This window comes from Elgaria multicarinata, chromosome 4, assembly GCF_023053635.1.
Source record: "Elgaria multicarinata webbii isolate HBS135686 ecotype San Diego chromosome 4, rElgMul1.1.pri, whole genome shotgun sequence".
NCBI lineage: Eukaryota > Metazoa > Chordata > Lepidosauria > Squamata > Anguidae > Elgaria > Elgaria multicarinata.
In genome coordinates this window covers 23,990,532-24,278,889 of record NC_086174.1, presented here as the reverse complement: position 1 = coordinate 24,278,889, position 288,358 = coordinate 23,990,532, and the positions used below count along the sequence as shown (strand labels likewise).

The 288,358-nt window shown below is 44.2% G+C and overlaps 2 protein-coding genes across 2 annotated transcripts in view; one reads left to right on the top strand and one right to left on the bottom strand.

The window, feature by feature from the left end:
- The first annotated feature begins 59,806 nt into the window (after nt 1–59,806).
- Nucleotides 59,807–233,655, top strand: EPAS1 (endothelial PAS domain protein 1). Its single transcript, XM_063123965.1, has 16 exons — nt 59,807–59,893; nt 159,699–159,889; nt 175,484–175,635; nt 177,968–178,052; nt 182,837–182,955; nt 183,066–183,268; nt 202,971–203,077; nt 212,806–212,953; nt 214,346–214,554; nt 216,701–216,861; nt 220,354–220,464; nt 221,517–221,998; nt 225,696–225,819; nt 226,509–226,632; nt 229,224–229,400; nt 232,164–233,655. The coding sequence occupies exons 1-16, from the start codon at nt 59,868–59,870 to the stop codon at nt 232,313–232,315; spliced, it is 2,571 nt and encodes an 856-aa protein (XP_062980035.1). The 5' UTR covers nt 59,807–59,867; the 3' UTR covers nt 232,316–233,655.
- Nucleotides 233,656–282,515: 48,860 nt separating this feature from the next.
- Nucleotides 282,516–288,358, bottom strand: part of TMEM247 (transmembrane protein 247) — an 8,546-nt gene continuing 2,703 nt past the window's right edge. Inside the window, exons 3-4 of the mRNA XM_063124761.1 lie at nt 284,577–284,912; nt 282,516–282,983 (exon numbers count right to left, since the gene is read on the bottom strand). Coding sequence (XP_062980831.1) covers nt 282,780–282,983; nt 284,577–284,912 — 540 coding nt within the window. The 3' untranslated portion in view covers nt 282,516–282,779. The remainder of the gene's footprint in view (nt 282,984–284,576; nt 284,913–288,358) is intronic.

The following is a 288,358-nucleotide window of genomic DNA, read 5'->3' as shown; positions in this document are numbered from 1 at the left end:
GAAGCGCAGAAGCAGGAGCGAATTGGCCTGCTCCGCCTTGCCCAGAGGCGGAGTATAAGCAGACCGCGGACCTCTAGAAGCAAGGTGAAGAGAAGCGCCCATTTTCGGATCGATCCTCTTTCCGCGGACTGATCCGATCGCCATTTTGAAACATTTCGCCCATAGGATTGCATTGAGGAAAAGAAAGGGGGATAACTGTGTAGTTTTTGAAGCTATCGTTCTGAAAATTCTTGTGCTTGGAGAATCGTGGATGGGGGTCATTTTGAGACTACTTTCAGCTCTCTGCGTGGTGCGGGTCGCGCGCTAGAATTTTTAAAAAAACCGCCGGGAAATACCTTTTTCGAAGGGCTGAGGGGCAGAGTCAACTCCCGGTCATGATCACATGATCCCAAAGTTGGAGGAGGGGATAGGCAAAACGGGTAACTTGGGATTTTGGGAAACTTCTCTTTCTTAGTCTGAATGGACTTTTCCCAGTGTTTTTTAAAACAGTAGCCCCACCAAATGCACAAATACAACCTGAAATCATATACTAAGCCAATAATAAGAGAGCACTGCTACCTACCCTAACTTTGGGGAACAACTGAAAAGATGTGGTGCAAGGGGATGAACTCCCCTAGGGCATGCCATGTGGACGTGCCCCCACTCTCTCCTGTACTTGGGGGGCTATCACAGCCCTCCAAAGAGAGTAACCCGGTGGAGCAACGCCTATCATGAGTTGAAGTGAGCATTTACTTCTTAGTGGTGGAGCAATGTCTTTCATGAGTTGAACTGACAGCGTTGCTTCTTAAAAGACTGGTCACTAGGACCAGTCAAATTGGCAGCTGCTTCCTCCTCCCCCGGGCACGTCCCCCTATTACTGGTAAAAGACAGATATAGCCTTTTTAAAAAAGTTCTTCTTGTTGTTTATTCAGCAACACTGCTGCTTTTAATTCCACCCCTCCTTTGTGTATTTATTTATTTATTTATTTATTCCATTTTATATGCATTACTGGCTTATCCTTGGCTCACTTCCTTATGCCCCCAGAAATGTCTGCTGCCTGCCTGCCTTCCCTCCCTCCTCCCTTGCCCGCCTCGCAGGGATGTTGTGTGTGTCTGGCTTTGACTCAGGGGAGAAGTCCTTCCTGCGCTCAAGTTAGACTTTTGGAAGTTCCAAATCCATTTTTCAAGTGTGGAAGAAGATTTCATAGGTTTATCTCTACTCCCCAATTCATGGCATGTTGGGATTTCCTTTGAAATGGCCCCATTGAGATGTCTGCAGGTTTAAGCCCCGCCAAAAATCAGGGGATGGTGGGACTGCCTTGAGTCTTGGCGTGCGTGTATCCCTGGATAAGCTTTCATGGTGGCAAGTTTGAAATTTTTAACGTGCAAATTGATGGAGCTATGGAAAGGGGTGTGAATGGGGTGCCCGATTTTCATAAATTCCCCCAAAATCAGGGGATGATGGGACTGCCTTGAGTCTCGGCGTGCGTATGTATCCCTGGACAAGCTATCATAGTGGCGAGTTTGAGATTTTTAACGTGCAAATTGACGGAGCTATGGAAAGGGGTGTGAATGGGGTGCCCGATTTTCATAAATTCCCCAAAAATCAGGGGATGATGGGACTGCCTTGAGTCTTGGCGTGCATATGTATCCCTGGATAAGCTTTCATGGTGGCGAGTTTGAGATTTTAACGTGCAAATTGACGGAGCTATGGAAAGGGGTGTGAATGGGGTGCTCAATTTTCATAAATTCCCCAAAAATCAGGGGATGATGGAATTGCCTTGAGTCTTGGTGTGCGTGTGTATACCCCCATGAGGTGTCATGGTGCCAAACTTGAGGTTTCTAACTTTCACAGAAAAAAAGTTGTATACTTTTTTAGCTTAATGCAAGCCTATGGGGGGGAAACGGAGCTCCGATCCGGATCCGGAGCTCCAAGCGGAGCGGAGCGGACATGGGCGGAGCGGGGGCGGGGCGGAGTGGGCCGATCCGCAAATCGTGGATCTGGAAGAGAAGCGGAGCAGGGGGTCCGTGCACACCCCTAGCTTAAACCCTTCCCCCTTGGCATTATTTTGTTATTTTGTGTGTACCAATTTTGTACAGATGTAATTATTAAACTCAATCCCACAGGGCTGCCATAGCTACCACTGACTTATTTGCAATGTGTGTACACATGGTGAACTTTGGGTAGAATTACTGGCACCACATACATAATATTTTTATAAGTTATCAGCCCTAAGATAGCAGAACAAGACCACGATCAAAAAATAAAGAGAGGGAAAGAATGTCTACAGCTCTGAGTTCTGGTTTCAGCAGCTAATTTCTAAAACTCATAAATAAAGGAGGTTACTCCACCCTGGCTTCAACCAATGCAAATTTATTGGATGATGTAGTCATCTTCCTCATGAAATAAATCATGCCGCTCATGGGTGCAACAGAATAATGCAGTGCATGACTAGAGCAAGAGGTTTTCCAGTGGCCTGAGAGGTTACTAGACTTGCTACACAAGGTCAGAGCCTTTGTAAAGAGGCTTTGAAATGCCTTTCATGTCAGCAAGTGGAACCATTTCCATGTCTTGCTCAGAGGAGAGTGCATTGGATTAAGACCAGAGTTCAGTCTCAGTTTAATAATCTGAAACTCACTGGCCTTTGCACAGCTCTATGGCAGGGGTGGAGAAACTGCAGGCTGGGAATGATGAGAGTTGTAGTCAACGCATGTGGAGGGCACAGGGTAGGGGGAGTCTGGACTAGGGTAATGCTAGGAGTGCCGGCCGTACCAACGGGAGAACTCTCAAGAATCCATCAGCCTGGCACATCTCGTCACAGCATCAGCCCAACTTTAAAACAAAATGCAACCGGGCCTAGATGCATCTGTAAGCTTATGCAGGGTGGGGGGGCACCAGGGAGGCATTTGGAGGGACCCAGGGGGAACCTTGCCCAAGCCCCCTCAAACTTGGCTCTGGGCCTGCCACCTCCAACACAGACCAGCCCTGCCACTAGGCAGAATGAAGCAGCTGACTCAGGTGGTGGACGCTGGTGGGGTGGTGGTGGGGTAGTGGAGGACAGAATTTATGTGCCATAGGTAGAATCATAGAATCATAGAATAGTAGAGTTGGAAGGGGCCTATAAGGCCATCAAGTTCAACCCCCTGCTCGATGCAGGAATCCAGCTGCCTCTTGAATGCCTCTAGTGTGGTAGGGTGACCACTTATGCATTGCCAAAACAGAGGAGTTTCATGGCAGCAAAAAAGACAAAAGAGGGTGCCAATTTGCATTAAAAAGCATATCCAAATTGATATTTATAGGTGAAAATTTTCAAATGACTATAATTTAAATAAAAATACAATACATCTCATCACAATACAGAAGACTGATTAGGTGTCTGGTTTGCCCGCTCAGTCTGCTGTGCAGGTATGAACTGCTAAGGGGCAAAACCAGGGCCCCTGTTGATATCCAACCTTCCGGTTCTTTGACTTTAATCCAGAATTGGACTGGACAACCCCCCAAATAGTAGGGTGACCATATGGAAAGGAGGACAGGGCTCCTGTATCTTTAACAGTTGCATAGACAAGGGAATTTCAGCAGGTATCATTTGTACGCATGCAGCACCTGGTGAAATTCCCTCTTCATCACAGCAGGTAAAGCTGCAGGAGCCCTGCCCTCTTTTGTATCTGGTCAAGAGGGCAGGGCTCCTGCAGCTTTCACTGTTGTGATGAAGAGGGAATTTCACCAGGTGCTGCATGCATACAAATGACACCTGCAGAAATTCCCTTTTCTATGCAACTTTAAAGATACAGGAGCCCTGTCCTCCTTTCCATATGGTCACCCGACCAAACAGAGGACCCCTCCAAACAGAGGACAGTCCTCTAGCAGCCCTTCAAATATAGGTTGTCTGACCTGCATGCTCACACACTGTCCACTGCATTGGCACTAGTTGCACCTAAAAAAGGGTGCATTCCACATTTTCGTGCCAGATTTTCAATAAGATGGAACAGTGTCCCCACTTTAAAAAAACAAAACAAAAAAGTTCCTGACCAAAGCTACCGTTCTAAACTGAGACAGCATAAGGGAATATCACCAGTGGAGGTTAAAAGAAGCCCAGAAGCCCAGCCAAGCCTGCCCGACATTCCCCTCAAGGCTTTTGAACCTCAGAGATAGTTGCTTCGCTCCCCAAGGAATGCAGGCTGGAATGCTGTGAGGAGAAGGCGTCTCAGAGGCTGCCTAACTGGGCCTGAAAGCAAGATAGGCCAGGAGATGCAGCATCAGTAACAGACGGTGTCTCCAGGAGGAGAACGCGCCTGCCTCTTCTCTTCTTCCATTCCTGAGACGGTCTGCCATTTGTTCAAGAAATAAGACAGATTCCAAGGTGGGCGAAGTTATCTCTGAACTCTTAAACGGAGAGGACATATTTGTACTAAGGAGGGAGGCGACTTTTGTAAAGATTAACATTCTTTGACAGGAAGATTAAGTTTATTTCTTAACAGATATTAACCCGGACAAAGAGATGTTTGTTGCTATGTTGAGCTTGTTCTCCGTTGTCATGAACAAGTTTCTCTGCCCCCGTGGCAAGATGCAGCTCTGCTTGCAATCAAAGTTCTGACGGTTTGAAGGGGAAACAGATGAAAAAGTCAAAAGGGTCCTTATTCACACATAGAAGTCTTCCGCCATGAGGATGGAAACTCTTCTTTTTTCTGGCAAATCTGGAAGAAACACAAAGGGATTAGCGAAGGCATGGTTGACCAACAAGAGCTGAATTCTCACCCCACTGTGCTGATATGGTTTCCACTTTTACCAATACCAGCACCAGTACAGGCAGCCAAGGCCCAGTAATCACACGAACACCTCTGTGATTCAGGATACCACCAGACCCGATTCTGGTGCTGCAAATCCAAACAAGCTCAACTCATTTGGGATGTGGTCAGACCTAGAGATGTGAAGGCCCAGGAAAAAACTTGAAAAATTCGGGGGGAAACAATTTCCCGCCTGTTTTTTTCCAAAGCCTTTTTGGTTTTTTTCCAAAAAATTGGAAAAAAAATGGATTATGGAATGTTTTATTTTAGCAAGATGAATAAAATATTTAAGACAAGGTGTTCAGATATTTACTTCTCCAAATGATTTCTAAAAACTATGTACAGTATCAGATTATTGCAATTTCTGTGCACCGAGGACAAGCAAGTCCAAGGTTCCAAACTGAGATTACAACTCTCATATGCAAGAGCAAGATGCATTTCTGCCTCTAGGGGGCAGCACTGCCATTGAAGCAGAGACTGAAACTTACAGTAATCGCTCAGAAAATGAGTCTGATTAAAATTCATGCATATTCATTGAATCTTGGCCCCCATTTTTTCTCAGTTCTTTTTATGGGAATGGGTGCTTTATGTCTGCTTGACACTGTGGAGGACTAGCGGAGACATAAATAATTTTCTTCATTACTAATGTTGATGGTTTCTTCTGTTTGTTTGTTCTTAAAATTGTTTTTTGCCTGCTCCTCATAAACTGGCAAAACCAAAGAGGTTCATTACTGTTCAGGAGCTTGTAGCTCCATTTGTTAATTTTTTTTAAAGTAAAAATGTAAAAAAGTAAATTCAATTTGTAATAATTGCTTGAACACACAGTTCTTTTAATATACTAAATGTGATTTTATGCCAAACCAACTTGTACATAATTACATTTTATGTTCCTAATGTCACAAAGTGACTTTGTAAAAAGTGTTAATACAGTATTTTTTAAATCATTTTTTAATCATTTTTTATATATAAAAAAAGTTTTTTCTATGGCTTCAAAATTTCTGGAAATTTTACATCTCTAACCCTATTTCCTCAAGCAATAAGCACCAAATTGAAGGGACCATTAAGTAGGGATCCAAAGGGAGACCCGGGCGCAGTGGGAACGATCCTCTGGCTGCTCCACTGATGTACTAAAGCAGCCTTTCTCAACCTGGGGCGCTCCAGATGTGTTGGACTACAACTCCCAGAATGCCCCAGCCAGCTCTGCTGGCTGGGGCATTCTGGGAGATGCAGTCCAACACATCTGGAGCGCCCCAGGTTGAGAACCACTGTACTAAAGAATCACTGCCTTCAAGAGGACATTATTGCTCCCGGTAGCAGGGGTGGAAAAGAATCGCTCTGCTGGGAGCCTCTCTGGCGGGAGCCGTGCCCCCTCGGCCACTAAGCCTCTGCTGGAGCGGCTGCACCAAATGACCTCTCACCAACAGAGGCACTTGTTAATGATACCCGGGGCACGCTGTGCCAAAATGTCACCCACGTGGCAGGAATGGCTTCCGGCTGCTCTGCTGCTCCTGCCCCTGACAGTGGCCATGTCTACACGAGTCCTTATCCTGGGGATCATCCAGGATCATTCGGGAGCAGGGAGGGTGCTCTGTGCCCATTGGAGGTGGGGAGGAAGCAGGAATGGGGGGGAAGTTCCCTTACCTTTTCGTTGGAGCGCACGTGCACTCATCTCTCTCATTTAAAAAAATAGCAGCCGCAACGTCCTTCCGGGACATCGCGTAGCCGTCTGGACACCCAGGGAGGATCGCGGAAGCCGGTAAGTCCGCGATCCTCCCCCTACACCCTTGTGGTGTAGACATGCCCAGTGCGCCATTGCTCCCAGCAGCAGGAGTGAAAAAGAATCGCTTTGCTGGAAGCCACGTTTCAAAGAAGTCGGGGGGGGGGCTGTGTCACCACAAAGCCTCACCAATACTGGGGCTTGAGAAGCGCCTCCTCATTCATTCCCCCCATCACCTGCAATGCCCCTTGTGTGGTCAGGCAAGCTGAACATGGAGTAGGGCATTAGTGTCTACAGTGTTTCATATGAATAAAAATAGTCCTTTACTCTTGAGTTTTGGATAAATATTCACCTTTAAAAATAAATAAATAAATAAAGTTCCCTGGGTGCACACCGTAATGAAATGTGCTGCGCATGCGTATGGCCTTGACATTGGCCTGGATGACCTGAGAGAGCACCTTAGAGCATAACCAACACTCTCTTGTAGCTGCACAATGCAGGTGAAGAATTGGCACACTGACTTGGGAAGAGGCATTCTGAAGAACACTTTGGTGAGCATCCAAATCCGCAATTTCCTGAAACAAAGCCGAATAACTAGAACAATGCATCCCAGAATACTGAACTAGAACCAAGCAGCATCCCAAACTAATGGGTGCAGCGTAGCCTGCTATGTGTAGTAGGAGAGATTCTGAACGGAGGTCTCGGTTTCTTAAAAGTGGTGCAGCCAGCCCTGGAGACACCTTGCTGCTTCTACTGTTGTTCACCGTGTGTCTCACTTGTCCAGACAGTCATCTTATGTTGCAAGATATCAGCGTGTTGATAAGATCTGAATTCCAAGGTCTCCTGGACTGAGAAGGTGGTATTTATACTATAGTGGCCTCTGGTCTTTTGTTTGGCACAGCATAGCTTGGGTTAAATTGCACCAAGATTGCTGCTGCCTCTCAGCTATCTTTATGCCTTATTTGCCCCCACGGTGGCTGTGCAGTGGGGCTGTGTCAGTTATATGACGCAGCTGCCAACTTGCAGCCACCATGAATCTTTTCCCCGAAGGCGCAAGTTTAAGAAGTCAGGGATTTACCCCAACTGCTTTGCTTTGAAGTGAGGTCACCATGGTCCTTCCACCATGTGACCTTGCTTCAGCATTGAGCTGGGGGCATTCCAGGGCGGATGGCGATGCCTGATATGTTACTGGGCAGAGGGCAGGGCAGAGGGCAGGCCCAATGAGACGAATGGCTGTCAGAAAGCCCATGCTCCTTCCTGCAGTAGGGATTTCCATCCCCCACCCCGCAGCAGTGATACCACGAGGTTGCAAGAGGAAGGAGCAGCAAAGCGGCATCATGCAGATACCTGCCCTCTTTTTCATGATGCAGCAAGAGTATTTGGACAGTTTGAGTTGTGACTCTCAGTTGGCTTGTGCTTAGCGGTGTAGGTCCTTAAAAGTTGTTTTTTGAAGCGGGGAGGTAGCTGATTGTTCATACGTTCAACCATTTCCCTTAACATTATTATATTGCACCCAATGACATGCTTCATACTAAATACTCCTAGAAACATTTTGAAGTTTCTCAGTTCCATAAACTTCAGAATATAAGAATTTCTTGAGATGCAGCTTAGCTTCCATCCTTGGCTCAGGTACTCCCTGGTCCCCTCTTCCCCTCCAGCACGAACATGAGAACAGTGTTGTAATGGACTGAGGGCTCACAGGGACATAGCAGGGGCGCTGATGTCATTTGCCACCCCCCTCCGAATCCCCAATGACCTCTTAGCTTTACTGCCCAATAGCCGAAACCCTCTGGGCGGTTCACAACAATTCATAAAGATAAATACAAAAACTACAAATGCAATAATAATAATAATAATAATAATAATAATAATAATAATAATAATAATAGAAAAGTTTAGCTGCAATCCCAGTAGCTGTGGGAAAATGCATTTTCTCAGGAACAATATATTGTTGCCTGTTGTGATGCAAATTATTTTTGGGTGGTTTGGTCTTGAATAGACAATTAAGATCCATTAGCTTTACAAAAGACTTCCTCCTGGTGGAGATGAAAAGGGCTAGAACTAGTTTGCTGATATGAATCAACCCAGCTGAATGATTTACCACAGTTTAGCATTACGCCCAAACCCTGTACTGTGATTTATCGAACCATGTTTTGAAGGTGTCTTGTTTCAAATAAACCATAGTTCAGATTAACCACAGCTTGTCGGGCTCAGATAACGTGCTTCTTCGGACGAGCTTTTTATCGCGGGCTCACGACTGGCCACTCACAGATCTTCGCCGGTCATTTTGCTGATGCAGCCATCCTCCTGTGCATCTCCCACTTCTTCTTCTTCTGTTTTTCACGCTACAAAATAATTCCCAGAAAATCCATTTCCTCTTGGCCCTGACGATAATTGCCGCCATTTCCTGCTGTGTTTAGGAGAAGCTGCACTATAAAAACGTTCACTGAATGGGCCATGTAGTTGTTACTTACTTCCTCTTTCTTCCCCGTGAGAAGAAAAGGGAAGCTGCTGGTCCCTATTGTGGGAGAGAAGCAGGAGGCAAAGCAACAGTAAGGAAACACAATTTGTCCCCCATCTGAAAACGCTCAATGTGGCAAACTAAACAGTGAAGAGAAAGCTTCCAGACTCTTCCTCCTGACCATGACAGAAGCGGGGGGGGGGGGGGGGCAAGCCTAGGAAGAGACTCCTCTCAGTCACAATAAGCCATGGTTTGTCATGATATTGAAAGAGCCACTGGGCCTGTTCAGACAACACGCTAAGCCATGGTTAGTCCGCTAACCCTTTTGCAGCAAATGGTGAGTGAGTGTGTTTAAACAGTGGTTATGTAGCCACCATGTTTAGGAATGGTTCACACAACACACTAAGCCAAAATGTTTAGCTTAATCACCATGGCTTAGCATGTCATCTGAACAGGGTCACTATCTCTTACGTGGAGACCTTTCCTCTTCCAACTGCATTCCTATCAATATGAATGCATATATTTTCTCTGATAACTCCCCGGTACCATTCTATACACCTCCAAAGTTTCCCTGTTGTAGCTCCGCGCCGCTCCGCCCATAGTCCGCTCCTCTTCGCCGCGGAGCTCCGGCTCCGAATCGGAGCTCCGCAGTGGAGGGGAGTGGCGCCAGGTAAGGCCCCCTCCCTCCTCTCCCTTACCTGCAGAGCCTGGTAAGGGACCAAGTGGGAGGGGGGCCTTACCTGCATCCGTCCGCAGTCCCTCAGCTTCTTCAATTGAGCCCGCGGCTCAACCAGGAAGTCTGGGCCGCCTGGTTGAGCCGTGGGCTCAATTGAAGAAGCCGAGGGACCACGGACAGACACAGGTAAGGGAAAGAAGGGAGGGGGGTTTACCAGGCCCTGCCACTGTCGCCGCATGGGCGACAGCGGCAGGGCCCGGTAAACCCCACTTACCTTTCTTGCGGAGCTCCGGATCGAGGCGAAGGATCCGCCTTCACCTCGATCCTCTTCGCAACGCTCCGCTGGCCCCCCAATCCTCTTCGCCTCCGCTTTAAGGGGAGGCGAAGCACCCTGCTCCGCTTCTAATTCGCCAGTCCAATCCTAATAAGCATAAGTAAGCATTTGGTCTAATAACACTGAAGCAGAACGCAGGCTTGAATGCAGAAGTTTGTGCATGCAGCTCTGGACTGGTACCTTAAAAAGCATTTTGTATAGATGATTTCTTTTTCTTTACAGTCTTTGGCTGTTTGCCCACTATAAATGCTAAACACAGAAGGGAGCACAGAGGAGGGGCAGTTGTAATGCTAACGTATATTCTAGTCATTATTATTATTATTATTATTATTATTATTATTATTATTATTATATTTATATCCCACCTTTTGTCCAATGCTGGGCATCAAGGCGGCATTACAAAATTTAAAACATATACATTTACTGTAGTCAGTTGCAACAAAGAGTCTTGTGGCACCTTAAAGACTAACAAATGCATGATATACGCTTTGGTGGACTAGAGTCTATTTCATCAGATGCATGGTGCATCATCAGATACATGGTGCAATTCGAAACTGGCAGGTACGGCCAGGGATGAACAAGCAAGACATGGTGTAACAGCACCCTCCCACCCATGTTCCCCAGCAGCTGGTGCACACAGGCTTAATGCCTTGAATACCGGAGATAGCACACAACCATCAGGGCTAGTAGCCATTGATAGCCTTTGCCTCGAGGAATTTATCCAACCCCCTTTTAAAGACATCCAAATTAGTGGCCATCACTACATCTTGTGGTAGTGAGTTCCATAATGACGTAAAAGCAAAATACTAACAGTGACAATTAATGCTGGTCCACAGACATTTATGCCATCATAAATGTGTTGGTTTCTAAGGTGCCACAAGACCCTTGGTTGGTTTTCCTGCAGCAGAATTAACATAGCTGTCCCTCTAGAAAGTCTGATCAATGTAGGTTTCACATCTGCATTATTTATTTATTTATTTATTAAATTTATATACCACCACATAGCCGAAACTCTCTGGGCAGTTTCATTACAAAACAACTGAACCAAGTTCTCCTTTAAAGGCAGAATTACACGTTAAGGGCATAGGGCTCAAACTGGCCTCCGCACTGATATGTGGCATTTGCAGTTAACAGGCAATGAAATAAGGGGGAAAGATGTGATCATAGCTCTTGGCGTTGCTCCTATGGAAATGCCCTGTATCGTCACAGATTCTTTCGTTTGCTGCTACAGACGATCATTGCTACTTTTCTGTGTTAACTTATGAAGAGGACCAAAGAAACCTTGTGAAAGCTGAACTTGGAAGCTCCCATGTTGGTCCAAGGACATCTCTGTCTGCTGATCTCCCGTACCACTCCAGTCCATTCATCTACAGACTATCTTCTCTGCCTTATGTTGACACTGTACACACGGCATCTATCAACGCAATCATGATAATTATGCCCATCTTTCACCATCAGATGGCTTTTGGAACTCCTCACCTGTCGCCTCAAGGGCAGTTCCTAGGCAATTCCTCTGATTTTTCCAAACCGGCAGGCTGAGGGCGGGGCGAGCGGTCCGTCGGAATGTGTGTGCATTGCAGATAAAGGGGCAGGAGTTTGCCCTCCCCAATCAGCATTGCAAATCTCTCTCCCGCTCAGCTCGGTGAAGCTAACCTCTTGACAGGTACCAGCAGCTAATGCCGCTTATGCAACCGTCTGATGGCTTCTGCCGTCTCCACAAAATGAGGCTCCTTAGATTAATGAATTGATAGTGTTTGGGTAATAACATGTTCCTCGCTGATAGGCGATCTACAAGACTGGGAGAGCAGAAATGACCACGCCTCTCGTTGGGATCAGACAGATTCCATCGTCTTATTTATTTATTTATTTATTTATTTATTACATTTATTACATTTATATACCGCCCCACAGCCGAAGCTCTCCGGGCAGTTCAAAAGTTAAAACAGTAAACATTAAAAAGTATACAAAATTTAAAAACCATCATAGACATAAAAAACAACAGTATAAGAACATCAGTCTTCATTGCATTCAGCGTGGCTACCCCTCTGGAAGTCCTCTTCGCCATCTCCCTGTTTATGCCGTTGTTTAAGCTCCAGTCTGAAAATGCAAAGGCTCACAAACAATGAAGCTCACTAGACCTTAAGACTGCAGTCCTAAGCACACTGATCTGGGCGTAATTCCCTTTTGGCTCCAAGGGAGCAGTACAGGCTAGGTATGTAAAGTTTATATTTATTTATTTAAATTTTTTTTTATCTGCTCCTTAGCTGAAGAGGCGCCCAGAGTGGCTTACATACAATCAGTAAAACAAGACAGACACTGCCCACAGGCTTAGGGTGACCACATGAAAAAGAGGACAGGGCTCCAGTATCTTTAAGAGTTGTATAGAAAAGAGAATTTCAGCAGGTGTCATTTGTATGCATGCAGCAACTGGTGAAATTCCCTCTTCATAACAACAGTGAAAGCTGCAGGAGCCCTGCCCTCTTTTGTAATTTGTTCACTCTAGCTATACTCCAGCTATTCACCACGTGCTGCATACATACAAATAGCACTTGCTGAAAGTCCCTTTTCTATGCAACTGTTAAAGATATAGGAGCCTTGTCCTCCTTTTCATATGGTCACCCTACCGTTGTACCTGCTGTGATCCAAATCCAGATCTCCTCCAGTTGCTATTTGCCCAGGGAAGAAAGCTGCCATTGTGCGGCAACAGGTAGGGTGACCATATGGAAAGGAGGACAGGGCTCCTGTATTTTCAGCAGGTGCCATTTGTATGCATGCAGCACCTGGTGAAATTCCCCCTTCATCACAACAGTTAAAGCTGCAGGAGCCCTGCCCTCTTTTGTATCTGTTCAAGAGGGCAGGGCTCCTACAGCTTTAATTGTTGTGATGAAGAGGGAATTTCACCAGGTGCTGCATGCATACAAATGACACCTGCTGAAATTCTCATTTCTATACAACTGTTAAAGATACAGGAATAAGGAGCAAGGAGGTTTGACCATATAACACCGATTCTGGCCCACTTGCATTGGATGCCTATGCGCTTCCGAGCCCAAGGTGTTGGTTTTAACCTATAAAGCCTTACACTGCTTGGGACCACAATACCTGATGGAACGCCTCTCCCGACATGAACCTACCCGAACACTGCGCTCAACATCTAAGGTCCTCCTCCGAGTGCCTACTCCGAGGGAAGCTCAGAGGATGGCAACAAGGGAGAGGGCCTTTTCGGTCGTGGCCCCCCGACTGTGGAATGATTTCCCTGATGAGGCCACCTGGTGCCAACACTGTTATCTTTTTCAGCACCAGATCAAGACCTTTCTCTTCTCCCAGGCATTTAACAGCATTTAACAACATATGCTAAGTTTGTTTGTTTTTAACGGATCCCAGAACTGTTGTTTTTAAATAGATACCGTTGTTTTTATACTGTTGTTTTTATACTGTTGTTTTTATGTTTTTGGTTTTAAATTTTGTATACTTTTCAATGTTCACTGTTTTTAACTTTTGTAAACCGCCCAGAGAGCTTCGGCTATGGCGCATGTAATAAATAAATATGTTTCTTGGGATCAGTTCCAGTTGTTGCAGCCTGATGATGTGGACAAGACACTTGAATCAGTCTGTCCCACCCTTGCCCATCCTGGCTAATAAGATCTAGCAGAGGTGGATTGGTTGGGTGGGTCCAGGGGGTGGTAAATGCCTCCCTCTGTCAGGGGGTGCTGCCTGCTGCCTTGAAAGAGGCTGGGGTGTGCCCTCTCCTGAAGAGGCCCTCCCTGGACCCAGAGGTATGTGAGAACTACCGCCCCATCGCTAATATCCCCCTTTTGGCCAAGGTGCTTGAGCGTGTGGTGGCCGGGCAACTTCAGACGTTCTTGGAAGAAACGGATTATCTGGACACATTTCAGTCTGGTTTCAGGCCAGGGCACGGCACTGAAACAGCCTTGGCTGCTCTGACTGACGACCTACTCCAGGTGAAAGACAGGGAGAGTGCTACCCTGTTGATCTTCCTGGATCTCTCAGCAGCTTTTGATACCACTGATCACGGTATCTTACTGGACCAACTCTGAGACATGGGAGTAGGAGGCACTGAGTTACAGTGGTTCTGCTCCTACTTGCAGGACCAACTCCAGAGAGTGGTATTGGGGGATTCCTGTTCCACCCCATGGCATTTAAGCTGTGGGGTGCCACAGAGTTCTATTTTATCCCCCATGCCGTTCAACATCTATATGAAGCCGTTGGGTGAGGTCATTAGGGGTTTGGGGGTTGGGTGCCATCAGTATGCTGATGATACCCAGCTCTGCTTCTCCTTGTCATCGGAGTCAGCTGGGGCATTGAAGGCGCTGGACTTCAATGCCTTCAATGCATTGGAGGCATTGAAGGCATTGGAGGCTGTAATGGGTTGGATGAGGGCCAATAAAGTGAAGCTGAATCCTGATAAGACGGAAGCTCTGTGGATTGGTGGTTCCTGAGTCCGGGAATTGGGTAAGCAACCTGTTCTGGATGAGGTGGCGCTCCCTCTGAAGGAGCAGGTGCATAGCTTGGGAGTACTCCTAGATCCATCTTTGTTACTGGAGGCCCAGGTGGACTCTGTGGCACAGAGTACTTGGGGTCAGCTTCAGCTGATCTGCTGGCTACGGCCTTTCCTGGACAGGGACAACCTAGCCACAGTAGTGCATGCACTGGTAACTTCCCAATTAGACTACTGCAATGCACTCTACGTATGGCTGCCCTTGAAGATGACGGAAGTTGTAGCTAGTGCAAAATGCAGCAGCTAGACTGCTGGTGGGTACATCTTACAGAGACCACATAACACCAGTCTTAAAGGAATTGCACTGGCTGCCTATATGCTTCTGGTCGGAATTCAAGGTGTTGGTAATGACGTTTAAAGCCCTAAACGGCTTGGACCTCGATACTTGAGGGAGCGCCTCTCCTTATATATGCTTGCCCGAAACCTGAGATCTGTTGGAGGAGCCCTTCTCTGCATCCCACCAGCACAACACATTCACTATGATGGGACAAGGGAGGGGGCTTTCTCAGTTGTGGCACTCAAACTGTGGAATGAATCATAGAATCATAGAATAGCAGAGTTGGAAGGGGCCTACGAGGCCATCGAGTCCAACCCCCTGCTCAAATGCCCTCCCCTTGGAGGCCCGATTGGCGCCAACGCTGATTTTATTCCAGCGCCAAGTGAAAACATGTTTTTTTAACAAAGCCTTTAACGGTTAAATTCACTAAGGTAGCACATTGTTTTAACTGTTTTGTTTTACTGCTTTTAAATTATGTATTGTTTTAACTTGGTTCATGGTTTAATTTGTTTTTAGCTGTATATATTTACTGTTTTATACTGTATGCTTTTATCTGTACGCCACCCTGCGATCTTAATGATATAGGGCAGGATATAAATGTTTTAAATAAATAAAATGTGCATTTTTGTTCGCAACTTTCTCTCACATACACGTTCTTGTTCACATGTTTTAATTGGAGAATGCAAAATTTTGAGATGTGCACATTTTGAAGGAATGCTTGCAAAATTAAAATGTGAACCAATACCTGACTGAATGCCTTTCCCAACACGAACCTACCTGAACGCTATATTCAACATCTAAGGTCCTCCTCTCGGTGCCTACTCCAAGGGAAGCTCAGAGGGTGGCAACAACAGAGAGGGCCTTCTCTTGGTGGCCCCCCAACTGTGGAACAATCTCCCTGACGAGGCCCATCCTGGTGTCGACATTGTCACCCCTTCGGTGCCAGGTCAAGACTTTTCTCTTCTCCCAGGCATTTAGCAATATGTAATGAGCCTTGGGTGTGTTTTTAGGCTCATTGTTTGTAAAGTTGTTATAGTGGTTTTAAATGTATGTGCATTTTGCATGTTTTTGTGGTTTTTAATTTTTGTATATTGTATTTAAGTGTTTTTATCTTATGTGAACCACCCAGATAGCTTCAGCTATGGGGCAGTATACAAATGCAATAAATATAAATAAACCAGATGAAATTCTTTCCTATTCCCAGCCGAATGGCATGAAGACGACACCCTCTATTTTCCCCTGGATGTTAAATGCTACTTGCACTATTCTTTGACTCCACCTATAGAATGTCTTCAGGCTACAGACCAATAAAATGCCTATGGAGCTTCTTCTCACTAAGGCCATTTCTATGGTTCTTTTTGGTAACACATCAAACAAGAAGAAGAAGAAAGTTTGGCTTCTGCTACCTAAGGTTTTGAGCCTCCTTTTAATGTTTATAATTGGCATCATTATTGTAGAACACAAAATATACCACTTTGCAGCTTCAAAGCTTCACGCAAACATTAACCTTAACAAAGAGATTGGTCTCCATTCTCTGGGTATTGGCCCTGCCTGAAAATATGAATTCACTTGGGATGCACAACATGACATAGTAAAAAGTAAAGTGTTGAAGAGACTGGGATCTTTTACCATCCTCTGCATGCTTAGACAGAAAAAAGTCCTGTAACTCCCAGCCTTCCCCAGGCTGAGGAAGGCTGGGAGTGGTAGGGATTTCTCTGTGTAAACTTGCATAGGATGGTGCCCTTACTTGACTAAAAATGCACTGCAATTAAATGAGCAGCAGGTTGTTGTTTTAAAAAATATTATTTATAATATAGTAATGATAAAAAGTGCAGACGGGAAGTACGACCTTAAAAAGAGGCAACCCTGTTTCTCTCTCTTCTATCTCTTACTAGAGGATGTGCCTCTTCTAAGATGACAACTGGGACCTGTAACAAAACGTTGTGGTGTGAAGTGCTCTTCTGCAGTGTTTCAGCCAGCCAGCTGTGCTGCCTTCCATTCTTTCTCTCCCTAGTTTTCCAATTCTCCTTCCCAACCATCAGTAAGGCCACTGATGGCCACTGAGCATGCTCAGTCCTCATTGGGCTGTTTTGGGGGAGGCTTCCCCACTTAGGCACAATTCAAAGTGCTGGTTATCACCTATAAAGCCCTCTATGGCTCAGGTCCAGGTTATCTGAAAGACCGTATTCTCCCCTATGAGCCTGCCCGTGCTCTGAAATCTTCTAGGAAGGCCTTTCTCTCAGTCCCACCAACATCCCAGGCACACGGGAGAGGGCCTTCTCAGTGGCTGCTCCAAGGCTCTGGAACTCCCTTCCCAGGGAGGCTAGGCTGGCTCCCTCTGTGCTACTGTTTCGGAGGCAGGCAAAACCTGTTTTGTTTCAGGAGGCTTTTGGAACTATAATGGACGCCCCCCCCCGCCCCGGTTTTAACCTGTCAGAGTTTTTAATTTTACTGTAGGTTTAATTCTATGTTAACTTTTGTAATTTATATTCACTGTTTTAATTGTACATGTTTTAATCTTGTAAATTGCCTTGAGTCCCAGTACTGGGGGAAAGGTGGGATATAAATAATAATAATAATAATAATAATAATAAGAAGAAGAAGAAGAAGAAGAAGAAGAAGAAGAAGAAGAAGAAGTTTGTTTGGGGGGACTTTTGGGAAAAGAACCCCCCCCCCTAATCAGAGTATGCTGATACTAGGGCTGTGCACGGACACCCCCCCACGATCCACCTCGGAGGCTGATCCGGAGCCCCCGAAGAAGCCTTGATCTGCCTCAGGGCTGCCTCAGGGCTGCACTGAAGCCAAGGCGAAATTCAGACTCTCCAAGGCGACTCAGAGTTTTCTGGGTGCCACCATTTGACAAAAATGTGTGTGGATAGTACCACTTTGACTATGCCCCCTTGGTCCTCCCCTCTAAACATCAGAAAAATAGGAAGTGAAGCCCACCATCACCCATGTGTCTATCATCTAAAGAACAAATGAAGTGTGCTTGCTTTGCTTTTTTACCCAGTAAAGATTGATTTACTGTACAAATCAATCTTGTATGCAAATTAAAGTCCATAGGATTAATTTATGTTAGAGAGCCAGTGTGGTGTAGTGGCTAGAGTGTCAGACTGGGAGTCGGGAGATCCAGGTTCTAGTCCCCACTCGGCCATGGAAACCCACTGGGTGACTTTGGGCCAGTCACAGCCTCTCAGCCCAACCTACCTCACAGGGTTGTTGTTATGAGGATAGAAATGGAGAGGAGGAGGATTATGTAAGCCACCTTGGGTTCCTTGCAGGAAAAAAAGGCAGGATATAAATGCAGTAATAAATAAATAAATAAAATTTTAAGAAATGTTCATCAAGATGCAGTCTTACTTTTAACAGCAGTAGTCCCAAATTTGTGACTGTGCTATGCACACTAGCATGCTGTGGGGGAGAAACCCTAAGATGCAAGAAATACATGAAATCAGGCTGCATTCCTACACTCACTTAGCTGGGAGTAAGCACCATTGAACTGAATGGCATTTACTTCTTCTGAGGCCATGGCTAGACCAGGTCTATATCCCGGGATTGTCCTGGGATCATCCCTGTGCATCCAAATGACACACAGGGGATCCCGGGAGCAGGCAGGGACGACCCCTCCATTTGCCTAGGATAATCCTTAGATCTAGGTAAGGCCTGAGTAGGTCTGTGCACTGCTAAACATTTAGTTCAGCCCTGAGGTTTGGGGAGCAGGGCCAAGAAATGGGTCAGGAAAACTTTGCCCACCACTGCTCTCTCATCGCCTAGGCTGAGATTTCTTCTGCCAGGTTTTCTTTCCAAGCCCTAATTTTGCTTCCTGAGTAATGCAGGCTTTTGAAATAATGTTTCAATTGGAAGTGCTGACATAACTGTAGCCAAGTCATCCCTGGTAGCAATCCTCTAACATACCAAGCTAATTATCTTCTCCAAAAGGCATTTGATTATCCCCATAATAGCAATAATGACATAACAATAATCATAGGTTTCGCTTTATATGCTGCCTTTCATCCTAAACGGAACTCTGTGCTCTTTAAAATTAACAAGCAATGGGATGTCCTTGATTCCAGTGTTGCCAAAAGCTGCTGGAATGGTACATGCTTCCGTAGACAGCAAAATTTGAGTCTGATAAGGTGTGAGGCTGGCACAATAAAATCCCAACATGGAAGAAGAAGAAGAAGAAGAAGAAGAAGAAGAAGAAGAAGAAGAAGAAGAAGAAGAAGAAGAAGAAGAAGAAGAAGAAGAAGAGGAGAATTTATTTTTTAAGATGCACAAGAGCACGTAATGGCAGACGTCACATCCTAGTGGCAAATTTAAAGAGCAGATAACGTCTGGCTTAATAAGACCGAAATGTGCGTTCTTACATTATATGCCACCATTTCTCCAAAGAGCTCGAGGGCAGTACGTGATTCTCACCCACTTCATTTTTTCCTCACAGCAACCCTGTGAGGAAGATTAGATTGAGAAACAGAGGATGACCTAAGGCTGCTACAGATAGACATAACATTTTTAGGCCGGTGAAGCCATCTTGGAAGTGCTCTCACTGCATTCTACACGAACGTACCTATTCGTTTGCAGAGTTATACTCGACTGCTGGTGGGGAGATAGTTGTGCTAGTTTTATACATAAGAATGTAAGAAGAGCTATGTTGGATCAGACCAGGGGTCCATCTAGTCCAGCATTCTGTTCACACGGTAGCCAGCCAGCTGCCCACAGGAAACCCACAAGCCGGACATGAGTGCAGCAGCAGCACCTCCCCACCCCCATCTGATAACTGAAGGCTCATCTTATTGGAAGCAAAGCAGACTTGTTTTCTATCACTCCGGAAGGCAGGACAAGAATCAGTGGGTAGCAATGGCAAGGAGGCAAACTTTGGCTAAGCATGAGGAGAAACATCCCAAAGGGAAGAACTGTTTGATGGAGGAACAGTTGGTAGGCTCAAAAGTTGGTAGGCTCTTCTTTGCTGTAAATATTTAAGCAGAAGTTGGATGACCATCTGTCAAAGATGCACTTGCAAGATGCTTGCACTGTAGTTGCCGTCTGTAGTTGAAAGATGCCTGCACTGGGCAGGGATTGGACTAGATGACCTCCATGATCCCTTCCAACTCTAATATTCTATCATAACAACAACAACAACAACAACAATTTCTTACCCGCCTCTCCATTTTGATCAAGGCGGGGAACAACAATAAAAACACATAAAACTGAATTAAAACATAATATACATTGTTAAAACATCCTAAAATCATTTTTAAAACATCCTAAAAGGCCACTGGATAGGCCTACCAGAAGAGATCAGTCTTAACAGCTTTCTTAAATGTTGATAGATTGTTAAGTTGATGAGTCTCGTCCGGCAGGCCATTTAAATAGAAAGCTGTGCAGAATGCTGGTTGGCTGGCCCTTTGTGATGTCATCAAGAAACCCCACCAACCCCAATCCCTGGAGAGGTTTTGCACTTGAAAAGGCTTTTGTTAATGAATGAGCAAAGCAACACATGCCATGATCTATCCAAACTGTAAACAGACTGCCATGTCATTGCATGTTCCCAATCACACACCGAGGGCCAGCACTACCCTTAGTCAGATTGAGGCAATGGCCTCAGTCAGCAGATTTGGGGTGTCTTGAACGGGCACCAAATTATTACTTATTTAAGGTGCAATCCTATGCATGTGTAGCATAGCTGGCTGGGGAATCCTGGGAATTGTAGAACTTTCCCCCCATCTAAACAGGCATAGGATTGTGCCCTTAATTCATTATTCTTGTGTTTTCACTGCCAATGTTAGTGGGATTTTCTATTTCATGTGCCAGAATAACTCACCTGGTTTTGGATACTAAATACTTTGACCTGGGTGGGTGGGTGCCATGTGCTCCTCCACCTCAGGCAGCTAAATTTCTTGGGCTGGCCACAATCACACATGCATGCAAGCACGCATCTGTACATGCCTACTTGACAGACACAGAAACACCAGGATTTGGGCCAGAAGTGTAGGGTGTACATGATGGTTTGTACACAAACACAGAACTTATGATGGAGAGCAGTGAAGTGTTTCCTCTCTTCAAATCATAACTAACTTGGGAAAATAACAAAAATAGAGAGTATTCAGGCAATCACAGAGGTAAAAGAAGCCGTTGTCGCTTCTCCACCCCCTCCCACCCCCATGTATACCGTGTGCTCTGCTGCTATTTGCATAATTACCCACAATGCAGCGTGACTTTCTATGTCTCCCGAATCCATCCCATCCACATATGCAGATACTATACAAATCTCATCTTCTTTTTTTGTTGATGCATTTCCCCAGGATTGGTGATGCACAAGTGAATTTTGTTTGTTTGTTGTTGTTGTTTTGTTTACTTCTAGGGAGCTTGTTATCTAGAGGAGAATTCAACGATGGCCACACGCCACCTGCCATCTGAGGTGGTAAAATCTATTCTACCCTCTTATTCTGCTTTATGTGTAGCCCAGGCCATCATATATTAGAAGTCTAACGAAAGTGGTAAAGGGAAGGGGGAAAGAAAGAGAGTAGATGTTTTTGTAGACAAGGAGGCTGCACGCATCTAAGCGAAGCCTTCAATTACATTTTTTAAATAGTTGCCAGGTTGTCAGGCTTGTATGGCCCACAACAAGCTAAGCAGGCTCAACAGGTTCCCTCCACTGAGCTTGAGGCCAACATTAGAGTATCCCAGATTTGTGCAAATTTTACATCAAGTGGACGGGGGTGGGGAAAGACCCCTATGGTAAAGACTAGGGGACAGATCTGAGTTCCCAAAGGCTTGGTTACATAGGATAAGCTCTGTTGGATCTGATCAAGGGTCCATCTAGTCCAGCATTCTGTTCACACAGTGGCCAACCAGCTGCCCACGGGAAAGCCACAATCAGGACACATGAGTGCAACAGCACCATCCCATCCATGATCCCCAGCAACCATTGTATGTAGGCATACTTCCTCTCATATTGGACGTAATATACAGCCATTGTGACTGGTAACCATCGATAGCCTTCTCCTCCAGGAATTTGTTTAGTCCCCTTCACCTGGGCAGAGCCGACACACTCCTTGTGCACGCCTATGATCCATTTTTAAAGCCATCCTAATTGGTGATCATCGCTACATCTTGTGGAAGTGAATTCCATTATTTAATATGCACTGTGAAAAAGTACTTCCTTTTATTTTTCCTGCATCTCCCACCAAATCAGCTTCGTGGCATAAACCTGGTTTCTAGTATTGCAAAAGGGGAAGAAAAATGTCTCCCTATTCATTTTCTTCACACCATGCATAGTTTTGTACACCTCTCTTAGGTCTCCCCTTAGCCTCCTTTTTTTCTAGGCTAAACAGTCTGACACCAACAGGAATGGCGTGGATGAAATCAATACACCAACATGAAAACCCAGCATGAAAATGGAAACGAGACACTAGGTTGTGTAATGCCATGGGTTGTACACAAAAACGTATCTCTCACACACGATCCCATTGCTCATAATACAGTATTTGCAGTATGATACTGCAGAAATGCACTCTCGTCTACCTCATTGCTGCAGCAATGTACTTGACATGGTCTGAGCACTCCTTTATCTCATCTCTAAGATTTTTCAGGCTTTCACATGTGCCATTGCTTCAACTTATTATGAATTGCATTGCAACACCAATACAGCAAGCCAGGGGAAGGTTATGCTCTATTCTGAAGTAGATCCTCTCCTTCCCTTGCTCCCCACTTGAGAAAAGGGCTGGATTGCGCCCAGTGAGAGCAATACATTTTAATCATTCCCACTTGAGGAAATAGTATGCAGCTATTTCACCAGACAAAATTATTTTATTTATTTACAATGTTTATATACCGCTCCCCATGGACAATAGAATCAAAAAAGAATAAAAGCACATTAAAATACAATTTTAAAAGAAACAAAGTGCAAATAAAACCGTGGCTGGTCATCAAGGGAAGGCTTCCTGGAACAACAACATTTTCAGGAGGCACCAGAAGGAATTCAAAGTTGGCACCTCCAGAGGCAGGGAATTCCATAGGAAGGGGGCCACCACACTGTAGGCTCTTCTCCTGCTGGACTCCAGTCGGACGATAGGTCTATGTGGAACCACCAGGAACATCCCCTTGGATGACCACAGTGTCATCCCCTTGGATGACCACAGGTCGATAAAGGAGAAGGCTCTCTCTCAGGTATTCTGGTCCCAAGTTGTTTAGGGCTTTGTACACTAGTACAAGAACCTTGAACCCCGCCCGTTAGCGAGTAGGCAGTTGGAAGTTAGCCCAATAAAAGGTTTAATTTGACTAGGGTCATTGTTTAATGTTTATTCGGTGCCAATTATGAACTGGGCAGAATTGGCACAGTCTTCTTCAGAGAGCTTAACCCATTTTCGATATCTCTAAAGCCTGGATCGATCCATGAAGTAGATTAGAATAGGGCTGGGAATGGAATGGCAGATGCCTGAGGGAAATTGAATGGACTACAACAAATTTCAGACTATAGATGAAGGAATCATCATTTTATTTATTTATTAAAACATTTTTATCCTGCCCTATATCATTGAGATCGCAGTGCGGCGTATAGATAAAATCAAACACTGTAAAACAATAAATAATGCACAAAGCTAAAAACGTATTAAACCATTAACAAGCTAAAACCAGTAGAAAATGTAAAAGCAATTAAAAACAATTAAACTTATGTGCAGCTTTAGCCCACAAAGGCTTGGTTAAACATCCCTGTTTTAACTTGCGCCGAAACAAAGCTAGCAGAAGCGCCTGTCAGGCCCATGGGGAGGGCATTCCACAACTAGGAATGCTCTCCTATGGAAGGAAGAAACAGACAAATAAATCTCCCCGTGCATAAAAGAGCTATAATAGCAGGGAGCAGGGGGGAATCTACACTACTGCTTTTAATGCGCTTTGAAAACGTTTTGAAACCTGTATATGCAGTGTGTCCTGGGCCCCAACAGTTGTCAAAACTGTTATAAAGCGCTTTAAAGCAGTAGATTCCCCCCCCCCCAGGCTAGAATTAGGGTGACCATAGGGAAAGGAGGACAGGGCTCCTGTATCTTTAACAGTTGGGTAGAAAAGGGCATTTCAGCAGGTGTCATTGGCATGCATGCAGCACCTGGTGAAATTCCCTCTTCATCACAACAGTTAAAAGATGCAGGAGATACAAAACCGGGCAGGGCTCCTGCAGCTTTAACTGTTGTGATGAAGAGCTGCTGCATGCATACCAATGACACCTGCTGAAATTCCCTTCTCTATACAACAGTTGAAGAGACAGGATCCCTGTCCTCCTTCCCATATGGTCACCCTAATGGAATACAACCTTTCCCATGATGTGCTAGAAGGAAATATTGGCAAGAGAGGCATTTAAAATGGCAGCCCTTAGTGCAGCAGCCTGAAGTGGTGCGACTGACTCTCCTTCTTCAAGATTCTACCACTTTGCTGCCTCTATTGAGCCCTCTCAAAAGGGCCAGCACGGTTTTGAGAGGGCTCCTGACAAAGTGCCCTTTGGTAGACCCCCTCCTACATCAGTGCCACCCCCTTGCTCGACTTACCTGGCAGCGGCAGCAAGCAGCAATAGCAGCCAAATTCCCATGAGCTCTGGGCAGCTGGTTCAGAAATCAAAATGGCAGCAGATCCAGCCATGTGGTTCTCATTGGACTCACCTGCCTGCCTGCTATCGAAGTGCTAGCAACTGTTGATGGGCAGTTTGAAGTTTTTGCCTTTCCTTCTTAGCGTCTTTCTTACCGCCCAGAGAACTTTGGCTGTGGGGCGGTATATAAATGAAATAAATAAATAAATAAATAAATGTAATAAATAAACTAGACTTGAATTGGACCAACCTTCAAGAAGATGCCTTCAAAACAGAGGACTGTCCTCGGACACCCCTTCAGATACAGGATTGTCCTCTGTAAAGTAGAAAACATAGCCTCCCTATGTAGGATACGGGTGGGCAGGAGGAAATTTAAACTAGGGTGACCATGTGAAAAGGAGGACAGGGCTCCTGTATCTTTAACAGTTGTATTGCAAAGGGAATTTCAGCAGGTGTCATTTCTATATATGGAGAACCTGGTGAAATTCCCTCTTCCTCACAACAGTTAAAGCTGCAGGTGCCCTGCCCTCTTTTAAATCTGTTCGCTCTAGTATAGCTTCTGCAGCTTTAACTGTGGTGATAAAGAGGGAATTTCACCGGGTTCTCCTTATATACAAATGACACCTGCTGAAATTCCCTTTTCTATGCAACTGTTAAAGATACAGGAGCCCTGTCCTCCTTTTCATATGGTCACCCTATTTAAACTGTTGGGCAGCTCACAGCTAAGTTTTAAAAAATGAGAAGAAATGAACAGACCCAATTCATGGGCATGTTTCAGCAGGAATGGGCACCACTTGGGCCCCCAACACCTGAGGATGCCAGATACTTAGGGTGACCATATGGAAAGGAGGACAGGGATCCTGTAGCTTTACCAGTTGAATAGAAAAAGGGAATTTCAGCAGGTGTCATTTGTATATAAGGAGAACCTGGTGAAATTCCCTCTTTATCACCACAGTTAAAGCTGCAGGAGCTATACTAGAGCGAACAGATTTAAAAGAGGGCAGGGCACCTGCAGCTTTAACTGATGCAATGAAGAGGGAATTTCACCAGGTGCTACATGCATATACAAGTGACACCTGCTGAAATTCCCTATTCTATATAACTGTTAAAAGATACAGGAGCCCTGCCCTCCTTTTCATATGGTCACCCTAAGATACTTCTTTAATTATTACATTTTTATCCCACCCTTTTTCCTCTTGGAAGGAACCCAAAGTGGAACCCAATAAGGAACCCAATAGAGGTCCTCCTCCTCCTCTCCATTGTATCCTCACAACAACCCTGTGAGTTAGGTTAGGCTAAGAGTCAGTGAATGGCCCAAGGTCACCCAGTGAGCTTCATGACTGAGGGGGGACTAGAACCCAGGTCTCTCCAGTCCTACACTCCAAAAAAGCACACCATGCTGGTTTTCATTTGTGATTTGTACACGTCACGGTGTTCACCAGTGGGTGTGAGCTTTCTTTCTACTCTGGTCTACACCTTTGTAGCACGAACATCATATATAAGGCAGCCTCAACTTCAGTGGGGTCTGCATGAGACCCACATACCTGCAATCCCTGGGCCTTATATACCATAACAGCAATGTGGACTTTGCTCAGTGGCTTTTGATTACTCCGAGGAAGAAGACAACCTAAGATAGAGATGCATTAACTTTGAGTGTCTTTTTCCTAATCCGTTTAAACCAGTGAGTACATTCAGAGGCTCTATCTGCCTGTAGTGACGTAGGTGGCCTAGACTTTGGACCCGTTAAGGGACACGAATGAGAGCAATAACAAGGAAACGTCTAGTGGAGCTGAAGTGTAGGGGAGCCTTGGATATTGTAGGCGAAGCTATTTTTCTAGGCTAAAACCAAGCAGCAGTTCTTCTACAAAGGAGAAGCCTGGATCCTGGCCCCAAGATATGATATAAAGAATAGAACTACCATCCATATGGATGAAACGACTCCAGAAACGGCTGCATTACAGTGATAGAATACACACTTTACATGCAGAAGGTACCAGATTCAAGTGCTGGCATCTCCAAGTGGCAGAGCTAGGAAAGATCTAAGGCCTGGGGGGGGGGAACGACGACACTGCAGAGTAGACCAGCGATGGGCAGCTAGGATCAGCTAGGATTTCGGACTTATAATTTTTTAATTTTTTTTGACAATCACAGCAACAAAATTATCCCTCCCATCCTAAATGATACTGTTGAAAAGAAGAAAGCTTGGGCTAAGCAGGAATAGATTTTTGACTTGAAGGACTCTGGGCTCCATCCTGCTCTGCTACTCAAAAACAAATTCCTGGGCTTAGAATTCTTTAATCTTAAATGTATGTCTTTTGCACCAAGCTCTGGTTGGGGGATCTTGTAGTTCTAGTAACACAGACAGACATGGACACCTGAAATCTACGCGCCCTTGGAATAGACAATTCTGGACTAGTTGGGTCACAATTTTTCTCTCTCCTCTCATCATACTAGAAGTCGGGTTCATCCAACGAAAATGACTGGCAGAAGATTCAGAGGACAGACAAGAGGAAGTCCTTCATCATGAAATATATAATTCCACCTTCCCCAACCTGAGGCATAGGTGGCTGGGGGATGCTGGAAGTTGTAGCCTAACACATCTGGATGGCACCAGGTTGGAGAAAGCTGGCATAATTAATTTGTGGTATTTGCTGCCACAAGATGTGGTCATGGCCACTAGCTTAGGTGGCTTTAAAGGGGGACTGGACAAATGGAGGATAAGTATATCAATGACTCCCAGTCAGGATGGCTATAAGTTACTATGCCTCTGAATTACCAGTTGCTGGGGAACAACTGTGGGAGATGGCTATTGCATTTATGTTCTGTTTGTGAGCTTCCCATAAGCATCTGGATGGCCACTATTGGAACCAAGATGCTCAATCAATTAATCAAATTTATTACAGTAAAATAACCAGCATAAACCAAGATGTTGGATGGGCTGCATCTTTTGTCAGATCTGGCAGAAATCTTCTCATGGTCTTATTGGTAAACATATTTCCTTCAGAAATCTTGCAGGCTTACTTTTGGCTGGATCAGACCAAGGGTCCATCTAGTCCAGCGTTCTGTTCACGTGATGGCCAACCAGCTGCCCACAGAAAGCCCATAATTAGGAAATGAGTGCAACAGCAGCCTCCCACCCATGTTCCCCAGCAACTGGTGCACATAGGTATACTGACTCTGATACTGGAGGTAGAGCTAGGGGTGACTGGTGAACTTGTGACTGGCTCCACAAAGGCAAAGGACCCCCGTGACCCCAGTTGGACATGCTCACTGTGAGTGTGGACCCATGCCTGAGCGCTCCCAAGCCCCCTCCCCACCGGGTGGGTGCTCAGGTGTGGGTCCCCACTGACTTCTGGACCTTTCCCCCTGCTGTGTTAATGGTGTTAACGCAGCAGGGGAATGCACACTTTCCGAAGCCAATAAGGTCCTTAAAGGCCCTATTAGAATCATAGAATAATAATAATAATAATAGTAATAGTAATAATAATAATAATTTATTTCTTACCTGCCTCTCCACTTGGAATCATAGAATAGTTGAGTTGGAAGGGGGCTATAAGGCCATGGAGTCCAACCCCCCACTTAATGCAGGAATCCACCCTAAAGCATCCCTGACAGATGGCTGTCCAGCTGCCTCTTGAAGGCCTCTAGGGCGGGAGAGCCCACAACCTCCCTAGGTAACTGGTTCCATTGTCGCATTAACAGGGTCTTTAAGCACCCCAATGGAGGAGGGGGGAAGGCTCTGGAAACTGTGCATTTCCCCCTTCCATGTTAATGGTGGCTGCCATTAGCATGGAAAGGGGAAATGTGCACTTTTCAGAGCCTCCGGAAATTGCACATTCCCCTTGGCTGCTTTTAATGGTTGTGGCCATTAACACAGTGTGTGTGTGGGGGGGAGGCTCAGAAGCCGAGGGGGAGCTGCTGAGTGCTTGCGAGCTTTGAGAGCACTTGGTGGGGGTTCCTGCGGTCCCATTCGTGGGAGGCAGGCTGCAGCAGCAGGGTGAGTGTTTGCCGATTTCGGCCACCCCTAGAGGTAGCATAGTCCATCAGGACTGGTAGCCAGGAATTTGTCTAACTCCCCTTTTAAAACCATCCAAATTGGTGCCCATCACTACATCTTGTCGTAGCGAATTCCATAGTTTAATTATGGGCTGTGTGAAGAAGTCCTTCCTTTTATCTGTCCTGAATCTCCCACCAATCAGCTTCATGGGGATGAACCTGGGTTCTAGTATTATGGGAGAGGGAGAAAAACATCCCCCTATTCACATCCTCCACACCTTGCAGAATTTTGTACTCCTCTATCAGGTGTACCCTTTTGAATTTTACCCAGCTGAATTTTAAGATGCCTTTTTAATGGTGTGCTGCTTTTAATGATGCACTGGTTTTAAACGTTTGGATTAGTTGTATGTATTTTATGGTGTTTTTATTTGTGTTGTACCCCGCCTTGATCCAGAGGTCGAGGCGGGTAACAAATTATTATTATTATTATTATTATTATTATTATTATTATTATTATTATTTTCCAAGCTAAATAGTGCCAAACATTGTAACTCTTCCTCAAAGGGGAGTTGCTCCAACCCCTTGATCATTTTAGAGACTTCAAAGGGATTCTTTCTAGTAAGGATGCATCAGATCATAGCCAACTTTTTTTTTTTTAACTTTTAATTCTGCTGATGAAGCAGAGCTCAATGGCATGGCCCAATGCTTGTGCTTAACTCTCTCATTGAGGTTCATCAGACAAGCTCACGACTGCCCACTTACGGATGTGCATGTGCCCTTTAGACAACGTCATCAGCCTCTTGTGTGCCTCCTGCTCCATCCGTTCATTTTTCCGTCACAAAATAGACCCATTTTAATCTGACCTTTTTTTTAAAAAAAAAATGGACTCTGTTGTGATCTCCTGCTGTGTGCAGGAAAAGTGGCGCAATTAAAACAGTACAAGAGAGGATATGGAAGAGGTTTTGAAGGATAAAAAATTAACTTGGTTAAATTATAGGCAATTAGAACAGTGGACTAAAAAGTGGGTAAGAGATAATGGAGATTGTAGAGAATTAACAAAGTTTGAGGAACTAATAGTTAAGAAAGATAAGGAAAGGGAGAAAAGAACGGTGTTAAAAGGGTTGATGAGTGAAATATACAGAATATTGGTGGAGAAAGGGACGGTGGATAATTCGGGTAAAATGGTTTGGGAGACAGATTTGAAGGTACAAATAGGACAACAGGGTTGGGAGGGATTATGGAAACAAAGAGCGTTGAGAAATATGTCAGTAAGAATAAAAGAGAATTATTTTAAAATTGTATGGAGGTGGTACCTAACTCCGGTTAGATTGAATAAGATAAACAATCAGCAATCAGAAAATTGTTGGAGAGGTTGTGGGGTTAAAGGAACGTATTTGCATATGTGGTGGGAATGTAACTATGTTCAGAAATTGTGGAAGATGGTGTTTTTGGAGATTGAAGAAATTGTGGAAATGAAGATAGAACGAACACCAAAAGTTGCATTGCTGTCACTTTTTGAAGAAGATTTTAAATGTAAAAAGGAAATTAAGGAACTGATAACGAATTTGTTGACTGCAGCAAGATTGATTGTAGCTAGGAACTGGAAGATTCAAGGGGAATATTCTATTGAAGAATGGTATAAAGAAGTATGGGATATAGCTATTAATGATAAATTGACAAGTAATATTAAATGGAGAAGAGGTATAGCTAAATCAAATGATTTTGAAGGAATTTGGAAACAGTTCCTAATATTTGTGTTTTCTAAAGGAAGTGGGAAACCACCAGCAGAAGAAAGTATGAGATTCTGGAATCAGGAATGAGATCCCGAGGCGGGGGGTGCACTTGTATGTTAATCTTGATTATGTTATTAAGATAAGATATTATGTATTCAACATTTCAACATTATGTAGTATGTTGTTGTTGTTGTTTTTATGTGAAAATGTGTATGTTTAAGTATTGTAGAAATATAAAAATTAAAAAAAAAAAAAAACAGCCCCTGAATGGGCCACGCGGGGTCTTCATTTACTACCTCTTTCCACTCGGGGCCAAAAATGGGGGCAGAGAAGCAACGGTAAGGAAACATGTTTTTCCCCCGTGTGATGATACTCATTGAAATCAGTTGGATTTAAGAGTGCCTAAACATTATTGGAATATGTATCCAATATTAGCCTAATTTAAGCCCTATTCTTTTCAATGGATCTACTCTAAGTAGGAGTAACTTTGGATACAACCCATAAGCTGCTCGGGGCTTTTTATGAATAGAAATATAGACAAGCTCCAAATTTTAGGGTAATAATGTTATGATATCCCTGGGGTGGCTCATTCCTGTGTGTTACAGCTCTGATGAATTGTTCCCACCTCTAGGTCCCTGGATCTTTTCAACCCAGCCTACAGTTGTGGTGGTGACTCCTTGCTGACATGTTTAAGAGAGCTAAGAAAGGGACTTTGATGAAAAGCTGTGCAGATTATCCTGCTCCTGGTATGCTTCACCACACACAATGAAATGTCTTATTTGGACGAGGGTTTTGTCTACAGTGTTTAGGAATCCACAGGTTTGGAACTGGATTTTGCATTTGATGTTGTTTGTTCCATTTGGAGTTGGCTTGCAAACAGTCTTTCCATAAGAAAAGGAAAAAAAAAAAAGGCAGGTCTGGATCAGATGATGCTTCTTCCTGATCTGCCCCACTTGCATAGAGAACAGTGAGAACACGCTTCCCTCCCCCATATAACTCATTGCAGAGACACAGCGTTCAAATTTGGCCTACATGTATAAAATCCAATGCACACAGGGCGACATCACAGCTTATTTCTTTAATCAGCTGTAGTAACCAACTGCAAAATTTTGGCCTGTGCATGTATAGGGGAGAACGTGTGTTCTTGTTCCCTCCCTGCATATGGGTTGCACTGGGGAGGTGTGTCGTCCAATCTAGCTCCAGTGCTGGGCGTATTCTGGAGAAAAAAAAACAAAATGTGGTACTGGGAGCTGGATTTAGTACATATGCAAATTTGCTCAGTCAGCATAATTTATGCAGGTTGCAGAACTTAACTTTTCTTGGTGCAGAACTGCATTTAATTTGGGGCAGAATTTAATTTGTGTCGGGGAGGGTGAGCATTGCTTTAAAGCCTAGGCCGTAGGGTGACCATATGAAAAGGAGGAGAGGGCTCCTGTATCTTTAACAGTTGCATAGAAAAGGGAATTTCTGCAGGTGTCATTTGTATGCATGCATGCAGCGCCTGGTGAAATTCCCCCTTCATCACAACAGTTAAAGCTGCAGGAGCTTTTCCCTCTTGACTAGATACAAAGCAATGCTAAGTGCATCTGTAATTTTTTTGATGGTTTAAAACTTTGTATACTTTTTTCACTGTTTTTAACTTTTGTAAACCGCCCAGAGAGCTTCAGCTATGGGGCGGTATATAAATTTAATAAATAAATAAATAAATGATGAGCAAAGGCAGCTGTCTTGCGCTAGCCAGGGTGTGAGGTGGGGTAGGCTCCTTGAATGTTGTGCATACAGAAAACCCGGATACAAATTGAAGAAGAGTTTGTATCCAATGTTGCCTTTCTGCAAACAAAAGAAAATTTGGTGTAGCAGAGGGTTCCATCAATAGAAAAGGAGGGGAAGAGATTCCCCCCCCCCAATTCTCCCTGCAGCTCCTTCCACATTATTCTGGAGGGTACCCCAATCTTATGGAGCAGTTATCTGGGAGCATGAGGGGAGAGAGAGAATTGGGGGAAATTGCCTCCCCTTCTCTTCCATTTGTGGAGTCCTCTACTGGATCAAAAGCCCTTCTGAAAATGGAAGAGCACAAATGGATTCATAATAATAATAATAATAATAATAATGATGGAATAGGCAATAGAACTAAAGCACTACACTAGAAATGTGTTGTGTAAGCATGAAATAATGCGTGCTCTTTCCTTTGCCTATTTCGCTTTCTTGAAGTTGTCATATATATGGGAAAATGCTGCCCATTTTAAACTGCATATTAAAAACTGCATATTTCCCATCAGTGTCCAAGAAATCAAGTCCCGATATCAACCACAGCTAGCATCCTCGTGTCCATGAGATTTGATCTCCAGTTTCATTGGCCTCTTTCAAGGTGCCCAACATATCTATTACATCATCGTTTAGCACACACAGGACTGAAAAGTGTGATCCCCGGCTCATTGCAATACTTACCTATAAAACCAAAATGTAATGAAAGCCAACGAACCGAACATGGTCGCTGATGATGTTTACTCATGTAGATGTTTACCATCTGTAATTATCTGCTGATATTGTTTGCTGATAGGACACCTCTCAAAAGCCTTTTATTTGTGGCCCAATGATAAACTGTCACCCTTACCTATTTTTTAACACCTTTTTCCTTGGCTTGGTAACATAAGTAGATCATTCTGTATCTCTTAGCACTTTGTGCCATTTGGTCAGCATTTTCCATGAAGGCCGCAAAACACAGGCGAGATGGGGGAAGGAAGAAACAAAGGCAAATCTTCAGGGCTACCCATAATGCCCTCAATGGTCAGTTTCTGCATAACTAACAGCTTTGTCATGAGCAAACCATGACCTGCTAAAAGCAGAAGTAACTGGAAGATAAGGATTATGGGTAACAGGGCCAATGAACCCTGTACTCTAAACCACTCTATGTATGTATGTATGTATGTATGTATGTTTGTATTATGTGGAGTCCTACTACAGGCATTACTTCTTAGTTAATTCTCTGGAGTCACTTGTTGTTCCTTTGGCCACTCAAACACTGGGAACACACACACACACACACGAATAAGGGTAGGGTGGCCACTTTTCAATCACCAAAAAAGAGGAAATGCACCACCAAAGAAGAGGGCAAAAGAGGGCACAAGTTTGCATAAACTGTGCATATGCTAATTTCTGTGTATGGATGCAAATATGGAAATAACAACAACAACAACAACAATTTACTTATAATTTAAATAGACATATAGTAGTACATCTCACCACAGTGTGACCAAGTGAGCTCACTGTTGATGGGAAACAGTTCTTTAAACCAGAATTGGACAGGACAGCCCTTGAAATAGAAGATGCCATCAAATAGAGGACTGTCCTCCATAAAAGTGTAGGGCAATGTCTGGCAGGCCATGCTTCAGCTCCTGGTCCCTGGCGAGCTTACCTGCATGTGGAGGTTGTGCCCTAAGCAGCACCGGGCAACTGGATCTGCCCCCCTTTTTTATTTCCCTCACGCTCCAGAACAACGCTAGATTGGGGGCATTGTTGGAAATTCAAAGAGGTGCTTCGGTCCAGCTGCCTGGCGCTGCTCAGAATTCCAGCAGTGGGACCCAGGGACTGGGCAGCTATTTAAGGGTGCCAGGAGCTTTCACCACCCCTGTTAAGCCATCCCATTTTTTTGCTGCCCAAGTCCAATGGCAACTTGGGGCAAACAGCAGCTGGTGGGTGACCTAATCCAAATTGGGACCATGGTGGGAGCATAGGGTTAAATTCTCTTTCCCCAGTGCCAGTTTTAGGTTCTACAGAGTCCTTGGGCAACACCCCCTCAATACACCCCCTCCCTACCTTCTTATCAGCATTGTCACCAGCTCCTCCATCTCTTCCTCTTCCTCTCCTCCTCCTCCTCCTCCTCCTCCTCATTGCTACCCCAGCTTACTTGCCAGGCAGGTAGTCAATGAGCAAATAGTGAGTGCCACGCCATCTACTGCTCCTCCTTCTTTCACACCACCACCGTTGTCTGGGCTGGACCAAGACGAGGGGCAGGAGGCCCCCTGCTGGCGCAGGGGCCCTCGGCAGGTGCCCGAGGATACTGACCCATGACACCAGTCCTGCCTCTCCCCTCCCCGCATGCCACAGCCCTGATCCAGAACCCCCTGCCCCCTGTGGCTGCTTTTTAAACCAAGCAAACAAAACCCAAATAAAAACCAAGCATGCAATCACATCCTTACGTCTGGCTTGGCCTTGGGCTCCCGGCGAGCCTCTGTCAGGGTAGGCAATACTGGCAGGCAGAAAGGACAAATAGTCCCATCCGGCATAAAGCGGTTTGCGATGTTCCTTCTACAAAAGCAATCATTAAAGGGTGAGCTCAGGGACTCCTACTTATAGGCCAGAGGAGCTAGGCTTCACCTTTGGACTTTTCATTGCTACTTCCAGTTTCAGTTTTGTGCAGATTGGCCATAAAGCACCATACAGCTTACCTGGCTGTGACTGAGAAGCATTTTTGCTTCTTCTTCATTCCTGGCCTATATTCTGACCTCCTGGGCACTTAACATCAGTTAAGGCTCCCCCACTCCGGGTTCCAGAGCTAGAGTGCTCTGAGCCATAACCATGGTGCTGTTTCCTGGCTGCTAAACTGCAATCTTAGCATCAGGATCACTGGGAGGGAGGTAAGGATAAAGCCCCACCCCTCCTGGGTCAATTAGGTGCTTCCTTCCAGTGAGGAACCAGCGATCTCTGCAACCATTGGGAGTGGGTGAGGTTGAAGACTCCCCCATTAGTGATCATGGCCCAGATCCCCAGCAAACAGCAGCAGAGAAACAGCAATCTGTACTCTGCCTCCAGCTGATGGCTGATTAACTGGGCAGTGGGGGAAAGTGGGCAGGGCGCCCCAGGGCTCATGGGCCACACTCAAAGCTGCCAAGGGCCTGTGGGTTGCACATATATGATGTGTACTGACTGGCATCAGCTCTCAAGGAGTTCAGACAAGTGTCTTTCCTAGGGACATCTGTTGCCAGAAATCCACAGTTTTTGGACTCGCCAGATTTCCAAGTGCCCCCAACTCGGCTTGCAGTTGTGAGCTGAGCCATGGGCTTCTTCCCTAAAATCCAGGAACTTTGGGGGTTGGGGGGGTGATACTTTTTTTTATTTCCCAAATAACAATTTGCGCAAACTGCAGCCAAATTTGCATAATTTGTGCAAATTTCGGCTGCAGTTTGCATCATTTGCTCAAAACACAGCTGCAATTTTCAGTTTGTCTGAATTACAGCCACAATGTGTGCAAGTTACTCAGGTTCCGGCTGCAATTTGCACAAATTAGGCAAATTATGGCTGCAGTTTGCACAAATTAGGCAAATTATGGCTACAGTTTGCACAAATTAGGCAAATTATGGCTGCAGTTTGCACAAATTAGGCAAACTGCAGCTGCAGGTTCCAGCATTTGTACAAATTACAGCCACCGTTTGCCCAAATTACAGCTGGAATTTGCAGAAATTACTATTTACATGAATTTTATAAAAACATAGAATATCCATGAAATGGCCCAACTCAATGCCGAGCATGTTGGGGCAGCTTGAGGGAAAATAAGCCAAATTCTGGGGGTGGGGGCCGAGCTGATGAAAGCTCAGTGAGCTCCATCGCCTGGATAGATTCCTCTGACATCCCTAGAATTTTTACCAGCTAGGGTGACCATATGGAAAGGAGGACAGGGCTCCTGTATCTTTAACAGTTGTATAGAACAGGGAATTTCAGCAGGTGCCATTTGTACGTATGCAGCACCTGGTATAATTCCCTCTTCACGACAACAGTTAAACCTGCAGGTGCCCTGCCCTCTTTTGTTTCTGGTCAAGAGGGCAGGGCTCCTGCAGCTTAAACTGTTGTGATGAAGAAGGAATTTCACCAGGTGCTGCATGCGTACAAATGACACCTGTTGAAATTCCATTTTCAATACGTTAAAGATACAGGAGCCCTGTCCTCCTTTCCATATGGTCACCCTATTCCCAGCCCTACTGGAAATGCCAGGGAGTGAACCTAGGATCTTTTTCATACAAAGCTTGTTCTCTACTGCTTAGCCTTGGCAATCCTGCAAACTGCTGAGGAAGTGTAAATCATGTTGCTCTGTCTAGTTGTTAATGCTTAGGAAGCAGCGTAAGCATCTAACTAAACACTGTATGGAAGCCCATGAAAAAGAATCTGTTAAAACAAGAAAAGCTGTTTGGAGTGTGGACCACAGGACAAGGGGTTATGTTTTTTCCTCCAATGAGCAATGCCTTTATTAGGACCACCCACAAGAGTCTGTGCAAGCCTTAGAGCTCTTCATTAGGCTAAGTCAGGGCTGCAGGACGTCTTTCAGCCTGAGGGTTGAATTCTGTTTCTGAGGAGATCACTGGGGCTACATTCCAGTCATGGGCAGGGCGAAAGGCAAAAGGAATGGAGTCAAAATGCCAGTGTGGTGTAGTGGCTAGAGTGTTGGACTGGGAGTCGGGAGATCTGGGTTCTAATCCCCACATGGCCATGGAAACCCCCTGGGTGACTTTGGGCCAGTCACAGACTCTCAGCCCAACCCACCTCACAGGGTGGTTGTTGTTAGGATAACATGGAGAGGAGGAGGATTATGTATGCCGCCTTGGGTTCCTTAAGAGGAAAAAAAGGCAGGATATAAATGCAATCATCATCATCATTATCATCATCATATAATTGCCAGCACGTTTCATCTTAAAGCTCTTACCTCCAGTAACTAAGCCTTTGGAGAGACATTTCAACCTTTTGAGAAACTACCAAAAAATTAGTCGTTGAGGAGGAAAGTGTGGCTGCCTGGGAAACCCCTGGAGGAACAAATTTGGCCCTCAAGACGGAGGTCCTGCACCCCGAGCTAGGTAGTACAAAAAGAAGGGGGTGGGAGAAGAAACAGAAAAATCTCAAAATTAGGCCAGCTGTTAATCCCGCCACCCACCACCCTCATCAAGAATGAGGAAGGATTTTGAAGACCTTGAAAGCTTGCAGACACATTGGTGGCATTTTGGCTGGTGCTAATGAAAGGGATTGCCCAATGGTGGATTTTCCCTTGTAAACCAATGTGGTCATCTTTGGGTTTTATTGTTTAAATGTAGATTGTAAGTTCCTCGGAGCGCAGACCTGTCTCACGCTTATCTTGCACTCTAAAACGCCTTCTTCCCTGATAGTGTTGTATGAAAGACGATAATTAATTGATAATGATTCGGTCCAACATACCTGCAGTAGATCTTGCAGGTTAACGATCTAGAAGAAAAGCAGCTGTAAAAATAACAATATCACCTTGGTGCTAATAACCTCTATGATATATATATATATATATATATATATATATATATATATATATATAGGCACATACATACATACATACACACATACATATGCCAGCCCCTCTGCAAAACTCAATTGGAGCAACCTACAAATCACATTCTTCTTCATCTTGTCATCCCCAACCACAAGGTCAAAAGTCACATGGTGCTTGATGTTTGTTGTTAAAGCCAGAGCGCCTTTGGTCATGTGATTCTTTCACAAACTGTGGTTGCAGCTTCCAAGGTACAAGGGGAAACTTGAAAATGAGACTTTCAAGGGCTGCAAAGAGCGAAACCTCCAGCTATTTTTATTCACAGACCTCCGGCAGTTTTAAAAACAAAATTCTATATTTGATGGGGCAGACTTGAGTTTTAAAGGTGGTGCATCCTGATTTAGCATGTGCACATGTGTGAGATCTGCCACTGTGTGTTGGCTAAAGGCGAGGCATGACCCACACCACACCCTTTCTGCCACCTTTCTTTCTTGATTTAGTGCAGCTTTCCACAACCTGCTGCAGCCCACCCACCCCCATGCATTGGACGACAAGCCCCGTCATTCCCACACATCACGGTATTGGTCTTCAGACAACTGCTAGGCTTAGGTATCCAGCTGCTTAGTCCCATCACTGCTGCTGCTTGTCCTGTATGCTAGGGTGACCATATGAAAAGGAGGACAGGACTCCTGTATTTTTAACAGTTGTATAGAAAGGGGAATTTCAGCAGGTGCCATTTGTATGTATGCAGCACCTGGTAGAATTCCCTCTTCTTGACAACAGTTAAACCTGCAGGTGCCCTGCCCTCTTTTGTATCTGGTCAAGAGGGCAGAGCTCCTGCAGCTTCAACTGTTGTGATGAAGAGGGAATTTCACCAGGTGCTGCATGCATACAAGCGACACCTGTTGAAATTCCTTTTTCAATACAACTGTTAAAGATACAGGAGCCCTGTCCTCCTTTCCATATATTCACCCTACTATATGCCTACCTGGTCCCTTGGCCGTGGGCTTATGGTGGCAGTGGCTGGGAAGCTACCTGCTGTTTTGCCCCAGAGTACCCAACATCATATTGCTCCAGAGGATGAGAAAACTAAAATGGTGGGTAGCTTCAGTCACTGCTAATAGGTAAGCTCACAGCTGGGGGGAGGAGTGGGCGGGTAGAGATGGGCGAAAGAGAACATTCGAGATCTCCAGGATTCTCCAAACATCAATTTGCTGTTCAACTTGTGCCTGATTCCCATTCCTGATTGTGATCCCTGCTCACCCTGCACAAACGGGAAATTTGTGCAAATCAAGCAGCAATCTAAACGGGAGAGCTGCAAAGGTTTCCCCAAGTTTGTGCAAATTTCCCTCATTTGCACAACTTACCTCCATAGACGAAAATGGGGGCAGATTCAGTCCATGGATGAAATTTGTGTGAAAGAGGAAATTTGCGCAAATTGGAATTGGGAATTGGGAACGAGACGAACATGAGCGCGGGTTTGACAATTTACAAATATTTTCTGTGAACACGTGCTCCTGCTCACGCTCAGAGCTTCAGACGGGGGGCACACTCACATGTTTTGTGAGCAAGAACGAAATTCTCATGCATCCCTATGGGCAGACAGCCTGGTAAGTGAGGAAGGGATGGTGGTGGGCACTGGTAGCGAACTTTGTCACCAAAGAAAAAGTCCAGACAGAACTTCACCAAGTGCTGCTGCTAAAGTGGAACCATCCTGAATAATGACTCTCTCTCTCTCTCTCTTTCTCTCTCTCTCTCTCTCTCTCTGATGAGCTTCATGGCTGTGTGACAATTTGGAGCTTGGTTTCTCAAACCTGACATTCTAGCCTGGCCTTCCCCAACTTGGTGCTAACTGAATGGTTTGGACTTCAATCCCCATCATCCCCAGCCAGTATGGCCAACAGTCAAGAATCCTCAGAGTTGTAGTCCAAAATATCTGTCAGGTACCAAGTTGAGGAAGACTGTTCTGGCTCCATAAACCACATATGGACCTATGAAGCTGCCCTATCTACCTGTATGATCTAAATTCGCTATTGTCAACCTGACTAGCAGCAGAGATGTAAGGCAGAGGTCTTTACCTGGAGATGCCAGGGGATTTATCCTGGGGGCTCCTGGCTGCAAAACATGTGTTCAGGAAGCATACAGTCTGTATCACATGGCCAGTTTGCCCTCTGATACATGGAGTCACAGGGCCTTGCTAGATCTACCTGATAATCCGGTGGGGAGTCGGGGCGAGGCCACGCTGCAGCTAGCGTGCGCCGTCGCCCCTAGCTAGACGTAACACGCGATGGGGTAAGGGAAAGCCCCGTCACGTCCTCCAGTTTTTTTTATCTTAAAGGGCCATGTATGCAGGAGTGCACCAATGGAAAAGTAAGTAGTTTTTTTTAAAAAAATAAAGGGTTCCCCGCTCCCCCTGCCCCTGATTTCCCCCCCACAATGTCTGATGCCCCCCTGCCCACTCGCTCGCCCGTCCTCCCCTGCTCACCATGCCCGTCCCTGTTCTTCTCCCCCCCCTGTCCGCCATGCCCTGGCCCCGCTCGCCATGTCCTGGCCCCGTCTGCCATGCCTCTCCCCGCTCGCCATGCCCGTCCCCATTCTTCTCCCGCCCCCCCCGTCCACCATGCCTGTCCCCGCTCGCCATGCCCTGGCCCTGCTCGCCATGCCCGTCCCCGCTCACCATGCCCTGGCCCCGCTTGCCATGCCCGTCCCCGCTCCCCATGCCCGTCCCTGTTCTTCTCCCCCCCCATCCGCCATGCCTGTCCCTGCTCGCCATGCCCATCCCCACCCGCCATGCCCTGGCCCCACTCGCCATGCCCGTCCCGCTCGTCATGCCCTGGCCCCACTCGCCATGCCCTGGCCCCGCTCACCATGCCCGTCCCCGCTCGCCATGCCCTGGCCTTGTTCTTCTTCCCCCCCACCCCGTCCGCCAGTCCACTCGCCATGCCCACCCAATCACCCGCCTGCCATGTCCGATGCCCCCTCCGCGCCCCCGTCCGTGATCTCCCCACCCTCGCTCCGCTCTTCCCCCCCATCTCTCCTGCTGGGTCCGCTCTTTCTCCCAGCCCCCATCTCTCCCCCTCGTGATTTCCCCCCCCGGCCCGATGGGCACAGCGCTCCTATGGAATGCTGTGCCCAGTGCGCGGCTTCTCCCAGCTACTCGCGAGTAAGCGAGCAGCCGGGAAAAGCCACGGAAGTCGCTAGACCTTCCGCAGCCCCGGCCTCAGCCCGGGGCTGCGGAAAAGCTGGGCCATAAGCGGATCCAGTTATCCTGGGTCAAGGGAGGACTTAGCCCAGCCTGACCCCGGGATCCCCTGTGCGTCATCTGGATGCACAGCAGGGAGCCCGGGCCTCACACCGGGCTAAGTCCTCGTCTAGCAACGGCCACAATCTACTTTCTTTGGATGGATGGATCTGCCATCTCCTCATTTGGTCAAGTCCTTGAAGACTGGTTTGGGAAGATGTTGCGACATTCATGTTATGAAACGTCCTCCTCTCTTGTGGAGCTTTTCAGTGCAAAGATAAAAACCTCTGCAGATGTAAGCTTTGACATCCATCCCTGTGTCTCAATCCCTTCACGGTAATCTAAAGCCCATACAAGGAGGGTTCTTGAGATGGTCTAAAACACAGTATTTCCTCATTTGTATGAGTGTGACTTCTCAATAAGCTAAGTTAAATCAGACAACAGAGAAATGAATATACATGGCCCACTACAATCTGTGCTGGGTCATTGTTGGTATATTTAAGACATGATTAACTTTAGAAATTCCATCAGCTTTGAGTTACTAGTGTTGGCAAAGGATGAATTCCTTGCAATGGGTGGCTTGCAGGCAACTGCTTTTGAATCCCCACCGATCCTCCTAGAAGATCATGGCAATATGAATACGACCCCTTTATCCTTGCCATAACCCTCTGTAGGTTAGCCTGAGTCTTAGGCCTCATCTACACCAAGCAGGATATTGCATGATGAAAGCAGTATGAAAACGGTATCTAAAAGGCAGGAGCCACACCAAGCAGGATGTAGTGGTATGAAAGCAGTATATGGTATGTGTCAATGGGCCCCAACAGTTGTCAATGCACTTCAGTACCACTATAAAGCAGTAGTGTGGCTCCTGCCTTTTATATACCGCTTTCACAGTGCAATATCTTGCTTGGTTTAGATGAAGCCATAGAAACTAGTTGAAGATCAGCCAGTGAGCTTCATTCCTGGACAGGGAATTTAATCCACACCCTAAATCCAACATTCCATCCATCACACCACGTGGGCTCGTTTTATGGGGAGTTCGTGCAGTGGGGTACTCAGAGTTCAGGTGATGATATCCTGCTGTACCGCTGGCAAATCATTGGTTTTCAAGCAGGGGCAAAGATTTCCTGAGGCTACTGAAGAATAGCAATTTTGGGCCAGGCAGGGTGACTATTTCCCATGTTTTATTCTGGGGATTGTGGCTGGAAGGGCAGGCCTCCCATTTCGTACAGTGAAGCGACTGGCTCAGGCAGCAGGTGCTGAGGGACGGTGGCGACAATCTCCTGGGTATTCCTCCTGAACTCCCTGCTTGTTCCCCTCTGTTGGAGGACAAAGCTGTATATGGTACGCAATCTGCCCTGGGCCCCTTAACACACACACCCCAAAAAATGTGGTGCCCACAGGAACCTCCAACAGCACCTGGAAAACTCTCCCTAATTCTTCAAAAAAATATTATTAATATTAAAAAGTGAAAAAAGGTAGGGCACCAGGTTCTCCTTCCTGTTCCTAAATGCTCCTTCTCTTCCTGCTTGTTTCAAAAGCAGGAAGAGAAGGAAAGAGTTCCTTTCTGGTCTCACCTAATCTTCTTCTGTCCTCACAAACCGTTCTCCTTTGTGCTCTCTCTCTCTCTCTCTCTCTCTCTCTCTCTCTCTCTCTCTCTCTCTCGCTCTCCACTCCTAGCCTCTACCTTACTCTTTCTCTCTCCTCTACTCCTTTGCCTTGCTATTTTCCTCTCCCTCCCAACTTCTAGTTTCACTATTTCTCCCCCACAACCCACACACATGCCTTTTTTGGACTAGCCATGCCCTGATGGCAGCCAATATGTGACTAGCCACATCCTCCATGGTAACCATTTTGTGGTGGTGCCCACAACAGTTTATCAAATTCCCACATATGCCCAGAGATGGGTCCAAAAAGATTGGGGATCCCTGCCCTAAACTACCCTGGTGTCTTAGGTGTGATGGTAGACACAATCTGATCACAGGTGTTGAAGTAAGTTTCATTTGCCAGTCCAGCTAATCTCTGTACATGAGATAGGGAGGTGGGACTCCGGCAGCAAATCATCTTGGGCCGGCCCTGTGCGGTTGCACGTGCCCCTGGTGAACCCTTATTAAATAGTGCCCACATGCTATCACTCCGGGTCATGTCTTTAATCTCTCCCATGTTTGTCAGTGTGGAACCTCACACACAGAAACCTGTTTCCCCCCCTGGAGGCTGTGGACCCATATATTCTAGTATAGGCTTCCCCAACTTAGTGACCTCCAGATGCATTGGGCTACAGTTCCCAGCATCCCCAGCCAGTCATACGGATTGGAGGATACTGGCTGGGGGATCCTGGGAGTTTTATTTATTTATTTTATTGCATTTCTATAACATCCAACAATAGCCGGAGATCTCTGGGCGGTTCACAAAATTCAAAACCATAAAGTGTAAAACTTAAACCACAATGTAAAAATACAATAGAAAAATACAATAAAAGTACAACCAGAATAAAACCAAGCAGCCATATAGAGATTTAAAATACAGATTTAAAACAGGAAAGTTAAAAGACTAATATGGTAAAATGGGAAAATACTGGGAAAATAAAATGGCCGAAAAGAGTATAACATAGGTGCTAGGCGAACCTCTCTAGGGAGCTCATTCCACAGCCAGGGTGCCACAGCAGAAAAGACCCTCCTCCTGGTGGCTACCTGCTTAGGGTGACCATATGGAAAGGAGGACAGGGCCCCTGTATCTTTAACAGTTGTATAGAAAACCAAATTTTAGCAGGTGTCATTTGTAGGCATGCAGCACCTGGTGAAATTCCCTGTTCTTCACAGCTATTAAAGAGACAGGAGCCCTGTCTTCCTTTCCAAATGGTCATCCTCTTCCTTTCGAGACGATATTAGGCAGGTACATACGGGAGGAGGTGTTCCTTCAGATAACTTGGCCCCAAGCCGTTTAGGGCTTTGAATGTTAATACCAGCACTTTGAATCGGGCCTCGACCTGGACTGGCAGCCAGTGAAGCTGGAAAAGTACTGGCATAAAGTGGCCTCATTGCCCAGTCCCTCTTAACAATCTGACTGCCCTGTTTTGTACCAGCTGAAGTTTCCGGACTGTTTTCAAAGGCAGTCCCATGTAGAACACATTGCAGTAATCCAGAGCTGTAGTCCAACATATCTTGAGGATACCTGGTTAGGGGAGGCTGTTGTAACATTTTCTATTAGGACTTTTTAAAAAGTGATCTCCAGTAGCTAGGATAGCTACACCGCCTTCCATTTCTGCATGGGGGCAGTAATAAGAATTGCCCGTTAACAGCCAGCACTAAAGCCATGAAAGCCATCTGCAACAGGAAGACGCCACCAACCTGAAGAGCTCAGCACTGAAATTATGCAAGTATTACAGAAATGTGGTCTGTGTTTTCTTTCCCTCCCTCCCTCCCACTTTGCAGTAGCATACAAGAAAACACGTTGTGTTTGGGGCTACAATTCATAATCCAGTTCCGCAGGAGTACCCAGGTTTCTGTTCAACCTTATTGACTTCTATCCAGAAAACTGGAGTAGCTGGTTTTTGTAGCTGATTAAGCCAAACAGCTATGGGCAAAGGGGACGCACAGGAATCTTGGTGCCCACTGCTTCAGGTCCCCAGACATTCCTTTAAAGCAGGAGTGAGTAACCTTTTTGCCTTTGAGGGTCACATGTGATGGCAGGCAACAGGTCAGGGGCAGTGAGCATGGCCAGAGACAGTGGTGGACAGGGCTTGGGTTGGCCGTGGACAGTGTGTTGGACTTGGAGTGGCCATGTGTCCTTTTTTATTTGAAGGTGTCCTCTGTTTGAAGGGCTGTCCTCCCCAATTCTGGTTTAAAGGTCAAGAACTGTCAAAACTGTTGCCTATCGACAGTTGTTAGCACCTGGACAGCAGACTGAAGAGGCAGACACACAGGCCACCTAGACAGAGTCTTCCCCACTATGGTGAGAGGTACAGTATTTCTATTGAAATTACAATAATAATTTCTAAATTTGCATCTACACATGTCAATTAGCATGTGCAAATTTTAGGGTTCATATCCACAAACCAGTTCTAGCTGTTTCCATCTCTACCAGGAGCAGGTCTTCTGCAAAGCTAATGGGTGTTAGTTGTCCACTCAAAACAGCGCACCCCTCAAATACTTATTGTTGCTGTGAAAATCCACTCCCACCCTGCAGCTACTGCGAGGATTGCAGTTAAACTCAGAGGTAACAGGGAAGTCTAAGGCCTAATCTGCACCAGCCATTTATACCAGGGTCAGCTGAAGATCGTTCCTGTGCATCCAAGGGCCCTTCCGCACGTCGTCCCCAGAGCGCATCTATTCGATCCCAGTGCACTCTGAGGACGATCATGTGACTTGCCTGTAAAAGAAACGACGATGAGACGTCTTCGGCGCTGCCGCCGCCGGCGCCGCTACCCAGCTTCCTGCTCCCCGCCCGGGATGGATAGCTCGGCGGAAGAAGGCGGAGGAGAGAGCGGAAGAAGCTCTCTCCCCCGCCTTCTTCAAAACAAGCTATCCGTCCCGGGCGGGGAGCAGGAAGCTGGGTAGCAGCGCCGTCGCCGTCGCCGTCTCATCGTCGTTTCTTTTACGGGCAAGTCACAGGATCGTCCTCAGAGTGCACTGGGGTCGAATAGATGCGCTCTGGGGACGACGTGCGGAAGGGCCCCAAATCACACACACGGGATCCTGGGGTCAACTGGGGATGACCTCTCAGTTGCCCTGGAATAACCAGGACTGCAGTTATCCCAATTTTTCCCATGGTCCTTGGACATCTCCGAGGACCACGAGCAGTGTGGCGCAGGCTCCTGGGTTCTCCCTCCTCCTTGCTAATGGCGGGGCTCTTCAAAAGGGTACGGAACTGTGCAGGGGGCTCCATGCCCATCGGGAGCGGGGAGGCAGCATTTTTACCATCTCCGGGATGGCTCTCGGGGTGTTGGAGGGCCAAGTTTTAAGGTGTTTTTTTTTAACTACTTACTTCTGGCGAAGGATTGCACCTGCGCAATTGTGCAAGGTCTCCTCCGTGTTTTTTTTTAAAAAACACCACACTGGAACATCCTTCTTCAGTTCCGGGATGATACATTGGTGTTTAGATGCAGGGGAACAATCCCAGAAGCAGGTAGGCCCAGGATCCTCCCCCACCCTTGTCCCGGAAGGCCTCTAGGTGTAGATGAGGCCTAAGAGGGAGAGAGAAGCAGCTAATGCAATCATCCCTGCTAATCAAAATGTCCCAGAGCATCAACCCTGTGAGTCTTGGTTCCATTATACTATTGGCAATTCAGAACCAACTCTGTTCTACTGTACCTGCCGACTTAGTATTTGTCTGCTACTTTTGCTGTGCACCATATAAATACCATTCTTTTAAACTACTGAGGGGAGATGGGCTTTGAAAACCACCAGCGTTTAAGGGCCGGCGATTTCTGTCCCCCAGTCCAAGAAGCTGTAATTCAAACCCAAGCATTCAAAGCAAGACCTCTTGGGCTCGGTACCTGCAGACAGGCCCAGCCTATCTGTTGTTTGGCTGCTTGTGTGCCTTCCCGTTGAGCCAGTTGACATGTTTTACTTGTCTGACTGCGACGAGGAGTGTTTATCCTAGAATCAGATACAGAAAAGGAGCTTTGAATGTAGCTCAGAGCAAATCCTAAAGTTCAGTTAATCTAGGGAATGAGTGACCTGGTTCTTTGATCTTGTTATGTTCTTCTATCATCTGTAGGCTAAATTTAGACCCAACCTCCCCCACCCCACCCACATTGGTTAACTGAAGTTTCAAATATTTGCAGGTTTCCTTTGTTTAGATTCTATTACCATAGGATCAGGTTTTTGCTTTGCAGGCCTGCTTGGCTCTTCAGATGAGAAAGCGGAGTTTACTGGCAGTGTATGTTCTGATTATCCTGTTTAAGAGAGAGAGGGTCTTCACTGCCCCTCTTTTGCTTTCGGAGGAGATTTGGGAGGCGCCTTTTAAAAAGACTGTTGGCATGACTTGCTAGCCTTCCCCAGGCTTCTAGATGGAGGAAGGCTGGCCACAAATGCATAATCAAAAAAGAGGAAAAGCATTCTTTATTTTCTTTATTTTTCTTTATTTATTACATTTCTTTACCACCAATAACCAAGGACAGGGGAGGACACCGTTTTGCATATCTGCTCCTTCCGGGCCTCAACGAGTCATCTCCTTACTTGTTGAGCCACCATAAATTTATTTTTTTATTTATTTCATTTTTATACTGCCCAATAGCTGAGGATCTCTGGGCTGTACACAATTAAAATTATATAATACAGTAAGTCAGAACATAATATAAAACTATAAAAGTTTTTTTTAAAAAAAACATATAAAACCAAAATAAGTTACAGCCCAGGGAAAGCCTGTGTGAAAAGGTATGTTTTCAGGAGGCGTTTAAAGGATGTTACATTTACTGCCTCCCGAACCACACAAGGCAGGGTTTTCCAGAGGGTGGGTGCCGCTACAGAGAAGGCCCGCCATTAACGTTCTTCATGGTGACATTCCATTCATTTTGGAATGATCACAAAGACCTCCTCTGAAGATCGTAAATGTCATCTGCTGTATGTAAGGGAAGGCAGTCTGCTAGGAGCTAAAATGCACAGAGCTGGCTCTGCCTTAGGCAATCTGCTGAAATTAATGCATCCATCTAGTAGTCCTTTATACATCATATATTTATATATTGTTTGTAGGGTAGATGATTAGAGGAGAGACTCAATCCTGCAGCAACTGTAATAATAATACATTGGCTTCTTTTTCAGTTTCATCCTGTTCAACCTGCCATAAACTTTGCATTTGGACTCATGCACTAGCTTTGCTTGAAGTTAGAGCAGTAGCTCAGTGGTAGAGCCATAGGCACACCCAAATGTCTCAAGCAATAAGCGTCAAATTGAGAGGTCCATAGGAGGATCCATAGGGGGTTCTAGACGCAGGGGAAATGGCCCTATGGCTGCTCTGTTGCCGTCCCCCACAACAGTGCACCGTTGCTCCCGGCAGGAGCAAAAAGGAATTGCTCTGCTGAGAATTCCTGGCCTCTTTTCAAAGAGGCCAGGAAGAGAGCCGCCTAAGGCTAATATCACCTCGTAAGATCCTCCTCTGTCCAGTGTCACTACAAAACTCCACTAATGCTGTGACTTGAGGAGTGTCTCCTCATCCCCCTCCCAACCTGCAACGGCCCTCCTGTGGTCAGACAAGCCGAACGTGGAGTAGGGCATCAGTGTCTACAGTGTTTAATAAATGAATGAATAAAAATAATGTCCTATAAAAATAAATAAATAAATGTCCGCCTTTAAAAATAAATAAATAAATAAATAAAATTCCCTGGGCGCTCACCCTAATGAAATGTGCTGCACACGCCTATGGGTAGAGCACCTGCTTTGCATTCAGAAAGTCCCAAATTCATTTCCCAGCATCTCAGGTAGGGCTGGAAAAACTCCTGTCTGAAACCCTGGAGAGCCGCTACCAGTCGGTGTCGACAATACCAGGCTAGATGGACCCATGGTCTGACTCAGGACAAAGCAGTTTACTATGTTCCAGTGACCCTGTTCAGACAACATGCTAAGCCACGGTGGTTAGGCATTTGAAGTTAAACATTATGGCTTAGTGTGTCATGTGAACCATGACTTATGATGTTATTTGAACCATTCCTAACCATTTTAAACATGCTCACTAACCATTTGCTGCAAAAGGGTTAGCGCGCTAACCATGGCTTAGTGTGTTGTCTGAACAGGCCCTATGTGTAAAATATGCATACGCTAATTTATCTGCATAGATACACATTTAGAAATAATGATAATAATCTAAGTGAGGCAGGTGGCTACTAGGAGGAGGGCTTTCTCTGCTGTGGCACCCCGGCTGTGGAATGAGCTGCCCAGAGAGGTTCGCCTGGCGCCTACACTGTACTCTTTTCGTCGCCAGCTGAAGACCTTTTTATTCTCTCAGTATTTTAACAACTAATTTAACTTAAATGTAAACTTTGCTGTTTTAATTCCGTTTTTTAACCTATATCAATTTCTGCTGTGTGGTTTTACCCTGGTTGTGCTTTTTATATTGTATTTTGTGTTTGTGTTTTTAGATTGTTGGCTGTTTTACTATGCTCTTCATGGTTTTAATTTTTGTGAACCGCCCAGAGAACTTCAGCTATTGGGCGGTATAAAAAGGCAATAAATAAATAAATAAATAAATAAAATAGAAATCCAGTACACCGTAATGGAATGCAATCTCACCATAATGGAAAAGACTGTGACCAGGTGTGGGGTCACAGTCTTTTGTGACCCCACATGTGTGGGGCCGCTCAGTCTGCTGTGCAGGTGTTGGGAGCTGATGGACGACTTCAAGGCCCCCGCTGCTCTCCCTTCGTCTGGTTCTTTCTCTTTAAATTGTGTTTGGATCAGAGACCCTCGTCAAATGGAGATATCTTAAAATAAGTGGCTGCTCTCTGTAAAGTAGGACATATGGTGATGAGGGTGACCATTATTTAGTTATTTATTTATTTGTTACATTTATATACCGCCCTATAGCCGAAGCTCTCTGGGTGGTTCACAGAAATTAAAATCATGAAGAGCAGAGTAAAACAAACATATTGAAAAGAGGACAGGGCTTTTGTATCTTTAATAGTTTTCTGCCTCCCACATGTCTCCCGCCCCTTCTAGCCTTCTTCGTGTGACAACCCACCCACCCCAATAATGCTGTGTTATTTTTAAAGACGGAAGTTGCCGCTATCTCCTGCTATCTGCAGGAGAAGCGTCGCAATAAAGATGGCTCCTGAATGGGCTATGTGCACTTTTTTATTGAGCAACAAAAGCGGGGGCGGAAAAGCAATGGTAGCCAAGTGTGATTTCCCACACACACACCATCTGATGGAACTCCTAAAGTCTTAGCATTGTCTACAGCTTTGGAGCTGGGAACCAACCACATCTGGGTGGCCCTGATACCACAGAACTCTTCCAGGGACCATGGAGTTGCTCTGTAAATGAATTGGCTTCTAGGTTCTCTCCTGCTCTTAATTCTGCTGTTGGTGATATTTTAAATTCTTGAATTTCTTTTCAAAGTTTTAAATTGCTTTTACATTTTCCAAATTATTGTAAAGTTTTAAAAGGTTTTTTTTTTAAGCATTTAAATTGTTTTCAGATTTAATTGTAAGTCACCTATTTGGGCAAAAAGGCAACTCATAAATTTATAAATCAATCAAAGCATACATTTATAAGTAAATAAATAAAACAAGCCAAGGTTTCATTTGTTATTTATTCTAGAGTAGGCACAGTGGGCCCAATCCAGATTTGGACTCTAGTGTGTGTGGACTGGGGTGGGGTGGGGAGTGAAAGGGAGCTGTTAAGATCTGGATCAGGGGGCCCTGTACCTATTCTAGAGTGAAAATGGAAAGAAGATGTAGCCTCTAGATACAGATTTAAAGTAATGCCTGTTTGGGCCCTAGCATGTTCTAACCGAAAAGAAGATTTGGGGCAGGGAGACAGCGTTGCATAAAAATAATTCAAGACAGTCATCAAATATTTGATGGGGAAAGAAGAGGGGACGCATTTACGCACACAAACAACACAGGTATGAGTTGGAGATAGGAAAGGAAGATACAAGTCAGGACTTAGGGTAACTGTCAGATAGTTTCTTTCCAGCCAAACAGGACTAGCGAGGGCTCAGAGTACAATGCCTTGCTACAGAGACGACTCCAGGTAGTAAAATGTGGAAAGCCCAAAAACAATGGGAAAATGAGACTGGACTGAACAAGGAGACTCGATTTGATTAGCAAAGCCTGGTTGGCTAATAAATTCTATCATCCGGAAATTGTCATTGTGGTAAAAGCCAGGGAACAGGGAGCCATTATTAACAGGCCGGGCGAGGGTTTTTCCCCTGCCTCCATAAATCACTGTCCTGTATTGCTGCAGGCTCTCCTATGCTACAGGTGTAGTCGGACGAGAAGAGGGAACTTCCCTGAATAAGCACAGTTCCCGTTGTAAACCGCCCAGAGAGCTTCGGCTATGGGGTGGTATATAAATGTAATAAATAAAATAAATAAATAAATAAATAAATAAATAAAAAGTAGGAACAATATGCAGAAGGGTGCAGAGAAGAACTGATCAAAAATCAATACGCCCAACCAACCCAGTAGAAGCCAGACACTGTTGTCATCAGGTTTTTTTCCTCTCCACCCCCTGACCCGTTGCTTTTTGCAAAATCTTGCCTGTTGAAAAGCCCTGGAGATTAAAAAAAATTGCACATATTTTGTTGACCTTTTGCTTGGCCTAATAAAGGTATTACACAGAGAAGGTCATCAGACGGGGGTGGGGGGGATCGTCCTTCCCTACCCTTGCTTCTGTCCCACAATAGGGATGATCAGCTCCCTCTTCCTTCACACAGGGAAGAAAGAGGAAGTAAACAAAGACCATGTGACCCATTCAGTGGGCGTTTTTATCATGCAGCTTCTCCTACACATAGCAGGAAATGGTGGCAAGTTTCATTAGAGCCAAAAAGATCGGATTTGATGAGACTCATTTTGTGACAGAAAAAAGGGCAGAAGGGGCGGGAGAAGCGCATGAGAAATGTCTCGCAAAGAACCTTGAGCAGCCAGTCATGAGCGTACGATAAAACGCTCGTCTGAAGAAGTTCATACGTGGGGGTTGCAATTTGTTGTTATTGTTTCGTAAACCAATGGACATGAACTCAATTAAAACGCACAACATAATTTAGTTAGAGTTAGATGATTTAGGGGATAGCCCAATGTATACACTGTTGGATTTACTGTATTTTAATCAGTTTAGATGTGCTACAGGAGACAAAAATTGTCCTAAGCAATTAAAAGCACTGTTTCCCTGGGGGGGGGGACATTTTTAAAGGACTCAATGGCTTTATAGGCCCCTTCTAGCTCTACTAAAACTAAAACTAGGCTGACATCATTTTCCCAGAGGACCTTTACTTCTGTCGCCCCCAGATTGTGGAATGGCCTGCTGGAGGAGATTTGTAAAATTAACTCTCTGTGTGATTTTAAGGCAGCTTTAAAGACTAGCCTTTTCTGGCAGGCCTATCCAATGTAAAATCAAGAATTTTAAAGATGTATTGATTCTGTACTAACGTTGTTCCCCACCTCGATCCAAAGTGAGAGGCGGGTAAGAAATAAATAAATAAAATTATTATTATTATTATTATTATTATTATTATTATTACTATTCCATGATTCTATGATATCCATCTGTGCAGCTTTTTGAGGTCTTTGCTATTTCCCCCCTCTATGGCAGTAAATTATTCTCTCTTCATTATTTATTTATTATTTATTTACAATATTTATATTCCGCTCAATATCTAAAACAGATTCCAAAGCGGTGAACATAGGTATAAACAGTAAAAAGAAGGAAGATTTTTTTAAAAATGCAAATTGTTGTTCCCTACCTCAATCAGGATGGAGAGGCAGGTAAGAAATAAAATTATTATTATTATTATTATTATTATTATTATTATTATTATTATTATTATTATCCAAGAGTTGGTGGCTGCCTGACCTCCAGGGGCAGGGAGTTTCACAGAGAAGGGGTCACTACACTACACTAAAGGCTCTTCTTGTGGTGGATTCCAATCGGGTCATAGGTCCATGTGGAACCACCAGCGGCATATGCTCCAAAGAACTCAGTTATCAGGAAGATTAGTAAGGGAGAAGGCGTTCTCTCAGGTATCCTGGTCCCAAGTTCTTCTTGGCTTGAGTTCTTTCTTTCTGTAACAAGGGACCAAAGTTGTGTTGTTATGAGGAGTTGGAACAGGTGGGAGAAGGGAAATATTGTTCACACAGTGGCCAACCAGCTGCCCATGGGAAACCCAAAAGCAGGTTAGGAGTGCAACAGCACCCTCCTGTCCATGTTCCTCAGCAACTGGTGTGCATAGGCATGCTGTCCCTGATCCTTTTATCTTATCCTTTTATCTGTCCTGAATCTCCCACCAATCAGCTTCTTGGGATGACTCAAACGGTCAAGAATGCACATTTTCTTCATGTGGTATGATATAATGGCATTAGTCACAGTTGAGAAACTGAACATGACTTGGAGTGTCCCTAAGTCCCTATCAATAAAAGATACGTAAGACCAATAATTTTTATAAGGAATAGAGGAAATAACTATGCTGGGAATTGTAAAGAGAGGATTAAAAAAAATATTCCCCCCTATGGCTTCCAGTTTTCCAGATATTTTACGTCACTACTCTTCCTACGAATGAGCAGTCTTCTTGAAGATTGTGTGTATGAGTTGTGAGGGCCCAACCCGATTGTGGGGAGCATACCCCATTACTCATTCCTTATGACTATGATTGGCATGGGGTGCCATGCTTGGCAAGTCTTGAGCCCCAACAAAGTGGGTTCACGTCTCTACCCAAAAGGCCCTGAATGAACCAGGCTTCTGCAGCTTGGGGCCCTCCAGATGTGTCAGACTAGACTACAACTTTCATAACCCCCTAGCCAAGTTAGGAAACCAGAATGAGAAAATCTGCCTTAAACCGTGTTAGATGTGGAGCTGGCATAATTCATTCTCTCCCATTGACAGCAACAGGAGGGAAAGAAAAGAAAAAAGAATCCCCCATTCTCCCCCACCACCACCACCATACCCTCCCATTGCTGTCACTGGGAGGGAATGAGAGATAAGGAAAAGCTAGCTCCACCTCCTGTCATGGCTGCAACAATTTGACAGGGCTCTGGCAAGGGATTTCATAATATGACCTTGGACTCAGTTTCTGGGATAGGCAATACTTCTTCCTGCAACCCAAAGGTAATTTGGGAAGTAAGGCTGGGCATTTTTTCCCATTTAAGAAAGGTTGGTCAATTGACTAAGGCCTCATCTACACCGAGCAGGATATTCCACTATGAAAGCAGTATGAAAGTGGTATATAAAAGGCAGGAGCCACACTGCTGCTTTATAGCAGTATTGAAGTGCATTGCAGGATTTACACTACTGCTTTATTAAAGTATTAAAGTGCACTGACAACTGTTGGGGCCCATGAAACATCTACACTAAGCAGGATATAGCACTATGAAAGCAGTATATGGTAGGTGTCCATGGGTCCCAACAGTTGTCAATGCACTGCAATACTGCTATAAAGCAGTACTGTGGCTCCTACCTCTTATATATCACTTTCATAGTGGAATATCCTGCTTGGTGTAGATGAGTTCTAAGGCAGGATCTACATTACTGCTTTATAATGGTTTATAATGGTTTTGACAACTGTTTGGGCCCAGGACACATTACATATACCATTTTCAAAGTGTTATATCCTGCTTAGTGTAGATCTGGCCAAATGTTGTCAAATAACAATCAAGTATTATGATTTTTAAAGCATTAACTTTAATAGAACACTAACAAAGATACTTGGATCATTGACATTTATGGTAATTACAAAAAGAAATCCGTTAACTTCTATTGTGAAACCAAGCAATTCACTTCTTGACGGTTAAAAAATTTCTGGACTTCAGTCCAATATCTCATAGGAGCTTTATGGAGCAGCCAATCAGAACATGTGAAGCAGGAAGCAAGATGAAATTGTAGGAGGGGAGGTCCTAGGCAGTGACCTTTGCCCTCTGTTGACTGCGTCTGTTTTAAGATGCTTGCAGTTCTAGCAGGTGGGCAATACAAGATGTATTGCTATGCTGCTAGGTTTGTCCCTGATAGCTGCAGGACTATGCAGTTCTTATTTATTTATTTCATTTCTATACCGCCCAATAGCTGAAGCTCTCTGGGCAGTTCACAAAAATTAAAACCATAAAGTACAATTTTTAACAAATTTAGGATGTTTTTAGGATGTTTTAATAATGTATACTATGTTTTTAATTCAGTTTTATGTATTTTATACTTATTGTACACTTATTATACTAACCCGATCCAAACAGAGAGGTGGGTAAGAAATAAATTTATTATTTTTTATTGTTATTACAACATAAAACACAATATGGGAGCTTGAAACCACAATATAAAAATCATAATATAAAAGTACAGCCGGAATAAAACTGAGCAGCAATGCAGAGATTTAAAGTACAGATTTAAAATAGGAGAGTTAAAAGACTAGGATGGTAAAATGCTAAAATACTGGGGAAAATAAAAAAGTCTTCACTTGGTGCTGGAAAGAGTACAACCTAGGTGCCAGGCAAAACTCCCTAGGAAGCTCATTTCACAGCCAGAGAGCCACAGCAAGGGACTGTCTTTACAGTAGTGTTGCCACCGTGATAACAGAAACCCCACGCTTTCGCTGCTGCGGGGAAGCGGCGGCTAATCCCCATGCAGCAGCAAAAATGCATTTTTTTCAGGTGGTCGGACCTGCCCCCTCCCCTCTGCATGGGCAGATGGCGACAAATCAGTGGTCGCCATCTACCTGGCCATGCCTCTGCCGCGACCCTGGACAGATGGTGGGTCTCCAACTTTTTTGCTTCAGAGCTTGGAGGGAAAGCCCTGCTGCATTGTAAAATCGACACCACACCGCTGCGCACCCCCCTGGGGCTTTCGGTGCATATAGACAGCTCCCAAAAATGTCTTTTTCCTGGTAGCCACCTGCCTCATTTCCTTTGGCAGTGGCTCATGGAGAAGGTCCCTTGAAGATGATCTTAGGGTCTGGGCAGGTACATATGGGAGGAGGCGTTCCTTCAGATAGCAGTGTGGTGTAGTGGCTAAGGTGTTGGACTGGGAGTCAGGAGATTAGAGTTCTAGTCCCCACTCAGCCATGGAAACCCACTGGGTGACTTTGGACCAGTCACATACTCTTAGCCCAAACCTACCTCACAGGGTTGTTGTTGTGAGCATAACATGGAGAGGAAGAGGATTATGTATGCCGCCTTGGGTTCCTTGGAGGGGGAAAAAGGCAGGATATAAATGTAATAATAATAAATAATAGCCTGGCCCCAAGCCATTTAGGGCTTTGAATGTTAATACCAGCACTTTGAATTGGGCCTGGACCCGGACTGGCAGCCAGTGCAGCTCTTGCTAACTAATGATTCTATAATAAAAAAGAAAAGGAAAAACAACAAGAACCCAAAGTAGCATTCTTTGGTCAGAGTCAAATAATAAGCCTTCAACTGGTCATGCATTCATCATTATTTCAGAGGTCAATTGATCTGTATGCCATCTCTCGTGAGAAGAGACTCTTTTTTATTTTGTACATTATGCATGATAAATTGCACATCAGAGAGAAAGGTCTCTAAATTAGCTCCCCATCTGCTAGTTTGCTGCATGCAAGAAGCTTTTTATATCCAATGATATGAACCGAAGTGGTACAATACAGAATTCTCCCACCTCATACTCCATAGTGAACGAATTTGCTCCCACTTCCATCTTCCCATCTCCAATATAGGGACATTTATTTGTTTATTTTATCCCACCTTCTCCAGGTGGGAAAGCAAATGTAAACATAAAACTAAAAAGAAGGGGGGGAGCATGAAGGATAGCACAGTTAACAACAAACAACAGTAACTTTATTTATTTGAGTATTTTTATACCCTCATTCAACCATATACCCAGGGTCATTTACAAAGAAAGCAAGAAAGAAAACCAAAATGTAAGAAAGCCTTCTGCGTGGCCGCACAGAGGGCTCATCAACACCAAGCAGGATATTCCACTATGAAAGCAGTAGGGGTATGCATGGACCCCCTGCTCCGCCCCGCGGGCCGATCCGAAAATTTTGGGTCGGCCCGCTCCGCTCCACGCCGCTCCACCCATACTCTGCTCCTCTTCGCCACGGAGCTCTGGCTCCGAATTGGAGCTCCGCAGTGGAGGGGAGTGGCGCCAGGTAAGGCCGGGAGAGGAGGGCGGGAGGTTTACCGGGCCCTGCCGCCATCGCCGCCCATGTGGCGACGGCGACAGAGCCTGGTAAGGGACCAAGGGGGAGGGGGGCTTACCTGCCTCCGTCCGCGGTCCGTTGGCGTCTTCAACTGAGCCCGCGGTTCAGCCAGGAAGTCTGGGCTGCAAGCGGCCCAGATTTCCTAGTTAAACCGCGGGCTCAATTGAAGATGCCGACGGACCGCGGACGGAGGCAGGTAAGGGAGAGGAGTGCGGGGGGGTTACCAGGCCCTGCCGCTGTCGCTGCATGGGCGACAGCGACAGCGGCAGGGCCCGGTAAACCCCACTTACCTTTCCAGCGGAGCTCCGGATCGAGGCGAAGGATTCGCCTTCACCTCGATCCTCTTCGCCACGCTCCGCCGCCCCCCCAATCCTCTTCGCTTCCGCCTTAAGGGCAGGCGAAGCCCCCCGCTCCGCTTCTAATTCGCTGGTCCGATTAGAAGCGCAGCACATCCCTAGAAAGCAGCATGTAAAAATCAGGAGCCACACTATTGCTTTATAGTGGTACTGAAGTGCACTGACAACTGTTGGGGCCCATGACACATCTATACCAAGCATGATATAGCACTATGAAAGTGGTGTGAAAGCAGTATATGGTATGTGTCAATGGGCCCAAACAGTTGTCAGTGCACTTCAATACCACCATAAAGCAGTAGTGTGGCTCCCTCCGTTTATATACCGCTTTCATAGTGTAATATCCTGCTTGGTGTAGATGAGCCCACAGACTATGGAATGCTAAATGCTAAAGGGCTCAGTAGTAGAGCACATGCTTTGCATGCAACAAGTTGCAGGTTCAATCCAGGAGCTCCAAGTAAGGCTGGGGAACAATTCTGCCTAAAACCCTGGGAAGCCACTGCCAGACAGTGTCAGCAATACTGCGCATAGGTGAAGCAATGGTGTGACTCAATGGGCCTGTTCAGGCAACATGCTAAACCCTGGTTAGGCCACTAACACTTTTGCAAGAAGTGGTTAGTGAGCATGTTTAAATCGTAGTTATGTAGCCACCACGGTTAGGAATGGTTCACATGACAACCTAAGCCATAATGTTTAGCTCAGAACACCTAACCATCATGGTTTAGCATGTTGTCTGAACAGGGCCAGTGTAAAGTACCATTGTTTATATGTCGCTTTTCAGGATACAAATCATACCAAGGTGGCTTATAAGCAGATGGTCTGGCTCAGTCAAGCCTGGCCCTACCATTAGGTAGAGTGTGGCAACCCCCTCAGGTGGCAGAAGTTGTGGGGTGGGCAGCCTCCTGTCTGTTCCTCATGAATTCTCTGTCTGTTTTTTAGTCAGAACTGTGTATGCCACACAACTTTACTGGGTCCCTAAACTAGCCTGCTGCCTCAGGTGTGCTGGAGGATGCTTTCCCATTGCTAGTCTAATCAGCATCTATATGTGGACTGCGGAGGGAGAGTATGCCACATTATCCTTTGCCTCAGGTAGCAAAATGACTTGGGCCAGCCAATGTATTGGCCTCAATACGGGGAAGCTTCTGGTGTTCCTAACTCCCTCCCTTGGGAGGTCCATTCGGTATTTTCTCAAAAGCTCAATGGTGGCACCCAACATGTGGAAGGATCTCTCCATTGACATCAACTCAGATCCAAAGCATAGACCATTTCTGTCAACAACTGAGGACACATCCGTTTGTGCAGGCATTTCTCTGATCGCTATTGTCAGCTACCCCTAGTTATTTGAATGGGAGGTTTTATTGGTTTTATTGTGGTTTTCTTGTTCTAACGATTTAGTTTTATTGCATTTTATCTCAAATTTATCTTGCAAAATGCTTTGGGATAGTTTCCATCCTTTCTTCCTTCCTTCCTTTCTTCCTTAAATGAAAATTGGTAGACGCATTCTCTGAAACAAATAAAATTAATAAAACTTCGCCCCACCGTCTGCTGCCCTTCCACCTGGAAGTCGTGCTGTGGAGGAAGTGCAGTCATCTTAAACACAATATAAACATTTGTTGTCCTTCATATCCTCCCCTGCCTGCTTTATGAACTCCCCAATGCTGATCCCCCATGAATCTCAACTAGGACCAGATCTACACATGTCATATCGATCCCAACCGATCCCATCAGTGACGCTATATCCCTCTTGTGCACTTATGCCTCCTCGTAGCACAAACAGTGAGTCTGTTGCGATATTTTGGATGAAACAGAGGCCTAATCTACACCAAGCAGGATAGAGCACTATGAAAGTGGTATATGGTATGTCAATGGGCCCCAACGGTTGTCAGGGCACTTCAATACAGCTATAAAGCAGTAGTGTGGCTCCTGCCTCTTATATATGGCTTTCATACTGCTTTCATAGTGCAATATCCTGCTTGGTGTAGATTAGGCCAGAATAAAAAGCAGGAAATAACACTAGAAAAGCAGCAGTGGAGGCTGGTGGCTCTGACATCAGTGGGGCAGTGAATCCGCTCTGGGTTTCAGTCAGAACTCTAATGGGGGCTATCCAAGGAGCTTGGAGAGCTCCTTCAGAGTTCTGACTGAAACTCGGAGTGGATTCACCGCCCCATTGATATTGGAGCCACCAGCCTCCACTGTAAAAGGGCACATGGAATAGCAGCAATGCGTCCCAACAATTATAGGCGCGCGTCAATACCCACAAAAAGCAGGGGTAGAGATCTAGCCTAGGATAGCAAATAGGTCCTGGGGCGTCCGAGGCGCTTGGCCCTCGCCGTCTCCGTCCGGCCGCCGCGGGTCTTGTCGCCGCTGCGCGAGGCGAACTCCCTCCGCAGACCTCCTATCAACAAGTCCTGGCGACTTGCTCGACGGGAGGGGCGGGGAGGAGGCGGGCCCCGGAGCCGAGCGCCTCGGCCGCCCATTGGCGGGCGGCTCCAGCTGGTGCCGGAGCCCGCGGCTCCACGGGGCTGCGCCTGCCCCCTCCGAGCGCCCGGTCAAGGCTTGACGTTTTAAAGGCAGCCGGGGCCGCGTCGCTGCCTCCTCAGAACCTCCTGACGCACAGAGCGAGCGGGGAAGCGCGCACCGGGCGCTCGCTGACCGCTTCTCTCCCCTGAGCAGGCTGTACAATCCTCGGCAGTGTCCTGAGACTGTATGGTCAGCTCAGGGGCGGCTCGGCCGGGATTGCAGCCTGAGGTCGTCGACTCCTCCTCCTCCTCCTCCAACTCCAACTCCAGCTTCTTATCGCCTCCGCAAGCTTGCGAGGGAGCGCGCAACCCGCGGCTGCACGACCGACCCTGCCGGACTCCAGGAGCGCAGCAGAGACGCGCGAGCGGGGAGGGCCACGCCGGAGAGCCCAGCCGCCCGGCCCTGCACCTATCAAAGGCCTCCAGGGAGCTCCCCACCCACCCAAGCCAGGCCCCCTGCCTGGATCCGTGGGCGCCGGGCTGCCCTCGCCAAGCCAGACGCCCGTGGGAGACCTGCTTCTTCCTAGCCTTGCATTTGGGGTTAACCAACCGGCGGGGGCGCAGCAAGAGCGGCGGCGGCGGCGGCAGCTCTCGCAGCAGCGTCTTCTTCTTCCAGGATGACAGCTGAGAAGGAAAAGAAGCGGTAAGTCAAGAGGGCGGCGAGATGGGGGGACGGGACGGGGCGAAAGCCTGGATGCAGGTGTCTGAAGAACAGGGGGGTTCAGAGAAGAAAACAAACTGGGTTTTCCTCCTCTTTGTGCAGTAAAACGGTGAGGCCGCTGCTTCGAAGTTGCCCTTTGTGGCTGAGTTGTGTCCTGCCCTATTAGGTTATAATAATCACCATCATCATCATAATAATAATTAATAAATAACTTTCCGGAGTGGAGTTGGTTCGACTGGAAGACCTCAGTGGTGATCGGATATGAATGGGTGTTTGCCTAGGAAGGGCGATCCCTTAAAAACAGAAATGCGGGGGCGAGCGGTTGTGTTGTGCTGTTGTTTTGTTTTGTTCAACCAGGAAGGTATCTGAGAAGCTTAGTGTGGTTGGAAAGATATACGATTCGCTGGCTGACGTTGAATATATATATATATATATATATATATATATATATATATATATATATATATATATGTGTGTGTGTATATATATATATATATATATATATATATATATATATATATATATATATAATAAATAAAAATAAAGATTGGGACGATCTAGGCAAGGTTAAGTATTTTTAACGGCAGGGGTGAAGCGTGTGCTTACATGCCTTGAAATCAACGGGACCTAAGGGCGCTTCACTTGGGTTGGATCCTAGCACGCGTCGCTCTTTTAAACACAAAAACAAAACTCGAGGCTTCAAGAGGTCCCGCCGATATCAGGGGATGAGGGAGAAGCCCGTGCTGAATGCTGCCTTTTGACAACCGTGGGGTTTAGAAGTGCGTAATTCTGGCTGGAACGCCCTCCACCCCCACCCCCACCCCCACCCCCGGGTTTCTTGTAATGACCGAAATCGGCGACTCGAAATGCCGGGTCTTTGCTGCTCTGCGGGCGTTCGTGAGCCTGTACTTTTAAAGGTTTATCTCCTGCGCTTAGGCTGGGTTGAAGGACGCTTAACGAGGCGCTTCCAGACTTGCCCTAGAAAGCCGCTTGCTGCTGCTGCTGCTACTACTAAAGCGAAGGAACCGTCCCGATCCTGAGATTGGTGGCGGACGTTTGACGGCAATAATGTTTAATTACTGGACGGATTTGGGCTTTTTGAGATCGAGCTACGTTTAGGAGGGAGAAAGCGACTGGCAGCCTTCTCTAGAGAGATCTGACTTTGAGAGAAGCAAGCTACTGAAATCCGGCAAACAGCCTTGGTATTTCTCCATCATTTCCCCCCGCTTGCCACAGGCTGAAATTCTAGAACTTCAGGGAGTGGGAGAGGTCTCTAGAGGTCATCTGGTCCAACCCCCCTCATCCATTCCCTTGGGCCTTTAATGAACCGGCGGAATGTTAGTCCAGCATGTATTTTGTTCACTGACAGGAGAGAAGTATCCTCGACTTTAACGCTGAGTTTTCAGCTAGGATGGGAAGCAAAGGGCCAGCTTCCCGTGCGCCTTTGACCCACATTCACGCTCAATGACCCCCTTGCTTCGGTTGCGTGCCATCGATTGATTACTCCCGAGTAGTCATTTTGGGGGCTTCAGTAGAATTCAAGAAGCGAGGGGTTAGGGGGGTTTTCTGGGGTGGGGGCAGGATTACAGTCACATAGCATTTCTGGGCTTGAATCAGCTGAAAAAGCGCCATCAGCATTAGAAGTATATTCCCTCCAAGCAAAGGCATGTGGAGTGACAGTGGATTGAACAGAGCGTTGATCATCAGCAGGGCAAGAAGAGTACAGGGAGGGTTCGGTTCCGTAGAGGAGTCGTTTTTGTAAACCGACTCTCGGATTGGTTGAAAAGCTGCTTTAAGTGCAGCTTAATGTTAGGCGCTTCTAGGCAGTCGTGCGCTGGGGTCGAGAAGGCAGGGGAGTTAATTCGAATTGGTCTTGGGGCACCTCAAGTCTTTAAGGCACCACAAGACTCTGTTGGTTCCCCACTTATTTATTTATTTACTTATTTGTTAGCAACAACAGGCTCCCCCTCTGGATCTCGAGTTCATCTGTTTTGGGAGAGGCCCAGCAGCTTCCAGGATGTCAACGGGTGTTTTTGTAATTTGGATTGCACAACCGCCCCCCCCCCCCCTCACACACACAGCCACCAGCTCATCTATGCCTGATCAGACCAGTTCACACCCTCCTTGGCCTTCTTAATGCCCCTTCCTCCTCCCCACCCTCATTACAAACTGCAGATTGTGCAAAGTTGGAATTTTAACCACGATTCATCCTCTTTAAAGGCCTGTGTCCACAAAGATGCAGGCTCCTAGCCATCCTAAAAAACGAGGTGGGGGAGGGACAAGAAAGTAGGGGGCAGCAGTTTCATCTGCTTTGCAGTCTGTTTGTTTTTTAAAGATAAAATTGCAATCTGCTTTTTATTATTTGTTTGTACAAAAAATAGGATGGCAGGGAAAATTTAGACGGGCAGCCGCCCCCCCCCCCAGCCTGTGCCGCACCGCCCCCCCCCCCGCTTCAGGCCTTGCAAAGATGCTCCTCCCCTTTCAGTGGATGGCTACATTTTGAGTTCATTCTAAATGTAGTTGCTCTTCAAACACATTTGTAGCCATCCTGCTTGCCCCTACTTGGAAGTTGGGTTGGATTTTCTCCCTTATCCTGTTGCCGGCTGTTTTAGGGGTGAAACTTCATAGGCCATGGCTAGACCTGGCCTATATCCGGGATCATCCCTGTGCATCCAAATGACACACAGGGGATCCTGGGAGCAGGCAAGGACAACCCCTCCATTTGCCTTGGATAATCCTTAGGTCTAGCTAAGGCCATAGAGCAGTGGTTCTCAACCTGGGGCACTCCAGATGTGTTGGACTGCATCTCCCAGAATGCCCCAGCCAGCAGAGCTGGCTGGGGCATTCTGGGAGTTGTAGTCCAACACATCTGGAGCGCCCCAGGTTGAGAAAGGCTGCCATAGAGTCATAGAGCTTGGAGATCATCTAGTCTAGTGCGTAGATGGTCTCCAAGACCCCTTCCACTTGTATGATTCTGGTCCAAGCCCCTGTCCAGAGTGGCCTCAGAATATAGGATGCAGCTACAGCATCTCCGGCAGATGGTTGTGCAGCTTCTTCTTAAATACCTCCAGCGAGGGAGAACCCGCCACTCACGAGGCCAACTTGTTCCACTGCTGAAGGGCTCCTCCCATTGGGAAGTGTCTCCCAATTTGTAAGACCGCGTTCCCTTGCCTGATACCATCCTGATGTTTCGGACTAATTATTCTCCTTCATTATTGTTGTCACCCTTGTGTCCTCAGCTTACTTCCAACATGTAGAGAGAGGGATATAGAGTACCTTTCACTTATTAAAGTCTCAAAGTTTCAGCATGCAGAGTTGACTGAAGAAGTATCGAAATGCATATTATAATCCAGAACTTTCGTTTTAGCATTCTGCACATTGTCTTGTTCGCTTACAGCAAATATGTTTACTTCTATTGCAAGTTCTACAATTTCCACAATGTTGACTGTATTAACACATATTTGCAGCAGTTATACCATATGTAATAGATAATTTGATTGTTTGCTCAATACAGCTATGATTTGTACAGTTCTTTTTTCAGTGTGTACCATTTGTACAGGTCCTATCTGCTTTGCTTATGTATGGTAAGGGCTTCTCTCTTGTTTTGCTGTTGGACTACAAGCCATCAGCCCCAGCCAATATGGCCAATGATTGGGAATGCTAGGTGTTGTGGTCCATAACATCTGGAGGGCACCAGGTTGGAGAAGGCTAGTTTAGATAAAATCAGCTTCCCTGCTATTTCTACCCATTGGTCCTAGTCCCACCCTCTGCTCTGTGATAGCCTTTCAGATATTTGAAGACCTCAATCATGTCTCCCCCTAATTTTTTCTTCTCCACGCTAAATATACCCAGCTCTTTCAACCATTTCTCATAGGACTTGGTTTCTGGACTCCTCATCATACTCCCTAATGAATACTGCAGATTTGTATTGTATTGTGTTTCATGTACATTCTGAACAATCCTTACAATAAACTTGTATCATCATCGTCATCCCCATAAGATAAGAATACAGAGAGTCATCACCTGGTGTGTTCATAGCAGAGGGAAAATTCAACCAGAGACCTTCCTAGTTCACAGCTCAAGCTTACCTGGAAGGAAGCCCTACCATTAAGTAGGTTGACTTAGGCAGCAGCATGAAAGGACAGAAAATGGTCAGTTATTTATGCACATTTAGACAAAAAGTCCCGCAGCTCCCTGCATCCCTCCAGGCAGCCATGATGGGTGGGGCATGCTGGGAATTACAAGACTTCTTTCTGCCTAAATATGCATAGGATTGTGCCTTTACTTCATTAAGATTGTAGTTTTACTGATAGGAAGGGAGAGAGGTGCTTGTGAAATGTTTTTAGGTGCCAGAATAATCTGACCAGTCTATGATACTATGCACTTTGATTTTGTGAGGGAGGAACACCGCCACTTGCTGCTCCACCTCAGGCAGCAAAACATCTTGCGAGAGTCCTAAGCACGCCCCAGTGAATGTAATGGGACTTACTTCTGAGCAGACATGTCTAGGATTGCACTGTCAGTCTCTTAACCACTGCTACACCAGCTCTTCATACGAAATGCTCATTGATTGTGAATATGAGACCAGAGAGTGTTTCATGTCTTATAAAATTATTATCGTGAGCACAAACTGCAAAGGTGTAATTATCTTTGTCAAGCGACAATTTCACCCCAAACTTCGTTGCAGAGTTCATGCTGAATTTAGTAGATCTTATGTCTAAGTAATCGTATTTTGTTATAGAGTGTTTTCATTTTCATTATTGGGAATTTCAGGGTGTGATCCCACCAAAACTAAGCATTTTGAAGGCACTCTGATTTCACTGGGAAAGTTAAGCACACATCCTGTGCACCTTTAATTAGAAATAAGTCTCGCTGAGTTTAATGATACTTACTCAAAAGTAAGTATGCATAGCACTGCAGTCTAAATCTTGCCTGCTAACAAAGGGCAGTATCCTATGGTTTCTTTGCATTAACGCAAATTATGTTGGGTTATTGAGCAGCTATATAGTTTTTCATGTTTATTCTCAAGTAGGCACTGAGCCCATTCCAAATCTTAAAAGCCCCTCTACCCCACATGCTAGGGATCTCTGCACTATTTACTCTAGAGTAAAAATTGAGGGGGGGGAGAGACGTAGTTGCTCAACATGGATTTGTTTAAAGCAATGGCTGTTTTGACTCCAGCTCATCTCATTTCACAGGCTTTGTCAAATTAACAAAACTTGAACAGAAAACCAATGAAATTCCTTCTGAATATAATGTCCCTCAAAAATGCAAATAAATAACTTTCAACCAGGCACTGAGAAATCCTTTTTTTTACTCTAGAGTAATATTATTAAACAACAACAACAACAACAACAACAACAACTTGATACAGATTCAAAATGCCCTTAGGAATCTAATCAAATAATAAAGTTTTAGATCACAGCCAACAAGTGGTCATCACTTCTCTCTTGGAAGGCTTGTACTTCTGTTAGAAGATCCTTACCCTCATTGCTTTTTCCTATACATTAATATATTGTGGTTTGCAATAATGTTACTAATTTTATCTTGATAAAGTAATTATTACCCTTTGGTAAAGGATAGGTGAAGAGGGAGGGACTGCAACAGAGCAGGTCTTCTCCCAGTTCTGAAGGCAGGTCATAGGTGAAACGTTATGTAACTGTGTATTCGTTTTACAAGATTGACAAAGATCAACATATACTGGTATGTGTTTGTTGAGTGAAAGAGGGAGGGAGCTATCACATGTAATTGGGAAATCTGGCAAAATAGAGTCTCAGAATTTCTCCCAGGTCATGTTTTGTGTCAATATTGCAAACCGAAAACCGGATACAAAGTGCTGGATGCTGACGTGATCATCGATTGATTTTTGTTGTTGGCTTTTGATTTATTTATTTATTTATTATACTTATATCCTGCCTTTTTTCCTGGAAGGAATACAAGGTGTTTTACGTAATCCTTCTCACAAGGATCCTGTGTGAGTTAGGTAAGGCTCTCAGTAACTGGCCCAAACTCTCCCAGTGAGCTTCATGGCCAAGTGGGGACTAGAACCTGGATCTCCCGAGTCTAAATCCAGCACTCTAACCACTACACCACACTGGTTGCATTTCCTTCATGATACCTTCCTTTTGCCTATTCAGCTCTCAGGCATTTCATAGGCAACCTCTCTATAATGATGGTGTGCGTAGTCTGAAATGCTAGCAAAAACAAAACACATGCAAAGTTGGAGATTCTGTAATATTGTAACCAATATCCTTTTCAAAATGTAATCAAGGCCATAAATACTATGGGTTGTTCCAGACTCAGTCACAATAACCCCACTGAAATCAATAGGACTTGAGTTAGTATGCCCCATTGATCTCAGGTAAGTCTGGAACCAACCCTAAATATTTGCATCTAAGGACAAGTCACACTCGGTTGTGTATCAGGTTATTTATTTATTTATTTATTTACTGCATTTATATACCACCCCATAGTCGAAGCTCTCTGGGCGGTTTGCAAAAGTTAAAAACAGTAAACATTAAAAACAGATGTACAAAGTTTAAAAACATAAAAAGCATAAAAACAACAGTATCCTTGTAAAAACAGCTATTTGGGGGTCAGTTAGAAACAAACAAACTCAGCACATGTTAACTGCCTGGGAGAAGAGAAAGGTCTTAACCTGGCATTGAAAAGCTAATAATGTTGGCGCCAGGCAAGCCTCGTCAGGAGATAATTCCATAATTGGGGGGGGGGGCACCACTGAAAAGGCCCTACCCAAACCAGTGCTCTGCAGATGTTTTGGGCTTCAATTCCCATCAGCCCCAGCCAGCATAGCCAATGGTCAGGAATGCTGGGAGCCGTAGTCCAAAATATCTGGAGGGCACGAGGTTTAGGAATGCTCCTATATATGTCAATTGACATTCAGCAATTACCACCCCATCAGTTCAAATGTATATCTTAACTAGGGTTCCTACCTGTAGTTAGGGGTTTGATCACACAGAAAATGAACTATTGTGCACTATTCTTAATACATTATCCCTGCAAATCTTTCATAAAGAGAATTAAAGTAGGCTGAACACATAAAGTATATATTTATGGTGTCTAATAAAGGCATGACGAATGCCTTTTTGATGGTAAAAGTGCCCCCCTCCAAAAAAGTATTGTTAATGAGCAAAAAACATACAAGCCTAAGCACTTTTGAGTCATACCAGCCTGGATTGAGATTTAATTTTACTTAGAAAAGACTCACTGAAATGAATAGGACTTAAGTGAGTCATAACCTGTGTACAGGATAAAGAGTCAGGACAGAGAAGAAGAAGGACTTCTTCAAGCAGTGCATAGAGCCCGGCACACAGCAGAATTTGCTACCACAAGGTGTAGTGATGGCCACCACTTAGGACGGCTTTAAAAGAGAGTTAGACAAATTCCTGGAGCAAAAGGCTATGAATCGCCATTAGTCCTAATGGCTATGTGCTACCTCCAGGATCAGGGGCAATTTGCCTATGTACACCAGTTGCTGGGGAATATGGGCAGGAGCATGCTGTTGCACTCAGATCCTGCTTAAGGCTTTCCTGTGTGGAGCTCGTTGGCCACTGTGTAAACAGAATGCTGGACCAGATGGACTCTTGGTGTAATCCAGCATGGCTCTTCTTATGTTGTTATATTCTTACAGGATTTTTTTTGAAGGATTACTGAGAGAATGTATGCAAAACTCTTTGAGCACTTAGGAAAAGTGAGTAGGGATGCCATGTGTGCCCAACTGGACTCAGGATTCCGGCGAATCCCCACCCCCACCCCCTGTGCCCCCAGACTCAGTTGGGTACACTTGGCACAAACATGGACCTGCACTCAAGTGCTCGCAAGGCCCCCATGAGTGCTTGGCAGCTGCCTGCCCTGGCTACTGAAATTGCGCACCCCCCCCACCCCTGGGGGGAGGGGAAGTGTGCAATTTCTGGAGTCTGGCACAATTTTGGCAGCCGGGGCGACTGGCTGCTGAATGCTTGCCAGGCCAAGTTGAGCCTCAGAAAAGGCTCAGGTGGTCTGGTGAGTGTGAGCAAATGGCGGCAGCAACAGGTGAGTGTCTGCCAAGGCTGACACAGGTGAGTTTGCTCACCCCTATAGATGCATAACTATAAGGGAAAACACTTGACAGGAACATTAAACCAGGGATGTAGAAAGTAGATCTCCAGAGGTTTGCTCTTCAACTCCCAGAATTCCTGGCAATTGGCCATGTTGGCAAGGTGTTTGGGGAGATGGTCCAAAACACCAGGATATTTCCCATGGAGATATGCCAAGTTTGGCAATATAGCACATTGATTTACATATGATGAATCAACTAAAAATGTTTCCAGCTATTCAGAAATGAGTCAACGATATCATTTGGTTTAAAATCTATCATAGATTCTAAACCAACTAATATCATTGACTCATTTCCAAAAAACTGTAGATATTTTTAGTTGAGTCTTCACATATAAATCAACATGTCACCTTGCCAAACTTGGCATATCTCCAAACCTCAGTATAGATTTTTGTTTGCTTTTTAGGATATTGAAGGAAGCATAACAGTACATACCATTCATTAAACAACAGATACCACCCGTTTTCCAGAAGGAAAGGGGCTATTTGATATGTTCTTTGTTATTCTTAATTCTAGCAATGCACCAGAATTAAACAAGTTTGGTTTTTCAATCTCAGCTGCAATGATTAATCAACTGAAGCTTTAGATGACTTATTGATGAATCCTATTAAATCTTATAGACCATTTTTTAAAAATTTTATAACCATCTTTGAATTCTTGTAATAGTGAAGTGTCTCAGGCCCCATCAACTAGACTCACCTGTGAGTTGCCACAATTGTTTAAACATTTCCATGCCTGAAAAGAGAAATCTAGCCCACAGTCCAGCCTGAATATCAGCAACCCAACTGTGTCTACACAAAAGTAAATCCCATGTGCTCAATGGGTCTTACTCCCATGTAAATGGGCATAGGCTTGCATTCTTGCAGTGCAATCCTATGCTTGTCTACTCAGAGGTAAGCCACAGTAAATTTAAGGGCACTTATTCCCAAGTAAGTTTGTATTGGATTGTAGCCTTTAACACTTTGGGAACTTTTCCATTGACTTCAACAAGATTTAAAAGTGCTTAACATTCGCTGGATCATGTCCTGGTGTTGTTAAAAGAAAAGGATTAGGCTAGTAGATAGCTGCCTTTTTTTAAAAAAAAAAAAACTACTTGTTAATACTGAGAGGGCTTCATATCTTGAACGGTCTGTTATCTAAGACATACAAAATAGATTAAGGTTATATTGTTTTATTCGGCTCACTTCTATTGGTAGAAGCTTTCAATTTACAATGGAGTATTGGACCCTGCCTTAGCCCGGAATAATAGAAAGGTAATTCTCAGTTCTGTAGAGAGTTACTGATCCTGCACTTCTAATGTACACACAGAAATCCAGGCAGCCAGGAGCCATTCCATTCTTTTTTATAGATAGGAATGTTCCCAAGCCTGCATGGAAGAGAATGGGGGTGGTGGTTCACATTGCTTATGTGGAGCTCTGTCTGTATGTTGGAACTTTGCGGAGCTTTGGGTTACAGCTAGTGTGAGGGAAATCACCTTTTTGATCTCGGTGGCTTTTCAAGGAGAGTTCATGGATATATGCGTGTGAGGGGGGAAGGAGGGAACAGGGCTGGATCCAGACATTTTGATACTTGGGGCAGAAGATCAAGTGGTGCCTTCCCCCCACACCAGTGTGTCCCTGTGTCTTACTTTACAGATGACAGTCCTCTGTTGGATACTTTAGCTGCAGCTAGACCTAAGGTTTATCCTGGGATCATCCAAGGTTCGCCCCTGCCTGAGCACTGGATCCCCTGTGTGGCACCTAGATGAACAGGTTTGACCCCTGGATGATCCAGGGATAAGTCTTAGGTTTAGCTATGACCTGTATTAAGCAGCGGGTTGGATTTACTGATCTCCGAGGTCCTTCCCAGTCTCTGAGACTGTGATTTGAAGGACTGCCAGAGGGCAATCCTCTGTTTGAAGGCTGCCCAGTCCATGTCTGGGTTAAAGATAAAAGACCCCTAAGAAGAGATAGCCGGAGCCTTGAAATTGCCCATCAATATTTAACACATGGACAGCAAACTAAGCAGCACACAGGTCACCTGGTTACATAAACTTTCCCATTCTGTTGAGTTGTATTCTATCATCATCATCATCATCATCATCATCGTAGCAACTCTTTTAAAATCTGCATTTTACATATAACTTAGCTTGTGCACATTTTATGCAACATGTTATGCAACTTCTTTGCCAACATTCTTTGTGATGGTTCAATGCCCCCCCCACCCCTGTTTCAATATGCATATGGCCTATTTATTTTGGCACCTGAGCCAGTAAATCTCACAAGCATATCCTCCTTGAAACAAATTATTATTATTATTATTATTATTATTATTATTATTATTATTATTATTATTGATGATGATGATAATAATTAACAACTTACTGCCCTTTCATGACATCTCAGTTGACCTCCCTAAGGCACATACCTCACCCTACCTAATGGTAGGGCTGGCCCTGAGCTGAGGGAATATAGCTCTATCCAGAGATTCCCAGAGGCATAGAGGAAATCTGAAACCAAAGCCATCTTGAACTGTATCAAACATATTCATGGGATCGTAGCATTCTTGTTACAGTTCTGTCTCTTTTCGTTGAGGCGTGGAGCTGACTGTTTCAAAGGAAGGAAACACGGATAGTGTAGAAGGCATGCTCCTCTTGGTTCTGCTTTGACACATTTACCGATTTACTAAATCAGTGGTTCTCAACCTTTTTTGCTCCATTCCCCCCTTTCACCATTGTTCAGAATATAATTCCCCCCTTCCCAAGATAGTATAACTCAAAAGGTGCATTCCAAATAATATGCATATAATATTGAAAATCTTTTATTTTTTCTATATTAGTCCCATTTAAAGGGGCATGCAAAGCATGGCCCCTTTTACAATCTCAGCTCCCATGCATTGCATTGCCCCTTTAAATGGGAAGCTTGAAACTTTTAGGATTGCGAGGGAGGGAGGGAGAAGAGAGCAAAGGCTTGGCTTTTGCAGACGACATGACACTTTTCTGGGAAGTTTTTAATAACGTGTAGGAAGACATAATCTACAGGTCATTATACTTTGCTGAATAGTGGTCCCAGTTCCCCCCCTGGAACCCCAAAAATTCCCCCCTTGTTGAGAACCCATGTACTAAATAGTTAACCCTCCTGTGTGTTTGGGACTATAGCTGACTCCAAAGAGGTATAAATTTTGTAAACGTTCCCCCTTGATCAGTGTCACCTCATATCCCATGTATTTTTCTACAATAAAGTAGTTCATTGTCTATAATGTTCTGCCCTCCCCTCCTAATGTCTGCGTGTGTGTTACATTTCTTCTTATTTGTTACATTGACTAAAACTGCATTGGGGAGGATGAATGGCATATTGAGAGCAAATGGAGAAAAAATAATCATGGAATGTCCAAGGCATTTGGGGGGTTTACATGACCCAACTTACTTTAAAAAAAAACTCATTTAACAACCTAACAATTATGTTTGATAGAGCACTTAAGGAAATGATGTATTCAGTATTGTAGTGGTTTTTGGTGTGTGTGTTTAAAAAAGAAATTAATACTTCTAGCTGGGTTTTTGCTTTTGTTGAAGAAAAACTACCTGAATAAGGTGTGGGGGTTGGAGTTTCTGAGATACGAATCAGCAAGAGAATCTTTACAGATCCCAGATAACAACCCTATGTAGTTGCATCCCTGGAATATAAACCAGAATCCTTCTTACAGTTTCATAACTTTTTTGTATTAAATTCAAGTCTTTTGAATATATCATTGTTTTTTAGGCTATTGCAATTGGGGTCTGATGGTGTGGGGGTGTTTTTTTTTTTTTTTTTACAAGTGTAGGATAAAGGCTGCTCAGGTCTTAAGTACACACACACACACACACGTATTTCCTGTAGTGTCAAAGTGCCATATCAGAGAGAAGGAAGGGCCGAAGCTTGGGTATCAGTAGGGACAACTGATCCAAGTCAAAGCAGACATTCCTGAGGGGTTTGCTCCTCAGTTTCTGAGGTAGAAACTGGAGAATCACAGAATAGTAGAGATGGAAGAGGCCTCTAAGGCCATGGAGTCCAGCAATGCAGGAATCCACCTTAAAGCATCCCTGACAGATGGCTATCCAGCTGCCTCTTAAATGCCTCTAGTGTGGGAGAGCCCACAACTTCCCTAGGTAACTCGTTCCATTGTCATACTGCTCAAACAGTCAGGAAGTTTTTCCCGATGTTTAGCCAGAATCTGGCTTCCTGTAACTTGAGCTCATTATTCCATGTCCTGCACTCTGGGATGATTGAGAAGAGATCCTTGCTCTCCTCTGTGTGACAACCTTTCAAGTATATGAAGACTGCTATCAGGTCTCCCCTCAGTCTTCCCTTCCCAAGGCTAAACATGCCCAATTCTTTCCATCTCCTCATAGGGTGAAACCTGGTCAGGAAAATCATAGTACCTAAGAGGACAAATCCAGGGGTCTCTTCCAGACACTGGGTGGGGGGGTTGCTATATCTGTTCTGTGGCTTGTTAGAACAGCAGAAGGTTCTGAAAATAAATAAATAAATAAATTAATGAAAAGAAGGACACGCTTTGTGTCCAATGAAGTTTTGTCAGCGTAGAATTAAGAGTATTCTACCAGAATGGCTAGGGTGACCACATGAAAAGGAGGACAGGGCTCCTGTATCTTTAACACTTGCATAGAAAAGGGAATTTCAGCAGGTGTTATTTGTATATATGGAGAACCTGGTGAAATTCCCTCTTCCTCACAACAGTTAAAGTGCAGGAGCTATACTATATGTGAACCGCCCAGAGAGCTTCGGCTATTGGGCGGTATAAAAATGTAATAAATAAATAAATAAATAAACTAGAGTGACTAGATTTAAAAGAGGGCAGGGCACTTGCAGCTTTAACTATTGTGATGAAGAGGAAATTTCACCAGGTTCTTCATATACACAAATGACACCTGCTGAAATTCCCTTTTCAATACAACTGTTAAATATACAGGAGCCCTGTCCTCCTTTTCATATGGTCAGCCTAATACTGGCTATCTAAGAATTCAGGAGTGTCGAATCTCTTTCAGCTCAAGGCCAGAATTCTATTTTGGAAAAGCTTTCAGAGGCCACATTCCAGTTGTGGGTGGGCAAAAGGGATGGGACCAACATCCCAGAATATTTTAGCTTAAAGAACTTAGAGCCAATAACTAAGAGCGTCATCACACAGGGGAAAAACACGTTTGCTTACCATCACTTCTCTGTCCGTGCGTTTGTCCCTCATTACTTCCTCTTTTGAAAGAGGAAGTAAACAACGTGCACGTGGCCCATTCAGTGGGCTGTTTTGATCCTGCTGCTTCTCCTCCACACAGCAGAAGATAGCGGCAACTTCCATCCCACAAAAACCTGTGAGTGCCCAGTAATGAGTGTGCAATAAAACACTTGTCTGAACGAGCTTTAAACCATAGGAGGGCCATTTCAACTTTTTAGAAGGGTGGGGGGAAACTGCACAAAAACCAAGAAACCACACTGTGATAGGTGGTTGGAGGGAAATGGGGTGGGGCCAAGAGGAAGAGAGCACTGTCATCTGGGGAATCCCTGAGGGCCAGATTAGGATCTCAGGAGGGCCAGATTTGGCCTTCAGGCTGGAGGTTCTGCACCCCTGTAGTAAATCGGTAACACTAAGCCTGCAATCCTACACACACTTATCTGGGAGTAAGTCCCATTGAATAGAGTGGGACTTCCATCCGAGTAAGCATGCAGGGATAGGACGGCACTTCATATGTAATTCTGAATGCTGTGTGTCACCAGGCTCTGTACTAATATAGCCAGATGCCTCCATCTTCTTGGGATGCATTTCCTGTTTTCTTTAGAAATGCCCTGTTCCAGTGTTCTGAGAACATTTTAAGTTGAATTCTTGAAAGGGCTTCGCTTTTCACTTAGTCAGAGTCCCAATGTGCTCTTAAAAAAGTAATTAAACATTTTGTTGTTGCTGTTGTCAAAGGCGTTTTACAAGGCCAAGTAGATCTTGTTTTGTCTATGCAGAGCTAATTTGGATTATTGAATGCATGGTGTTGTGAACGTTGGCTGGAGTGAAAAGAATAAAGTTCAATAACACTTTGCATTATCAGCGTACTACTCTTTTTTGTTTGTTTTTTGCCTTTTCTTCCTGATGAGTGTTGACAATAACTTTTCTCTGTTCCACGAATCATTAATTTGAAACACAAGTTATTGAGAATAAATGTTTGTTTTAGTAAGAGGGATATATCTGATCCTGCAGCACTTAATCAGAAGCTGGCAGAAGCGACAGCTGCTTCTTTTGTCAATTCTATCACTAACAGTGCAATCCTATGCATGCCTACTCAGACGTAACCTCCCTTTGGGTTCAATGGGACTTAATTGCAGGTAAGTGAGCCTAAGCTGCTATTTTTATTATGCCATAAAATGTTAGGATAATCATGTTGTTTGTTCCTGGTTGAGGTGGCAATGGGAAGATGGATGATGATAGTTTTTATAGTGCCACTGACTCTGTTCAGACAACACACTAAGCACGGTTCAGCATTCTGAGCTAAACATGATGACTGAGGCCTTAGCTAGACCAGGCTATAATATCCTGCGGCGAACCCCGGGATCATCCCTGTGTGTCCACATGACGCACAGGGGATCCTGGGATCAGGGAGGGATCATCCCTCCCTTGCCCCGGGATAGAGCCTTCTCCTTTAGGCCAGCCTGGGACCACGGAACGTGTGGCCCGTTTCCGCAGCTTGACCCCGCACTGCATGATTACTCACGCGGAACTGGGAGCTGCGCCCGTTGGGGTTAGGGTGGAGGGAGCGGGGAAACCAAATTAAATTTTAAAGAACACTTACGTTCAGCGTACGAGCTTTCGTGCGCTGCCGTCGCTGTAAGAAAATAAAATTGGCGGGCGCGACACCTCTCTTCCTGAGGTTGTCGCGCCTTACGTGTAAACAGAGGAGGGATCTTGTGTTAATCACAACATGAGATCTTCACTCCTCCATTGCGTAGTAAAAGGTAGGTCTAGCTAAGGCCTTAGCGTGTAATATGAACCATTCTTAACCATGGTGGCTGCATAACCACGGTTTGAACACTCTAACCATTTGCTGTAATGGGCCCATTAAAGTACATGGCCTTTTACAAAGTAACAGTCATAAATCTTGTCTCTGCCCCAAGAGCTTACAGTTGAAATTTTGGCAAAGGAGCAGACTACAAGGGACAGGAAGGAAGGAAGGAAGACAGAGATGGGGGGCACAAACCCAACTACAAGGTCTCTTTCTTAGTCAGTCACCACTGAGCCTACTGGCATATATGTGAAGTTGGGATTTTTTGCTCCAATGTGCACTCCTTTACACCTGCTTACATTGAGCCACGTTTGCCATTTTGCTGCCCACACTCCCTTTAGGAGCTCCTTGCCATCCCTTTTTGCGTTAATCACCCAAAATAATTTGGTGTCCTCAGCAAATTTGGCCACCTCACTGCTCCCGCCTAATTCCAGATCATTTCTGAACAAGTTCAAAAGCATTGGCCCCAATAGAGATCTATAAAGACTGATCCCTTCCGGCAGGCCTACCCAGTTGAATTTTAAGATGTCTGGCTGTTATTTTAATAATGTATTAGTTTTATATGTTTTAAATCAGTTTTATGTATTTTATAGTATTTTTGTATTTGATGTTGTTCCCTGCTTTGATCTAGAGGGAGAGGCGGTTAAGAAATAATGTTGTTGTTGTTGTTGTTGTTGTTGTTGTTGTTATATTATTATTATTGTTGTTGTTGTTGTTATTATTGGACTCCACTCTTTACACTTCTCTATTGTGAGGAGGAAGAGGAAAGTGGCTTTACATGGCTGTTCTAGGAAGCAGTATGTCTACTTACTTGGGAGCTTAAGAGGCAGGCTCCTTTGGGGGCGGGTCTGCCACCAGCGGGGTCGCCCCCAAAGGGGGGGACACCAAGGCGAGGGCCTGTCCCCTTGTTTATTTTGTTTTCTCCCCCTACTGACATATAATTTTGTTGTGTATTTTAAACTTCTTCTTTTTTTTACATTTCTTTTCCTATGTTTTAAAATGTATGTTTTAAACTTTGTAATACCGCCTTGAGGCCCAGTATTGGGCAAAAGGCGAGATACAAATAAATATAATATTTATTTATTTATTTATTACATTTCTATACCGCCCAATAGCCGGAGCTCTCTAATAATAATAATAATAATAATAATAATAATAATAATAATTTAAAAAAATTGCATTTCTTGAACTTGTGTTGACTTCAAGGGGATGGATCCCTCTCACCTGAACTCAGAGGACACTTATTTGTAGAGTCAATTCATAAGTGGCATATCTTTTTATAGTAGGATCCTCCCCCAAAGACAACTTTACTGCCATTGATTGCAATACTCCAGTGACTTATACCCCTCTGTACTCCAGTGTGGTGCTACTTCAGCCCCAGTCTTCTATCGAGATTGAGACTTGATAAGAGGTTATCAGTAAACTAGGAGTTCTGGCCTTCTGATCAATGCAGAACCTCCATACTTTACTTGTTTCACACAGCCTGTTGCCCTCCAGAGGTAATGAACATCAACCACCACAACCTAAGCCCTAGCATTAGGAATACTGGGAATTGTAGTCCAAAACTTCTGGAGGGCACTAGATTGAGGAGGACTAGTTTACAGTGAGGAAAGGAGGAGAGGGGAGCATGTGGGCCCGAGTCACACTCTCAATCTCATCTTGAGGACAAAGTTATGTATATGCAAACCCACAATGGCCTATTGTTGAGTAGCTGGTAGAGTGCATGTGAAGACCCAGATTCAATGGGTAGTATCCCAGTTAGACATCTATTGGGCAACAAGACTAGGAAAAGAACATGCTGAGACCTTGGAGAACCACCTCTAGTAATAAGAATAACTTGAATAGATGCCTTGTTGGCTGGGGATGATGGGGGTGTAGTCTAACACGTGCAGAGGGTGCCAAGTTGAAGAAGGTGGTGCTACAGAAAGCAAAGTCCTTATGAATTTTCCCTGCTGCCTCATTTCCTTTGACCTCTGCTGAGTAGCATCAACTAAGTTTAGATAGGGTGACCATATGAAAAGGAGGACAGGGCTCCTGTATCTTTAACAGTTGCATAGAAAAGGGAATTTCAGCAGGTGCCATTTGTATATATGGAGAACCTGGTGAAATTCCCTCTTCATCACAACAGTTAAAGCTGCAGGAGCTATACTAGAGTGACCAGATTTAAAAGAGGGCAGGGCACCTGCAGCTTTAACTGTTGTGATGAAGAGGAAATTTCACCAGGTTTTCCATATATATAAATGACAGCTGCTGAAACTCCCTTTTCAATACAACTGTTAAAGATACAGGAGCCCTGTCCTCCTTTTCATATGGTCACCCTAAAAGTTTAGATATTATTTGGGATTGGAGGTGGGGGGGGGGTGGAACCTTGGTTTAAACCCCCAGGGGGAAAAGATATTAGAATTTTGGGGAAGAGATGGTGGGAAGGGAAGGGTTAATCCTTCCTTCCTGGAGAATGCTGGTCCTGATCCAAATCAGGACTGCAAGCAGCTACACTAGAGTAAGGAAAACTACCAGGCTCAGCTACACCTAAGCACTTAGTAGAACTTGTAGTTTGGCACTCAGATGGCTGCATTTGGCTGATAAGGCTGTTACGATCCCTCCCTTCCCTCTCCTCTGGTGCAGCTGCAAGAAGGATTTCAGAACTTTTGCTTATGGTTTTCATTAACCGCAGCTTGTCATTTCATCCAAACCTGACAAACTGTAGTTAATCTTGACTATGGTTTGTTTGAAGCAAGGCAATTTCTATGTGGGGTTGTGAAAATGACTTTTTTCTACAGAGTATAGTGGAAATTAAGCACTGTTTGAACAAAATATTTTTAATTAAAAAATGGAAACGAAAGCTGCCAATATCCTCCTCATAGGTTGCATCAGAGGAGGCGAGAGGAGCGGTCATCGCACAAGCCCAAGTTTTGCTGTGGGTCATTTTCTTTATGATAACCTAGGGTTATTGTGAGGTCTAAATACAACTACTGTTTGAGAGAGCCTTTGGGTGGCTTCTTCTTCTTCTTCTTCTGGTTTTTTTCACAGCTTGTTGCGGTTTGATTGTCTATTGGTCATTGCTTTCTCTTTATTTGATTGGTTTATCATTGCTTGATATTACCTTAGAGACTTGTTTTATGTTGGTAGCCACCTTGTGGACCGTTACAGGTGGAACGTAGGAATCAAAACATTATTTTATTCATTTATTTATGTATTTGCAAGATTATTTATATGCTACCCTTTGATTATTAAAGACACCTTAATTTCTTTTTTCTAAAAAGGCTGCCAAACACCTGTAGAGCACCAGGTTGGGGAAGACTGAGCTAAACATGCCTCTAAACCCAACTGTAACCTTATCTGTTTGAGCCATTCATAGTAGCTAAGGGCTCCTCTAAATGAGCAATTTATTGCATGCTCATGATTGACCACTCATGGAAGTTTTCAGGTCCATTTTTATGTAGTTAATGACCGGACATTTCCTGCACTGTCCCCTGGAAATCGCGCGATGAAAAGAACCACTTTTAATGTGGTTCTCCCACCACTAAATGGAGCTGTCTCAATAGAAGTGAATGGAGGGGAAGTATTCAATTCAAACCACCTGGTTGCTCCTCTGTGCCCCTGTAATACAGCCCATAACAGTCCCGCAAAAGAAGCAGGAAGCCAAAGTTCCAGGTAAGCAACGTGATTTCGCCTTAATGTAGAGACACTGTAAGTTTTATGGATATTGTCTGATTTTCTTGTTCTTGGAAATGTGTTTACATATCCCTCTGTCTTGGGAGGAGAGACAGCCACCACATTGTCGACTGCAGGGAATTTCAAAGGAGCTCCATGTAACGATCAGTACAGATCTCAAACTTTGGCTTGTTTATTCCTCAGCCTCTGCCCCAATTTGGAATGGGACTGTACTTCGGAGCTTAACTAACATCATGATTAAGCCATCCCTGTTAACACCTGCTCTTGTAGCAACACAAAGCTGTTGTCTGTATTTAGGTGCCCAAGCTTCAAATTAGTCAACGCTGTGTATGCAAAATTAAAGGGCCGTCCAATCCAAGAATCATGAGAATGTTTGCATGAATAGATTCGACAGCACTTCACTTGTAAGTGTTCTAGAATCTGTAATTTGTGCACTTGGCGTCTCAGCAAACATTTGTTGCTTGAGATAAAAGGAAGTCTGAAGGTCATATTTTTAAGAGGTTCTGAAGTAGTTTCCATAAATGTAATTTTGTCACAATTAAGCAAGATGGCTTGCATTTGATTTAGCTACTGATTAGGTTATCTATACTTAATGGCAGGAATAAGTGGCACATGTTTACTGCTCTTTTAATTTCAAATACCATGCTGCTTATTTGTACTCTTGTTTTGTGTGGAAAATCACAGACTGATCCTTGAAGTATCCCACCTCCAGATAACATTGTCCATAAATCTCCTAGCCATGTGTATTCACAATTAGATTACCCTCCTGGTAAACAAACCCTTGATGTTATCAATCGAATTAGGGGTTGTTGGTTTTTTTTGTTTGTATTTTGAAGATCCTTGAGGATGCCTTGAAAATACCATGTTTTTTGTTTATCCTAGATTTTTTAAAATAAATAAATAAATGCAAAGCCCTTGATTCTGACTCAGAATATAGCTTTTAATTTTACAGGTACTTTCCACGGTCCTATTTGTGGGCTATGTTTTCAGTTGCACCTAACTTACATACTTCTGTTTGCGCAACATTATCATTTTATCTCCGCTTTTGCTGGCATGAAAGATGCCAAAATATAGTTGGTGGGCTCATTAGTCACTGTGCTGGAACAAAAAAAAAGCAATGAGAGCATGGGTGGCCAACGAAACCAAGCAGTCTATTGTTCCTCACCCCAAAAGAGGAATGAAAAATGAAAAGAGATTATGATGGTTATAACAATCTATAACATAAATAATATATGCACATTTATATGTACAATCTGCCTAATCATTGCCAATGGCATAATATTACAAAACTCACCTTATGAAGTAAAATCTACATTTAACACACACTAATAAAAAAAAAGATGTTGGGTAAAGAAAAAAATTAAAAATGCAAAGTTCTGCATCGTGCAGTTGTAAGACTGCAGTTATCATAAAAGATAAGATGGCACCATGGTTTCCATTTATTTCCTTTACTGAAGGTCTTAAAACTTTTGATCAAATTTCAACCAAGTGCAGTTACTTATATTTTTCTGACTAATACACGCATACGCACAAAATATTTATTTATTTATTTATTTATTACATTTTATACCTCCCAATAGCCGAAGCTCTCTGGGCAGTTCAAAAAAATTAAATAACACACCCACTCCTTATCTAGGGATGAGCATAATACCCCAACATTAAAATCACTCCACTGGCTGCCAATTAGTTTCCAGGCAAAGTGTTGGTTATTACCTTTAAAGACCTACATGGTTTGAATCCAGGTTACTTGCTGGATCGCCTTCTCCCATACAAGCCGCCCCACACATTCAGGTCCTCTGGGGAGAACTTACTTCAGTCAGCCAAAACTTGGCTGACAACGGTTACCCAGAGAACCTTTTCTTCTGCCACTCCCAGACCTGCCAGAGGAGGTTCGTCAACTTAACTCTCTCTCTGAATTTCAGACAACTTTAAAGACTAGCCTTTTCTGGCAGGCCTACACAGATGAATTTGAAACCTAAGAATTTTTAAAGATGTGTTGATTGTTATTTTGTATTGGTTTTATATGTTCTTTTAATTAATTTTATGTATTTGATTTATATTGTATTGTTGTACTAATGTTGTTCCCACCTCGATCCAAAGGGAGAGGTGGATAAGAAATAAATAAATGTATTATTATTATTATTTGCTGTATTAATTCGTTGTTTTACTCTTTCATATTGAGACTATTTAGGCCTTTTACTTTAGGTGTTCCAAAAGCATTTCGGCTATAGACTAAGAATTACAATTAGTGAATTTCCTTTGCTTCCCTAGTGATCTTGATTATTGTTAGTTATCTTCTTCTTTGTGTTGCCTTTGTTTGTTTGTTTTTTAAAAAATTCAATATAAAATAAAACATGATTTAAAAATATGTCTGTAGATTGAGCATGATATCTGTATACACTTCTGAAAATCTTAATGGCAGGTTGATCTATTGGCCTGTTTTGGAGAATTCTTATAGGAATTCCATCAGAAGGGAACATGATCTGTCCATGGCAATAATGTCTGGTACTCTGACAGTTAGTAACAGTGTATGGTTTTAATGCTTATTTTATTTAGATTATGATTTGATGTTGCAATGGTACTGTGATTTCAAGTAGTTTTAACTGAACATCCCAAGTTCCTTCATGCCCTATGAGGACAGGCTGAAGGAACTTAGGATGTTCAGTCTGGAGTGAAGAAGACTGAGGGAAGACGTGTTAGCAGTGTTCAGGTACATGAAAGGGTGCCACAGGGAAGATGGTCAAGAACTATTTTCCATTGCCACAGAAGTTAGAACCCAAAATAATGGGCTTAAGTTACAGCTACCTAGATTTCAATTAAATATAAGGAAAAACTTCTTGATGGTAAGATCTGCATAACATTGGAACAGTCTACGCACAGAGATTGTGTGTTCTCCATCTCTGGAGGTTTTTAAGAAGAGGCTGGACAGCCACCTCTCATGGATGGTTTAATTGGTTTTTCTGCACATTGCAGAGGTTTGGACTAGATGATTCTTGTGGTCCCTTCCAAGTCCACAATTCTGTGATTCTAATTGAGGCGGGTTTTTTATTGTGGTATTGGATAAATTTTATTTATTGGTGTGCTTTTGGGTTGGATGCTGTGCTGGATGCTTTTAAGTAGAAAAGTATTAAAATAATTTCAATGGCTGCCAGTTTGGCTTGGGTCGCAGAGACCTTAAAGCAAGGGTGCGGAAGGTGAGGGCTTCCAGAAGTTGTTGGCCACCCATCATCCCTGGCCATTGGTGATGCTGGCTGGAGCTAATGGGAATTGGAATTTAACACCTTTTGAGGGGCCACAGATTCCCTTCCTCTGACCTAAAGGATCATCTCAGTTTTGCTGAGAAACAAGGCTCACATGGAGCACTTGCCTTGTTTTCCAGCAGAATTGCTCTCCTGTCCATCAAGCAGCTGTTTGAGAGTCTGTTGGGAGCCCGATTCTGCTGGAAACAAGGCACATGCTCTCTGCCCATCTTGTTTCCCAACGGAATCACTAGAATTTTGAGGATGGCAGCAGCGATGGCAACGTCACATAAATGGCCATGACATGTGGCATGCAGTCCGCGGGCCACGAGTTGCCCATCTCTGAGTTGCATCATGGGTCTGCCCCCGCCCTGTAGTAAAATAAATGGGGAAGTTTGTTCACAAAGGTGCTCTTATAGAGCCAGTGTGGTGTAGTAGCTAAGGTGTTGGACTGGGAGTCGGGAGATCCGGGTTCTAGTCCCCACTCGGCCATGGAAACCCAGTGGGTGACTTTGGGCCAGTCACAGACTCTCAGCCCAGCCTACCTCACAGGGTTGTTGTGAGGATAACATGGAGAGGAGGAAGATTATGTATGCCACCTTGGGTTCCTTGGAGGAAAAAAGGCAGGATATAAATGTAATAAATAAATAAATAAATAAAATATATACATTTTTATTTATACATTGCTGTGTAATAAGTCTTGAGCTGCTGGTTGCTTCACTCCTTGCTTTCAATAGTTACTAATTTTGCCGTCCTCTTTTCTGCCTTACTTTTGTCATCCATGTTGGTTAGGAACCTTTAAAAAAATAGATACCAGAGTTCACAGCATTCTGGTTGGTTGAATGCACTCAGGTGACATAAGTTGCCTGCAGATTATCTCCTACCACTGCAATTAGGGTTTTATAGTACTCTAAATAGACTTACAGAATTGTAAACTTGCGAGGTTAAAAAGACCTGGAATATCATGTGGTCCAATTTCCTTGGCTGTTTTGAAACACACCTAGTGCTTAACATAGGTCATACTATGCCAGAGGCTGAGAGCAGGAAAGCCCCAGATTTGCCATGCTTAAATTCAGCATTGCTCAACCTGTTATTATTATTATTATTATTTATTTATATATATAGCACCATGTGAACCTGTGTGAATTAGCTTCTCTCCAGCTGAGTTGCTTCACCATACAGCCACCTGCAGCCATCCCATGGCACAAGGTATGTGCCGATCATTTCTCTAGCAAGGTTTATTATTTTCATTTCTATACCACCCAATAGCCAAAGCTCTGTGGGTGATTCACACCAATTCACAATATAAGTACAGTGTAAAAATTAAAATATACAAATGTTAAAAACAACTTAACAGCTAAAAACAATTTCAGTAAAATACTAGACTTGTTCAGACAGTTGGCACAAATGTCCCATCATATTCCATTAAATGCCTGGGAGTATTTTTTTATATTTGGTGGGCAGATGTGTGTGTGTATGATGTATAGAAATTTATTTATCACATTTCTATACCACCCAATAGCCAAATCTCTCTGAGCGGTTTGCAAAGATTAAAAGCCTTAAAAATACAATATTATATATAATATAAAAGCCATTTACCTGCAAACGTATAAACAGACAACACATATACATACACACAACAGTTTTAATAATCAACAATAAGAAATTCCAGGACCTGATTAAAAACTTTACTATATACTGCCAAATGCCTGAAAGTAGAGGAAAGTGTGCCAAAAAAGATGATAATGTTGGCACCAGGTGGGCTTCAGTGGGGAAATAATTGGGGGGGGGGGAGGGCATCACTGAGAAGGCCGTCTCTTTTGTTTCCACCTTCCAGGCATCCCTCAGAGGATGGTCTCAGATGATGAGTGCAGTATATGGGTAGGTCATATTTGACTCTGTCAAATATTGTGGTCCCAAGCCGTGTAAGGCTTTATAAGTTAAAAACAGCACCTTGAATTAGGCTCAGAAATGTATAGGCAGCTGGTGCAAGCAGGCTAGAATTTGTATTATATATTTGGACCTTCTCATTCCCATTATCTGTCTGGCCACTGCATTGTGCACAACCGGAAGCTTCTAAACTGTCTTCAAAGGCAGCCCCACGTAGTGCGCAGTGCAGTAATCTAACTTGGTGGTTACCAGAGCATAGACTCCTGAAATGAGGCTATCACTGTCCAGATAGAAGCATAGCTGGGCCACCAACCAAAGTTGGTAGAAGGCACTCTGTGCCACTGAGGCCACCTGAGCCACAAGTGTAAAAGATGGCTCCAGGACCTCTTCCTTCCAGGGAAATATAACCCCTCGAGAACAGGTTGAGCACCCTCCATCTGGTCAGAAGAGCCACCCTTAACAGGATTTTGGTCTTGTCTGGATTGTTTTTTAGTTTGTTAGCCTTCATTCAGTTCATTGTCGCAGCGAAGCACTGATATAGCACATCCACAGCCTCCCCTAAGGAAGATGAAAAAAAGAAATAGAGCCTTGTGCCATCAGCATAATGTTGACAGCACACTCCAAGGCTCCGGATGACTCCACTCAATGGTTCCACATAGATGTTAAAGAGCATGTGGGACAAAATCAACTCCTGTGGAACTCCATACTGGAGGGAACTCTTGGAGCTGAGCAATATCCCCTAAACACCACCTTCTCGAGCAGACTTTCCAAGTAGGAGCGGAACCACTGTAGTGCAGTACCTCCTTTACCCAGCCGGCTGTTCCCTTCTTTCCATTATTTTTCATTTTTTAAAAAATATGAGTGACTTATCTTGAATACGTAATACAATATCACTAACAACATCAAACATAATAAAGATTAACAATACAACAAATTAAAAAGTGTTCCCATATCTGTCTTTGTTTCATGTTCATTAAGTCAGTGGCCTCAGCTAGATCTAGCGGTCTAGCGGGATGGAGGGGTGAAGATCTCGTGATATTTTTATTGCAAAATCTCCCCCTCTGTTTACACACGGTGTGCAACGATGTTGGAGGGCAAGGATGTTGTGGCTGCCATTTTTTACATTTTTCTTAAAGAGGGAGAGCGCACGAACACTCGTGTGCAGAAAGGTAGTTTTTTTTAAAAAAAATTAAACTTAATTTCTCCCCTCCCCCCACCCCACCCCCGATGGGCGTTGAGCTCTTGAGGAACTCTGCACCCCATGCGCAGGTCCTGGCTCCTTGCAAAGAACCACAAGGAAACGGGGCAACCCGCGATGCCTGCCCACACGTTCCGCCATCTCGGGATCATCCCAAGACCGCGGAAAAAGTGGGCTCAAAGGCGAGGGTGAGATCCTGGGGCAAGGGAGGAAATCATCCCTCCCTGCTCCTGGGATCCCCTGTGCGTCATGTGGATGCACAGCACAGGGGTGATACCAGGGATCGCCCCGGAATTTCGCCCTGTCTAGCTAAGGCCAGTGTGTCCAGTTTACTCTTTACTCTTTAGTCTTCTACTATTTTTCTAATATGTCATTTTCTAGGAGACTGTTTGTGCAGAATCTCATCCTACCAGAATACCCCACCTCCATCTTTGCTCAATCTTTATTACTTATCAAGTCTATCATTTTCAAATTTGCTTTTAATTATTAAAAAAAACTTAGTGGAGCAATGGACGTTTTAGGAATGAAAGTTCACAACTTGTTCATAAATGATCTGGAATTAGGATTGAGCAGTGACGTGTCCAAGTTTGCTGATAACACCAGATTATTTAGGGTCGTTAAAACAAAATGGGGTTGTGTGGAGCGCCAAAAGGATCTCTCCACACTGGGAGAAAGGGCACCAAAATGGCAAATATGGTTCAATGTAAAGTGATGCACACTGGGGCCAAAAATCCCGACTTCAAGTATAAACTGATGGGATCTGAGCTATGAGTGACTAAGAAAGAGATATTGGGGTTGGGGTGGACAGTGTGATGAAAACGTCGACTCAGTGTGCAGCTGCTGTCAAAAAAACAAAACAAAAAAGGGCAAATTTCATGTTATGCATAATTAGAAAAGGAATTGAAAATAAAATTGCCGAGATCATACCCCCCTTATACAAATGTACGGTGTGGCCACACTTGGAATACTGTGTAAAGTTCTGGTCATCATGCCTTAAAAAAGGATGTTGTAGAGTTGGAAAAAGTGCAGAAAAGGGCAACTAAACTGATCAAGGGGCTGAAGCAACGTCCCTGTGAGGAAAGGTTACAATATCTGGGCTTGCTTATTTTAGAAGAGAAGCCAGTAAGAGGAGACATGATGATAGAAGGTGTATAAAATTATGCATGGAGTAGAGAAACTGATACGGAGACATTTTTCTCACTGTCTTGCAATGCTAGAACCCCATGGGGTCATCCCATGAAGCTGATTGGTGGGAGATTCAGGAAGTATTTATTCACACAGCGCATAGTTGAATTATGGAATTCACTTCCACAAGACATAGTGATGGCCATCAAGTTGGATGGTTTTAAAGGGAGTTTGGACTGATTCAAGGAGGATAAGGCTATTTATTGATGACTACTAGTCCTAATGGCTTTATTCTGCCTCCAGTATCAGAGGCAGTACGTCTTTGTACACCGGTTCCTGGTGAACATAGGCAGGAGGGTGTTGTGGTACTCATGTCCTGCGTGTGGGTTTTCCTTGGGCAGCGGCCGGCCGCTACGTGAATAGAATGCTCAACTAGACGGACCCTTGGTCTGATCCAGCATGGCTCTTTTTATGTTCTTATGTTCTTGTACTGCTCTGTGTGCATGCATTTTTATTAGCAAACTTGCTAAGACTGGCAGCATTAATGCGTTCCAATGAACACTTCATTATTTTAATTGTCATGTTAATACAACTTTTATGTTTTGTTATTCATAGCTCTCAGAAGTGTTGGCAAGACGCTCTTCTAGCTGTTACCAATGAATACGAATGTTTGAACTAAAGCTGTCCTATGTATTGTTGTTCCTCAGCGTTGCCCTGAACTGTTGCATAATGGAGAACATAAAGTCTGCTAGAAATAAGTCACAATGGTGGTTTACTTTTGTGTGGGCCCATATTGACCTGAAAGGTGGGGAGAGGCGGGTGTGTGTGAGTGGGGAGGGGGAATAAGTCAGGGGGAGGGGGAATGTCAAGAAATTTGATATTAGTGTCTTGGAAATACTCCTTTTCCATTTAATTTGTTTTCCTTATTAATTACATAGAGACTCTTCGTAGAGCTTTCTCTAAATGACTGAAATGGTAGCACAAAACCCGCTGTGCTGTGGTTGGCAAGGCTGGTATCAAGAGTTGGTTTCATTAGGCAACTACCAGGGGCCCACACCTCAGCAGGGGCCCACTAATAAGAATAGGGTGACCATATGTGTTGTGATGAAGAGAGAATTTCACCAGGTGCTGCATTCATAACAATGACACCTTCTGAAATTCCCTTTTCAATACAACTGTTAAAGATACAGGAGCCCTGTCCTCCTTTCCATATGGTCACTTTAGACAAGAGCCTTCTGGAGTTGTTCCTTCTCTTCAGTATTGCAACCTGCTTTTTCACCCACCTCTTCCTGTGGTCCAGACAATGGTGTCGGTGAGGAGGAGGAAATACCACGGCCTACTTGCTCACTGGTTGTGTGCCTGTCAAGCGAGCAAGTGGTTGCAATGATGAGAAAGAAGATGAGGAGCAATAGCAGGTGGTGATCATTAGGGGTGTGCACGGACCCCCCGATCTGCCCCGCGGGCCGATCCGAAAATTTCGGATCGGCCTGCTCCGCCCCGCGCCGCTCCGCCCATAGTCCGCTCCTCTTTGCCACGAAGCTCCAACTCCGAATCAGAGCTCCGCAGTGGAGGGGAGTGGTGCCAGGTAAGGCCCCCCCTCCCTCCTCTCCCTTACCTGCGTCCGTCCGCGGTCCCTCAGCTTCTTCAATTGAGCCCATGGTTCAACCAGGAAGTCTAGGCCGTGCAGCCTAGACTTCCTGGTTGAGCCGCAGGCTCAATTGAAGAAGCCGAGGGACCGCGGATGGACGTAGGTAAGGGAGAGGAGGGAGGGGGGTTTACCGGGCCCCGCCGCCGCCCATGCGGTGACGGCGGCAGAGCCCGGTAAGGGACCAAGGGGGAGGGGGGCTTACCTGTGTCCGTCCGCGGTCCCTCGGCTTCTTCAATTGAGCTCCGCAGTGGAGGGGAGTGGTGCCAGGTAAGGCCCCCCTCCCTCCTCTCCCTTACCTGCGTCCGTCCGCGGTCCCTCAGCTTCTTCAATTGAGCCCATGGTTCAACCGTGCGGCCTAGACTTCCTGGTTGAGCCACGGGCTCAATTGAAGAAGCCAAGGGACCGCGGACGGACGCAGGTAAGGGAGAGGAGGGAGGGGGGGTTACCGGGCCCTGCCGCTGTCGCCGCATGGGCGACAGCGGCAGGGCCCAGTAAATCTCACTTACCTTTCTTGCGGAGCTCCGGATTGAGGCGAAAGATCCGCCTTCACCTTGATCCTCTTCGCAACACTCCGCCGGCCCCCCAATCCTCTTCGCCTCCGCTCCGCTTCTAATTCGCCGGTCCGATTAGAAGCGGAGCACATCCCTAGTGATCATGGCACTCAGATAGTCGGCCTGTTCATACAACACGTCAGGGTGTGTGTTTAGCAAAACTATGGTTGTCTGGGGTTAGCACTAACCATAAGCCTGGTGTCACACACAACATTTTAAGCCATGGTGAGAGCCACTAACCCTGCTGCAGACGGTCTGACTGTGGTTAGTGAGTGAGCAGGGTTTAGCAAAATGCATCACACAAGACACCTTAAACCCTGCTGCTTAACCAAAAGTCTTCTGAACAGGCCCATAGACTCACTGATGGAGGGCCCCCATTGAAGGTGTCTTGCCCAATGGCCCTCCAAAACCTGGAGCCTGCTTAGGGTGACCATATGACAGGAAAAACCCAGAATTGTCAGAATTGTTCATAACAAATCCGGGAAGGGGGGAAATTATGAAATGTTAATAAAAGGCGGTCCGCTGGTATGAGGTAATAAGAAATCCATCAGTTTTACCTTTGTCTTACAAGACAGTTCTGAAAGGTCATCAAAAGCTTCCTAAATTCAACAAGTCTTTAACAGAGGGCTCAATCTTCTTCGGTCTTGGTGAAACAAAAGCTGCCCTGGTTTTCGGTTCCCAATCTTATCACTTTGTTCTTGGCTTGGATTTGATAACCTTGTTTAAATAGGCTTCTCTCTTACATACCTGGTTTGCATAATGTTACACCTATCTCCATTCTGGCCTATTACTACCAACAATTAATAATGGTAATGGCCTACAATTAATGGGAAGGTGTGGTTAAAGTATGACGCCTATGCTGTCTTGCAATCTGCTATGTAACTTTCCTTGCCTGCCACCCCCTCATCTCTCTCTATGGAAGTGTCACCCATTGAGCAACATGTAATTTTCATTTACTTCTATGTCAGTTCTGATGTGACCTTTATGATAGAACATCTATATAGGGATTAAATACCATTGGAAAGAATTGGCAAGGGTAAGTACTGAGGGATTAAAGCACAATGAATATACCTGGAACATGATGAATCTATTGTCGTGGATGATGGGTACAGATTGTTGTTGTCATACCTTGGCCCCATTTGTGGGGTTTATTTACCAGGAGAAGTTGGTTCTGTGAAGGCGAACTGTTTTCCTGTTTTAATTGCATTGACATTCTTAAAAGCACCTAAGCTGTTCAATTCTTGAAGCTTTCCTGGTGCACAGGATGGGGGCGGAGAGGAATTGGCATTGAATATCTGCTTATTTTCCAATGTAGCTTCCATAAGCAGCCAATTCAGAGAAAATTCAGTTTTTACTATTAAAAATTATATAAATCAGGCAGAGTACTATGTATCTACTTGTGAGAGCAGCGCTTATTGGGTCCGATGGGCGAAGGGACAAGAACAAATTAGATGCACAGGCACAACTGGATAATAAATTGGCCACAACTTTATTGACTCACTTGAATAGGCTTGGCGGCAGCATAGGGCATGGATCCTGTAATCGGCCAGCCCACCTGCTGACTGGCTCCCCTTCCAGGCCCGCAGGCCAGGGGCACTGGTGGTAGATGGTAGATTGTGAACCGCCCAGAGAGCTCCGGCTATTGGGCGGTATAGAAATGTAATAAATAAATAAATAAATAAATAAAAATGGTAGGGCCAGGGACATACCACGGCATGGACTGCTAGTGTGAACCCCTTTCTACCACCCCGGGGCACATCACGGCGTGGACCACTAATGTGAACCCCTTTCCACCTCCCCGGACGTGGCCAGCTCGCAGCCCCCATGTTGGTCTGTTCTTGGCGTTTGGGAATCCTCATGGGAATCCTCACTGTGGGGGAGCAGGGAGGCCAATCTTGCTCCTCCTCACCAATGGATCCAGCCCATTGCCTATCACACCTACGTAAGTTGTGACAAATGTTATAAAATTAAGCTTCCACAGAGAATATACTGATAGTCCAGATCAACTTATTTACAATAGAGTTAATCTTGCAATGAGGAAGGCAAAAACCTCGCATAGTCTTTGCCAATTGCTGTGCAGGTAAAATTCCTTCCCAGCCCCATTAACTGGCGGCTACTTCTGCCACTGCAAGACATCTTACTACCAGGAGGAGGTGGGTGGGTGGGGAAACCAGCAACTGCAATCCTGGAGCCACATGGGAGGACTGCCTGAGGTTGAACTGGAGGCAGAACAAAGGAGTGATCTCACTCTCCCGGGTCTGCCTCTTTAGCCACACCCATCATTGCACTGATTGGCTCAGTAGTCCCCTCCTGGGAAGGAGAGGCTGCCGCTGGGTCTGTGCTGCTGTGGTGGCTGGACCACCGCACTGCTCTCCACCAGCCTTACTCCCTTCTCTGCCAGCCAGCGCGCTTCACAATTCACTGCTCCCCGTTAAGCGGGGAACTAGGCTTATATGTGTCTTCTGTTTTGCTTGTATATCGAGAGCATACAGTTGAAGATTCTCTGCTCCTCTTTTCCAAGATATGGAAGAAGGAAAAGTGTGAAATGGGTGACCTCTTAAAACCATTTCCAGTGCTATCTGTGTTTTCTTAAAAAGAAAAAAGTAAGGAAGCAACCAGAAAATGGCTGAAGATGTGTACTTACAATGTCTAAAAAGCCAGACAATAGTGCAAAATACATATTCCATGCTCACATCTGACCATTCCAGCGCTACGAAGATATGATGCTCAGCTCATTTCCAGCTCATTTCCTACTTCATGTGTATGAAACCTGAGTAAGGAAATATATCAAATTTGATCCCTGTTTGCGTGGGCCTTTTGACTCATAATGGGGTTTATTCAATTTACTGACTTGAATGATGGGAGAAGGACAGCACCGCCGTCAATAGCTTCAACTATTGGGTGGTATAGAAATGTAATAGATAAATAAATAAAATAATAGCATTTTTTCTGTTCGATTTTAATCAATTATTACTCATCCCAACCCTTTGAGATGGAAATCTAGATAAATAAATGAAACATTGAATTAGAAGGTTCCACTATCTTTTAAAATAAAAATCCTGATTCTCACAGATCAACGGCAACTACCTATGTATTTTATGTATTTTATATTTGCTGTTGTTCCTCGATTAGATGGAGAGGCGGGTAAGAAATTATTATTACTGTTATTATTATTATTCACTATCTATTTCTGAGTGTCAGTTCAGATGGCCATTATTCTGCCTCCACACCCCTATCAGAACTCAGTGTATCTTATCAGCTTTGGTTGAAATGTGTATGAGTTGAACTTGCTTTGTGAGTGGTTGTATGGGTCAATAAATTCTGAAGACTTCACAAAAGTGGAGAAAATAAATGTGAGTTGTTGAACTTATGTCAATGGAACCATACCCAAGACTCATTTAACATGGGCAGTTTCATGTTAGGTTGACTTATAGTCAACCTGTGGTTGTTGTGTGTGTGTTTGGAGGGTGTGTGAAACAGTGTAAAGGTCATGTAAACTTTTCCCCAATATATATTTTACAGTTGATGTATGATTATAGGTTTAGACCTCCCATGAGCATTATCTTGTATTCTTCAAGGTTCTTTCTGTTGATGGAAGTTATAGGCTTTGAAAAAACATTGGTCCATCTTGTTGGACTGACGACCAAACTGGGAATGTCTTTGTTCTTTGCTTCAGCTTAGATCAAAGAAAATCATGTTTATACAAGGGTTTAATGATGAGGATATTTTCATTTTTTAAGTAGCACCTGGGAGGCAGGTTATAATTTGTGCCTGCAGCACTCTGCCCCCTGTAAATTCATAGTCAACTTGAGAGGTGGTTTTAAAAAATTCAGTTACTTCAGTATTTTAATTTTTTTATTCTGGCCTTTCTCCAAGGAGCTCAGGGCAGTTTACTTAGTTCTCCTCCACCCATTTTATCATCAAAACAATCCCGTGAAGTAGGTTAGGCAGAGAGAGAGCCCTTAGCTAGACCAGCCTTTATCCTGGGGCGAACCCAGGGATCGTCCCTGTGTGTCTGGATAATGCACAGGGGATCCCGGGATCAGGGAGGGGTAGGCTGCGCCCATCAGGGGTAGGGTGGGGTGAGTGAGGAAATGACATAATAAAAAAACCTATCTCGCGCACGAGCGTTTGTGCGCTTCTCTTCATTTAAAATTTTTTAAAATGGCAGGCGCTGCACCTCTCTTCCTGAGGTCATCGCGCCTTACGTGTAAACGGGGCAACATCTCGCGTTAATTCCAACGCGAGGTCTCCCCTCCTCTGCCCCAGACTTTCAGGTAGGTCTAGCTAAGGCCAGAGAGAGAGATGAGTTCTCCCAACATGCTAGCCTAAACTCATTAGTTGAGTGTGAGTTGTTGTTGAACCGTAGATTGTTTATTGAACTGCAGGTTAGCATGTTGTTGAAACCAGGACTTTTTCCGCAGGGTGGCTTGTTAACCATGGAGTGTGGCTTCTTTTTCTTCAACAAGCCATCTTGCCGTGGTTTGTTTTTTGTATTCAGGGTGATTAACAAGCCACACTGCATGGTTAACAAGCCACCCTGTGCAAAATGTCCTGTGTTCAGACAACATGCTAACCCAAAGTTCAACAAACAACCCACGGCTCAACAACAACTCACACTCAACCACTGAGTGTGGGTTAGCATGTTGTTTGAACAGCCCCTGGCATAAGGACCTAGTGAGCATCGGGGATGAGGAGGGATTTGAATCTAGTTTCCCTGGTCCCATATTGGTTTCAAATGCATGTATTGTACAATCATTTTAGTTTATTTATTTATTAAATTTGAATACCTCCCCATAGCCAAAGCTCTCTGGGTGGTTTACAAAAGTTAAAAACAGTGAACATTAAAAAGTATACAAAATTTGAAACCATCAAAAATATAAAAACAACAGTATAAAACAGTATCCATTTTAAACAACAGTTCACATATGAATTCATAATATAATTAAAATTATCCTGTCTTCCAATGAAAGATGGAGAAAGAAAAGAATTACAGAGCTCTTCTTTGATGCTGCTCTCTGTGATGTCTGAAAGCTGATTCAAATATACTGGTATGGTCCTCTCACAGAACTGCAATATTCCAGAGAGGGCATTTGAAATGGATGTTTGAAAATGCCTCCATATTAAAAGCTCCCTACATGTGGAAAGCTAACATGTCAGTAAAAAGGCATCTATCCTAGCCTTTTTGATATGAAATTTCTACTTGCAGGCAGTTTTTCACATTGAGTCATTTTCAAAAAGGTGATTTCTGTGGTCCCTTCTCATACTGTACTTTTTATATTGTGTTTTTATACTGTTGCTTGTTTTATACTTTGAATTGTACTTCATGGTTTTAATTTTTGTGAACCACCCAGAGAGCTTCTACTATTGGGCAGTATCGAAATGCAATAAATATAAATGTTATAAATATAAATATAAATAAATAAATAAATAAGGGCTCTTACTATTTTGCATGTTTGGATCAGCTATGGGTGTACACCTCTTATTTAGTTTTATTTAACAGCAATATGTGATAGATTTGGGAGAGAACAGTGTAATGCACTCCAGAGCTAAAATTGTATGTGTGTATGTATGTACGTGTGTGTGTGTGTGTGTGTGTGTGTGTGTGTGTGTGTGTGTGTGTGTGTGTAGATAGATAGATAGATAGATAGATAGATAGGGAAATACTGGTTTAATGTCAGTTAGTATATTAGGAAATAACCTGGTGCATGATGGGAGGATGGGAAGTGGGGCAGTGAGGGAGGAGTGTGCTGCCTCAGTGCTTGCTTCCAACTCCCCATGGTTTATGAATCCTGGAACATTACTTCTGAATTGTGCCTTTGTGTTCCCGTGGCTTAAAGCAGAATTTTTACTCCTGAACCTGATCCAAATACAATATAAAATTCTTGTACATGGATTAAGTCTAATAACTTAGATGTCTTTTTTTAAAAAATGCAGTCCCATAATGTGTATTTAAAAGGAATCGAAACATCCTGGTTTTCTAATAACAAAAATCTCTCTTTTATGGTGTTTTTATTTGTGTTGTACCCTGCCTTGATCCAGAGGGAGAGGTGGGTAACAAATTATTGTTGTTGTTGTTATTATTATTATTATTATTATTATTATTATTATTATTATTATTATCCTTTCAAGTGACATTAGTGATGGGATAGTATCCCATTTTATTTTATTATTTTATTATTTACTGTACTTTTCAACTGTCCAAAAACCAGAGTTCTCTGGACTGTGTTCTCATTGATGGGAATGACAATCCACCAACAGTAAGTGATTTCGGGCATAACCCTATGCATGTTTAGACAGGAAAAAGTCCTACTCCTTCCATCTGGCTGGGGAATACTGGGAGGTGTTGGACTTTTTCCTGCCTAAACATGCATAGGATTGCACCCTTATATATGTATGTACGTATGTATATACCAAACACAGGAAATCTTCCAACATCTTTCACCAAGTTGTCAGTAATAAGGAGACCATTTGTAATGTGATGTTGAAGAGTAAACATCAGTTCTGTGTAGGGTTCTGTGAGTCTTACTTTAAAGAGCTCAGTCCTGTATTTGAAGTTGGACAGTCCTCCATTTGAGAGGCTGTCTAGTCCAAGTCCAGTTTACAGAGCAAGAATCATAAGAAAAAAAAGGTGTGATCTTGAAGTTTCCCATCAACAGTGAGCCCCTGGACAACAGACTAAAGAGGCACACCACATAGGTCACCTGGTCAAAGTCATCCCCTACATTATGGTGATGGCCACCAATTTGGATGGCTTTAAAAGCAGGGGAGGCTGGATAAATGCCTGGGGGGAAAGGCTATCAATGGCTACTAATCCTGATGGCTAAGTGCAACCTCCAGTATCAGAGGCAGTAATACACTAGTTGCTTGGGAACATGGGTAGAAGGGTGGTGTTGCACTGTGTCCTGCCTGTGGGTTCCTAGTCAACAGCTGGCTGGCCACTGTGTGAACAGAATGCTGGACTAGATAGACCCTTGGTCTGATCCAGCAGGGCTCTTCTTAGGTTCTTATTGTGGCAGTGATGTATTGTATTTCTATTTAAATTACAGCCATTGTTTCTAAATTTGCCTTTATGCATACAAATTAGCATATGCAGATTATGTGCAAGCATGTATCCTCTTGTTTCCTCACTGTCAATATTGAATGGCCGGCCTAGTTCTGTGGAAACATCATTTTTAAATATGGCTCTTTAAAATTTAGAGCTCTCCATCCATATTGAGATTTTCTTGATATGTTTACAGCAGTGCTGATTACTGTTGTGTCAGCATTAGCTGTAAAGTTGTTACATCTTGTACACTTTTTCTTTTCTTTGTGGCTGTGTTTCTGATTGATTTCCCCCCCCCCCAAAAAAAAATACTTTGTAATGAGAACATCTCTGCACGGGAAATGGCATTCTGCTGCAAGAACATGACTTAAGATTGCAACCACTTAAATTTGGACTGTGCAAACTTCGGTTTCTGATTCTGATTTCCGAAGCATGGCAGCCATTTTGTGTACAATCTACCATTTTCTTCACACCCCTAGTGAGAAGAGGGGGAAAAGGTCCTAGAGCTCCCAACATGCATTGCAGCCCATCAGAGAGCAGCATTATCTTTTCATTGGTAATAATGACCTAAGCCTCTGAGTGATGGTGTGTCATTTAGAGAGTGATGGACTAAGCGTTTGCTTTAGACTGAGCGATGAGTCATTTGGAGAATGGAAACAGAAACTCAGAAAACTACTGATACAAACTAAAGGTAAGCAGCACCAAATCCCCCACTTCAACACCCAGTGTGGTGTAGAGACTACAGTGTTGGTCTGGGAGTTGGGAGATCTGAGTTCTAGTCCCCACTTGGCCATGGAAACCCACTGGGTGACTTTGGGCCAGTCACACACTCTTAGCCCAGCCTACCTCACAGGCTGTTGTTGTGAGGATAAAATGGAGAGGAGAATTATGTATGCTGCCTTGGGTTCCTTGGAAGAAAAAAGGCGGGATCTAAATGCAATAAATAAATAAATAACCCCCCAACATCCCACACCCACTTAGGGGGGATCTATTGTTGTTGGGAGTGTTAGAGGAGTGTGGGAGGGAGGCTGCCATGCTTTGGAATTCTGAATCCAAAACTTGCACAGCCCTTTTTTAAGTCCACACAATTCAAGCTTGGCGAACCAACACTATTATAACTACAGCTATGTATGTATGTATTTCTCTCGTGTTTCTTAGAACACTCCTGCTTTCGATGCAAGGCAAATAACGAGACTTGCTAAGTAATCCACAAAGCTTTTATTAAGCAAGAAATGTCTCTTCTACTTGAATAGAGTCTAACCTCTTGGAAACGTCCTCCTAGGCAAAACTATGCAAACTAAGCGAGACAGTTGTCCGTTCAAGAAGAATAAGAAGCCACTTCTCAAACGCCCATAACTTCAGAGCGCCTGGTGCGGTGGCAGGTTCAAGCGTAATCTCACCGACTTTCTCATGCCTTCCTTCCACGCTGTGCGTTTGAGCTTCCGGCGGACCCTAGCATCAGCTAGCTTGTCGGGACGCTCACCTCCGGAAGAAACCTCACTTCCCACTGAGTGTGTAGAATTTGGCCTTGAGGACATAAGTTCTGGACAGGGCTGACTCCCAGCTGGGGAATCGCCCGTGAGAGCTTCCTCCCCCACTGGTACAGACTGGCTGGTGTCTGGCGCTGCGTCTTCTAGTTCTGAATCTGATTCTGATTGATTACCTGAAACATCTTCTCCCTAAACAGGGGCAGTAGGGTTAGACATGATAATTTCTCTCTCTTTCTCTCTGTCCTGCCATTCATAAAATAATCCCTGGGGCAGGGAACAATATCAAAACAATAAAATAAACAAACAGTATTAAAGCAGCAATGCATAACATACTTAATAAAAATCAAAAACAATCGGCAGAGAAAAACACATACACAACAGAGAGCCAGCCATATTTATTGACCACTTATGAATGTCTTGGCAAACAGGTAGGCCGGAGCCTGGTGCATGATACGAACAACCTTGGCTGCCATCCTGGCATCTATGCATGTTTGAGGCAACCATTGTTTGATTGTTTAGAAGGTCATTGGAAATGTAATATTGAGTCTGTGGAAGATTATGTCTCTAAATACCACAGCAACAATTGCTCTCTTACGTAAAACAAGCCAATGTAGTCACTGGGGAGAACTAAATTCAAATCCCTGTTCAGTCATGAATTGAGTGGCAGTGCTAATAGTCAAAGTCATTGTCAGTTTATTTATACACTGCATTTTCCACAAAGACAATGTGATCCAGGAGGTTTACAGAAAATTAACTGACAACAGCCTAAATACATCTATCACCACTACTAACAGCCATAATAAATAAAGATGTTGATAAATTGCAATGTAAAATTAAATGTTTGACAAGTCCATATCAGTTTGTTTTAAAGCATAACGAAAGTTTAAATAGGCATGAAACATACTATTAACTAAGGCAGCTAGCAATCTGTCATGCCAATAATGTCAACACTGTAGCCACGTTAACCACTATATCCAGTGATTCATATTAAGAGGATTACTATTAAAATACCTAGTCCAAATCAAAACTAGCAGCAACAGAGGAAGAAATACAACTAACAAATTTTAACTATCTTTAACAGCAGCCTCCAACCAAGCCTGGCCACTCTTACTATATCCCTACACAGAAACACCTCTCTCTCTCTCTCTCTCTCTTTCTCTCTCTCTCTCTGTGTATTATTCATTTACTGTATTTATATACTGCTCCCTATCTGAAGATTTCAGAGCGGTGAACAAATAGAATAAAAACAAAATAAACATAATTAAAATTACATTTTAAATGAACAAGGATATGTATATACATATTTCTTCAGTTTCCAAACCTACACACATACTAGAATGCAGTGATACAGCAATATTCATTCTTTACTGAATTTTGCAATGCAGTTTGCACATCGAAAACATGCACAAAAATGCATATATTAGGGGAAAGTGCCCACGAAACCACATTGTATTAGGGAAAATCCCTTGCCAAAAAAATACATATATTTGGGACAGTGGATACAAAAATGCATATACTTGGGAAAGTATGAAGAAAATGTTGTATATTTTGATAAATGTGCATGAAAATACCTCCACAGTTTTGGGTGGACTTAAGTTAAAAAAAAAAAAGTTCAGACACTCATATGACAGAATTAACTTCCTGTATGAAAAAAATTTTTATTTATTTATTTATTTATTTATTTATTACATTTCTATACCGCCCAATAGCCGGAGTAGAACTGAATTTGACAGATTCATCTTCCCAGACACTAGGACATGTATGTTATTAAGGAAGTGCATACACATGTGTCCCTAGGTGCAAAACAAGAATGTGTCCTCCATATTGAAGTAATAATCAATGGATATTGTAGGTTTTTTTGTTTATTGAGAAATAAGGGAATAGAACACACCCATCCAAAGTAGGTGGGTCAATCATTTGCTGTGTTTAGTGCTTTTCATATAAAGAAATCAATCCCAAGGTTTCCGAAACACTGAGATACTCTGTCAGAAGGACAGCTCACAAATATTCATAGCCTTCCACGCAGCCAGAGTTTGGTATAATTCTCTGTAGCGGAACCCTCCCTTGTGCAGTTCAGGAGGCAGAAAATGTAACATCTTTTAAATACCTCCTGAAAACATACCTTTTTCACATAGCCTTTCTCTGGATTTTAACTTAGCTGCTTTTATATTGCCCTTTTTTTAAAAAAAAAACTTGTAACGTTTTCAATTTATCTATACTGGAATTGCGCACTGCCCTGGCTGATAGGCAGTATAAAAATGTAATAATAATCAAATAAATAAATGCCGTTTTGAAATCAGCGACGCAAGTTATTTTCCCGCAAAGTGCCTTTGCTTGCAGTGGATCTTGCTGCCCAGACTTTGTGCCTGTTTACTTGGCCGTTGGCTCCGCTAATTTCAGTGCCACTTAGGGCACAATCCTATCGATTGCACCCCTGCTGCTTGGAGGCCTCTGAACTCAGAGGCTTATGAGTTTCTTGTACCCTGCTAGGCTGAAGCCAGCAGGGTGAGAGGAATGGCATGGGCAGTCTTAGCCTTCCCGTCTTCTGTTTTTGGCGATTTTTGCTAGATGGGCTTTTCAGCACATTTATCAAGGGCGTTTTGAATGGGAAGGGAAGGGAAAAACTTCCTGACTGTTAGAGCAGTACGACAATGGAATCAGTTGCCTGGTGAGGTTGTGGGCTCTCCCACACTAGAGGCATTCAAGAGGCAGCTGGACAAGCATCTGTCAGGGATGCTTTAGGGTGGATTCCTGCATTGAGCAGGGGGTTGGACTCGATGGCCTTGTAGGCCCCTTCCAACTCTGCTATTCTATGATTCTATGAGGCTTGAGAAGGCTCAGGATATCTCATATCCTGGCCTGTCTGGTCTCCTCTTCTCCCTGCCCATTGGAATGCCCCCTTTCCTCCTCCAACAAGCTTACTTTTCCAACCTTGAAGAGCAGCTGATGCAATTCTTTCTGTACCAATTGTGAGGGGTCAGGGAAGAGGGGTCAGATCTCTAACTCCTGCTTCCAAGGTCAGACTGCTAACTTCAGAGAGGTTTTCCCAAGCAATCCTATTGTCCCTTGGATGCTCACCCAGGGACCATAGGATTGCTCTCTTGTTGCCTGCTAAGCGTGTACAGAATTGCAATCCAAGCCATTACAGTCTTTTAGGAGAATCCATAGCCAAAGATTCTGGCCCAAACCTAGGATTTTTCTTTCTCTTCTTAATACAACCTCAATTAGCATCTGCAACACCCCCAAACCCAATGACATTCAACTCTGTACTTATTTTCAGGCATTAGGACATAGGGCTTCTAATCTGACAAATGGTTGTCCAGCTGCCTCTTGAATGCCTCTAGTGTGGGAGAGCCCACAACCTCCCTAGGTAACTGATTCCAGAGCAGTACGACAATACCACACTAGAGGCATTCAAGAGGCAGCTGGACAACCATCTGTCAGGGATGCTTTAGGGTGGATTCCTGCATTGAGCAGGGAGTTGGACTCAATGGCCTTGTAGGCCCCTTCCAACTCTGCGATTCTGTGATTCTATGATAATCACTACACTGGGGTTGGACAACTAGGCCGAAGTTGGTGGCAGTTCATCTTAGGGAGCAGGACACCCCCTTCCCTTTCCTCCTGTCTCAATGTGCTTCTCTTAGCAAAACCTATTTTCTTGTTGCTGACCAACGTACCTCGGGAGAACAATGTATTTGTGCAAGCCATCAGGTAGCAATATCCTCACCAGCTGGGTTCACTTTGACTGAAAATCCAATGTAGCAGTGGGCAAAGGTACATGGAAAAGAGGAATTAATTGAGAAAACTGTTTTTGTTTTGCAAAGTTATTTACCATAGCTAAGAGCGGAAGAGGTAAGTCGATTGACAAAGCCGTTACTGGAGCAATGTATTTGCTACTTTAACAAATACTGAATGAACACCCGCCTCTCCCTCCCCCCCCACAAATAAAACAGTTGGCAAAGTTAGAGAGAGAGACCTGAGTTTATCTGATTTCCGTCAGGTCCGCAACATTCTGGAGTGCAGCCCACTTGCAAAAACATGTGAAGCATTATCCTCGGCAGCATTAGGAACGTTCCTTGCTCGATTTGGCACCAATGACCGAGGTCTGCTTGTTAGCTGAAGTTCACACAGACGTCTTGCCAGGCCTGCCCAGAATACTGTCTCCTCTGACTTCCTGTGGTCTTGCATAATATTTCCTCATTGCTTGTTATAACTGTGTGCATTTGGTCCAGCTGCTCTGCTGTTAACATGGCACATGTCTCAAACTCTTGGCCAAGTAGGCCTGTTTACCTGAGAAGACCCAGTGGGTCACTCAGGGTGACACTGTTAGGTGACATTGCTTGTGGAGATGGCTGCAGTCTGAGGTTCTCTGTCTCAGATGTTGTAAAGTAGGTAGGCCGCTTTTCTAGGCATAGAACTGTGTATTTTAAGCCCAATACAAAGTTGAACCCAGGAAGGGTCAAAAGCTGACCACAAAGGTTATCTGATACACAAAACAGGGAAGGATTTAATTCTGTTTTACTATAATTCTAGCCACGACATGTATACAGCTAAGCAAATATCTTGCTTAGTATATCTGTATGTGTGTGTGGGGTGGGAGGGATCAAAGCTTTTGAAAAGCACCAAGGTAAACATGGAAACTATTGATTCCGCAATAAGCCATGATAAATTGGACTTGTAACGAAATGCAGTCTCTCCTCCCTCCTAACAGGAATGTTCCTCCTGTTAAGGGTTCCTGCTAGCCATTCTAGTCCAAAACAGCCGGCTCTCTCCTCCCCCTATTTTCATTTTCCAAATGACACTCAATAGTCCATGGCTATAAGCATACTTAAGTCTTTTTTGGCCTCTTGGGGGCTTTTTTTTTTAAAAAAAACCCCTTCAGTTTTTTAAACCTTTATTATTATTTGTAGCCCTGCAAACTTTGGGATTCCCCTCAGGGTGTCAGTACCTCTGGATTCTCGATGGCTCTGTCTTGGCTCCATTTCTGTTGGCACTCAACACCTGAGTTTGTCTATTAGAGGGAGTGATTACAATTTAGCATGCACTCCTCATCTTTCAATTCCATTTTAGTTTTGTTTTAGTTTCATTCCATTTTTGTTTATTTTTCGTCTCCCTCCTTTCTATTCCAATAATAATCAAAACAGCCCCTGGACTTCAGTGGAGTTTGAGCAGCCTAACTGGGCAAGATTGGCAGCCCAATTCTATGTACGTTTGCTCAGAAGTAAGTCCCAAATAGTTCAGTGGGGGTTGACTCCCTGTTAAGACTTCACGGAATTTCAGGCTAACTGACCTTACCTGGAGTTGAACACAAGTAATCCCATGGCAATCAGTGGTCTTAAGCACACTTAATTCATAGAATTGCAAACTTACTGTATGTATGTGACAAATATATACCTAAAGCATTCTTGAATCATTTAAATATCTTTTTTTTTTAAATTTCATATCAGGGAAAAATCACGGAATAACTTAATGGGCCTGTTCAGACAACACCCTAAGCCATGGTTAGGCCACTAACCCTTTGGCTGAAGGTGATTAGTGAGTGTGTTTAAACCATGGTTATGTAGCCACCATGGTTAGGAATGGTTCACACAACATGCTAAGCCATAATACTTAGTTCATAACGCTTCACCATCATGGTTTAGCATGTTGTCTGAACAGGGCCAATGAAGTAAAACCCACACACCAAAATGCCACTAAAATATTTTTTGCTTTGACAACAAAAAGCATGCTGCTTTCTTGAATAGTACCAAGAGGACCTCATACAATACAGACCTAATGAATGGTATAGAGCATTGGGGTTTAGCCTCTTACAGCTGAAGGGTCAAATTCAATTTCAGAGAAGTTCTTGAGGTCTGCTTTCCAGTGGTGGGTGGGTGGGTGATCAAAGGGGGCAGAGCCCCAAATACCAGCATAGTCAACCACCAGTCCAGGCAGCTTCTGTACATGGCATGGACAAAGCATGCCATCTTGTCCTTCACCACAGGCAGCAAAATGTCTTGGGCCGGCCCTGCTTATGAAAGAATACAAAGTTCACAGTTCTCTGGCAGGGCATTACAGTTTCCTGAATCACTCCACATATCTCAACTGCTGGGATTAAAGCACTGAAACGGTGCTCGTGCTCCCAAGAATTGCATCCATTGGCACTATACTTGAAGGTTAGGAACTTCCAATTCATCGGCATTTATGTTATGAAAGTCCTATCTTTAAGTGGTTTGTGTATTACCTTAAGCAACATTGTTTTTCTGACTTCCATATACTTGTATTGGGATTCCAAACATAAGCATAGCCAGTGGGCGAGAGCTCCTTTGTGAGGCAAATTATACTTCATGTTGGGAAGAATCTCATTCTAACATCTTTCTATTTTCTGGACAGCCCTTCAAACAGAGGACTGTCCCAGGTAAAGTTGCACACATGGCCACTGTACACCACATATAATTTTATATAAACTTCTATCATGTTCTCTGGACATTTCCTCCCCCCATACCCACAAACTGAAAAGTAAGAATGGGTAAGAAATTTAGGAGTGTGCACCACCTTGGTCCAGAACCCCAAATCCAAGTCAGGACCAGATTGGGTTGCCTTGGCCTGAAGTGGCTGAAACACTTCCAGCTGCCTCAGCCGACCTGCTCGGCTGCAGGACTTACCTGATCCCTCTGTTTGTGCTAGCGAGCTGCCTGTGCTCCAGGAGAGCTGCCATCTTTAAGAAAGATGGCTGCGGCCTGCTGTAGATCTACTTTTCAAACTATGGTGGCTAGAAAAGGCCATTTCCAGAAATTATTTTGGACGTTTGACCAATACAAATTTGAAATTATGTTATCCTTCAAATTTTGCACTTCTCTGAATTTTGCAGTGAAATTCTCCAATCAAACAATGCACACAAAAATGCATATAGATTAAAGGAAAGGGCAGAAAATGCAAATATGAATGAAATTAGTGTTAAAATGCCTTGTATTATCAAAATTGTTTGCAAAAAATGTGAATAGTAAGCAAAATTGCCTACAAGAAATGCAACATTTATCCAAATGTTTGAGGGCTCATCTATACCAAGCAGGATATTCCACTATGAAAGCAGTATATAAAAGGCAGGAGCCACACCAAGCAGGATACAGCGGTATGAAAGCAGTAGATGGCATGTGTCAATGGGCCCCAACAGTATTCAGTGCATTTCAATACCACTTTAAAGCAGTGGTATGGCTCCTGCCTTTAATATACCGCTTTCATAGTGGAATATCCTGCTTGGTGTAGATGAGCCCCATGTGAACTTAAAAAAAAATCAAATCAAAGTTCAGGATGAACCAAATTTAAGATTGGAATCTGAGAGAATCCAACATTTACAAATACATCCATTCCTACTAAAAAACCCTATGTGCTTTGGCCTTTGAGATGGAATGACCAGACTATTACATGCTTCTGCCTTGAATCTTCATCTTACTATTTTTAAAATCAGATATTTGTATCTGTTTAAAGGAGGTATAAGGGCAAAGTTGCAGGTTATATTTTAGCCAGTTGGTTACTAAGAAGTGATTCTGCTCCCACCTTCTTGTGTACTGGCCAAAGACTTGAAAGGGACTGGGATGATTGAAAAGCACTTGTTATTTATTTCTTAGGGACGGGGGTAAATTCATTCAGTTTCCATTTTAATCCAATCATATTTAATGTTGCACTTTTGAACCAATACATAAATTGAAACTGAGTTAACCTTTGAAATTTGCATTTTTCCAAATTTTCTAATGAAGTTTTCCAATAAAAAAATGTGTACAAAAATGTATATATTGGTGAAAAAAAATGTTCAAAAATACATTCAATTATGGACATTAAGAGCATAAGAACATATGAAGAGGCCTGCTGGATCAGACCAAGGGTCCATCTAGTCCAGCATTCTGTTCACACAGCGGCCAACCAGCTGCCCTCAGGAAACGCACAAGTGGGACATCAGTGCAACAGCACCCACTTGCCTGTGATTCCCAGAAACTGGTATCCATAGGCATACTGCTTGTAAAACATTCCTTACAAAAATGTGTACATTAAACAAAATTGACAGATTCGTCCATCTCATTTATGTATGTATGTTAAAACGTAATCAACCTATATTTATTATTGTTATATTTAAAATGGTCATTTAGCTTTTCAGCCTAATCCACTGCATTATTACTCAAAAGTAAGCCTAAGTGAGTCCAATGTGGCTTGCTCCCATGTAAATGTGTATAGAATCTCAATTTAGCTTGTATTTAGGTTTCCACTTGGTTTATATTGTGTTAACGATAGAGGTTTTGTTTTTACAGTTCTCATAAAACTGCCTGGAGGGCACCATAGGGTCAAAAAAAAAAAAAAAAGCTGGGTTAATCGTTTTTAATGTCATAAAAAATCCCTCCTTCCACAGCCTGCTAACACACATTTATTTTTTTATTTTTTTATTTATTACATTTTTATACCGCCCAATAGCCGAAGCTCTCTGGGCGGTTCACAAAAATTAAAACCATCATAAAACACCCAACAGGTTAAACACACACACACACACACACACACACACACACACACACACACACGAACACACAATATCTTTAGGCCCATTACATAAGAACCTATTATTATTATTATTATTATTATTATTATTATTATTATTATTAGCAGCCTGGTTGAGAGCCAGCTTTGAGGATTGTATCATATCTGCTGTTAGAACTACTGCGTGTGTTTGTGGTGAGCAATTTGACTTGAACAACATAAAATCTACACAGTACCAAATGCAGCATTATCCCAGTGAAAGTGATGTGCTATTAGCTGCTAACCAGGACAGACAGAGCAAGGAGCTCTGTCCCTAAGCATAGTCCTAGAAGCAGGACTGGGGTTGAGGATAAACTAGCACCCTGGGAATGCCTTTGGTGTCACCACCACCCCATAGTCAGTTTTGCAGGGCCACCCAGAGGATTTATGGGGCCTGGTGCAGGTGTGATGTTTGTCGAGAATGACATTGCTCAAAACCTTGATCTCTCAACAACTCTGCTACAGTTTGCACAAGCCAAAGTTAAAAAAAAAGGCACTTTCTGAGCAGTGGCAGGGCACTGAGCAACACAGCAGAACTACTACTTATAATAGCTTTTGCATTGAAGCAGTTCCTATCTTTTGAGAAGCATCCTTTATTTTAGAATATCCATTATTTTTGTATTTAAAAATAATAAAGAAAAGCTATATACAAAAGCTGACCTCTTTCAGCTTATGGCATTATTATTATTATTATTATTATTATTATTATTATTATTATTATTTATATAGTGCTTATAGCCTTTACCATATTTAAAGTGCTAAGTGTTTGGTAACGTTGCCTCAAAGCAAAGCTCTGTTCCAATGATTTTTTTTTTAACCTAGCACAAATTACATAGAAGTGGAAACAGAAAAAGAAGCATACTTTAAAGCGAATTGAAGGAAGATCATTTTTGTAGTTGGTTTCCAAACAACCTGAAGAACTTTGGGGGGGGGAAAGGGTTACCAACACTTGCTTTTTGCCATCCTAAGTCATTGCAGACACTACATTCAGAAACAGAGCCGCTGAGCTCAGCTTGGCACCCTTTTCAGCTCCACTTGGCACCTACGCCTAAGGCCGGGCCTGACCAGAAGTTAACAGGGATTGATGAACCTGGCAGTTTTGCGTTCTCCCACATTCATTTCTTTTTTTGTGCTCAGCAAGTGCTCACCCCACCTCTGCTGTTGCCCACCCATGCGAGCTGAGCCAGGCGAGCCTCCACCCAGTTCTCGCAAAGCTTGCAAGGCCATTCATCCCAAATACATTTGTTTGCAAATTTGAGGTGCCAGCTTGCACCTCATTATCTTGAGTGGCCTGTTGTAAAGAAGTGCTGGTGCTGTTACTATGCAGGTGTGTGTTGAAATAACAGAAGGAGTGTAAGGGCATGGCTAGACGAGGGGGATGATCTTGCAATTTTATGATCGCGAGATCGTCCCCCTTATCTACATGCGGCACACGATGTCCCAGGAGGAAGAGGACATTGCAGCCATCATTCCCCCCGCCCCCGGAAATGAGTGCAGGAGCACTCTAACGCAAAAGGTAAGGAAAATTTAAAAAACCCCAAAACCTCCTGCTCCCCCCACCCCACCCCCAATGGGCACAGAGCTCCTGAGGTAGATCCTGGATCTGGAAGACTTAGTATTATTGTAAATCCCTCCAGCAAAATTATCAGTATAGGTATTTCAAGATCATTAATGCCATATTTGCATTATAAAGGTAGAAGGGTATTTGAAAAAAAGAACTGAGGGTTTTATACAATATATATATTCAACTTTTTTGGAACAAGTCTCAATAAATAAATAAATAGGGCCTTTTCTGCGTTGGCACTAAAACCATGGAACACTCGCCCTATGGACTGCCTGCTTCATTCCTTCCAGTGGCCCTTAGGTTCCAGGCCAAGGAGACCCTTCTTTGGAGAGCTTTTCGGATATTTTGACTGCTGGTTCCTGATAACTGCTTGCTGCTGTTTACTGCATTTGTTGTTGATATTTCTTGCCTTTGTAGATGCTATTTTAATTTTGTATTGCGTGGTTGTTGTTGTTGTTTAAATGCTTATAAGCCTCCATGGAAGTTTAAATCGAAAGATAGTGCATTATTTATTTATTTATTTATTTATTACATTTCTATACCGCCCAATAGCCGGAGCTCTCTGGGCGGTTCACAAAAATTAAAAACATTCAAAGTATAAAACAACAGTATAAAACCATAACATAAAATACAATATAAAAGCTCAACCAGATAAAAACAGCAGCAATGCAAAATTACAAATTTAAAACACCAAGTTAAGATTTATTTATAGACTGTTAAAATGCTGGGAGAATAAAAAGGTCTTCACCTGGCGTCTAAAAGCATATAATGTAGGTGCCAAGCGAACCTCCTTAGGGAGCTCATTCCACAGCTGGGGTGCCATAAAATGCATGGATGTTTTTGTGAACTGCCCAGAGAGCTCCGGCTATTGGGCGGTATAAAAATGTAATAAATAATAAATAAATAATAAATAAATAATAATAAAATTAAGTAAATGTAATAAACCGTTCAAATGAAAAGATGAAAAGATGTATCTATTTTATATCTAATGCAGTTTCATTTTATTTTAAAATGTTGCAGAATAAATTGAAACTTGATGGAGATCAGTTGCATATAATCTATATTATCCAACATTTTCCCATTTGTTTGAACATTGCGTAAATTCTGAACAGCACAAATGTGCAAAGAGGGATGCGGAATCCTTTCGGGAGAAGAATTGTGGCCTTAGCTGGACCTGAGAATTATCCCAGGCAAATGGAGGGGTCGTCCCTGCCTGCTCCCAGGATCCCCTGTGTGTCATTGGGATGCACAGGGATGATCCCAGGACAATCCCGGGATATAGGTCTAGTCTAGCCGTGGCCTGTGTCTCAAATGTAGTGAGATGGACATGCTGGCTGAAGACATTCCTAAAGGAAATGCATCCTGAGAATTGTAATTAAAAAAATGCTAAAATAGGCTAGAGTTGGGCCTCTGTCTTCCATCACCCAGGATTCTTTGAGGTCCTTCGGAATTGCCACTAATGTACAGGTTTTAATGCAGCAGTTAAGAGTTTTTAAAGCCTGAGTTTGGCAAACACAATTCCCTTTTAAGCTTAGATAGAACGCTCAGCATTGTACTCTGAAATAAGTCTGTGGTTTTGTTTTTGTTGTTTGCTTGCACGCGATCTGTATTTAGATTAATGCAAAGTAATCTGCTTTCAGGCATGGGGAAACACCTTTTCTTTCTTTCTTTCTTTCTTTCTTTCTTTCTTTCTTTCTTTCTTTTGCTTATGTAACATCAGGCTTGTACTTTATGCCAGTTCCAGTTAATGAAGGCGTCAGCTCTGAACAGCACAAGAGGCACCGGAGCCATATCTTTATTGGGGCTCCTTGTGTCCACCGCTCAGCCTGCAGTTGTGCTCAGCGATACTGCCCTCCATCAAAGGCGTGCTGAGTCAGATAAGGCTGTGTCTGAAGGTGTCTGAGCTCAGAGATAAAAGCGAGGAGGTTGCTGGATGCTGGAAGCGTTCTGCCCCTTGTGCTGGTGTCTTCTCAATGTTGAACTTCTTGTTCTGTCTTCAGCGTGGCTTTTGCAAGCAAAACATGTGAAAACCCTAATATGGGAGAGGTTGATTTTGAACCCGGGGCCAGGGCTCAGAGTGCTTTTACCTTTTGATCACCTGTTTGGGCTCGGAACTCTGGAATGGGTGAAACTGTACTTTTGAGTTTGCGCAAGGTACTTTCCCGACAAACCCTGGATAACTACGACAGGCAGCTTCATATCTAGGGTTAGCAAGAAGGTCTTCCAGAAAAGAGGGTGTGATGTGAAGGCAGCATTGAGACACAAAAGCTCTTGTTTTTTTCATTTGTCTGTGTGTGTCCTATACGTCATCTGAGGACTTGTGAAGTAGGCCAGAATTATTGTATTATGGATGGGATTTGAGATTGAGAGGAAGTGAATTCCCTATGGCTACCTCAAAAAACAAAAGAGACTTGTGGCACTCTAAGGGCAGATTTATTAAGACATAAGCTTTCATGGACTATAAATCCACATTGTTAGATATGTGAAGTGGCATCCTCTGTTAATAGGTGGGTGGGTGTGCGTGTGCGTGCATGCGCACGCTGGATAGCCCTGCCAGCCCCATTGCTGCACCCCACTGCCCCTGCCCTAGACTCCATGTGGAGAACTGATGGTCTCAAAAAGGGCACCCATGTGCATGCTGTAGGTGTCCAATTTCAGACCTTCAGCTCTCTGAGGAGAGGTCTGGGGCAGGGCCTGTTAGGTGCAGCGATGTTGGTGGCAGGGCCGGTGGGTGCAGCCTCCTCCCTACATTTACTCAGTCTATGGAGGAACAGGTCTGTTGTCTGCGTAAAGGTTAAATATATACCAGATAAACCGCATAACTCTTCACAAGTCATCAGTAATGAGTAGTGATCAGGATGGTCACCTATTGAAATGGCTTTGGACTTTGCCAGTTCACATTTTTAGGACACAACTAGTGCATAGCCCTTACAAACAACAGATGTTATGGGTATACACAGGGTGCCTATGGGTCCTCTTTTACAGAGGACAGACCTCTGTTTCATGGGCTTCCAGAGGACCATCCTTTATTTGAAAGCATCTTCTATTTGAAGGCCTGTCCTGTCCAATTCCAGTTTAAGATCAAGACCCTAAGAACTGTTGCTCACCTGCTCACAAACTTCTGCACTATGCTGAGATGTACTGTGTTTCTATTTAAATTATAATAATTTCTAAATTAGCATGTATGCATATAAAATACCATATGCATTTTTTATGCAAATCGCTGTCCTATTTTGTCCTTTTTTGGGGTTGCTTTTTCCCAATTCCTAAGTACACCCCCCCCCCAGTGTACCACTGGAGTGCAAGTAAGAGCTCAGAAGCTGGCATTCTCCCCACCCCCAAAAAGATTGCTTCACATAAAAATCTAGCTGTGTTGGGACCAAAACATGGGGAGTTGGGGGAGAGTCCATCCTACATTTCTACACATCATGTCCTGATCTTGTTTCTGCTCTTATTTAAAAGAAGAAGAAGAAGAAGAAGAAGAAGAAGAAGAAGAAGAAGAAGAAGAAGAAGAAACAAACAATCATATACATGAAATGCAGCCACAGCTTGCCGATAACATGGTGTGCTTTTTGTGTTGTGGGTATAATTGTCGAGTTTTGGCTCATAACGAAATCAACAGCAACATCTATATTGACTGCACCTTCTTCCTCTTTCATTATGAAGATGTGTGCAAAATAGCTGTCCAGCCAATGATTAGCCTGGGCTTTCTAAGCCATATTTGTTTGGGATGTTCCATCCTTGCTTTTTATTGTTTTAAAGGAAAACAATCCCTTTCCCATGAGTAAGCATAAGAATTCCTTTTTCTTTTCTGCTAACAGGAAAAGGGATGTGTGTTGTTTTCTAACTGCAGTAAAACAATTGCTGCCATAATTTTGGTACCACGTCTCTCTCATAAAGGATTACAGAGATAAGATACCACCTAGAATCAGCATCACCCTATGATAAGAAGCCGGTAGTTTTATGGACTGATGGGCAGGCTACAGCCTTGGGGCGGGGGGGAAACCCTGTTGCATTTGCTTCTTCTCAAACATAGGGAAACTTAATTAACCCTGATGTGTGGGTGAGGTGGGGTGGGAGCCCTTTAAAATTCAAAGTGCTCAGAAAGGGAGAAGGTTACTATTAAATGCCTTTTTCTTCATTCAGAAAGTTGTGCAGAAAACAAACTCACACATTTTATTCATTCATTTATTTTTATTTATACAATCATTTCTGAGTTGCCTTTTGGCCCCCAAAGAGCCTCTTACAATTTAAAACTTTAAAACAATAAGGACACTTTAAAACAAGGGAGAGCAAACTTTATTACCACTCAAGAGCAACATTCCCACAAGAGGATTATAATTTGATCAAAAAATCTGCATATGCAAATGTATATTTCAATGCAAATTCAGAAATAAAAAGAAATGCAGTACATCTCATAGTGCGGAATACTGTGGCCAGGGGCATGTTTACACCATCCATTTATCCCGGGGTCATCCAAATAACACACAGGGGATCCCAGGGACGACTAGAGACTTTCCCCAAGATAACTGCAACCACAGTTTCCTGGTTTTTCTGCAGTTCTGGGACAACCCTGAGGACCGCCGCCAGTGTGGCGCAGGCTCCCGGGTCTTCAAATGGGCATGGAGCTGCGTGGGGTGGCTCCATGCCCATGGGGGTGGGAGCAGCATTTTCACTATCCCTCGGATGGCAGTGCTTACCGTATTGCTTCGATTCTAAGACGCACTTTTTTCCCTAAATAAAGAGCTCTAAAAATGGACTGCGTCTTAGAATCGAAGCAATACGGTAAGAGGAAAAGAGGAAGCTCCTGCAGCAGCCTCGAGCCATGCGAGCGAGGAGGAGCTGGTTGGGTAAGCGCCTGGTTTTTTGTTAGGCAAATTTATTCGTAAGTCCCATCGATTTCCATGGGACTTACTCGCGTGTCGTCGTCCCCTGGTGCACAGACAAGTAAAGAGCGGGACTGGAGAGTTAAGTTTACTCTTTGTTTCAACGCCCCCCCTTCTTCCCGCGCAAACGGCAGTTTCGTCTCTCACAGAGGGAAAAAAGAAAAGGACACAACCATTAGAAGAAAGCGTGGGGGGGGGGAGGAGGTTGGCTGGGCGGTGAGGGAAGTATTTCTTTGATTCTAAGATGCCCTTTTTTCTCAAATAAACATCTCTAAAAATGGGGTGCGTCTTAGAATCGATGGCGTCTTAGAATCGAAGAAATACGGTATTATTATTATTATTATTATTATTAATTAATATTAATATTATTATTATTACCATTGCACAGGATCTAGGCTCTCCTTTTTTTAAAAAAAAGGCCGTGCCAGAACATCCCCGTTGGCTTCTGGGATGATGCACTGGCGTATGGACACTGGGGGAGGATCGTGGAAGTTGGAAACCACAACATCTCCCCCCCCCCAGTCACGGAAAGCTAATAGGTGTAAATGAGCCCCAGGTGACCTGTGGGCCTGCCTGTTCAGTCTGCTGTGCAGGTGCTAACTGCTGATGGGCAAGAGTTCTGATGGTTCTTTATCTTTAAACTGGAATTGGACTGCAGCCCTTCAAATAGAGGACAGATTCAAAAAAGACAAAAAGAGCGGTCCTCTGGCAGTTCTTCAAAGATAGGACTGTCCTCTGTAAGAGGACACATGACCAGCCCAGTTTCTCTTTCTGCTACTCCCTTTCCTCTTTTTTTTACCTTTCATGTCTACAGAGAGAGCCAGTAGAAATCTGTCCCTTGTCACATTAAGCAGGTACAATTTGGCAATACATGTGGTCTGTATGACCAAAGGTTTAGGATTAAGCTCCTAAATGGAATAAAGACTCCACTGAATTGCAAAACCAATAACTTCTACTAGGCAACCAGTTACTATGCATGCGTATTTAGGAAAATGATGAGTTTTGAAATGGAAACTCGATTTAAATTAGTTATTGAATTCTGTATATCCTCCTCCCGGTGATTTACATTATTTGGTGTTTTAAATCACTCCAGCCTGATGTGCGTTCTAGAGTTTGCTGCACAAGTTCAAGCGCTTTTAAAATCATTAGTGTTGAAGTCTGCCCCTGGATTTCATTGGATTTTTCTTTCCAACAAAGCCTGGGGCTGAAACTTTGGGGACGTTCTTGGGCAGAAGAAGAAACCACCCAGACTTTTAATGGGAGGGGAAAGCAATATTTACGAACTGTGTTATGAGATGGTTCTTAATCCCCCACTTTCTTTCCTAGCCTTTAAAAGTACCCATTGCAGCTTGGCTGAGTACCTGTCAGCAAAAAGGCTGGCGCCCAGGGTCAGCATGGTTGGGCATCTGCTGAGAGCCCACACTCCAGCAGGGGCCCACTGGAGCTGCTGTCTTCACCATTGCAATGTGTTTGTTCGCCCGCCTCTTGCTCTAGCCTAGACAATGGTGGTGGAGATGAGAAGGAGGAGCAGGAGATGCTGCAGGCGGCCTCCTTGCTCACTGGCTCTCTGCCTGTTAAGCAAGCAAGTGGTAGCAATGGTGAGAAAAAGGAGGAGGAGCAATAGCAGCTGGTGATGAATGGTGTTGAGATGGCAGACTCACCAAGGGAGGGGGCCCATTGAGCATTAGCTATCATAGCCAATGGTGATGGATGATCGGATTTGCTGTCCAACAGCATCTGGGGGTGGGTGGGACTACTTTTAGGGTATCCTGCTCCAACCTGATGCCCTCCAGATGTGTTAGATTACAACTCCCATCAACCCCAGCCACCATGACCACCATGGGAGATGTAGCCGAACACATCTGGAGGGCACCAGATTGAGGAAGTCTGCTTTAGGGCCTCTGTGGCCAAGTTCCTGGGATTCTCCTAGTCTTCGTATGAGTCTGTCTCACATGACAATGGTCTCCACTGTAGCAGCTACAGTACCTGGCGTCTATTCCCCTGTGTGGAAAGCCGACATCTGAGAGAGACTCGAGAAAGTATTTTAAGCCTAGGTGAGATTTTGAAGGCATTTCAGTAGATTTAGATCCCTGGGATATGATTCAGAACTCAAATTCTGTTGAAATTCGTCCTGCCTGTGATAGCAGCCTGCTCCACAAGGTTGTACAAATGGATGACATAAGAGGCTGGAAAGCCAATTGCACTCTGCAAGCGCTATGCAAAGAATTACTAATTAAAATGACTTTCCATGGGAATTAAGGGCATTTGGAAAAGTGTGACGTTTGACTGCCTCAGCTGTGCAAAAAGAGAGTTGGGACATTCCTGTTCTAATCTTCAGAGAAGGTAGGGTGGGCTGGGGAGGGGGCAGAGAGAGAAGGTTATTAAAACAATGCATTACAGAGGGGTGTTGTTTGTTTCTTCGATTCGGCAAACAGCTTTGCTTGTGGTTGCAAAACAGTTTTGCAAATTGGGTAGAGCGGCCTTCCCGAATTTGGTGCCCTCCACATGTTTTGCACTGCAACTCCCAGGCTCCCTGACCATTAACCATGCTAGATGGGGCTTCTGGGAGTTATAGTCCAAAGTATCTGGAGTGCACCAGAGAAAGATGGTCATTGGTTCTTTTGTACACATGAAATGGGTGGCTCTTTCGAACCCGCGAGTTCCGTAAAATGGGAGTGGGTGGGTCATAGGACAATGTATCAGTTACCTCAAAGAGCAGAGACAAACTTCCTCCCATTCTGTTCTGAAAGGGAAATATTTTCACTCGGCAGTGAAATGATGTGCAAATCACTTCTGGTTTACTCGGTGGCTGTGGCTACTGTTAGGCAAATCAAGATTGAGACTATTGTTTCTTTATTAGCAGCAGTCTCCAGTGAACAAACAAACTACCTACCACAGAATTCTCAGGTTGAGGGCACCGAATTGGGCATAATATTGAAGAGGCCACACCTGGCTTTTGAGCATGTACTTATGGTCTTGGTTGGAAGCAATACTTCCTAGGCTGCCTCCGCCCCTTGCAACAGAACTCTCTTTGCTGGATTGAGCATGCTACTTCTGCCACTGCATACTTTCCCATTGAATCATTGTTAGTTAATAATATTTCTTCTTCTTCTTCTTCTTCTTCTTCTTCTTCTTCTTCTTCTTCTTCTTCTTCTTCTTCTTCTTCTTCTTGTTATTATTATTATTATTATTATTCAATTTATTGCATTTATATCCTGCCTTTTTTCCTCCAAGTAAGCCAAGGTGGCATACATAATCCTCTTCCTCTCCATTTTATCCTCACAACAACAACCCTGTGAGGTAGGCTGGGCTGAGAGCGTGTGACTGGCCCAAAGTCTCCCATTGAGCTTCCATGGCCAAGTGGAGACTAGAACCCAGATCTCCCGACTTCCAGTCCAACACTTTAGCCACTATACCACACTCATCATCATCATCATCATCATCGTCATGACTTATGGATTAATTAATAATGATTCAGTGGTAAGGTGAGTCTGAGCAGGGACATTTCATAGCCTATAACATCGCTTATTAATAAATATAATTAAAAACATAAGAAGAACTGTGCTGGATCAGATTAAAGGACTGTCTAGCCCAGCATTCTCTTCCCTCAGTGGGCAACCAGATGCCCACAAAAGCCGACAAGCAACACACATCACTAGTTTTCTCTAGCAACTGGCACATAGAGTTCTACTGCCTCTGATGCTGGAGGAAGTATATAGCCATCATACGTAGTGGCTATTGATAGCCTTGCCCTCTATGAATTAACTAATCATATAGTGCATACTGTTTAACAGAGCATAAAAGGATTGGTCTGATTCATTATTTATATATTTATTTATTTATTTATTTATTTATTGCATTTTTATACCACCCAATAGGCAAAGCTCTCTGGGCAGCTGACAAAAATTAAAACCCTGAAAACCATTAAAATATAAAACTAACCGTATAAAAGCATAGTATAAAATGAATTAAAAAACACAACCAAGATAAAACCGAGCAGCAATTAATACAGATTTAAAATACAAATTTAAAACAGCAAAGTTAAAATTAAGTTGCTAGACTGTTAAAATGCCGAGAAAATAAAAAGGTCTTCACCTGGCATCTAAACGAGTATACTGTAGGTGCCAGGCGAACCTCTTTAGGGAGCTCATTCCACAGCTGGGGTGCCACAGCAGAGAAGGCCGTCCTCCTGGTAACCACCTGCCTCACTTCCTCATTCATGCAACCTTTTGCCAGATCTACACCAAGCATTGTAAATAGGGTGACCATATGATAGGAAAAACCCAGATTTGTCTGGATTTTTGTAACAAATTCAGGAGGGGGAGGGGAAATCCAGATTTTTTCCATCTTTCCCAGCCAAAGGGCAGCTCTACTTTAATGGGGATTAACAAAAATGCTTATAACTCTGTCATTTTTTAAAGATAAAGACATGAAACTTGGCACAATGGTAGCGCTTAGGTAAGGCTTTAGTCATACCAAATTTGAAACAGGTCCATTCATCCATTGATTTTTTAGGAATTTTTTAAAATTTGAGGTTTTAAAATTATTATTTTTAAAACCGTCATTTTTAAAGATAAAGAGATGAAACTTGGCACCATGACAGATTTTAGGTAGGGTTTTAGCCATACCAAATTTGAAACAGATCTGTTCATCCATTGATTTTTAGGGATTTTTTAAAATTTGAGGATTTAATTTTTTAAAAAATTATTTAAAAAAATAAAGAGATGAAACTTGGTACCATGATTGCTCTTAATAAGGACTTTAGCTTTGCCAAGTTTGAAACAGATCTGTTCATCCATTGAGTTTTGGGGGGGGGGGAATTTAAGTTTGAGGTTTAAAATTATTATTTTTTACAGATGACATTTTTTAAAGATAAAGAGCTGAAAGTTGGCACCATGATAGCTCTTAAGGAGAGATTTAGTCATGCCAAGTCTGAATCAGATCTGTTCATCCATATTTTTTTTAAAGGATTTTTTTTTAAAGTTCAAAGTTTTAAAATTGTTTTTAAAATCTGCTGGAGACATATTCTTCAAACTCAGGTTGTCAAACCTCCTCTTTGGGGTCTTGCACATTGAGCAGTTTCAGTCCTTGGCATTAAGGGGATCTCCAGTCTTTAGGTAAGAAGTCCTGTGCAAGCAGGACACCTTTCCTGTTGCAGATTTGGTGGGCAGTCAGGTACCTGGAGCTTATCAGAGGCAAGGTGTCCACAAATCAAAATGTGCGAAAGGAGAGGTCAGTCAAAGCAGCCCACAGGGCAAAACAGAATGGCCAGAGGCCTTTTTCTCAAAGTTCCACACCATGGGCGATGAAGGGTCATCTTTAGAGAAAAACTCTCACGACCAACAGTAAGGTGCGAGTCGAGAGAGAGGCTCTCTTCTTTGTGGATGCCCTGTTGCTGCAAATGTTGGAACCTGGCATATCATTGCTTTGCTTCGCTACCACTTCCCTTCCACTTCACTTTGTACTCTTGTGAGCTAGGCTCTGTCTGCACTGCTCGGATGCAATGCAGAACATTTGAAGTGCATGTCAGACAAAAATAGATAGATTTGGGGCTTTGGCTGGCTGGCATATCTCTTAGAGGCAGAGTTAGACTGAAGACACAACACAGAGATGGCTGTAGCTGAGCCCTGAGAGGCTGCTGTGCCACACAGAGCCTTTTTAAGAGTGTCTGAGAGTCCAGATTTGGTGCAAGCAGAGGCGGCTCATGGTGGAGTTTTTTTTTTAAAAAAAAACAAACTAGAGTCATCAGATGCAACCAAGCTATAAGCTGTTGCCCTACCCCCAGCCATAGGGTACAAGTGCACAGCCTGGCTGGACGGTTGGGAGACTTTGGCAGAGAGAGGGAAGTGGGGGATTATTTGAGGCTGGAGATGTTGGCTAGCTGGCATAAGGCAGAGAGAGGCTGAAGGCAACCCAGATGCACCTGTAGCTTGGCCCTGAGGCTGGCTTGCCATGCAGAGTGTTTTAAGAGTGCATCAGAGTTGAGCGGTTGTGCAGGAGGTGGAGGTGGAGGTGGCTGGTGGCAGAGGCTGGAGGCTTTGGTTTGTCTGCAATGACTTAGAGTGAGAGACAACAGAGGCTGCACAGACAACCCAGAGACGTCTATTGTAATTTAGCCCCATGGTGCTGGCATGCAACGCAGGGCATTAGGAAGAGGGTCTCAGTCGCATGTTTGTGCAGGAAGTAGACAGGAGTTCAAAGTCTGGATATGCGAGTGGTGCCAAAACACAAGCCTTGAGAAGCTAATGTATATGTGAGAAGTGTGAATGGGCAAAGTAGTGTTCACTGCCACAACACCTACCCTAATGTTAGAGTAGAGAAACTTGTGACAATTATACACAAGCTTTTTAAAAAAATTGAAATAAAAAATAAAAAAGCCATCCATCCAGCCGGCCAGTAGCAAAAAACCCATTAACAACAGCAGCAGCTTGCAATGAGTGAGGATACAGTCAGAAACAATATTTGAGGGACGGGGAGAATGTATCACACAGAGTATAGCAAAAGCTTCAAAGTACAGCAAAAGCTACAAAAGTAGCAGTGAGTGAAGTTAATTTCAGATACATTGAATCTCTCACTTGTTCTTTATTTCAGTGATTTTAACATTAAGATGTAGAACAGATTTGTCTTAAATGTGTGCTGTAAAATCAGACATGTGACCAAGGCTATGTAAGGGTGGGCACGGCCCCTTGGGGGCCGACCATGTTGTCCTCCTTTTTGGTTTCCAAAATATGGTCACCCTAATTATAAAACACTTTGAAAATGGTTTAAAATCTGTATACAGAGTGTGTCCTGGGCCCCAACAGTTGTCAAAACTGTTCTAAACTGTTTTAAAGCAGTAGTGTAGATCCTGCCCCAGATATAGAAGACTTGTTTCTCCTCAAAACCTGTCCCATAGCTTCATTTCCAGTTCAGACAGAGTTGTCCTACAGAGTTGTTTATGTTCTCTCTCTCTCTCTCTCTCTCTCTCTCTCTCTCTCTCTCTCTCTCTCTCTCTCTCTGTGGTATTCTTTTAATAGTATTGTCTCTTGTTTAGCCACTGGACATTTTATTACTTTTTCTGTTCCCAGCAAATCTTAACAGGAACATCTCTCATTGTGTGAGGGAAATCTTCCAGAGTAATGGGCCCTATTATAAGTGTACCACTTGGTCGTCTTGCAGCCACACTGGGTACATTTCAGAATCATAGCTTTAACGCATACATCACAGTCTACTTGTCAAGATTTTCTGTCTGAGCCATGCCAAGTGTGTTTTAGGTGGTATGAAGCCAGGGTAGCGTAGTGATTAGAGTGTTGGGCTGGGACTCAGAAGATCTGGGTTCTAGTCCCCACTGGGCCAGTCACTGACTCTCAGCCTAACCTACTTCACAGGGTTGTTGTGAGGATAAAATGGAGAGGAGGAGCACCATATAAGCCACATTGGGCTCTTCCAAGAGGATAAAGGTGGGGTATAAATGTAATAAAGAATAAAATAAATAAATGCTAAAAGAGTAACGCATATCACATTCATGAAAAGAAATGAATTAGTGGCATATGCAGAGACTTCCGCAGGGTACTTTGAGCCTCAAATTACAGCCTATGGATTATATCCAATGTTGCAATGGAGCTGCCCCGCGCCCATGCCCTTCCAGGTTGTTGTTGTTGTTGTTTTAACAGCCCCTGAATTTCTGAATTTCTCACATTCTTTGGGCCTATTGACATAATTTAATTGGTTACTGCTAATAGTGAATCACTTCTTGACAAACTGGAAAACCAGTCAGGAAACGTTTTTCATGCTTAATAACAATATGGAAACAATTGATCTTGTTTTCCCATCTACAGAATGCTTAAGAAACTCTGGTTAATTAATTCTTCCACCACCAGAATTATTAACTTAAAAAATCCGCAGAGCAAAATGGTGGAAATGCTGAGGTTAGAAATGACTGGAGTTCCTATCTGGAATGAAATGTGTATTTATCTTTTTCTCCTGTTGAGATCTGTAGGGTCTGTGTGATTAATTTTCGCTGGACTTTGCTCATTGGCAAGCAATCCTGTGCACAGTCTGAGCCTATGTAAGCTTACTCTATAGCTGACCTAAAATTTCTCAGAAAACATTTTTCTGAAAATATCTGTGACGGTTCTTTTTCTCACCCTTCCCCTACACCCAAAGACCACTTTGCAGAATTTTCTTCATATATTCTCTTCCATTTCCCCTCACAATGCCCTGGAATTATGCTAGGGACATTAAGGAGGATGCAAAATTGACTACACAGTTTCAAGTAGAGCTTGAAAGCGTCAACTCAAATGATCAAGGGGCTGGAGCATCTTTCCTATGAGGGAAGGTTACAACAGCTGGGATTGTTCAGCTTGGAGAGAAGGAGGCTAAGTGGAGACATGATAGAGGTGTACAATATTATGCATGGTGTGGAGAATGTGGATAGGAAGACATTTTCCTCTCTCTCCCAGAAAACTAGAACGCAGGGTCATCCCATGATGCTGATTAGTGGGAGATTCAGGACAGATAAAAGGAAGGACTTCTTCACATAGCACATAGTTAAACTGAGGAATTCACTACCACAAGATGTAATGATGGGCACTAATTTGGATGTCTTTAAAAGGGGGTTGGACGAATTCCTGGAGGAGAAAGGCTATCAACAGCTACTAGTCCTGATGGCTATGTGCTACTTTCAATATCAGAGGCAGTAAGCCTATACAAAGTTGCTTGGGAACATGGGCAGGAGGGTGTCGTTGCACTGTGTCCTGCTTGTGGGTTTCTGGTTGACAGCTGGCTGGCCACTGTGGCAACAGAGTGCTAGACTAGATGGACCTTGGTCTGATCCAGCATGGCTCTTCTTATGTTCGGAAGTGCAGCAGCAGCAAACACACACACACAAACCTGAGGAAGCAAAAAGAAGCTGTGCTGCTGCCAGTGCTGGTGGTGAACCCCACTCCTTTCCTTCGACAAATTCAGTGAAATGACCCCCACCCCCATTTCTCTGTCCACAGGTGAGGTGGAGAATTTTGAGAGGCCCACAGTTCTAGATTTAACTCAAAAGTAAATCCCACTGAGATAAATGAGACTTACCATTGTCATAATTATAACGATCTGATTCAGCCAGATTCCAGCTGGACATCAGGAAATGCTTCCTGACTGTTAGAGCAGTATGACCATGGAACCAATGACCTAGGGGGATTGTGGGCTCTCTCACACTAGAGGCCTTCAAGAGGCAGCTGGACAGCCATCTGTCAGGGATGCTTTAAGGTGGATCCCTGCATTGAGCAGGGGGCTGGACTCAATTTATTTATTTATTTATTTATTACATGTTTATACCGCCCAATAGCCGAAGCTCTCTGGGCGGTTCATTGAGAGCTTCTCAATGGCCTTTTAGGCTTCTTCCAACTATTCTATGATTCTGTGATTGAAAATGGGATGGCAGAAAGCGCAGCTGATCAAAAATAGCAGTGAAATTTAATTTTCCTAGCACAATTTTTCTGGGTTTGACTACATTTTCTAGTACTGGAATGCAACATAGTTTGAATACCAATATTGTCGAATAAATGCAATATATCCATCAGTTGCCAGTGGGTGGCCATGTTTTGTGAGAATGATGTAAAAATGATTAAATCACATATAGCTAAAATATGAAAGATTTCAGGTTATGATTGATTTTCAGCGTGTTTGGGTTGAACCATAACTTAACTACGGGCAGTCCGATAAACTGCTGAACGGATTCCCAGCCCTGCACTTGGGAATTGATGCTTTCTAGAATTTTCTTAAAATACTCCGCTTCCATCTTCTTCCCCCAAAACCTGGAAGGGAAAGAAAACATTTTGGTCTATTATGGACTTCCAAAGAGAAAGCAGAAATACGAAGCACAGGCAATCAGATTGCAAAAACAATTCTGCTGATAGGACATGCTACAACCAGCAAGAGAAAGAAAAAAAATTGAAGCATATTTGATAGTGTGCATCATGTTCTAAGACAGTGACTAATACAGGCACTATACAATGCAAATATTCGCAGAAATGCATCCTGTCAATTTTTATAGAGGAATTACTTGTACGTGGGTGTGGGTGTGTGAAGAAAGGAGGGAACAGATTATTCACTTTAAAAAATAAAAACCAAATTTCTCAATAAGCGGAATTCTGGAGGCAGCACCACATTAGGAGTTCTTTTATTTTGCATTTCTGTGGAATCAAAACATATAAATAATTATGAATATTGACCATGTGTATTCTGCAGGTCCACTCATTCCATATGGTAAGTTCTATCTCTGCTTCCTGAAGAAGGAAAACCTCAGTGAGTGTTCTGCGTCACTCTTGTAAAGAGGGAGGAGAAGAGGACGAGAACCCTTCTGTATTTTACGTCAGGTTTTATATTGTGACTGTGCGCTGGAGGAAATATATCTGTGGTGGTGGAAGCTCATATAAATACAGTAGTGTTTAGATGCAACTTTTGAGGTTATCCTGCCTTGCTTTTCTCTCCCCGCTGTGGTTACAGTGAAGTTAGTTAGCTCCCGTGAGACCATCAGATAGGAAGAAGGTTCAGCCTGTTCTATATAACTAAACTTTGGGAGCTCTAAGCGGACAAGATGTGTGCCAGGCATCATGAGCCTTTGGGAAAGTGTTGACTTTTGAACTCTTTAATGAAGAATGAAAAGGACGGAGGATGGAGGGACTCCCTTAAAAGCTCAATACCGACAAGAATTCAAGTTTCCCTTTCCGTTTTACTCGGCCCCTTTTTTAGTTTGAGAGAGAGCACTGAGTCTGGATGTTATTTTCAATAATGTCTTAGTTTTATATGTTTTTTAATCAGTTTTATGTATTTTATAGTATTTTTGTATTTGGTGTTTCTCCCCCCCCCCCCGCTTCGATCCAAAGGGAGAGGCAGGTAATAAATAAATACATTATTATTTATTATTATATTTTATAGAATGTTCATGTCTAGTAGTGTTACCACTAAAACACACACACACACGGAGCTTTACATCTCAGTTGGTGGAGGGGGGAAATTCTAGGGTTGCCAGCTTCAGAACATGGCCTGTAGTTGCCCCTCACGTAAGAGCAGCTTTGATGTAAAGGGATGTAAATAGTAGGTCCCCCAAAGAAAGGATGTACTTCAAGGATAGGTTGTCCACTTATGAACTGCCCAAAAAGAAGAAATGTATCACCAAAAAAGTGGACAAAAGAGGGCACCAGTTTGCATAAAATGTGACATCCTAATTAATGTGTGTGTGTGTGTGTGTGTGTGTGTGTGTGTGTGTGTATATTTCAAATTTAGAAATAATTACTATAATTATAAAAGAAGTACAGTAGAGCTTACCATCATATGGAAGGCTCTGACCAGGTCACCTTTGTGCCCATTCCATTTGCTGTCCAGGTTCTCACTGTCAACTTCAAGGCCCAACTCTCCCTTCTCACGGTTCTTTATCTTTAAGGGAAGAGCCTTCAGCGTGGTGCCCCCTCCATGGAATTCCCTGCCTCTGGAGGTCAGGAAGGCGCCAACTTTGTATTCCTTTCAGCGCCTCCTTAAAATGTCATTATTCCAGGAAGCCTTTCCTTAATGACCAGCCACGATTCACTGTACATTTTGCTTCTTTTAAAATCTATTTTAAAGTGTTTTATTCTGTTTTTATTTTATTTCATCTTGGACACCGCTCCAAAAGTTTGAATGGGGAGCAGTATATAAATATTGTAAATAAATAAAATAATAATAAATCAGACTAGAGCCTTAGCTAGATCGGGCTTTATCCTGGGGCAAACCCCGAGATCGTCCCTGTGCATCCACATAATGCACAGGGGATCCCGGGATCAGGGAGGGATGATCCCTCCCTTGCCCCGGGATCTCACCCTACACTTTGGCCCCGGTTTTTCCACGGTCCTGGGCTGAGCCCGAGACCGCTGAACGTGTGGCTTGTTGCTGCGGATTGACCCGGCTCCGCGTGGGGAGCTGCGCCCATCGGGGGTAGGGTGGAGGGAGTGGGGAAATTAAATTATTTTTTTAAAAAAACCTACCTTTGCACATGAGTGTTCGTGCGCTGCTGTTTCTTTTTTAAAAATGGCGGGCGCGACGCCTCTCCTCCTGAAGTCGTTGTGCCTCACGTGTAAACGGAGGAGGGATCTCATGTTAAACACAACATGAGAACTTCCCTCCTCCATAACAGGATAGCAGGTCTAGCTAAGGCCTAGAACTGGACAGCTCTTCAAATTGAGGATGCCTTCAAATAGTGGACTGTCCTCTGTAAAGTAGATTCCCTGGCCACTCTAAAATAATAAATATGGGGAGGGACGTGATTATGCATGGTGTGGAGAAGAGAGAGAGAGAGAAATATTACTATAACCCAGGGTCATCCATTGAAGTTGGTGGGAGATTTAGGACTGATAAAGGGAAGTATCTCTTCACACAGTGCATAGTTAAACTACAGAATTCTCTACCACAAGATGTGTGATGTTTCCTCTGCTTTCCCTGGAACTGGTATGCTAAAGCATTGGGGGTATTATGTAGTCTTCCTGACTAATAGCTATGGTTGGCCTTACCTCTTTTAAACTATACACATTTTCTGCAGAAGCTGTCTTAAAATTAAAGCATTTTAATGTCATGCAAATACTTCAAAAACATTTCTCTTTAAAACAAGATGTCACGATTCCTTTTTATGATCATCATTTAGGGCACAATTCAGCCAAGGTCATTGAGTATGTTTAAGTCACAGTGATTTTAATGGGAAAACTGAATACTAGCTGAAATCACTCTGTTTGAAATTAATGGGACTTGTGGGCTGGATTGTCATTTAATTTTGGTTTAAAACAAACAAACAATGGAGTCACTACCACTTATTTATTGTGCCAGCAAGATTTTCCCATGCTCAGTGTTCCATATTGAAATATTTATTAAGGACCATTTAATATGTCACTACCACAGAACGGTTTCAGGGTAGGATTGGAGTAACATTCTCTCAAACAACATCACTTTCATTCTCCTCCACAGTGATGTGTTTCTAAGACCTTTTGTTCTGAATGAACTGGTTGTAAAAAGGATAGCTTCCCATATGAAATTTGGACAGTGTTGTGAACCGATCAGTCACAAAATTTTGAGTTCAGATATGTACAAGCAATGAATACAAGTAATAAATTGTCTGTTTTTCTGTAGTATTTTATCTATATCTTTCTTTTTCCCATTCTGGAATTCAAGGCAGTATATAAAAGATTCCCAGGCAATATCCCACTGAGGCACTGAAAATACTCAGACTTGCTTAGCTTTGTTGTGGCTGCTGCATCCAACTCTCCCTCACTCTAGAAAAATCCCATAATTTGAGACAGTTGAAGATGTGATCCAGATGTATGAGAAATTAGTTTCAGATTGTTTTTTGATCAGGATTTATCCAGTTTGCACCTTTTGGACCAACACGGGCTCAGACTGCACTGTTTAATTTCTTTCAGCCAATTATTACAAGGCAGTGACTAGGTTCAGACAACACGCTAACCAACGGTGGTTTAAATAGTCAATGGTTGGTTATTTAACCCACTGTGGGTTTTCATGTTGCATGGAGGGAGTTTTTCAATCAACGCTTGGTTATTTGGCTGAAATAACCAACACAAATCTCCAATGCTGTGCAGAGTTGGCTATTTGAACCACCATTGTTTATCGTGTTGTATTTCCTTGGCCACTGTTGGTTATTTCATCAGCCACAGAGTCGCAAGGCACGAGCGGTCAAAGAGGTGGTGGCTGCTTTAGTCCAGCCAGCAGGATAGATTTACCTCAGCAATAGCTGATGGGATACTAGCAGGAGGAATGAGGGGTGGGGAGAGAGGGGGTGATGAGTGACTCAACTAAGCATAGACTTATAGTCAGCTCAACACTGATCCTAATCCACACCACAGTTGATTCTTATCATGTTGTATGGGGAGTAACCCCTAGATAAACAACCTGTTGAATTGATTATTACTGTGTTGTCCAATCGCAGCCAGTGTGTTTTTTCCTGGGCATCAGGGTGTGTATTTTTAACTACTTTTTAAAAAATGCCTTTCAGAGGTTTTTTCTTGTCTCATACAACTAGTAGAACAATATCAGTTCCACAGAAATCTAAATGCCTTTGAATTTGCATCTGCACAACTGTGATTGATATATAGATTCCATTTTCCCACCAAAAGCCATAAAAGGTTTATCTTGCACTGATTTTTCTAAAGAGGGAATAATATTCATGAGGTTGTTATTAGATGGCCAATATTATTTAAATAAGACCCCAGTACATACTAGCTTGCCTGCCTACCATAGGCCTGAGAGAAACACACAGTTTTCCTGCTTATGGGTGCAATTCATACTTGAAACCTGACAAAATGCTATTTACAGGTCTATTTACAACTGCAAACTGTCATTTACAGTTACAGTTGACATATCTAGAGAGAACACAGCAGAAACAGGCGTAGTAAATGTTGTTGTCGACTGCTACCTTTCTTCGCATTATTCAAATAGCACCTTTTATTAAAGGGTTTTGCATCACATAGTTCGATTTGATTTATTAAATAGAATACTCATGACGCATCTCTTTTGCATGCATTTGTTGATTAAATCTCAGTGCAAATGTTTGTGCAATGACATCATGATTCCTCCTTGTATGGCGTCTTCATCCATGTACATACGCATTCCTGTGGTTAGGTATCTTGTGAGGTGGGGAGGGAGCGAGAGAGAACCTGTAACGTGCACATGTGCAGCAGTTTGTCTGGAAATCAGATAGGGAGGGGGTAGAAATGGTGGATCCCTTGCTCTCTGGTGCTGCTCTGCAAACAAGATCTGTTCATCTTGGTTTCATTTCTGAAAAGGGAAAACATAAACAGTGCAATATTTTCATTCACACACACACACACACGAGATATATTAGATCTATATCAGATCTATATCTAATATCTTTCATTTACGGATATATGAGGGTCAATGCATGATGTCACGATGTGATTTGGGAAGCTTTCATCCAGGCAGAAATTTGAATGGGGAGAATTCCAATAGCATCCTTAGCTAATCCATAGTATGCAGTCATCCACTCGGAATGACCTTCCCATGGACTTACCCAAGGATTGTATGCTTGAGGGAGTTATTCTGGATTATTAGAGCTGAGTTGGGAAAAAGGAAGGGGGAGGATCAGTTCACCTACTATGTCCCATCTCCCCACCTGCTAGACCAGGTATGGGGAACTTGTGGCCCGGCATATGTAGTTGGACTGACTCCCATCAGCTCCAGCTAGCATGACCAATGGTCAGGTATGATGGAGTTGTAATCCAACATCAACTAGAGGAACACAGGTTCCCTACACATTCCCTAGACCAGTTTTCCCCAATCTGGTGCTTTCCCCAATCTGTTGGACTGCAACTTCCATAATTTCCTACTCAGCATGGCTAACACATCTGGAGGGCAGCAGGTTGGGGCAGGCTGCCCTAGACAGTGGATGTGGTTCAGCAGGAGCATCTGACTTAATGGGGTCTGCCCAAGATATTTTGGTGCCTGAGGTGAAGGACAAGATGGCTGCCCCCACCCTTTCCAAGTATAATGGTCTGCTGTGCTGGCAGATGAATTTTACTTCAGCTCTGGTGACAGGACAGTATCTTCCACTGCACCTGAGGGCAGCAGGCTAGCTTAGATGGTACGGAGCACGCCACATAGCACACACAGTTTTGTCCTTCAGCGCCTTCCTGTTGCTCCCTGGCCCTCAGCTTCTGCTGCCGGAGGCAGCTGCCTCACTCTGCCTAATGTCAGGGCCTTCCCATTAGTTTGAGCTTTTCTATTTTGAATATTTTTCTCAAGGAGATCAGTTCTCATCATATGTCAAACTACTGAAATATTGTAGCTTGAGGCAAACCTTTTTTTAAAAAAAAATGCAGGGTGTGTATTGAAAGTCAAATTATATAGCACAATTGTTCATTGTCTCTTGCATTCATGAATGAAAACCAGTTATTTGTGGTGTTTTATCTGTTTATTTATGTATATAATTTATATTACCCATCTTCAACATAGATGTATATTTCTAGTAGTGTAGCCAAGTGTCCTGTTCTACAGAGGATAGTCCTCTATTTTGGTCAGCCCTCTGTTTGACGGTGTCCTCTGTTGGATGAGCGCCCGGACATTGCAGACTGACCAGACTCACAGGTCATCTAGTCAGTTTTTTCCATTATGATAAGCTATGCTGTATTTTTATTCCAATTATAGTTATTATTTATAAATGTGCATTTATAAATAAATGCAAATTTCATATAAAAATGTTATGCAAATTAGTATCCTCTTTTGTCCTCTTTTCCAGTGATGCATTTCCTCTTGTTTGACGATGCATAAGCGGCCACCCTATTCTAGAGCAGCTAACAACATAGATAAAATGCCATTGATGATATAATAAAAAGCACACATACGAAAACAACTGCGAAAATAGCAACAGACTGTTTAGATAGCCATAAAAATAGCAAAACTGCCTGAATGTATAAGTACTAAAATGATTAACAGTTGTTAAAACAACAACAACAACAGCAACAACGAAAATAGAAACATTTTAGCTTGTTACCTAAATGTCAGTAATATAGGCACCAGGTGGGGAGAGTATTCCAAAGATAAGGAATCATCATTGAAAAGGCACACTCTCTGGTACTCACCGTACTTCCACTGCTGTCAGAGGAAAGCACTAGATGATAATCTTAGCAGACAGGTGGAGAGATATGGGGCTTCTTTAGATTAAGGGGAAATATTGTGTTGTCTTACTGGGGCTTTGCTTCCTGCTGTCTTGCACAGTCGTAATGGGGCTGCATTATACAGCCAGACGGGGCAACCACATGGTCTATAATGGAAAACTTCCCCTCTTCTTGCTGCTCATAGCCTTGAATGGGACAGCGGCCTCTAGTGGGTGATTTGTAGCACAACTTCCCCTGTACACAGTATGAAATCTCAAGATATTTCAGCAGAATTGGGATATCACAGGGTTTTTTAAAAGCAGAATTACCGGGGTAAGGGACAGGAGACTTGCATTGTCAAAAGGATCCACAAACTTCCATGAGTGGCCAGTCACGAGCGGGCCTTGTTTTGCTTGTGTGAATAAGCTCACGGTCTGGTTGCCCAGTTCCTTGTAGCAGCCTAACTAACTAACGGCAGTTTCCAAACAGGCTTCAAAGGCACCTCCATGTTAAACTGCCTTGCAGTAAGCCAATCTAGAAGTTACCAAGGCATGGCCAACACTGTCCAGGAAGGGGTATTTTATGTTTTCTCTTTTCAGAAAAGGAGAAAGAAAGAAAGAAAGAAAGAAAGAAAGAGCATTCAGATAGTCTGTCTCCTGTTTTTCACTACTGTACTTCTTTGATTCTAAGACACACTTTTTTCCCCATATAAACATCTCTAAAAATGGGGTGCGTCTTAGAATCGCGGGTGCGATTATTATTCTTAGAATCAAAGCTTTTTTTTCTGTTGGTGGTACTGAAATTAGTGTGTGTCTTACAATCAATGGCATCTTACAATCGAAGAAATACAGTAGTTTAACATTTAAAGTACTGGCATTATCGCACACTGTGCCTCTTTTGTTTGACTTGGATGAAACAAACGCACACACACAAAGTCTATGGCCAGCCTTGTTGAACTGGTGCCCCAGATGTGTTAGATTGCAACTCCTCCTATCCACATGCTGACTGTGGATAATGGGGGTTGTAGTCCAAGCAGATCTTTAGGGCACCAGGTTGGGGAAGGCAGGTCTGGTCAGCATTGTTAAAACGATACACAAACTTCCAGAAACGTTAGTATGCATCCAGTTGTGATCATGTGCTGCTCAGAGAACATTTGGAACAATATATTCTGAAAATGTGACTTAAGAGCTTTAATTGGCCTTGATTTGGCCGTGTTAATGGACAGAGCAAGTGCTGGAGCAGCTGTAAAACAAATTTGTTGTCCCTTTTGTCTGCTGTGCTAGATAATGAAATAAAAAGCTAAATTATTTCCAATTAAAAATAATTTGCAGACAAGCAGTGGTAAAAGTACAAAAGCAGAGCTTGCCATTTAGCAATTGAAATGGATAATCTTCTCTGAGTGCTCTCCTTTCTCTCAATCTCTCTCTCTTTCTCTCTCTCTCTCTCTCTCTCTCTCTCTCTCTCTCCCTTTTTTAAATCAAGGCCATTTTTCCAGCATGAGTTTGGTGCAGTAAAACATTCTCTCTCTCTCTCTCTCTCTCTCTCTCTCTCTCTCTCTCACACACACACACACACACATATATATATATATATATATATATATATATATATATATATATCCATCCCAGAGCAAACTTCCTGCATTTCTGATCTATTCTTAGTCTTTTGTTATCATATCTTTTCCACCACAAGTTTGCATTGGCAAAGGGTGCGGCCCATCTGAGGTAATGAAATTAGAAAGTTGTAATTAGTTTTAAAACATCATTAAGTCTAACTTGAGACACGTGCAAGTTAATGATGCACAGGACAGGTTTTTCCCCACTGTTGTGACCAGGAAGGAGTGCTTTACTGCAAGAAGAATTTATATTCTGGGATACATTGGTGTGTGTGTGTGCGCGCGCGCCTTCATCAGTTCCCCAATGGACTCATCTGTTTATCAATAAGAAAACTTAACTGCTTCATTAAGGGGGAAAAAAGGTCTGTTTTAATTGGAGCTAGAAGGATGTGAAGTATGAACATTCCATTTGTATTCCCTGGGACTGTGTTGAGCTTGTATAGTTTGGCAGCTACAGTCTTGGGCTTGCCAGTTCCCAAATGTCAAGGACAGTTAGTGTTGCATTTTATTGTGGTCTGTTGAGGAAGAAGCTGGAGAATCGTTGTCCTCTGCTACTTTCCCAGCTACTGATCCCTGCCTCCTCCTGCATCACTTTGTAACGCAGTTGTACCCAGAAGTGACTATCAGGATATCACACAAACGTTCAATCCTGTTACATTGCAGACAAATCCAATGGATGTTAATAGGAGTAACCTGGAACAAATAGTTAGCCTTGTGTGGCGCAGAGTGGTAAGCGGCAGTTACTGCAGCCGAAACTCTCCCCACGGCCTGAGTTCGATCCCAGCGGAAGCTGGTTCGTAGGCAGCCGGCTCAGGTCAACTCAGCCTTCCATCCTTCCGAGGTCGGTAAAATGAGTACCCAGCTAGCTGGGGGAAAGGTAACCGTGACTGGGGAAGGCAATGGCAAACCACCCCACTACAAAGTCTGCCAAGAAAACGTCAGCGAAAGCGTCCCTCTAGGAGTCAGCAATGACTCAAGTGCTGGCACGAGAGGTTCCTTTCCTTTCCTTTTCCCAGTGGTATCCCAGGGCCCACACCCCATCAGGGACCTACTGACAAGAACCCCCTGGACTTCTCTTCTCCACCCTTGCAACCTGCCTGTTCACCTGCCTTTCGCTCTGTGCCAGACAACAGTGGTGGTGAGAAGGAGGAGCAGAAGATGCCACGGCCTACTTGCTCACCTGCTCTCTACCTGTCAAACATCAGTAAAACGATTCTGTCCTTAACTACTAACACACAACAAAACAGAATAGGCTAAAAGGAAATTATGTGTATTAAAAATTGATATCTGACACAACATTTAAAACAACTGATGAGCAGTCCATCAATATATCACATATATATAGTTACAACACTGCTTTCCAAATCAAAAGGCTGTCTAAATTTTCAATGTCTGTGTCCCAAAAGTGTTTTGATCGAACTGGTCCTCTTCAGTGGGAAAAAATTTTAGGGTGACCATATGAAAAGGAGGACAGGGTTCCTGTATCTTTAACGGTTGCATAGAAAAGGGGATTTCTGCAGGTGTCATTTGTATATAAGGAGAACCTGGTGAAATTCCTTCTTCATTACAATAGTTAAAGCTGCAGGAGCTATACTAGAGTGACCAGATTTAAAAGAGGTGCAGGGCAACTGCACCTTAGACTGTTGTGATGAAGAGGGAATTTTACCAGGTTCTCCTTATATACAAATGACACCTGCAGAAATTCCATTTTCAATACAACTGTTAAAGATACAGGAGCCCTGTCCTCCTTTTCATTTGGTCACCCTTGAAAAATACAAACAGTAACTACAGCCCTTACCAAAACATGTTCTCATGATGTTAAACTTCCTATATGGAATCAGTAAATATTATCTATACAAATCCTGTAATCTTCATCATGCGGCTGGTACTAAATGCAAAAAAGGAGGGGAAGCACATTCCCGCCTACATTCAAAGATGACTAGTTCCTTCCATCTATAGCAGCCATTTACTGTAACAAAGAAATAAACTGCACTGTTGTTTTGAACAGTGTTTTAGATGCCGGCTAACTCCTATAAAAGGCTTGGATGCTGTGTGTGACCCAACAGTCCTGTTTTGTCATATTTCTCTGCCTGTCAAGCAAGCAAGTTGGTAGCAAAGATGAGAAAGAGGATGTTGACAATGGCAGTGAGAAGGTAAATTCACTAAAGGAGGGTGGCCATCTGGAAGGAGGGGGCATTTGATTTTTGGCCATCTGGAAGCATCCTTAGTATTCTTACTTGGCTGTGTATCTTTCTTTCATGTTGTTGTAGACTAGGGGAGGCCAACGCCTGGCCCACAGGCTTAAGCTAACCTGTGGGGTTGCCCAATCCAACCCTCTGTAGACCTGTTGCCTTCCAAAAACCCACCCCTTGGCCTTGGAAGACGAATCCCATGTTATCTATGATCAAAGATAACAAGAGGATTCCGACGCACACTGTTCACCCTCCAAATGGGAAGGTGAGTGGCATGAATGGGAATCCTTTTGTTATCTCCAATCAGAGATTGGAGATAACAAGGGAATTCCCCCACACTCTGCCAGGGATTGCAGAACTCGGTCCTGCGAGCCCAGCCAAGTCCCTTCCGATGCTGCTTGGGCCCCAATAAAGGATGGAAGGATATGCTCTTCTTGGTCGGTGCTTGCAGGAGCCGGCTCCTGTAAGTGCCATCCGGGTTGCTTTCTCTGCATGGGGAAGAAAAGTGGGTGGTATGGAACTCAGTGACATCATGGGAGGGGCTTCAGAGCTGTTCCCTCCTCCTTGATACTTTATTGGTCCTATGTGCACCACTCCAGAATCTATTTTAGACATGGAGCAGTATATCACTAATAATAACAACAACAAATATTATTTTGTCAATCAGCTTGGTCCAGGCTCACCCACACACACATGACTGGTATTTTGCACATGAGTAATTATTTATTATTATTTTTTATATCCAACCATGCCATCCATTCTCTCAAAAACTAACTACTTATGGCACAATCTTAATTCATATTTAGACAGAAAAAAAGCCCTGCAACTCCCAGCATGCCCCAGCTAGTCATGCTGGAAATTGTAGGACTTTTTTCCTGTCTAAATATGCATAGGATTGCACCCTTACAACTTCTTGTCACTCTGTAGATAGGTAAAAAATACTGGTAATATCAGAAGCTGGCGTTCTCTCTTTCTGGATCACAAAAAAAGCGTGCCCAATTTTGCATAGTCCCGCACCCATTTTTGTTGGGAAGATCTGGGAAGAAGGAATGCCAGCTTCTGATATTACCAGTAATTGCTGGTAATTACTGAAAACCAGAAAAGTTTTTGTTTTTCCAGCTAACATTAAAAAAGAAACCCTTCGTGTATTCCTAGAGATAAAGAGCGCCTGTCGAAACAACCTGAGAAGAGGGTGACAGAAATCTAGTTGTCAACATACAGTAGCAACTGTACTCTAGCTTCTAATAATAAACAGGCTGAGGTTATTTGAATGCTGAATATTAAAGGACAAATTTAAACTGGCCCTCAAACACAAGAGAAACGTTTTTGGGCTTCAAGATGAAAGAGACGGCCTGAGGTTTTTGCAAATATAATCAGAGCACAAACTGGAAGAGGCAGAGAGGGCAGGCTGTAATATTACGTTTTAGAAAATACAGAAATCCCCACCCCACCCCAAAACACCCCATGTGTGAAGTTTGTGTCTAGGTACAAATGGAAGCATATTCCAGGTCCTATATATGGAGAAAGGATGGGTAGTGATGATTGAGCAGAACATTTTATGAGGTTCTTGAAAGCAGGAAGCAGCAGCCTAGAACTAAAATTACTAGTGGCATCTAGACTGGGATGAAAGCCAGGGGAAGGCTCCCTGCTCAAATGACAAGCTCAGAGATCACTGTCAGGCTGTGCAGCCAGGTTGAGAACTAGAGGTGAGAAGATGAAGATGGGATGCCGTCAGGAAGGTTGAAGCAGGAATGCAGCAGGACCCTAGACTGGACAAAGCAATCAGTTCAGGCACCAGAGCCAAATCCGACATAAAGAGTTAAGTATGATTAAAGCCATGGACTGCAGTGGACTGAAGTATACTTGATTGATGATGATGATGTGGATTGTAGCTTAGGAGTTCATTTGAGAGGCAGTTGTATTATGCAGAGACGCTTTGCATTGTCATTCTACCATCTTTACATTGCAGCAGGCAAGTGTAGTCTTGGCTGGTGTCAGGGGTTGACACTGGTGGGCACCTGCTGAGGCCCACATCCCTGCAGAGGGCCCTTCTGCTCCCCTCTGGTGCCTCCTGTTCCTGCTTTTCATCATCCTCTTCCTTGCTGCCATTGCCTGTTCACCCGCCCTTTCTGAGTATCTGAACAATGAGAAAAACCAGGAGAAGCCTTCTGGCCCCCTCACTCAGTAAGTTTACCATCTCTTATCTGAATTGTATCCCCCTCCTCCTCCTCATTGCTACCACCAGCTTTCTTGCTGAGCAAATCATAGAATCATAGAATAGTAGAGTTGGAAGGGGCCTACAAGTCCATCTAGTCCAACCCCCCGCTCAGTGCAGGAATCCACCTTAAAGCATCCCTGACAGATGGCTGTCCAGCTGCCTCTTGAATGCCTCTAGTGTGGGAAAGCCCACGAACCCCCCCCCAGGTCATTGGTCCCATTGTCATACTGCTCTAACAGTCAGGAAGTTTTACCTGATGTCCAGAAGGAATCTGGCTTCCTGTAACTTCCTTCACACCAGCACCATTGTCTGGACCAGGAGAGTGAACGAGCAGGTTTCAAGAGAGAAAAAAACAGGTGCAGGGGGGGTCTTGTCAGTAAGACACACCCATCCACCCCCCGCTGAGATGTGGGCCCTCAACAGGTGCCCGACCATGACAACAATTGATGTCGGCCCTGTATGTGGGAAACTTCCTTTAATACTGATCTGTACTGTTCTGTTGATTCTCTCTCAAGGCAGTAATTCTGCGGAAAAAATAAATCCAGTTATTTAAATCTAGCGTGCACTGGGGAATGAATTGTTCTGTCTTTTCCCCAATGTATCACCACCACTATGAATTTAGCGGGGCGGGGAGAAGCTTTAAGTTTCATGTGAAAATGACAAGTGCAGAAACAGTAACTTTAATTTGTGAATTACAGGGGCCTCCTCATCCAAGTCAAACTTGGGTTGCATCATTTGCATTTCATGCAAATCGGAATACCAAAGAATCAGGTTTTGCTACCGGGTAGTGCTAGTTGATGGCATTCAGATATGGGATAAGGCAGATCAACCCTTGTAGAAGAGGAAACTCCCCTGTTATGCGTCTGTTAGTCAACTATTCTATGCCAAGAGAGGAATGTGAATGAGGCACTTCATGGAATAGGTGACAAGGCAAATAATCCTAATCTGTGTGCCAGTGCTCAAATTGTCATAAAAGAGTTTCTGGGGGCTCAGATCTGTTGGGAAAAAACCCAGCACCTTTCTGATCTGGGACTGGAAGCCCTTCCCTTTTAATCCCTGATATCGAAGCACTTCCTTGTTTCATTATTTTGAGGGAAATGCACTGTGCCCCTTAAGGGCACCATCTCATCTTATTTCATGGGTTAGATCAATTGTAACACCAAACCGTGTTTTGCCATTACATGAAGGAGCCCTGTGGTCACATCCTTTCCACACCTTCTCCTCTCGCATGATCTGCTTGACTAGTAACCCTTTGGCTTTCAGCAAACCATTGTTACCTCTGAACTAGCAAATTATAAGTTTCGTACTATTGAATATGTAGAATTGGAGGATATATTTAAGGCAAGGGTGAAAAAGCCTCTTTTTATGTTTTTTGTTTAGGAGCTCATCTATACCAAGCAGGATATAACACTATGAAAGTGGCATGAACACAGTACATGGTATGCTGGACAACCATCTGTCAGGGATGCTTTAGGGTGGATTCCTGCATTGAGCAGGGGGTTGGACTCGATGGCCTTGTAGGCCCCTTCCAACTCTGCTATTCTATGATTCTATGATTCTATGCATCAGTGGGCCTCAACAGTTGTCAGTGCACTTCAGTACCGCTATAAAGCAGTTGTGTGGCTCCTGCCTTTTATATACCGCTTTCATACTACTTTCATAGTGGAATATCCTGCTTGGTGTAGATGAGCCCAAGGTCCACATTACCTTCGTGGAAACCTGTCAGGGTTCACATTCTAGCAGTGGGGGTAACCAGAGCCTAAAAGTGAGTACACAGCAACAGCAGCAGCAAGACATTTGACTCCAGGCATTCTTTCCAAACTTATGCAAGGTTCCCTCTATCAGTTTTGTAGCTGAGGGACAGAATACAGAACAGTAAATAATATCAATAACCTAGAGCTGAGCCAGTGAGGTGGTGTGACCTGGGGAGTGGGTGGAGTGGCTTGGGAAGAGTCCGGAAGTCTAGACTGAGGGACCACTGGCCTGAGCTTCCCCACACCTGGTTTAGGTATGCAGGAACAAGGGTCACACAGAGGTTCCTTTTTTAAATTCGTTTTTGTGGGAGCGGTGCTGAAACCATAATACACATGCTAAATTGCGTTAATGGGAGATAGAACCTATTGTTCAGCCAAGGTTGGCTGCTATAGGTTGGAGAGGCATTACCCAGCCTCTTTTCCATGGAAAGTCAATGTCACAACTATGTCAACAGCTGGAGTGGGTGCTGTGAGGAATAAACGTAAAGGGCTCTTGAAGGGCTCCTGAAGGGCTCTTGAAGGGATTTATCAGAAAACGAATAGAACGGTTGGCATTGCCAAGCTCTTGAAATGCATTGCCGGTAACTGGAGCTGGGCAGGCCCACTTAAATGGGAATTTGAGCTCTGTGGGAGCCAGCATTTTTAAGCTCTTGATACCTGTACAGAAGTCTCCCATCCTTTCTCTTATCTCTGGCCTGTCGAGATTCAGTAGCATCCGTACTGCTGTAGGTGTTGCAAGAGATTGAGAGGAGGACTGCAGTGGCTGATGTGTCAATTCCAGTGGAGGCTGGTGGCTCCAATGTCCGTGGGGCGGTGAATCCACTCTGGGTTTCAGTCAGAACCAGCCTGAACTCTAAGGAGTGAGCGTCAGTGCGGTGTAGTGGCTAGAGTGTTGGACTGGGAATCGGGAAACCAGGGTTCTAGTTCCCACTTGCCCATGGAAGGTCACTGGGTGATTTTGGGCCAGTCACAGACTCTCAGCCCACCCTACCTCACAGGATTGTTGTTGTGAACATAAAATGGAGAGGAGGGATTTCCTTGGAGGAAAAAAAAGGGATATAAATTAAATAAATAAATAAATAAATAAATAAAGGAGCTGTCCAAGATGCAGAAGCACCTTGGATAGCTTCTTTAGACTTCTGACTGGTTCTGACTGAAAAGTAGAGTGGATTTACCGCCTCACTGACATCGGAGCCACCAGCCTCCACTGGTCAAATCAGATCTAGAGAAGAAAAGGTTAATCCTTCACAACAAGAATATTGAGGACTCCTTCGGGATGTAGGCATAGGTTATCCACCTCCCTTTACCTTGATCCTTTTATGAGTCCAGGGGTTGAACACCTGGTTGGAATTTCCTGTTATTTACAGATTCCCAAGTAGGTACTTTGGTCTGTAGCAGCCAACCCTAGGTTGGCCAGGTGTCCTTCTTCTACAGAGGATAGTCCCCTATTTGATGGTGCCCTCCCTTTGAAGGCTGTTCAGTCCAAATCTGATTGAAAGGTAAAGGAAAATAAGGAGGGAGAGCTGGCCTTGTGGTTCCCCATCCGCAATTTACACCTGGACAGAAGACTGAGCAGCCACACAGGAGGTCACGGTCTTCCCCACTGTGTCTTCTGATTTAAGTCTTCCGATTGAAATTATATAGTAACCATCTCTGCATTTTCATTTATATGTATCAGCATATGCAAATTGTATGGAAATCAGTGTCCGCATTTGGCCTCTTTTTTGAGCATGGGTGTCCTCCTTTTAGCAGTGCATAAGTGGCCACCCTAACCTTCCCAACCCCCTGCCACACCACTGCCCAAGCCCTATTGCTTCCACCCGAGATTTACTGATGTTTTGCGACATGAACTTTCACACCCTGCACATGCTGCTTAATCGGTGTACTTAATGGAACACTGGAGCTGTTCCCTCATTTTTCCTACTGTGTATTTGAACCCTCCACCATCTCGAGGTCCTCCTCTTGCATTTGAGAACACTGCAGTTCTTTATATGGTCTACAGAAAGCTCATTCTGCAAAGGAGTCCCTAATTTGCTGCATCGCTTTGTGGATTTTGTTTTGAGATTCTCATGAGATCTGCAAGAAGAATTCGCTCTGGTTGGATGCGGGAAGGAACAGGTTTTGTGGGCTAAAGTGCACCTTTGTGTGAGCCCCATGGCTCCGGAGGCTGACCCTAAAGAAGGAAAAACTGGATTAACAGGGACAAAGTCATTCTAAACAAATAGACTTGCTCTGCTTATAAAACAAACATTTCCCTTTAAGAATTTTCAGAGGGGTAGCAGCATTAGAAGATTTTAGCTGGTATAGAGTGGCCATATGGAAAGGAGGACAGGGCTCCTGTATCTTTAACAAATGCATAGAAAAGGGAATTTCAGCAGGTGTCATTTGTATATATGGAGAACCTGGTGAAATTCCCTCTTCATCACAGCAGGTAAAGCTGCAGGAGCCCTGCCTTCTTTTGTATCTAGTCACTCTAGCTATACTCTAGCTTTACTAGAGTGACCAGGTTATATTTACACCACATATTGCTCATAACTAATGGCCACCACAATGTGGAGCATTTCAGTTCTGAGCACTTAGTTGTAGGCGAGACCAACGGGGAAGTGGTGGTTCATTTATTGACTGTTGCAGAAATGGCAAGAGCCTGTGATGAGAAGGGAGTCCCTTTCACTTCCCTTCTCAGAAGTAGAGTGACCACCTAAGCATCGCCCAAAAAGAAGAAATGCATCATCACAAAAGAGGGGACAGATTTGCATAACTATTGCATGTGCTAATATATATGTATAGATGGATATTTAGAAATCATGACTGTGATTTAAGTAAAAAATAACACTACATCTTAGATGCATTGCATTTTAGATTTAGGCTGAGACGGCTGTGTTTTTCTTCATCATCATTATTATTATTATTATTATTATTATTATTATTATTATTATTATTATTTGTATCCTGCCTTTTGCCCAATGCTGGGCCTCAAGGCGGCCTTACAAAGTTTAAAACATACATTGGGGGTGGGTGGGGGGACATAGTTTAAAATACACAACAAAATTATAAGACATTAACATAGATGGAGGGCCAGATTATTCTCCAAAGGCCTGCTGGAACAAAAAAGTTTTAGCCTGCTTCCGAAAGCCCATCAAGGAGGGAGCCAGCCTAGCTTCCCCAGGAAGAGAGTTCCAAAGCACTGGAGCAGCCACCGAGAAGGCCTTCTCCCATGTTCCCACCAAGCGCGCCTGTGAAGATGGTGGGACTGAAAGAAGGGCTTCTCCAGAAGATCTCAAAGCCCAAGCAGGCTCATAAGGGAGAATACATTATTTCAAATAACATGGACCCGAACCATAATTATGTATTTTATGCATGTATTTTATTGTATGCATCTTGTTGGGGTTTTCTAATATTAGTGCTGATGGTGTTTTCTGCTGTGCTGGTCCATGACCGAAATAAATAAACTGTAACTGTACATCTCACTATAGTGGGAATGGCTGACATGGTGACTTGAGTGCATTCTCAGTTGGCTTTCAGGGTGCTAATTGCTGGTGGTCAACATCAAGGCCTCGGCTCTCCATTCTTAGGGCTCTCTGTCTTTAGATAGGACTTAGACTGGGCAGTCCTTCAAACAGAAAATACTTTACAGCACCATGTACATTGATGGTGCTATATAAATAAATAAATAAATAAATAATAATAATAATAATAATAATAATAATAATAATAACTACCTTCTGCAAAGAAGCATGGCTAACTACTCTACTCAGAGGGTCTACAGAACGATCTCTGTCAGGGGCAACTCTGCCTGGTCATGAAGTATTCATGTAACTGAAGTATTTAGTCATTTATTTGTTATTGATTTGACTTCTAACCCCGCCTTTCTTCAAAAATGGCACTCAAGGCAGCTTACAATCACTAATAAAACTTGATAAAAACAATAATTTTTATTGTTTTTTATGACTCTGATGGGTTTTAAATTTTGTATACTTTTAACGTTTACTGTTTTTAGCTTTTGTGAACCGCCCAGAGAGCTTCGGCTGTGGGGTGGTATATAAATGTAATAAATAAATAAATAAATAATAAAACAAATGCATTAAACACAAGAAAAAACACCCCTGCGTGTCATGTGGATACACAGGGATGATCCCTGGGGAAAAAAGACTGGTGTAGACATGCCCATGGTCAATGCTCACCACCTGTGGGAAAGTAGTTTGTCTTATTGTGCACATTCGGAGGATCTCCAGCCCTACCTGGAGATGCTGGGAAATCGGGATCTTGGGACCTTCTTCATGCAAAGTGTGTGCTCTGCCACTGAGCCAAAAGAAGGGCTGCCCACTTTTCCCTGCAGCCTAGGTGATCAGCTGGGCTGCAAGGAAAAGACCACTGTTAGCAATGTTGGGGCACTGGGATTGCTGGAGGAAGGCTTTAGCCTTCTCCCCCGGTAGCCCCAAAGCGGCAGGGATTGTTGCTTCCATGCTGCTGATAGCATTGGGAAGCAGTGATCCCCACTCAGCACTTAGCCCGGCTTCTTGTGAACCGCCCAGAGAGCTTCGGTTATTAGGCGGTATAAAAACGTAATAAATAAATAAATGCTGCCCTCAAAGCCAAAAAAGCTGCCAGAGCTAATGGCAGTTGAGCCAGGGCTTGCAGGGTCAACATACTGGGACTTTTTAATTAGCAGGGACGATGACCACATCTGCCACTCCCCTTAGACTCACAGTACGTGGCGGGTATTGGATTTTTCCAGCAACAATACGTGAGCTATCTTTGCTGCAAGGCTCACTTCCCTGTGCAACATGCAATGGACAAGGGGGTTCTAACATACAAGACTGACTCTGGCTGGCTGTATGTTTCCGAGCCCCATTCAAGTTGCTGTTTTTAACTTATAAAGCCTTACACAGGTTGGCACCACAATACTTGATGGAACGCCTCTCTTGGCATGAACACTATGCTCAACATCTAAGGTCCTCCTCCAGGTGCCTACTCCGAGGGAAGCTTGGAAGATGACAACAAGGGTGAGGGCCTTCTCTGTGGTGACCCCACAATTATGGAATGATGTTCCCGATAAGGCGTGCCTGGCAACATTGCTGTCTTTTCGGTGCCAGGACAAGATTTTTCTCTTTTCCAGTCATTTGGCAACATGTGATGACCTTGTAATCTGTCTTTGTGTATATTGTCCGTTGTATGCTTTTATGGTTTTAAATGTCGTATATATTTTTTAATGATTTAATCTTTTGTAAACCACCCAGAGAGCTTCAGCTATGGGGCGATATAGAAATAATAATAATAATAATAATAATAATAATAATAATAATAATAATAATAATGTCTCGTCACACACAGTAGTGCTTACTTTTGAGTAAACATGCATAGGGTCCTGCTGTTAGTGTTATAAAATATCCTTCCCTCTGAGAGCGGCTGAGAGCTGTGCATGAAAGCTTTGCGGTTCGGAAGCCTTTTGCACTGCACTTTGACCACCATTGCGTTAGCCTTTCCTGAAAAGGTAAAGCTCAGCTTTTGGTAAGCATTTTTTTAGATTATGTAAATAGTTGCCTTGTCTGCAAGCAAATCTCAGCAATGCTGGTTTGGCTTCTGGGTAACGATGTTTTTGCAAACCTGTAGATAAGCTGTCAAGAGAATAAATGACTGATTGCTACCATGAAAGACTGCTCTGAGATTAGGATCTTGAGCTTCTCCAAACACAAATGAATGATAACGAACCAGCGTTCAGTAGGATTATTCGTATCTCCCTGGTGTGATCCTGGCCCATATTTTATTACTGATATCATAAATGCAATGGATACGCCATAAAGCAATAACATATGTTTCCTTGCCATGTGGTTGAGCAGATTCTTGCTCTTGAAGACAACTTGTGGCAAAACTGTGTTAATGGGCGTTCCAAGTGGCTATTCGTTGAACATAGTTGTAGCCAATTTAGAAATAGTTAGTACAATTGAAACAGTAATACCGGGCCAGCTCCAGTATGGTGTTACAGTACTCCCAAAAGCCCAACTTTTGATGAGCAACTTCACGGCCTCTACTGCCCTCTGTTTCTTCTATCTTTAAAGTGGACTTGAGGAAGACGATCCTTCAAATATATGGCATCTTTAGATAGAACAGGGATGGGGGAAACTCCAGTCTGTGGGCCTCATTTGGCCCGCGGAGCCCCCTTGAATTTCTTCTGGGATGAATCCCTGCTATTAGCTCTGATCATTGGCAAAGGGAGCGGCAGAAAGGGAAATCCCCACGATGATCTTCGATCAGTGATTAGAGAGAACAACGGTTATGTGACTTCAAATGCCCCTCATCGTCCCAGTTGGCACTGATCGCTCCCAATTGCTGACTCGGCGGTTGGAGGATTGCGACAGCAAGCAGCGTGCCAAGGAGGTGCCTCACTTGGCTGGCGCACAGAGGAAGTGCTTCTCTAGGCACTGGATAAGTGAGCTTTCATGCGACGCATGGCACCCTGATCAGGACAGAGAGCGGCGTGTGAAGAGGAGCTGCTTCTCCAGGCATCAGACAAGTCCCTTTCCCCATGCAGAGAGAGGCACATTCTGTGCCTCTCACTGCATGGAGAAAGGTGAAATGGTGGCGGGCCAGATCATGTCAGGAGGAGGGGTTTCATGGACCTGCCCCGGATATCATCTGGACCACCATATTGTTCACCCTCTGGGCTAAAATAAATTCCCCGCTCCTGAAACAGTCTCCTGACAGCCCTTCAAATACAGTGCAATCCGCAGTAAAGTAGGACCCTTGGCTACCCTAGGGCAAAGCATAAAACTGGGGATAATGCAACCCTTTGGTCTGGTGTGGTTGTTTTCAGAAAATCAGATTGGCTACTGAGAGTCTTTAAAGGCACAGTGCTATGCAGTTAGATACCTGGAGAGGTTTGCCTGACGCCTACATTGTACTCCTTTCAGCGCCAAGTTAAAACCTTTTTACTTTCCTAGAATTTCAGCGTTCTGCATTTTAAATCTCTGCATTATTGCTAGATTTTGTTCTGGTTGTGCTTTTATAATGAAATGGTAAGCTTTTATATTTAATATTGTTTTACACTGTACTTTGAGGTTTTAATTTTTGTGAACCACCCAGAGAACTTCGGTTATGGGGCGGTATAAACATGTAAAAAATAAATGTAATTAGAAATAAAATAAATACTCCTAACACAGTGCCGGCTCCCAGCTTTTGCATGCACTTATTTATTTATTTATTACATTTTTATACCGCCCAATAGCCGAAGCTCTCTGGGCAGTTCACAAAAATTAAAACCACAATAAAACAACCAACAGGTTAAAAGCACAATTACAAAATACAGTATAAAAAGCACAACCAGGATAAAACCACGCAGCAAAATTGATATAAGATTAAAATACAGAGTTAAAACAGTAAAATTTAAATTTAAGTTTAAATTAAGTGTTAAAATACTGAGAGATTAAAAAGGTCTTTAGCTGGCGACGAAAGGAGTACAGTGTAGGCGCCAGGCGGACCTCTCTGGGGAGCACAACTGGGGTGCCACAGCGGAGAAAGCCCTCCTTCTAGTAGCCACCTGCCTCACTTCCTTTGGCAGGGGCTCATGGAGAAGGGCTCCTGTAGATGATCTTAAAGTCCGGGCAGGTACATATGGGAGGAGGCATTCCTTCAAATAACCTGGCCCCAAACCGTTTAGGGCTTTAAATGTCAATACCAGCACTTTGAATTGGGCCCGGACCTGGACTGGTAGCCAATGAAGCTGGAAAAGGACTAGCACTTCAGAACATACGAAGAGTCATGCTGGATCAGACCAAGCAGTCTAGGACACGGAATAACGGGCTCAAGTTACAGGAAGCCAGATTCTGGTTGGACATCAGGAAAACTTCCTGACTGTTAGAGCAGTGCAGCAATGGAACCAGTTACTTATGGAGGTTGTGGGCTCTCCCACCCTAGAGGCCTTCAAGAAGCAACTGGACAACCATCTGTCAGGGATGCTTTAGGGTGGATTCCTGCATTGAGCAGGGGGTTGGACTCCATGGCCTTATAGGCCCCTTCCAACTCTACTATTCTATGATTCTAGTCCAGCACTCAGTGTACAACCAGTTGTCAGCCAGAAACCCACAAGGAGGACATGGGTGCAACAGCACCCTCCCACCCATGTTGCCCAGCAATCGGTGTACATAGGGTTACTGCTTCTGACACTGGAGGTAGCACATAGCCACCAGGACTAGTAGCCATTAACAGCCTTCTCCTCCAGGCCATCACTACATCTTATGGTAGCAAATTCCATAGTTTAACTATGCGCTGTGTGAAGAAGTAGTTCCTTTAATCTGTCCTGAATTTCCTACCAATCAGCTTCATGGGATAACCCTGGGGCTAGTATTATGAGAAAGGGAGGAAAATGTCTCTCTACCCACATTTTTCACACCACACATAATTTTGTACACCTCTTATCAGGTCTCCCTTTAAGCCTCCTTTTCTCCAAGCTGAACAATCCCAGCTGTTGTAACCCTCCCCCCACAGGGGAGAAGCGCCAGCCCCTTGATCGTTTGAGTTGCCCTTTTCTGCACCTTTTCCCAGCTCTACAATATCTTTCTTAGGTGTGGTGACCCTTGGGCAAGACACTGCAGGTGGGCCCCTCCCTCAGTGTGTTTACCTTCTCACTGCTGTTGTCACCATCTGCTATTGCTCCTCATCCCCCTTCTCATCATGGCTGCCCTTTGCTTGCTTGCAAAGAGCCAGCGAGAAGCTAGCAGTAGCATCTACTGGGCCAGAGTGAGACGTGGGTGAACAAGAAGGTTGCAGTGCTGAGCAGGAGGAGGAACTCCAGCAGACTCAACTCAGTGGGCCCCTCCTGGTATTTGGACCCTCAGCACGAGCCAGACTATACCTACCCTTGATGCTAGACCTGTCCTAAGGTTATCCACAACAGCCAGGGCTGTAATTTTTAGGAAGCAACAGTGGCTGCCCCCAATGCGTGTGGTCTATTTTGTAGATTTATTTTTTTAAAATTCACTATACACTAAGGTTATTTTTAGTACTGTGGCACAGCATTTGTATAAAGGGATAGCAAATGATCTGGTGTCGTATTGAACAAAAGTAAAGGTGATAATTTTGAACATAGCAATGTTATTCTGTGTGTTGTGGGGTTTTTTTTAATTCTGAAGATATATATATATATATATATATATATATATATATATATATTATAAAATACTTGTTATTCTAAAGTTGTCTGGTCAATTTGGTCAGCAGTTTCCAATGTGTACTGAGAGCCAGGCATATTTTCCTTTATCTTTTGGTACCATTAAAACATGCTATTCTTGTTCTGCAACTTAACATCTGAAGCTGTGATAACAAGTCTTTTGACAGCAGCGTTTATTCCTGACAGCTTAATTAACTGTGGATTCCTGACCTTTGTGATGCGGGAACCAGCAATCGTGTACACACACACAGACACTGCACAACAAACTGGTATGTCAGGAGTGAAAGTTGGGAAAATGGATAGGAACACCTCTCTCTCTCTCTCTCCCTCTCCCTCTCCCTCCCTCTCTCTCATAATACTAGAACCCTGTTGAGTCATCTAATGAAACTAAATTGGTGGTGGATTCCAGATAGATAAAAGGGAAGTATTTCTTCACATAGGGCATAGTTCTCTTCCATGCCCTTTTCTTTAGTTGTGGCCTACCTGTAAGAGTCTGGTTGTCCACTGTGAAAACAGAACGGTGGGCTAGATGGATCTTTAGTCTGATCCAGCATGGCTCTCTTTACATTATTTTTGTATATGAAACACAGGTCGTCTTCTTCTTCTTCTTCTTCTTCTTCTTCTTCTTCTTCTTCTTCTTCTTCTTCTTCTTCTTCTTCTTCTTCTTCTTCTGTTTTTAATAATAGCTGTTATTTTTTTTAAAAAAGGCATGCATCAAATATAATCATTTTCAAATATAATCATTGGCTGAGCTGCACTTCAGGGGTTGATGAGGTTCAGCTCTCTCCCAGACTCTGCCAACCCAACCCCGAAGTTTCAAGCCCTGTTTGACAGCTGGCAACATATTGAGAATTGTTTTCAGGTGCTGGGTACACCGCCGCTTTTCCCTCAAGTGTGTTACTGACAGACCAAAGCCTTTTTCAGGAAAAAGCAGAGAAAAGCTGAACGCGATTCTCAACGTGGTGCTATGACGATTCCACCCACCCAGTTTAAGCTATATTACATCAGAATGCAAAAGGCTGTGCCCTCCAAATACAATTAAAAACAGAAAAAATAATCGCTAGATTCAAAACACAGAAAAACACATTGTTTTTGAAAGCAAGACATTCTTCTTACAAAATTCAATAAATGGTATTGAGTTTATTATAAATTTATCCTGTCATTGTCTTCCTTCCCTTTGTTTTCATATAATGCATTTGTTTAGCCATAAGAGCAAGCGCCCAATGCCCACCCCCACCCCGATCCATTCATGCGTTGTAGGCATAATTACTGATCTCCATTTTTGGCATTTATGATTTTGCTATGGTAATCATATAAGAAGTTAATCCTTTATGATCCTTGTAGACAGAGCCATCCATATAGTTTAAAAGAAAAACACTGGATCAAGTGACATTTGACATCATAAAATCTTTATTAGATGATTAATCCCCCCCGCCAATGCTTCTTTGGAAAGGGACATTCTCTCCATATGTGATCGAAATCTCCTCTGTAATATCTTATTTTCCATCATCCAGAGACAGAGGGCATGTCTAGACGATATCTTATCCCGGGGATTGCCCCGGGATCATCCCTGTGCGTCCACATGATGCACAGGGGATCCCGGGGGCAGGGAGGAATGATCCCTCCATTTCCCCGGGATTACCAGGGCTTTTAGCCCAATTTTTCCTGTGGGAGGTGTGGGCAGCCATCCCAGTTTTGTCCCAGCTCCTCGTGAGTAAACGCAAGGAGCCAGGAACTGGGCATGGGGCACGGAGCTCTTCAGGCGCTCTGTGCCCATCAGGGGTGGGGAGGGGAGCGGGAGTAGGTTTTTTGGGGGGGCTACCTTGCAATTTTCACTGGAGTGCTCATGCACTCCAGCTCTTCTTGGATTTTTTTGTTTTTTAAAAATGGCTGCCGCGACAGGCCCAATGCCCGGACATTGCGCAGCCCATGTGGACTGAGGGGGAGGATCCTGCGATTAGCATATCACGAGATCCTCCCCTCCCCTGGTGCAGACATGCCCAGATTTCTTGCTTCAATTCCTTCCATGGGACAATTTTTATTCAAAATGACTGATGACACATCATGAATTCCAGCAATCACTATTATAGAAGCTTGTCTTTCACTGTAGATGTCAGAAAGTCCTCTAAGCACTATTAGTACTGGCTATCTTCAGCTTCTGATGTTTCTAAACAAGTTGTTCAGGTTGCTGAACAAGGCCATTCGTTGGAGAAATTAGTTTGGGAGGTGCATTTCATACGATGGTTTTATGCCACGTGTGTGCTATTGTGACTAAGCGATTGTAATTCAGATGAGCTGGTTTTGCAGAACATCTCTCTTTAGTCTTTTAGCCAGTAGGGTCAGGTGAATTTAGTTGGACTTGGAAGTCTCATACTCATTTACCTCCAAAATGAGTCTTGCATTCAGCTATGGTTATTTTCATTGAAAAATAGCAAGCATGGATATGCAATTTAAAGATAAAAAAAGTGGCTGAGATATTTTAATGATCCTTTATCAAGAGATTTTATTTTATTTTGAAATAAAGTTTTTTAAATGAAAGTGTTACATGACATGTACTTCACATGGAAATCTTGCTTAAATTGTTTCAAACCAAAGAATGGGCAAGTACAACTGGATTTTGGTTGCATTTCATCCTCGGCAGCTGTGTTCTAAGGCAAAGCAGCCCAGAGCTAGTTAAAGGATACAATTCACTACCACAAGACGTAGAGATGGCCACCAATTTGGATGGCTTTAAAAGGGGGTTGGATAAATTCATGGAGAAGGCTCTCAATGGCTGCTAGTCCTGATGGCTAGGTGCTACCTCCAGTATCCGAGGCAGTAAGCCTATATACACCAGTGGCTGGGGAACATGGGTGGGAGGGTGCTGTCACACCTGTGTCCTGCTTGTGGATTTCTGGTCGACAGCTGGTTGGCCACTGTGTGACCAGAGTGCTGGACTAGATGGACCTTTGGTCTGATCCAGCAGGGCAATTCTTATATTCTTGTGTTCTAAAGAATCAGTATTGGAAAGGACATATGTGACCCACATCAAAATGTTGCTGCATGGAGCGCTTCTGTTCAGAGTTTATTAGATTGTAAGCCTATGTGGCAGGGTCTTGCTATTTACTGTGTTATCTGTACAGCACCATGTACATCGATGGTGCTATATAAATAAATAATAATAATAATAGAGTTCCAGCCAGCCATGCCCTCTTCCAGCATCCTCCATTCCATTACTCCTCCCTCACCCTGGTTTCCCGTTCTCTCCGCTCCCCACCCCACCCCACCCACAACAGTCAGTCATCTTTCTGTGGCCAATGAGAATGTTCCTCATTGGACTGCATTGGTTCCAACCCACTGTCACCCCCTTAGGGCTTTTTTCCTGAATATTTTTTGTACTTCTGTAAACTTTGGAGTTCCCTCCTTCTTTTACACTGGCATTTCTTTTTTATCTATGTAAGGATCTACACCCAGGAAATGGCTTCTGTGTTAGAATCCTGGATCAGTCAGCCTTCTCTGTTACATGGAAGAGCCAAACATTCTCCAATTCCTCACAAAATTAACTTGCAGCAAACTTACGTATGTGTATGCTGGAGAACTGTTTGTGTCTTATAATGTGTCTGCAGCACAGTAGCTTCAGATGACTCAAGTAATCAAAGTCTCCATGCTATAGGGGAAATAACCCCACCCCTACCTTGATGATGGTAGGAATGCTTGTTTATTAGAAGACTGTAATCTTATGCTGACTTCAAGGTGAGTTACATTGGATTTCCTTCCAAGGATTTCGGTGCCAGTTAAGAAATTGTTCAGTGGGAAGTTGGGATATAAATCAAATTAATCAATGAAAATGTATTGTGAGCAACCAAGAGTGAGTAATGTGTGACCTCCATTGACCCTAGTAGCATTCTTTTTTCCCCTTCCAAACTCTACTGTAACCCTTTCCAGACCGTCAGCCTTATGGCTATGTGCTACCTCCAGTATCAGAGGCAGTAAAGCCCCAAAATGGGTTCAGCGGCTTGGACAGCTCCTTTGGAGTTGTGACTGATTTTGAATGGAAGCCAGAACAGATTCACAGCCCCACTGAAATCGGAGCCACCAGCAGCCACTGAGGTCAGCTGTGTGTCTGCTCAGGTAGTAACTGTTGATGGGCAACTTCAAAGTCTCTGCTCTGCCTCTCATGTTTTTTCAAGTTTAAATCAGAATTGGACTGTGTAGCCTGGACACCATCTTATAGAGAACTGTTCTCTGTAAAGTAGGGCACCTGGCCACCTTATACGCTTTGCATGCAGAAGGTCCCAGATAAAGGATCTGGAGTAGCGGAACTGGGAAAGACTTCTGAGAAGTTGGAAAGCTGCTGCCAGTCAAAGTAAACTGTACTGGGATGGCTAGGTGGATTCTGTGTAAGGCAACTATTTATGTTCATTTCATATGTTCAGTTCCTACGTAGCTCTGAGGAAGCTGCTGTACCTATTAAGTGGGTACAATTGCAGAATATGCCCAAGTAGCAAGTGTGATTTATTTATTTATTTATTTACGGCGTTTATATATCGCTCCACATCTAAATAGATTCTGGAGTGGTAAACAATAAAATATTTTTTAAAAGATCAAAGAATAAAACATCACATTAAAAAGTTGTTATTTAAAAAAATAAAAACACAGAATGCCATTAAAAACCATGGCTGGTCAGTCAAGGAAGGCTTCTTGAAATAAAGATGTTTTCAGGAGGTGCCAAAAACCACGCAATGTTGACGCCTGCCTGACCTCAAAAGGCAGGGAGTTCCATAGAAAGGAAGCCACCACACTGAAGGCTCTTCTCCAGGTGGACTCCAATTGGGCTATAAGTCCATGCAGAACCATGCGGAGTTGATTTATTTAAGGCACAATCCTATGCATGTTTAGACAGGGAAAAAAATCCTACAATTCCCCTGTCAGCATGGCGGCTGGCTGGGGAATGCTGGGAGTTGTAGGACTTGTTTCTGTCTAAACATGTATAGAATTATACCCTTAGTTATTTAGTTACTTAAAACACACACACACTTTTATCAATGCTTTCAAGACAGTTTAATATCAATATGCAGTGCTCCACATGACGCACATGACAGCAATTTTATTTGTAAAAGTTTCCACCATTTCTAAATAAATAAATAAATAAATAAACAAACAAAGTAATGTGCAAGGGAAGTATTTTGAGCATTACGCCTGTGGTGAGTCCACATGGAGCAACGTTTGTGCCTTGGAAATGGCTGTGATTGGCACCAAAATGTGTGTGCGTCGTTGCACTTGATGACGAGACTTAGAACCCATAGTGTGTTTCCAGCTGAAGGGCTCCTAGAGCTACCAATCTGGAAGCACCCCATCTTTTTTTCTTTAACGGATTAACCATGGTAAGAAAAAAGATGGAAGAAGTGGCGGCAAAACACAAGCGAGATACGAGTGGAAGACATCATCATCTAGACCTCCCTACTGAATGAGGAAGGACAATGGTGCTGTAAAAGTCTTCTCTGGAAGCAACCCGTACACTTCGGGGGAGCCTTGTCGTGCAGCCCAGTCATCCAATGCTCCATGCAGGAAGTCCATAGTTACAGCATCCCCAACAGACCTTCAATGAGGGTGGCCTCATCTACACCAAGCAGGATATTGCACTATGAAAGCGGTATATAAAAGGCAGGAGCCACACTACTGCTTAACAGTGGTATTGAAGTGCACTGACAACTGTTGGGGCCCATTGACACATACCATATACCGCATTCATACCGCTACATCCTGCTTGGTGTGGCTCCTGCCTTTTATATACTGCTTTCATAGTGCAATATCCTGCTTGGTGTAGATGAGGCCAGAGAGTCCACCCTCTAGATAAGTGGTTAACGTAAGAGCCTAAGTAGAGCCATGCCAGATCAGAGCAAGGGTCCATCTAGGCCAGCGTTCTGTTCACACAGTGGCCAACCAAGCTGTCCATGGGAAACCCATAAGGAGGACATGAGTGTAACAGCACCCTCCTGCCCATGTACCCTAACAACTGGTGTACACAGGCATACTGCCTCTGATACTGGAGTTAGCATAGGGACATCAGGGCTAGTAGCTGTTGATAGCCTTGCTCTTTACCATCTAGACATTTCTCCTAATCTTCAACCATAATCTACTCTCCTTTAATTTAGCACATTTGTTCTAGTCCTGCCCTCTTGGGACAGCAAAGAACAAATCTTTACCTTTTCTGTGTGACTGAGTAAAAGGCAGGATGACAGAAAGCCTGCATCTTTCTGGTATTTTATATTTTTCAAATCCGTGTGTTCGGATAATAGACTGCTGAGAAGCATGTATTCTGATCACTCTGGAATAAACGCTTATAAGTAGCCCATTTTGGAATGACAACTCTCCATGGATGTTTGTTATCAGGCAATTTTGAACAGTCTCGGTGAATGAAACGAGCTCATTAGCCCATCAGTATATTGTTACTAAAAAAAATTAAATTGCATTTCTATACCAATGTTCTGAAGCCAACCAAGGGAGTGTACAAAAATTTCAGAAAAGAAAAACTGTAATTAAAAACAGCGAAATGTTAAAAACAACCTTGAAAGCCTTATTTACTGAGGTGGTGAAAGTTTAAACTAGCCTTCCCCAACCTGGTGCTCTCCAGGTATTTTGGACTACAACTCCCATCACCCTTGGCCAGCATAGCCAATGATTGGGGATGATGGGATTCTAGCACATCCTCACATTCCCAGAATCCTCTGACATGCACAGAGATTTGGTGGCAGCCATGCAGAATGTTGATGTGGAAAGGATCCCCTACAGTTAGAAAGTTCAAAAACCACTACTTTGGACTTTAAAACAAAACAAAAAAAAACAGAATTGCAGGGCTTTGTGGTTAGAATTCCTGAGAATCTGTTGGAGACTTCCATGCGTGGATGTATTTCTATACCAACATCAAAATTGTTACAAAGAATGTGTGCTCAACCACCATTTTTGTGGCTAGAGCAAAACCCCTAAGAAGAAATAGGACTTTACAGATATACTTTCCCATGGAGAAATAGCTATGTAAAATGTGTAGTACTTTCTTCCCATTGTGGGGATCTAAGATGAAGGAAAAGGAAGTGGCTCTGGGCCTTGGTTACTTCCGTTTTTTTCTTCCTCAGTTTTATGGGCAGTTCTAGGGGCGTCACCACAGAGCCTGTTATCTGTTTCTTTCTCTGGCAGCATGATAGAGCCTGGAATAGGTTCACAAGCACTCATGCACACACACACATACACACTCACAAAGAGACAACAAGGACCACTAGCCACATATCCATTGAAAATATAAAAAGTAGCTCAGTAAGACATACTCCAGAGTTTTTATCTACCTGTACGGCAGGAAGACACAGATAACTTGAGGCAACTGACACTTCACCCATATCTATTTTAGGAAGTACAGGCTTGCTCTCTCAGTGGTTGCCGTGCAGCTATGGAACTCCCTTCCACTTGGACAATTGCCAAGACGAAAGCTTGTGCAGCTTTCCAAAGCACAGGTAAAAGTGAAGATAGGCCTAATGTACAAAGAGGACTAGCAGCATGTTCTACAATGGGGGCAGGCAGAAGGTAGATTGAGATCTACTGACAAATCTCTGGGTTACATGCAGGAGGTTGGTAAGGATTTCTGACTCCTGGTAGTTTCTTTTTTTAAAAAAAAAAACTCTACCAGGGTTGGCTTTGTGCCAATTGCTTGTTCCTCACCTGTGAGATACGAGTGTTCATTGGGTGTCTTTTACCTAGTCTTAGTGCAGTTTTGCCGCATAGTGTAAAGTGTTTTGTATTCGAATCCTTGAACTGTAGTCACTCAGGTGTGGATTTATACCTGTACATGCAGTATAGTTCATGGGGTGCAGTACATCAGCCCCTGAGCCACCATTTTGAGATTCTAGTTAAAAAAAAAAAACCCAAGGAAAGGAGCTCCTATAAGTCTGACGTCTGTCCGACCCTGTTCTACAAGCTAGTTGAAAAGAGCAACATGCATCCCAGTGGATTGCGTTGCAGCACCTGTTTCGTATAAATACGGTTCCAAGTTCAATGCCCAGTGTATCCAGGTAGGAGTGGGAAAGACTCCAATCTGAAAGCCTGGAGGAGAACTGCTGCCTGTCAGTACTGGGCTCGGTGGACCGGTGCTACGACAATATAAGGCAGCTCCCTATCAGTCTCGTCCCGCCCTGGCTGCCCAATTACTCACTTCCATCTCCTCTCTGGCTGGGGAAATGGAAGCGGCGCCAGTTTCTCACTTCAAAGTGTAGTGTGGCTGCAGAGATTAAGGCCTATCCTCCTCCCTACTCCACGCTTGGGAGAAGGGCGAGCGGCTCACCGTGCTTGCCAGAAGGTGGAGGGATGCTTATAGAATCATAGCGTTGGAAGGGATCTCAGAGATCATCTAGTCCAATCCCTTGCTCAGTGCAGGCTCTGCACTGCATCCCTGGCAGAAGGCCATCCAGCCGCTGCTGAAATACGGCCAACAAAGGAGAATTACCGCCTCTCGAGACAATCTGTTCCACTGCTGAACAGCTCTCACTATTAGGAAGTGTCTCCTATTGTTTAGCTGGAATCTGCTTCCCTGCCATTTCCATCTATTGCTTCTAGTTCTGCCCTCTGGAAAAACAGAGATCTATATAACGGCAAGCAAACCTGTGGACTCCTACCATAAACCCCTTTCAGGAGAGGACCCAAGTTAATAATTCCAGGTTATGGGCACCCCTGGGTAACACTACTACAGTTGAATCGGTCCAGTACAAGGTGCTTATGTCATTGTTATGGCTTCTGGACACACCAGGTACTGTGACCAATAAAACTGCAGGCCGTTATGTCAGTCTGAGTTCTCATATTGTTGTTAATTGTTGTGAACCACCCAGAGAGCTTGGGCTATTGAGCGCTATAGAAATGTAACTAAATAAATGTTGGCGGGAAAATGGTGTGGATGGCGGGATGATGACAGGAGATTATTAGGTACATGTGGCAGATAGGGATGGATGTATGTCAATTTTGATCTTGCTGAGATGATCACTTTTTTGAGGTCAGGTTTGTTCTGTCCCATTTATGCACAAGCTTGCAATGTATTTATTTTTTAAAAAAATCTGCACAGAAACGTGTACTTTTTGGTGCATCTTTTTCGTAGTGTATGCATTTTTGTGTGCTTCCCACCCCCCCAAGTATTTTCCATTGCTGAGAAAAGCGGTTTTGTGTGCATTGTTCTCAAATACGTGCATTTCATGTGCATGCAGTTAGGTGAGTGCTTAAGTGTGCTTCTGTATATCAAGTTCCTCCTGGACTACTGTACAACATTCCCCTTTAGAAAGAATGTGGAGGCATTACAACAATTTAGACCCCTCTGTTAGAAGCATCTTGAATGTCACATGGATTTTTGACTCCTTGGAGGGCAGATACTGATAGAATTGCTGCAGGCTGGCCTGGGCCTGTGGGACAGTGTCGGGTTTAAACATATGAAATAAAATAATAAACAAACTCATTTGTACTGAAGACATATGGCCCTTACAAGCTAGCAAAAACACCTGAGATAAACATCTCCAACCTGTTTGGTCACAAAACATTCCTGCTCAAAGTATGCCCACAGCAACCAATGTTTACCTGATTGGTTATCACACATACACACACATACTTGCATAAGCCTGCTTTCATGACGCTAGAAAACATGTTGCTCGAAAAATTACTTGCAAGTAATTTTTTAATGTATTTATTTTGTTCCGACAAATCTGTCCTGCCCTTCAACATCAATTTTTAGGGCGGTATGTAAAATGGCACAGCAATAAAGTGAAACCTCATAGTAACAACAAGAGCTGCAATTAAAAGCACCATAAAAGTCTGGAAGAATATAAAGGACTTTGGCCGCATGGCTGCCAGCTGAACCTCTGCATGGAAAGAGTTCCTTAGATGGGTGCCACCAATGAAATTTCTCTCTCCCTGGTTACCATCTGCCTCCTCTCAGACAGGGACACCCAGAGGAGAGCTTCACTTGATGATCTCAATATACATAGGCCCTTTCTACACCTAAGGATTATCCCAGGAAAATGGAGGGTTCGTCCCTGCCTGCTCCTGGGATCCCCTGTGTGTCATTTGCATGCACAGGGATGATCTCGGGATGATCCGGGGTGGGGGTGGGGGGAGGCAGGTGTAGAAACAATCACAGTATGCATTGAAGCAGGAATATTTTGATAACAATGTGAGACCACTCAGTCCTTCGGGTACCTGTGTCTCAAATTGTAGGTGAGCAACCACACCTTGAATTGAGGTTGGAGATAGACTGGAGGGCCAGGGGAGTTCTTCAGCATCAGCAACAACTTAGTTCAAAAACATTTATTTATTTATTACATTTACATACCGTCCCATAGCCAAAGCTCTCTGGGCAGTTTACAAGAGTTAAAAACAGTGAACATTAAAACAATAGGCATGGATAGGATTGCAGCCTAAGCTCTGAGAGTTTCTCTCCTTCATTGCTGTGCTCTGCGGCCAGCTAATAATAATAATAATAATAATAATAATAATAATAATAATAACAATAATAATAATAATAAATATTTCTTGCCCGCCTCTCCATTCTGATCGAGGGTGGGAAACAACAATAAACGATAAAATACAAATGTGTGTTATTTAGTTTGTGTTTGAAATGGTTTATTGCTCCTTGATTTCTAACATGAAAATAGAGACACAACCTGAAGAGGCTACGTGCTAAACTGATGAATTAAGCATTACTCCCGCTAATAGCGAACTCAGATGCTGAGTGCCAACAGAAATGGAGCTGAAGCAGGGCCACTGAGAAATTGAAGGGAGATATCAGCATGCTCAGGGAAGGCCCAAAGTTTGCCAAGATACTCTTCCCCAAAAAAATCTTTAGAAGGGGGAGGAAACATAAGAGGATGCAACCACAACCACAACAATGAAATGCCAACCTACTGAGGAGTGAGCATGCTCAGTAGCCATAGAACGTTAAGTTTATGCTGGCAAAATAAAAAATGGAAACCTGGAGTGAGGAATGGAATGCCCTGCTTGAACTTCTGGCAGCTCATAGTATCCTGGAGGAAGCAATGGTGTAGTGGAGCCAGGTTTTGCACAGTTGCATGGCCAGCACTTTTTGATTAGCTGCGGTCATCTGCCGCCACACCTCTCAGAATTCCCTGTTCCCGCTGAACTTAGCTGCAATTCTCACAGAACCTGTGGGGGAAATGAATTTTCCCAGCTGCAATATATTATTCCCTGTTGTAACGCAAAATGTTTTGTAGTGGCTTTGTCTTGAATGGGAAGCTGAGAACCCTTAGCTTTTCAAAAGGCCCGGTCCTGATGGAGATAAAAAATGTTAGAACTGGCTTGTTAATATGGATCAGCACAGCTGCCTGGATTTTTGGACTCTCTTTGGGGTGTGCAGCTAAGGGGACTGTCATGATGAGCTCCTGTACTTCAAAATTTAACATGGCTACTTAGAAGGAAGGAATGCTGGCAGATGCTCTCCAGCTAGGAGGCGAGGACACAATGCAATATTGTGGCAGGCCTCGCTTATACTTAATTCATAGTTCAGTTCATTGTACCAGCAGAATGCACAATGTTATTTTCTGCCCCCTTTTTCAACTCCTCAGAATTTATGAACATGTTTGCAGAAGCGCATATACTCCACACATTTATCTCAGAAGTTTTACCCATCTGCTGACACGGGTTCATTCCTGAGCGGAGGAGAGATTGTTAAGTATGACAATGCCTCACCTTCAGTTACTTGCCTACTTTTGAGGGGTTACATAGTTCAGTGACAGGGAACATGGTGTGCATATAGAAAGTCACGCCTAGAGTCCACTGAAATCCCTCTGCAATACATCAGGCATTGATGATCATGTGCTTTTGACATTATTAAAAATGTACTTGTTTGCCCTGACTTTTCTCAACCCCTTAAAGGTGCAATCCTATGTATGTTTAGACAAAAAGAAGCCCTACAACTCTCATCATGCTCCAGCCAGCTACTTTTTTTCTGTCTAAACATGAATAGGATGGCACCCTAAATTGTTTAAATGTTCTTGTGCTTTTATAATCATTGTTTTATCATTTGTTTTTTTCCGCTTTTAAAATGGGAAATAAATAAATAAAACGGTAGTCCATAGCAAATTTTCAGGGACAATTTCTTAGCCCTTTCGCCTGCCTTGAAATTGGCTGTTTTGTTTTAGTTATAATTTGGGGCTGAGGTGAAATTCTGTTGGGGGAAGGAAAATCAGAGCAACAGTCATTTCGTTCTCCCCAGAAAGCCCAGTTCAGACATGCTTTATGTATCATGGGCAATTCAAAATGGCTGTCACCACTGAAAATGGCTGCCTCCTTTCCCACAGCAGTTAAATATCTACAGAAAAACACACATTTTTGAAAGTGGGCAGATTGTTCCTCCAGCATCTCATTATATTCAAGAGGTGCAGGGTTAAATACCCTTCCACAGAAAGGCCCATGACTGAAACAGGCTTATTAATATCTAGACATATGCGTGTGTGTCTTGCAGAACCCACTCCCAACCTCAAAATGTGTGATTTGAAAACAGACTGAAATGTTTAAAAGGCATCCCACGCTGTTTTGCTTTTTGTGGGGGTGATTGGAATTTAACAGTGCAATGGTATATGCCGGCCTAATCAGAAGCAAGCCCTATTGATTTCAGCAGAGCCAGATCTACACCAACCAGGATATGACACTTTGAAAATGGTTTGAAAACTATATGTGGAGGGTGTCCTGGGCCCCAACAGTTGTCACTACTGTTATAAAATGTTTTAAGGCAGTAGTGTAGATCTTGCCCAGGACTTACTCCCAAGTAAACATGCTAATAAATCAGTGAAATGATTTGGAGAAATGAAGTTGGGTGGAGGGACTTTCTCTTCAAACTGGGTCAAATTCACAAAATTTTGGTTGAATCCTGTTTCTCTACTGTCGTAGAGCTTCTCTACGTGATGATTTTGTCATGCGATTGACATTCTTCAAGCACGGAATTTACTGGGAGCTCTACATGATGCTGTCATTCTACTGTTTCTTTCCCAAGATTTCCCCTTGCCTAACTTGCTCTATTTTAAGCAGGGGGAAATGTAGTGTTTTTCCTACTCACGTCATCAGACTGCCATCGCCTGCCTGGTATTGTTGCCGTATTGCGTTATGTGGGAGGAACTGAAGGGTGTGGTTATGAGGCAGTGACAACAATGGGGCGGTGTGTTGCGTCCCCATTCTGGGCACTTCCACCTCCGCCATTTGCAGTTGCTTTGGCAGGTCAGCAGGTGAGCTAGATTGCAACTGCTGTACGAGGATAGATAATAACATGGCTGAAAATGTTGAGCACATTGTTTCTCCCGTTGTTGCTGCTCTGTATGCCCCACCACCACCACCACCTGGGCAGTGTTTTTTTACAACGAGCCTGGGCTGCATGTACTAGAAGGCTGTGTCAATCATGATGGGTTGACCAATAACCAGCTAGTGGGAGGGAAATGGGCATGAACCACAGGTAGACGCGAGAGTCAAACGTTCGTGTGAAGGCGACTCACGACAACACTGCTGCTCATGAAAGGTGCTGCCTCTCTGTGAAAAGAAAAGAAATGGAAAGTTCCGGGATAAAACCAGCCAGCATAAAGAGTCCATGACTGAAAGAGGGAGCAGAAACAGTGGCCCTTTCTACACCTAAGGATTATCCCAGGAAAATGGAGGGATCATCCCTGCCTGCTCACGGGATCCCCTGTGTGTCATTTGTGCACAGGGATGATCCCGGGGGGAAAGGCAGGTGTAGAAACGGCCAGTGGTACAGTTCCGGGAAGAAAAGCCTCATGTAGAAATGCCCCTAGTCTCTGGTAGCAGGCCAGGGAAGAGCTGGCCCTGAGGCTGTGGAGTTTATGATACTGGTTCTAATTCTAGACAGGTAGCTCCATATGTTCCTATGAAAACTCCATAGGAAGTGGTTTAGGTGTGATAGTTCTCCCTGCCCCCCAACCGTATTTAGCAGATGTATAGCTCACTTTTCAACCATTTGTTCCCAAATTGGGTTAAAATTAAAAGAATAAAATGCCAATAAAATTTCAGCAATAACTTGGACTCGATGGCCTTTTAGGCCCCTTCCAACTCTACTATTCTATGATTCTATGACTTCATCACTTTATGTTACGATCATAGAAGGATGAATATATCTATGTGAACTCACTCTGATAAATACAGTGCCCTCCTTTAAAAAGATCCTTGTGTTTATCCTTCTGGAGTATAAATGGTTTCTCAAGATCCTTGTTTCTCCCCTTTTGTTATAGGAGCAGTTCTGAAAGGAGGAAGGAGAAGTCAAGGGATGCAGCACGGTGCAGAAGAAGCAAAGAGACCGAAGTTTTCTATGAGCTGGCCCATGAACTGCCACTGCCTCACAATATTAGCTCACATCTGGACAAAGCATCGATAATGCGTCTGGCAATCAGTTTCTTACGGACACACAAACTTTTGTCTTCAGGTAAGTTCCGCAAGTAAAAGCATCCAGTTTGGGCTGTTGGCCAATGACAACTGGAAGCCCTGGGGCTTATCCCAATCCCTTCAGCTCCTCATTTGTGAAACGTAGTTTGTGATTTCAACGATATTCCAGTATTATATACTTCGATCACTCTCTCCCGCTTGGGCAGAGAAACAAGTAAAGGGCTCCTTTTCAGGCCCTCCCTCCCAGTGTGATATGCTTCAGCAAAGGCCTCTCTTATGTAGCTCAGCTACTCACTCTGACAAAAAGGGCAAATGGCTCCCTTCTGTCATGAACATCAGTAGAAGCTTTTTCAGAGTAGAAGCTGAGGTACATCCAGCGAAGGGTCTGTCAAAGCCTTTGTTTCTGCTCATGGGTGTGTGTGTGTCAAGACGCTTTCGCCCATGGGGGTGCCTGTTCGACGCCATATTGGAAGGGGATGAACTCAAAAGCCCACAGCATCATGGCTGCAAGGCTAAATCAATAAAGCTAGACAGGTCAGGAGGGAATGCGGGCTATTCAGTTGGAAAAACAGCAGCACCGGCAGCCATTCCGTTGTCAAGCCTGCCCTCTGCCCTGCGTTTCCATGGTAACGCAAGCTACGCCCACTGGATAACCCATAGTAAAGGTAAAATCATGGTAAATTGAGAGTTGGAAAACGCAGTTTTGGGGGGTAAATCCCGATGTGGCTGCGAGTTTGTGGCGGCGTCATTTAAACAACACTATGACAATGCGCAGCTACTTCAGGGTTTATTTATTTATTTATTGCATTTTTATACCGCCCAATAGCCAAAGCTCTCTGGGCGGTTAATCGATTGTATAGACACCCCACATGTCTCAGTTCAGGCAGGAGTGAGTCAACAATTGAAGCCAATGTTCCTGGCCATTTCAGCCTCTGCTGCACAATTCAGAATATGACCCCAATAAGTTGCAAATAATGGCTGAAGTATACAAGTGCTGTTTCTTTTTCCGGATGGAGGGGTTTGAAGGGAAAGTGGACAAATGAGCATATTGTGGAAATATACAGACCATTTTCAAGTTCAGAACTTTGCATTATGATAATCTGCATGTTCAGTGGTTTTAGAGCAGGGGTGGGCAACATGTGGCTCTCAAGTTGTTTTGGCCTACAACTCCCATCAGCCCTAACTAGTATAGCCAATAGTGAGGGATCATGGGAGTTGTAGGCTAAAACTTCTGGAGGACCGCAAGTTGCCCACCCCTGCAAAATACAAGCAACATAGTTGGAGACAATATGAACCTGGTGTGGTGGATAATAAGTCAAACTTGGGTCCAAAAGGTAAGGGTTCAAATCCTCACTCAGCTATTAAGCTCACTGGATAGCCTTTGGCAAGCCCCACTGGGGGCTTCCAGATGACGCCGTTATCACACAATCACCTTGATTGTTCATGGACTTTTACAGGGAGAGGGGAGGTCAAGATGCTACCATCTTCCATTGATAACCTTCCCATGTTTTCCCGCCACTTCTTCCATCTTTTTTAATTTCCGCAGAAAATCCACTAAGGAGAGAAAGATGGAATAGTTCCACAATGCATTGTATTGTTAGTGCTAAGAATCCTCCATGTGAAAGCCCTCCCCATCTGGGTCAACCCACGGGTTCCTTGGCGGCACCTCATTGGTGTTGCATTCCCCCTAAACCCCGCAGTTTCCCTGCTACAGGGTTGCGCTTGCTAATCCCCATGCCAAGAAAGGAGCACAGGGTTTGCGGTGGTCTTCCAGGTACTGGAGCCTAGCCCCGCCCTCTTTCTGGGATCCGTTGACCAATTGCTGGTCGCCATCGGCCAAGATCGCCCCTTGGGTTGACCATGGAGCAAAATCAGACAGCAGAAGAACCGTGCTGACCTTGCTCGGGCAGGAAAAGTCAGAGTAAGTCCCTAACTTTTCAGCTGTGGATCTTTGGCTCTTTGCCCTGGGGTGGCTCCAAATCAGCAGCTGTGTCATATCACCGATGCAGCATGGATTCAGAGCCACCCCAGGGCAAAGGCAACATATAGACAGCCCCCAAGACATTACTTTAAATGCATCCTTGAATCTATGATTTCTCCCTCCCCCCATCATTGAGTGCAGCTGAGGAAGCCCTAAGGTGGCTGAGGGGGTACTACCCTTCCCCTGTACCATTTTCCTGTTGAATTAACAGACATCTGCTCTTTGCCACAAATAGCTTTATGGGCAAATAACGTTTAGGAATTTTCATCCGAGAAACAGCATGCGGGGAGGAAGGATAAATTCCCCCAACTATTCACATTGGGAGCCCTGCAGGTACTTATGATATGTGTGTGTTTCAAAATATGAGAATCTTAAGCGTGGGATTCAAAGGTGGTTTAAATATCTATTTTAGCCTTTCCCAACTTGGCACCCTCCAGATGTGTTGGACTGCAACCCTCATAATTCCTAGCTAGAAAGGCCGATAACTCCCATGATCACTGGGAATGATAGAAGTTGCAACCGAACACATCTGCATGGCAAACTGTTGGGGAAGGCTGATCGAGTTTTCTCTAACGTCAGCCTAAGAGCGTCATCACACAAAGGAAAATCGTGTTTGCTTACTGTCGCTTTCATTGCCCGCACGTTTGTCCCTCCTTACTTCCTCTTTTGAAAGAAGAAGTAAACAACATGCACATGGCCCATTCAGTGGGCATTTTGATCGCACTGCTTCTCCTGCACACAGGAGATAGAGGCAACTTCCATCTTTAAAACTAAGTCAGACTTACTGGGGTGGGGGTTTTTTGCACGAAGCAGGGCAGAAGAGGTGGAAGGCAGACAATGTCATGAGAGGGATCCGCGAAAATCCGTGAGTGTCCAGTAACGAGCATGCAATAAAACACTCATGTGATGGCACGCTAATTTACCTATACAGATTTGTGATAATAAGATTTACTAACTCTATTTACACTATCTGAAGCTCTGAAGAAATGGGCTAGTCTGCAAAAGGTTATGCCGGAATAAATTTATTAGTCTTTAAGGTGCCACAATACTCCATGTTGTGTTTGGAGGAAAGGGTGAGCTGTAAATGTGATAAATAAAATGAATGTGTTGCCCAAGTAGCAAATAAAGGCCAAAACAAATGCATTATTTCTTCACAAAGTTGAAGCATATATCTAAAAATAAACCTGGAAAATTTTAATTAAAACCAATTACAAGATTTCAAGCTTGAAGAGTTTTTAATCCTAATTAAAATGCCAAAGCTTATAAATCACAAAACATTTCCATGCTGGAACAAGTATATCCCAATCTGATGTGGAAAACACGTTTGCATAACCGCATTTAGACAGCAGCTGTGTAGTCCAAAGACCTCACTTAAACAGGATTAAATATAAAGCCAATCTGTGTCTCTCACTATCTGAGGCTCATGATTGGTCATTATAGTAGTATGCAACCCTCTGCTGGTTAATATATTTGGTGTGAGTGCATATGTGCACAAGGGGTGGGGAAAAACCCTTTGGGATTGGTCATCTTTTTTTTTATTTTATTTTTTATTTTTTTGATTACATATTACAATTACCACATAAAAAAATAAAATTGGTCATCTTAAGTGTGAAAAAAATGTGCATCTTGCCATCTTTGCTAATTGTACAGCTAAAAATGATCTATGTTTCCATTCTGCCTGACAAAGACCTCTATGTATCTCAAAAACATGCATACTTCCATACCAGCAGATGATCTCCCAGTAAAAGATATTACTAGTTTAGCATTGCTTGCAATAGATTGTAGAGTTGCAATATGGCCTAGATGTCCTGTGCCATAAAGTGTAGACTGGCTCCCTTAATACATGAATGAAAAGCCACCCACATTTTCAGCCATGCAAAATGGTACTTGAAAGAGAGATAGTTTGTTTGGTTATGCATGCACATCTGATATTAAAATGCTTAATTACAGATCTTTATGATGGTGTTGTTGTAAGTAATATCCTGTAAGTAGAGCAATTTCTCACACCCTTCAACTACTTTAGTAGCACCCATATGCAATGGAAACCTAGACGCCATGTGGACTCACATTTCCCATGTGGAGGGCAAGGGTATGGCACATGCTTTGCGTGCAGAAGGTCTCAGGTTCAACCTCAGGTGGAATAATGTAAGCCTTATTGGCCCTGTTCAGACAACACGCTAAACCATGCTGCTTAACCACAAAATGGTGAATGGGATGCAATGCATTCCATTAACCATTCTGTGGTTAAGCAGCATGGTTTAGTGTGTTGTCTGAATGGGGCCATTGAGTTCAATGGGATGGCAGCCGTAGTGCAGATCCAATCCATAGGCTAAAGTAACATTAGAAGGCAGAAGGGATGTCTAAAGTAACATTAGAAGGCAAAAGGGTTGATTTTTCTCGAACAAGCCACCTTGAGAACCCATGGCTTGTTGTTAAATTGTTCAGGGTGGTTAACAAGCCACACTGCATGGTGAGCAACCCTGTGGAAAATGTGCTGCGTTCACTCAACATATAATAACCCACCCTATGGAAAATGCACTGTATTCAGACAATACGATAATCCACAATTCAACAACAACCCACACTAGGTTGGTTAGTGTGTTGTGTGAACCCACCCAGAGAGAGCACAGACAGACAGAGAGAGAGAGAGAGAGAGAGAGAGAGAGAGAGCACAGAGAGAGAGAGAGAGAGAGAAAGAGAGAGAGGGAGAGCACAGAGAGAGAGACAGACAGAGAGAGAGAGAGCACAGAGAGAGAGAGCATACATTCACAGAGAGAAAGATAGTACACAGCTGAAAAGGCCCTGAAAAAGGTACTGAAAAGACTCCATCTTCTGGTGTCTCTGGCTCCACCTACCAATGTCTGTGGTGCTTGATTGACTTTTCCTGTGTGTCACTAGATCTTCATAGAAAAAAGGTGCCCCACCCCTGCCAAATGGCTCAAGACTTATCCTCAGTAGGACATACTTGTTGATTAGGTCTTGGAATATGAGAGTCATTTTGGAGAAGGTGACTTATTCCTTCTCCACCCCCACCCAACTCCCAGAACCTGACTTATGAGATTTGGGAGTACAGAGAACCATAGAAGCGTTTAACCTTTTGAATGTAATCCCCATGTTTACAGTTCTTTTTATTTACGAAGTGAAGGATCAGTATTGCAGCAGCAGACCTTGAGCCCTGCCCTGTTCCTCGGGGGGTGGGGAATTGAGATGAGGAGGAGCCTACTGTCATTTATTTATTTATTTCATTAGTACTTTGCATTTCTGCCCAAAAACCACACTCAAGGTGGCTTGCAGACACAATTAAAATTGATTAAAACAATTCTTTAAAATACAATAAAAACAGAATAATTACAGAATAAAAAAAAATGAACTGCACCGAGCCCCGCAGATCCACTTGTAGGCCAAAACCTTTCTCGAATAAAGCATTTTATTTGTTTTTTTGTCATAGAGCTTCATGTGTGTATAGGTCAGATCCTTATCCCTCAAACTCAGGTGTTTGGGTAACGATTGTATAGATCATGGCAACCGATATGCATTGGTCTTTTGTGCACATGGTCCCCTACCCTGTATAGTAAGAGCAAACCCATTCTCTAAGGGTCAAATCTTATGTAGCCAAAACAGCACAAGCCACACACAAGAGGCAGATATCAGCAGGCTTGGGGGAAACCCAAGGTTCGCACAAGTACAAAAAGTATATGGAGGGGGCAGGGTGGGGAGAATGGAATGGAATATCCTGGAAAAGGGCAGGGCTGGCTGGCTGGAATCTTGAACAGGGGCACTCCACCCTGCAACGTTTTGTTGCAGTTCACCTTGTTCAGATTTGACATCCAGTGTGCAGATGTCAAGTGAGATGGGGAACGGGGGAAGTATCAGGCTGGAGCAACGCTGCTGGTGTAATCACAGCCACCATCATCCCTGCAAAGATTGATTGCACGGAGCTTAAGTTTTTAAAAGTTTGAGAAACACTGACTTAAGCAGTCCAATTAAAATTTCCTAAGGTGCAATCTTATGCATGTTTAGAAAGAAAAAGAAGTCCTACAAGTCCCAGGATTCTTCAGCCGGCATAGATAGCTCGGGAATGCTGGGAGCTGTAGGGATTTTTTCTGTTTAAACTTGTATAGGATTACACCCTAAATGAGATGGGATCAGACTGGTGGTAATAAGCTCACCCCTTCAAGCAACAAATATGGAAACAGTCAAAATGGTTTTATATTGTCCGGCTTTATTTTATCCTGTCCCTGGACTTCACCTTCCTGTTTTGTCTCATTATTATTTTTTTACTGCCACGCTGTTTATTTAAGTTAAATGTTTTATTTAAAACGAACAAACAGAAACATCATCAAGTTTACATGTTGTTTGTTTGTAATTGACGTCTGGATCCTTAGAAATACAACTGTGCTATATGTTATGCTTTTAATTCAGAAAAATATATATTAAAAGATTTTAGAAAAGGGCTTGGCAAATATGCTTTATCAGGAGTTCATTTATTAATTCAGCTTTAACAAGTTCCTTTTCATAAGCAAAATAATTAATATCAAGTTTCAGGTTGCTTCTTTATCAGATAAAAATTGGTACCTGAAACACCACAACTCACCTCGTATATCTGAGCCTGCAAAAAGAAAAAGAGAAATAAAAGTTATTTAAAATCTCCCTATGCTATTTTTAGAATGAGCTTTATATCCCCTGGACGGCCCAGAATTTGCATTCCCCTGAAGCCAGCTAAAGGTCCAAATTTGGTCTTTTGTATCATTTCATAATAGGAAATGTGGGTCCCACAGCTTAAAGTTCAAAAGAACGCAACATACCAAGCATTGCTTTATTCTGGTTCCTTCTTTGCTTAGTAGCCTGTTTCCCTTTGATTTTCACAGTAGGCAACTCTGTGTGAGAATGCTGGGAAGGAAGCCTTCAGCCTGGTGGTCTGGAGGCCTGGCTGCGATTACTATTGCAGGAAGTGGACTCGAACAATAGCTGTAGAATATTGTTCCTATTTTCTGCATGGTGTACTTGATAGGGTTAGTAATTCCCCCTGACACACACGCACACACTTTATAGGGCTCCAGCCCTTTTAACAATGGACTGACAGACAGAAGGTTGGTAGGGACTCAAGACAGAGCCTTTTATGTAGCAGCACCCTGGTTGTGGAATTCCCTCCCAGAGGAGGTTAGGATAGCTCTCTTGCTATTGGCTTTTAGCCTGCTTGTAAAAAAGACATTCTTTTACCAAGCTTTCAGTGATTAACGTCATCACTCCTTGATCTTCTTTCCAGAGCGTTGGTCACGAACAGACAAAACAAATACTGGCTGGAAAATGCTGGTTGTTGTAGGACCTTTTTCCTTTCTAAACATGCATAAAATTGTGCCCTAAGATGTATATGTAGGAAAAGGCGATCTTTCAGAGAACCTGATTCCAAGGCATTTGGGGCTTTATAGTTTAAAACCAATGCAGCTGATAAAGCACTGGCAAAATATGACTTGAAATACCCAGTCCCAAATTCATTCATTCAGATTTTTTATTATTATTATTATTATTATTATTATTATTATTATTATTATTATTATAATAGATTTCTTACCCACCTCTGCATTTTGATCGAGGCGGGGAACAACAGTAAATATAAAATACATAAAACATTTGTATCCTGCCCTATATCTCTGGGATCTCAGGGTGGTATACAGATAAAATCAGAACAATGTAAAACAATAAATCATAGAATGGTAGAGTTGAAAGGAGCCTATAAGGCCATGGAGTCCAACCCCCTGCTCAATGCAGGAATCCACCTTAAAGCAACCCTGACAGTTGGCTGTCCAGCTGCCTCTTGAATGCCCCTAGTGGGAGAGCCCACCACCTCCCCAGGTCATTGTTTCCATTGTCATGCTGCTCTTAACAGTCAGGAAGTTTTTCCTGATGTCCAGCCGGAATCTGGCTTCCTGTAACTTGAGCCCATTATTTCGTGTCCTGCATTCTGGGATGATAGAGAAGAGATCCTGGCCCTCCTCTTTGTTACATAATAATATATACAACAGCTAAAAACGTATTAAATCGTTAACAAATTAAAATCAGTAGAACTTTTTTTAAAAGCAATAGAAACAATTAAAAACAATTAAAACTATGTGGAACCATGGAGAATTTAGCCCTCAAAGGTTTATTAAAAAGCCATGCTTTCACTTGGCGCCGAAATGAAGCCAGCGTAGGTGCCAGTCGGGCTTCCGAGGGGAGGCTATTCCACAACCAGAATGCTACAACAAAGAACGCTCCAATTACTGTACAAATAGTAACAATTACTTGTACAAATAATGTGGAAATTATGTGCATATTTGCATGGAAATGTACAACGATAAACTATCTGTTCACTTATCTGTGTTATTTTATTATTATTATTATTATTATTATTATTATTATTTATTTATATAGCACCATCAATGTACATGGTGCTGTACAGAGTAAAACAGTAAATAGCAAGACTCTGCCGCATAGGCTTACAATCTAATAAAATCATAGTAAAACAATAAGGAGGGGAAGAGAATGCCAACAGGTACAGGGAAGGGTAAGCAGGGACAGGGTAGGGAAAAACTAACAGTAGAAAGTAACAGTAGAAGTCTGCACAACATTTTAAAACAAAAGATGAGGGAATTATGGAATATATATATCGGTGTGTGGGTGGGTGTGAGTGTATAACCCATGCATTATGTCCATTAGCATTACAAGGAGCTAAATGATGTATTTAGATAAGGATGTGGAAAACAGTGAAACTAGATCTCATTGAAGTTGTCTGAGGCCTTTGCTAGACCTACCTTAAAAACCGCAATGGAGGAGGGGAGAGCCCGCGATGCAACTATCGCGGACTGTCACGCTAGTCTATACGTCAGGCTTGACGTGCTCATGAAGAGAGCCGTCACACCCGCCATTTTTTTAATTGTTTAAAGGGACGATGCGAACGAATGCGCCCAGATAAACTTTTTTTCGTTTCTTTTTTAAAAATTGGTTTCCCCGCTCCCCCCACCCTGCCCCCGATGGGTGCCGCTCCTGGCTACGCACGAGTAATCACGTGGAGCCGGGGTCAAGCTGCAAAAATGGGCCACACACTCCGTGGTCTCGGGCTGAGCGGAAAAAACCAGGCCCAAAGGGGTAGGTTATATCCCGGGGCCAGGGAGGGTTGATCCCTCCCTGAGCCCGGGATCCCCTGTGTGTCATGTGGACGCACAGGGACGATCCCGGGTATCACCCCGGGATATAGTCTGGTCTAGCAAAGGCCTGAGTTTCACCTCAATGCTCAGTCTGACTTGGGTACGTACTTTGGCACACATTCAAAAGCACACCATCTTCTCCCATTGTTTTAAAGCATGGCTGTATGCACTCTTTAAAATTTGTCATGGTATTTTTTTAATGTACAATTTTTCGAATGCATCTCCCCCCCACCCCCGGCAAATAGCATTGCAAGTTCTAGATGCACAACCTTTGGCCACAGATTGTGCTCTCATTCGTGTTCAGGTTGTAAATTCTGGTCATAAACTAATTTCTCACACATCCCTAATTTAAAAGGTTTGCGAGCAGAGCGGGAGCACTGGTACCAATGTCTCACATATACCCAGAATTCTTGTCAGGTTCATTGCTGACATGTAGGGTTTGCAAATCTAGAACAAGCTTCTGGAATGCTGATCCATGCTCCCCTCTTCCTCACTCTAGAATGAATCCTCAAACACATACTAACAAATGCTAACTATGGTTAATGTTAGCCATGGCTTACATTTATTGCTTATGTTGGCTAATGTTGAAAGGGAAGCAGAGCTCCAGAGAGGAGATGACTAGCATTCTGGCAGGCTCTGGATTTGCAAACGGTGGTTTGTAAGAAGCCAGTGTTAGGCCCGCAGCACCATTGACTCCAGAGAGTGCAGGACAAGGCCCAGAGGATGCCAGCCATTTCAGCTTGGACTAAACAAACAAAGGCTATGTTGACCATATTTTCCTGGAGACTATTCTCAGCAAACCTACACTTAGGAGACTTCTTTTTTTAGTTTAATTTCTCTCCCCTCCCCCTCTTCTTTTCTTTTCTATTTTCCTGAGCAGGTGGAGGAAACTGGTGGGTTATTTCTGTGACTATAGACGGTAAAAGAAATGAGGAAAAGTAGGAAACGTCCAGGAAATTCTTCCAGAAAGAGGAGATGGCAAGAGAGATGGTTTGAGCTTGTTTCAAGGGAGATAATCAGCAGAGCCAGAACGTTGTGAGGAGGGAGGTGAAAAACAGCTTTTCCATGTAGTTTTAAGGAGTATCACTGTCACAGGCTTTGCAGGGAAACAAGGAACAGGCATAATAGATATGTAGAACTTCCAGTTTCAGAGTAATAGTTGGGGTGACCATATGGAAAGGAGGAGAGGGCTCCTGTATCTTCAACAGTTGTTTTCAAAGGGGAATTTCTCAGGTGTCATTTGTATGCATGCAGCACCTGGTAAAATTCCCTCTTCATCACAACTATTAAAGCTGCAGGAGCCCTGCCTAGTGCGACCAGATACAAAAGAGGACAGGGCTCCTGCAGCTTTAACTATTGTGATGAAGAGGAAATTTCGCCAGGTGCTGCATTCATACAAATGACATCTGCTAAAGTCCCTTTTCTATACAACTGTTAAAGATACAGGATCCCTGTCCTCTTTTCCATATGGTCACCCTAGTATTAGTTGCAGGGGTGCAACAGTGGGAGGGATCTGTTGCCCTCATGTCCCGCTTGTGGGCTTCCCAGAGGCATCTGTTTGGCCACTGTGGAAAACAGGAGGCTGGACTAAATAGGCCTTTGGTCAAATCCAGCAGAGCTTCTCAATTGATAACAGGGAAAAGAGACAAGAGGGAGAAAAGTAACTAGGGTAGGAGGGGATGAATGTGGGCAAATGAGGTTATATCTACTTAAAACATGGTTGCATTTGCAATGAGGCTTAAGGGAATGAGTGGTTTCCTACTTTTCAGATGAAACCTTCAACCCATTCATTTCAGTGCCCAAGAACTTTTTTTTTTTTGGTAGCATATAAATATAGTTAATATATACCAGTTTTGACTCCTCACTGAGACCTATTGATCCTATCACTGCAAGTAGGCACTGCACCTTTTGATGGATTTTTAAAATTTTATTTTGAAGTGTCATTATTTGAACAAACTAAAATATGCACATATGAATGTAGCCATATATGTGTTGGATTATGGAGTTTTGGATTTGGATCTCACCTGAGTAATTTGTTCTTCCAAAAAAAGAAGAGTCTGATTATTAGCTCTCAGTTACATTCCAAGAAATTGGACTAAAGGAAGTGAGCAAACATCTGCGGAAACATGTTCTAGCCCTTTGGAACTCCTGCACATCCTGACAGTGGGAATCAATCAAAGCTTGTTTACCAGGGTTATTTTTAGCATAAAAGAATATTTTCTTTGAATTTTACGCTAGGCAGTTTGCCGTAAAAGCTAGATACCACATTGGGCATTGGATAATTTGCACGTTTAACTGACTCTGCATAACAGATAAAAGTACAAGATAACTTTGTCTATTAGCAAAACTGTAGAGAATAGTTTCAGAAGGCAGGATGACCTCTATGAACTAAGCCAAGGCTCAACGCAAGTTATGGAAGACGCCAGGCACTCCAGGACAGAATATAAGAATAACGCTTGCCATTGGCAACCTAGCAAGTGGACTTGTGGATCAGCGGACATAGCACAGTGATGGATTACATCTTCTGCATGAAAAACATCCCAGGTTCAATCCCCAGCATCTCCAAATAGAATCATAGAATCATAGAAAAGCAGAGTTGGAAGGGGCCTACAAGGCCATCGAGTCCAACCCCCTGCTCAATGCAGGAATCCACCCTAAAGCATCCCTGACAGATGGTTGTCCAGCTGCCTCTTGAATGCCTCTAGTGTGGGAGAGCCCACAACCTCCCTAGGTAACTGATTCCACCGTCGCACTGCTCTAACAGTTAGGAAGTTTTTCCTGATGTCCAGCCGGAATCTGGCTTCCTTTAACTTGAGCCCGTTATTCCGTGTCCTGCACTCTGGGAGGATCGAGAGAGATCCTGGCCCTCCTCTGTGTGACAACCTTTTAAGTATTTGAAGAGTGCTATCATGTCTCCCCTCAATCTTCTCTTCTCCAGGCTAAATAGGTCTTGGAGAAAGCCGCTGCACAGTAATACTAGAGGAACCAATGATCTGTCTTGGCATAAAGTAGCTTACTATGGGCCTGTTCAGATGACACGCTAAGCTATGGTTAGACTTCTAACTCTTTTGCAGAAAATGGTTAGTGAGCATCTTTGAACCATGGTTATGTAGCCACCATGGTTAGGAAAGGTTCAAATCACATGCTAAGTCATGGTTCACACGACACACTAAATCAAAATAAGCTCAAAATGCTTAACCGTTGTGGCTTAGCACGTCATCAGAACAGGGACTGTGTTTGTATAGTAAGCTGCCTCAACCTACCCACAGCCCTACGGAGACAAACCTGCATAACTCCGTGCAAGCCATAATGTGTCCTTGGATTATTTAAGACCATTGTTCTGAGTATATATCTTTGTGGCTTACGCCTTGCATCATTGAATGTAAACAACAAATGGAAGACCTTAATTAAGAAACGCCTTGTCCATAATATTCCTCTCTCAGAAGCTGCGTATACGTAGCACTTTTCACAAAACGTAATTAGAAAATTGTTTAGGCACAGCACAAGTCAATAATAATTGTTTTAAGTGAGCATGAGGGGTTGGGCCAGCCCTGCTCATATGTCTTGTACACAATTACATCTCCCTTATAGTTCTCATTATAAGGGAACTTGCGCAGAAGTGCGTTGAGCCTTTCAGTGTGCTCTTGCTGCAGTAAGTACTTGCGGACTGCCAGTGGCGGTTTCACATTCTAATTGATGGCTGATGCTCCTCAGATCCTAAGAACTGTCCTGCTAGATCAGACCAAAGGTCAGTCTGGTTTGGCTCTAAGCACATGTACAAAAGCAGCCTTCCTCAAGCTGGGGCGCTCCAGATGTGTTGGACTACAACTCCCAGAATGCCCCAGCCAGCGGCTGGGGCATTCTGGGAGATGCAGTCCAACACATCTGGAGCGCCCCAGGTTGAGGAAGGCTGTACTACAGGATGATGGTAGGACATTTTTTCCTTATAACATGACTGTCCCATTCACACATAAAGAGTTATTGTTAAGGGCTATTTAGAGTAGACCTACTGAAATGAATACAGTTAGACTATGGCCTAATCTACACCAAGCAGGATGTTGCACTATGAAAGTGGTATGAAAGCAGTATGTAAAAGGAAGGAGCCACACCAAGCAGAATCTAGCACTATGAAAGCAGTATATGGCATGTGTCAATGGGCCCCAACAGTTGTCAGTGCACTTCAATACCGCTATAAAACAGTAGTGTGGCTCCTGCCTTTTATATAGCGCTTTCATACCGCTTTCATAGTGCAATTGGTGTAGATTAGGCCTAACATTGGACACAGCCCAAAGTGTGTGGTCTTATTTTAGCAGGGAAAGGGGTGTGTGGGAGAACAGAATGTCCTCTCAGTCGGTTGCTCTGGCCATTTTTCCTCACTTTTCCTGTCAAGTAAGAACTGCCCCCTCTCTATATATGAATGGGGCAGGCCAATGAATGACCATCATGTCTGCATTGGTTTCTTTCTTTATTATTGCATTTATTACCCACCTTTTTTCCCTCTTGCAAGGAACACAGGGCAGCTTACATAGTCCTCCTTCTCTCTATTTTATCCTCACAACAACTCTGTGAAGTAGGCTAGGCTGAGAGTCAGTGACTGGCCCAAGGTCACCCAGTGAGCTTCATGGGTGAGTGGGGACTAGAACCCGGATTTCCCAAATGCCAGCCTAACACTCTAACCACTACACCACACTGGCTCCCAGTCCCCAACAGTGATCAGCCAAATGTCCCTAGGATGTTAACAAGCCAGGCCCTACGGAGGCAGCCACCCACCCCTGTTGCCGTTTGTTCCCACTGTCAAGTTATTATCCTCTGAGATGGAGGGTTAATTTTTATGCATTTATTATTCTTTTAGAACTAACAGTTGTTAAAAGACTTATCCTCCATTAATGTTGGCAGTGCTTTTAAAAACCATCTGTGATGTTAGATGCTGTGCAGTGCTTTTTAGAAAAACATCTATGGTCACTACAACATCCTGTGGCAATGAACCGATTATCATTAGTAGTACTTCCTTCTGTTTGCCCTGAACTTCCTGGCCTTCAGTTGGATGACCTCATGTTTGAGTGGCCTGTGTGTTGCCCACCTCCTACTGCAGGCCTTCCCCGAAGGAATACCTCATTCCAGAACAATGCTGTTGTTTTACACCAAAGCAAAGATGGTCGGTGGATAATCAACTCTTCATTTGACTAGCAGCATTGTCCACATGGCACAATGTCCAAAAGCTGCTCTTGGCAGCAGGAAGCTGTGGTACAGGGCAGTTAATTAAGTGCATGCCTGATGCAACCAAGGGCTGTGGTCCTGGCTATCTCGACATAGGTTTCCTGGTGACGAGGCTTTCCAAACAAGCCACAGTCTATATGGAAAAGCAAGCATAATCTGCTGAATCTGAAAGTCAAGTGTTTGGTCTTGCACCATTCCAGGGAGTGAGAGATTAGCAATTAAAGGGCTTGAATCCACCTCCTGCATTTGACCAGCGTTGGTTTCAGATGGCAGGCTTAATAAGGACATGAATAGGGCTGGGATTGTTTCTGTGGTGCAGTTTGCTTGCTTTGTGGCCTCTGCTCTTTAAAGAATGTGTTTGGGGTGAGGGATGGCTTCCCTAAAGGTAGCAGAGAAATGCAGGCATCTGGATGCTTTCCAGTGTCTTCAGCTGCAAATACATCAACTGCAGCAGCTGCCTGCTTGTGTCCTGATTTACAGAGGACAGCCCTCTATTTGAAGGTGTCCGCTATTTGAAGGGCTCTTCGGTCCAAGTCCATTTAAAGAGAGAGGAGGAACTTGAAGTTCCCCATCAACAGTTAGCATCAGAACACCAGACTGAGCAGCACACAGGTCACTTAAGCTAGACCTACACTACTGCTTTATAGCAGTATTGATAACTGCACTGATAACTGTTGGGGCACAATCCACATTTCATATACCGCTTTCATGGCGTTTTATTTCCTACTTTTTATTCCACATTCGTATTGATTTGACACAAGGTGTAATTCTGGCCTTAGTTACGCTCTTCCCCTCTATAGTGAGATGTATGGCATTTCTGTTTAAATTAAGGCAGGTGGGGGGGGGAGTTTCTGAATGTGCATCTATACATATAAATTAGCATATGGTTTTTTAAAAGGCAAATCTGTGTCTTCTTCTGTGTTGATGCATTTCCTCTTTTGGGGCAATGCCAAAGCGGCCACCCTTTCCAGCGCAACCTTATGTGTGTTTAGTAGGAAGCAAGTCCCACTGATTTCAGTGGGGCTTCCTATCAAGGAAGTATGTATAAGATTGCAGCGCTAATGCCTGAACAACCATCATAGTATAATTACTGTACCATTATATTCTGGTTAAAATGTGTATCCACTAAAAGCAACATCACTGACTTTATATCAGATGTGGACTTTGGGCATGATTTGGTAATATATATTCTAAGCATCCTTTCTGATTTTGCCTTTTGCTTCTGCTATCGCCCACTCCACCCCCACCACAGTCTGCACTGACAACGAGAGAGAAATTGAGACTGATCAGCAGATGGACAACTTGTACCTGAAAGCTTTGGAGGGATTTATCACTGTTATCACACAGGATGGAGACATGATCTTTTTGTCAGAAAACATCAGCAAATATATGGGCTTGACGCAGGTAAAACATCCTCTACTCATTTGACGTAGCAGGCTAGATAAGATAACCTCTGTGTCTCTATTTCTCTTCTTGGTTCAGCGAATTTGTCAAATGTGATTTTAACAAAAGCTGTCTGTAAAGCTCCAAGTATCAAAAGCGATGTGTATCCTGATCCACGAAGCACTATTCCAATAAATAGAATGGTGCCTTACCTATTATAGGATTAGAGGTGTAAGGCGTTTAGCAAAGACAGGGATCCCGATAAAGAGATCTGCTTGTACAGCAGTGTAGTGCAGTGCAGCAGAGGAATATGTATGTGGGGATCTATTCACACCTGCTTGCCCAAAAGATGGTGCGGTCTGCTTTGTCAGTGTTCATCACCTGTTTGGAGGTTGGGGGTTGGCCTGTTGTTCATCACCTAAACATCTTTTTGTGCATGTGGCTCCTGATCCAGGTGGGATTTTTCTAGGCGTTGTCCTTACTAGTTACACATCTATTGAAGCTCTGGACTTGATTTCCTGTATCTTTTAGAACTCAGCCTCAGATGTGGGTGAGCTTAGTTTGCAATCCACTGACTGTACAGTTGACAGTAGGTAGGGTCTAGTTGATAAGAGTAGGCAGGTCTGCAGAATGGGTGACCCATAAAACTGAATGCAGGTTGCTTGGTCCTCCCCACCCTCCCACCTCTCCAAATGAATGTCTTTTTCCTGCCAGCTCTGTGGATTCCAAAGACAGGAGTTTCCAAGCTTTGAGCAGTTCAGAATACATGGTGGGTGGGCCGTGTCTAGCTTGGCAGGTCGCAACGTGTGTAAGCCTGGGATAAGAATATTAGACTACGTCCCGAAAGATGCACTGGATGTTTTTAGCTAACATCTTACTCTATCCCAATCCCAATTCATTATCTTTAAAATGAGCTTAATAGTAACCTACTTACTGTTGAACACATGGAGGTCAGGGATGGGACCGGCAGGTGTGACTTTTTTTCTCCTGTGTGCATTGAGTATGATTTAAATGTTGGAAAAGTGTGCGGATGGGTGAGAATTTTGTTTAAGTTCATAAAAATATACCAAAATTTGCAAATTTCTCCATATTCAGGACAAAAAGAACTTGAGGGGGGGTTTGTGTGTTTTTAAAATGATTTTGGGAGAAACCAACATTGACGGATTCATCCATCCAGGCCCAAATAGGGATGGTGCGAGCATCCAACTGGGTCTGCAAGGGCATTGGTCCTCCCGCGTCTTCGCCTCGCAGACCCAGTCGAATGCATGTGGGTATGAGTGTGGATCCAATCCCAAGCGTTTGCCAGCCCCTTGCATTAAGAGGGCTTTTAAAGCCTGCATTGGAGAAATGGGCGGGGGGGGACACTTTCCAGAGCCTCTGGAGCCTCCAATAATGCAGTTGGCCTATAACTCCCAGCATGCACTGCCTGGGAGGTCTGCACTTACCGGGGCCTAGGAACGGCAGGCACTCGTGGTCTTGCTGCTGCTGCCACCATGATTGCCTGCTCCCCGCCGCAGTCTAGAGTACTCCAGTTCCTGGAGGGGTCGCTGCATGTTCTGCAGGTGCCTTTCAGGTGTGGAATGCGTGGCGACCCCTCCAGGGACTGGAATATCCTGGATGGGAGTGGAGAGCGGGCGATCGCAGTGGGAGTGGGTGATCGTGACAGTGCAAGGCCATGAGACCCCGCCCTTCCTGGGCTCTGGTAAGTGCAGCCCTCCAGGCAGTGCATGCTAGGAGTTGTAGGCTGTTTTTTCCTTATGGAGGCCTAGAGCTGTGCATTAAAATGGCGGTTCTGTCATAAAATGGCAGTTCCGTCATAAAATGGCCTCTGTGATTTGGATTTCCGAATCCAAGGCCAGAGGCTGGCACAGACCTAGTTTAAACTGGATTCCTCCCCTGAACAGGGGGTTGGACTCAATGGCCTAAATGGCCCCTTCCAACTCTATGATTCTGTAATGTTACGAGGAAGTCCTAAGAAAGAGTTAAGGAGCAACAGCAGATTCTTGGTCACTATCTCTAATAGGACTGAAACTATCATCAGCCTTTAGAGAACAGTGAGAAAGAAATCTTAATTCGCTTTGAATAATGCAACAATAATAATAGCTACGTTGTGAATTTACAATGAACAGTTCTTTATCTAAAAGTTCCTTGTAAACAACAGAACACACCACAAAGGCTGTGAAAGATAAGAAATATCTACCAGTAAAACATAAATTCAGTCATGTAGTGCCTTGAGTAGTTTGTTTATGCTGCGACGTAAATTGGGCAATGTCTAAAATATGCTCCCCTGTATAAATTCGTTTTGTAACATGATCCTTGATTTTTGTCTTGGTTTAACTTTGTTGCCAATCAGGTTGAGTTGACTGGACACAGCATTTTTGACTTCACTCACCCGTGTGATCATGAGGAAATTCGAGAAAACCTGAGTTTGAAAAATGGTAATTTTTTTTTGTTAAATGTAGAGGTTGCTACAGCAGTGTGCTTTAAGTATGCCTAGAAAGAGTGTGCTGTATCTCCTAAAGTGCTTAGGCTGGCTGCTTTTCTGAATGGCAAGTCTTAAATCTGGCTACTTCTCCTGAGGAATTTATTGCAATCTGGATATTGTTTCTTCTCTACTGTCTCTTAGCTCATGGGTTGGGAACCTCAGCCTACAGGCTGGAGGTTTTCAACCCAAAGTCTCCCCTCCTCAGCCCTTCACCCACAGCAATTATGTGTTTTAAAACAAAAAAAACCAACCCTCCCATTGGAGCTATTGGGAGGTTTTTAGCTCCTTTTGGAGCTAATAGGAACTAGTTGCCCCTTGAGGGGATTTTTGTCTGTATCTTACATGTTATGTGGAGAAATGAATGTGTGTTTATTGCTTTGGGAGGAAACTTTGGGCTCTCATGTTCATTCCCTTGTTCTCCTCAGCAAAAAGAGAAGGTAACATTTGTGTCAGGAAATCAACCCTAATTCCTAGCAGGATCTACCTTATGAGGCCTGGGAGATTTGCATTCAGTTCAAGCAAGGGATTCCCCCATTATTGACTTATTTATTTATTTCATTTTTATACCGCCCAATAGCCGAAGCTCTCTGGGCGGTGCACAAAAAAAAATGTTCCCCTACGTCATGCTACATTGAAAAGAGGGGAGGGGGCACATGAGTTCATCATCAACTCCACATCTCACCCTGGATAGAATCCCAAGGGCCAAGTAATGAACGAAGTCTTCAGAATGCTAATTGCTTTAGAATGTAACCAGCTAGGTTTCTGGTGTGTCATTGTCAACAGAAAACTGTTCTGCGGAGATGGTAATTGCCTTATTTAGCAATCAGCCACCCAGAGAGTTTGTAGAGTATCTTGAAACTATAAGACTTACTGCATTCAAGGGTGGAGTCAGATAATCTGTTAACTCACGGACAAAATGATAATCCCCTCACATCCAAGGTTACATTGAAGGCTGATCTCACCTCATGTGACGAAATGACAAGCTTATCATGTGATAATTTCAGTCCTCATGAGATTGACATTGTTATTTGCACTAGGGATGCTTGAACAATTCAGTCTTGGCAAATTCTGGCACGAACCGACCTGATCTGCACCTCCCAGACTAATGTGGAGATCAGAATGTCGCTTATCCTTTGGATTTCACATTTCTCCAAATTTAGCAGTGCAGTCCTCAGCTCAAAACTTTTGCCTGGATACTTTAAAAACATTCTAATTTATGAGAAAATATGTTTAGACATACATAAATTTAGATCAAATGCATATATAAATGCGCAACCACCTCTGTACTGGATCCTTGCCCCTCTTGGCTGATAAAAGCTAGCAGGGATGGAACAGCTGGCTGGGCCAAGGAAGTGATTAATGCCTCTCTGCGAGAGGGAGTGGTCCCAGGCCATCTGAAAGAGGCGATAATGAGACCACTCCTGAAGAAAACTTCCTTGGACCCAGAAAATCTTAGTAACTACAGGCCGGTGGCAAATGTTCCATTCCTGGGCAAAGTCCTTGAGCGGGTGGTTGCAGGCCAGCTCCAGACACTCTTGGATGAGACTGATTATCTGGCCTTGGATGAGACTGATTATCTGGCACAGAAACAGCCTTGGTCTCCCTGTATGATGACCTATGTCGGGGGAAAGACAGGGGCAGTGTGACTCTGTTTTATTTATTTTATTTTATTTATTACATTTTTATACCACCCAATAGCCGAAGCTCTCTGGGCGGTTCACTGTTGATTCTCCTTGATCTCTCAGTGGCTTTCGATACCATCAACTGTGGTATCCTTCTGGAACGTCTGGCTGGGTTGGGAATGGGAGGCACTGCATTGCTGTGGTTCCGCTTCTACTTGGCGGGTCGGCTCCAGAAGGTGGTGCTTGGAGAACATAGCTGGGCCCCATGGACTCTCCAGTACGGGGTTCCGCAGGGGTCAGTCTTGTCCCCCGTGCTGTTTAACATGTACATGAAACCGTTGGGTGCGGTCATCTGGAGTTTTGGAGTGCGTTGTCATCAGTACGCTGATGACACGCAGCTCTACTTCTCCTTTTCATCTTCATCAGGTGAGGCTGTGGATGTGCTGAACCGGTGCCTGGCTACGACAATGGACTGGATGAGGGCTAATAAACTGAAAGTCAATCCAGACAAGGCTGAGATGCTGCTGGTGGGTGGTTCTTCTGACCAGATTGGGGTGTGTGTGTTCAACCTGTTCTGGATGGGGTTGCACTCCCCCTGAAGGAGCAGGTTCGTAGCTTGGGGGTCCTCCTAGAACCACCTCTGTCACTTGAGGCTCAAGTGGCTTCGGTGGCACGGCGTGCTTTCTACCAGCTCCGATTGTTGGCCCAGCTACGCCCCTATCTGGACAGGGATAACCTAGCTTCAGTTGTCCATACTCTGGAAACCTCCAAATTAGATTACTGCAATGCCCTCTACATGGGGCAACCTTTGAAGATGGTTCGGAAGCTGCAGCTTGTGCAAAATGCAGTGGCCAGATTGATAACTGGAACAAGGAGGTTTGAACATATAACACCAATCCTGGCCCACTTGCATTGGCTGCCTATATGTTTCCAAGCCCAATTCAAGGTGCTGGTTTTAAGCTATAAAGCCCTACATGGCTTGGGACCACAATACCTGATGGAACGCCTCTCCCGATATGAACCTACCCATACACTGCGCTCAACATCTAAGGTCCTCCTCCGAGTGCCTACTCCGAGGGAAGCTTGGAGGATGGCAACAAGGGAGAGGGCCTTTTCGGTGGTGGCCCCCCTGACTGTGGAATGATCTCCCCAATGAGGCTCGCCTGGCGCCAACATTGTTATCTTTCAGGCACCAGGTCAAGACTATTCTCTTCTCCCAGGCATTTAACAGCATTTAACAATGCCGTTTGTCTTTTTACAGACCACAGAACTGTTGTTTTTAAATGGATGATGTTGTTTTTATACTGTTGTTCTTATGTTTTTGATGGTTTTAAATTTTGTATACTTTTTTAATTTTTACTGTTTTTAACTTTTGTAAATCGCCCAGAGAACTTCGGCTATAGGGTGGTATATAAATGTAATAAATAAATAAATATTGTGTGAGGAAAATATGTTCAAAATGCAAATTTAAGCCCTCATTTATATACCGGGGTTGTTTTTAGTGCTTTTTAAAAAATAAATCACACAATAATGCAGTAACAGGACAGAACAGATGTATGAATGAACATATGTGAAATTGACATGGTCAAGTATTAGAGAGACTTGTTCATCCATGGTCTGAACCCACCACAGATGTTCTTTTATTAAGCAATTGGGAGTGGAGAAGCTTTCACTATATTGGCTGGTCTAAAGGAAGTGCCCAGGTCAGAGAGTCGAAGTGGGGCATATTTAAGTGGGGCATGTTATACCTGGACAGCATTTCAGAAGACACATAGAGAGAGAAGCAGCAAGCCCAGCCTGCACTGAGCGGGGGGTTGGACTCAATGGCCTTGTGGACCCCTTCCAACTCTACTATTCTATGATTCTATGAGGCAAGTTGCCCCTCAAGTGTGGTAGCAGGGCCAATGCCTGCTTCTTCTGGCTATCACCATCTCTAACCACCATCTCTAACCACCGCCACCCTCACTACCAGCTTGGCCAGCCAACTAGCTGACCAGCCAACCCAGGTGGCTGCTCAGTCCCAGCCATCGCTCCTGCCTTGTGCTCCTGCTGCAGGGCTCCTGAGAGAGGTTGGTTGAACTACCACGAGAGCTCCTGACTGCTCCCGTGAGAAGTTCTGAACTACTGCGAGAAGTTCGGGACCACTTGCAATAGTTCGGGACCTCTCGCAATAGTTTGGCTGACCTCTCCCAGGAGCCCTGCAGCTGGGGCACAACGCAGGAGCAATGGTTGGGCAGACAGAGGGAGCGACCAGGCCACCGGCCAAGCAGGTGGCCGGCGGTGGTGGCAACAAGAAGCAGCAGGCCCTTTTGGGTGGAGGGAGTGTTGTAATTTGCTGCTCTCCCCATTCCGCCACCTAATCCACCTACATCATGCTCACTCATGATAGGGCTAGCCCTGAGAAGCTGGCGGGTAATGGGTAGGCCCATTTTAAAGCCTTCCCCAGATGATTTTTTTCTTCTCCCCTCCATTGCCACTAAAAGCCCTATGGGAAGGATCCCAGAAGGGAGAGCAACGGAGGCAGAACAAAATCACTTCAGGCCCCTGCTCCAGCTGCATTTCCTTTCTCCCCCACCCTAACTGCCCTGTGGGATGGATCACTATAAGTTAGGGTGACCATAGGAAAAGGAGGACAGGGCTCCTGTATCTTTAATAGTTCTATAGAAAAGGGGATTTCAGCAGGTGTCATTTGTATGCCTGCAGCACCTGGTGAAATTCCCCCTTCATCACAACAGTTAAAGCTGCAGGAGCCCTGCCCTCTTTAGCTAGCGTGACCAGATAAAAAAGAGGGCAGGGCACCTGCAGCTTTAAGTGTTGTGGCAAAGAGGGAATTTCACCAGGTGCTGTATGCATACAAATGACACCTGCTGAAATTCTCTTCTCTATGCAGCTATTAAAGATACAGGAGCCCTGTCCTCCTTTTCATATGGTTATCCTATAAGTTGCTATTTTTTAGTATTGTTTATAGCGGTTTTAATTAATGTATTGTCTTAGCTGTAAGGTGCCTGGGAAGGATTTTTACACTGAAAATCAGGATATCAATAACTGTAACAAATACATAAAATCGATGAAATTTCAAATTTAAAAAGATGACCTTGACCACATTTTTTCTTAGGGCCAGGCTTTGGGAAAAAAAATAAAGAGATGTCCATGGATCGTGACTTTTTCATGAGAATGAAATGCACTGTGACCAACAGAGGCAGAACCGTAAATCTCAAATCAGCCACATGGAAGGTAACAAATTATTTTTACATTGATTGAAAAAATTAATATACCTCAGAATTATTATTTTAAAAAAATGTAAAGCTCTTTTAATAATACAAATAAACCTCTTTACATTTCAGGTTTTGCACTGCACTGGACAAATCAAGGTCTACAATACATGCCCTCCTCATGCACTGTGTGGTTATAAGGAGCCCCTCTTGTCCTGTCTTGTATTAATGTGTGAACCTATTCAACACCCTTCCAATACTGACATCCCACTGGACAGTAAGACGTTCCTGAGTCGTCATAGTATGGACATGAAATTCACCTACTGTGATGACAGGTAAAATGAATGACTGCTGGCTCATTCTGTGACGTTAGGAGCACAATGCATCTGCAGTGTGATAAATCAGAAGGCAGCCTCCTTCAAAAATAGTCTTAGGCATTGGAGTGAAGTGCAGGTGCTGACACCAGGTCTATACATACATACACACACACACACACACACACACACACAAGAATGAGGTGGGAATGAGTCGGGAGAGACCTGGGGTGGTTAAATAGACAGTTCAGCTTCAGTCTTTAGATGGAGAATCATATTTGTGGGAGGGGAATCCCTGCAAGTAGAAAACTGGCATAACAGGGAGTGAGCCAAACTAGAAATCTTCTCCCTGTTGTGTTAGATTTTTACTTGAATTTTTCACATGGGGAAGCATTAAAAAATAGCATCCTCTGCCTGCAGTCTGAAGTGGTATAGTCGAGTCTAAAATCTCATTCTGTTGCAGGAAGTCTGAGGCCTGGTCTACACATGCAGCATAAAGAGGGGGTAGAATGGATTGTACCACTTCATACTTCAGATGGATAACGGTATTGCACACCCCTGTATGTTAAAAACAACAACAACTGGCCCCTGATGGAGAGGTATTATCAGTTCTAGACAGGCCATATTCCTTCTGAAGGAGCAGGTTTACAGCCCAAGGGCACTCTTGGATTTGTAGAGAGCAGGAGTGCTTTCGACCAGCTTTGGTTGGTTAGCAAGTTGTGGCCCAGCTACCATTGTTGATACATTGGTGAGCTCTGAAGAGATATCCAAAAAGGATCCTGTAAAAGTACTTAGTAAGTGGATGCTGGATTATGTGACAACCATCTATGAGAATAAGTACACAACCATCTATGAGAATAAGTACACAAGATGATGACATAATGGCTGCACTTGGACAACAGAATAGTCAATGGTGGGATAATAGTCAACTCCATGGTTGATTATTGAGGGGGTATTCCCCACCCGACATGATTATAATCAACAGTGGTGTGGATGAAAGTCAGCATCAAGTTGACTATTAGGGCTTTGCTAGACCTGCCGGCAGGGAGGCGGGGCGGCAGCGTGCTGACGTTAGCGCGCGCCGCCCAGGGTTCCACACGCAGGACGCGCAGGGACGTCAGATCCCTGCAGTGTCCACCATTTTTTGTTGTTGTTTAAAGGGGCCGCATGCGGCCCGAAGGCTCTGGAGAAGGTAAGGTTTTTTTTTAAAACGGGGGGGAAGGATGGCAAGGGGGGAGGGCGGGTGTGAGAGCGCCGCGCGCCGCCGCCCGAGCAAGCAGGCGAGCGCCGCTTGCCTGGGCAAGGCCTGGCATGGGGTGGCATTGCCTGGGCAAGCACCGCTCGCCTGCTTGTTCGGGCGGCGGCGCACAGCGCTCTCTCACCCGCCCTCCCCCCTTGCCATCCTTCCCCCTGCCCTTCTCTTCCCCCCCCCCAGGCCGATGGGCACAGTGCTCGTATGAGCGCTATGCCAGGTCCGCGGCTTTCTGCGGCTACTCGCAAGTAAGCGAGTAGCCGCAAAAAGCCACGGAAGTAGCTAGACGTTTCGCAGTTCCGGCCTGTGGCCGGGGCTGCGAAAAAAGCGCGCCATAAGCGACTTTGCTTATGGCGCGTTAGAGGAGGCCTCAGTTCGGCCTGGGCCCGGATTCCCCTGTGCGTCATCTGGACGCACAGCAGGGAAACCGGGTCTCAAGGCGCGCTAAGGCCTCATCTAGCAAGGCCCTTAGTCAATGGTGTGGTTGATTAACACATCCCCCATCCTCTCTCCCTCCTCAGTCCTCCCACTGGTATCCCATCAGTTATTGCGAGTTCTCCCAGATGGACTAGAGCTACAGCTGCCGCAAGGTTGCTCTTGCCAGGGGGCTCTGCAGTTGCTGAAAATAACCAACTGTGTGTGACGAAATAGTCAACAGTGCCTGACACACGACACGATAACCAATGGTTGCACAAATAATCAAATCTGCACAGCGTTGGTTATTTGCGTTGTTTATTTCGGCCGAATAACCAACCATAGTGTGAAAAAGTCCCAACAGATGATACAATAAGCAACCGTTAACTTTTTAACCCACTGTTGACTACTTACCCCACCATTGGTTATCGTGTCATCCAAACCTAGTCAATGACTCATTAATTTTTATATAATTAAACATTCAGCCCTGAACTTGAGAAGCACCTTTCCCCTCTCCCCCCAGTATTCATATAAACAAGAGGCTTTACTTGTGTAAATCAGCGGCGAGGGAGACTAAACAAAACTATTCTGAAGGGCGTTTTGATCCTAGCACTTAAAGAAATCATTGATGTGTGTTTTATTTTGTTCTTTGTTTGTGAAAGATAGCTGAGTCTTACTGTCTCATCCCTTCCTCATTGTGCTGGCGAATATTCTTAGCTGATGCTGTTCATTTTGTCTTTGTGGAAAAGGTGGTAGAGTTAACACAGTAATACAAAAAGTATGTTCCATTAGTAGAGCTTAATTTATAAACAAAAGGAGATGTTCCAGAGCACAAAAGCTAATTGGAAGCTCTGTCACCTAAGCCCATTCACTGCACATGACCTATGAGCCAGGCTGGGGGAGGAGGCATTCTGCACATGTTGCTCTGTTCAGAGAAAGACAGTTGTACCTGGTGTTATCTTGAGATACATAGCTAGTTGTATCCCCACCTCCCCACTCCTATGGACTATGGCATCTTCCAGGGACCAATTCCAGTGAGTTCTGGTTCAGTATAAGCAATTAGTCTTGTTATTTTCTTTTTCTTCTGCATGTGAAAATGACTTGGCATGACTTAATCAAAGAGTGTTTTATATTCCCTTACGGGAACTGGGCTGTAACTCAAGTAGATTTGGTTCAGCATACTCGCGTATCTCTGCAGACTTGGATTTGCCTTCTCTGGAAAAGGCAAGGGTGGAAGCTTGAAGATAAATTGGGCAAATATTTTCATAATCCCCTTAGGCTGCAATCCTAAACGCACTTTATTACTGAGTAAACCCCATTGAGCAGTGAGATTTACTTTTGAATAGACATACTTAAGATTGCACTGTCAGGCTGCTGATTTAATTGGAAGTAAGGTCTGTTAAACTCAGTGCGAGTTAATTCTGAGTAAACATGAATTAGGATTAAGATTCAAATATACTCTGTGGCTGTGCCTTGGCATTAAAACCAATTTCTAGGGCTGGTTTCTAGCTTGCCAGCTGGAAAATATGTAGGAAAGAATCTATAAAAACTAACAGTGTAGAGAAGAATATTTTTGCTTAGTGGAAGACAGAATATGCATGCAGCACTTGGTGAAATTCCTTCTTCATCGCAACAGTTAAAGCTGCAGGAGCTATATTAGAGTGACCAGATACAAAAGAGGGCAGGGCTCCTGCAACTTGAACTGTTGTGATGAAGAGAGAATTTCTCCAGGTTCTGCATATATACAAATGACACCTGCTGAAATCTCCTTTTCTAGGCAACTGTTAAAGATACAGGAGCCTTGTCCTCCTTTTCATGCGGTCACCCTCTCTTACTCCCCAAAACTGCAATTCTAGTATTGTAACCAATATGAAGCCAGACTCTCCTGTTGCATTCTGGGGGCTACACACTCACACAGATAGATATACGTTAGCGTGCACACACACACGTTACCCATAGGCCTGAAAAATAAACTTGATCATCCCTTTTGAGATCAACATGACAATGGGGCTATTTATGTGCTTTGAGTTAAGTGTTTGCAGGTTTGTAGAGTCCATTAGTTGCTTTTCAGTTGCTGAAAAGGAGAGGGCAACATTCAGCACTGTTCTGAACAAGCCATGTTAAAGTGTGTGTGCGGGGTGGGGGGGAGTCTAGCTGTTCTGGCAGCTGGGATTGTAAGAAAGATTAGGCAAATGCTCTTATGACTGGACAAAGGCCACTTGTGACTGAGATCAGAATGTTTCAGGACTTGGGTAGGATCTACACTGGAGCCCCTTCCGTTTGTGGCACACTGCTGTGCTGGCATTATGTTCAAATGTAATTGTTGCTCTGTGGGCACACGTGAATGAATACAGCACAGCATCTGCTATGTTTATAACTAAGTGTCACACACCAATGCATAGTGCTGTTATTGTGGGGGAAATAGGACGAATTTGAAAGGTCATGCTCTTGTCTTTGGTTGCTTTTTTTTTTTAAAAAAAAAAAGGTCCAGTCACTGCGTGGGCACCTTTGCAGCTCTGCAGGAATACAGATTTAAAAAGAAGTGGTGTGGTTATTCACACTACCACAAGATGTGGTGATGGCTGCCAGTTTGGATGGCTTTAAAAAGGGGGTTGGATAAATTCCTGGAGAAGGACATCAGTGGCTATGTCCTGGTGGCTATGTGAAACCTCCAGTATCAGAGGCAGTAAGCCTGTATACACCAGTTGTTGGGGAATATGGGTGGGAGGGTGCTGTTGCACCATGTCCTGCTTTGTTGGTCCCTGGCTGGTGGGCCACTGTGTGAACAGAGTGCTGGACTAGATGGACCCTTGGTCTGATCCAGCATGGCTCTTCTTTTGCGTTCTACCATTTGTGCTTCTAGCATGAACACATGCCGTAAGCCACATGATAGTAGGAGAAATAGGGCATGCTCCTCTTTTTGGTTGCTTTAAAAATAAATAAAAGTCCAGTCACTGCATGGGCACCTTTGCAGCTGTGCAGGATTGCAGATTTAAAAAGAAGTGGTGTTGTCATTCACAGCTGCTCAGCTCTGTAGTTGCAGTGAAAAATACCCTCAAAAATCCCATCAAAACCTGTGCGAGGAAAGAGCAGGGAAGGGAAGGAGAGGGAGAAAAACACAGGGGAGGGGAAAGAATGTGAGGGAAATGTTGCAAAACAGGTTCTTCCGCTTTAAAGGCAGCCCCACTGCTAAGAGCTAGATTGGAACACAGATTTCTCGGTAACGTATGGAAACTGCAGTCACCCCCCAAAGTGATAAAAAGTAGTTTGCGTGAGGGGAAGGAAGGTTCAGAGAGAAATAGCATCAGGACAACAGGCTGGGCAGTGTGCAGCACGAGTGAGGCGGACGTTGCAGTACTCCAATAAAACACTAGCGTAGACTGGCCCTTGGTATAGTAAATGTCTCATTGCTAGATATGTGCTCTGAAAATGCCATATAATTCTGTGCTGCTTGTGGGAATTAACCAGCGAAAGCCTTCACGGTACAGCCCACAATTTTTGTGAACCGAAATGTAATAAATGAAATCCATGTATGTTGGACTTCCAAAGAAGTCCAACATACATGGGTTTCATTTCATTTCATTTATTGTGCGTCCCGGTGGGGCCCGCTGCATATCTGTTGGGCTGCATTCCACTTGATGGGCCACAACTTAGGCATACCGGTGTGCAGTTTGGAACTTAATCTTGTGAGCCAGTAGCCCTGTTCAGAAGACACCTTAAACCACAGCTTTAACCATGGTGAATAAAGCTTTTTTGCCTTATGCACCATGGTTAAAGCCGTGGTTTAGGTGTCTTCTGAACCGGGCCAGTAACTAGGATGCGAAATGTCACTAGTCTAATCTAACTAGAAGGATGTGTCACCTTGTATATGCACCATAGAGACTTTGGTTCACTATCCCAAATTCCTTGGAAGCCAGTTTGTGATGGTCCTTGAGTTTATAGTAACTACTGCAGGAGGAGGTTGTTTTTCCCCCCTAAGTGTGGACGGAGCCAACGTTTAGATGTTGCAATAGCTGCTTTTTTTCTGAATGAATGTTGCAGCATAGTAGGGCATGTTATAGTTTGGGGGTGGGGGGGGGAAATGACTAAGGCTGAAACTGCATGTGTGTTCCCCCCAGTGTGTGCTTTAAAAACAGACAGACAGACAGAAATCACTCCTTCCCGACTGCTCCTCTCCAATTCCTCAACTCCTCCCCAACTGATCATGAGTAGAAAACATGGTCAGATTGAAATGGACAGATAGCTACGTAGCCCAGCACTTTTGCCCCACTTCTACCCCAAGGTCCTCCTCTCTAGATTGCATTCTCGAATGGCTCCTTTTGTTTCAAAATATATCGGGGGGGAAATATACACATGATGCGAGTGCCATGTCTAGTTTCAGCCGGAGTGGGAGAGTATGTGACCAGCCTACCCCAACATAGCACACTGCAGATGGCTTGGACTGCAACTCTCATCAGTCCCAGCCAAGAGGTCCATTAGTCTGGCTGGCTGGGGATGATGGGAGTTGTGGTCCACACATTTGGAGGGGCATTAGGTTGGTATGTAATGACAGCCAGCATAGTGCTGGTATATAATGGAAGCCAGCATTGGGACAGGAGGGGGAGATTGGGGTTCAGTCCCTGCTTATCCAGTGAGGTGACCTTGGACCTCTATACCACACTGGGACATTGCCATCTTTCAGCCCCATTCACAGGGCCACAAGCTCCTTGGAGGAAAAGCAGGGTACAAATGGATGTTGATCCTGCATTGAACTGAATCTCCCTAAATTCAAGTGGGTCAGTTCTGGTAAGAGTGCATAAGGTTCCAACTCGGTGGTAGGTGAAAAGAACAACAAGCCAAATGGGCATTGAGAAAGAGGATATGTGCTTAGATAAGAGTTTTCCTTCTTTGGAAATACCCAGGCACTCCCAGATCAGGAAGGGATGATGAAGAACAGGCTGTGATGCAAAACTCTCAAAGTGAGTATATTTCTTCCTCTTATTAAACAGTGTCAGCAATAGATGTCCATCCTAAGATCATATCTGTTTGGTGGTTTGCTTTCCTGAAACCCCCGGCCAAGGCTGTAACAAAATGTTCCGCTGTAACGTATTACAATTGCCTTGTCTTGTGCATATATGCCCATTTTAGCATAATATATTTTGTTCCAACTGGAGGGGCAAAGATCAATGCTAAACTCTAAAGTTCCATTTGTGATCACTGCACCCCTTGTTGGCTGTCTGAGATTTCACTCAGGATTGCTCATGTTCATTCACAGTTGTCTTCTAAGCCATAAGGGCTAGAAATAAAGGGGAGGAGGAGGGGCGGGCAAGCAAGGCAGTGGTAACATAGAGGCAGAGGTAGTAGAGTGGCCTTTGTTGTTGTGAGTTGAGTGAGCAGAGAAAAGTGAAGATAGGGTAGAGAATTTCTCCAGAGTCCTCCATGGAATGCAGAAGATTCTCAAGGAGCACAAGGATGGATGACCAGGCCACTGCTGGGGAGGGAGAGCTGGGTCATCTTGTGTGGGAGACCTTCAAGAGCTCAATGTTCAATTTTTTTAAGGACATAAGAAAAACCCTGTTGGATCAGATCAAATGCCTATTTAGCCCAGCAAGCACTTTCCCATAGTAGCCCAAAATATAACCACTAGGGGTGTGCGCACCACACCGAAAATCCAAGGGTCTGACAGTGCTGCGACAGAGCTCCGAACTTTCAGTGCAGTTAGGGGACGTTTTTAAAAGTGTTGGATACCCATGGTGCGGAGCAAAGGTCGTTCAAAGCTCCGTCCCATTTTTGGATAACTGCTTCATTATAGGCTATGGCAATTAACCAAGATGCTTACAGCTCTGTCATTTTTAAAGATGAAGAGGTGAAACTTGGCACGATGATAGCTCTTAAGGCAGGCTTTAGACATGCCATGTTTGAATCAGATCCTTTCATCCCTTGATTTTTTAGGATTTTTAAAAAGTTTGACAGCTCAGCTGTCAAAAGTTTGACAGTCAGCTGTTCCATTAGCCTATGGCAATTAACGGAATACTTACATCTCCGTCATTTTTAAAGATAAAGTAATGAAACTTGGCAGCATGATAGCTCTTAAGTAGGGCTTTAGGCATGCCAAGTTTGAAGCAGATTCCTTCATCTCATAATTTTAAGGATTTTTTTTTAAAAAAAAATCCCCTCAAACACACACCCAGCTCATTCTGCATTAATTCACCCCTGTGCATTTATGGAAGGAGGTTTTATCCTTTACTTTACTGATGCAGCATTGGTGGCCATTACCACATCTTGTGGTAGTGAATCCCATAATTGAACTATACGCTGTGTGAAGAAATTCTTTCTGTTGTCTATCCTGAATCTGCCACAATTGAGCTTCAATGCATGATCCATGATTTAAAGTGGTGTTTAGGCTGTAGATGTAGGGTGAGTAACACTCCAGACACTTGTGGCTTAACACACAGTTTGCAATAAAGTAAAACAAACAAATGACAACTAAGGGTATTTAGCCAATAGAGCTGAGTGATACAAAGACATTAAAAGAAAATAAGAGTTGCAAAAAATGCAAGTTCTTTTAGCATAAGCTTCTTCTTTCTGCTCCTTCCATAAGGTCTGGGCTTTCTCTGGCCCTGGCCTATCTCGTGACTTTGATCTGTCTCCTGGCTGGTCCTCTCACTCTTTTATACCTTCTTCCCCCAAAACAGAAAGTAACATTCCCACTTTGAGGAAATGAAACTTAACTGGAGAAATGAATCTTAACCAGGGAATGAACATTTAACAGAGAAATGAAATACTCCTCTCAGGGATATCTCCTCCCAACAGAAAACTCCAAGCCTCTTATGGCCTAACTTTATTACCTTGCCTCTGTAGGCCTCAAACTTTTCACAGGGTCAAATTTAGCATGCAAACAAGTGAAATTAACCCTAGTAGCACTATGAAGTGGTTTGCCATCAAATTTGAGCTGCAACCTGCTGATTTTTCAGATTTATTTTTTTAAAAAAAATGGGAGTGCAGCCTGTGGAGGTGTCCAGGGGCAAAAATGGTCTCTGGACCTCCCAAAGTTGCCCACCTCTGGTATATAAGATTTGAATTATGTGGCTCATTGGTTGCATTGCCCCCACCCCCAACCATGTGGCAACTCACAGTCATTCTTGGAGGAAAGCTTTCCCAAGGGAAAAGCCTGGGCAAGTCAGATGCCCGTCTGCGGGCCACGTAATGCCCTTTTGTTGTTTATCCATGTATTAGTCCATTGCTGGAAGGGGGTTGCCTTCCACCTGTAATGTTGCTGTCTCTCTAATTAGCAGTTGTGTTTCTTTCTGAAATTAAATATAAACATTGTTAGAATGTGCAGCATGTTCCTACAAGAATGATGGTCAAAGCCACATTAAAGTTATTTCATTCCACTGTCTGTAGAAGGGAATTTATATGGCCTTATGTTGAGCTACAGCCATTTTCAAGGCTAAAAGCAATCGTAGTTGGGTTTACCATTCTTTTCTAAAGGTAAGCTGTGTTTTATGGCAGCTTTTTTTAAAAAAAATCCATATTAGAGCAATACTTGTATTAGGCCGTCTCAACATCACAAAATAGTGCACAAGCTTTTGAGTTCTTCAGAACACTTCAGGCAAAATGGTAAACAAAGTAAAACAAGGAGAGGGAGGAAAAATGTGGCTGATGTTCAAGCCATGGGTGTCTGCATTAAGTTCATGTTACAGTGCATTCATAAAACAAAAATGAGCATGTATGTGAAAAGGATACATTTATGTTGGTTATTGTGTGAGTGAGAATTAAACCGGTGCTTCAGTTGTGGCCAGTTAGAAAGGTTCATAGGACCATATTGAATTGCTTTACACTGGGTCAAATAATTGACCAATCTTTCCCTAGTGCCTTCCATGCTCTGGCATCGGCTATCCTGGGTCTCTGACAGAGGTCTTCCTAGTTCTGCTTCCTGATCCTTTTAAGGGAAATGTCAGGAAATGGATGTGAGACTAGGGAAGGAGGGATCTGTCAATTTAGGTTTATCTCAGTTTCTCGTTTTTTCAGTCTTAAGTTCAGTTCATCCCAAACTTTTAGGTGTTTTTTTTTAAAAATTAAAATGGCATGGAAATTCATATGCATTTTTGTGTGCGTTTCTCCTAATACAGACGTGTTTGTATAACATTTTGCCTATATATGCATTTTAGAAGCAGGTTTTCAACTATAATGCATTCAGTGTAGGTTGTTTTCACTAATATACATTTTTTTTGCCAATGTTTCCCTTCTGTACACATTTCCCCCTTTTTTGATTATAGAACTCTATTGCAAAATTCAGAGAAGTGCAAATATCAAACGATAACTGAGTTTTGGTTCACATTTTGGTTCAAAATCACAAAATTAGGTATGTTCGCATTGCAATGCAAACCAAAAATTTCCTCCCCCATCCCTGCCGCATGGAAAACATGTTCTCAACTAGAACCAATGACCTTTATCACAGCAGACGATGGTCTGTCTTCCTATTTATCTCTGCTGGGTGAGAGGGTGGGTTTAACAAAGGAGGAGGGCATTATTATTATTATTATTATTATTATTATTATTTATTACATTTATATATCGCCCCATAGCTGAAGCTCTCTGTGTGGTTTACACAGATTAAAACACAGAACATTAAAAACAAAAATACAAAATTTAAAAGCATAAAAAGCATATAAACAGATTACATATAATATCCATCTATTCAGGGTCAATTAAAAACTCAACATATGCTGTTAAATGCCTGGGAGAACTTGTTCCATAAGCTGCAAGCAACTTCTATTGCCTGCAGTGTCGCAGTGCAAGATCACTGGTGGTCTAGGCTTACTTTCCTTCAAAGAAGCCAGTACATAGGTTTGCACTGTTTTGCTTTAATTTTTCTATTCCTGAAAACAAAAGAGGCACTGCGCATTGTTCTGTTTAAGCTAAAGTTCACAAGATGAACTAAGGTGCCTGAAAGAATACAGAAAGTGGGAATCAGGAGTACTATGTACTTCTAAAACAAGAGTATGTGTTCCTAATCATAAACTGTGTTGTTCTTGAGAATGTGAACAGACTAGGATGGTAACTATTTCTACAAAGTAAACGTCTGTGATGATTGTTTCTAGTTTAGAGACAGAATATGATAATTGAGACTTGCAAGGAGTCATATATATATAAAAAGATACAGTAAAGGACACAGTGGGACTGCGCTGAAACTGATTCACCTTGTAAAGAAAATATCAGAAGTATTATCTTAAGTAAGAGCCTTTCTAAATGAGGCTGTTATTGTGCGCCCTTGATTCCTCGCTCGTGGTAGTTTGCAGGTGCTTTACATGACATTGTCATCCTCCAGGGCCTCCTCTGTGCTTTGCAACTATTATAGCAGGGTTTTTTTCTAATGAGGAAAGTCTGGTTTTTCTGTGAATGGCGGCATGGAACCCTTGTGTATTTGCATAGTTCCACTATACCACAGCATCACCCAGTGGTTATGTAATGGAACTTATAGAAAGGCAGAGAAAGAAAAACCCTGGGGGTGGGGACCACATGTAAAGGACCTGTTCTTAACCCCAAATAGAATCCGGAAGCAGAGGCGTCAGTAAAGGTATGGGTTAAAAGCCTCATCTTGAAAAGCCCTAAACAGGGCAGGAGTAAAGCAGTGGATTCAAAATAATTAGAAGTACCTAATGTGAAAGCAGCCTTGGATCCTTGAGTCATTGCACTAAAAATCATTTGGACTTAGAAAGCAGTCAACTACATTTATTTTCAAGGCCCTTATTTGTATCAGACTTTTATTTAGGCTTGGAAGACTTTAGGAGAATCCCATATTAATTGATTGATTGATTTGGTTGTAATCTGCCTTTCTACTAAGAAAAATGGCACCCAAGGCTTATAAAACTTGATTGAAACAACAAAACGAATGCATTAAAACAATTAAAAACACAAAAACAACAGAATAAAAACCACCATCAAACCCAACAGACCCTCTTACACACCAAAGGTAAAGGGCTTTATAAGTCATAACCAGCACTTTGAATTCTGCCCAGAAACAGACCAGTAGCCAGTGAAACTGTTGTAACAAGGGAGTCACATGCTCCCTGTAACTAGCACTGGTCAATCGTAGGGTGACCATATGGAAAGGAGGACAGGGCTCCTGTATCTTTAACAGTTGTATAGAACAGGGAATTTCACCAGGTGTCATTTGTATGCATGCAGCACCTAGTGAAATTCCTTCTTCATCACAATAGCTAAAGCTGCAGGAACTCTGCCCTCTTTTCTATATGTTCACACTAGTATAGCTGCTGCAGCTTTAACTGTTGTGATGAAGAGGGAATTTCACCAGGTGCTGCATGCATACAAACGACACCTGCTGAAATCCCCTTTTCTACACAACTGTTAAAGATACAGGAGCCCTGTCCTCCTCTCCGTAGGGTCACCCTAGTCAACCTAGTCCTCTTCGCTCCTCTGACGCCATGTTTCTCGCCTGCCCAAGGGTCTCTACTTCCCTTGCTCAGCTTCGTCCATTTTCCTCTGCTGCCCCTTACGCCTGGAACGCTCTTCCAGAACATCTGAGATCCACAAGTTCAATCGCAGCTTTTAAAGCTCAGCTAAAAACTTTTCTTTTTCCTAAAGCTTTTAAAACTTGATGTTGTTTGGACTTTACACTGTTAGTTTTACCCTACCCTGTGCCTGTTTACATTCTCTTCCCCTCCTTATTGCTTTACTATGATTTTATTAGATTGTAAGCCTATGCGGCAGGGTCTTGCGATTTACTGTTTTACTCTGTACAGCACCATGTACATTGATGTTGCTATATAAATAATAATAATAATAATAATAATAATAATAATAATAATAATAATAATAATAATCAACCAGCTGAAGTTTCTGAACAGTTTTCAAAAACAGCCCTGCGTAAAGTGTGTTACAGTAGTTCAAACAGGATGTGATTAAGGCATACATGACTGTGGCCAAATCAGACATCCAAGTTCAGAGATAAGTCCAGCAGTACACCCAAACTGCGACCTTGAGTCTTCAGGTAAATCTATATTCCCTAATCTGTCTCTCAGCTAACCAGAAGCACCTCTGCCTTGTCTGGATTAATCTTAAGTTTGTTTGCCCTCATCCAGTACGTTACCAACATTAAACATAAACACAATCCAAAACAAATACCAAGGGTGAGAAACAGATGACAACTATATGTTCTGATAAACACAAAACTGCCACTGAAAACAGCAGTCCCAAGTAAAGATATTTCCCTTCCACTCTACGACAAATAGTAAAACTTACCCATTTGCTGACAGTGTTTCCACACACCCCTTGACCCTCATGGATTATTACATCAAATAAGGAGGGGATTGCAGGCTGGGTCCAGGAGGTTGTAAATGCCTCCCTGAGAGAGGGAGTGGTGCCGGCCTCTTTAAAAGAGGTGGTAATCAGACCACTCCTGAAGAAGCCTAACCTAGAGGATGTTAACAATTACAGGCTGGTGGCTAATATCCCCTTCCTGGGCAAGGTGCTTGAGCGGGTGGTTGCAGGACAATTCCAGGCACTCTTGAAGGAAAGGGATTATCTAGATCCGTTTCAGTCGGGCTTCAGGCCTGGTTTTGGAACAGAAACTGCCTTGGTTGCCCTGTGGGATGACCTTTGCCAGGAGAGGGACAGGGGGAGTGTGACCCTGTTGATTCTCTTGGACCTCTCAGCAGCTTTCGATACCATCGACCATGGTGTCCTTCTGGATAGATTGGCTGAGCTGGGAGTTGGAGGCACTATATTGCAGTGGTTCCGCTCCTACTTGGATGGCCAATTCCAGAAGGTGGTACTGGGGGATTATTGCTCTATGCCATGGAATTTAGGCCATGGGGTTCCACAGGGCTCTATTTTTATCCCCTATGCTGTTTAACATTTACATGAAACCCCTGGGAGAGGTTATCCGGAGATGTGGGTTGAGGTGTCATTAATATGTGGATGACACCCAGCTCCACCTCTCCTTTTCATCAAACCCAAGTGAAGTAGTGGCTGTTCTGAATCAGTGCCTGAGCATGGAATGGATTGAATGAGAGCCAATAAACTGAGACTCAATCCAGACAAGATGGAGGTACTGTTAGCGGATGATTCGCCTGTCCGGCTAGGTGATGAACACCCTGTTCTGGACAGGGCTGCACTCCCCCTAAAGGATCGGGTTCGTAGTTTGGGGGTGCTCTTGGATCCAGAACTGTCACTTGAGGCACAGGTGAACTCAGTGGCAAAGAGCACCTTTTATCAGCTTAGGCTGATATACCAACTGCATCCTTATCTGGACAGAGATAGCCTAGCTAAAGTTATCCATGCTCTCATAACCTCTCGTTTGGATTACTGCAATGCATTATAACATGGGGCTAACTTTGAAAAAGGTCCGGAAACTTCAACTGGTGCAAAATAGGGCAACACATTTACTAACAGGGACTGGCATTACGCCAGTCCTTTTCCAACTTCACTGGCTGCCAGTTCAGGTCCTGGCCCGATTCAAAGTGCTGGTATTAACATTTAAAGCCCTAAACAGCTTGGGGCCAGGCTATCCGTTGGAATGCCTCCTCCCATATGTACCTGCCCAGACCCTAAGGTCATCTTCAGGGGTCCTTTTCCGCGAACCCCTGCCAAAGGAAGTAAGGCAGATGGCTACCAGAAGGAGGACCTTCTCTGCTGTGGCACCCCGGCTGTGGAATGAGCTCCCTATGGAGGTTCGCCTTGCATTTACACTATATTCTTTCAGATGCCAGGTGAAGACCTTTTTATTCTCTCAGCATTTTAACAATCTATAAATTTAATTTTAACATTGCCGTTTTAAATTTGCATTTCTGCACTGCTGCTGATTTTATCCTGGTTGTGCTTTTATATTGTTTTCATACTGTTTGTTTTATACTTTGAAAGGTTTTAATTTTTGTGAACCACCCAGAGAGCTTCGGCTATTGGGCGGTATAAAAATGCAATAAATAAATAAATGGCAGCCAATGATGTTGAGCAATATTAGGAAATACTCAGAGTGAAGTCTTATGTAAATTTTACTATGCCTTATGGGAGTCGGGGGTGGGGAGAGACTCAGTGCAGAGTTGCCATTTTGTGCAGCAGCCCCATGTTTATCGTAATGTAAAATTGCATGGAAACGGAACGACTCCTGGGGCCGGATCTACACTACTGCTTTAAAGCGCTTTATAACAGTTATAAAGCGCTTTAACTGCTTTAAAGCGCTATAAAACTGTTATAAAGCGCTTTAAAGCAGTAGTGTAGATCTGACCTAGACATGCAACCCAAAGCTCAGCTATGCTAGAAACATAAGAGCCTGAATACAGCATTTCTGGTTCCTTTGCTGTATCTCTTATCTACTCGCAAAACGTGTGCCACTTGAAAGCGACTTGGGCGAAGTGTGCGCTATGACACGGGCAGGCCATTTAGCATCACATCTGGTGCTTAGTACCACATGGTCTGAGCTAATGCAATTTCTTTGCCTGCAGTCTGCATGCATTAAGGTTTTTGAAAACCATGGATCCCAAATGTACTGCATGTTCAGAAACAGAGAGGTTGCGCTTGTAGCTTACTAGGCCACTTCTAATAGGCAGTGTTGCAGGTGGTTCAAAAAGCTCAACATGAAACTTTTTCAGTACATCAGGTTTGATGGGGGGAAATGAGCCATTTACGTGATTGACTAAAAAAAAAATAGGCAGGGTCACGCGTGTAATTAAGGAGTAATGCCACAAAGGTCGTCTTGCTAAAAGATTAAGTGAATATTAGCAAGGGCATATGGATGGTTTATCCGGTTTTGAAAAGTAGCTATTTTAAAACTTTAATCCTTGGGTAATATTTCATTTACATATAGGTCAGGTTTAGAATTTCCCTCCCCCCGCCCCCCTGGCATTACCTGCTCTTTAAGAGTGTAAGCATAGTTCTCTGACATTTAGCACCTTAAGAGCTGTTCACAAAACTGCAGGCATACCTCTTCGTTGGCATGGGTGAAAAGGCAATGAAACCCTGCTTCTCCTATGCAAGCGAACGTCTAATCCAAGATTACATCTGAAGCAATTGAACATGACATTTTCACAGAAAATGTGTACTGTAAGAAATAATTCTATGGTGTGAACTTTGAGAGGTTAATGTTGTGTTGAGGAAGTTGGGCACAGACTGAAGAAACGTTAAGGAATTAAAATGCACAGGATTGGCACGGGGGTGAGGGCTAAGTACACAATGCTGTCTTTCAGTTGCGGGGGGGAAATGTACAAGCAGACAGCTGGAAATTCTGTTGGAGGTTTTTCTGCTCAAAAGCCCTGGCTTGCTACATTCAAATTAATGCACTTATTCTGGTATTAAGGGTACAGCCATGCTAATCACCAGTAGACATTTTTTAAAAGCAATCAAACAATTAAAAACAATTTAAACTATGTGTAACCATAGAGAATACTTTCAGAAATGTGCACAATCGGATAAAATACTTTTAGGTGTATTCTGTTTTAAAATACATTCAGAAATAATCACAGGATGCAATGGACTTATGAATGAACACATGCAAAACTGGCCAGACATGGGATGATTAGCCCGTCCCTAGGGGGCTGTCTTCACAGCACCAGGTTGGGGCCACCACCTTCCTCAACCCCGTGCTTTCCTTCTCCAGGGGCAGCTTCAGGTAATCCCAACACCGAGGAGAGAGCGTGGAGTTTCTGGGTGGCCATCCATGTCCCAGAACCACACCACCCTCTTCCTGGTGGAAGACAACCAATTGCTGGTCACCTTCCACCAGACTCCACCCCCAGGTTGGCCCAGATTGGCCGTGGAGCGACGTTACACGACGGAAGAGCTGTGTTGACATTGCTCCCTTTGAAAAAGTTGGGGTAAATCCAAAATGCACCACGGCGAGGAAGCCCCGCAGTGGCTGCGATCCTGCACCATCTAACTGATGGGATGCAGATCCACAGCCACCACGGGGCTTTCCCCATGTGTAAACAGCTCATAGGTCTCACTTGTTCTATCTATTTAAATATCATACATAAAATGAAGTAGGCTCCTAACCAGAAAGCTGCAGTCATAAGCATCCTTACTTGGAAGTAAGTCCCACTTAAATCAGTGGAATTTACTGCTAAGTAAACAGAGTTAGAACTGGGCTGAAGAGCTCGTGCTCAGATGAATTGCTTATTTTGAGAGATGCTACGAAAAATCTGCCTTTGCTGTGGTTCAGGACATTTCATGGATGATGCCATGACAAATTCAGGGTGCCAAAAGATGTACACTCAACACAGAGCTGTAGCTAATAATTCCCTGATGTGCATGCAAACTCACCGCCATTGCATTGACTTTGGGTACTCTTCCAGTAAAAGGGAATGTGATTTCTTGCTTTTTGCTGCTACAACTCCAGTGTGGTCAGTGCTCAATAATAATAATAATAATAATAATAATAATAATAATAATAATAATATAATGCACTGTGTGAAGTGGAGGGTGGGGAGTAGAAGAGCCAGACCCTTCCACGGCAGCCCAGAATTCAGAATCCTTGTAAGCATAGAGTGTTACCATCATTAGTGATAATGGCAATTACGTGCTTACAGGCAGAGGAGGCCGTGTGTTTGCTCTAAGGTTGCATTTCCTGGCTTTGTAAGGTTAATGTCAATTGGGAGGGATGAAGTTCAGGACGGGGGATGACACACGCATTGTAGCCTTTTCGTTTTGCAGGGTTTTGATTAAAGGTGTCATCCAATTACAGATGATGCGATAGGAACTCTTGACTTAGATAGGATCACAGCTAGACATACTGTAACAAGGTTATCCTGAAATTATGAGAAAAGGCTTTTAATGACAATGTACAGCAATCACTTTGATATAGTATTCATACTGGCTGTAATAGGGCTTTTTTTCTTCCTTTCTTTTCTGGTTACCTCTGTGAACAGTTTTGATTTTTGAAGCCAGATCTTCACAGCAGCCCTTATTTGTAACCCAGTAGTTGTTTGCATGTCAGTGATGTAAGGAACGGAGTCACTGTGTGAAAATGTTCATGGAATGTATGTTAGGAAACATTGCGTAAGTACAGCAGCTGACTCTTAGGGGAGGGGCCCCCACAATTTTAATATCAGGCCTAGCATTTGTTTGTTTCATGTTTTAGTAAAGGAAATACCAGAAGCAATGAGCTAATTCCAAAGTATAAATTCTGGATGAGAAAGTCAAAACTATAGAAATTGTGAAAGTCCCAAAGAGGCACAAGTCAAACGTTCATTAGATTTTTCTTCCTCTTTGTTCCAACTTGTTGTCTTAAGTCAAATCAGTTGCTGTGAATTGGTGGCTGGCCTAATGTAGATAAAACATTTACTGATCTCTTAACCATGATTAAAAGGTTAGAACCAGTCTGCACCAGTGCGTTTCCCCACCACCACCACCTCCTTGTTTGCCAATTCCTCCTCTCCTTTCTTTCTGAAGCTCACCAAAGAGGGTGTGTTATGTGTGCTGTGTTATGTATGTACTCTTGTGAATGCTAACACGGCTCAACTACACCAAGTAGATATTCCACTATGAAAGTGGTATGAAACCAGTATATAAAATGCAGGAGCCACACTACTGCTTTATAGTGGTATTGAAGTGCACTGACAACAGTTGGGGCCCATTGACACATGCCATATACCACTTTCATAATGCTATATCCTGCTTGGTGTAGATGTCCATGGGCCCCAACAGTTGTCAGTGCACTTCAGTACCACTATAACGCAGCAGTGTAGATCCTGCAGTGCACTTCAATATCACTATAAAGCAGTAGTGTGACTCCTGCCTTTTATATACCACTTTCATAGTGGAATATCCAGCTTGGTGTAGATGTGCACACAGTTACTTTGCAACAGTTTAATATAACCATAGTTTAAAATTGTTGTGGATGTCACACAGCATCATGGTTAGCTCAGTATAGGGAAACGAGGCATTTGCACATAACAGGGGAGGACAGAAATGAACAAATATGTGAGCCCACAGTTCATGTCGCTCCCTTAACCATGGCTAAGAGATAGAGAACATTACCGCTGAAATGGACCAAAGTGAAAGTAGGATAAGAGTTTGTTCCTGATCGGCTAATCATGAATACTCACTCTTGATCACAAGCTCTCTCTGTTGCCTAGCTCTTAAAACTCAATTCATGAAATAACTCCATAGAATGTGAAAAAGCAGCTGCTGTACCTTTGTATGGTGCTTCGGGCATTACTGATTACTACTGCTAGGTTCAGGTTACAGATCTGACAAAAGTTTCTTAAACTGTACTAAGCAACACCTGTTTTATATGTAGTACCACATTATCCACTTTACACATGCATGTACTTGGATTACACAACACTTGATAGCTGATTGTGTGGATTGACGCCAGATTGAAAAAGCCTTGGGTTGGAGGTGATATGGAAGTTCTCTGTCTTGTGGTGTTTGGTGATGGCCCATTCACGCAGGAAAGTCAGCACTTGATGATCCAGTCATCTAGCAATTAATATATATGTGTGGCTTATAGACTTGTATCTCATGTATATATTGGATAGCAGTAGTTAGTGGGACTGATTGGATTTGAAATCCAAAACACATGGAGGACATCTGAATGGCAAAAGCTGGCCTCGTCTAGAAGCATCTGAAAATCCAGGCAAATCTGGAAGAGAAAATGAATTGTGTGTGCTTATGTGTATGAGTAGAAGTTTCAAGAGGTGTCCAGTCAATCCAATCTGCAAATTTACAAATTCCAGTCATTACTTCAAGAGATACTCACAGAGAGTGGAGGTTTCTGGATTTTATCCAGGCATATCCAGATTGGTCTCTATGGCCCTTTCTACACCTAAGGATTATCCCAGGCAAATGGAGGGATCGTCCCTGCCTGCTCCCGGGATCCCCTGTGTGACATTTGGATGCACAGGGATGATCCCGGGACGATCCTGGGGGGGGGGGGGAAAGGCAGGTGTAGAAAAGGCCTATGTAACAGAGAGAGAGAGAGAGCAGTACATAGACCAGGAAATATGAGAATGCTCCAGTATGTTCTCATCTTCATACTTACAGAAGTGATTGCCAAAATGACAATTATGTTGAAATCCAGTATCTAATGAAAATACATTTATTTATTTTTAAATCAAGGATAACCGAATTAGTTGGATACCATCCCGAGGAGCTGCTGGGCCGTTCTGCATACGAATTCTACCATGCGTTGGACTCTGAGAATATGACCAAAAGTCATCAGAACTGTAAGTCACATTCTAAAGCTGCATTTATATTATGTATTTATTTATTGCATTTATATCCCACCTTTTTCCTCCAAAGAACCCAAGGCTGTGTACATAATGCTCATCCTCTCCATTTTATCCTCACAACAACCCTGTGAGGTAGGCTGGGCTCTGCAACTGGCCCAAAGTCACCCAGTGAGCTTCCATGGCCAAGCAGGGACTAGAACCTGGATCTCCTGACTCCCAGTCCAACACTCTAGCCACTACGCCACACTGACCCTCATTTATATGGCAGAAGCTTGAATTGTGCATTTATCCCGTGGGCAACAATGATTATTGATTTTAATACCCATGAACTACTTTTGCCCACATCACATAATGTGTTGCCTGGAGGTCAGCGGAAAGTGCATTTCAGTGACAATCTGTGTGTTTAGGCCCTGGCTTGTCTTGACACCACTGCAAAATTGCCTACGTTGTGGTTTGTCATAGTGTTACAAGAAAATCATGGTGGGAGTAAATCCTTGTGGCACAGTATTACACATGAATGTCCACTGCATTACTATGGAAAGCAAAAGCAAACCTTAAACTATTTGATATTTATATATACACTCACACACACATCCAAGGCCAGTCCTCCAATGAGCGAGGATGACTCCCCTACCTCAGGCAATGAATTGGACTGGGCAACAGATCACATCCCCTCCCCATTGCCAGGAGAGCTACCACCAACCAGTACCACCTACTGCTGCCACCCTAGAATCATAGAATCATTGAATAGCAGAGTTGGAAGGGGCCTACAAGGCCATCGAGTCCAACCCCCTGCTCAATGCAGGAATCCACCCTAAAGCATCCCTGACAGATGATTGTCTAGGTGCCTCTTGAAGGCCTCTAGTGTGGGAGAGCCCACAACCTCCCTAGGTAACTGGCCGATGCCTCACTCTGAGGACTCCTCAGAGAGGCACATCAGGGCAGGAGGGTACGCCAGACTGCTCTCCTGCTAGGACAAATACTGTAGCAGAAAAGTGGACAGTATGGCTCCCCGGAGCAGCTGCCCACCTGATGTCTTGCTCTGAGGACCCTGCTCTCTCATGGTGGCGTAGGCACTCTCTGTGGCCACCTAACCCACCATGCCCTCCTCTGAGGAAGGGCCCATCAGAGTGAGACTTGAGGCAGTGGAACATCTTGCACTGCCCCTAATTCACACACACACACACACACACACACACACACACACACACACTCACACACACACCTACCAATTGAGGATAACACTTCATGCATCTGTTGAAGTGGGTTTTAATCCACAAAACCTAATGCTGCAATAAATCTGCTCTTACCTCATACTTGGGAACTTCATTTTGCTGAAGCAGGAAATACCTTGTATATACTACCCTGAACTCCTAGAAGGGTGAATGAGATACAAATGTTATAAATACTATCAAATAGCAGGTGAAAAAGACTTTCTCCTCCCAGAATTTCTTTGGAATTCACAACAAAGAGTGAAGGGAGAGATGGAGGGTCTAATGGAACCATAGAGTAGCAAGAAAAGGTCAGGAAACAGGTGACAGGAGAAGGCAGGTGAGGAATTCAGGTGTCTTAGCAACTTGTTGGACTTTGAAACCACATTTATTGAGAAGTGTGGGAGGGAAGAGTTGTTAAAGCAGGAGTAGACCAGCTTTTTTGGTTATGGGCACATTTGGCAATTTGAGAAACAGTCCTAGGCACCAACACAAAATGGCTACAAGGAGAGGTATGGCAAAGGATAAGTAAACTGTCTAAGGCAGAGGTGAGGGCTGTGCACCAATATACTAAACTCCTTTGAACCCGTAGTTTTTAGCAACAACAGAAACCTATTTCACAGGGATCCCAGTTGCCTGGAAGAAAATGTGTTAATTTTTTTTTAAATGAGAAGGCTAGGACACCTTGGCAGGCATGAAGGAAAGCATCTAGGAGCACATTGGTGCCCATTGGCTACCCCATGTTAAAGGATTACTATCTAGCAGGGCTTTGGGAGTGATGTGAGACTCGATAAAGCCAAATTTGTGTCAGAATTTTATGTGGCCATATTAAAATATTTGGTGCAAGCCACCAGATTGACCAAAGACGCCACACCAATTGCATCCCCTTTTACGCTTGCTTATTTAAAGCAGCAAACAAATTAAAGGTATGACTTTTGGAGACAGATGATTGATAGATAGATCTCACAAATTCAGACTTCTTCTTCTTATTATTATTATTATTTACATTTGTATACCGCCCCATAGTCGAAGCTCTCTGGGCTGTTTACATAGGATAAAAACACTTAAAAACAATATACAAAAATTTTAAATCACAAAAACATACAATTTAAAACCACAAAAACATACAAAGTAGTAGAAAAGAATTTCAAAACACATCCAGTGAAGTCCTACACACATCTATTCAGAAGTAAAGGCTATTGAGTTCAATGGGGCTTTCTCCTAGATAAGTAATATAGGATTGCAGCTGTATTTGTCTATTTTTATTCTTGTTCCTCCCCTTCTGCTTGCCCCCTTAGTTCCTTTCCTATTGTTTTGCACTGTAACATGTTGTACGTTGTCTAAAAATAGATGGTAAGCACTTTGTGGCTATGTATTGTCACTCTACAGAATGTCCTAACGCCAGAGAGCCCATATTCTGATTCCGTGCAATACATTCTCCTGCAGTAACTTATGCTAAGAACAAGACAGTTGCGCTAAGCTAGGTAAAGAATAGATAAGAGTTAGCTATTCTCTCCAAAAGATGTATTACAGGATAAGGAAAAAATCCCTGTGGTATATTGAATGAAATTTAATTAGCAGAATGGCATCTCTTGGAAAAGGAATTCTAAATCAACTTAAATCATTTGTTCTAATTAACCTCCCCATCTTAAGCAGTATGAGAAACCCCCTTGTGTAACTCTGGCTCATGTTCACATGAGCAAAAGCAGACAGCATTAAGTAGTGCTGGAAAACAAGACCTACAGTAGAACAGAAGATAAGGCATTCTACAACAGAAATATTTTTTGTATCGTTGAGTTTCTTAATAGCACATGCTTACCTAGAAGTAGGGATATCGCGAAAATCCGGGAAGGGGATGGAAGCCAGCAAATATCCTCCTGTATGGCCCTGCAGACGCTAGTCTATAGACCCCTGTGCTTGCCCAACTCAGCGTGCGTGGATTTGGGCAAGTTCATGGCGTCCCGCAGTTCCACAGGACTCCATTTTGTGCAAAATGGTGGGTAAGCCATTTTGTGCAAAATGGCAGCTGTAAATAACACCATTTACACAAAATTGCAAGTGTAAAGGGTTAAACAAGGTTGGTCCAGCGCGCAGTGCGCAAAGCGCAGTGGATGAATTCAGCCATCTCTACATGGAAGTACATTCCACCAAGTTCAAAGATATTTATTCCCAAGTAGGTGTTCATAGTATTAGAGCTTAAGGGTGTAACCCAAGTTCCAATGGAAAGCCAGCTGGATCATAAAAAGAATTGTAAGTGCTGCTCTCCTGGCAGAGGTTGGGGTATGGTGGCTGGATGACACCCCATCGGAAGCCCCCAACACACACGCTGATGGGAAGTTCCACTAGTCTAGAGGTTCTACGGCCAATGTCCTGCAGCGGGAGCTGGGAGAAAGGTGGTGTGGCAGAGACAGACAGCTGGATGTGGAGAAAGAACATCCAAAGCCTCTCCATTTCCTCAGGATGCCCACAGGAATGGCACAAACCTACATCAGACGTATTCAATTCCAGTGAAGGCTAGTGGCTTTATTTATTTATTTATTTGCAATATTTATATACCGCTCCCTATTGAAAATGTCAGAGCGGTGGACAAGATAAAATGAAAATAAAAACAGAATAAAACACTTAAAACGGGTTTTAAAAGAAGCAAATACAGTGACTCATGGCTGGACATTAAGGAAAAGCTTCCTGGAATAATGATGTTTTCAGGAGGTGCCGAAAGTACAAAGTTGGCGCTTGCCTGACCTCCAGAGGCAGGGAATTCCACAGGAGGGGAGCCACCACACTGAAGGCTCTTCCCCTAGTGGACTCCAATCGGAGGATGGATCAATGTGGAACCACCAGGAGCAGGACCTCGGATGACCTCAGTGACCGGGCAGGTCGATAAGGGAGAAGGCGCTCTCTGAGATATCCTGGTCTCAAGTTGTTTAGGGCTTTGTACACAAGTACAAGAACCTTAACCTGGCCCAGTAGCAAACAGGTTTTGATGTCAGTGGGCCAGTAACTCCCTTCTGGGTTTCAGTCAGAACCAGTCAGAACTCTAAAGAAGCTATCCTGGATAGCTCCCTTAGAGTTCTGACTGCAACCCGGAGTGGATTCACCACCCCACTGACATCAGAGCCACCAGCCTCCACTGTTTAACTCCCTCCCATTGTAATCAAAGGCATTGAAGAACAACCCACCCACCCTGCTACGGGCACCTCCTGCCCTTCCCACAGCAAAACAGCAGGGCAAAAGATGTGGTGGTTACTCCACCAGTGAACTCTGCCACGTTATGAGCTAGACCTCTGTCAGTTTTACATATGGGAAATCAAAGTAAACAGAGGGAGAAAGATTTGCCCAGGGCAAACATTGTTCATCCACAGACAAGTTAATAACTAACATAGAAACGATTAACAGTGCAAACCTATGCATGTTTACTCTGAAGTAAACCCCACCGAGTTCAGCGGGGCTTACTCCCAGGTGAGTGGACACAGGATTTGTGCGTAAAATGGTCAAAATTCAATGCTAAACTAAAGGCGTAATCCTATGCATGTTTAAACAGAAATATGCATAGGATTGGCTGGCTGCAGCATGCTGGGACTTGTAGGCCTTTTTTCTGTCTAAACATGCATAGAACTGCGCCCTAGAAATAGAAAAAAAAATATTATTCTAAATACCTATATCCTGTGGAAGATTATAGTTTTTCAGACCTATTTTCTCCTACTCTAAAAATATGTATGATAATTGTTTACAACTGGATAATAAACACACACACACACACACACACACAGAGAGAGAGAGAGAGAGAGAGAGAGAGAGAGAGAGAGAGAGAGAGAGGCAGGAGCTACACTACTGCTTTATAGTGGTATTGGTGCACTGACAACTGTTGAGGCCTACATCTACACCAAGAAGGATATAACACTATGAAAGCAATATATGGCATGTGTCAATGGGCCCCAACAGTTGTCCGTGCGCTTCAATAATGCTGTAAAGCAGTAGTGTAGATCCTGCCTCCATATACCACTTTCATAGTGCAATATCCTACTTGTTGTAGATCTGGCCACACACACACAACCCCCCAAAATAAAAAGGGGAGGGAATGACCTTTTAATGAAAATAGCTAAAATATCTACAATTTCACCCTCGACTTTTGGTTTTGCTGCCAAGTTAGAGCTCGCTGCAATTTCGCAGTTCATTGTCTTGCGATGGGGTAATGGCATTGTTCTGAAATAAACTGCAGCATTGTTTGCGTTCTTTGCTTCAAATATAAAAATTCTATACAGTTCAAGAGACCTAATTGGTAGTCATCAAATGCAAGTCTGGGATTTAATTTGGCAGAGTTGGCATGCCTAGTTCCTTCTAACCTATGGAGTAAGCGAGAGAGAGAGGAAGTCTTTTGTCTTGTTACATAATGTGCCCTGACGATCTGCTGTAGAATTATAGTAAGCAATTAATTATATTCCATAATGAATATTGTAGTATAATTTCCAGTTTGGATTTGTTCCTGTTCCCACTGAATCCTGCCATTCATCTTAACGAAGAACCTTAGTCTTTAGTAAACTTTTTAACCAATGTGTTTCTTTGTACTTTTAAAATATTTAAAATGTCAGCATTTTTGAAGAGTTGTTGGGTTGGGGGGGTGGATCCAATGTCAAATAAAGCCAAAGAATCCAATTAAACGGCATATTGAATTTTTGGGCCATGGCTTCTTTAGAGCAGGGGCAGGCAAAGTTTTTGCACATGAGGGATGCATGCGGCAAGGGGTGATGGATTGACGGCACATGTGTGTGTTTAGGCAAGCATGCGAGCACAGCTGAACACACATGCCTTTTCCCCTACCCCCCTTCTTAAACATACACACTGCATTCACAAATGCATACGCATGCACCCAGACACTCCCTCACCCTCCCTGCCACATCTCAGCATGCAGAGACGAGGAGGTTTAAACCTTCCCTCTCTGCTCACTGAGATCACTTTGCGCCTCCCCCCCCCAATGCCAATCAGCTCAGCAGCGGGGAGGCACATCATTGACATGGAAAAGTCTGCACAGGGGATTGGCTCTCCCTGTGAACTTCTTCGTTTCAATTGCGTTGCTGACTGTCCACCAAACAGCTGTTGGGCAGGCTGTCAGGAGGGAACACAAGTGTACTGAGGGAAATGCTGTGGAGGCGGAGGCATTCCCACGTGCCATGTTCCCCATTGAAATGGCACTCCTGAGGGCCCGCCCATCCGCTGTTTGGTGGGCTGTCAGGGGGAGTGTGATAGCAGTGGGAGAGACAGCACACCAGGATGGCTCTCCTCATATATTGTCTTCCCCAGCACAATTGCAGCAGCAGTGGGTGGGGGGGGTGAGGGCGCTAGAGGCAGGAGCAGCACCTTGGGAGCCACACAGAAGGCTTCGGGGGCCATGTGTTGCCTGTGTGTCACAGGCTGTCCATATGCAGTAAAATGGTGTGACTTTATGATTTAGCCCCGTGAGGGGAAAAGGCGGTTGCCTATATGTGATTTAGAATATTATGGCCTATCCGCCAGGGGTGAATCCACCCTTGAGGCATTTTCCCCCTGTCAATTTGTGGTAAAATGTGGTAAAAACAATTGCTCACAGTTTCTCCCTAAGGACCAAACTACATGGCACATGAGAGATCCATGACAGAATTTCCCAGTGCCAAAAATCTAAAAGCAACCATGGGTGAGGAATCAAGGTAGAAGCACTGGAGGAGTGGGGTGGGGGAGATATGAGGTTTTAACTCCTTCCCTACCATCAACATTTTCAAGTGAGAAATAGAGGCTATCTATCTATCTATCTATCTATCTATCTATCTATCTATCTATCTATCTATCTTTTTAAGTTTTTATGTAAAATATAAATTTCAATCTATTGCTATTCCTGCATTGATGAACTCCATCACGGGGAAACCCTAAATTATAGTAATAGTAAAACTAGGGATGTATGAGAAATTCCATTTCAGTTCATTTTTGATCAGGATTTACCCTGTTCACACCTTCAGAACTAAACACAAACTCGGATGCACTCTGCGGTTGAAGCCCATACATTTCTGAGCTTGCATTGTGAATCACGGACCAAAACAATGCCTCCGACAGCATGTGTATATTTGGGAAATGGGCATGAAAAAATTATACTTTTAAGAAATGCACACAAAAGCACTATAAACAATATGTACATTTCAGAGATGTGTACAGTCGATGCGTACATTTGGGAAATTGCATACGGGAACATGCACGGGTTTTCATGTGAAAAGAAAAAAATAAACAAAGCTCATAGTCTGATAACGGATTCGAGTTGGAATGAGCATCAAGATAGAATTTTGGTGAGATTGAATTTTGCTGATTCATACATCCCTAAGTAAAACATTACAATAATTTAAATAGAAATAGAATACATCTTGCCATAGTAGAGAAGTCTGTGAACAGGTGACCCGTGTGCCAGCCTGTTCAGTCTACTGTCTGCGGGCAACTTCAATTCCCCTGCTTTCCTTTTTTTTCTTATGCTTCTTTCTCTTTAAACTGTACTTGGACTAGTCAGCCGTTCAAACAGAGGATGTCTTTAAACAAATGACTGCCCTCTGACAGCTCTTCAATTAGAGGATTGCCCTCTGTAAAGTAGGACACATGGTCACCCTAGCAGCCACCCTGCAGCTGGTCCAAATTTGGAAACCTGTTCCCCCATCACTGGACACCATCCTCCCTCAATATGACTTTCAAAGAAGGGTACAGCCACTCTTCGTTGTAATAGAACATAATGTGATTTGTTTTGGGGTGTTCTTCCCCCTCCCCTTTTTTAAAAAAACAGGATGAAAGCAGTAAAAAGCATTTGATAATGTAACAGGCAACTCTCATTATGATTCTTTATTGACACTGTGATTATTAGGAAGCCAGTGTAATAATGTTTCACAGACACTGCAGAACCCCTTGACTAAAGTGATCTTCAGACAAAACCTTTTGATTCCTCCCCCACCCTGCACACAAGTAATCTGGTAATCAAGACAATCTTCTAAAATAAATTAAGAGCAGGATGGTTTTTAATGCAAAACCTCAGCGACCAGAGAGAGACAGAGGAATAAAGGAATTGAAGAAGTACTTTGTAATTACACAAATGGCCGGTCACAGCCAGGGTTCCAATCCACTATTTGTTTGATAGGACTGTAAGTCAGGCTTTTCATGTTCAGGTAAGCAGACTAACTAGCTGGGTGCAAATGAACCCAAAGAGGTTTGGGGGCTGGGGTTCAAGTGAGGATGTACAAATTTGGTAGAATCTGTTCAGTCTCCATTTTAGGGATTATCAATTGCCTTTCAATCCATCATCTGGTCATTGACAGAATTGGACTCTTTTCAGTTTCCTGAATTTGCACAAATTTGCATTTGGGGAGGGGGATTTGCACATTTTTGCATGAGCGAGTTTGCGTAAACTCGCTCATGCAAAAATGCGCAAATCCCCCTCTCCAAATGCTCAAATCCCCACCCAAAAATGTGCACTTCCATGCTTTAGCCTATGGGAGAAGCGTACATTTTCAGCTTTTTTTTTAACGTATTTTACTATTTTTCTACAATTGAATTGGTGTAAAAAATTCCAGAAAGTAAAAGAAAACATTCCACAAGTCCATGGAATCCGTGCAACTTGGGGAAAGCCGGCCCATTGCAGAATCTGTGTATCAGATTCATAGAAATCCATACTTATTTTCTTCCATTTCAGATTCCTCTGACATCCCTGGGTGCAAGTCAAGCAAGCCTTTTGCCACCAGACTGGAGTGGGTGGGGGTGGGATGCGCTAAAACAACAACCCTAAATTCCTGCACCCAAACAACCCAGATTCTGGGACAGGAAAAGAAGAATTCTGTGACTTCTTTGCATCATGAATTCCACCCCCCCCCCCGGCCCATTTTCTCTCATTTTGCATAACTGCCTTCTGTACTATTTTGCATAATTTGGGTTTTGCTAGTCATAGGAAGGAGCAAGAAGTTATGCAGGCCATTGAAGCACTATCCCCAAGCCCTAGTAACAATCTCTTTCTCTGGCTCCTTGAAATTCAGCATGTATTGCCCCTGCCCCTGAGAATGCGTCTTGACAGCCGTCGGGACTAGAAACATTTTTAAAACACACATTCTTGGGAAGCTAAAGAATTCCAGGTGCCCCATTTTGCACTTTTCCTCCACCCTCATTATACACACAGCTTTAGTTATATTTGGGGAGGAGGAGGAGGAGGAGATAATGATGATGATAGGTCATGTTATACTGTTCAGCAAAAATTAACAAAAGGTCTTCTACCTTAAAGACTATCGCTACATGTCTACTCTACTCTGAAGTAAAGCCCATTGAGTTCAATGGGACTTATTCCCAAGTGTGTGTATAACAGCCTGAGAGATCTATTGTGTCATGAGCTTCTGTTGTTTTTAGTAAGATGCTAGAACGTCAACCAGTGAAACATGCTCTTTGTATCACCCATGTCAACTGCAGGCTGTGTTTGAGTCATTATTCATATGCAATTGCTCCTGTTTGTATGTTACCCCTTCCCAGTGTGCGCAAAAGGTCAAGTGGTCAGTGGTCAGTACCGGATGCTTGCCAAGCATGGTGGATATGTGTGGCTGGAGACTCAAGGAACAGTCATCTACAATACCCGCAACTTGCAGCCTCAGTGCATCATCTGCGTCAATTATGTTCTAAGGTAAGACAATCCTCAAGAATGGTTGTTGAATGAGGATTGCCATAATACAGCAGCTTTGCAAGGTTACATTTCCAGGGTGCGATCTTGATGGTGCCGGTTTGCCCTTGCATATATATATATATTTAAAAAAACCTGCTGTGGGGTGACATTGGGCAATCCTGATGCAGAAGGTGGGGCGGGCCCTCCAGCGGCCATTCAGCTTGCTGGGCCCACCCCTTCCTCCTTGCCCAGCTTCCTGCGACCCCTGGAGCGAGGACAGACGGCAGAAGAGCCGTACTGATCTCGATCTGGCAGGAAAAGTCGGGGTAAGTCCTCGAATTTTCCACTGCGCAGCTTTGTGGGAAAGCCCCCGCTGGCTACGAGGTGACTGCTGCATCATATAACTGACCCAGCATCACCGCACAGCCACCGCAGGGCTTTTAACCCATTTAGACAGCCCCCAGGTTGTACAGTTTCCTTTTGGAGCCCTGGAATAATAAGCTCCTCAAAATCAAGAATGGGCAACACACGGAGCCTGCATGCAGCCCTCCCCACCAAGCCTTTTTTGCAGCCCCCGCCTTTTCCCTGCTGCTGACAGGAGTGCCGAAACCAAGGTGGTGGCCAGATTTGCCATGATTTTTTATTGAAACAAGCGGAATCGCACTTCCCAAATTCAATGCAAATTTGCTGTAATTTTGGCCATTGCCTTGATGACGGATTTGGTGACAAATTCAGCATTGGGGTACAGTCCCTAGCAGATTCCAGGGGAGTGGGCAATGAGACCCCCCCAACCCCCAGAATTTACCCATCTCTGCTCAAAGTACAGGCCCTCCTTAAGTCAGGGGTGGAGGGGACTGTGGCCTTCCAAATAGTGTTGGACTCTAACTCCTGTCAGTTCGAGCTAGCATGGGCAATGGCCATGGATGATGGGAGTTGTAGTCCAACAATATCTGGAGGCCACAGATTCCCTGCTCCTGCTTTGGCTTTTCACATATCACGAACGGTTCCCAGCAGGGTGTAAGAGTCTCTACCTTTAATTCCATGTGATCATTCGATAGCTAGTAAAATATTACAGTGGAAATAAAGGAATCTGACTCTTTGTGGTCTTGAGTGAGCCCATTGATTGAGTGTGGCTCCTTTTATTATGGGTTTGCAATTTCATTCTGTTAATACAGCAGAAAAAACCAACGACGACAGAATAAGATATAGTGCAATTATGAATGAGAAGTACTGCTTAATTGCTTTCAATTCCAAGGGAAGGTGTGGTGTTTGTGTGGTCACAAGCTAAGCATCCAAAATCCAGTGCCGGTTTGGTAAAATTACATTTTTCCCTTGAACGAATTAACTGTTTCTTTCTGTGGACGTTGTCCTTCAGAGGACAAAATAACTAAACAGCCTGATTTATCTTGTTAGTGAAATTGAGAACAACGATATCGTGTTCTCCATGGATCAGACAGAATCGCTGTTTAAGCCTCGCATGATGGCAATGAATTCTGTGTTTGACAACGGAGTCCCAGTGGCAGATAAGAGCGATTTCTTGTACACCAAGCTGAAAGAAGAACCAGAAGAACTTGCCCAGTTGGCACCTACACCAGGCGATGCTATTATCTCTCTCGACTTTGGTTAGTAATGTCTTGGGGAAAGTGGAGGTGAACCATCTTTTTGTGTTTGCACGGCAGTTCGCCAGCAGGTCGCTGGTAGATCGTTACAGCTCTCGTAAACTGTTATAATAAATAAAAACAAATTCCAAGCCATCTCTATATAATAACAAGAGACACAGCTAGGGATTAATAGGAGTTGTTGTTGTTGTTGTTGTTGTTGTTGTTAAATAGATTTATATACCACTGACCATATTTAAAAATATCTCTAAGCAGTTATAGAGTTGTAGTCCAACATAGCTGGAGGTCACCAGGTTGGGGAAGGCTCATTTAGAAGACTGGAAATAAGCGGTGGGCAGCCTCAGGCTCCTGTTCTCTCCCTCTCCACTTCTCCTCCTTTGCACATGAGAGGGGGGAAAGGGAAAACATCTGTTTACACTGTTTACTGCAAATTGCAGTTCTACATTACATATGAGCAGTTGGGGCTGGTGGCTCCAGTTTTGGTGGAGCTCTAGGTCCATTCTGGGTACAGTCAGAAGCAGCCAAGACTCCAAAGGAGCTATCCAAAGTGCTGAACCCATTTTGGGGATAGGGTTCAGCACCTTGGATAGCTCCTGTAGAGCTCTGCCTGGTTATGACTAAAACCCAGAATGGAATTACAGCCCCACTGAAATCAGAGCCGCCTGCCTCCACTCCATATGAACTCAGGGGAACTGTGTTTATTCTAACCAAAATTAATTAAAACAAGCCAGAATCAAACTCTGGCTTAGATCACGGTAGGCAACATGGCATCCGTGGGCACCAGTGCATCCCGGACACCTTTCTTCTTGCCCCCCCAAGGTGCCCTACCCCATCCACTTTTTATATTATAACAAGTTTCTTACTGACAGCTGGCATTGTTTCAAAGCACAGTGGGGACTTCTAGTTTCTCCCATCATATTTTCCCATGAATGTCTCTGGGACACACTCAGACACATGCTTATGATGGAAGGTGGCTACGGGCCGATGGTTTCATCTGTACCCATTTTATGGTGGTGCCTGCCTAGGACAGTTTCTCAAATTGGCAAATGTGCCCACAGACCGAAAAAGGTTGCCTACTCATGGCTTAGGTGATCATCTGAACCAAGCCTTAGTATCACTTGTTATCTTTGCCATTCAGTTTCTTCAACAACAACAAATGTACAATCCCCCAGATATGAACCAGTGTAATTTGTGAATATGTGGCCACATGAATGTGCAGTTCCATGTGCCCATAAGGTCATAGTCAATCACATTTTGTGATCTTTCAAATCCAGCGTCTTGAGCACCTGTTTCATTTTCAGCCATGTTCCAATGTGTTGTCAGATAGACCCTTGAATGTCTGAAGACCTGAAGTTCACGTATCTGTTGCTGAGCCAGTCACATATTATATTCATTTACGTAAGACACATGTGGACATCAGACGTGGCAAATGCCCCACATCTGAAAAAAGTAATGTGAGCAAGAGCCCCATCACTTAAGGAGCATAGACTAAGGATTCTCCCACATCCAGTTTTTTTAATCTCAAGTTCATTCTTTCCCTGAACACAAAACACATTGCAAATTTGGTAAATCCTTATAGAAAATGGAATTTGAATTCTCACCCATCTGCACCAGCCAAATTCAATAGTTATAGCTATTCTCAGCATGGAGATCTGCCTGCCTTCCACATAGCTGCTAAAGATGAGGAACTTGTCAGGAAAAAGAGGTGCCAGTTCCAATTCAACACCACAAACTTAGCTGAATGCTCAGGGACTCAAACCCAGACTTTTAGGAACAAAGCAATCAAAGTTTGGATGGATGAATTTGTGCATTTTGGTTTTTCCCATATCTCAAGTTCTTTTTGTCCTGAATATGGAGAACTTTGCAAATTTTGCTAAACTCTTATCAAAGCCAAACTGAAACTAAATTCTCATCCACCCCTGGCGTGAACACAAATATGAGTGATTATTGGATCAGACTTAACGCCCCTTTATACTAAATGAAGGCTCAGCCATTCTGTGCTTCGGGATACGAGGAGGTCTGTGTGTGTGTGTATGTGTGTGTGAGTGTGTGTTTCTTTCTTCCTTCATTCCCCTCCACTCCACCCTTAAATTGTGTCTTGGGATTGAAGGCCCCAAGGATGAGTTGACCTTGTTTACCTCCATTCCAGGCACGCAAACGTTTGAGGAAATCTCTACTTACAACAAAGCTGTGATGACCCCAAACAAGGCTCCCCAGCCTGAGAAGCTGAGCATGCCGTCGTTCACATTGCCCCAGGTTGCCCCTGGCAGCAGCACCCCCAGCGCAAGCAGCATCAGCAGCTGTTCCACTGTAAGTAAGGAAGGCCTTGGTGTCGTTGAAGGTTGACTTTGCTATTCTCCCGTGCCCCCGGGTTGCAACAGGGATTGCCTTTGTGCATCGGAGCGTGTGTGATTTGTCACGAGTACCGACCAGAGCGACAGTACGAGTATTTTAAAAAGAGCAGTAAATTCCAGAAGATTAGCCGTGTTAGTCTGTTGCTGCTCAAACCAACAACAAGTGCTGATGATCAGTGAGATTTGGTTGGCGAGATTCCACTTCATTTAATACATGGAGTGGGCAGTGATGGGGTTGGGCAGGGGAGGCCAGCTTCCTGAGCCTGGGGGGGGGAGGGGGGGCACATCCTGCCTGGCCCAGCTGCTCAGAGCAACGGATCCACTGCTCTATTTTACTTACTTTTAATTATTGAGTATATATCCCGCCTTTCCACGAAAAAAAGGGAACTCAAGATGTCTCTCTAATCGGGATATCGTCAGCATCCTTCTCCAACAGGAGGGAGTCCCCAACCCCAAGAGGCTGAGGTGGAAAGGCACCCACAAGTTGAGAAGCAAGATCAGGAGAGAGTTGTGCAACTTCTTATTTTGCAGGTGCTCCTCCCACTGGGAAACGCAAGGTCACCCCAGCAACTTCTGTGATGACTCTGCATCTTCCAGAGCAAGCCTGAATGACTCAGGCCTTAGCTCAGCCTTCCTCAACCTGGGGCGCTCCAGATGTGTTGGACTACAACTCCCAGAATGGCTGGGGCATTCAGGGAGATGCAGTCCAACACATCTGGAGCGCCCCAGGTTGAGGAAGGCTGCCTTAGCTAGACCGAAGGTTTATCCCGGGGTCATCCCTGCCTGCTCCCAGGATCCCCTGTGTGTCATTTATTTATTTATTTATTTATTTATCTATTTATTACATTTCTATACCGCCCAATAGCCGGAGCTCTCTGGGCGGTTCACAAAAATTAAAAACATTCAAAGTATAAAACAACAGTATAAAACCATACTATAAAATACAATATAAAAGCTCAACCAGATAAAAACAGCAGCAATGCAAAATTACAAATTTAAAACACCAAGTTAAAATTTATTTATAGACTGCTAAAATGCTGGGAGAATAAAAAGGTCTTCGCCTGGCGTCTAAAAGCATATAATGTAGGTGCCAAGCGAACCTCCTTAGGGAGCTCGTTCCACAGCCGGGGTGCCACAGCAGAGAAGGCCCTCCTCCTGGTAGCCACCTGCCTCACTTCCTTTGGCAGGGGCTCGCGGAGAAGGACCCCTGAGGATGACCTTAGGGTCCGGGCAGGTACATACGGGAGGAGGCGTTCCTTCAGATAGCCTCGCCCCAAGCCGTTTAGGGCTTTAAATGTCAATACCAGCACTTTGAATCGGGCCCGGACCTGGACTGGCAGCCAATGAAGCTGGAAAAGGACTGGCGTGAATTTACATGAACAGGGATGACCCCGGGACGATCCTGGGATAAATCTTAGGTCTAGCTAAGGCCTCAAAGAAAGGGGGCACCTTCCAGGTTCAAAGCGGTGCACAATTTTCTCACACCGCTGCTTTTGGGCAAGTGGGCCCTGATCTCAGACCAAAGGTTGAGGGAGGGGCAGAAATGAGAAGCAACATACAGTTGCCTCCTCTCCTGCCACTACTCTTGAGTGTGAAGCGGAGCACGGTGGCTTACTAGGAAGACCCCACTCTCAGAAAACGAGAGGGTAAGAAGCAGCACCGCACCTCTCCCTTTCAATCCAGAATATTGAAGGGTGATGAGTGCCAAGAAGTAGCTGAGCCAGGGGACTGGATGCGCTCCATACACTCCGAAGGGGCCATCTCTGATGTATTATATGTGCATGAGGGGGATCTGTAACATCTCCCCACTCCCAGTTTTCTGTTCCACCTGCTCCGCCACCCCCCACTTGCACAAAACAAAAATGGATATTCAGCATTCTGTGGCCTCAGGCCTAATTGAACGTTTTGCAGGGAGGTTGGCTTCCCCCCCCCCCGAATTCCTTTTTCTACTTCTGTAAACCTTGGGGTCCCCCCCCACCCCGCCCAAGCATGCTGATACCTTGAAAGCGCATGTAGAATACATCAGTCATTTCTTGACTGCTGGTGACTGAATCTCATTAACCTCAATGGAGTGATTCATGTATTCTATCTCTGCTTTCAGGATGTTCTCCTGTATCTTTTCATCCTCCCTTGTAAAACAGGTTTCATCGTCACCACAACTGCAGGGGCCGAGTGTGCATATAATATTTTTTAGGATTAGACAGATTAAAGAGTAATTTTTGGCTGGCAATGGATCTACCATGGCTTTGAGAATTAAACAGTACAAACCTAAGGATATCTCAAGCGTTTGTTCAAAGGCACTCACAAATGCGGTGGAATGCTTGAGAACAGATTTGGGTGGAACGCAGCCCTACTTGCAGCGCGCTATGAGCAAGGCGATGTTCACCCCCATCCAGTAAACCACCTCCCCCCTCCCCAAGGTGAACAAACTTACCTTTGGACAGGTGAAAGGGAAGCTTCTTTTCTTGCCAAGGACTGGGAGCTCTAAAGCACCCAGAGAACTTTGGCTGTTGGGCGGTATAGAAATGTAACAAAATAAATAATTCAAGTCCCAGCATCCCCAGCAGGAAAGTGATGCTACATATGCCACCAAGGAGAAGGCTCAGGAGAAGGGAGTTAGAGACAGTTGCAGCCTCCTGGAGGACTTTAGAGCATGCATAAAACCATCAAAGGTTTGCAAGTATTTGTATGGAACACGTGTGGAAAGCTATAACCCCTTCCAAGCTGAACACAGGGATGGCTCATGCCTCCCTAGACCAAGAAGGATGCAGTCAAGATGGAGGGGGTTCAGAGGAGGGCAACGAGGATGATCAGGGGTCTGGAAAGCCCTATGAGGAAAGACTGAAAAAACTGGGCATGTTTAGCCTGGAGAAGAGAAGATTGAGGAGAGACATGATAGCACTCTTCAAATACTTGAAAAGTATTTGAAGGAGGGTCAGGATGTCTTCTCGATCCTCCCAGAGTGCAGGACACGGAATAATGGGCTCAAGTTACAGGAAGCCAGATTCCAGCTGGACATCAGGAAAAACTTCCTGACTGTTAGAGCAGTATGGCAATGGAACCAGTTACCTAGGGAGGTTGTGGGCTCTCCTACCCTAGAGGCAGCTGGACAACCACCTGACAGGTATGCTTTAAGGTGGATTCCTGCGTTGAACAGGGGGTTGGACTCGATGGCCTTCTAGGCCCCTTCCAACTCTACTATTCTATGATTCTAAACACACTGCTGATGCTTTTGGTAGGCTAGCCTTGCAAATGCACCCACAAAAGTTACTAGCCCCTCTGCCCACTCATCCCTATGTTCGCCATTCGTGATAAAAAGAGAACAGAGTATCAATTTGGGTAAAGCTTCTCTTCCAGTTACCTGGCCAAACTCTTTACTCACCACAAGTGACTAGGTGAGAGTCTAGTTGCAAACCTTTGATAGGCTGTTTTGTGTTTTGTTCTGCAGCCAAGTAGCCCTGGAGACTATTACACTTCCTTAGATGAAGACCTGAAGATCGAGATGATTGAGAAACTTTTTGCCATGGACACAGATGCTAAGAATCAGTGCAACTCACAGGTAAGGGGTGCCATGAGGCAGATCTAACATCATGAGTTCATGGCCCAGAAGAGCACATGCTTTTCCTTCCTCGTATCTTTGTTTAGAGCCAGTGGTTGCTCGTCTTGCCTAGACTGTGAGAAAACACTCTGCAGGGGCCATCAATATATCATCGATATATATGACCAATACAATGGAAACGTGCCGTTTTGAAAAGAAAGAAAATGTGCTGTACTTGAGGCTTTTAATTCTGTTTTCTCATTGTCATCTTTTGTTTTTAAATGCGGGGGAGCCTTCAAAAGTGATCTTTCTCACTTGCTTCCTATAGCTGCCCCTCCTGTGTCACCAACTAAGCATTCAACTTCGTTCCTGATCGCAAATCACTTGATCGCAAACGTGAGCTGCATTGGGAAGGTTGTTGCAAACAGTTGCGACACCTGGCCTTAGGGTGCAATCCTATACCTGTTTGCTGGAGAATAAGCCCCACTTGAATTCAATGGGACTTGCTCCTGAATAGAAATGTATAGGATTGCACTGACCCTGTTCGGAAGACACGTTCAACCGAGGCTTTAACCGCGGTGAATAAGGCAAAAAGCCTTCGTTTAAGGCGGCGGTTCTCAACCTGTGGGTCGGGACCCCTTTGGGGGTCGAATGACCCTTTCACAGGGGTCGCCTAAGACCATCGGAAAACACATATTTCCGATGGTCTTAGGAAACTGTATTGACTGAACTATGTCACGTATCATCTTTTGTATTATTAAAGCTATTGTTATGTATTATTTTCATTAGCAAACCATCCCATGACAATGGATCGTGTAGAGAAGAACGAAAATAATTTTATAGTTGGGGGTCACCACAACTTGAGGAACTGTATTAAAGGGTCGCGGCATTAGGAAGGTTGAGAACCACTGGTTTAAGGTGTCTCCTGAACAGGGCCAGCGTTAAGATAATTTCCTGGGACATGAGAGGAGGGACTGTCTCTCATTTCAGGAGAATTTCATCCTTTCATGACCCTAATTGGAGGTGTTTTTGTCGCCCGTTCCCCTCACCCCATTCCCGTTCTCTTTTGACAGACTGACTTCAATGAGTTGGACCTTGAAACGTTGGCTCCCTATATTCCCATGGATGGAGAAGATTTCCAGCTGAGCCCCATCTGTCAAGAGGAACGCCCCCTCTCTGAAAGCGCCCAGCTCACCCAGCGGAGCTTAAGCAACATGAGCAACCTCTTCCAGCCTCTTGCTCCTCCGTCGCAGAACCCCTTCCTCCCGGAGGAATACTGCCAGCCGCTGTCCGACAAAAACATGAACCCAGGCCAGGGGTCTCTGCCACCGCCAGCCTTCTTCAACCGCGGGGGCCAGTCGGCCTCCTTGCTGCCTTACTATGCCCAAGCCAGCACTCCACTGTCTTCGATGGGCGGGAGGCCAAACACCCAGTGGCCACCTGATCCGCCATTACAGTACGTCCCGGCCAAGTGGAGAGTCGTCAGCAATAAGTGCCCTGGATCCTTAGCGAGCTCTCCATTGCATTTGCCTAATGTGAACTTATATAAGAGAAGGTAAATCCGAGCAAAAAGCGTGAATAACTCTAGCTGCTTCGGACTGCTGCATCCCTTGTTTTGAGGGTGTGGTGGAGGCCGGCACTGCTGTTTTCACTTATGGGAACTGCCTAGGCCTGTGGGCAGTGCAACACATGAGCCAATGACTCGGAGGTCTCCGCTGTCGTGACTCCTAGGCTGCGTGAGCGTTTCTTGGCAGTCACAGTTGCTGCTGCGCATGTCAGGTCTTAACCTAGGGTGAACAGAAGGTGGCTCGGGATCTGTTAGTAAATCTCTGGGAGATTTGCAGTAGATCAGCAAGGGTTTCTGACTCCCAGTGCTTTAACCACAGCAATGACAACATGGTATTTCCCACCTAAATTAGGTTGCTGAAATGAAAGAAGCTTAGGGTAACTGGGGGGCTGCCTATATGGCAACAGTTTGCCTCCACGATAAGCAAAACCTTGTACTTTTGCTGCGTTGAGGGTGGGGCGGCGGCTAATCCTGACGCTGCAGCAAACGTCCAGGGTTTCCAGTGGCCGGGGTCATCCCTTGCCCTCTGCCTGGGCACAGGGCGGCCAATCAGGCGACTCTGGAGCAAGGATAAACAGCAGACACACCGTACTCACCTTGCTCCAGAGAAAAAAGGTGGGGTAAGTCCCCTACTTCTTTTGCTTAGCTGCATGGGAAAGGACCATGATGGCTGCAAGGTGGCTGCTGCATCGTATAATCAACCCCAGGGCTTTCGGTGCGTATAGACAGCCCCCAGGGTTACTGTGCCCTTCTACTTGCGGGAGCAAATGCTTGTGCAGTGGGGCTTTCGTGCTTTTAGAAATAGGAAATTAGCATTTTCCGGGGTTATTTTTAGCAGCGTGAAAGCCCTGTTGCGCAAGTGGAACCAGTGGAAGCAGAGCAGCCCTGTGGATACAGTACCTGGAACGCACCATTGTGTGTGGAAGGACTAGGAGCTCCGTTCAGTTCTGGGACTTCAAACAAATTCCTGGACTCAGAATGTGCTCCTAGGCATGCTGCTCTTCATATTTAAGTTCATGTCTTGTGCATCGGCTCTGTTGGTAGGTCTAGGAGTTCTAGGAAAAAAAAAATGTGGATCCGAAAGATCTGCCCAGCCCCTGACTTAGATGAAAAGGCAACTACCAGAAGGGGTAAGGAACAGCCAAAAATAAGATATGAATTGCCTCAAAAACCCAAAACATCTGTTTTCCTACTTCTCTAAAAGGGGCACAAGTGATGTGGCCAACTCTAGACTTTTCTGACAGCCATCACTAACATGCCCTGGCTTCCAGGTGGTCTTCGAGAGCAGTCCTGAAAGCGTGTCATCATTGGCCTTCCTAAATGGAGCGCAAATCAGTATGTCTTTTGAGGGTAATAATAAATGCAGTTGTTTAGATGAAGCAAAGCCGTAGCTAAGCTTTTCATTTGCAACCTGTAGAACAAGTGGTTGGATCAAAAAGGAAGAACAGTAACCACAGTATATATTTAAGGGCGCAGAAGTAGAAACCTCACACAGAGAAGTTTATTGTCCCATAAAAGGGGAACGTTACCAGCACAATGGTTTTGTCAGAGTGTCAGCAAGAGGTCAGGTTTGCGTTTGTGTCCCTTTACAGAGGTTCTCATAACTAAAAACCATGAGATAACAGTATGACTGTGGATTTATTTATTTATTTATTTAACATTGTAGGGTTATCTTCAGAGTGTATTGCAAGGACATCCTTGCGCTGTGCATTTTATAATAACCAGGCTGAACAAAGGTCTATCCCCAGCTTTGTCGGACCTTTCTTTCAACCAAAGGGAAAAAAGGGAAATTCGAGGTCATCATTGCAGTGGGGCAGTGGTTTGACTTTTGGGTGGGCGCAGGTATTTAGTAAACATGTCATCTGAGGGCTTTCCATCAATTCCCCCCCCCATTTTAAAATTTCTTTGAGGGCAAGAGCCATTTCAAGTAGCTAGGAAGTCTGACTGCCACCCTGCATGTTCAAAATGGGACTGGAATGTCCCTGGAAATTAAGGTACACAATGACACAGTGCTTGTTTTGAGGGATATTATACAGAGAGGAGGATGGCTATCTCTGTGGGGCAGAAAACAGGGGAAATGTGTTAAAAGTCCTCAGACCACCTCATATTACTATAAGCTTACTAAGTACTGCCACTCACACTTAAAATCAGTCGCTCTCAAGTGTCTGCTCCCCATCCCAAATTTTGGAAAGGGTTTCATCCCCACCCTGCACCCCCAAACCTTCCAAGATTCAAGGGCAATGTTCCAATCAGCCCTATAAAAATAGTAGAATGCACTGAGGCTCCTTTCCATGTTTTCTTCCTCTGCTGCTGCAATAAAAGGCAGAACAATACAGGTAGGGCCAGTCACAGGAATTCTTCCCACCCATCCCGCCTCCTCTACGGTTTTCTTGCCTTTAAAACTTCAGCACAGGAGTATGGGGCGACGCTATTGAAAAAGCAGGTGCTGTGCTTCGTTTTAGTTTTGCATGATAAATTAACCCCAAGGCAAAACCAGCCTGTTTCTGTAAACGTAGCCCTTCTGATGTCAATGGGTCAATGCCAGTGACGACTGGCTGCAGAACGCTGGGAGTTGTAAGACTTTTTTTCTGTCTAAACATGTGTAGGATTGCACCCTTAAAGCGAAATCGCATTGCTTACCTGAGGCTTTGTGCTTCCTGTACTTTGGCGTAATTGTTATGGGCTACATTACACAGACGGAGAAGGCTGTCACCATCTAGTAGCGGAAGAACCTGCTTTTTTCAAGAAATATTGCCACATTAAAAGTGGTTTTTAACCGCAGGATTTCCAGGGTATAGAGCGGGAGATATCCTGGTCATTGACAATGTTGTGTAATGGAGCCACAAACTTCCATGAGTGGCCAATCGCGAGTGTGTGATAAATTGCTGGTTCCCTTAATGTTTTTCATTATCAATCTTTACAGTTCACTCACGTCTGAAGCACTCTTTCTCTTTCAGCCTTCTGCTATGGGATTTTATAGAACTGGGGGAAAACATTCCAGCTTTTAGAAACGGTGTGGATTGTTTATAAAGACTTCGTATATTATCCATTGTGTGTCCTAAGGAGGTTCCCTACCTCCAATGAATTGTCTTCCAAGTAGGATATTCCAGGGGTTTGGTCCAGCTTTGGCCATGCTTAGAGTAAAACTAACCTAATTCCCATTGATTTCTATGTGTCTACTCCAGGAGCATTGACCCTGTTTTAAGGGCCAAATTCTATTTTAAAGGGGCCACGTTCCAGAGGAAGGTGGAGGCCAAAGGCCAAAGGGCCTGACCCTAATTACATTTCAGTTTTTTATCACAAGGGGGGAAAGTGCACAACAGCTGGGAAACCATGAAGGTTGGGGAAAAGAGAGTGGGACAAGGGGTGTCCCCATCTCAGGAACCCCAGAGGGCCAGATTGGGCCCCAAGGAGGCTGGATACAGCCCACCCCCGGCCAGGCCTGAGGTTCCCCACCCTTGGTCTAGTCTAAGCATGGCTAATCCCAGATCCAGTCGTAGATCTTTTGGGCAACAATAGAGCAACATCACATATTAGGAACAACACATCTCTGCACGTCAGCATGTCTCACTACTCTGGTTCAAAACCAATCTTGGTCTGATGAAAGTTCCTTCTTTGTTTCGTGTTGTTTAAAACAATTGCCGACACCCTACTTAAATGATAAAGAATGGTTTTGTTTCGATAGGTCACTAGAGAGCTTTGGACAGCGAGGCATAGATATAAACCCAGCACGGGTCGCTCTTGCCAACAGTTTGAAGCTGAAGCGGCAGCTGGACTACGAAGACCAAGCGTTTCAGCACCTGAATGGGGTAATCTAGCAGTGACTACCATTCGCCTTTTATGGTTTTCATTTCATTTCTGTACGGCCTAATTGCCTAAGCTCTCTGGGCAGTTCACACAACATGGTAAAACGTAATATAAAACCTTTTAGAAACAAGCATTTGAAACCGTTTGAAACAGTTAAAAACAATTAGCAATAAAACTACCAAGCCCTGATTAAAAACAACAACAACCCAACATTAAAAAGGGCCATCATGTGCCATCAAAGATCTGGGAATAAAGTAAAGTCTTTTACCGGCGGAAAAAATATAATGATCTTGGCACCAGGTGAACCTGACTGGGGAGAGCATTCCACAACAGAGGGGCCACCACTGAGAAGGTTGTCTCTCTTATTGTACATCCAGTTCCAACTTGTAACCATTGCATGACCTGCAGATCCTAATTTGAATACCTGCAGACCTCTCCTCCTCCACTTCAACTTCGGACTCTGTGGACACTGTGACTTCACCATCACTCGGGTTTCCCCCCATTTCCCCCTACCCAAAAAAAGCCTGGTCCTTGTAACATCTTGCCTGATGAAGAGCTCTGGCGATCCCAACAGCTTGCCCATTTTTGCAATCTTTTGGTTGGCCTAGTAAATGTATTACACTAATACATATTTCAGAATTCATTTTGTGCATAGCTCATCCCCCCCTTTCCCTGCTCTCCTTATCCACAGACGCAAGGAGACACGACTGGCATTAATCCGACACACTTAATGTGGAAAAGGATGAAAATACTCAGAAGTGAAAATTGTGCGTTGCTTACAGAGAAGAAGTCACTCAGTACAAGTGTCCTTAATGGTAAGACTAAAAAAAGTAGTAATATTTAAACATGGCTAAATGGGAACACAAAAAGCCTGTTATATCACTGTTGGGTGTTTGTGGAGAGACATAAGAAGAATCATGTTGGATCAGACCAAGGGTCTATCTAGTCCAGCACACTGTTCACACAGTGGACAATCAGCACCCTCTTGCCCATGTTCCCCAGCAACTGGTGTACATGGGCATATTGCCCCTGATACTGGAGGTAGCACATAGCCATCAGGACTAGTAGCCATTGATAGCCTTCTCCAGGAATTTATGCAACCCTCTTTGGTGGCCATCACTACATCTTGTGATAAGGAATTCCATAGTTTAACTATGTGCTTTGTGAAGAAATACTTCCTTCTATCTGTCCTGAATTTCCCACCAGTCAGCTTCATGGGATGACACAGAGTTCTAATATTATGAGAGAGGGAGAAAAATGTCTTCTTATGCACATTCTCCATACTATGCATAATTTTGTACACCTCTATCAGGTCTCTCCTTAGCCTCCTTTTTTCTAAGCTAAACAATTCCAGCTGTTGTAACCTTCCCTCATAGCGGAGATGCTCCAGCCTCTTGAACATGTGAGTTGCCCCTTTCTGCACTTTTTCCAGCTCTGTAATATATTTTTTTTAGATGTGGAGACCAGAACTGTACACAGTATTCTAAGTGTGGTCGCACCATAGATTTGTATAAAGGCAGTATGGTACTGTCAGTATTATTCTCAATTCCTTTTCAAACAATGCCTAACACGCAAAAGATATGCAACAGATTCACACATGTACATTGCCATATTCTTTCATTTTTGCCACATCTCATGCTCTCTGCCCAATACAACCTCAAGCTACTTAAGGATGAAAAAAGAGCCCTGCTGGATCAGGCGAATGGTCCGTCTGATCTGGCATCCTGTTTTCCACAGTGGCTGACCAGGTGCTTCTAGAAAGTCCACAAGCAGGGCATGGAGGACGATAGCCCCTCCCCACTGTTGTCCCCCAGCAGCTCTCATAAAGTGTGAACCCAATGGGGTCGTCCAGCAAAGCTAACTGGTAGGAGCTTCAGGACAGACAAAAAGGTTCCTTAATGCAAATCAGTAATCGCTTTCTGTATTTTATGTGATCACAATATTCAAAGGTCATACAGTGAAGCTGAAGGATGGGGAGATTCAAGACAGGCCAAAGGAGGCACTTCACATACGGCGCAGTTAACCTATGGGATCTACTGCTGCTAGATCTGGTGAAGGCCACCAACTTAGATGGCTTTAACAGGGGGTTATACAAATTCATGGAGGAGAAAGCCATCAGTGGCCACTAGTCATGATAAGGCCATCTCCGGGATAAAAGGAAGCATGCCTCTGAACATCAGTCCATAGTCAGATGTTGAGATGTAAAAACCTTTAAAAGTTAGAGTTAATTTTCACAGCCACGTTCATCACTCATAGATTGCGGCATTAAGCAATAAGGTGAATTGCCCTCATGTCCTGCTTGTGGTTTCCAATGGGCATCTGGTCACCCACTGTGGGAAAGAGGATGCTGGACTAGATAGGGCTTTGGGCTGATCCAGGAGGGCTCTTCTTATAGGGCTTCTTGAGATGGGGGGAAATCGCATTTCCTTACCGTGGCTGCTTCCTGCTTCTCTTTCACATTTGCAACGAGCTGAAATTACAGGAGGATGAGAGCAGCAACCACGTGACTTGGGCAGTTCAGTGGGACAGCGCCCTCTAGTGGGTGTTTTATAGTGCAACTTCGCCTGCACACGGCAAGAAATCCCAACAAATACTGATATATCTCAGAAGAGTCCGATTTTCTGTGGTTTATTTTTTATCACTAAAACCAGGAAATGAAGTGGGAGACGGGCAAGAAGCTGACAGCATCTTCAAAATTACCCGCGAACATCTGTGAGTGGCCAGTCAAGAGCGTGTTATAGAACACTCATAGTCAACAATTGGGGCTCATTCACACAGGCTCATGCATCCTCTGATGACTTACAGCATCAAGTGGTGACTTACACACATGTTCCTGCATAGAACGATCATATAGCCTCAGACACAATACTTTCAGGGCCATATGTTCTCATGTTCAGCAGCCAGCCATCAATTGCACCGCAGTCAAGTGGCTATACACGCATGTGTCTGCCAAACCTTAGTGATTTTTGGCCGAATGTGTGAACTGCCCCCGTTCAAGAGTATTATATTTGGTTTGAAATTGGATGTATGAAAACTATGTAGTGGTTAATATATGACCTACTCATACATAGAGGTCATTGCTTAATTCCACGGGAATTAAAAAAAGCATGTCTAAAATGGGCTGTAACATCTACATCTCAACATCTAGCTACAGACGGATACCCATAAATCAGCCGATTGCATAGTGGCAGCTTGAAATCACTTGCAGTGCAGCCTTAGAAAATCATGCTGAAAAGTGCCCAGGGGGGAAATACCTCTTCAGGCAAAGCGTGTGAGCCACAACAACAAGAAGAACCTAAGAAGATCTCTGCTGGATCAGACCAGCATCCATCTAGTCCAGCATTCTGTTTCTGACAGTGGACAGCCAGGCATCCTTTTTAAGGCCTGCTTTTGCTTTTATTTGTAGATGAGTTTCTCTGTAACCCACCAAGAGGCTCAGGCCAACCAGTGAATATGGTGTTGCAGCAGCATCCGCCGGCCTCCTCTGGGAACTCTGCCAGTAACCCAAAAGCTGCGTTCTCCCCTCACTTTTACAACCCCCCTTATCAGGACTTCAGTGTGCTGCAAGCTCATAGGATGTCAGGTAAGCTCAAAGTGGGGAAAAAACTTACTTGGAGGCTGTCTGTACGTCTTCTAAGCCCCACAGTGGCTGCGCAGTGGCAGTGGGTCAGTTACACGACGCAGCCACCGACTCGCAGCCGCCATGGGGCTTTTTGTCGAAGCTGCGTAGTAAAAAGGTTGAGAACTTACCCAACTTTTTTCTTCAGCGCGAGGTCACCATGGCTGCGTGAACTTGTTCCGGGGTCGAGCTGGGGGGTGGATGGCAACCCCTCATTGGCTGCCGGAAGCTGGGCAGAGAGCAGGATTGTGTTAAATAACTTCTCCGATGCTGCGATAATTCACCCCAATTTATATCCGAAACTGCACATTTTTGGAAGGAGCTTTTATCCTTTACTTTGCTGGTGCACAGCTGTGTATCTCCAGTTTATAAAAATAGAGACCTGCTGCCTTCCTAGACAGTTTGCTCTAATGGGGTGAAATTGGAGCTGGGGTGCTTTCATGGGGGGCAAAGTAAAGGATTAAAGCTCTCTCCACAAATGCACAGTTGCTCCCTTCAGATCCTGCCCTGGATGATGTGGGATTTTGCTTCTTCTCAGAACAGTGGGCATAAAGGGAGGGGTGGCAGCTTTTACTCCCACACACACCTGGAAGTATGTTTTTCCTGGCACTGAAAATCCAGGTTTTAGGGACAACCAGCTCTGCCACATAAGACTGACGGAGCAGAGCAGAGGCAGGGCTGCTTTAAATCACTCCCTTTGGTGGCTGGGGGCGGTGGCTCCCACAAGACCCTGGCCAGGCCACTTGCAGAGTTTTGAAAATTATCTACCCTGCACAGTGTGGAGCTGCCGTGAGCAAGCTGCTCACCAAACGATTTAAAATAAGCCCCACAGAGAGTTTTATTCCTGTAAATGCCCTTAAGTTGGTCTGTCTCATGGGTAGGGAAGCTTTTTCATTACAAGGGCTACATTCCCTTGTGGGTACCCTTTGGGGGGGCATGCCAGTAGGAGGAGTGGAACCAAAAGCCAATGTAAGTGGAGCCAAAGCCTCATACACACCCCATTTACACAGCTCCATCCATCCTGACATACACAACCCGTACAAACAGGTTCTTTTAGCAAGTCATACAATATCCCTGAAAGATCAGTAGTATTGTACTCATGCTGCAGATGGAGGCTAAGGCCTAATCTACATCAAGCAGGATATTCCACTATGAAAGCGGTATATAAAAGGCAGGAGCCACACTACTGCTTTATAGTGGTATTGAAGTGCACTGACAACTGTTGGGGCCCATTGACACATACCATATCCTGCTTTCATACCACAATATCCTGCTTGGTGTGGCTCCTGCCTTTTATATACTGCTTTCATAGTGCAATATCCTATTTGGTGTAGATTAGGCCTGAGAGAGAAAGGCTGGTGGGTTCATTTCTGAGGCTCGATGTGATTCAAGGACTTCCAGGTTCACAGCTGAGCCTCCTACGTAGGGTACCATGGGTCCATCTAGCCTAACATTGTTGACCCTGACCGTGTTGGGAATCTGGATAGGGACCACAGCTCAGACAAAGGGTTAGGGGGGGAAACACCCAACTCCACCAACACTATGGTCCTAGCCCAGATCAGCCCTTTATTTAGTAAAGAAAAAACAAGTATGCAAGGACCAATTATGTGATTAATATCATGAGCTCCATCACACCAGCAATTTATTGCACACTCACCATGCCTGGTATGTGGATTTGCAGCATGGTACTCACATGACATCGCCCCTGTCCTGCACTCATCTTACCCCTTACTCCCCTCCCCCCGGTTGCATTTTATTTTGGTACAGGGAAAGCCTGGATTATTTTCCCCTCTCGTTTTTTCCCTTGTTGGAGGCGTGTGCTAATGGAGTCTTGATGATGAAAGGGGAGGGCGGGGCAGTTCTCCTCCAGCACAGTCATTGTAGGGACTTGTTAGTGGGTTGAATGAGCATTTTAGTGCTCCAACCGCATGCCCCTCATTGCCCACAGAAACGGAGCCCAGATGAAACTTCTAATTGCTAGATAACAAAGCCAGAGGGAGAGGGGGGGGGAGAGCCCACGCCCATCAGAGTACCACAACCAATGAACTGGAGGAGGAAGGAGAAGCGAAAACCCACATGAATGGGACCATGTGTGAGGGAGTCATTGCAGCGCTTATGAAACGGGGGTAAAAAAAACCTCGGAGACAAACCGGGGGTGGGGGATAGGTGTGATGGAGCCCCATATCTGGGGATCAAAACAGACATTATTTAAAAGTTGTGTCTAGCAGCTACATCTTTTCCCCCATTTGACCTCTAGAGTAGGCATAGAGTCCCCAATCTGGATCAAGGGCTTTGAAGATCTGGATCAGACCCTGCACCTGTTCTAGAGTAAAAAATGAAAAGAAAGCAAAGCTGCTAGACACAGACTTACAGTAATACCTGTTTTGGCCCCCAGCTGAGCTTTCAGTTGCTGAGCCCAGTCTGTGGAATTCCCTCCCAAAAGGAGATGCTCTTCTGCTCCCTTCCTTCTCAACCTTCTGTTACCCCACAAAAGTCATTTCTTCCCCACTACATTTATGCTTTTGATGAGGCCAGATGGTTCTGTTGCCAATTCTGTTCCTGTCTTATGTCGTTATTGTCGAATGTTCGCATGTTCCTCATCTGATTATTATTTTTTAAAACGGTATGTCTGTGTTTTGTTGCCGGTCGCCGCTTTGCTTATCGATATGAACTGTTAATACCGGTCAACGAAGATCACTGATCAGGTCCTGCATCCTCCCATTTCAGGCATGACAAGTCGTCTGCTCGGCTCGACTTTTGAACCTCGTTTGTTGCCAGAATTGACCCGATATGACTGTGAGGTTAACGTGCCGGTGCCGGGCAGCTCAACGCTCCTGCAGGGAAGCGACCTGCTTCGAGCTCTGGACCAAGCGACCTGAGCGAAGCCTGCAGTGTTTCCTTTGCCTCTACTGTTCAAACCAGCTGCAGTTTTTAAATCTATTTTTGCAAGTAGACAATTTCTAATACTGATTACACTTTTGCAAGATTTTACTTATCTATTGAACTTGTCCACAATTACCAAATAGTGGCCTTTCTGTGAAGTTACTCACTTTCTTATTCGTATTAAAAGAAATATGCATCTACTGTATTTTTCCCTTCTATTTCGATGAAGTGTTCCTTAGTAAATTTATATTATATGATTCCCCTTCACTGTGTGTAATTTATATGTTCTGAAACTTCTTCAATATTCATGCTAATAATAATAATTTTTAAAAAGGCTGTGGTGTGCTAATGGCTCTATGTAATACTTTGGCTCCATTTATTGCGAAGGTTTTATTTCTTTTGCCAAAGATAAGTGAAATTCATAAATCTTTTCCCTAACCACAGTCAGCACTGCCATGTTCAGAAACAATAGACTTACTGTCTGTCCCTAGCTTTTCTGTGCATGTTCTAGCATGAAAAACATTGCAGGTTTTAATCTCTTAAAAAGCACGAGACAAAACTTTCTGAATTCTCTACACACACACACACACACACACACACACACACACACACACACACACACTGCAACATGCCAAGAGTTAACTGCAGTGTTGTCTGGTCCCCGAGCAAGTTGCAGATTGTAGCTTTTTTCTTTACGATCGAGTCACGAATCTAAGACTAGGGTCTGTGTCTCTGTTTGAGGCAGGGCCGGCCCAACTGCACAAGTAACCCAAGCAGTAGCTTAGGATGGCAATCTTTCTTTTTTAAAAATTGGACAATAAGATTTGTTGGAGATCTGAGTCTTGTGCTCCAGCCTCTTCTGTGTCATTGCAAGTGACCTCCAAGTGCACTTCTCAGAGGCAGCGATGCTGCCTGGCTTAAAAAATATGTTGTGTTGACCCAGATTGGTGAATTTTTATTCTTGATTATGGAAGAGCCAAAGCTAAATAATGGCCACGAGTTTTAGCAATGTCAATGTGCCTTCCCCACCAGACTTTACCCAACACTTAGAGTAAGCTCAATGTTCTCTTGATTAAACAGATGGGATAGTTGCTGTCGTCTTAGATTTAGAGCATGGTACTGCAAAAGAATCAAAGATGGCGGAAGCCCAGTGTTCCATCGCATTTAGGTCAGTGTCACCCTCCTAGGAACTTTTCTGGAGAAGGCAGGGATTTGAGAATGAATCAGAATGAATTACTGCACAATTAGAGATAAGCAGAGGGAATTCAGCATATCTGTGTGTTTTAATTCTCTGTTGTTGTTGTTACATAAAGCATAACTGATTCTTTGATACTTTTCTCTGGGTTAAATGTTTATCATATATTGGTACTTCGTTATACCTGTTAAGAGATAGATGCAGAACCAAGAATCCTTCTTTGGAATTGTTTCACTGCAATCTGGTAGTTTTATGCTGTTGCTGATATTGCAGGATTTGTCCAAAGGCTCTTGCTAACCCTGCTAACTACCAGTTAAATTGGTTACCCCACCCCACCCCACCCCAGTTAGTTAGCCATACCCTCTGCACTACTGAATTTTGCTGAGAAATAAACTTAAATATATTTGCTTGCCTACTTCTTACATTGGGGGAAATCAAATGTTATAGATCTCTGGAGCAGTTGAGTGGGGAAGGTTTTGGTCTTTTTAGCTTACCTTTTAATTGTTGATAGCCTTTCAAGTGCAAATAATATTTCAGTAGGTCATCAAAAGGGCAATCTGAACTTTCAGAGACACTATTTAAATAAAAATGTTGGTGCTCAGGAATTTATTTAAATGGAAGGAGTCAATTTCATTCCATGCAATCCTGTTTGCCTTTGCTGGGCAAGCAGGCACACTTGTATATTCAATCCAGCAATAATATAAGCTCAAGGAACTGTGGGGTGCAGATTCTAAAATATTTATTCAAGCCGCAGAGTTTCATTGTGAGAGGCAAGGTTGGGAGGGCCAATTCAGGGCAATAGAGAAAATATGGTGATATCAGGCTTTATGCTGAAATCGAATCTGCCCAGGTGATTACCTGGTACAAATCACCCCAGGTTTATGAAAGCTAGTGGACTCCCTTAGAGTCACTTCTGTTTTATACTTCAGCTATTCACAGCCAGGCACCCCCCACCCCCATCATCCCCAGCCAACCCAGCTCGTGGAGGGCACCAAGGTGAGGAAGGCTGCTCACAAATAACCCGCCCCATCAGCCCCATTTATTTCCATGGGACTTGAGCACAACTAGTTTTCTTGGGGTGGCTTCAGGCCTACAAACATTTATGTGGCCCAATACATACATTGTAAGATGCCACAAGACTCTTCGTCCATTGCAGCAAGAGCCAACAACATTCTTGACTCTGGATTAAGAATCTTTATTTATTTATTTTTCTAAAACTATGCCAGAGTGCTCTGGATGTTCCACAAGATACATGTGGAGCTGCTGCAGGGGAGCTCTTTGCAACCACGGAGTGTCTCCAGCCCTGAAGTGACCAGGAAGATTCTGAGACAAAGAGAAGCTCTATGTGTGCATTGGAGCACCAGTACTCACAAGGAACTGGATGCTCATGACACTGGCTTGACTCCGAGTGCCAATTTTGGTTTGATGCTCAGGATCCAGCCCAAACAAAGCACTTTAAAAATCAGAATGATTTCAAAAAGATTGCCACTGCTTAAGCCTCTCCTACTGAAAATGAATGGGAGTTTAAAGAGCTTAACTGTCAGTGGATTATGCCTGATGTTTGGAGGGTGTAGGGTTTCCTCCAGGACAGAGTGGGGTAGTTTGCATGACACAACCATCTCACTGGAGATGGTTAACCCACAATGAGCCATAGCACATGTGGGTGACATTTTGAATATGCAGCCCAGAGCAGGGGTTGCAGTGTCATCCAAACCCAGCCACCAAGGCATATGCAAGGGTTAAATAATCCTCACATGGCCCTCCAACAAATTGAAAGCCCAGCACACGTCACAGTTCATCCTGGGTTAAACAACCCCCGATGAGCCCAGCCTATCATGCAAACCAGGTCAGTATTCACGAAAGCCATTATTTAGGGAAAGATACATCCCTGCTTAGGGATCTTTCCTGCAAAACCCACAACCGTTTTTCTTTCTTTTTTGCATTTTGACCTAATTTTTTTCATGATTCAGGGGAAAAAAGGGAAGGATCAGAAATGATGTGAAGCCTGCATTTGGGCATCCTTCAAACCCAAACCTCCCTCTTCAGATGAAGCATCTCCCAGATATCCAAAACATTGCACTCAAAAAAACGTCCCCTATTCCTGAATTCCGTCATCTCCCAGCAGCCCATGTGCCTTGTTACTAATTGGACAGACCTTCCCAAAGAAGGGATCTGGTGCAAGACCTCCTCCCAAGTGGCTCTCCTGGGTTCCTTCCCTGTGATATGCTCCATCACTTTGGAGTTGCAGCATCAGCGGGAAAGCCCTCCCAAGAAACCCTACTCCCATAGGGAGTAAGGCTTTTAAGTTGAAATCCCATTGCAGTAGGATGAAATGGTAGGGAACTCAGCCAGGGCTGGGGCTGGCTTAGGCTGCAATCCTGTCGCTACTTCCCTGGGAGTAAGCCTCATTGAAATCAATGGGAGTGGCTTCTGAGGAGACATATTTAGGATTGTGCTCTTAAGAGCCTGCCTGTCCCATACTATATAAAGTTCAGGTATAGTCTATAGTCTATGGAACGATCATGATGGTCATGCTTTCATGATTAGGAACCACTGCACTGATTGAGCACTTCTAAGCTTGCTGATTTTTAAGCACTATATAATATCACTGCAGATGCAGGGGGGCAGGAGGGAAGAATAAATCAATTTCTACGAGGAGTACATCTTTAAATAAAATATTCAGGCCTCTGATGTGTTAAGGCAGGGATGGGGAACATGTGGCCCTCCAAATGTTGCTGGACTACAACTCCCATGGTTCCTCACCACTGAAACCCCATCATCCCTCTGCTGCACTGCTTAGAGCTCATAGGAGTTGCAGTCCAACAATGTCCACACATTCCCCATCACTGTGTTAACTTAAGGAGTTGTAGCAGGTGTGGGCATGGGTGTGGACACAATCCAGCCTGTGTTAAGCACCATGAATGTAGCAATCACATATTTGCAAATGTGTATCGGGGGAACATTCATCAGAGGAGCCACAATGAGCTGCAGCTTCCCGTGGGGTGGTGAGTTGGTGGCAAATCAGAATTTGCTTATGGATAATGTGTGGATTTGACCTGTTTAATTTTGGCTGGGCCATGGCTAGAGCAAATTTAATAAAAGTTTCAGCAAAACCTTAGAAAGAAGCATACATTTAAGGCTGCAATCCTACAGACAATTATCCATTTTAGAGCAGACATGCAAAGGATTGCACTGTAAGAATGGCACCATTATACCACCAACCTCAAGCAGTTTGTTTGAAAGTAATCCCATTGATTTACAGTGACAACTCTGGAGTAAGTGGTCTGAAGCCTGCAGCAAAGCAGATCTGATACTGGTAATGATTCGTGTGCTTGAAGGGTTAATGACACTTAAATATTGCTATTTTATTTTTATTCTTTGTACTTTCAGCATTACGATGTTGTACCCTAACCATTTACTAAAACACATTGGGGGGAGGGGGGTTAAAAGAAAAATCCATGCTTAAAATATTAACCATAACTATTGTCATAATTATTTCATGTTCTCTATATTGTTGAATTTATTATTGATAATCTTGTAATTGTATGGGAACTTTTAACTTGATAAGGAAATGTATTTTGACACTGATACCTTATTAAAGTATACTGATCCTTAAATGTCTTGTGACTCTTGTTTCTGGCAAAAACAAAAAATGTCACTTAAATGTATCATTGTAAAGCAAAAGTATTTATTAAATTATTTATAGAAAATAAATATTTGCATTGCTCTTTAAATACACAAAACACAAGAAATGGCCCATATTTGAAAGGTAATCTCAAAAAGACTACACAGAGTGGGAGGTAATGTAATATAATTATGTAATAAATAATGACGATGATGAATAATGCATCATCATAATTAAGGATGATTATCTTGATGACATATTAATAACAATAATATTCTTTAATGATAATAATGTGTTTTGATAGGTTTGAGGTAGCAGTTTTCAAAGCGTGGCACATTATCTCAGTAGTCCTTAAATCAGCCTCCCCCAACTTGGTGCCTTCCAGATGTTTTGGACTTCAATTCTCATAGTCTCAGCCAGCCTGGCCAATGTTCAGGAATTATGGGAGCTGTAGTTCAAAACATCTGGAGGATGCCAGGTTGGGGAAGGCTGCCTTACAAGAATTACCCTGCAAAGTAGGGCACCTACTTAACCTTCCTCCACGGAGCTCAAGGTGACATATGTGGTTCTATTTTATTGTCACAGCACTTTTAGGGCGGTTTAGTCAAGAATCATCATCTGCCACTGTGCAAGTTCGACCTAGGCCTGCCAATAAGGTCCATTGCTCAGCCCAAGCTTGAACACACATCTCCCCGGTCCATGTCTGACAAACTACATCAATCCTTAGAAATGACCTCCAAGGTGTAGATTTGGGGCCGAGGCTGTGAAGGATAGTGGCTAGTCTATTTAGAAAGTTCAGGACTGAGGTGAGAGTTGAACTGAGGCTTCCCCAAAAAGGACTATGTCCAGTTCTCAGTGCCATGTTTAAGAAGGGTGCGGCCAAGTTGGAGCGGGTCCACAAAGAGCGCAACCAGGATAGTGAGAGATCTGGAAACCAAGAGAAATGGTTGAAAGAGCTGGGTATGTTTAGCTTGGAGAAGAGACAGTTAAGGGGAGACATGATAGCGGTCTTCGAATTGATGGAGCAGCTTGTTATCTCTAGTTCCAGGACTAAAACCAAAGTGCAAGGAAGCTGATTCTTTGACATAATCAAGGGCAGCAGCAATGCAGTGGTGATACCAGAATGGCATATCTAGAAAGCCATTATCAATGAGGGTATATTATATATAATTATCTACATGGCCAAGCATATGTGTCGCTAGATGAAGACCATTTCCATCATTCTACTATGATAGAGGAGTCTACTGAATCAAATTACTGGTGTTGTGAAACAGCTCAGTGTTGTGAAAATTTGGGCTGATGGCAACTTTCCCCAGGATATTGGGCAGCGTTATAGCTGAATTGTGTTCACTGGAAATGCTGGGCATTGAATCTGGGGCCTCCTGCATGCAAAGCACGTGCTCTCCTACTGAATCATGGATGTGGCCTCAATGATCCAATAAGCATCAGAAAGGACCCAGTATTCAGTCATCCTATAAGGACATAAGAAGAGCCATGCTAGATTAGACCAAGGGCCCATCTAGTCTAGCATTCTGTTCATATAGGACACGAGTGAAATAGTACCCTCCCACCCATGTTCCCCAGCAACATAGGGTTACTGACTCTGCTACTGCAGGTAGCACAAAGCTATCAAGACTGACAGCCTTCTCCAGGAATTTATCCCACCCCCTTTTAAAGCCATCCAAATTGGTGGCCATCACTACATCTTGTGGTAACGAATTCCATAGTTTAACTATGCTCTGTGTGAAGAAGTCCTTCCTTTTATCTGTCCTGAATATCCCACCAATCAGCTTCATGGGAGGACTCTCATTGGGTTCTAGTATTTTGAGAGAGGGAGAAAAATGTCCCCCCTATCCACGTTCTCCACACAAGGCATAATTTTGTACACCTCTTATCAGGTCTCCCTTTGAGCCTTCTTTTTTCCAAGCTGAACCATCCCTTCTGTTGTAACCTTCCCTCATTGGGGAGATGCTCCAGTCCCTTGATCATTTGAGTTGCCCTTTTCTGCACTTTTTCCAGCTCTACAATATCATTTTTCTCCAAGTGTGGATCATGAGGGATGGGTCATCAGGCTTGGGGAAAACCCTGAAGTTTGGAGAAGAAGGTTTCTTTAGAGGTTAAAAAACAAACCATAATGTGGGGAGGGGGGAATCCAAACTGCCCAATGATAAATGAGTTTGCTTTGTGGTCACAAAATGCTGATGTCAAGACTCAAAAAATGCTGATGTCAAGAGTAAAAACATGGGAAAGTATGGGAAGGGGGAGAAATTGAGTATTCTGGAGGAAGGCATGGTTGGCTGGCTGTCGCCCTGAGCATATTAAACTGCAGCAGTTTGTTGCAGGTCCCACTTGTATATCACAATTTCCTTTGGCTGTCCCAGAGTTCTATTAATCCTATTAACTTAACATCTGTTCCTGCTATTTTTCCAGAGCTCTTTCAGCCATTATGGGCTCTATCACACCAACTTTGTTTTCCTGGTATGCACCCACAGTTTTGACCTCCATTTCATTAGCGCTGCAAGCACTGGTCCCTTTCACGATGGCTGCTGTTGTTTGCTCTCCTGCTATTGCGCCCGCCCCACCCCGCCCCTTCTCTTTTCCCCTCTAGTTCACTGGTTCTTGTCGGGTGATGGCGTGGTTGCCTTCTGCCTCTTGCTCTGGTTTTGTTATCTAGGGTTTTACTGATTCAGCGTTTAATCGGCTGGGCACCATTTCTGCGGGCAACGAGGGTGGGGTTGGAGCAGCAAAAGTCCGTTCCGCAGGGTCAGCATGAGTCCGTTCGTTCAATTGACAGACTCAGCAAGCTGGAGGAGAACCACCTCTTTCATCAGCAGAGCCGCCCCCAACAAAAGCAACATAGCACGAGTTCAGCAATACATGGGCCAGACAGGTGCTTTTATTTTGTGTGGAGAAAATATATCAGATTTTCTGGGTGCTTTTCTGTGGTGCGAAGGCCAGAAGGAGTGGGAGACGCATGGGAGGCAGACAACAATGTGAGAGGGGCCTACAAAAATCCATGAGTGCCCAGCAACGTCTGCAGAAAAACGCTTGTCTGATGGAGCTCTGTATCACATGGTTTTGGACTTTCCATTTTCTAGTGTTTAACAGTTGTGATTTTTCACCACAAATATATTTGCAATAAGTATCTTGTGCATATGAATACCTTAATTAAATTGTTACAATTTCACAATAGCAGTAACTATTCCAATCCCCACGTTTTATTTGGCAAACGCATTCTGCTGGTTTCTAAAATTCATTAAAAGTGGGCATACCCACCGTAAGCACAAATAAAGCAAACATCCATTCTTTAACATTTCCAATAATTAGTGCAATTGGTACCAGATTCAGGGTGGTATCTAATGTTAGTCCTATGTAGAGCAGATACATGGAAAGTAACGGGATTTAGGTTATTCGTGATTAACTAGGTTTCATTCATTTCAATGGGTCTACTCTACATAGGATTAACATTGGATACTACTCTGTGTTCTATTTATTTATTTATCTATTATATTTTTAACCTGCCTTTTTCCAGCAGCCGGCTCGGGTTGACTCAGCCTTCCATCCTCCCAAGGTCGGTAAAATGAGTACCCAGGTAGCTGGGGGAAAGGGAATAACAGCCGGGGAAGGCAACAGCAAACCACCCCGCTATAAGGCCTGCCAAGAAAACGTCAGCGAAACCTGGCGTCCCTCCAAGAGTCAGCAATGACTCAGTGCTGGCACGAGAGGTTCCTTTCCTTTCCTTTCCTTTTCCAAATAGCTTAGCGTGGCATACACAGGCATGCTAGGGCATGCTTCCAGTATTTTGAAGTTACAAAATCGTTCATAATGATTTTCAGTAGCAAACTGCCAGTACTTAAGAGTTACCTGCTTTCAACATTGGTTTTGCTTAGCATTCACCCATTATGATCTACCTTGCTGGAAGATTTAGTTCCCTATTTCTGTTGTGAATCAGGGCCTGTTTTCCTTGCATAGGTTTTTAAATGGCAAGGCAAAGGCCGTACATAATTGTTGAAGCAGAGAAAGAGTGTGTTGACATAAAAGTCTTTCCAGGTATCTTACAAAAGCATAAACCAAGGCAGGAGGAACCTATGGCACTCCAAATGTTGTTGGAGTCCAACTCCCATCTTCCACAGGCAGCATGGCCAGTGGTCAGGAATGATGGGGATTGTAGTCCAGGAATACCTGGAGGGCTGCATTGTTGCTGAGGCCCTTTTCATTTGGCTCTTGGTTCTATGAGCACAACTCGGAGGGTCTCAGCAGAAGGCATTTTTCACTTGGGCAACGGGCATCCATGATTCCAGCTGATTCCCACCCCAAAACGTTACCCCAGCTGCAGCCTGCATCACCTTCATACATCCAACATCACGGAGGACCACACAACCTTCCAGAAAGGGCTTTTCAGGCCATGCAAGGAAGAACAAGAGGGGAAAGGTGGTGGAAAACTCTGCTTGCAGTTCTTTGGATCCAAACCCATGAATATTGTTGTGTTTTTAATGGTGTTATTAATGTATTTGCTTTTATGCTGGGTTTTAATTAAGATTTTGTAAATCTGGATTTCGTTATTAGCTGAGCACCATTTGGGGGTGGGTGGGCATAAAGGGAGGATAGTGAATGAATGAATGAATGAATGAATGAATGAATGAATGAATGAATGAATACATAAATAAATGCTTGAAATAGAAATATAATACATCTCAAGTCCAGCTGCTAACTGTTGATGGGTAACTTCAAGAACCTCCTTTCTTGCGGTTCTTGATCTTTAAATTGGACTTGGATCAGACAGTCCTTCAAACAGAGAATGCCTTCAAGTAGAGGAGTGTACCCTGTAAAGTAGGACACACGTCCACCCTAACTGGTGCCTTGCTTGTGGTTTTCCCATGGCAGCGCTCTTCTTACGTTCTTATGGTGTGGTGTTATTATGCATTATTAGCACAGCCAAACGTTCTCCCAGCTCTTGTCACTTTCCTGGCTCCAGAGCGAAAGTGTCACTGTGGGCAGGAAGGAGCAAGTTCTTTTTAGTCTTCCAAATCATTTACAGTCATTTAGGGGACTTCCCTTGAGAAGAAATGGGGACCCTACGCTCCACCCTATTTAAATGATTTTAAATGAGAGTATTTTAGAGTACTTTCTCCCAAGTTGACATGCAGGAAACACTTATTTAACACACACACACACACACACACACACACACAGACACACACACACACACGTCAGGGAAATTCCCCGATCCGGTAGAGAGGGAGCAGAGTCCAGGCAGGTCCAGGCTTTTATTCAGACTACACATGTAGGAGAAGGCCGCTCCCAGCAAGCCAGTGACCAACCTGTCTCACACACACAATACAACATGCAGGGCCAGAAGCAAAAACATACAGCAGCAAAAGTGGCGAGTTCCTGGCAAAAGGAACAAGAACAAACCCAGGTTGCTGCCTCGCATTCATGGGCCTGCTGCTTTTGGCGTGCAAAAGCCCGTTGATCGGTTACATCCATTCATGATCTAATACTTCTAATTACACATCTACTCCATTTTCTGCATGGTGCAAAATTCCTTCCTTCCGCCAACCTAAAACATTTCCAAAGGAAAAAAGCAGCCATCTTTTGAGCGGAGTAACAAACTTGATCATATTCTCTTTTCCCTTCCTTCCGCTGCCTTCCCCCCAGCCCCACAGCTGTGTTTGTATGCCAGTATTGTGATGTCACCCCACACCAGAAGGGGGTTCTGATTCTGGGGCCGCAGTTGGGGTGGGGGCAGACTGACTCATAGATCATCCTTCCTCTACACTCTGTTCATTGTTTCCTCACTCTGTCACAAGAGAGGCTGTTTATCGCTAGGAACCTTCTGCTGCAAAGCACCCTGGGACGGGATGGCGTCAACCTCACCCCCCCCCCATCATTACAAGCAATTTTTCCAACTAGGGAAGCCATTCGAAACAAAAAAAGCAAAAAGCTCTATGAACATACCTTGAACTGTGTCAAACTGCCCACAGAGCGTATGTAAAGACTAGCTGTCTTAACAAGCGGGGCAACCACATAACTGTACGTGCCCTAGCTGGCCCATAACAATTTTGTGGGGAAGAGAGGGAAAAAGCACTGCAATACAGAGGCGGAAAAAGTGCTGGTGGAAAAAACAATCTTATCTTTAATAAATTCTTCTTTAATTAGCTCTATGAGTTTCAGATAAAATCCTTTTTCACGAGCTGACGGAAACCATGAGCTGTTAAAATATGTAACAATAACTAAAAAGTCCTCAGCTTTTTCTTTCTGGCTTCCCCACCAAGAACTGCATTTTCTAAAACATTCCAACGCGTGCTACGAAGTCGAAACCGTTTCCCGTGTTTTGACTCTTGACAATCCATCAGCATTTTGTGGCCACAGAGCAAACTCATTTCTCATTGGGCAGTTTGGATTTTCCCCCTCCCCACATTATGGTTTATTTCCCCACCTTTAAAAAAAAAAAACGCTAAAGGAACCTTCTTGTGCAAATTTCAGAGTTTTCAGACTGTGCTGCCTGAAGGAAAAAGAATACATTGTAGAGCTGGAAAAAGTGCAGAAAAGAGCAACTCAAATGATTTAAGGGGCTGGAGCATCTCCCCTGTGAGGGACGGTTACATCAACTGGGATTGTTTAGCTTGGAAAAAAGGAGGCTGAGGGGAGGCATGATAGAGGTGTACAAAAATATGCATGGTGTGGAGAATGTGCATAGGGAGACCTTCTTCTCCTTCTCTCACAATACTAGAACTCAATGGGGTCCTTATCCCATGAAGCTGATGGGTGGGGAGATCCAGGACAAATAAAAGGAAGTACTTCTTCACACAGCACATAGTTAAATTATGGAACTCATTACCACAAGATGTATTGATGGCCACCAATTTGGACGGCTTTAAAAGAAGGTTGGATAAATTCCTGGAGGCAAAGGCTATCAATGGCTATTAGACCTGATAGCTTTGTGCTACCTCCAGTAGCAGAGTCAGTAAGCCTATGTACACCAGTTGTTGGGGAACATGGGTGGGACGGTGCATTGATTCCAATGGAGACTTCTTTTCTTTTTTTAACCCTCCCCTGCCCAGTGAGGAGGTGGGATTCTAGGTAAAAAACAGGAGAGGGAAAGCCTTAAATCCCCCCTTCTGGAATCGCTACAGTCTTAATCCAATTTGGGGGGGCCACACACTTATGCTACGCCATTCACACATAGCTCTACTATTTGTGATTAGAGCAGAACATTTTATCTGGCCCTTAGCTGCGCCCTGAGCAACCTACACATGTCCTCTAGTCACAGTCTTCTATGGTGAGACAGCTCCATCAGACAGGGAGAAATCACGTTTGCCTACCGTTGCTTCTCCGCCCAGCTTTTGTTGCTCAATACTTGCTCTTTCTCTCAGGGAGAGGAAAGAGGAAGTAAAAAGGTACACATGCCCCATTCAGGGGCCATCTTCATTGCATCACTTCTCCTGCCCACAGCAGGAGATAGCGGCAACTTCCATCTTTAAAAATGAGTCGGACTTCCTGGGGTGTTTTTTTGTGGCGCGAAGAAGGCTAGAAGGGGCGGAACACAGACGACGTTGTGATAGCGACCTGCGAAAATCTGTGGCTGCCCAGTAACGACTGTGCAATAAAACACTAGTCTGATGGAGCTCATATATAGTAATTCTATTTAAATTGTAATAACAATATCTAAATTTGCATCTTTGCATTTAAATTTGCACATGCAAATTTCATGCAAATAGGTATCCTCTTTTGGGGTGATGCGTGCCCTCTGCACCCTAAGTCACAGCCAGTACTTCAAGTTGGACCCAGAAACCAAATAGGAACCAGTGGAGTTGTGGCAGATTTACTGCGATCTGCTCGGTGCAGCCCTGGTAATTAGCAGGACCTAGGGGCTGTCTTCATGATGCCGGGATGGTGTTGCCTCCCTCCTCAACCCCACGCTTTCCCTCTCCCGGGACTGCATCGGGTAATCCTCATTCCGAGGAGGGAGCACGGCGTTTCTGGGCGGCCATTTGGGTCCTGGAGCCGCCCCTGCCCTCTCCCTGGTGGAAGGTGACCAATCACTGGTCACCTTCCACCAGGCACCTCCCCCAGTTGGCCCCAGATTGGCTGCAGAATGACGTTACACGGTGGAAACACTGCGTTGACATCGCTCCCTTTGAAAACTCGGGGTAAATTCCAGACTTTTTCAATATGCAGCATTGCGTGGAAACCCCGCAGTGGCTGCGACGTTGCGCCTGCATCATCTGACCGACGGGGCGCAGATCCACAGCCACCGTGGGGCTTTCCCCACATGTAGACAGCCCCCACCTCTAGACTAGGCCTCAGCATGGCTCCCACGAGACGCAAAGTAACAATTATGAAGAAGAAGGGGCCTTCTTAAGAACACAAACATTGCCAGCAGCCTGTCTTGGACCGAGGCCAGACAGCTGTCTCGGGGAAGCTCACAAGAGGACCGTGTTGATGGCAGTGATTACGCAGAGATTTTATTAAGTGTTTTGCCAACCTAAAATAAAGTTATAAATAAATAAAGATCTTAATGTATTTGTACTGAAGAGCATAACGAACCACCTCTCTCCCTTCTTTGTTTTGCAGGCTGTGTGTGTGTGTGTTACCAAATAAGCCAAACGTTTATCTAGAATAACCCTTCCCTAACCAGGCACACTCCAGAAGTGTTGGACTACAAGTCCCATCAACTCCAGCCATCATGGCCAGTGGGAACAATGGGAGTTGTAGTCCAATGCATCAGAGGGTGCCATGGGAAAAGATGCCTTGGTTCTATTTGTATCCGCCCTTTTTCCTCCAAGGCAGCATACATGATCCTCCTCCTCCTCTCCATTTTATCCTCGCAACAACCCTGTGAGGTAGGTGAGGCTGCCAGTTAGGGACTGGCCCAAAGTTCACCCAGTGAGCATCATGGCCGAGTGGGTACTAGAACCCAGGTCTCCCAAGTACCAGTCAAATACCCTAACCACTACGCCACACTGGTTCTCTATGAGCACCATCAGATGGATGGATTTTCGTGTTTCCCTACCGTCACTATGTCGTCCTGCTGCTGTCCCACATTAGCAACGGTCTCTTTACATGGAGAGAGAAAGAGGAAGCAACAATGACCACGTGGCACACAGCAGGAAATGGCGGCACATTCCGTTTCGTTTTTTAAAGATGGATTAAAAGGAGTCTATTTTGCGACGGAAAAATGAGAGGAAGGAGCAGGAGGTGTGCGGGAGGCAGACATCATTGCTGTCTAAAGGACACGCGAACATCCATGAGTAGGCAGCAGCGAGCATGCAATAAAACGCTCCTCCGATGATGTTCTATATCAGACAATCTTGAACTCTCTGAAAAAGCCATGCCTGTCTACTGCTCCATCATGTTTCCAGCTTGCAAAGCCTGGCTAATGCGTGGCTGCAGTTTGCATTCGAATCTGCAACGACTCATAATGCCGCAAATGAGAACTTGGAGTTGGGGCAAGCCGCGTCGCTTAAAGATCGAGTGAATCTGAGCTGCGTCGACGTCACGTTTCATCTTTCACGCTTCGCTTTCCCGGCTATTTAATCAGACTAATGAGACCTGGTGTGAAAATACCCCTTTGTTTCCGGCTAAACTGTCCCCCCACCCACTCCACCCCATACTGGATTTCTAATGGCCTTCATTTAGATTTTAGTTACAAGAGAACAGAATTGCCAGTTCTGTCTCCCACCCGTCAAATGGGGGATGGGGAACCCTCTATTTATTACCCGGCCTAGATTATATTTGCAAACACCACAATGAGCCATGAGCAATGAGTGCCAACTTAACATGGTTGCAGTTAACTTTTCCTTAAAGGGGGCATTTGTGGTCATACATAAGAAGAGGGGAAAGGGAACAGGTTTGCAAATGGGGTAATTAATATGACCAGGTAGGACATTTTAAACCCTAAACAAAAAAGAGATTTTCAGCAAAGGAAAAGGAACTTGGATGTGATCCAGTCAGAGTTACGAACTTCAAAGTCCCATAGGTTTCTGTGGGAGAGCATTAAGCATGTGCCGTTGAAAAATACGGGACTAATTATAAGTTCTTCAGTTTACTTGAAGCATGACCCCCTCCCCTCCCCTTCCACTTCCACTCAAGGTTGGGGCAGGCTAAGGCATGGAAGAGGATTTGAAACTTTCATTAAAATATCCAAGACTGATCTCTGCATGGTCAGGAACCCTCTTTCTCAAGGAAAGGAACCCTCTTTCTCTTTCCTGACCATGGAAAGAGGGTTCCATGGTCAGGAACCCTCTTTCTCCACCTGCGTGTTGTATGCATGGGGGGGGGGGGAAGCTGTGCCAAACTGCCCCAACCCCAGCATCTAGAACCCCCTCTGACCACCACCACCCTGCCCCTGGTATCCACACATTCAGCACAGCATAGGCTGACTGCTCAATCATGGCCAAAAAAAGAGAAAATGAATACATCAGTACAGTGGAGGTGGGTGGCTCCAATGTCAGCAGGATGGTGAATCCGCCCCGGGTTTCAGTCAGAACCAGTCAGAAGTCTAAAGGAGTTTTGCAAGGTAGCTTGGATAGCGCCTTTAGAGTTCTGACTGGCTCACCACCCCACTGACATCAGAACTACCACCTTCCCCTACACCAGTTGGCTGTTTGACAGGCTTTGTTTCAAATGGCAGGCTGTATCCCTCCCTGTTAGGAAAGCCACTTATGCATCACCAAAAATAGAGGTCAAAAGACGCAGACTGTATAAAATTTGCATATGCACAAATTAAGAAAGGGTGAGTATAATTTAAATCAGGGGTACAAAACGTTCAGCCTGTGACTTGCAGGTAGCCCCCAGCCCTATATGGCAGCCGCCCCAGGAAAAAAACACCCCACAATAATAAAAGAAAAATCCTCTAAAACCAAGTTCTAGGATGCCTGACATAGGCCATATCTAAGGTCTATCCCTGGATCGTCCAGGGGTCAAACCTGTTCATCTAGGTGACACACAGGGGATCCAGTGCTCAGGCAGGGTCGAACCCTGAATGATCCCAGGACCTTAAGTCTAGCTGTGGCCATAGAAGATCCACTCCTAGAGTGTCCCCTGGGAAGGCCCCTGCCTCCTTCTTAGGATGCTCTAGGAACAGGGGTTCCTCCTGTATGGGAGGAACCATACAGAATGCTCCTAGAGCATTATTCCTTTTTTCCTGAGAATATTCCAGGGAGATGTGTTTGGAATGAGGGTCAGAAAGTGTGTTGACACAGCATCAATATTTACAGGAAAATGTGACCATGAGGTGAGGAAAAAAACAAAACTCTGTTCATGCTTCTTTAGTTACTCATTCCCAAGCATGCCCTCAAGTGGTGAAACAGAGGTACAGCATGCATAAATAGAGAAGGCAGTAGTTGATACAAACTACTGCTTGAGGTGTTTGGCTGGGTTTTCAAGTGATCATACATGGAATGGAGGTTTGAATTCTCCCCTTTTCTCCATGGCATTATCTCTATAGATGGTGTGACTCTGACGAAGCAACCTGCAAAACCAGGATTTTTTTTAACCAGTAGCCTATTTAAAGGTTTAAAAACACTGAAGAGACTACTTCGTGTCTTAACACTGTTGATTCCTATTGTAACTACATTATATTGTATCATTTATTAGGTTTAAAAAAACATAAGAGACTTATTCGTGTCTCAACACTGTAGATTATTATTACAATTGTACAACATTGCATTTGTTTATAACTTTCGTGTTATCTGCTAAGGTTGCTTTTGTTACAATATCGGTGAATTTTTGTGCCTGTTATAAAACTTTCTGTTTGTTATAACTGTTCACCCCATCTTTGACTTGGACTCTAATCTTTATACTATAGTAGTTGTGTGCCTTGTGCACTAATTGGGTTGTATCTTGAAACAGAGATGCAACCATAGGAAAGGCAGTGTAAAATTTCATCGCCAGTTAACACTGTCAGCAGAATCTCATGATAAAAGATTTCCCCCCGGGCTGTGCCTGCTTCAAGCTGCAGGCCAGAAGTTGCACTAATAAAAGATATATGAGGAGAACACTAGAGTCCTGTTCTAGTTGGATCCTCTTTGCACCCAGGGCCATCTTCCACCATCTGCCCTGTGGGAAGGATCCTGATGATTTAAAAGAATACATTGTTCATTGTGATGTGATTATGCTGATATTACTTATAAGCCACTTTGGCAGGATTTGTACCCTGAAAGGCAGCCTATAAATAATTGTAATAAATAAAGAAAGTCCCATTTCACAGATCGAGAACTGAAGGCAATGACTGTCCCAAGGCCACTGACCCATCCGGGCCTAGCAGAAATGTCTTGTGGTGACCTTGGGAACGGAGTGGGGATTCTGAGCCCATTTGGCTAATCAACGGACAACACTGGCTCTCTGTATTACTGCTCCTCTCACAAGAAAATTTATCCATACAGAGTCAGGGTGGGATGAGGACAACAAAACAGTACTACGCATTCATCCTTGGAGAGTCCATTTTCTGTAGTGGAGAGTATGCTAGATTTGGATTGGGGAGATGTGTTAGAGTCCCCACTCATACGTCAAACTCATTGGGAGACTGTGGGTCCATTGACCTGTCTAATCTCAGTCCCAGGATGTTTAGAAGGATAAACATGGGATAAGCTGGATGAGTTCCTTGAGAAGACCGCAATGTTGCAGTGCCAGCTCTGGGGTTTTGGAAGCCATTGCGCAAGGACAACCTAAGTCAGAAAAGAGAGCCAGTGTGGTGTAGTGGCTAATGAGTTGGGCTGGGAGTCGGGAGATCTGGGTTCTAGTCCCCACTTGGCCATGGAAACCCACTAGGTGACTTTGGGCCAGTCACAGACTTTCAGCCCAAGCTAACTCATAGGGTTGTTGTGAGGATAAAATGGAGAGGAGGAGTATTATGTACACCGCCTTGGTTCCTTGGAAGAAAAAAGGCAGGATATATCATGCCCTATATAAAGATAGGGCATGATATAAACCAACCATTCTTTCATGCTGCCTCAAGAGACCTTGGGTGCTAAAATGGGAAATTTGGACTATCTGGGTAGTGGTCACTTTGAGCATATGCTGCGGGCCCAGGATTAGTAATCTTTCCAACCTGGTGTGTCTAAATAAGATAGATAGATTGATATAGATCTATGTGTTGGGAGCAACACAGAGATTTCTCCTGTGAGCTCCATCAGATGAGTGTTTTATTGTACACTCATTACTGGGCACTCACGGATTTTTCCAGGTCCCTCTTACGTTGACGTCTGCCTCACATGTGCCTCCCTTCTAGCCTTCTTCATGCCACAAAGAAACACACCAGTAAGTCTGACATATTTTTAAAGACAGAAGTTGCAGCTATCTCCTGCTGTGTGCAGGAGAAGCAGCAGGATCAAAACAGCCCACTGAATGGGCCATGTGCATGTTGTTTACTTCCTCTTTCAAAAGAAAAGTAATGAGGGACAAATGCGCGGGCGGAGAAGCGACGGTAAGCAAAGGCGATTTCCCCTGGGTGATGGCGCTGTTGCTCCCAAACTCTGGGATGACCTCTGTTTGAAGATATGACTGGTCTCCCTGAGTTCAGGAAGGAGGTCAATGCACGTCTTTTTAATTTTGCTTTTTAAGTTGTTGTGCTTTTAACGTTGTTTCTAATGTTTTATTATGTTTGTATTTGTGTTCTTGTTTTCTTTTTGAGTTGTTGTAAGCCGCCTTGGTTGGTTTGAGAAAGTGGTTTAAGAAATGCAATAATGAGTACATAAAATGCTAAAAACAGAGCAGAATGCTGATAAAAATTGCCTCACCTTCGAGGTGGACTTAGGACAGAGCAAAGAGATCCACTCATATCACTCCACAAGGGCAAATGGTTCTGAAGTGGGTCATCATCACCCATTCTGAGAAATGGAGCCAAAAGAAACGAAACGAAAAGGAGCTATTGGCAAAAGTTGCTATGAGCAGAGCTAACTAATTACTAGCTGGGAGCAAAATGTGTGACTAATGAGAGAACAAAGGCATTGTGCATCTCTCCAAAACACCCCAAGGAAAGGTGCTTTCCCGTCTTTCGGTCTCAGAGCAGATAGTTCTACGGAGACCTTCAAAGTGATCACACTGTCATCTTTTCAGAAGCAGAGGCAGGGTGGGGAAAGAACATTGTAAACATCCAGGTCAGTTCACGCAGAGCAGCCTCCCTCCAAGCTGGAGTCCTCCAGATGTCTTGGACTACAACTCCCATCATCCACAGCCATGCTGCCTATGGCTGTGAGAGCTGGACCATAAGGAAAGCTGAGCGAAGGAAGATAGATGCTTTTGAACTGTGGTGTTGGAGGAAAATTCTGAGAGTGCCTTGGACTGCAAGAAGATCAAACCAGTCCATACTCCAGGAAATAAAGCCAGACTGTTCACTTGAGGGAATGGTATTAAAGGCCAAACTGAAGTACTTTGGCCACATAATGAGAAGACAGGATACCCTGGAGAAGAGGCTGATGCTAGGGAAAGTGGAAGGCAAAAGGAAGAGGGGCCGACCAAGGGCAAGATGGATGGATGATATTCTGGAGGAGACAGGCTTGACCTTGGGGGAGCTAGGGGTGGCAACGGCCGACAGAAAACTCTGGCGTGGGCTGTTCCATGAAGTCACAAAGAGTCGGAAACAACTGAATGTATAAACAACAACAAACATATATATATATATATATATATATATATATATATATATATATATAATATCACAAATAGAGATTGGTACAAATTGCAACCACAATTTGGGTAATTTGCACGAATTGTGAGTGAAATTTGTAAAAATTAAACAAAGTGCAGCCGAAATTGTTGCAAATTGCTTTTTGCGCAAATAAACAACAGGAAAAAAATCCCCGATTTCGGGGGGAAACCTGTGGCTTGGCCCACAAATGCGAGCCAAGTTAGGTTGGTAGCAGGAGTCCGTCAAGTCCAGAAAGGGCTGGATTCCCTAGCAATGGACATCTCTACCAATGTTGCTCTTCCTCTGGTGATCCACCAGTGATGTGGACCATAATGGGGCATCCTGGGGGGCAAGAACATAAAAAGAGCCCTACTGGGTCAGGCCAAGGGTCCATCCAGCCCAGCATTCTGTTCTCATGGTGGCCCACCAGCTGCCCATGGGAAACCCACAAGCAAGACATGAGTGCAACATGTTCCCCAGCAAATGTTCCCCTCCAGATGTTTTGGACTACAACTACTCCCAGCCTCCCTGGCCATTGGCCATGGTGGCTGGGGCCAACAGGAGTTGGAGTCCAAAACAGCTGGAAGGTGCTAGGTTGAAGAAAGCTACTATGGACCACCAAGTAACAGTTGCTGGGAGGCAATAGTGGGAGATGGGTCTGTAAGGCCTTGGCTAGATAGGCAGAAGAATGAGGCCGGAGAGTGGACTTCACAACTTTGGACTGCAAGTAGGGGTACCAGTTTAGAAACATCAGAAGCTGCCTTGCTCTGAGTCAGACTGTGGGTCCATCTAGCCCAGTATTGTCAACGCTGACTAGCAGCAGTGGTTCTCCAAGGTTTCGGGCAGGATTCTTTCCTCACCCTACCTGGAGAAACTGGAGATCAAACCTGGGACCTTCTGCATGCAAAGCAGGTGCTCTATCACACTGAGCTATGGCACCTCCAAAGAAGAGGAGGAGGAGGAGGAGGAGGTCCCTAGGCCTTTAAGAGGGAGAAATGCAACTGAAGCAGGTTTAGACATCACTGAAACATCACGATGGGTAAAGCTCACATTTCTCCTTGTCACACAGCAGTTAAAGGCTTTTTGAATCTAGGCTCATGCTGGGCTGTGCCCCATTGTATCTTAATTTGCGTGCTCCATGCTCAAAGCAGCATATCCAGAACTCGCCTTTGACTTGGTCTGTTTCCTCCCTGCTCATCCAACAATCTCCAACTTAATGGCATGAATGGCTCCAGTGTTTCTGCAAACCCCCTTAATCTCTTTTGCATTGTTTCTGGAATTAAAAAGGATGGGGAAAACACAGAGAGAGAGAGAGAGACTTACACCCAACATACACACACCATCTCCTGGAGTCACGAAAGAACTGAAGGGTCGTATGGCCTCTTCCGTACAGCTGCGAGGCCAATAGCCTCACATGACGGTTACCTCAGCAGGCACCACGTCCCGCACGCAGCTGGGCGACATGGAGCGACACAGCTGGCCCGGAATGGTGCCGTGCCATTCTTTGCAACAAAACATGGCCAGATGGGCAGGGCAGATGGGCAGGAAGAGGCTGGCGAAGAGGACGCTTTCGCCCCGGGGCCAGAGTGCAGGGAGACGGGGACTGGGGAGCCCAGTGGGAGACGGAGGGTGAAGAACGCAGATCCACACACGTGCGCACACGCCAAAGGCCCTTGACACCAGCCCAGCTGTATCTCCTGCAGCCTCGAAGGGTAGGCAAAAGGCATAAGCGGGTGGCGATTGGTGGCAGTAATTCTAGAATGAAACAACATGGGAGGCAGAGCAAAGGACGCCTGGAAAGATGGGGCGAGAGGAGTGAAGCCGCGAAGCAAGGCATCCACGGGTCGAAATAAGGCGGTTGTACCAGACTGTGCTGCAGAAGAGCGAACAAGCAGAGTAGCCACTGCAGTCCATGGAAATAGTATTACGGGTTCATCAGGAGCTGAGCAGCATCTCTTACCTCCCATTCCTATATCCAGTAAGAACCTATGAGCCCTACTGAATCAGACCAAGGCTCCATCCGGCCCTGCATTTTATAACCACAACGCGGCCAACCAGCTGCTTCTGGGAAGACCACAAGTAGGAAGACCACACAAATGCAGTGGCACCATTTTGCATTCTTACGCAGGTGACTGCGTTTAAATCCTGATTCAGCCATAATTTTTTTCGCCAGCAGAATAAATGGGGCTCATGTTTTGCAGTTGCCTTGCAGCTCAGTGTGTTCCCTAGCCATTGCTTAGTTTGCTCAAGACATGATTAAGAAGGGCAGCTTGCAATCAGCTGATGCTAACTGATGCTAGGGAAAGTGGAAGGCAAAAGGAAGAGGGGCCGACCAAGGGCAAGATGGATGGATGATATTCTGGAGGAGACAGGCTTGACCTTGGGGGAGCTAGGGGTGGCAACGGCCGACAGAAAACTCTGGCGTGGGCTGTTCCATGAAGTCACAAAGAGTCGGAAACAACTGAATGTATAAACAACAACAAACATATATATATATATATATATATATATATATATATATATATATATATAATATCACAAATAGAGATTGGTACAAATTGCAACCACAATTTGGGTAATTTGCACGAATTGTGAGTGAAATTTGTAAAAATTAAACAAAGTGCAGCCGAAATTGTTGCAAATTGCTTTTTGCGCAAATAAACAACAGGAAAAAAATCCCCGATTTCGGGGGGAAACCTGTGGCTTGGCCCACAAATGCGAGCCAAGTTAGGTTGGTAGCAGGAGTCCGTCAAGTCCAGAAAGGGCTGGATTCCCTAGCAATGGACATCTCTACCAATGTTGCTCTTCCTCTGGTGATCCACCAGTGATGTGGACCATAATGGGGCATCCTGGGGGGCAAGAACATAAAAAGAGCCCTACTGGGTCAGGCCAAGGGTCCATCCAGCCCAGCATTCTGTTCTCATGGTGGCCCACCAGCTGCCCATGGGAAACCCACAAGCAAGACATGAGTGCAACATGTTCCCCAGCAAATGTTCCCCTCCAGATGTTTTGGACTACAACTACTCCCAGCCTCCCTGGCCATTGGCCATGGTGGCTGGGGCCAACAGGAGTTGGAGTCCAAAACAGCTGGAAGGTGCTAGGTTGAAGAAAGCTACTATGGACCACCAAGTAACAGTTGCTGGGAGGCAATAGTGGGAGATGGGTCTGTAAGGCCTTGGCTAGATAGGCAGAAGAATGAGGCCGGAGAGTGGACTTCACAACTTTGGACTGCAAGTAGGGGTACCAGTTTAGAAACATCAGAAGCTGCCTTGCTCTGAGTCAGACTGTGGGTCCATCTAGCCCAGTATTGTCAACGCTGACTAGCAGCAGTGGTTCTCCAAGGTTTCGGGCAGGATTCTTTCCTCACCCTACCTGGAGAAACTGGAGATCAAACCTGGGACCTTCTGCATGCAAAGCAGGTGCTCTATCACACTGAGCTATGGCACCTCCAAAGAAGAGGAGGAGGAGGAGGAGGAGGTCCCTAGGCCTTTAAGAGGGAGAAATGCAACTGAAGCAGGTTTAGACATCACTGAAACATCACGATGGGTAAAGCTCACATTTCTCCTTGTCACACAGCAGTTAAAGGCTTTTTGAATCTAGGCTCATGCTGGGCTGTGCCCCATTGTATCTTAATTTGCGTGCTCCATGCTCAAAGCAGCATATCCAGAACTCGCCTTTGACTTGGTCTGTTTCCTCCCTGCTCATCCAACAATCTCCAACTTAATGGCATGAATGGCTCCAGTGTTTCTGCAAACCCCCTTAATCTCTTTTGCATTGTTTCTGGAATTAAAAAGGATGGGGAAAACACAGAGAGAGAGAGAGAGACTTACACCCAACATACACACACCATCTCCTGGAGTCACGAAAGAACTGAAGGGTCGTATGGCCTCTTCCGTACAGCTGCGAGGCCAATAGCCTCACATGACGGTTACCTCAGCAGGCACCACGTCCCGCACGCAGCTGGGCGACATGGAGCGACACAGCTGGCCCGGAATGGTGCCGTGCCATTCTTTGCAACAAAACATGGCCAGATGGGCAGGGCAGATGGGCAGGAAGAGGCTGGCGAAGAGGACGCTTTCGCCCCGGGGCCAGAGTGCAGGGAGACGGGGACTGGGGAGCCCAGTGGGAGACGGAGGGTGAAGAACGCAGATCCACACACGTGCGCACACGCCAAAGGCCCTTGACACCAGCCCAGCTGTATCTCCTGCAGCCTCGAAGGGTAGGCAAAAGGCATAAGCGGGTGGCGATTGGTGGCAGTAATTCTAGAATGAAACAACATGGGAGGCAGAGCAAAGGACGCCTGGAAAGATGGGGCGAGAGGAGTGAAGCCGCGAAGCAAGGCATCCACGGGTCGAAATAAGGCGGTTGTACCAGACTGTGCTGCAGAAGAGCGAACAAGCAGAGTAGCCACTGCAGTCCATGGAAATAGTATTACGGGTTCATCAGGAGCTGAGCAGCATCTCTTACCTCCCATTCCTATATCCAGTAAGAACCTATGAGCCCTACTGAATCAGACCAAGGCTCCATCCGGCCCTGCATTTTATAACCACAACGCGGCCAACCAGCTGCTTCTGGGAAGACCACAAGTAGGAAGACCACACAAATGCAGTGGCACCATTTTGCATTCTTACGCAGGTGACTGCGTTTAAATCCTGATTCAGCCATAATTTTTTTCGCCAGCAGAATAAATGGGGCTCATGTTTTGCAGTTGCCTTGCAGCTCAGTGTGTTCCCTAGCCATTGCTTAGTTTGCTCAAGACATGATTAAGAAGGGCAGCTTGCAATCAGCTAGCAACTGACAGCGAGCGTCTCTACATTAAGAGCAATCACATTATTTATCCGGGGCTTCTGTGCTTCCTGGTTCTTTGGTGCGATTGTTATGGCTGCATTACATGGGAGGAGAGGGGCGACAAGGGGTATGAAATACTCTCCCTTCGTTCAGTTCCATTGAGTTCTATTGCAGCACTGCCATCTAATGGTGGACGATCCTGCTGTTTCCCAGCTAATACCACTTTAAAAGTGGTTCTTTTAATCCCGGGATCTCTAGAGGATTCTGCAGGAGATGTCCTGGTTGTTGACGACATCATGAAATCGACTCCAAAACCTCTGAGTGGCCAATCACGAGCACGGAAGAATAATAATAATAATAATAATAATAATAATAATAATAATAATAATAATAATAATAATATATTTATTACCCGCCTCGCCCTCTGGATCAAGGCAGGGAACAACACCAAATAAAATATAATACATAAATCGCTCATTTAAAGGAAGTCTGTAACACTGAGAAAATAACTTGAGAGATAACTTAATTTTAAAAGGAGAGATCAGAGCTGCACCTGGATGGCCAGGAGTTGTTTTACAGAGGAAAATCATCTTGAGTGATAACTTGAGTGCCATTTGGCTTGGTAGAAAGCCAAATACATAAACTTATTTGAAGGTGTCCTTTGTCTGATGGGCTGTCCAGGCCAAGTCTGGTTTAAACCATAAGAAGGAAGAACAGGGGCCTTGAAGTTGCCCATCAACAGTTAGTACCTGGACAGCAGACTGAGAAGGTACCCAGTTCACCTGGCCCATCTTCTCCACTACAGTGAGATGGGCAATGTGTAAGTGGCCACCATAGCCATGATGGGCTGGAGTGGGGCAGAGGCAGAGGGCCCTGCCTGGAATTCCCCAACACCCGGGGCCAACCGTACTTAAGAGAAAGAAGGATTGATTGTGGTGAAGGCTGCTAAAGGAGATCATTATGCCCTTGATGAACTCGTCAGATCACTCGTCCGATTGTGCTCCGCTAACAGCCTTTTCCTGCTGATGAGTTGGCCTCTCTGTACATCATTAGAACGAAAGGGAAGCTTGCTCAACTCTCTTGCAGCTTAATTAGCTGTGCATCACATCCGAAGCAAAATGACAGCCTTCTGTGTAATTGATTCATTAATCCCAACTTTCCAATCCCCTCCCATTTGTGTTCCGACTTCTATTGCGCATAGGACAACATCACGAAACAAAACCCCACAGCACTGTATGCCTGAGGTGACGTGTTAGGCACTCCTGCCCAAAATGAGATCTCTTTTATAGAAGCTTAGGTTCCCCTTTTTGTTCCAGCAGTGCGAATAAACAATGGGGATAAACAGAGCTCGTGCCAATGTGGGGCCAAGGCTGCCATCCACAAGACAAATAAGTGGAGTAATTGAATTTGAGTTATTAGTCTTCAGTCGGAATTTGTTCTATTAACTACGAGGCCTCCAGGGAAGACAGGACTATGGTTGTGTGTGGGGGGGGGGGGAGTGTTTTTAATTTTAAAACTGGCATACCATCTTTCAGCCTGAAGAGCCTTCAAGGTAGTTTACCCAAAAAATCAGCAATCCTAAAACATCCTAGTTAATAGTTACAGGCCATAGCTAGATGGGGCGATATCCTGGGGATGATCTCTCCCTTGCCCCGGGATCTCTCCCTACCCTTTGAGCTTGCTTTTTCCGCAGTCTCGGGATGTTCCCGAGACTGTGGAACGTGTGTGTGGGCGTCGTGGTTTGCCCCGGCTCCTCGCGGTTCTTCGTGAGAAACCGGGACCCGCGCACGGGGTGCAGGGGGAATGTGGAAATAGTTAAAAATAAAAAGTTACCTTTTGCACTCTGCTCCTTTAAGGAAGAAAAAACCAAAATGGCGGGTGTGACGTCCTCTCCCTCTGAGGTCATCGTGCGCCGCGTGTAAACAGAGTGGGAGATCTCACGATAAAAATATCGTGAGATTCCTCACCCCTCCGTTGCGCTAGACCAGGTAGGTCTTGCTGAGGCCAAAATCTCAAAACAACACAATAACTCTCTCTCTCTCTCTCTAAGAACAATAATGTTCAATAACTCAATGGTGTCTAGATTTGTGATAGTCAAATTTCCTAAATCTAAAAAAACCAACGTTTTCACACAACCAAGAGCCACCCAGGGTAGTTCAGTTCACTGGCTCCCATTGGTTTGGCTGGACGCATCTTTTGAGGCACATGGGGTTTGGCATGTGCCCATTTGAGACAACACGTTGTTTCTTATGGGTAGACGCCTACGACTAGAGCTCCATCAAGGCCATTATTTGACGCCGTGCTTCCTTCTACCCCACTTGCGTGGTTCCTGTTGAATCTCCTTCAGCCCAAGGGCTGAATTCCATTCTGGAGGAGCTCTCAAGGAGCACATTCCAGTGGTGAGTGGGACCAAAGGCAAAAAGGTGGGACCGGAATGCAAAAAATTCCTGCATATTTCAGCTTTCTTACTGCCAGTAACTAAGGCTTAGGAGAGGCATTTCAGACTTTTACAATGGGGGAAGAAACAGCACAAACATTGGGAAATCATCAAATGATGGGTGATTGGGGAAGGGGGTGGGGCCAGGGGAAGGGGCGTGGCCATCTGAGGAACCCCGAGGGCCAGACTGGACTCCCTGAAGGGCCAGATTTGCCCCCCTAGGCCTCAGGTTCTGCACTGGTGCTGTATAGTTTCTACCTGCGTGGCTGGGGCAGATTGCAAGGCCTAATCTACACCAAGCAGGCTGTAGCACTATGAAAGCAGTATATGGTATGTGATGGGCTCCAACAGTGGTCAGTGCACTTCAGTACTGCTATAAAGCAATAGTGTGGCTCCTGCCTTTTATATCCCCCTTTCATACCATTTTCATAATGCAAATTCCTGCTTGTTGTAGATTAGGCCCAAGATTCTCTTCAGTGCCAGCAATGCTTACCACATAACATATATATCAGGCCAGTGGAGGCTAGTGGCTCCGATGTCAGCAGGGTGGTTAATTTACTCCAGGTTTTAGTCAGAACCAGTCAGAACTCTAAAGTAGCTATCCAAACCCGGAGCGGATTCACTGCCCCAGTGACATCAGAACTAGCAGCCTCCATTGAATCAGGCCTTTTAGAATTTTGGATGATTCAGGTACATTTAGCTACCTTTTATAATTATCCACAATGCCCCTGATGAAGCAGCACTCCATGGCATTGTGGGAAATTTAAATGGTGGTACCCAGCCCAGTACTGCTTGAGTGTTGCTGCTTACTTCTCCCAGCCACTACCACTGCCAAATAATCCTGTCTGTGCCTGCTGACAGACAGAACTACAATTCCCAGGCCTCCCTGGGGCTGAGAAAATGACAGTTAAATAGGGTGATCATAAGGAAAGGAGGACAGAGCTCTTGTGACTTTAAAAGTTGTATAGAAAAGGGAATTTCAGCAGTCCTCCTTTCCTTGTGGTCACTCTAAGATAAAGCCATTTAAGTTGGTAGTATAGATAGGCCCTCATTAAAGAACAGCTGTTATGATGAAGTAGAGAAGCTCCTGCTCAGGAAATAATCTCACAGTTCTGAGCAAGCAATTTAAAAGAGGCTGTTATTAAACTCCTTCCCTTCAGTTTATATATATAAAAAAAACTGGAAAGAAAGCACTTATACATGAGGATTTTGTACGGCTCCCTTACTGTTGACACAAAAACAAGGTCCTAATTGCCAACTTGAGCTGGGCAAGGGAAGTTTTTTATTTATTTTGAGATTTATTAGTTAGGAGTGGGTGGGGCTGAGATGATTCCTGCCTGAGTATAATTAATTGTTAGAGTGGTAGTGTCTTGTTGTCTCATTGAGAGGCAAGCCAAAGCACTCCTACTTCTTGCCCTCTGGCTCAATTCCTCTCATTTCTATAAAGTCTGGATGATGATGATGATGATGATGATGATGATGATGATGATGATGATAATGACAACAGCAGTGTTCTGCCAGGAAGGTGTGGATGTGTGTGGTCCATGGTGGGTTCTTTTCCCCACCTTCTAACAATAAGGCATGGCTGGTTCACAAAAGACGTCCCCTTCTGCCTTGCCAAACAAAGACGACAAAAGTGGACACAGAGTTTCATGCAATGTGCAAATGCTGATTTATGCAAATAAGATGCAAATTTGGAAATAAAAATACTATCATTTAAATATAAATACATTTTACTATAGTAGGGATGGACTGTGACCTGCTCAGTGAAAGATTATGAGCAACATCAAGGCTCCCCCTTCTTCTGATGGTTCTTTGTCTTTTAGACTGGACAGCCTTCAAACAGAGGACACTTTCAAATACATGAATGTCCTCTGACAACCTGTAAACTCATGACTGTTGGGGCAAACAATCCCAACTTCAAGTATAACCTGGTGGGATCTGAGCTGTCAGTGACAATCTTGGGGTTGTGGTGGACAACTCGATGGAAATATCAGCCCAGAGTGTGGCTGCTGTAAAGAAGGCAAACTCCATGTTAGGCATAACTAGGAAAGGAATTAAGAATAAAACTGCCAATATCATACTGCCCTTATATAGACCTATGGTGCGAGCACGCTTAGAATACTGCGAAGAGTTCTGGTCGCTGCACCTAAGGAAAGATATTGTATTGCTGGGAAAAGTGGAGAAAAAGACAACTAAAGTAATCAAGTGATGCTGGAGCATCACTCCTAGGAGGGAAGGTTACAACTGCTGGGATTGTTTTAGCTTCGAAAAAAGGTGAGAAAAGGGAGACATGCTAGAGATGTACAGAATTATGCATGGTGCAGAAAAAGTGCATCGAGAAACATTTTCCCCCTCTCTCATAATACTAGAACCCAATGGGGTCACCCCATGAAGCTGATTGGTGGGAGATTCAGGTCAGACAAAAGGAAGTACTTCACACAGTGCACAGTTAGACTATGGAACTTGTTTCCACGGGATGTTGTGATGACCTCTAATTTGGATGGAAATTATTATTATTATTATTATTATTATTATTATTATTATTATTATGAATTATATTTATATACTGCCTGCTGACATAGTTCTCCTCTCTCCATTATATCTATTAAGTTGTGTGAAACGCCCAGAGAGCTTCGGCTATTGGGCGGTATAAAAATGCAATAAATAAATAAATAAATAAATAAAATATCCTCACCTGTGAGATAGTTTAGGCTGAGTCAGTGTCTGGCCCAAAGTCAACCTGTAAGCTTCATGGTTGAGAGGGGACTAGAACCCAGATCTCCTGAATCCTAGTCCAACACTCCAACCACTACACCACATTGGCTCTCTAGTATGCCTATGTTCACTAGTTGCTGGGGAACCTGAGCGGGAGGGTGCTGGTGCGCTCATGTCCCACTTGTGGGTTTCCTACAGGCAGCTGGCTGGCCACCGCGTAAACAGAATGCTGGACTAGATGGCTCCCTGGTCTCCTCCAGCAGGGCTCTTCTTTTGTTCTTACGTACAGCTGTTTACTAGGCCTTGAGCAAGGCCACAGCTCACGTTGGGGCACGTCATGACTTCAGTGCCCAGATGACTGAGTCACTGGAGTGTAGCCCAAAGGCTTGCAGCCTAATTGAGTTGCTGTTGAGCTCAACAGCCTGCCTCCCAGCAGGTAACCACCTGAAGCCCTGCAAGCTCCGGAGAGATTTGGCAGCTGAATAACTCCTGTAAATGACTGTCAATCGTTTGGAAGACAAAAGAGAACATGGAGGTGAGCTGCTCCTTCCTGCCCATTGTGTCACATTGGAGCCAGGAAAGTGACAGGAGCTGCGAGAACGTTTGGCTGTGCTCCGTTTCAGAGCTAATCGTGCACAACACTACGCCAGCTAGGGTGGCCGTGTGTCCTGCTTTACAGAGGACGGTCCTCTACTTGAAGGCCACCTCTGCTTGAAGGGCTGTGCAGTCCAAACCTGGTTTAAAGAGACAGAATGGTAGGAGAGGAGAGGAGCGCCAGCGGTATTGTCCCTGCCTCCAGAGTGTTGGGGGAGCACGAACAGTTGGCACCTGGACTGCAGGGCTGGGCAGGCACACTCTTCACCTGGGCAGGATCTACACGATTGCTTTAAAACTGTTTATAACAGCGGTGACAATTGTGGAGGCCCAGGGCTGGATCTACACCACGCAGGATATGGCACATTGAAAACAGTTTGAAAACTGTCTACGGAGTGTGTCCTGGGGTGTCAAACATTCTCACTACTGTTATAAACCATTTTAAAGCCGTAGTGCAGATCCTGTCCAGGACACACTCCATAGACAGTGTTCAAACCGTTTTCAAAGTGTTATATCCTGCATGGTGTAGATCTGGCCCTGGTCAATCTTCTCCACTGTGGTGAGATGTATTGATTTTCTATTTAAATTATAGTCATTATTTCTAAATGTGCTTTCGTATATTTAAAGAGAATTAGCATATGCAACTTTATGCATATCTCTGGCTTCTTAGAATCATAGAACAGCAGAGTTGGAAGGGGCCCACAAGGCCATCGAGTCCAACCCCCTGCTCAATGCAGGAATCCACTCTAAAGCATCCCCGACAGATGCTTGTCCAGCTGCCTCTTGAAGGCCTCTAGTGTGGGAGAGCCCACAACCTCCCTAGGTAACTGATTCCACCGTCGCACTGCTCTAACAGTCAGGAAGTTTTTCCTGATGTCCAGCCGGAATCTGGCTTCCTTTAACTTGAGCCCGTTATTCCGTGTCCTGCACTCTGGGAGGATCTTCTTTTTTGGCAATGCATAGGTGTCTCACACACACACACACACACACACACACACATCATCCAGAACCCCTGTGCTATATTACATCAGATGAGCAGCCTTCTCCACCCAGGGCCCCTCCAGTTGTTTTGGATTACACCTTCTAGCATTCCTGACCTTCTAGCACTGCTGATGGGAGTTGAAGTCACAAATATCTGGAAGGCACCAGGCTGGAGAAAGCTGTATTAGAGGGAGGGAGCCTAGCTCAGTTGTAGAGACCATGCTTGGCATGCAGAAGGACCCAGATCCAACTCCTGGGATCTCCTAGTAGAAGGCAACTTCCTGTCACCCTCGCTACACCACAAAGCCAATGCAGTGAAAAATTTGCTTGTTGGCATTGACCACCCTTCCCCAACTGGGTTCCCTCCAGATGTATTGTGCTACAATTCCCAGCATGCAGGGGTGTATGTAGTCCAACACATCTGGTGGACACCACGTTGAAGAAAGCTGGCATAGGCCTTCCCATGTAATGACACAGTGGTGGTGGTGGTGGAACAACAATCTTTGTGTTATTAAGTTTAATATCTGAAACTCAAAAGGAGTTCCGTTCAAAGGTGTTCTTTACCCAGCTTCCACCACAACTGTACAAGCGGTGTATGATGCTGCTAGACATCGAAGGTAAAGCGAGACCACAAAAGGTTATGTTATCTGCATGACCCATCTCTAACCTGAAGAGTACGGTTGACATGGGTTTCCCGTTGGCCATCATGGGACCAGCCCGAGTTCACACTCGCTAACACGCTCGAGCTCTCTTTCGCTGTCAATGGCTGGCTCTTCTTTCTAAAGAAAAAAGAGAGAGAAGAAAAAAACCCACCACTTCAACTTAAATTGCTGAAGTCAACTTCCTCAAGCAACCACAAAGCAAAAGGTTCTCGTGGGAAAAATGAGGGCAGACTTCATCTTTCATTTTTGTTGATCCTAATGAAATTTGTGAACTTTATCATGCAGGAGGAACAGAAGCAGAAAAAAGCACGAGAGAGAAAACCCTAATTAGCAATATACGAGCCCCTTTCAGATTAAGGTATAATGAACATGTGTGTCAGACTCTGCCCCTGGATTTGTTATCAGTCTAGGGAGTGCCCTACAAACGGATGCCTGTAAATTCAGGATTCAGGGCATGGCCTACTATTTGTCACACACCTCACACAACAACAACAAAACACCCTCGGCCTATCACAGAAGAACAATAATCAGACCTCAATGAGCAGAAAGCAGCCTCAGGAGGGCTCCAAATTCCACTGGAGACATGCAGCTAGAAGCAGCGAGTTTTAACCCTTTCACGCTCCCCATGCTGTTTTCCTGCTCTAAACCTCCCCTCCCAAACTAGAGAAAGGTTTATTAATGGTTATGACAACTGCACTGGCTCCAAATTCACTGCATTGGCTTCAAATTCCATTGGAGACATGCAGCTAGAAGCAGCGAGGTTTAACCCTTTCACCCTCCCCATGCTGTTTTCCTGCTCTAAACCTCCCCTCTCAAACTAGAGAAAGGTTTATTAATGGTTATGACAACTGCACTGGCTCCAAATTCACTGCATTGGCTCCAAATTCCATTGGAGACATGCAGCTAGAAGCAGCGAGGTTTAACCCTTTCACCCTCCCCATGCTGTTTTCCTGCTCTAAACCTCCCCTCCCAAACTAGAGAAAGGCAGGATCTACACTACTGCTTATAATGGTTTATAATGGTTTGACAACTGTTCAGGCCCAGGACACATTACATATAGAGTTTTCATACCGTTTTAAAATTGTTATATCCTGCTTGGTGTAGATCGGCTCAAAAATACAAGTAAGGGTTTGAACTGTGTTTGCTGGCTTGAAGGAAAATTGGAGTATGCAGTACTAATCGTTTCCCTGATCCGGACAAAGACACAAACTACGGTGACCATATGGAAAGGAGGGCAGGGCTCCTGTATCTTTAACAGTTGTATAGAAAAGGGAATTTCAGCAAGTGTCATTGTTATGCATGCAGCACCTGGTGAAAGTCCCTCTTCATCACAACAGTTAAAGCTGCAGGAGCCCTGCCCTCTTTTGTATCTGATCCAGAGAGCAGGGCTCCTGCAGCTTTTACTGGATAAATTCCTGGAGGAGAAAGCTATCAATGGCTACTAGACCTAATGGTTGTTAGCCATCTCCAGTACTCGAGGCAGTAAGCCTGTGTGCACCAGTTTCTGGGGAACATGGGTGGGAGGGTGCTGTTGCACCATGTCCTGCTTGTTGGTCCCTGGCTGATGGCTGGTTGGCCACTGTGTGAACAGAGTGCTGGACTAGATGGACCCTTGGTCTGATCCAGCAGGGCTCTTCTTATGTTCATACCAGCAGCGAATCCACTGTCCTGTATCAGCTTCTACAGAGGGGTAGCTCAACTAGCCAAAAGGTGCTTAACAGATCTCCAAGCAAGCTGTCTCTGGCCTAATCTACACCAAGCAGGATATTCCACTATGAAAATGGTACATAAAAGGCAGGAGCCACACTACTGCTTTATAGCAGTATTGACGTGCACTGACAACTGTTGGGGCCCTTTGACACATGCCATATACCGCTTCCATACCGCTTTAATATATCCTGCTTGGTGTAGATTAGGCTCCTGTCTCTGCCTCCAACTCCGGGTCAGCTCCAAGGCCGAAGGGGCCCTCAGCAAAGTCCCTTCTACTGGGTTCCTCCTGTGTTGGATGGCCCTGGGCTTAGATGGAGGCCAGCAACAGCATTCCAAGCAGCGCCAGGCGAATGGGACTCAAGATTTATGGATTAAAATCCCAACTACACATGTGGGTGCAGATGAACTCATTCCTGAGAAATGAATGCTAACACAGGAATTTGACCTTAAAATATTTTAATGTTGGAATGTACTTCCAGGGATTTGGAAGAAGCTGTAATCTGCTTTGCAAATCAAGCCGGTGATGATAACAGCTTTCTTGGTGCATATTATATACAAAATGAAATCTTAGGAGTGGAGGAACCATGCCACTAGCACAATTTTACCTTTCTCCCAGATGTATCACTTCAAGATGAAATTATTTTCTGAGAATGTATTGTTGTGGGGGCTGAAAAGAAATCCTTTTACATAAGAACATAAGAAGAGCCCTGCTGGATCAGATCAAAGGTCCATCTAGTCCAGCATTCTGTTCACACAGTCGCCAACCAACTGTCAACCAGGAACCCACAAGCAGGACATGGCAATAGCACCCTCCCACCCATGTTCCCCAACAACTGGGGTACATAGGCTTACTGCCTCTGATACTGGAGGTAGCACATAGCCATCAGGGCTAGTAACCACTGATAGCCTTCTCCTTCAGGAATTTATCCAATCCCCTTTTTAAAGCCATCCAAAGTGGTGACCATCACTACATCTTGTGGAAGTGAACGCCATAGTTTAACTCCATAGTTCAACTTCCATAGTTTAATCTCCCACCAATCAGCTTCATGAGATGACAGTTGGTAGACCATTGAAAAGAAGGAGGCAGAAGTGCTTCTATACCTCAGTCATTTATTTTACTCTGTAGGCAATAAGAACACAAGAAGAGGCATGCTGGATCAGGCCAAAGGCTATTATCTAGGGTCAAGCGCATTGCTGGAAAAAACGTTCCTTTCCCCCCTCGCAAAGAGGGGGGAAGAGGCGAGATCAGGGCAGGACATGGAAGACGTCATCTGAGTCCTTTGTATGCAACGCACCATGACAGCGGGCTATAATGCTGGTGTGATGGAGCTCTCAGCCCTCCCATTGAAATCCATAAGACTTAAAACATGCCATAACAGGTCTGGTCATGTCATAACTCAGTGGTCGAGCACATTCTTTACATACAGAAGGTGCCAGGTTCATTCAGTGGTGTCTTAGTTCAAAAGGGTCAGGTAGAAGGCAATGGGCAAGTCCCACTGGAGAACAGTGTGTCACAACACAGGATCTTTACAACAGGCCTGTCCGCCGACACTCCCTGCTCAAGCTAAGCGCCACCACTTTATGAGTCTGAGGTGAGGGGCAAACACCACCTTTCTATAAACTATGTGGAGAAAGGGGTTAAACAGGAATAATTTCAGGAATAAAATAATGCGCTGTGAATTAAATGTGCTGATGGTGAATTAATGTCAGAACGGGTGTTACATGTATATAACTGCAGGTGATAAATGCCAAGGAGACACGTGGGATTTTTGTGGTAGTAAAACAAACTGAATAAAAAATTATTTCAATGTTCACAAACTTTGTTTCATAATAAAACCTTTCAGAGCCTTGTTAAAACCTCTCCTCCAATCCTTTCTCTCTTCTCATACACGCTTTCCTTTCTCTCACACCTTCACTCTTGAACTTTCTTTATTATCAGGATTGTTTAATATACAACAACTATCTGCACACTACACTCAAAAGACAACCCTCTTTACCCTGATCCTCTAATTCTCCCTTGAACCAAAGTACTTAAAAAAAAACACCTATCCCCTCAGTCATTCCCTTATATATCCTCCTCCCCCCTCCTAAGATATTCAATCTCCACTCACTCAGGTCAATCATAGAATCATAGAATCATAGAATAGCAGAGTTGGAAGGGTCCTACAAGGCCATCGAGTCCAACCCCCTGCTCAATGCAGGAATCTACCCTAAAGCATCCCTGACAGATGGTTGTCCAGCTCCCTCTTGAATGCCTCTAGTGTGGGAGAGCCCACAACCTCCCTAGGTAACTGATTCCATTGTTGTACTGCTCTAACAGTCAGGAAATTTTTCCTGATGTCCAGCTGGAATCTGGCTTCCTTTAACTTGAGCCTGTTATTCCGTGTTCTGCACTCTGGGAGGATCGAGAAGAGATCCTGGCCCTCCTCTGTGTGACAACCTTTTAAGTATTTGAAGAGTGCTATCATGTCTCCCCTCAACCTTCTCTTCTCCAGGCTAAACATGCCCAGTTCTTTCAGTCTCTCTTCATAGGGCTTTGTTTCCAGACCCCTGATCATCCTGGTTGCCCTCCTCTGAACACGCTTAGAGTCAACATGTGTTTAGACTCAACGTTCTAAACACAATAGACGTACAAATCCTTAGACATACATTAGGGAACTGACTTGTGGGCTGTAACGCCACAAACAGCCATTAAATCGAGAGTACAGAGCTAAATGGACCCATGGCCTGACATGGCGTGAGGCAGCCCCCTGCTAGCTCCAGGTTTTGGAGGACATAAGACCCCCCCCCCAATCCTCTCTCACTGAGTCTACTTTCTCATTGCCATTGTCATCAGCTGCAGTTACTCCTCATCCTTTTGCTCCTTACTGCTACCACATGCGGGCTTAACAGGAAGAGAGATGGTGAGCAAATAGGGCCATCTCCTGCTCCTCCTTCTCACCACCACTGTTGTCTGGGTCAGAGCGAGAGGCAGGTGAACAAGCAGGTTGCAATGATGAAGAGGAGGAGCAACTCCAAGGGGCTGTTGTCAGCCCCCTCCCCCACGCAGCTTGAGCGTGGGCCCTTAACAGACGCCCAGCCATGCCTACCCTTGACGTCGGGCCCTGAAAGCAGTCCTTGGTTTTGACAGGGCGTTCTTGTATTCCAAAAGCAGAGAAACTGGCAGGATTTCAAAGCTCCATCCCATGAGTGTTTTACTGCACATTCGTTACTGGGCACTCGCGTTACTGGGCACTTGCTTCCAAATCGCGTGAGGTACTGGTTCCTCTCTATTCGGCCCTGGTTAGGCCTCATCTAGAGTATTGCATCCAGTTCTGGGCTCCACAATTCAAGAAGGATGCAGACAAGCTGGAGCGTGTCCAGAGGAGGGCAACCAGGATGATCAGGGGTCTGGAAACAAAGCCCTATGAAGAGAGACTGAAAGAACTGGGCATGTTTAGCCTGGAGAAGAGAAGATTGAGGGGAGACATGATAGCACTCTTCAAATACTTGAAAGGTTGTCACACAGAGGAGGGCCAGGATCTCTTCTCGATCCCCCCAGAGTGCAGGACATGGAATAACGGGTTCAAGTTACAGGAAGTCAGATTCCAGCTGGACATCAGGAAAAACTTCCCGGCTGTTAGAGCAGTACGACAATGGAACCAGTTACCTAGGGAGGTTGTGGGCTCTCCCACACTAGAGGCATTCAAGAGGCAGCTGGACAACCATCTGTCAAGTATGCTGTAGGGTGGATTCCTGCATGGAGCAGGGGGTTGGACTCGATGGCCTTTTAGCCCTTTCCAGCTTTACTCTTCTATGATTCTATGATCCTACTCACATGACTTCATCTGCCTCTCGCCCGTCTTCCGCCCCTTCTGGCCATTATTGCACCGCAAAAACCAAACAAAACCCTCATTAAAAGCTTCATCCCATATACCTGCTTCCCTTGGATTATCCCCGTAGCGCTAAGCTTTTGCGGTTGTTGTTGTTTTTGCTACTGGGCGACAGTGATCCTTTGCATACCAGGATGTGAGTTTAAGGGGGGAAATGCAAAAAGTCATTAAAACACCAACAGATGACTCAATTCAATTCAAATTTGGTATGCTTAAAGCTCTCCCTAATATCTGTTACTGTGCCAATTTTGGTGTCTTTATCTTTAAAGCTTATGCAGATGTAAGCATTTCTTTAAAATTCTGCTCCTGTGCCCCAGTGGCGGCTCGGAAGATACGCTCAAAATGTAGGGTCTAAATACGGCGAATCTTTTGGCTTTATTGCACAATTAAGGCAGGATGCGTGGGAGTACTTCACAATCAAAGCAGATTATAAGGTGGAAAACCTCTGAGTCCTTTGCATGCAATTCACAGTGATTGCACAGTATAACGCTGCTGTGATAAAGCTTTAAGTCCAGTTGCTGTTCTCTCCTGCCGGACTGAATGGGCCTCGTTACTTCCTGTTTTCAGGAAGGGACGTGGGTTCAGCAACAGAAGAAGCGATGGGAGGCGCACATTTGACTAGATGTGATGGGGCTTCTACACTAATGCTTTAAAACGGTTTCTAACAGTAGTGACAACTGTTGGGGCCCAGAACACACGCTATAGCCAACTTTCAAACCATTTTCAAAGTGTCATATCCTGCTTGGTGTAGACTTAGCCGCAATTTCTGGGCTGAACTGCATCCTGCTTCCGGCAGCCAACCCCATTACTTTTCATCCCCCTCTTGCGGGAAACGATCCGTCTTCAATTTCAAACACAGTTTATCATTTTCACTCATCTAGTCCTTGAAATACCTAACTCAAGAGTGGGCTGGTTTTGGAATGTCATCCCAGCTTCTTCAGCGGGCCTTTCTTGGCATTTGTATTTCAATTTAAACATGTGAGTTTGAGATGTGTTCCGACATTTGATATTATAATTAGGAGAGAACTATTGAGACACAGTTCCAAGCTATCACTACGGCCTACCGTTGCCTCAGATTTAAGCTGGTTTTTTATAGTCATGCCCTCTCTTCAGGGAAGTGTCGGTTTGGGTGGTGTGTGCGAAAGAATATCCACCAGAAAAATAAATAAATAACCAAACTACATTTCTCAGTTTACACCGGAAGCTGCTTTCTACCAATTTAGGGCACAATCCTATGCATGGTTAGGCAGGAAAAGGTTCTACAACTCCCAGCATGGCTGGCTGGGGAATGCTGGGAATTCTAGGACTTTTTTTCTGTCTAAACATGTATCAGATTGTACCTTTAAATGACCAGGGCTAGTTAACTCCCTGAAGGACATGAGTTTGCCTGCCCCTGATGTACATTGACTGACAGCAGCTCTCTGGGCTTTCCTGTCATTTGTACATGAGGCTTTTATTCCACACCTTTATTGAGGTTTCTGCTTCTGGATTCTTTGCAGGGTTAAAATCGGTTCCTTTACACATGCTTTTCCCTCAGGATTTTTTTTTTCTTTGCCTTTCTACATGTGCACCCACTAGATGGCACTGTGGTACAGCGAAATTGGTCAATTACATGAGGCTCTCATTCTGTCATTGCTAAATAATATTAGGCTTTCCTCCTTATGGGAAAAATGGATAATGGTTACAAAGCACGGGAGAGGCACTAGAGGATGCTGACACACAATAAAAGCTTTGTGTAAGATTCTCAGACAGGAGTCTTTCATAGCCCTACCTATGTTGCATCACAACAAAGAACAAGGGGACAGGAGCAGGCAGAAGAAACATCATGGCCTGCTCCTGTTGGACTCTCTCTCTCTCCTCCCCCCCTCCCTCCCTCCTGAACTCCTGTTCCTTGTGTGTCATGTCTTTATTACACTGTAAGCCTGAGGGCAGGGACTGTCTTTTTTGCTAAGTGTAAGCCGCTCTGAGAGCCTCTTTTGGCTGAGGAGCGGGGTATAAATATGATAAATAAATAAATAAATAAATAAAATAAATACCTGGGACTGAACCCAGGACCTTCGTCAGCAAGTGTCATTTGCATGCATGCAGCCCCTGGTGAAATTCCCTCTTCATCACAACAGTTATAGCTGCAGGAGCCCAACCTTCTTTTGTATCTGGTCAAGAGGCAGGGCTCCTGCAGCTTTAACTGTTGTGATATGGTCACCCTATTAATGTAGCATCCCCAATCTTTATGCTCTCCAGATGTGTTGCACTACAACGCTCATCATGGCTGAGAATGATGGGACTTGCACTCCAAAACGCCTGGAGGGCAGCAGGATGGTGAAGGTGGTTTTAATGAGTGAGAAATTGATTTAGGGTGCAATCCTATGTATGTATCGTTAGAGAAAATTCCTAGAACTCCCAGCATGCCCATAGGATTGCATAACAGGGCTTGCTGAGGGATGCTGGGAATTGTAGGACTTCTTTCAGTCTAAACATGCAAAGGATGACTCCCTTAGGAGACTAAGCATAAGAAACCCCATAAAATCAACTATGGGAGCTTTCATTTAACCCTCACTCCCTCTAACAGTGAACTCAGCTGGAAAAACTAAGGGATTATGGGAGTGGTAATCCAACACTAGGAAAAACTGTTTACAATCCTCCCCTTCCAACCATGTGTACTCTATATATACCTGAAACTCTGGATAACACCAAGCACCAGGGCCAGATCTACACAAATTAGGATATAACACTTTGAAAACGTTTTGAAAACTTTATATGGAGGTCTAATCTACACCAAGCAAGTTATTGCACTATGAAAGCGGTATATAAAAGGCAGGAGCCACACCAAGCAGGATGTAGCGGTATGAAAGCGGTATATGCTATCTGATGGGCCCCAACAGTTGTCAGTGCAACCTTGTACTCCTTTCGGCGCCTCCTGAAAACATCTTTATTCCAAGAAGCCTTTCCTTAATATGCAGCCTTGAATCTCTGTTTGTGCTTCTTTTAAATTTTGTTTTAACTGTTTTATTCTGTTTTTATTTTCATTTTATCTTGTACACTGCTCCGAAATTTTTCAATGGGGAGCGGTATATAAGTATTCTAAATAAATAAATAAATAGTGTGGCTCCAGCCTTTTATATACAGCTTTCATAGTGCAATACCCTGTTTTGTGTAGATTAGGCTGGAGTGTGTCCTGGTCCTCAACAGTTGTCACTACTGTTATAAACCATTTAAAGCAGTAGTGTAGATCCTGCACTGGTGAGGTGGACTGTAGGTCATGAAAGCATGTGCCGTAATAATTGTGTTAGCTTTTATGGTTAAACATAAAAGATCATTTCCTGACCAATAAAAACCAAAGGAGGACGAGAGATCATGACAAACTGCAAATCTTACACACAATTAACATTAAGATAATAGTATGATTTATAAAGTACTATAAAAGATTTATAAAATGTGGTTTAAAATTGCACAAGAAAAGGTGCATGTAAAGGTAGTAATACAATGTATAAAACAGTGTAAACATTTATATGAAGTTGTATAATTTTAGCTATGTTTTACAATTTCTTATAAATGTTTTATACTGTTTCACTGATTTTATTACTATTTTTACTTGCACCATTTGTTCTATAATTTAAGCTATGTTTTGCAACAAAAGGTGCAGGTAAAAGTAAATTTTTGAACCATCTACTAAATAAATTATTATTATTATTATTATTATTATTATTATTATTATTATTATTATTATTATTGCACCATCAGTGTACATAAATATACAAGAATTATAAGGAGAAGTGGAACATCTCTGTGTCCTGTTACAAGCATTACAGTATCAAAGTACAAGCAATCTGTAGAATTTAACATTCTTGTTAAATGTTTTATAGTACTTTATAGATCTCATTATTACATTATTGTTACTTGTGTGTAAGATTTGCAATTTGTACTGATCCCTCATTCTCCTTTAATCTTTATGGTGCCACAAGATTCTTTACTGTCATTCACACTTTATTTTATTCTCTAAAGCACTTTGTGAAAAAATCACATCATCATCATCATCATCATCATCATCGACAATGCCTGGGTGTTTTGAGATCTATAATATTTACTTGGTTGTGTGTGTGTTTTAAAGATGATTCTTTAAAAAAAACAACTAGATGCATTTGCAGTATGTTAATGCAAAAATCTTCCAAGTGCAAGGCTGCGAGGATCCATTTAAATTATGGATATTATGAGATGAAAATGAAAATAAATCACAAAACTAGAGAGGATAAGGGGAGAAGAATTAAATTTTGCTGGGAAATTCTGCCACCTTGTGGTGAACTGGGTACCAATCAGTTTAAATTCATCAGAAGTCTTGTATATTTCTAAGGTAGAGATAACATATATGACATCCCAAGATTATTCTGAAGTCTTATATGAGGCTGTCAGGCTCCCCTGCTATTGCTGTTAACTTGAAAGTTTCTGCTCTATACCGGGATTGATGCCACCTCTTTTTGTTCATGTACACCCGTTGATCACGTACATTCATGTAATCCAACTCCATAGAGAGACACTGTGCTTGGAGTGAGATAAGGAAGATGCATGGTGAGTGCTTAAGTACACGGCTAGATGACTAGACCTTTATATAGAAACCAGTGAGTGGATCAGTATCCTTCATAGCTGACAAAAGTATTGTTTCCTTTTGAGATCTTGTACTATGGTCCAACTGCAAATTTGATCCTGAAGAAGCATTATGTTAGAAATACTAGTCTGTTTTTAATTAACTCTGTTGCCATCCTATTGTACCTTTTGGATATTGGTGTCTTCTTCATCATACATGCTTTTAGGTATGTATTATTTCAAAATATATAGTGGAAGTTTCGAATCTAATGCTTGACTTACTAAAAGATAACCTTTGTTGCTCACCGGTCCTCTTCTGCTTTGCACTTGTGTGACATGACCCGGCTCTTTTGCTGGGAAAGTCAAGATGTTAGCTTGGAACACTCGAGATATATTTCCAAAAGTCACAGCTGCATTTCTGACTCTGGCAGAATCCCCAACACATATCCCCAACAATACCATGGTGCTATTGGAAAAGTTTGTAGGACGTCCACATGATAGAACCAATGGATTGTGCAAAGTCAATCAGACAAAACTCCAGATGTTTTCAAAAGGATCATGATCCCTGGAGACTAGTCCACCAACACAGATGGCTCCCAAGCGATGCGCAACATGCACAATCTTTTAGGGAGGACATGTATGGGGGAAAGGTAATGAAAAAGGATTTAAAGTTAGCAGTTCTGGGGAGGGGAACATGAGGCCCAGGGGGCTAAATCCAGCCCTCTTGGGGTCCCAATCCTGCCCTCCAAAGTTCCCCAGATGGCCATGCCCGCTTTCCCATGCTTTCCTTCCAATTTCTCGACCACCAATAGTTTGGTGGATTCTGAGCCTTCCTGCAGGACATTCCCCATTCGGAAGGTCTGAAGGACGTCTCCTAAGGCTTAGCAGTAAAGTGTTTTAAAGTACAATGTGCTGGTCATTTTTTATATATTTGGCTCCACCCCCTTTGCCTTCAGCCCCACTCACCACTGGAATACGGCCCCCGAGAGCTTCTCCAATATTGAATTTGGCCCTCAGGCTCAAAGAAGTTCAGCACCCCTGCTGTAGGCTGAGGTTGGGAGAGGAAAGGTGGATTTCAATGGCAACCCAAGTGGACAGCTCTTGGCCAACCTCAGGTAAAGTGCTATATGATCTGATACACAGGCCCTGTCTACAACATACGAGTGTAGGGGGGGGCGATCCTGGACTTACCTTCTTCCAGGATCGGCCCATGTGTCCAAATGGCTAGCGTGACATCCGGGATGGGAGGAGGGAAGTTGTGCGACTCACAGTGCCCATTTTTTTAAAGGGGCAAGGAGCTAGAGCATGCTCGCGCTCCAGCAAAAGGTAAGCGGGGGGGAGCCCCGACCCTGCTCTCCCCCACCCCCTGATTCCTCCCGGCCTGGCTCCTTCCCTCTACTGATCCCGGCTACTCATGCGGAAGAGGGAAGAACCCAGGACAGGCGCCCACATGTTCCGCGGTCTCGGAACGATTCCGAGACCGCAGGAAGAATCAGGTTTTCCCAGGGATTATTTATCCCTGGGGAAATCCTTGCTCGTCCCTCCTTACCCCCGGGAGTCCATGCATCATTTGGATGCACAGGGACTCAGCCATGTCCAGCCTGGATTTTCTGGCTGGTGTAGAAACAGCCACAGCAGGATATAACACTTTAAAAACTTTATGAAAACATTATATGTAATGTGTCCTGGGCCTGAACAGTTGTCATAACCATTATAAACCGTTATAAGCAATAGTGTAGATCCTGCCTATAGAAGAGATGCAGAAATCTATGCCAGTGTGGTGTAGTGGCTAAGGTGTTGGACTGGGAGTCGGGAGATCAGGGTTCTAGTCCCCACTCGGCCATGGAAGCTCACTGGGTGACTCTGGGCCAGTCACAGACTCTCAACCCAGTCTACCTCACAGGGTTGTTGTTGTGAGGATAAAATGGAGAGGAGGATTATGTACAATGCCACCTCAATTGCACTGCTCTTTGCCACTATGAAGAGGACAACTTTTGGGAATAATTTGACATATAAGAGTAGTGACATTATATACTTCACAAAGCAGAGTTATGCCATAAACAGAATTTCTCTGTTTCCAGCTGAAGTTTATTCACAAAACAGGCACTACCGATGTCCCATAAATCCATTTATGTTCCATACACTATGGAATCTGCACATATAACCAAGAAGTTTGCAAGTTTATTTGGGGCTTATTAATCTATGGTGTTAATATTATGTCGCCGGTGGATATAAAATGATTTTTCAGAGACAGTATTTTAGAGTGCAATCCTATGCATGTTTAGACAGAAAAATGTCCGACGACTGCCAGCTTTCTGGGATGTCTTTAAAAAAAAAATTCTGTCTAAAGATACGTAGGTTTGCTCCCTTATATTTTGTAAGAAAACTTCCAGGGGGTGCTTTCAGATAGAGGGCTCTTACCGTGAAACAAGGATGGGCGCAAACGCACATTCCAAACTCCTTTGCGAGTCACATGAGTTCCTTGGCAAACAATTCATAATGAAAAGAGTTCTAGTGTTTTGGGGGATAGAGACACTGTCTTAATGTTTACTGCTATCCATAAACTGATGCTTTCCTGCAGTGAGTGAGGAGCACATCAGTGGAGCACTAGACAAGCCGCCCCCGCCCCAGCAGGGATCAGTGGTAGCCCCTGCAGGAGTGCTGTCCCCCACCCCGCAAATGCCCAAAACTGCCAGGTGCCAACGCCAGCCTGCTTGTACTGAGGTTGCCTCATTAGTCCATCTAGCTCACATTGTCTTAATTTTATTATGCAATTATTTATTTTACATGTATACCCTGCCTTTTTTCCTCTTGCAAGGAGCCCAATGCCACTCATATGCTCCTCCTCCTCCTCCTCCTCCTCTTCCTCTTCCTCCTCTCCATTTAATCTTAGCAACAGGTAGGTTAGGCTGAGAATCAGTGATGGAGACAAAGTTCACCCAGTGAGCATTATGGCCGAGTGGGGTCTAGAACCCAGGTCTCCTGAGGCCCAGTCCATCACTAACCACTACGCCACACTGGCTCTCTTAACATGGACTAGCAGGAAGTTGTTAGAGTTTTAGACAAGGGTCTTTGGCACTCCTACCTGGAGATGCCAGAGATGAACCTGGGACCTTCTGCATGCCAAGCTGGTGTTCTGCTGCTGAGCCAGGATCAATGCCTGAGCACCACTTCGCCCAGTTCTTCCCATAACGCGTGGCTGAAAGCCTGGCTTCCCTTGGAATTTTTGTTTGCTCTGCAACAGCCAGTACTCAGCCAGCTTCTGGACCACAGAGGCCATAGCTAGATGGGGCGATATCCCATGGCAATCCCCGGGATCATCCCTGTGCGTCCACATGACGCACAGGGGATCCCAGGAGCAGGGAGGAATGATCCCTCCCTTGCCCCGGGATCTCACCCTAGCCGTTGAGCCCACTTTTTCCATGGTCATGAGCTGATCCCAAGACTGTGGAACGTGTGTGGGTGTTGCAGTTTGTCTCGGCTCCTCGTGGTTACTTGCGAGGAGCTGTGACCCGGGCACAGAGCTCCTCAGGAGCTCTGCGCCCATCAGGGGTGGGGTGGGAGGAGTGGGGGAAGTTATTTAAAATAAAAATGTTACTTTTTGCGCATGAGCGTTCGTGCGCTTTTCTTCTTCTTTAACAAAACAAAAAACAAAATGGCGGGTGCGACATCCTCTCCCTCCGAGGTTGTCGCCCACCATGTGTAAACAGAGGGGGAGAACTCACCCCTCCATCGTGCTAGACCTGGTAGGTCTAGCTGAGGCCGGAATCTCATGAGGTGATCATGGAGGGGATGAAAGAGGAGCCCTGGCCTGGCATGTTGGCTTCAAGCACATGCACTTACAGGCATGGGAACTCAAGTCAATCTGCATTCCCCTCCCACCCTCCAAGATTTAATTTCCTCATGCCCAGGGAAGGGATGAATCTGAAATAACTCTAGCAGGCTCACATGTGTGCACATGTGAGCACACATACGTGTAAATGTACGAAACCACCTTTTAAAAAAAAATATAGCTAAACATCTCTTGCATCTCCCCAACAGGTAAAAAGGAGGACATTGTTTTGGATGTTCCTGAAATAGTGGATGTTCTTGAAATTTTTGTATGTTTTACTGTTTTGATTCTTATATTCACCACTCCAGAATCTGTTTCAGGTACGAAGCAGTGTACAAATTATGTAAATAAGTAAATAAAGACACGGACTGCACTCTTTTGACAAGATAAACTTTCGCTCATTACGTAGCCTCCCGCATATTTAGATTTCAATAAAACCAGTTCAAATAAGAAGAGCAGCCATGGGCTCAAAGCCTCTCCTTCGGCGGGTGCATCCCTATTTAAAACCAACCCTACACGCACACCAGAAAAGCCAAGGCCAAGCCAGCGATAGCGATTTTAGGACACAGTTGATACGGAGACACCTTACGATGACACAGTAGCCCCGTAAGGATGGGGCCATAGCTCAGTGTGATTGAGCGCATGCTTTGCATGAAGAAGATCCCAGGTTCAATCCCCGGCTTCTCCAGGTAGGGCAAGGAAAGAATCCTGCCTGAAACCCTCGAGAGCTGCTGCCAGTCAGTGCTGACAATACTGGGCTGGATGGACCCACAGTCTGACTCAGTATAAGGCAGCTTCCTATGTTCCTACGGTCATTGAGCAAGCAAATGGAAGCAGGGTTGGGCTGGGGGAGGATTTACATTTGCATCCTCTTACCCCACTCCTGCCCACCCCTTTCCCAGGTTCACATGAGCTTACACGTACACAACTGTGCACAGTTTGTATGCTGCAAAAAACCATGCAGAGGGACTGTACATACTTTTGGGTGTACATATGAAAGTACAGACAGCAGGAATAAAGTGGCAGGGGTGGGGAGGCAGCAAGCATGATGACCCCAATCATCCTCCCCCCTTCTCTCAATGACAGTCTGCCTGCACAGGGCTAGTGTAGTAACCTACCAGTGTCAGAAGATGGCATTCTTAGACAATTGTGGTGCAACACCCCTTCTGTAGGATTTCCACATTTCGTGGACAGAGGTTCTGCTCTTTTGCCAGGTGCATGAGAGGCAGAAAGTCAACCGGTGAAGCTTTCCCTATGATTGCAGAGGTGGGCAGAAAGTAGTTCACCAGATGTTTTAGACTTCAGCTGGCAGGGGCTTCTTGCAATTGAAGGCCAAGACATCTGGAAATCTACCTTCTGCCTATTCCCTGGGGTAGGGAGAAAAACTATACCTGTTGATTTTCTGCCTCGTATGCTGCTGTAAAGGCAAAGTACCCCAGGAATGGTAGAAACACTGCTTGCTGTGACCCAATGTCAGAGTGCCACGGATCGGCTAAACCCAGAATAGATATCCTAGTTTTACATAATATCAAATTTATGTACATCTCCCCACAATTTTCTTTTTGCGACTACTCCATTCAAAGCGGGTTGACAACAGATACATCAAAACAATTACATTCATTACAAAAATAAATAAGTAAAACGTATTATATAAATGTAAAGTATTTTTATGAATATCCTTGCTATACATTATCTTAGAAATCCTCATAACTACCCTGTAAAGTAAGCCACTATTATTATGACCATATTACAGATGGGTAGACTGAGAAAACCAGTATTGCAGCCTTTACAGGGTGGCCCAATGCAAAAGAGGACAGGGCTCCTGCACCTTTAATAATGGGGTGAAAAGGGGCATTTCAGCAGACGTGGCCCTGTCATGCAAGGCACACCCACATGCTAAAGGTGAAGGAGCCTTGTCCTCTTTTGCATCCGCACCCCCCTACTCACCTGAGTTCAGGGCAGAAGCGAGATTTAAAGTAGGGACTTCCCAGCTCACACCCTTCTGCAGTAACCGTCACTAACTCTAATTGTAGACCTTGGGCCGTCTGAAGGATGCCAGCAAGTGGTTTCCTTTTTGTCCCTTTTGTCAAAGAAAGAACACACAGCTTACCTTTGAGTCTGATCTTGAGAAAGTCTCTCGAGGTGGCAATAAACATCCAGAGATTCCCCTTTCCCTTTTGGCGCCTTTGAGAGCGGCTTAAATCCAGCTCTTCAGTGCTGCTGCAAGTCACCCAGCAGCTGCCTTTCCCTCCCTCTGCTTCTTCCTTCCTTAAAAGAGTTGTCACTGCTTCTGACTTGCGAGGGGTGGAGTTTCTTGACAGATCTGCAACCTTCATGTCCAGTGATGCATTTGCAGGCAAATGTCTTCCTGTGATGATGACCTTCAAGTCATGTTTTTTTTTTAAAAAAAAAAAATCTATTTTTACCTGATCTTGATTCACTGGAACTGCCTGGGTCCCGGGGAGCTTTGTGGGGGAACTTGGTCTCCCCCACCTTCAATTTTAATAACAAGGGGTTAATTATCCAGAAGAAATGAAGCTACTTAAAGAAATAGCCATCCTAAAATCACGCATTTTTCCTCGTGTTTGAGAAGCCATAATATTACGGCACGATTATTCTTACTGATCTGAAGCCACCATTGCTTCTCATCTGTTCAATGGGTTTCTAGACCTCAGTATCCCAAATATTTCCACACAGCATATTCTTGTTTGCATGTTATTAGACTTGGGGCCCTCCAAATGTTTTGGACTACAACACCCAGCATTCCTGACTATTGGCCATGCTAGCTTGGACTGATGGGAGGTGAAGTCCCCAAAATCTAGAGGGCTTCAGGTTAAGGAAAGTTATCCAGGGCAGGATCTACACTACTGCATTAGAATGGTTTATAACGGTATTGCTAACTGTTTAGACACAGGAGGGTGAACATATGGAAAGGAGGACACGCCTTCTGTATCTTTAACAATGGTATTGAAAAGGGAATTCAGGAGATGTCCTTTGTATGCATGCAGCACCTGGTGAAATTCCATCGCAACAGTTAAAGCTGCAAGAGCCGTGCCCTCTTTTGTATCTGGTCACTCTAGTATAGCTCCTGCAGCTTTAACTGCTCTGATGAAGAGGGGATTTCAACATGTGCTGCATGCATACAGATAACACCTGCTGAAATTCTCTTTTTCTATACAACTGTTAAAGATACAGGAACCCTGTCCTCTTTTCCCATATGGTCACCCTACCTTCTTGCACAGCGTGCACAGAGGAAGAGGGCAAGAGGGCCAGAGGCTGCCCTTCCTTTCCCTTGCTCCTGTCCCTCCTCAGATGCTTAGAGGGGACAGGTGATCAGGGATGGGTGCTCAGCCACTGCTAGGGTATTGGGCCACTATGAGGATCTAAGACAGGCATAGGGTCAGGGGGCCACCTTGTCCCACCCCAGACCCCATCAGGGCCCATACCTCACCCCTGCTGAAATTGCCACTGTCGTATCCCCCACCCCCAGGGATTCTCTTCCCTGAGGCTATGTACGTTTGCAGTGTATCAGAGGGGGTTTATCCTTTCACTTCAAACCTTGGCCCTTATACACCTTCAAGCCCAAGGAAATACTGCTTTTCCTGCCAGACTTTGACCACTCTCAATACCACTGCCACCACTCTATTCCCAACAATATGCCTTACAGGCTACAGTAACATCCAGCCAAGAATGGGCTGTCAGATTGCAGAATTCGGGATACGGGCGTCTAGAAGTCCCGTGAAGAGATCAAATGGTGGCATAGCACAGGTTGAGAGTAAATAGGCTGAGCACAAACCAGGGAGCTGCTCGTTCTGCTACTGCTACAGCCTTCCCCAATGTGCTGGACTATACCTCCCATCACCGTCAGCCAGCATGATGGGAGGTGTAGTCCAATGCATTTGGAGGACACCAAGTTAGAGAGGCCTGCCCTTTTCTATAATATTCATCAACAGCATCTGTTCAGTACAGCCAGGATCTCTTTTGAATTTCATTTTAACATTGGACCACCCTGAACTGCACCACACCCTGAAAAGAATTTTGGGGTCCCTGCCTACAATTTTTCATAAGGACATAAGAAGAACTATGCTGGATCAGACCAAGGATCCTTCCAGTCCACCACTCTGTTCACACAGTGGCCGACCAGCTATTGACCAGGGACCAGCACCCTCCCACCCATGTTCCCCAGCAACTGGCGTATATAGGCTTACTGCCTCGGATCCTGGAGGTAGCACCTAGCCATCAGGACTAGTAGCATTGATAGCCCTCTCCTTCTGGAATTTATCCAATCCCCTTTAAAGCCATCCAAATTGGTGGCCATCCCCACATCTTGTGGTAGTGAATTCCAGAGTGTAACTCTGTGCTGTGTGAAGAAGTCCTTCCTTTTATCTGTCCTGAATCTCCCACCAATCAGCTTCATGGAATGATCCCAGGTTCTAGTATTATGGGAGAGGGAGAAAAATGTCTCCCAATCGACATTCTCCACATCATGCATTCAAAGAATAAATATATACACGCCATCATCAGATTTCTTTTTTCTTCTTTTTAATTCCATGTCAGTGTATTAACATTGGTGACCGCAGCAGGCTCAGCTGGATGGCTGCAGTGGGCGATTCTTTAACTGAATAACAAAGACAAACACAACACCGAAGGAAGAGAGAACGGTCAGGCCTTCGGGCAGCCAAGACAAAATGTGCCTTCGTTGTGTGCATTAGAAAGGAAGGGGGATTGTAAAGAGGAAGGAAGAAGAGAGGAGGGAAAAAAACTGAGATACATAAACATCGAGGGAGCTACGTGTCCTCTTTTCTTTGCTGACTGGAGTCTGCAGTTGTTTCGTGGTTAGTTTTTCCTGTTTTTATAATCCAGGAAAATCTTCCTGAAAACGAAATACAGCAAAATGACGAACCAGAGTATGTGGTGTTTCATAATAAAATAGAAAGCCAGCTCCCTGACTGTGTAAATAACATGGATAAAGATGAAGCAGAAAAAAAATAGGGCATACTGGTTCTGGGGCTGGAGTAATTCGTGGAGCTCTTGACCAATCTGTTTGGGAAAGAAGCAGAAAACAAAAAGAGGAAAATGATGTTCCAGTCAACAAAGCATTCCTTATGATCAGCTGCCCAACACTTGACGCATGAACTAAAGAAAATGTTGCAATGGCTACTAAGATGTAAGCCCCACTGAATTCAATGGGACTTACTCCCAGGTGAGTGTATAGTACAGAACTCAGTAGGACTTACTTCTGAGTAGACATGCATAGGATTTCAAAGTAAATGTGCTTAAATTAACTTCCATTGGTTTTCCTATGGACTTCAGAATGCTCATAATTCTCTGGATTGTGTCTTTATCACCCATTGTTAAAATGGAAGTTTGGTGCAAATTCAGATAAATTAGGGTGACCATATGGAAAGGAGGACAGGGCTCCTGTATCTTTAACAGTTGCATAGAAAAGGGGATTTCAGCAGGTGTCATTTGTATGCATGCAGCACCTGGTGAAATTCCCTCTCCATCACAACAGTTAAAGCTGCAGGAGTCCTGCCCTCAAGAGCCCTGCCCTGCTGTTGGGCAGAGCAAGTCAGCGACCTCAAGCAGCAGAGGCTGGGGGTGGGTGGGGATAAGCTGTTGGAAGACAGCACTGCATGTGCCATGCAGCCTGTCCTGTCCACCTAAGCTGGCCTGCTGTTCTCAGGTTCACTGATGGATCCTGTCCCATTGCCAGTATTAAAGTAAGATTCAACCGCTACTTCAGTCGGTTCCTGTATGTGGAATGGGAGGGGGCATTTTGTCCTTTGCCTCAGGCTGCAAAATGACTTAGGCTGGCCCTGGCCAAACACTAAAGACTCCCAGGATTCTTTAGAGGAAGACATGATCATTAAAATTGTATAAATCCAAGATGAGTTTATAATTTAGGTACTAGTGCTGTGCCAAAAATTTTGATTGTTTCATTTCTGGCATTTCATGGGAGCGGGGCGGGGGCGAGAACAAAAGCTCTGGTGAAAGAGACAGGGAGAGTTTAGAATTTCAGAGAATTTTCTCCTTGGGGAGGGGGACAGCATTTCCACATACTTTTTAAAGTGTAGGCAGTTATTGAGGGGTCTTCTTCCTTTTTTCTTTTTCTTTTTAAAAACCCACCCCCAGGCACTTAGGAGCCTAGCAGTTCTTCCTGAATGCCTATCAGAGAGGGAGAGGTTGCATGGTCTTCAACAGGCATTCAGGAAGAACTGCTGGGCTCCTCCAAGTGCCTGGGGGTGGTGTTTTTTTTAAAAAAAGAAATAACAAATAGAACAGGCCCCTTAACAACTGGCTACACTTAAAAAGATATGTGGAAGCTCTGTCCCCCTCCCCAAAGAGAAAAATTGTCTGAAATTCTCCCCCACCCTGCAAAAGAGGCAGAGAAAACAATGCCTCTTTTGCAAGGAGAGAAAAAGTCCCCCAAAATAGGGGGCAGGATTCAGCACAGCACTAATGGATACAACCTTAGTATCCTGGCACCAATCTGTTGAGGATCTTTATAGTTCAAAACCATCATCTTGAGCAATGCCCAAGAGGCTACAGATTAATTTAACCGGTGCAGAGCCTGACTTCCATTTTTATCAAAGGATTTCATTGTTTACCAGTAATTTCACCCCCACTTACTGAGCGAGAAGCTGACTGTTGACGCAGCAGTTCCATTTTCTCCTCGTGCCGCCGCCGCTTTTCGTTATCGCCATGCCTGTACTTCAGCCTGGTGATCGCGCCATCCAGCCTCATCTTCTCCAGGTCAAGATCCGCCGCTGTGATCTGCCTGCTGTTCAGTTGACCCATCCCCTCCATACTGCTGGCGACACCCATCCGGGAGAACGCTCCTGGCTGCAAAGCACTGGTCCCTCTTTGGGTGCTGTTTGCCAGCCGCTCTGCTTGGCTCTTGTTGTCTAAGGTCTCCGTCATATCATCGGGGATGTATGAAGAGGCCGGGGTGTCCCTCACAGCGTCCTGGAATGACGAAGGACAGGAAAAGCCCTTGCATTCACACATGACATTCAGCCCAGCTCCATATGTCTCCATTTTAACCTGATGAAGTTGGTATTTACACTACGGCCTCACTGCAGCTTCATATCTGCATAGGTTGACCATTCCAAAGTACAGAAGAACATTGACCCATGTCGCTTTAATGTGCTGCCATCAGCACTACCAGAAGGACAATTTAGTCAAATCCCGGTTAATGAACGGATATGTCCCTGTGGCACTGAAACAGTAGAATCTGTCGAATAGTTTTACTGCTTTTAAATTATATATCGTTTTAACTTGGTTTATGGTTTAATTTGTTTTTAGCTGTGTATATTTATTGTTTTATACTGTATACTTTTATCTGTACGCCGCCCTGAGATCTTATTGATATAGGGAGGGATATAAATGTTTTAAATAAATAAATAAATAAATGTCCTTTTGCATTGTAACATATATGAGGAATGCAGAAAGAAGCTAATCTTTCCATTATTAACAGCCTTTTCTGGAAGTAACCCCACAACTTTAGTATTAATTTGTTTTAAGGGATGTGTCCTCCCATATTACTGAAAGGGTTCTCAAAGTTTTTTATGACCTCAATGCAAATTAGGAAAAAAAAATGTTGCAATCCTCCTGAGAGAAGGAGCTGTATTTTGTTTTCATGTCACTTTTTATCTATTTTTTGTATGTTTTATATTGATTTTGCTGGTCTGTGATCATAATGGTTGATTGATCGATTGTATTTACCATACAGAGTTTTTCTGTAGTGCCTCCCTCAAGAATATAAGAATTAAAAAGGAGAGTTGCTGGAGTAGACCAAAGACTCACCCAGTCCAACATCCTCTTTTCCAATCTTCTGGGTGCTTCCCACCTAGAAATTGGTCACTCTCCCTTTAAGAGTTCCTGGCCCGTAGAATGTGGGCCAAAAAACTCTCCTTTGGTGATCTGGTCGCCTTGCTGACAAGGCGCAGGTTTTTTTTGGGGGGGGCATAATCAAAACAGCACGTTGCCCTTACCAGTTAAAACTTAAAAGGGGGAGGAGGGTTAAGCCTATGTTGGGGAGGCCAGGAAGAGGTGAGTCTATTGGAAGAACAGAGGTTGCCTCACTCCAGACCAGAAGCTAGCCCTGTGAGGGAGTGTAAGGCACAGTGTTCCCTCCCTGGGTCTTTCAGTCTGCACACCAGTGACAAAGATGAGCGCTAAGTAAAGTCGACATTGGCCACAGCTAGACCTAAGGTTTATCCTGGGATCATCCAGGGTTCACCCCTGCCTGAGCACTGAATCCCCTGTGTGTCACCTAGATGAACAGGTTTGACCCCTGGATGATCCAGGGATAAACCTTAGGTCTAGCTATGGCCATCGTATGTGTTTTTAGGGTATCCCCTTATTGAACAATCCAATGCCCCCTAGACAGCACCTTGGGGGAGGCATGATAGCTCAGATTCCTGGATCTGAGGTCAGAGGCACTGCTCCGACCTCGGAATCAGGAGCCCAAGCTCCCTCCCCCTCACAGCCAGCGTGGAGAGAACCACACCGGCTGCCTCTCTGAGCTCACAGAAGTGACTTCCAGGAAGAGGGGAAGGGAGTGATTCTGTGGGAGGGGAGGGGACTGGGGAAACGGAGATATGAGCTGCCCCAAACCCTCCCCAGCCTCCCAGCCTCTCCGCAGAGCCCAAGCTAGATGGTCAAAAATGCCCGTATAGTTATCTTTGCCTCCACATGTCTCCTGCTCTGCATATGATGCTTGTCAGCCTCCAACTTACCCTGTTTTGTGCCCTTATCCTATTTTGCCCTGTTAATAACGTTTAATTAATTAACAATTGGGTTTGCATCATGTAATTGGGAGGTGTCTGACCAAGACCTATGGGAGGGGATTAACCCACCCAGCCCACATGGCCTGACTACCTGGGAATGCTATTTAGGTTAAGATCTGGGTCATAAAAGGGTGGTGAAGGGGAATAAAGTCGCCCTTCCCGAGGGGAAACTGTTACTCGAGACCTCTATGAAATCTACAAGCAGGGATTAATGTCAAAAAGCCTTTCCTGCAGTAGCTCTCCAGCAGCTGATATTGAAGAGACTCTCCAGGAATAAATATGCAGAAGGAGCTGAAATGATCAGACAGATACAGCAGGGGACGGGAGGAATTTGCCAGGGGACAGGAAAAGAATGTTGGCAGTTGATGTGGAGGAGGAGGGGGGGAGGAAGAGCAGAGAGGAGAGAGTCACGGCTGACTGAGAGGGAAGATTAAGTCTTCATGAGAGGAAGAAGAAAACAGGTGAAGAAATGGAGAATAAGCACATGAGAGAGAAGAATAAAAGAGCTGACAGAGAAAGAGAGCAGTTACAGTAGGGTGGCCATATGTAAAGGAGGACAGGGCTCCTGTATCTTTAACAGTTGTAAAATTGGAAAGGAAATTTCAGCAGGTGTCATTTGCATATATGGAGAACCTGGTGAAATTTCCTCTTCATCACACCAGTTAAAGCTGCAGATGCCCTGCCCTCTTTTAAATCTGGCCACTCTAGTATAGCTCCTGCAGCTTTAACTGTGGTGATGAAGAGGGAATTTCACCAGGTTCTCCATATATACAAATGACACCTGCGGAAATCCCCTTTTCTATGCAACTGTTAAAGATACAGGAGCCCTGTCCTCCTTTTCATAGGGTCACCCTAAGTTACTGTGAATAGAAGAAGCATCTGTTTCTGAGTTGGGATGCTGGATAAATTCAGGACGGACTAAAATGAATTTGGATTTCTAAGAATCCAACCTGCAGAATCCAATGAGGACGGGCCTTCCAGGCAAGGCAGAGCCCGCAGACTTCTGGATTTTTATTTTTACTTTCCTGAAGTTTGTGCAAATCCATTTGCAGGAAAATACACACATTTCTGCTGAGACATATGCCATGCTGGAAAATATATGGAATAGGGGACAATACACTAAATGTTATGTGCTAACATAAATTATGAAAATTGTTGCAAAATTCCTGACGGAATTATTTGCGTTTTTCCCCACATAATGGAAAAAAACAGATGCCACAATAAATGGCACTGCAGAATCCATAAAACACAAGCAGGACGGATTTCACAAAATCCGGACACCCCTATTCCTGAGACAGCAAAGGATCTGTGTCATGTGTCAGGCCCGACCAAAGCGGAAAGTGGGACTTTGGGGTGTTTATGTTTTCTGAAGGAACACCTAAGGAGGCTGGGGGAAGGAGAGGTGGAAGTGCAACTGCATCACTGTGGTATAAGTGTTACTGTTTGTTGAAATGGTTTTGTTTATTCTGGCATCATTGTTATATGTATTGACCTCCCTTTCTTCATTATCTGAAATCTGTTCTTGCCCGTTCCTTTATTTTATGGATTTGTGTTAATCTTGCCGTGTTGTTTAGATATAATTATGTAACTAGGAAGCTGAAGTCTGCTACAGATAGTTCA

Bases quoted from the DNA above. Each gene is read 5' to 3' on its own strand.
- EPAS1 (XM_063123965.1), top strand. From the start codon at position 59,868: ATGACAGCTGAGAAGGAAAAGAAGCG. The intron at 220,465-221,516 runs GTAAGGGGTGCC...CTCTTTTGACAG, and splicing joins AGAATCAGTGCAACTCACAG to ACTGACTTCAATGAGTTGGA. The intron at 221,999-225,695 runs GTAAATCCGAGC...TTGTTTCGATAG, and splicing joins GTGAACTTATATAAGAGAAG to GTCACTAGAGAGCTTTGGAC.